The sequence below is a fragment of the Amblyomma americanum genome, chromosome 4 (assembly GCF_052857255.1).
Source record: "Amblyomma americanum isolate KBUSLIRL-KWMA chromosome 4, ASM5285725v1, whole genome shotgun sequence".
Lineage (NCBI taxonomy): Eukaryota > Metazoa > Arthropoda > Arachnida > Ixodida > Ixodidae > Amblyomma > Amblyomma americanum.
The window spans coordinates 105,148,953-105,430,080 of record NC_135500.1 but is presented as its reverse complement, the minus strand read 5'-3'; the positions used below and the strand labels follow the sequence as shown (position 1 = coordinate 105,430,080).

General features: G+C 44.3%; 2 protein-coding genes and 1 long non-coding RNA gene across 3 annotated transcripts in view; all 3 read right to left on the bottom strand.

Annotated features, from left to right (window-relative positions):
• Positions 1 to 38,708: 38,708 nt before the first annotated feature.
• On the bottom strand, positions 38,709 to 247,491 carry LOC144129734 (MAM and LDL-receptor class A domain-containing protein 1-like). Its single transcript, XM_077663820.1, has 65 exons — positions 247,269 to 247,491; positions 237,078 to 237,209; positions 232,623 to 232,873; positions 229,787 to 229,877; positions 217,668 to 217,808; positions 213,741 to 213,908; positions 206,455 to 206,555; positions 205,872 to 205,965; positions 204,137 to 204,298; positions 200,023 to 200,168; positions 188,130 to 188,246; positions 184,021 to 184,144; positions 181,773 to 181,910; positions 180,697 to 180,980; positions 175,154 to 175,262; positions 173,278 to 173,394; positions 170,200 to 170,339; positions 163,444 to 163,554; positions 162,146 to 162,360; positions 160,800 to 160,966; positions 158,681 to 158,899; positions 155,702 to 155,734; positions 154,970 to 155,104; positions 153,688 to 153,823; positions 146,960 to 147,068; positions 145,741 to 145,822; positions 141,620 to 141,745; positions 140,915 to 141,062; positions 138,380 to 138,491; positions 137,448 to 137,544; positions 137,279 to 137,329; positions 134,773 to 134,853; positions 133,331 to 133,536; positions 131,350 to 131,443; positions 125,275 to 125,517; positions 123,428 to 123,559; positions 118,645 to 118,790; positions 114,361 to 114,445; positions 113,639 to 113,758; positions 104,968 to 105,120; positions 103,299 to 103,384; positions 102,354 to 102,521; positions 100,020 to 100,119; positions 97,846 to 97,995; positions 95,424 to 95,597; positions 90,537 to 90,635; positions 89,210 to 89,364; positions 86,834 to 86,918; positions 86,287 to 86,445; positions 85,004 to 85,109; positions 83,568 to 83,718; positions 81,313 to 81,406; positions 79,667 to 79,777; positions 74,700 to 74,950; positions 72,463 to 72,694; positions 69,489 to 69,611; positions 66,756 to 66,889; positions 61,673 to 61,769; positions 58,135 to 58,218; positions 52,215 to 52,406; positions 49,323 to 49,454; positions 47,107 to 47,253; positions 44,825 to 44,933; positions 42,912 to 42,967; positions 38,709 to 39,765 (listed from the first exon to the last, which is right to left on the bottom strand). The coding sequence occupies exons 1-65, from the start codon at positions 247,378 to 247,380 to the stop codon at positions 39,752 to 39,754; spliced, it is 8,637 nt and encodes a 2,878-aa protein (XP_077519946.1). The 5' UTR covers positions 247,381 to 247,491; the 3' UTR covers positions 38,709 to 39,751.
• A 26,638-nt stretch (positions 247,492 to 274,129) lies between these two features.
• LOC144129733 (uncharacterized) lies at positions 274,130 to 277,930 on the bottom strand. The gene is made up of 3 exons (XR_013313926.1): positions 277,827 to 277,930; positions 275,601 to 275,711; positions 274,130 to 274,206 (listed from the first exon to the last, which is right to left on the bottom strand). It is a non-coding gene; the product is annotated as an uncharacterized LOC144129733 (long non-coding RNA).
• A 210-nt stretch (positions 277,931 to 278,140) lies between these two features.
• Positions 278,141 to 281,128, bottom strand: part of LOC144129732 (antigen 5 like allergen Cul n 1-like) — a 5,426-nt gene continuing 2,438 nt past the window's right edge. The window contains exons 3-4 of the mRNA XM_077663819.1: positions 279,061 to 279,233; positions 278,141 to 278,149 (exon numbers count right to left, since the gene is read on the bottom strand). Coding sequence (XP_077519945.1) covers positions 278,141 to 278,149; positions 279,061 to 279,233 — 182 coding nt within the window. The remainder of the gene's footprint in view (positions 278,150 to 279,060; positions 279,234 to 281,128) is intronic.

The window sequence follows — 281,128 nt, the reverse complement described above, 5'->3', positions numbered from 1 at the left end:
CCGCATTCGCCCTCTGTTATTTCGACTTGAATTTTTAACTCTAAGGCTTACCAGGCATCCACCAATCTCATTTCCCCCGTTCACAAAACATTTTCGGTTGCCAGCCGACCTCCTTTTTTAGGTCTCGGTTTCATACCCCACAGTTAGTGTTTGTGCAAAGATTACTTGAGCTTTTAGATGTGAAAATTTATGAGATCCTTCCTGCGCTATGCAGAGGGCCCGCGCTGTCCACATTGTTTTCAACAATATTTTCTCCCAAAATGCAAAACGTTTGCCACGCTGTATTCTAAATGGTCCATTAGAAGGTCATCTAAGGACCCTACCTACAAATATTGCAATAGCAACCGACGCATCGCAGTGCAATGAAAAGGTGAGTGTGGGAATATTCTGTTCGCATTTAGACTGGTCCTTTTCACTGCGCCTTCCAGATTTCACCCCTATTTTTCAATCAGAGTTTCTGGCAGTATTGCTTGCCCTGCGCAAGCTACACCCCTCTATTACCGCAGTGGCAGTAATTACCCATTATTTATCTCTGTGTTGTCCCTCGCCGCGCATGTTGACGGTCCCATTTTCAACGCATTCTTGTCCCTGATTCCCCCGCATTTGAGTCTTGTTCAATTAGTATGAGTTCCCAGTCACAGCAGTGTGACAGTTAATGAGATTGCTGATACTCTCGCAAAGGTTTCCCTAAGCGGCCCCGTGTTGTTTATCATTCCGGCTACATCCTATATTACAACATCTAGATTTCGGCGACGTGCATTTTTAAGCACGCAAGACACAACACTTGTAACATCGGCGCATTATCAACTACTCAGATATTCTTGGAATAGGAAAGTTTGTCGATCCCGGCCGCTTGAATTATCTCTGACGAGGCTGCGGTGCCGTATCCCTCCTCTAAATTTCTATTTACCAGGTCGGGTTTGGCACTCTCTCCCCTTTGTGCATTTTGCCGTGATCCTGAATCTATTCAGCGTTTTTTTCTCTATTGCTGTCGATACACCTCTTTGAGAAGAAGGTTGCTGGAGGTGCCCTTGCGGCCCCTTGGCCTTAGTTTAAGCAGGCCGCTCTTTCTGTCATTTGGTGCCACCACATTTGGGTTGAGCCACATATCTGTTTGTATCGTTGTTCTAAATTTCCTGCTACAATCTCACCGACTGCCATGCTAAATATTACAAAATTTTCATTTCAGTTAATTATTACATTTGGCTTAATAATTCTGTTTCAGTCCCTAATTCTGCTATTATTATTATTATTATTATTATTATTATTATTATTATTATTATTATTATTATTATTATTATTATTATTATTATTATTATTATTATTATTATTATTATTATTATTACTCCTAATTTTGAAATTAAAACTTTTATCTCTTTTCTCTTCATGATGATGAATCCTCCGGTGTTTCTTTCCCGCGTGCTTTTCATTTTAATTACCTGAGTACAGGTGAATAGCCACCCGATTCTTGGCCGATCCCCCAATGTGGGTATGTGCCATCTTTTGATAGGCTAACGACAACAAAAACGACCTACACTTTACCATGGGCTTGAACGCGCTGTTTAGGCGGTGTGGAAACCTTGTTTTAAGGGGCCTGAAAAGCATTATTCTTTCCACGTGTTTTCGGTCATGTTTTGCTGCACGCATATTGGAGCAAGAAATAAAGATAGCAGCTACCTTCTTAAGACATTTTATCCGTGACGTGAGCGTTTCCAGAGCGCAAGAACAGTGTAACACTCTTGAAACAACAATATTTTTTATGACTTTCTTGCTCTCAAGGACTAGACTTAAGGTTTATGGTTGATGTTGGTTAACGTTCCAAAGTGACTCAGGCTATGAGGAAGTTCATAGTTAAGAGCTCCGGCTGTGCTCCGATAGGGACACGAAAGAACAGCACACGTCAAAATAGCATTCGTGAAAACTAGCGCACAAAAAACAGCACAGCACAAATAGCACAGGGACAAAACGGCACAGGGGAAAACAGCATGGCGACAAAACAGCACAGGGAAAAAACAGCACACGTCAGAATAGCACATCAGACAAAATGGCACAGCGACAAAACAGCAAACCGAAAAAACATCATGACGACCGAAGAGCGCGAGGAAAAACAGCACGAGGACAAAACAGCGCATCGGAGTGCGGTGAAGCTGCGGGAGGGGTGAACTATCATAGCCGTAACCGCAAACGGTAAATGACAAAACATGCGGCAGCAACCTTTGTAGTTAGCGAGTGCTCGTTTCGCTGGTTCATTAAGAATTAGGGCAGGCTCATTCAGTTAGTAACAGTGATGCTTATTTATTTATTTGTGATGCTAAAGCTGCCACACGGGACAACTTTTGGCACTGGTGGGTAACAGCGTTGCTTGAACGGTGCATTTCGCAGAAGCAGTGGTTAAGTAGTCCTTGCTTGCTTGGCTTAAATGATAGATAGTTTTTTCTGTATTATATGTAAGACGAATCTGGGGAAACTGAGAGATAAAATGTCCCGGGCATCCGCTCTGCGGTCAAGTGCCCGGGGTAGTTTATCTTAGTGCACTTGCTGTTGCCGTGGGGTTTCATGACGCTGGCTGATATTGCTTGGTGATGTGTTTAGAGAAGTTTGCGCACATTATGGGAAAGAATATTGAATCTTTCAAATACATAACGGCATTATAGCAAGAAGTCGCTGCGTTTATATGGTAGTTTATGCGATGATGTCAGTAACGCCTCAGGTCAGTGTTTTGGTTCGGGAGGCATTTTTATTTGTAGTTTTTAAATTCCTTGAAAGGAAGCCCTGTGGTTGGCGGCCCGTTTTATGAGTATCTACCAGAAATATGCTGAGCCTGTAATTCTTGGCTGAATAACTTTGGTATACTACTACTACTACCAGAGCTGGAGCCGTCCCATCGGTAAAATTATGACCAGCTTTCCTTGCTGTTTATAATGGAGCAAACAATAAAATATTACCAATTTGTTATTCTTATTATATTTTCTGCTGGACGCTCCCAATCTTCAATCCCGATTTGGCAATAAACATCACGTGAAACGAATTTCTCTGCGTTCATTCTACAACACCGCTCCAGTAGACTCCCACCTGTATTTTTTAGGTTAGGTGTGTGTTAGGTGTTTCTTGTGGTTCCTGTGCAAAATAGCCAAATTTGGGGAAAATTGATGCCTTATTAAGATTGGCTTCCAAGCGAAAATGTAGCTTTGGTCAAATGTGGCGAAAATTACTATTCAAGATACTTCTCTTCGACGTTAAAAAAAGGACCTCAATATGAAATTGCACTCAAAAAATGTGCGCTGATGCATGGATTTTCTGTTCAGCAGTGTAGCCCATTTCGCAAAGTAAAGTAACCGCCGGTCAGCCTCATAAAACCAGTGGGCAGCGTACTGGTTAAGCACCAAACAACCTGAAAATGTCGGTTCGGGCAACCCTGCTTTCTTTAAAAATAAGCATCGTGTACTCAATATTTTGAGTGTACGAAGGCCCTGTAGCTTGCTCCAAAGTAAATTGCAGGATTCAGTTGAAGACAGCGCAAGTTTTGAAGAATGAGAACTTCTGGTACACCGGAGCCCTGCATCGCAGAAGCATCGCAGAAGCCATGCTTCCAGAACAACTTCTTCAGCGTTATTCATTCCATTACACGCCATAAAAAGGCAATATTTGAGATCTCGATTATTACCCTATCGTGTTCCTTATTGATTCTGTGCAACGAGCACTCGCTAGCTCCGGAGGCCGCTGCCGCATGTATTGTAATTTACCGTTTGCGGTTACGGCTATGATAGTTCACCTCTCCAGCAGCGCTGCACTGTACTCCGACGTGCTGTTTTGATGTCGTGCTGTTTTTTTCCCGTGCAATTCTGTCATCATGCTGTTTTTTTTCGCTGCGATGTTTGTCGCTGTGCCGTTTTGTACGGTGTACTATATTTACGCGTGCTGTTTTTTCGCTGTGCTGTTCTATCGCCATGCTGTTCTTTCCCTGTGCCGTTCTGTCGCTGTGCTGTTTTTGTGCGCTGTTTTTACGCATGCTATTTTATCGCGTGCTGTTCTTTCATGGCGCCCTAACCCACGTCTTTCGGGTCAGCAGCCGGGCACCAAATGACTAAACCACCGCGACGTCTCGGACTACGTTTAGGTCCACTTTTGTTGCGGTTTCTCTCTAAAAACTCAAAACTGTTTTGAACGCTCCTGTATTCGGATATGATTATGTGAACCATACCAACCAATGGGAACTTTTGCTTTTAGTTTCGAAATGAAAGGTAGCATGTAATAAAAATTCTGCATTTGAGATAAATGATTTTATAATAAAAGGTAACCTTACTGAGGACTTATTCTTTGTGCTAACATTTTGTGATCAATGTATTTCAAAGGTACAACCACGATAATAATCATTCAATCGTTTTTTGCGTTTTTTCTACAAATTATTAGCTTCTTAGGCTCGATATGTGACTTGCTGCGCTGCTGGCTGAGCACAGCAAACTTGGGAGTGGCGAACTTCTTCCGGTGGAGATTTTTATTGCTTCAGGTTAGCCCGAACGCCTCGACAATGTTGGCTCTAGCTGCGTTGCCGCTGTTGAATGTTGTGTCTGCAACTTATGATGACATTCTTAGTCCTTCCGGTACTCAGGAGGCAGTTTTGGAGCTTGCTTTAAGACGACGTGTAAGAAATACTAGGAGACTATGAAAACGGCTAAAAGCTTTAAGAGTATTTCCAGCTACGTTTTTACTCTAGCCGCACTAAGAAACAATAACTTTCGGTTATGCAATTGAATTCTATATTTCACGTAAGAGATAACGTCCACAGTAAACAATGTTCATTTAGAAATGGCAACAAAAATATTTTTGAACACCTCGACAATGTTGGCTCTAGCTACGTTGCCGCTGTTGAATGTTGTGTCTGCAACTTATGATGACATTCTTAGTCCTTCCGGTACTCAGGAGGCAGTTTTGGAGCTTGCTTTAAGACGACGTGTAAGAAATACTAGGAGACTATGAAAACGACTAAAAGCTTTAAGAGTATTTCCAGGTACGTTTTTACTCTAGCCGCACTAAGAAACAATAACTTTCGGTTATGCAATTGAATTCTAAATTTCACGTAAGAGATAACGTCCACAGTAAACAATGTTCATTTAGAAATGGCAACAAAAATATTTTTGTCTTATATTTTGCTTACTGTGTGTTTATAATTAGTCAGCAGTACTGCCCTCAGTTGGGAGAAATCTTCCGAGCATTGTGTGACGTCACATCATCCTCGAGGGTGCCTCCGCCCACCACCCTCCCTCTTCACCCGCCACCCATCTCATCCGACAAGAAGGCCTCAAACAGAACTACCCAACACACCTTATCGTCCGGACAATCACCTGTAACCCATCACCACATTGCCCGAAACCCACCTTCATCGTCCAGGAGACCATATCCGCGACCAAGCTACTCCCCTCCTCTCAAAAGAAAGCCGTGCCAACCAGCCACCACGCATTCACTAATCCACTCTCCAGACGACTCCAGCCTTAAAGGTCGACGCATAAGCGAAGGCGAAACTAAATTCGAAGAAACAAGGATAAAACGACCATTGTAGTAAAAAAATGAACTACGAACACTGCTAATCCTAGTGTTACACGTCGCATTATATCATTGCCCATGATCTTTTTCAGTGAATTTGCTAGCGATTTCTTAATTTTTTACAGCGCCCTTTCTGTTGGCATCAGTTACCATAGAGTAGATTAAAACTTACTCGCTCGCTCGCTAAATAAAAATAGTGTGATAAAATTAGCTATGTGATGTAGAAAGAAGAGAGGGCGCCGCCACAAAGGAGCCGCTTGCGCTGATGCAATGTAGGTCGCTCTGGAAGTGTACTACTGCTATCACTCCTAGCTCCATAAAGTGGGCGCATGTCTACTAAGGTTTTCTTAAAAACATGTCTTCTTATTGCTGCAAAACGCGAGAAACCAGTTTCTAAACTTCAAATAGCGCGCAGTTCACCCAGATGCTTCTGTTTCCAGCTCACGCTTTCTTTTATAGCGGGAAGACATTAAGTCATCAAGTCCTGTAACGCAGGCGAAATAAGGCTTCAGTATTCTCGACGTAGTGGGTCGCACGAGGAAATAGCTATAGAAATCAGTAGCTGCACCACACCAGCATTAGGCACGCATAACACCACTTTTATTTGTATGCCAGAAACAATATGTACCGAGCCTATAAAAAAAAGCTAATCTTTATCGTCACCGCGCGCATGCTCTTCAGAATATTCTCAGAGGAGCTGGAAGTATGTAACCATTCATTCGGCACCATCTTGTTGAACTAAAATCCTTCAGGAGGTATATTCACGAAGTAAATAGAATATAAAGAAATGAAAAAAGGAGCTGACAGAGAGTTAGTGTGAAAAAAAAAGCAATACTGGAGAGTGCCAAGGACGAAGGAGAAGGGGTCCTGGTGAATACTGTTGTGCTGGAGGTTGTGAGAAAGAAGCAACAACGGCAAATCAGGATGGCGAGAATTAATTCAGCAGGCGAATGAAACTGTAGAAATAACTTTAATAGGCACATGCATGTAGTAAGGCAAACTATACTGACATCAATCAAAAAGAATGTACGCAAACCTTTCAGTGTTCTAGTCTTTATTGGTGACGCTTAAAATTGGAGGCAATTATATTTAATGATGCAGGAGGGGCAGAAGAAACCACTTTATCAGGGCCAGGGAGATATTAGTTTCAGATACCACGACAACGTAACAAAGAGAACAAACGCTGGTTCAAAGCACAACTAAAAAATTCATTGAGGCAGGATGGGAATATTGCAGAGATTAGATAACAGGGGACTGGTTAAAGTAATAAGGCGAATATAAAAGAATAGGAAACAATGTTTCAGCGTAAGATAAAGTACAGTGACGAGATCAGTGTCTGCTGGGAAACGTCCGCTACAGCCGTCAGAAGATAAAGATATCTGGAACTAAATGGAAGAGGCCTGTGGGCTGCAGCGGTCCTGCTCTGGCTGACGATTATCTTGATAAGGGTTAGGATAGTGTTGCGAAAGGCCTTAGCGTGAAGTAATTATCCTACAAAGGTGTAATATCCGCTTTCATGAAAGAAGTGTCGATGAGCTGCAAAATGGCCTATGAGAAATACCAACCATCGCTGTTGCCACACGGTTTCGAAAACGGCCTTTTTTACGCATCTGTGACTCAACACAATTATACTTCTTGGCAGTTTTTCTTAGCAGTGGAGCAAAGCCTACAGCGCCAGAATGCACCCCCTTTTCCTGAGGAGTGAAATATATATATATATATATATATATATATATATATATATATATATATATATATATATATATATATATATATATATATATATATATATATGTGTGTGTGTGTGTGTGTGTGTGTGTGTGTGTGTGTGTGTGTGTGTGTGTGTGTGTGTGTGTGTGTGTGTGTGTGTGTGTGTGTGTGTGTGTGTGTGTGTGTGTGTGTGTGTGTGTGTGTGTGTGTGTGTGTAGTCCACTCCTGCAATTACGTTTTTTTTTTGTAGAAAGTAATAGCGCAAAACAATGTAATGCTTCTTCGGTTTAAGCTCAGATGCGCTGCGACAGGGTTTTTACTGTTTTCTGACTCGAGTTAAAGCCAGATTTATCTGGTGACTTCATTACTACGCCCAACTACTTCTGCGTTGTTGGAAATTAAGGGTGCTTTCTCGCTTTATTGCCATGTTCTTTGCCGGTTTTTGATGTTGGCCGCGAGTGGCAGTCGTTTTGTTTTCGACAACGTCCGATCACAATTGTCAGTATGATCGCCACCGAGTTGTTAATTTGTGTTTTCGCGCAACTGAGCCGAGTAAAAAGTTGTTTCAAAGTGGCACCAGTCTGCCCGTCTGTTATTTACAGCGTTGTCACCCCTTTGGCGTAGCCCACTGGTAATGTTCGTTATTTGAAGCGTATGTGGCTTCTGAAGCATTAGTGACATTACTTCTGAATTCAAACTTGAGTGAGTTACGGCAAAAACAATATATTTGATTGCAAGAAATTTTTTATGAACGCCACGTGTGCAAAAAGATGCTGATCTCCCCTCCCCAATACATTTTACCAAGGTTAGATCGCAGTAAAAAAGTCGGAATTCCACTATGCAAAACCAATGCCATGTTTCAGTCATTCCTCCCGCGCAGAGATGTTGAGTGAAATCACCTTCCCGCATCAACCGCTACCATTGCTGACAACCAATACTTCAGGACCACATTACAGAACATTGTATAAATCGGCCAACTGATTCTCTGTTGTAGTACCAATTATTTTGTTTTTTCCTCACTGTATTGCTGTATTATATTCTATTAATCAGCACATCACGAACTCATTAGATAATATTATATGACTAGGAGCCATCATTTCGGTATTAATAATTTCTTTGCTGCTTTGTACGTTGTTGTTTCTTTTTTATTATTTACGTAACTACTCCAGTCTGCAATGCCTCTGGCTCTGAGGGTAAACGAAAAATAAATGAATGAATAAATAAATTAATTAATGGCTCCAGCAACATCAGTAAAAAACGGAGAAATCGCGCATTGACCAACGCAAGAGATGACCAGACACATTGCTTGACAGCGTCCTGCGGCCGAACTTATTCTTTTCATTCCGAAGTATTCTTCTCGCAAAATAGAGCTGGATTAGTATTTACTGCTTAGTACAAAGAACGGCTTTAACTTTACACTTTTGTGGCTAGAACGAAACAATTGTATGCAAGGTCTTTATGCCGGTGCCATCGGCGGCGTGGGCCTAATTTGCGGCCACGTTGTCTGCGACCGAAACTATTCATATAAACCTAAAAAAAAAACGAAATCGAAGCCGCCACTGGACTGCCTGAATGGTACTATACGCGTTGGTTGACTCCTGCCTTCAGCGTTGAGTTGAAAAAAAGGCGACAGCCGAGACGTTAAATTCGATTTAAATCAGGAAAATCAGCCGCACAGCAATATAATTCGAAGTTTTTAAGAATGTTCGGAAAGTGCAGATAGAGATCCCAAGGTAAAAAGTTCAGATTCCTCTATAGTGCACGTTTAAAACAAGCAGCTTACATTTTCAAGTCAAATTGTTTATTCGCATCATCTATGGGGGTGAGTCAGGGGTGAAAAATTGGCAGTGGCTTAGCTCGGCTGTGCCAGGATATAGGTAGCGAGAGGTACGTTTACCTGGCTGAGCTTGTTGTGGTCACTATGTTCAGCAATGAGAGACATTGGGCATAAACAACTTTTATGCATTTTGCTTGATAGGGACGAAGGCTGACTGATGATCTGTGAAGTAGCATGTAGCGGCCTCAATTTTGCCGACACACTATTTCGATTTGGTAGAGCCTCTTTAGTAAACAAGCTCTATAGTAGTTCTCTATTGTGTAGTCTGGACGTGAGGGCCCGAAGCTAAATTAAAGTCAAACTTTTCTTTCATACACATACTAAGAGAGTCCTGTTTCCTGTTGAAATCACCCAAAGTTACACACAACTCTGAAACCGTGCCGTAGGCTGGTATACACGTGGCAACCACATCAATCGTCTGCTTGACAGATGTTTCCGGTGCCACGTAGACTCCGTGGATCATAATGCCGCCTTCTAGAAGCTGAACACAGCAGGCTTCACTATTATTCACCGCGATGGAAGGGAGTTGTCTGACAGCGGTGATACCTTGTTTCACGTACACACACACTCCAGCGTTATTTGGCTCAAGTCAACTGCCAGGCGACAACCTCAGGATCGGAAGAGTTAATCTTCTCGTGTCTACACCGCCGTTTAGCAGCGGCTGGACTCTCCTCTGCATGCATGTCAAACGTTGTGATACAGACGCCCGCTACATCTCCGCCTTTTATACGCAATCCTACGCATGCCACGCAGGGTTCGGGTAATAGAGGGGCGTGCGGCGAGACAGCGACGAAGAACGCGGCGCAGCTGTGGAGTCTGTCACCATGGTATCCGCGCATGCGCACAGCTGCTCATCCGCGTGACGTCACGCTCGGCTTTGACGGTGGACGGCGAAGCGCACGCCGCACTTTGCTCCTCTTCTGTTGCCATGGTAACGGCGCATGCGCACAACTTTCTTCTCCCATGTACCGCGAAATGCTAGACTGGTAGCCCATTGTAGCTCCCGCTACAAAAGTAATCAACTGAGGGAACGCTGGACTGTCTTTTACAAGGCATACTGGAGGAAATAAATGTATACATAGTATTGGTACAATCGCAGGCATCTAAAGATAAGACATTTCTTATATAGGAACTTTTATACACGTAGAGCGTATGCATACAATATCTATTATACGTACATGCGCAGAAAATACACTTAGACAATATTACAAAGATGTTCCCGTTCCTGCAAAGGCGGCACAAATTACTGGAAAATTGTTCTTTTGAAAAGCTGTAGTTTAAGACAGCAAGTAATTTAGCAAATGTGGCATTCTAAGTTGTAGCATCTGATTTAAGCAGTGTGTGCGGAAAAAAGGAATAAACCGTTTTTATGCACTTCGGAGTGTTTTGGCTGGAATAGTCTGTGTGGCGCATTTTGCAAACTTTTCGCATCGTGTTTCTAAATGATAATCTTAGAAGCAGTGGGCTGAAATAATCTCATAATGTGAAAATTGGTGATCGGTGGGGGAATGCTAATTAACACTGACTATATAACGGACTGTTTTTTTTTGTGACATGTAGATTTTAGGCATTTTGTTTCTGCTTTCATACCCCACAACAAAAACGCAGTTGTTTAAATGCGCCAAAATAGGACATCACATATCTTCAGCTTGACACAAGTAGAACGAGAGTGTCGAAATTTCGCGAGAATATAAGCGCTCTTTGACAGATGGGTGATTACTTTAAAATCTCAGGTCACGACCTTGTGGAATGCTATGCCAAGCGTTTTGACCAAGTGCTTGAATTCTAGATTTTGACTTGCTGAAAACGGTGTTCGAGGTACTACCATTGAGCCTTAAGGGCGGTTTGCGTTTACCGTATAATTACGGATTCTGCAATAAAATATCATGACTGGCGGGATGAAAGGGCTTTCGAATAAGTCCTCATGAACTCCGATAAGAATATCTCGATTTCCAGTTCCCTGTTATATAATTTCTTTTTGCTTTGAAACGCTGGTTCGATTGATCGGCCGTTAATCAAATGGTGTGAAAAAGAAAGCAGCCTGCACTTGGAGCAGGAATTCATTATCCTTTTAAAGGTATTTTTTTCTAATACTTTTCAGAAGGATGGCAAAATTTCAATTCGTCGAAAAATTGGACGTGTGATTCTTTCCTCACCCTTCTTGAACAAAGCCATCTTTCCATATTTGTGTCAGCTGCAAAACAGACTAGTTGTCAATAGGGTGAAGTTTGTCGGGCAAGCGAAGATTGTAGCGCAAGGTTGTCAATATGGGTGATGATAGAGCTTTGTAATCTTTAACGTACTTTATCGGCATAAGAAAGTCTACGCCTCATCTCTGATATTATTTAGGGAGGCGAAAATAGTGATAACTTAATTTTCATCGGTAGTACCTAAGAAGACAGTGTGTTCATTTGCTTTTATATTATGTTCAGTACCACTTCATGTTCTATTTGGCGAAGCAGCATCTTTAATCGCTTACTACTTCTCTACAAGCTCTGTTCTATGTATATTGCTGCCTTCAAGAGTAAGATTAGTAACATCGCCAGTAAGTGATGTACAATTAACTAGTTTCTTGATTTCTAACCGGACTCAAGCAGTCCTATTGAAGTGTTCGCTAATAATGTGAATATTTAACTTTTCACTTCACAAGTGTGTAGCCAATTTATTGTGATATTGCCTAAAATCCTGCAGGTCATCCAGTGATTGTTAAAAATTTCTAGAATAATTTGGTTTTCCTCTTAATTGATTTTAGGAATTCATCACTGACAAATGGTTTACAGTTCTTGCTCGAGTTATTGATCAACTTTTAATTAAAATGCTCTTGAAAATTGAAGATTGAAGATTGGTTTTAGGGGACAGGAAATGGCGCATTATCTTTATCAAATATCGGCGAACAACTGAACCGCGCAGTAAGGGAAAGGATAAAGAAGGGACTAAGAGAAGAAAGGAAGAGGTGCTGTAGTGGAGGGCTCCGGAATAATTTCGACCACCTGGGGATCTTTAACGTGCACTGACATCGCACAGCACACGGGCGCCTTAGCGTTTCGCCTCCATCTAACAGCGGCCGCCGCGGTCAGGTTCGAACCCGGGTACTCCGGATCAGTAGCCGAGCGCACTAACCACTGCGCCACCGCGGGGGGTAAGAATGCTCTTTATATATTGATTTTGACCGGGAAATGAGCAAGGCATAGGCGTCATTTGTTCAATCTGAAGAACTTGCATCACTCCAACTTTCGTTCGTAACACTTGAGCGAATTGTCTCAATATTAACAAGTGTGATGTTGTTCGTTTTCACTCAGGGTAAGTAACTTGTTTGTGCTATGATGTCACTTACAAATGATATAAATAGTGCAGTGGTCGCTGATATCAGAGTAAAAAACTGTGGGCAAAGTTGGATAACTATTATTAGTACTAGAAAGGATTTGACTAGGCGTAAGAGCAGATGTAGTGTTAAGAATTGGTATGAAGTACGAAGCCGACGCTCCGAACAGTTTGTAATGGGAAGATACATTTCGTACACGAGGTTGGCCAAGTGGGGCACACCACTCGAACGTGGAGAAAGACATCACAAAGAGAAACAGAATAGCTTCGAGAGTATCTAAGTCAGGAAGATCTTTAGACAGATACAATACTTCTGCACGGACTGATCTTGCTAAGTTGACGACAATGATCGTCTAGAACGGCTTCGAAAAGGCAATTTTGAACCTGTGTCACAAGGCGCTCCTTCATTTTACAGGAAAAATGCAGCGCGAACAGAGACGACGGACGAAGAAGAGGTGCACAACCCAAGCGCTGTCTGGCAACTAAAATTTTATTCAGGAGGAAAACACTTATAAAAGCTACCGAAAAACGGCTAAGTCAGCAATCACATGAGGCAATCAACACAAGGAACAAACTCAAAAACTGAAAAGATAGCGCGGGGCGCACTTTTTTCCATGACCCATGGCAAATCAGGTATTGTCCAAGAACCATATCTCTGCATCAAATAATGTGATAGAGGTTTGGTTGATGCATGCGCTAGTTTTCTTCTTTATGAAAAACGCTTCCATAATCTCTCTGGTACGCTGGTCCCGGTGCCGGTACAGTACCTTGATTTTCTCAAATATCGCCTTACAGTTCTTTTTATCGTCGCACTGAGCGCAATGTTTATATACATCTGTCGATGCTTGTTCGTGTTCTTTTAGGCGGATATTTAAGCAGCGTCCGGTTTGTCCGATTTGCACCTTTTGGCAAGTGAAAGGAATCTGGTACACCCCCGAACGCTCACAATCCACAAATCTTGATCTGTGCCGCACCGAACACGTAAAGGGGTGCTGTTTTTTCTTCCATTCATGGACACCTGTCCCAGTCATCGGACACAGGCGTCGAAGCTTTAGGGGTGCTGAACAGACCACGTCAACACTAAAACGACGAGCGACATTCCTCAGATTTGCCATGGGTCATAGAATAAAGGGCGCCTAGCGCTATCTTTTCCGTTTCTGAGTTTGTTCCTTGCTTTGGTTGCCTCATGTGATTGCGGACTTCGCCGTTTTTTCGGTCGCTTTTTTATGTGTTTTCCTGCTGAATAAAATTTTAGTTGCGAGACAGCGCTTGTGTTCTGCACCTCTTCTTCGTCCGTCGTCTCTGTTCGCGCTTTATTTTTCCTGAAAAATGAACGTAACCCATCTAGCCCAACTTTCCATCCTACAAGGCGCTCCTTGTCATGATTTGCAGACAATAGCCATTAAATGAGTTGCAGCACTACCTGAGGTGATAGTGCTGATTCTTTTGTCTGATTGTTGTTTACATATATGAGCTGATCGGTGCACACATCCAGAACGAAAAAAGAAACGTTACCGTGAACACTTTGATCTGAAGGCTTGGGCGACATGAAGCGCACAGGTAGTTTTTGATACAGACAGCCTTACACACATTGCCGTGCGGCGACGAATTCTTGTGAGATATCCGCAAACAGTTATGAAATGGCCCTGATAATCAGGTGCTTAGGAACTCAGATTATTTGCTCGGTTGTTTTTTCACAAGACAAGAATGCCTATAGTCCACGTAAGGGGGGGGGGGGGGGGGGGTATTTGGGTCTTCATTCGAAAAGGACCGTTTGTCCTAACCATTCATCTCCAAATAATCACGCAAGTGCAACAGCACACAGCAAATGAAGTCCTATCAGAAGCTGGATACTGTTGTCTTTATTAGCAGTTCCGTGGAAATAACATAAGCAAGTTAAGTTTGAATGAAACTGCGTTATGCATATCGCTCTACGATGAGATACTTTTCGTTAGCGCAATTGCCAAGTGCTAAGCAATAAAGTGGCCATCAACCCTTCAGAGACAACCGGCACTGTTTAACTTCTTGACAGAGTCTAACAAGACATCCTCTCAACAGCCAGAGGCGCGATTGACCATTTCTCAATGCTCCCTTAAGCTCTTTTCCTTTACGATAACATCGCTGCCAGCGAACAGTAATTTGCAGCTGTTTTGTGACGCAACGTAAAACTGTTTATATAAAAGTACTGTTGAATATTCTGAATGTTTCACGCGTGATTTTCCACGATTCTTAAAAAAAAGGCGTGTTAAGGTTTCAGTGCAGCTCTGTCAGCGGTGTAGCGCCTATGAATGCAGCTAGGACGTGCTGCTAGTAGACTAGTTAATTAATATTGATTTGCTGGTCTGTTAATGTTCTTATATACTGAGACGTGTGTAGCCCACCGCAAGTAATATGCGTACCAGTTTTAAATTTTCAACAACGCAGTTAGCTTCGGTGCTGTTGCCCAACAAATTTTAGATAACTCAGACAAACACCCGCATTCGAGAAGCTTGCAGGCAAAGAAACCCGTCCACTGCACGCAACTCGCCGAAAAAGCCAAATTTTCTCCGGCTATGGTGTCGAGGGTAACTGCGTTTAAGAGGTTTAAAAAAGACCTACATGGTATTACTTAGAATGAGTCACCTGTCAACAAATCTAAACTGCTGACTATGCAACATTTGGCTGCAAACCTACTAGTCAGCAAGCCTTCGCTTTATTCTGTTTCGCTACACGAGAGACAATGCAGCGCCAAAGAAAAGCTCTTCTATTTAAAAAATGATCATTTTTAAAAATTGCAGAGCATGTTTGGTGAAATATCCACTACCATTCTAAGTCCCTTTTTTACTCGAATATGTTATGCCTTGTTTATGTCATGTAAAAGTAATTGGTGGCGAAAAGAGCGGCACACTCCGAATGCCTGAGTACCAATTCCGAAAGCGTAACACTTCACTTCTCGCAGGAGCATGGCGGTTTATTCGTTGATAAGAACGCAGTGCCGATGGCGCATTGCGCGTCTTAAGAAAGTTTATTTTGATCTGTTCTTTCATATTTGTTCTTGCACATAAAGCATTGTAGCTCGTTTCCGTGAAAATAAAAAAGTATAGAGGACACTTAAGCTCCGCCTTAAGTGTGTGACGCAATAGCATTAATGGGTTAATGCCTCTATATGCGTAATTGGTAGTACACTGTTTTACCTATCTAGACGGCCAGGGGTGCTTCAAGCAGCGAGCTTGTGTTTATGGAGAGTCATCTTTAGAGATGGTTTAAGAGCGCTGAACTTGGCTTTCCTTACGTTGTCCGATTTCGTGGTGTGCAAATTTTCGCTGAATTTTCAATGGCTATAATTATCTTTTCAGTTCATTTAGCTTTAGAGTTTCAGATTTTTGCCACATTTCACTTGGCTTTTAGCCCATTTTGGGGTCCACCTGCTTGTTCACAGAGGAAAGGAGGAACAAATGGGAACATTAAATGCTTTCATTGGACCTTTGGGGTAACATCAGGCAGTAACACTCTTACTCAGTGAGGCCGCCGCGGTGACTGAATGGTTATGGCGCTCGGCTGCTAGCCCGAAAGACGCGGGTTCGATCCCGGCCGCGGCGGTCGAATTTCGATGGAGGGGAAATTCTAGAGGCCCGTGTACTGTGCGATGTCAGAGCACTTTAAGGAACCCCAGGTGGTCGAAATTCCCGGAGCTACGGCAGTGAAGCTACGGCGGCGTTCCTTAATAGCCCGAGTTGCTTTGGGACGTTAAACCCACATAAACCAAACCAAACCATCTCTACCCGGTGAGGCAAGTTAATCGATGAATATCGTGAAGTTTATTTTTGATCACAGCAAGTCGCAGAGCCAGATCGAGAAGCTAAATACTGGTCAAGGAACGCAAGCTGAGTTGCATGGTGACTGTCTTTAGTTGTCTAAGTAAAGGGGTCTGAACTGTTTGCTGCATCAGAAACATGACAGTGATGAGACTTTGTTTCAACTTAAGTTATCTCGAAACTAGCTTAGTCTGTTACAAAAGGCAACATTACTCTCTAAACAAGATAACAGAGACGGCATTTTTTTCTGCTTTTTATACGTCTGGTTTAAATAAACAGAACCGCAGTTAGGCATGTGCTATTAACTGTTACAATTGTTGAAGGAAAAAAAAAACACAAATGGGGATTTAAGGGATAGTTCTGAAGTAAAAATTTGGAATTTGGTGTTGGAACTTCGGTAAATTATTTCCTTTCAGTGAGCCGCGCACAAGCAACTGAAGAATAATACTACATAAATATATATGTACTATTTCTATCTTCTGCTGAGTAAATTTCAGTGGATAATTCATAAAATACATGTCTAGAAAGGGGTTAACCTTGCCATCCTATATGTTTTACAACGAAACTTTCGTCAGCTGGCCGCCTGCTCAAGCAAGACGCTGTGCTAACCAGTGCAACTCAACCTGTCTCGCCGCTTTACGACCCTGAGCCACAAGCTCAGACGCGCCACAGTGGGCGTATCGCGCCGCGGAGCTTTCGTGTTGCAATCAGGCCGCACCTCTCCGTCATTTTCTCGGAACGCAGCCCGCTGCATCTGTGGGGAAGGCTGATGCAGTTCGACAGCATCGCTAAGGTGGATTCACACTACACCATATTTCCGGCGAGCGAAGCGGATTCGCTTCGCCGGAAACAAGGGGCCTGTTCTCAGTTACACCGCCCGCGACGCCGGAACCGACGCGAAAGTGGCGGCTGCTTCTCGCTTTTCTACGAAAGCAGCGAGAGCTGACAGCAGTTTCTTATCGGTATCAGGAATTCGCGAAAGAAGCGATAGCGCGCGGGAGCCCCGCAGATAATTCGCGCGCTTTTCTGTCGTCGGTTGCGCGGCTGCACCCTGACTTGCGCCGTTTTATCTACTGTATAGTTTTGTCGAAGTCCTCGTTTCATTTCCCGGACGTGAGCTTGTAGCGGAGATGTTATGGCGACCATTTCAGAGGAGGAGCAGATGGTTTCGATGCTCCTCTGCAACTCCGTAATTGCTATGCTGGAAGAGTTGGGAAAGGGAGATGAAAATCAGTACGCGCCGGATGCGGTGGTGGGTGCGCCCATCTTTGCAGGAACGCGCCCGTTCGGCCAAGGCTACAACCTCCTGCAGCTGCTTCGGGAGTATTAGAGAGAATAAGTTCATTGGAACTTGATCGCGACTTTAATACGCGAAGCGCTATCACCTCACTGGCTTGTTATTTTCTCGGCAGCTGCCTGCGTATGTCACCGAGAAGCTTCGACACCCTTGTAGAGGCCCTTCGACCTCGTATTCAGAAAAAGAGACGCTATTCGGTAAGGTGATACCTGTACATCACCGCTTAGCGCCGGTTATCAAGTGAGGTGAAGATTTTGTATTACTCTATGGACGAGATTATGTATTGTTGGTTTCATTTTTAATTTTGATGGTCATGTCTGAGAGGACAGTTCGTAACGTGTACAAAATTGTGGAGTGCTAATATTATAAGCCGATTTTTCCCAGTTTAACTTTTCTTTTCCGTCCATTCATTGCACCGTCCGCCCGCGAGCTCCTTCATTTCGGAAGCTCAATTTACTACAGTTGTGCACTCCAGCTCTGCGGTAGCATAATTGGTTCATAGGGCTAAAATGTCTTCTACTTCGGTCCCTCAGCAAAAAAATTTGCCTTCAGGCGTTGTTATTGACGCTAGAATTAGGGTTGCTAGAATCTGTAATAGTTTAGAAATTAACCATCCTTCCCGTTTCAGGATGAATACGCGAAACGTACTGTACTCGCACTCGAAAACAAAGCAAACAGCGGCGCCAGTAAAATGATCAGTACATTGGCTTCGCAGTACGTAATACATGTGTCATACACGCATGCATGAGATAAAAGCTAGCAGTGGCGCGCGAACGACGCGAAATGTAATGTACTGGCATCCGAAAAAACGCTCCTCGCGGGCATGGGCGTGATTCAAGAGATAAAAGCAACTGTATGTACCGGCCACTCCTAGTTTGTTGCCGATTTTTTCCCACAGCTCCTCCCTGTGCGTCACGTCCTCAAAATTTACATGGCGCTTGTCGTATAGGATTGAGTGCTCTTGCGACTTTGAGGTGGTCCCGTAACGCTCGCCACTCGTTTTGTGACAGCGTCGCCAGCTCTCTAGTCGGTAGCGAAGACTCCGAGTCAGGCATCGGTGAGAATAACAAAAAGGGATTTTATACATTATGTACAGAGCATTATACAGGACGAGATAGGCAAGGGGCCGAGAGCTAACAGCAAACGCGAATGTTCTCTCACAGCGTCGTCCGGCGAGACTCCAACGCGTCACACACCTCACTCCACTCGTGAGCGGCACACGGCTCAAGGTGTGTCGCTCTCTGTAGAACGGGCTCGGTAGAACGGAGAGCTCCCAAGGCGGCGCATTGGGGCTTATATAGCCCCGAGAAACGGTTGTCACTCAAACGGACCAATAAAAAGCCTGCACTTGACAGCCGTCCGAGAGGTCCAATCAGGGACCGCGCTCGCCACCCGCTCCAAGTTCGCCGCGCGTGGTGACTTCCAGGGGGAAAGGGGAACCGGCGCATGGCTGTCTAGCAGTTTGCTGCACGTTTGGACATGTCACTCGCCAATCCTTCTCCATAGGGCCCCGCTGCCTGGCGGCGCAGCATCTTAGCTCGTTAGGGCGCTGTTGCCTTGCGGCGCAGCACTGCGCTTGTCCAAGGGCGTTCGCAGGAGAAATTTTGCATCTTGTAGATGTGGATTCCGGGCTGGTTGTCCGGGCACAACAGTGCTCCCCTATGGCATCAGGTAGCATCTCCACAGAGAAAGCGCCGGCCATTTCCGCTGCTACGCTTGGCGCCATACTAGGTTTTAACCTGACGTGACGTCAACGGTCCTTCGTTGCTTCCCCGCCAAAGACGGAAAAATGCGTGCCGGACCGATCGCCCTCGCCTCGCCGGTTTCCGCCTTCGTCAGCGCCAAACCCCGCCGAATGTGGGCGAATCCGCTTAGCTCGCCGGAAATTTGGTGTCGTGTGAATGCGCCCTGTAATGAGCTATCCCGGCCGGTACCCTGCATAGCGCACTGAACTCTGTTTCATACAGGATGTGCAACCACGAGTAAGATAGACAGAAACGCCGATTCTGGGGCGCCGTAAGGCAGTCAGCAAGCGATATTGCGCTACAGACCATTCCCAAGGGCAAGGAGGAAAACAGCCACGGCGCAAGGGAGGGGACATTTGCTCCTCTCGCTGGATATTGCAGCGGAGGAGCCGGTTGAGCCCTGGAGAAGACTGCCGTCCACCTACGCGCATTTTAAGGAAAGAAAGAAATGACAGGTGCTGTCGCCAACTCTCGTCTCTCTACTGGTTTTCATGAGTGGTCGCTTTATTCAAGCATTGCGAAGTTGTCACGTATTATAGAAAAACTGAACGGGGTGCATCTGAATGTTTCTTATCCCAAAAAGAGTACGATGTACGCTATAACTACCAATGTGCAAAGAAAATTTTCCGTTACCTTTGTAGAGTCAATGTCCTTTTCGATTAAGCACAAAGTGACTCTTCATGCGGATGTAAAAAATTCGAGCTGTACATTTACGGAAACAATAATCGGCAGCACGCTTCGGTACCAAAATTGCTCTCAGGCCTAATATAGGGAAAATAAGATCATTAATGCCTCTTCTAGCAACTGTCGCCGGTGCACTCGCTTATAGACCCCACGAAACTTTCTTATTTTTCCTTCGGAACGCGCCAGAAAGGTTTAAAATGGCGACGTGCCTTCCGTACTATTTTGGTCGCACCTGTAAAGTCTTCAGCAGAAGAGTCCAGGAGATTTACGTTCAAATTTCTATCTGGCTTTTATACTGTATAGATAATTGCATGGTGGGTTCGGAATTCAGGGCCGTCACTATATGACAGTCTCGAAACAGCATGACAATTTCTGTACTATGAACATTCGAAAAACCATATTTTGCTTTCCAGCGTCATCGTTTCTTTACCGAGCGCAAATGCGGCTTGTCGGACGCACATTTGGCGCGTGGACAGGCACTCCAGGACAGCAGCAGGAGTGGAAGATAACGGCTGGCACTGGTGGGAAATCCACGTCAGACCTTTTTTGTCGTTCAAAAATGCCACCAGTAATTAAATAACCACTGGAAAGAACTTGACTCACCTGCTCAACCTGCTCAGCCAAACGCAGCTCTTTATTTCTCGGTCGTTGCTTTTCTCATACTTAGTGGCGAATTTCATACTCCTGCTCCGCAACGCATCAACGCTCTTACTCTATACTTATTTAAATACCTTTGTTGCCCACCTGTTATTGCCCATTTTCTTGAGGTGTTGATCACATAGTATATTTTTTTGCTGCCTTTATTTTATCATTTTTATCTGACTACAGTCATTGACTACAGGGGCAGGAGCAGGTGATGATTACTTGATGTCTCTCAGCATGTCCGCCAGGTTCCCGTGCTTCGAACGATGTCCAGTCCATGCCCCCCTGCAGTGCCTCTTTTGTAGTTTTGCCGCGGGCACCAAGTCCTAATCTTCAAACACTTCCCTGATTTATTTATGTTCTCGATTGAACTCGGGCACAAAACCGCATTCATTCCCAAAAGAAAGTCCTGGCATTAATATACCTATCTAAATAGCTCTCAGTACTTCCCACTTGTATACCCTTATAATGCTACATGCTTCATTACAGCGGCATCACCACGCCCATTTGTCCTAGAAGTCTGTTCGTGTTTTTTCTTGTATATCTCATCCCCTTACATTGTAAGCATCTCATCAGTGGAATCATTGAAAATCATCACACCTGACTTAGCTGCGCTAACAGTGAGGCCCAGAGCGTCTTCTTCGTGTGCACAAGAATTTTCCAGTGTACGTAAATTTTTCTAGCTATAAGCAAAAGGTAAATTATTGTCCGCATACATTAAAGCGGAGAGCTGCTAATCTACAGCCTTTCGGCATACTTCGTACGACAGATTAAAACTTAGCTTTTCCTGGCCTTCTCTTTATACTTAGGATATAAATTCTGAACAGCTGTGGCGATTGCGCACAACCGTACCTTAATTTTTCGGCACCTGGACGGCTGTCGTATCTCCTACCCCTTCCCGTCCAATTTCAACATTATCCGGGTATATTTCCTTTAGGAATGAAATTACCTCAATTCCGATGCTTCTATCTTTCAATATAATCCCCTTTAATTCCCTATTAACATTGTCGCACGAACCGCGTATTTGCGGGAAGGCAAAATACAGAGGCCTTTTCAGTAGTAATGCAACTTTATTCTTCGAAAAGGGTGATGTGGAGAATCCCGGGACGTTCGAATTGAAGTTCATGGCTGGCGCTCTTCCAGACTCGACGTTAGGTCGAGTCTGGACGTTAGGACAGCAGAGCCTTGCAACGACCGGTTCGGCCCTGCCCGTCGCACGAATTTGTGCTTCCGGCTCCGAGCTGGACAAAGCAGTCTCCCGTTGCTCTGAGTTAAAAAATCGAAAATGCTCTGGCGGATTGTCCGCGGGGCATTCAAACAGAATGTGAATGAGAGTGGCTCTGTGTTCCCCACACTTAACGCAGTCCGTTCTTAATTCGTCCAATGGGAATTTTGAATATATGTCCGGATTACTACAGGATCCTGTTTGTAACTGCCTCGAGAATACTCCTTTCGTTTTGTTGAGCTAGGGGTGAGAGAGAGGGATTTTGTGTGTACCGCTCCTGCAGTGGGAAGTAATCTCATAATACGAGACAATTCTCTCTCTAGCCGATCGGAGATTCGAATCACCTACTGTCCGGCCGATGAAATCACGGGCAAAATGGCTGGCTTTTCGGTCCCTTCACTGCAGAAGTGAGCTGGAACCCGTAGCAGTTTAATTAATTTTAATTTTGTTGTGGTAATTTGGATAGAATTTTGGATCCTGTATTGCCTACGGTGCCTTTTGCAAAGCTCCGTATTGCCGTTCTTGAGTCGCTTATTGTAATTTTGGAATTAGTTGCAGCAATAGCCATAGTTATAAGACAGCTTCTTCTGCTTGTGATGGGTGGATCGCATTTCTAGTTGAGGCGCCATTGACCAGTTTTCCTGTGTGATCGATTAGCGCTATAAAAGAAGTATTTTGGTTGGAGTATTTTGTAGCATCAACGCTTACTGCCTTGGGTTCAGAGGAGGAGTGTTTCCCGATCAATTTAGCTTCAGCCGTCCACCTGTCCTCATCGTGCTCCGGATGCATAATCTTAGGTGCAGGTTTGACTTGTAGTTGTTTGTGTACGCGATCTGGTATGTTTCGATAGAGCTGATGTGCATCTTGATAGCCTGTTGGCTTTTTATAACACAAATCTACCTGCCACTCTTGAAGAAAGTCTTTCGTGCTGGGAGGTTAAATGAGCTTCTTTTACCTCTTAGGATCGCGTGGTGGGTTCCTAGCTGCAAAAGGTTTTCTCGGTTAGTGCAGCGGCGAAGGTTTAATACCAGTCTACAGGCTTTACGGAGTATAGTTTCGTGTCCACAGCTTCCTTGGTTTCGAGAAAAAGTAAGGTGTCGAGTTATGATTCTGCTCAACATCAATGGCCAGTTATCCACCCTAGGTGTTTCTAAGCATTGGGTAAATACGAGAAGGCTAACGTCTGAGCGCCTACCGGTTCTAATCCCGTGCTTAAGTTCAACTACCTTATTACTCATCATTCATGTTTGCATTTTTTATTTCACCGCCAGCATCACCAATCTGTATGTAACAGACGTTATCATAATTTATGTGCATTAGTTTATGCTCGTCCTATCTCGTTCCGCTTTATGAATCAAATTGATTTTAGTCTGTGGCTTGCTGTCCGGATTTTGCTTATTTGTCATGACTGTTTTTGCAACGCATTCAGCATCGCTTGTTTGCTGCTTGGATCAGGTGCATTTATTAGTATGATTGTAATTTCGTCTATTAGTGTGTTTGTGCAGTTTCGAATGTTTGCCTTCGGCGTTTGCCAGTTCAGAATGGTCAGCTCTATGCTCCTTTAGTTTATGCTCTTCGCAGCTGCTTCTCTATTCTCAGGACTCAGAGATAACTGATATGCTGTACTTTATAGCGTCGTCTCCCTCTAAACATTTTCCCGCCCAATCTTGAATACGCCTCGGCTTGTTTTGATCCTTTTAACCTAGACAGCTTACATCGTTCCGGAATTTTCTTGGCCTGCCCTTAGTTGCATCGCGAACTTCGGCTATCCAGCGATCAGTGGATTGCTTTATTTTAATCTGGACCAAAATCTGTACTTCCAGTTTCATTTATCGATAAGATTCCAGTCTTGGCCTATATACGCCAGAAAAAGCTTTCCCATCTCTCTGTGTTGTACTGAAGCCATCAGTCGTAATTCACTGGCCTCCTTATTTCGTTAATACATTAGCCTCGTGGTCTCGTCTTTCCTTTACAGCAGTTTGCACTTTTACCTGGTTTATTTTCATAGCGATGAGTCGTTTTAACTGCCCGTAATCCCATTTTTTCGATTGTGCTTCTGTATTCCTTCTTCAACCCCTGCTGCTAGGGAATGCAAACACAGGAATTTTGCGTTCACTTTCTGTGTTTTCTGCATTTATATTTTGATAACGCTGCTATCTGCCGACATACGTTTCTCGAATCTCATACTGACATCTCACATTCGTGGATGAATGGATGGAATGGCTGGAATAAAGAGCGTCCCCTTTGTAACGGGTTGATGGCAGTTGCCACCAAGCTCGTTTTTTTTCTTTACATTTCTTTAAGGAAATCGCCCAACTTAACAATATTAGTTATAAGCTCTGTATTTTCATTAAATATAATATATAATCATGAAATTAAAACCTTATGCCAACACCGTCCTTTTGAGCCACCAATCTTACAATCGCTTTTCGCTAACTTCTACCGATGATTCATTAACATGACCTTAGTTATAGCTAAACCCTGGGGTCAAAGCGAGAGTTACTGCACCTGGATCGACATTTGGAAGGACACAACCACGTTCTAGTGTGAGGCGTTCAATCGTTTCTATAGATTTTCCACACACTGCACATGTGTCATCTTCTTGGCAACAATTCGTTTTGCAGCTTCGTGTTTTAAGACACCCTGATCTAGCCTCAAAGAGGAGTGTGCTCAGGCCCGTTGAATTATTTCCTTCTTTATATGACTTCCTGATATCACTTTTCCAATTTCAATGTGTTCACACCGTCTGCTTCTTTCCTATCGAATTGATACACTTCTTACCTCTTTGGTCTTTGCCAGTCGTATAGAGCTTTTTATTTCTCCGTGCTTGCTTCCTGCATACTTACTCATTAGCTTCCTGGTCATTTTCCGCCACTCTGAGTCAACGGTCTTTCTGAGCAAATATTTGAATACCTTGGCTGCCCATCAGCTATTGTCCAATTTCTTAAGGCGTTCTTGATAAAATATATTACTCTGAGGTTACGCTGATTCCAGCGATGCCCAGCCTATGCCCTCCTGTAGTACCTAACTTAAGGTTTTTCCGCGGGCAGCTAGTATTGATCTTTCAAAAGCCATGTGATTTATTTCTTGCCCCAATTTAACTTCTGAGCTTATACACAACAGTGCAATCCCAAATGTAAGCGCTGGCACCATTATAACTTTTCAAGTACCTCTCAGTTCTCCATGACTATTGTACCCCCTGATGACCTATGCTTCTTCATCATTGCATCTATTTGCCTTTCATCCCAAATAGTCTTTTTTATTTTTCCCTGTATATCTGCCCTTCGTTCACGCATACCCCGCGATATTTGTACTCTGCCAGCGTGCGCATCTCATGGTCTTGTATTGTAAGCGCGTGATCAGTGGAATCTATGAAAATCGTCAGACCTGACTTAATTGCGCTAAAAGTGATTCCTAGAGCATCTCCTTTATCTTGAGAAGAACAGTAGAATATAGTCCACGTACATACAATTGTGAAGCCGCAGCTCTGCGACCGTTCCACCTAGCCTGTGTCAGAGATTACAACCTAGAATATTTTCTTCTAGCCTTCAATTCCATATTCAATATGTAAATCATGAACAGTAGCAGCCACGGAGACAAACTTGCCTTAATCCTTTTCATACCTCGGCATTTTATGATAGCTATCTCTTCCCATGCAATTTCAACTTATTATCTTCGTTTATTTCCTCGAGGGAATCAGTTATATCGTAACCAATAACTCATCTTTAAGTATATTCTACAGGTATTCCTTATATATGTTGTCGTACGCACCACTTATGTCGAGGAAGGTAAATACTGAGGACCTTTTTTCCGCACTAGCTATCTTATGTATTCGGTAAGCGCGAAGAGGCTATCATATAAGCACCTTGCAGACAGCTCTGAGAGCTACACAAACGCGTGGTTAAATATCGCAAAGTGGACTGAGATCTCGATGAACCCCAGGTCCGTGGACTTTGGACAAGTAGGAGCTCACCCTTAAGGGCCTTCTTTTATTTTTTGTTCCAAAATAAAGTTGTTACGCTCACCAACGCTTCAAAACCTGTTCTGAAATTTCCGCCTATCTTATTATTTTGGGTCAATGTCTGCATGTTTAATTTAACCGGCTGCATTGCAGGCCTGTATGTGACATGTTATCGTTATCGGTCTGGAGGATTTTATTCATCGCAATGGATTAGGCGTTCGCCGGGATGAGGCGCTCTCATTCTAGACCACCATAAATACACAAGACGACGCAATCAACGAGATGCGTTGGTTTCGCGTGGCGATCCTACCACTTTCTGAGTCCCGCGCGCTTGCGCTTGGCTCGAATAATGCTTACAGAAATGTACTTAGCAATGTTTTTCCAGACAGCCATCGGCCATTGCCTGTGTGATGTAGAGGGCAGAGTGGGTCAAGGAACAAATTCGGGTTAACGACATGCTAGTCGAAATTAAGCAGACGAAATGGGATTGCGCAGGGATTGTATTCGAAGGCAAGATAACCGATTGTTGTTAAGGGGAACGGACTGGATTCCAAGCGAAGGAAAGCACAGCAGAGGCCTGCAGAAGGGGAGGTGGGCGGATGAGGTCAAGAAAGTTGTCGGGATAGGGTGGCCACAGCTGTCACCGGATAGGGTTAATTGGAGACATATGGGAGAGGCGGTTGTCCAGCAGTGGGCGCAATCAAGCTTATCATGATGGCTCTGATATTTAAGTTTTAATTCATTAGTGAGTACTGCTCGACCGCTATACAAAAGGGCAGACTGTAAATGGTTCTTCGTACGCGCTCCTTGCCCTCACAAGCTCAGTTCATCATTTCACAATTTTGTGGCTAATGTATGCTGCGTCTCTACGAGGTCAATGTTTAGCAGCGCAGGTCATGGCACAGCGTTTGTAATGCGCGCGGCCAATCACCGCGCGGTCATTGGCGCGCAATAAAACGCCCTATCCTGACCTCGTTGCTCACCTGTAAGGGCCACTGGCATTTTAGATGAAATATACGAGAAGTGTAACTCAGTATTTCCAGCGCATAATTATAGGTGGCCATGGATAATTATAGGTGGCTATGGTTCGACCAGCGCCGACACCATATCCGAGCGCTGCTGATGTGCTAAAATTTACCCCCTCTTATCAGTGGTCGCTTCTTCTCTCAATCTGACTCCGCGGGTGCAATGCTAAGAACGATCAAGAAGTACTCAGCATGAAATAAAACGTGGAGGCGTACTACGAAATGGTTGTTTTCTGGCCCAGTTTCCCTTTCTGGTTAAACTGTATTCTGCAATTGGTCTTAAAAAATATCTCATGGCCCGGTGGTCTAAGGTACGTCTTTAGAGAAACCGACTGCGAGCTTGGGAGGAAGGTATGAATCCGCCTCGCGATCCACTCTAGAGACTGGCGATTTTGGTGAATTATGCCCGCGCACTTATAGCCACTAACTGGGCTCGGCGGCACAATCGCAGGCTCAATGATCAAGCATGTGTTCGTCGTCATACAGGTGCTCCTGCAAAGTTCAAGGACGCGTCGGCGACGTCCCTCCAATGCTTACCGGTCATTTTCTTCGATGAAGTCGTAAACACTATGCCTGCACGTACTCAATGCTGTCGTTATTCCGCACAAAGTCATTCTGTCTAATCCATCGCATGTTGCATCATGAGAGGTACAGCGTCGTTTTGGTGCACCGGTGACGGCAGCGAAAAGTGCGGGCCACAAAAAAAGTTGACCCAACAGGGCGCCCAGTTCAGTGGCCTTGGCGGCACCATTCGTGGCGCAGTGATCAGCAATGTATTCGTCTTGATATCGTTTGGTGCCAAATGGTCATCTTCCAAATCATCTTCCAAGAGCAAGCTGTGTTAGGTCAGCGGTGCTGCCGAGCTCGGGTTGTTTTTACCGCAATTGCTGTCAGTAATTTCATGTTATGAATTTGCTATTAAAACTTAGTGGAGATGTCCAGAGTATCCAGGGCCTAAGATCGACGAAGTTCTCACAGTAGTTATTGGAATTCAGGCCTCTCAAGCTGCCATTCTGACTACATAACAAGATGTGCAAGCCAGGCTGACACGTATTGATAACTAAAACTCTACCATCAATAAAAGACTACCAGGAGAATATAGAAAAGTGTGAAGCAGCAATTACCGTCCTAAAGAAGAAATGTCACACATAGCAAAAAAAACTGGATTACCTAGAAACTCGGAGCCGCCGCAATAAAACACTGGTCTTTGGTGTAAAGGTAGATGATTATGAAAATTACATGCGCCGCCGCCGTGGCTCAGTTGAATTGGCGCTCAGCTGCTGACCCAACAGACCAGGTTTGATCCCGGCCGCGGCGGTCCAATTTCGATGTCGGCGAAATTCTAGAGGCCCGTGTGCTGTGCAACCTCACCGCACGTTAAAGAACCCCAGGTGGTCGAAATGTCCGGAGCCTTCCTCTACGGCGCCCCTCATACCCTGAGTCGCACTGGGACGGTAAAGCCCCATAAAACTGAAATCCGAAAATTACATCCTTGGCGGAACATATCACGACGAAAATATTTAAGGACGCGCTGGGGTATAGGTGTGGTCGCTGGAGCACATTGATCCCATTGGAAGAAAGATTAAGAAAAGAGAACGGGCCATGATACTTTGCTTGTATGATTTCGCTGAAGAAGCTGCCATCCTTCCTAACTGTTTAAAATTGAAACCCATTACGATATCTATTTCTGAGTATGTTTCGCGAGCTGTATGGAATGTCATGGAGGGTAAATCGTGCAAACGTGAAAAAGTGAGCCTTCCACTTGATAAACTGTAAATAGGTGATAGCTTGTACGCCTGCGATTGTGTGGAAATTATGAGTTCGCTTCTTAAACGTACACCCTCGCAATTTTCTATCAATTATCATACGAGCGTCGTCCGTTCGGTTGATCAGCGCCCTATGACTCAGCGACAGCTCGAACCCAGTCTGAGTTGCCTCATGCGCACTACGCACAGGTCGTGGCGGCGTCGTCTGCTAGGCTGTTCCAAGTGCAGAGCGCCGCTACCCATTTTTCCTTCGCCTATTACAGTGCGTAGCAACCAGCTTCTAACGGGCGGGAGGGGGGAAAATGACTGATACCAGAAGCCTAAGCATTCCAGGACCAAATCTCGCAGTGTGTGTGTGTGTGTGTGTGTGTGTGTGTGTGTGTGTGTGTGTGTGTGTGTGTGTGTGTGTGTGTGTGTGTGTGTGTGTGTGTGTGTGTGTGTGTGTGTGTGTGTGTGTGTGTGTGCGTGTGCGTGTGCGTGTGCGTGCGCGCGCGTGTGTGTGTGTGTGTGTGTGTGTGTGTGTGTGTGTGTGTGTGTGTGTGTGTGTGTGTGTGTGTGTGTGTGTGTGTGTGTGTGTGTGTGTGTGTGTGTGTGTGTGTGTGTGTGTGTGTGTGTGTGTGTGTGTGTGTGTGTGAAAAAGAATGGGGCTGCGCTCAGCTCCTGGAAAACCCTAGCAGAAGACGGCCCGAGCGGTCTGTGCAGAACTGTTAAAGAAAGGGTGGTGCGCTCAGCTCCTGGAAAACCCTAGCAGAAGAAAGCCGGCGCGGTCTGTGCAGAACTGGAATAGAATGGGCGCTGTGCTCAGCTCCTGGAAAACCCTAGCAGAGCACGGCCCGCGCGGTCTGTGCAGAACTGTAACACAATGGGTGCTGCGCTCAGCTCCTGGAAAACCCTAGCAGAAGATGGCCCGAGCGGTCTGTGCAGAACTGTAAAAGAACGGGTGCTTCGCTCAGCTCCTGGAAAACCCTAGCAGAAGAAAGCCCGCCCGGTCTGTGCAGAACTGTAAAAGAATGGGCGCTGCGCTCAGCTCCTAGAAAACGCTAGCAGAAGACGGCCAGCAGAGTCTGTGCAGAAGAGTAAACGAATGGGTGCTGCGCTCAGCTCATAGAAAACCCTAGCAGAGGATGGCCCGCGCGGTCTGGGCACAACTGTACAGGAACGGTTGCTGCGCTCAGCTCCTGGAAAACCCGAGCCGAAGACGGCCCGCGCGGGCTGTGCAGAAGTGCAAAAGAATGGGCGCTGCGCTCAGCTTCCGTAAAACTCAAGGAGAAGACGGCCCGCACGGGCTGCGCAGAAGTGCAAAAGAATGGGTGCTCTGCTCAGCTCCTGGAAAACCCTAGCAGAATACGGCCCGCGCGGTCTGTGCAGAACTGCAAAAGAATGGGTGCTGCGCTCAGCTCCTGGAAACCCCTAGCAGAAGACGACCCGCGCGGTCTGCGCAGAACTGTGAAAGAATGAGTGCTGCGTTCAGCTCCTTGAAAACCGCAGCAGAAGACGGCCCGCGCGATCGGTGCTTACAGCGGAGGCGGACACTACATCCGAGTTTGCCCTGTCGCATGGCGCTGGCAAACTGAGGAGGCGATGCTCCTTTGATGATAAAAAATTGGGAGGGTATATTTACGAATATAACAATACTGTTTCCAACAGCACTGGCAAATGACCGCAAATCACCGGCTCTGTAACCTTGCTATGCTTTATTACACGTTGCATAAAACAAGAATGGTCAAGCCGGAACTGGAACAGCTATCCTTTGGGTTATGAGGCGGGCGCGCTGGCCCTGGGCCACTGAAGAACTTTTTTTAATGCATGGAAATAAAACAGCACTAACAGGCTGCTAGCCTGAATTATCCAGGTTGCATTCTGCGAACTCTGCCCGCACATCAAAATTTTGGGAGACACACGCAAGCATTGAGTAAAGGTACCTAGACAGGAGGTGCTAGCCAAAAAAGTGGATGGTCTAGAAAATCGGAGCCGCCACAGTGACATTGTCATCTTGGTGGAAAGTTGAAAATAACATATCTTTGGCGCAACATGTCACGACGAACATATTTAAGGACACCCGTACAGAGACTTCGATGAACGTGGCGGCTCTCCATGGCGATCCAACACTCCCATGAGCACGAAAAGATTACTTGGAGCCTTAGAACCTTCTACTTTATGAAAAATTCTCATACTATGGGGCGTGATCTCAATGTACTTTTGAGGGTCCGTTAAGAATGTGCCACCAAAACACGGCATCATGAAAAAATAAAAAGCAATTATCGATTTTCTCTATCTGCTGGCGCAGGCCGCAGTTCATTTACCATGGCACCAACTTCCTCTTAGGACGAAGCATCGTTTTAACAGGTAAGTTCGACGTTTGAAATCGAACAAAGTTAGGCACTGTTTAACTAGGTTTATACACAAAGGTCGAGCGATAGCATTTTGGCAATGGCCCGGGCCAAATTTAAAGGTCGCCATTGAGTCGGAAATGCTGAACTGTGGTTAAATATCGATTATGGTCTAAATCGACCTAACTCACGTTGCGGAGGTGGGCCGGGGCAAATTTTGTAATTTTCTAAACTACAGAAGACGTTTACTACATTCTAATGTGTTCGGAAGCCTGGGTTTGTTCTACACAGAAATAGACAATGAGCATGCAGTGCTGTCCGACGGAGCAGATAAAAGATGATGGAAGATGACTCTCTGCAGTTGATAGCGCGAAATTGTGGTGCAGTTTAACACGAGGTGTGTTCGGCTATGGCGATAGCCACACGTTGAGAGTAGCGACCTCAAATATTCCATCGCCTCCATTTCTGCAGGTCGCCTCACTGAGCTCCATCCGCCGGGCAGGAAGGAGAATCACCTCAGAGTTGACGATGTTCAGGGCAATAGTCGCCCTTTTTTTCCATACCACTGTTCCCATTGCTGCAACATGAGATGCCACCTTTCGATTTCCACGGTCACACGGTTTGTACCCGCGGTACATTAGTGGAGCGGCGAGTCCTTCCTTCTTTCGGACTCACCTAGTTTGTCACATGGTTCGGTGCGAGCTCGGCAATATTATTTTTCTTTCTTTTTCTCTGTTCACACTAATACTCGTATATGTAACACGGTTCCTCAAGTGCGGAACGCTTCAGCGGTGTTGTGTTGTCCATTGATGCATCCAGTGGAGTCAAGTCCTCCACCCATGAGGTCGGGAGAGCCACGTCACCCACAGCTCCTACTTCAGGCAACAGCTCAACGCACATGTCGGAGGCTGCCTGTGACAACGGCACAGCATTGCACTTCGACGACGCACCATCCACTGCCCCATCTGCAGAACGTTCTATGGGCCAGTACCAACTTTGGACGGTTGAAACCTGGAACTCATTGCTGACGTCACAAAAGGTATCCACAACTTCTAAAATATCCATGATCTGATCAGTGGTGCATCTTTCTATTTTGACCAATGTCCCTGCCACAACTTATCGGCATACGTACTGACACAGTTGCCGACAGAGGGGTCAAAGCGATGTTTCTTCGTAGATGACCAACCCTGCTGAACTGAAGGCACAGAGGAGGCTTGCCGGGAATTGCAAGCAACGACTGGATGCCAAATGCAGAGAGCGTATGGGTGATACTAGAAGTTGAAACGCCATCCTTCAGCTTCAGCGATACCTCACGATTCGCTGTTTCCATACGGTTCATTCCCCGATACCGCCACTTTCCTCTTTCCACTGACAGGACGGAGCCGTATGGCTCCAGAGTTTTCACCATCTAGCGGTTCTTCATGTGGCGTAAAAGCCATACAAGCTTTACCTTGATGTTCCACGTTTCGGGATCGGACGCAATACATTTAAGGCCCTTCATGCGAAGCCCAGCCGTGACAACTAGCTGCTGCTTTGAAATAATAGATTCACATGTCACCAACCAAACGTAGCTCATATAATATTTTCCTATGCGCACAACATTCTGAAGGTTCATAACGGTAGCAAGGGCATCCCGGAAGTCAGGAGCTCGGTACGGACGGTTCTTGAAGTCTGCATGCCAAAGCACGGTGTTGAAGGCAACATTGTCGGTTTGGAAACGACGCAGCTTAATCTTATAGTCGCCGTGCCAGATCCAGAAGGGGCAAGGCCTCGGCCAGCGGCCGATGCGCTGTTTTCATTCAGGGGTATGCGAAATCGAAGGCGCCAATATCAACTTAAGCACCTCTTGCAGACGAGCAGTGCGAGTCTAGCTGTCATCCATGAAACGAAATTATCTTCTGACGAGGAGACGGAATTTTCTCTCGACCCGTTTTTTCTCGACTATAATATTATTGTCGTGTACTCGAATGGCCTGTCTGGAGGATGTCTGCTTTTCCTCAACAACAGATTGGCCATTTCTGACCTCTTGTTTCCCATAGATGGTGAGGGCGCCTTATATGCTCCAACCTTGCTATTTCGGGCGAACAGTGAAGAGTGATTTGTGTGTATGCGCATGTTAATCAATGTAAAAGGAAGGTTTTCTTTGTGTCGTTCGATAACGTTCTGCGGATGGTTAACAAAAACTTATTGCTTGGTGATTTCAGTTGTCTTTTCAATGATCAGGACCCATCAGCGCTACTTGTACGTAATCGCCCTAGTTCTGCTGTTTTAACTAATTTGCTCTGTGAACGCAATTTTTTTTACACTGGGCGACAAAAATGCGATAGTGTTCATTTCACTCATTTCCAATCCTCCTCAAAGGCTTGACTAGACAGGATCGACGTTTCTAGTGGACTGTTATCTAATGTGCATAGTTACTGCGTACGGCCGATTTCCTTCAGTGATCACTGCATTGTTTCTGCTCGGATGAGAAGACACCGCCGCCATATTCTCCAGCCGCGGTGGGAGTTCTGGAAGCTGAATAAATGTCTCCTGGGAGATAAAATTTATCAGCGTACTGTCACTTCTTGTTTAAAAATACATCGTCCCGTGACGATCTTCCGGTCTTTCAGAAGTGGGGTCTATTCGAAGAGCAAGTTAAACATCGGGCAATCGAAGCGTCAGCACGATTCACATTTCTGAAGCGTCATCACCTTCGTGAGCTTGGACGTACCTTAAATGACCTACATGAGCTGGAAAGGAAAAATCCGCGACTTAGTTGATGACATAACCAAAAATAAAGCACAGTTGCTACAGTTTACCACACGGAAATGTCTGGTGGATTAATGAGATGCCGGATGCATAGGTTCCTTGAAGAACAACTATCTCAATGGGAATAAGTGAAGAAAAGTAGGCTGCTCTTGCAAAGGAGTTATTAGAGCTTAAGTATTATTGAAATACTTGCAGCTGCATCCTAGGAATTTTCCCGGTTTTTTGACTAGTATGCATGTCTCTTTGGAGGTGGTTGTAGCCAGACTCGCGGGTCAGACTTAAATCGCTTCTATGATGCGTTCCTTCGACGAAAAGCAGCGAGTTATAACCAAGGGTCTTCTCTGCGTGGACGAAGTCAAATAGGCGTTTTATTCTCTGCAGGGGCAAAAATCTCCTGGCCCGGATGGCTTGAGTAGCGAATTATACAGAACATTCTCGCCTTGTTTGGCGCATTTCTCGCTGGAAGTTTTCAGAGTTGATTACGATTTTGGCTTTTTACCTCCCAAATTTTATGCTGGACATGCCATACTCATTCCGAAAAGCAGAGAATAGAGCTGGTTGAGGCGTGTCGATGGGTACCATCGAATTTCATTATGTGATGCGGACTATAAAATATTTGCAAAAAAATATTTTCTTTCCGTTTGCAGCTCCTGGCGCTGGATTTATTTTGCTCACATAGAGCATGTGGCATTCTAGGGCGCAGTAACCAAACTCATATACGTAGTGCACGTTCGGTTTTGGAGTCAGTAAAAGATGAGGCCGGTCAGGTTGCTCTAATTCAGATTGATCTTGCGAAGCCTATTTACAAGGTGCGTCATGATTTTTTGTTTGCAGTCTTAAAACGTACAAACGTTAAGGATGCATTGCTTAAGTTAATTACACAATGCTACAAAATTCTCGTCTGATCGTAAATGATGAACTTACCAAAACCAGTTTCACAAATCTCGTCTGTTCGGCAGGGGTTCCCATTATTACCTGTGTTATGTTCTTTGTATTTCGAACCCTTATGCCTTAATATTATCAGTCTCTGATACGTCTAAAATTAGGATTCTAGCGAATTCTGATGACGTCCCTTTTTTATGTTCTGATAAAACGAGTATGTTTGAAGATTTGCATTTAGCCCTGTAGCTATGAGATGTCTCTGGCGAGGCTCTAAATTTGGAAAAAATCTAAAGAATTCTAGTCGTGTTACGAAACGCGATCGTTTTGGTGACAGAAGATGGGGCTCTGATTACCTACAGTATTTTCGGGTTCCCCTTCATGTGGTCCGGAATACTCGGTCTTATTGGGAGTCACACATACTGTCTGTGAGGCGCCAAACGCAGGTGTAGATGGGTCGGGAGCTCTAAATTTTTGCTCGGGCACAAGTTTGGAAAATCTTCTTAGTTGCAAAGTTTGTCTATGCATTCAAACTGATGCACTGTGTCAGGAAGAAAATACAAGCGGTGCACAAGCTATTGACGACCTGTGTTTTGCGCTCTCAATGGCAGCCTATGTGCAGAGACAATGTGTTTCTGTCTGTCGAGTCGGCAGGAGTTGGCCTTGTTCACTTGTTTGTCCACCCGCTGGTTTCACGCCTTTTCTTCTTCAGAGCTGCAAGCCGTCCCTTTATTCTAGCGCTGCGTAGAGGGCGACTTAATTGTCGTCTGCCTTATCTGTTTGCTTTGGCTGATCATAGCCGTGAGCGGTCTTTGTCGGGTTTTCAGAAGGAGGTTGCCGATACCTTTGATTTCCTAACTGTTCGCTGCTGGTTGCAATATTCCACCTGCCAAGAAGGCAGAGAAAAAAAGTGCAGTTAGAATATTTATTTCCTGCGCCCGTGTATCGGCAGCTTTACCTTTTTTTATTAATTCTTGTACATTGCAGAGCTGCAATAAGCTGCAAAGACATGTTTTTTAAGCTCCAGACATCGACTCTACCCGTAAAGGCCTGGCTTAGCGCCAAGATAACTTTTGTGCCATGGTCGGTGAACTGTCGTCTGGAGTCCAATAAGAGACGATCAACCATTGCTTTGTGTTGAGCTGTGATGCAGCGTTTTTCTGGGACATACTTCAATAGAGAGTCAAAAAGGACATTGAGATATCGCCGTGTACTATAAAGATTTTTTCCTGTTATGAAAAGATCCAGGATTCCATGCGATCTGTTAATGCTGATTGGACATTTTAGCCTGTGCAAGAGCCGCATGATGGATCGACACGCAGAACCACCTCCTTCATCTAAATCTCTGTTCAGTGAACTGTGCGCTTTGGTGCGGGGGGCTTATGCCGCGCAGGACCGGTCGCCTGAATGGTTGCCGATTATTGGCGCATGTGTATGTCTCCCGCAATTTTAATGTGCAGGTGGAGTGCAGTGTACGAAGGCTATAGAATGTGTGTCTGCATTGCGGAACGGTACATGTGTATGTAAAGAATTTGGTATCTGATCGGGATTGATTTCCGTGGAATAAAAAAAAATACTGTGGCGACAGCCTAGTGGTTTCGCGCAGCGTCCTGTGAAGCTGATCTGTTCGCGCCGCCGCGGGTTGCATACTTTGACCTTGGCTAAGCTGAAGGTCAGTTTCAGACAGCGGACTGGTAACGAGGTGTTGAGCGGGGTAGGTGCATCGAGTGGAGCTATCGCTCGAAAAGTCTATTAAAAAAACACATATTCGTTGCACCTGCTTAAAAACACTGTTGTTTGGAAAGGCGAGGTAAGGCTGTCTATACATCTATACAAGGAATGTCTCAATCAGAAGCTCAGCCATCAGTTTTCTGGAGAGTCTGTACAGGTACTCCATTGAAAAACGTACAGTGATGAAGTGGAATATGTCGCCAACGGCCTTAAGAAAACTCCAGAAGGCTCCTTGGTATCTACGGCCAGTGGGCGCAAACAGACTATGCAAACGAGCTCTTCATGGTCTGTTCAGCACAGCTACGAGCAAGATATTGTCCGTTTTAAAAAGAAAAAACTCTTGAAAGAAGCTGATGAAAAAACAAGTGCTGAAGGCCAGCTGCACCAGACTTCAGAGGGAGAAACAAATTGTTCCGGCGCATAGGCTCCCACTGAGAGGACCGCACGAAAATAAAGAAAATTCTATGCATCGCCTTTACTTTTTGCTTGCACAATGAAAAACTTGCATTACGTAGATGAACTTCCAAATCAAGAAGACATTGTATACTTGTGCACCAGAGAACACAGACAGGTCCCTACTCATAGGCACCTTGGTTTGTCGCCTGAAGTGCGAGAGTTGCGAATACCAGTGAGGCCCACTATTGCGATACTGATGTAAGAGAACCCCCAAATACAGCAGGTCTTCGGAGTCCTACCAGGTGCCTCCGATTCCGAACTTCTCTCAAAAGTGCTCTGTTACATGAAAAATCCCGAGCACACTCTTTTTTACAAGAGAAAAAAAGAGCAACGTGGTTAGCATAACCCAAAATTTTAATTTCACATCTTCTTTGAAGTGGCTGCTGAACCACTAATCTACTTACGACTACTGAGGCAATTCCACAAAAACACCGCCGTTCATATGTGCATCACTAGGTATGTTTCAGATCTGAGCTCATTCATTCATTCATTCATTCATTCATTGAAGCGCCCTAAGAAGAGGGTATTAAGACGGGGTAACGGGGGATGGGACGGGTTAAAATGCAAAAACACAAGGATGCCAATAAATTGGAGAAGTAGAAAAAGCACAAATCCAGCTAACATATGAAGTAGCCGATTAGTGAAGCCAGGTATCGAAAGGAGTAAAGAAGATATTAGTAGCAAAAATATGGAGCAAATTCAACCGTGAAATAAAACAAAATGTAGAGTGACCTACCACCAACACCAAGAGAACAAAAAATAGTTTGGATGGATAAACCACGCAAACCAATTCATGATGGCTTCGAGCAGGTGCAAGCAAGTTAATATTTTTACGGTGGCTATAATGTTATGCAAATTGCCGTTTTATTATGATACGGTTTGCACAGGTACACAATATACGCGCTAAGCGAAAAGCAGGTAGCTCGAGCCTGAGGAAGTCTCGCCTTTACTGAGCAAGGAGACAGAATGAAGCGTTGTACTTAAGAATAGGAGCGCGGCTAAAAAATTGATTCAATTTGACAAGAAATAAGTGCTGTATCAGACAAGACAAAAATACTTACGCAATATTAAAGAGAAAACATACTAGAGCGCAAAAAATTGCGGGTGAAAAAAGCAAACAGAAGAAAATGTACCTTTTCGGCGACAGAAATGCATGTGCTAAAAAGATGGAAGTGGAAAACACTAGAGCTGGAGCGCTCCTTGCGCGAGTGGCAAACGCGCCTGCGGTGATCGTAGGCAGGTCCTACTCCGCTATTACGAGCAGTTTCCAGCTCCGCAAGACGAAGGAGGCGCCTCCCATCATTTTGTTACTATCTGTGGTCACTGCTATTCCTTGGAATTTGTCTGTGACCGCTGCAGATTTGCTCCGAATATCCCAGCGCATATATTTGCCATGGCTAGGAGGAGAAAAAAACTAAAGAAATTATTTTGTCCGGTGCCAGAAAGTGACGCCCTTATGTGCCCTATTCATCTGTCTTCGGAAGTATGCCTCCGAAGATTGAAAACCTTCTTAAAGCAGCAATGTTGCCCGTTAATGCCGCTGGTGCAGAATTTACGGCGTCGCTATCGACTGTGCAGCCTGCCGTAGCAAAATTCTCGATTTTTTTTTGGTTCAAAAGCGCAACTTCTAGGTGAGCCCGAACGGGAACAAGTACGCAAACCTGGAATCCGCGTCGCGATTTCAATGATCGATGCCCTATGCCCATGTCATATCGGCAGACTTCACTGCTAGAGAAAAGGGCTGAGGTTCGATTTCACTACCTCTGTTGGTGTTTTGTGTGAGCAGAGAACGAAATGCCTGGATTGTCTTTTAAATCATCATAGTTCTAACCTATGGATTCAAGCAGGCTATGGCTATAAGGCATTGATACTACAATTTCCGTCATTCGGAGAGTGACAGATATTTTCTATTACTCGCCCTACAGACACTCTTATTGAGCAGTTTTGGAGCTTTATTTTGTGCCATGGCTTATTGTATGAACGGTAAATTAAGATGAATATTCCTGAAAAGAAAACAGTCATGTGTCACTGCCTGCAGAATAAGCGAGGGCACGTGATCAACTCGGCGTCGTTAGCATATCTTGTGCCCTTTACAAATTATCGCTGTTCTTTTGTTTAAATTTGATACATGACAGTGGAGTACAGAAAAACACAATCTGTTAGAAGAGACGCGTGTCCAAAACCATCGCCAGTAGCCAGACTACGTTGTTGCGAATGACTAAGCTTTCAGACCACGTCCTCGTGCTAGTGGCTTCCGACAGTTATGGCCACGTCACTGCTGACTGTGCACCATGTAGCGTCACATAGACGCCCACGCTGCTTGAGTTTAATTAAAGCAAATGAACGAGGTGCAGGCATTAATGGCAGCTGGAGCTGCACAAAATAACACCGGTGGAAGGGACGCCACCACACTAAAGTGCACAGGATGACGCTGGACTTTCCCCTTTACTATTCTGTGTGCAAATGCACAAGCTGGCCTGGCTGTCCAGATTATTGAATTATGTATCGCGTTCATTCTGCCGCATTGGACGTTGACGGCACCATAGGAGGCGGAGACAAACTATTCTAGCGCCAGAAAATTGATTTATTACCAGCTATCTTACCCTTCGCACTCCCAGGAGCGATTTCCTTCACGCTTGGAAATTATTTTACTTTGTAGAGATTAGTAGGCTGCAGCTAACGGCGCTAGGCACAGAGTGCTGTTCAGAACTTCCACTAGCAAAGCTGACATCACTTCAAAAGTTAAGCAGTACTATTTTTATATCAAAGATATCAGTTCGGCAGTGGTTCGAGTTTTGGAGGATGGAGCACTTCTGTACAGTGAATTTATTCAGATAGTAAAAATTTAGCTCACCCTCTTTTGAAATACATGCCCACCAGGGCGTTAGAATGAGACATCTATTTCTTTCAGAATTCCATACTTACAAACAATAATGGAGTATGTTATAGGTATCACAAATGAATTAAATTTCTTGAAAATCCCAGTGTGAACTTCGATTGCTTCAAAAATTATGCAAAATGCGTGTAATAAATTTATGTTCTAAAGGCCTTGATCATCAGCTGGAGAGTCCTAGAGAGAAGAGAGAAAAGCGATGAAACAAGATTAGTTCGTGAAACAGGAGAAAACATGATTGGAAGTGTCATTTGAATGCAAATATAAAATGAGACAAATTTTTATTCTTTGTAGCGCAAGCAGCGCTATCGACAATTTAGGAACAAAAGTTGCGATTAATTTCTGGCAATACAGAACTACAAACAACCGGGAGTTACGAGAAATGCTGGGCAGCGATCTAGTTCACCCGTTTTGCTACTACGTGTTTCATGATTTTGGAGACGCGCAGATTTTTTGTATCCGCGGATGATGACGTTCAATACAAGAATATAAAAATGCATAAGGGCACTTTGTAACCCAAACATCTTGGAACGCAGTATGGTGGATTGATATATTCAACACCGATTAAGACTAGATATGATTAGCTGAGAACGGAATGCTTATGCAAAGTTCTGTTCATAAGATGTGGGAGCTCGCTTGAGTATCACTGCTTTGTTCGAAGTAGAATGCGCGCAATCCAAACTACTTCGTTGCACTTCCAAAGATATTCATAGCCATTTTTGCATTGTTACAGTTTGTCTGGACCTTCGATCAGCGCACGAAGATAGATGACTATTTATTTCCTACTAAAAGTGGTGCACAAGTTACACCTGCTTCTGTTTGCTCCAGTTCTAGCTGCCCAATTATCTGAATAGCGGTTTTTAGATGGACAGTGTTATTTCCTATTATTAAGCAGCTATTAGACGTGCAACCACGAACATAAAATGTTTTCCAACAAATGTTTAATGCAGCCACGAATTCCGGGGCCACATTCAGGAGACAGCATCAAATAGGGTTAAATGTATTCGTCTCGCTCTTACAGAGACTGTTTGAACGGGTTGCCTGATCGTTTGTCACTCTTCATCCAAGATTTCGAAGCTACCGATACAAGCTCAAGCACGAAGGTTAAAATGTAACAAAAACAAAGCAATTTCACATTTTTATTCATGGTGCCAAGCAAAATTTTTCCTGTTCCACTCCTTTATGGCGGAAGGAAAGACAGCGCAGCCGTACATATCGGTTCTGGTGTAATGGCGCTTGGGTGTGTCGCATAGTGCACCGGCTTCTTATGTAGGTAAGTAAATTGATACATTATTAGAACGTTTCGCTGCATATTTTCTCGCCAGTTTTCTCGAAAGTACCATTGCCTTTTCCAGTTTGGAGCATGAATTCCTTAAGAGCTTACTAGCATGCAACAGTAGTCGATGATGTGGGCAAGAACTGTTGACTCATCTGGTCAGGTTGATCTCATCATCCGCTAATTTCAGGAGCCTTTGACTGCGTCGCTCAATGTAAACTTCTGATTAAAATTCTGATGTTTCCCAATTCATATTAAATAGATGAACGCATACCTTTCATATAAAACCTAGTTTGTCGACATAAATGGGTATTCATACAATACGTTCCAAGTTTCATCGGGACATACGCAGAGAAGTGTTTAATGGACGATCCTACCTAATTTACGCTAATGTAACGACTGAAATTTCTCTGATTTAATATTCGACTCTCTGCTGATAACTGCTATTTCTACAAGCAGATAAAATGGAAAACTTCTCATAAGCTAACTGACCACTTTAATCGAAATTAACGAATGGTTTGCGATGGTGTGCGTTACCGCCTTTTGCCTCTGTTCGATGGCTGTATTATCAAACGAACAACAAATTCAACTCAATGTCGGGTACGACGGCGACCTGCAAGCAACACTGCTCCTTCTTGCCGCAAATAGAAAAATCAATCTTTGTTTTTGTACTTGATTATTGGTAGGTCCATAAAGGTAATAAATGAGATAGAAATACATGCGAGTTTAATTACTAACACCCTTTCATGGTCTACATCTAATAAAATACGTGCATATTGCTACAATGCTTTCTAGGCAGTGGTCAAGCTGTGTTCATGAGACTATAGCATCACCGAATTATTTTTTCAAACATTGAGTGTGATGTGCATCACCTTATGCCCTTTCAAAGTTTTTGAGAATAGCTTTCATTTAAGTATTTCTAACAGATCCCACGAAAGCTGTGTCTTGAACGCGTATAGCTTAGGCATTTCGTGCATGCGCTACTTGCAAGTATGAGCTACAAGTGGTGTTCAGAGAGCGGTAAAAGTATTTTTACGCTTTTTCCTTGCCTCAGAGGTCCGTAGTGTATGGTTCTGGGCAAATATATATTTATATATACATATTCCTCACGATACATTGATTAGTCCATCATTCCTTTGGTTTCTACCTTGGAGCATCTGAAAGAAGCAAGATGTCAGCTCCTGAGGTTTCACTGAATAGCACGAACATCGCTTTATGAATTTCCGCAAAACCGTGTGATTTGAAATGAACCTTGTCTCAAAAGTACTACTAGCCAGGTGGTAACCGAGACAAGTAAAGATTTCATTTCACTGAAAAATAGCTTGCATCGTTCGACCACGCGGCCACGGCGTGGCGAGTATTTTAAAATGGACGCAGTGTCTTACACCTTACAAACGAGGTCTGGTAAATGTATTCGGAGAATGTCAACTTAAGACTTTCTCCTCTTTATTTTCACATGCGAAGGCGTTGCCCAAAGAAAACTCACGCCTTGTTGCACTGCAAAGCCCTGCATAATAAGCGATGGCAGGTGATTAGTATTCTCTAATCACCGCGTGTGTCTTTAAAATTTTTGAATGCTGTTTGGAAGATGCGTTGGGAGGCACATCGAGACAACACTCTTTTCGGCATGTACGGGAGACAACTTAAATCCTGCATCCTGTGAAAAAAACTGAGCACGTAATGTGCACGATTTATTATTCTATGGCGCGTGCATTTTCCTATTTTACTGCCGTGAACCACATGGCTGGCTAGTAGGTGGCTGCCTGAATTTTGACAATTATTTTAAAGGCTCATAAAGATATAGTGTTTATTGATTGCTTTGAATACATGCCTTCAAATGCTCAATATCTTCGTGACCATTTCTTCTTTACTGAAATTGGGCAGTGTACCAAGCATAATCTTTTTGTGTCTCCTGCTGACCTTATTGCGCTGCTACAGCTACTCAATTTTTACAATGTGTTCGAGGACAAAGGAAAACACTTTGAATAATGAACGCGCTCATGAAAAGCTTGAGATCATTGAAACCGCCATGAAAGTCTGCACTCACTTGTCTCATCGGTCGAGGCGTCGTATGCGGGGTTATCGAGAGACACTGGTGAGTTCCTGGAGTAAAGTAAAAACTGTAATTTTTGTTGGCATCAGGTTCACTATTTGTGTTTCTATAAAAATTCTTCGGCGAAATTGGTTTCGACAGCGTGAAAAAATAAATCTTGCAGGCATAAGTGAATGCAGTATGCACTCAGTTTTGTTTTTCTTTAAGAGAAGCCCGCTGCTAAGATTGACATGAACAGAAGAGACATTTAGCATAGTGCATGGCGCTACCGCATACCGCGCCCTGCAAGTACGGACGCGCTTTCCGACGCTTCAAAATTTCGGGCCGCTTTCTAGGTACGAAGCGGTAGGGCTATGCGCTATGGTATATATATATATATATATATATATATATATATATATATATATATATATATATATATATATATATATATATATATATATATATATATATATATATATATATATATATATATATATATATATATATATATATATATATATATATATATATATATATATATATATATATATATATAGTTTACGAACAGGAAACAGGAACGGTGAAGCGGACATTGGGAATTGCGTTTCTGTTCCTAATACTCTTCGTTAGCTCTGTCCACTTCAGTCTATGAAGCTGCCAATGGGCCTTATTGTTTCTTCATGCCTGAATTTCCTTAGCGTGCTACTCTGGATACGAATCAGCCCTTAGTGTGAGCTGTCCGTGCATTTTTAGTTGCTAGTTCTTTCGTTCCCAGCGTAGCGCATTAGAGAGCCAAGCCTGTCAGCCTAAGCAGAGCAGCTCACATAAAATTGAAGTTGCAATTAGCCCAATACAAGCACTTCACAACTTTTTAGTTCTGTTCACTGAATCTAACCTAACACACAGTGCTGTCTTCTGAAAACTGAATTGTTATTCCTGTCGAAATTTTCTCCCTTTAAGCTAACTTAGACAAAAGGGTTTCAAAGTTGTCAAAGATGAGGACAAAAGGAGCATCTCTACTGCTGTCGCACCTTACAACCGAGATGCTTTCGTTTGTATGGTAGGAATCAGTCGTGGATTAAGACCAGCGAGTTCACCTGAACTCAGAACGACGCTTTAAATTCTTTTATTGAACATGAAATTCAGCACTACACGGCTCGTACTATCCGCTTGTTCTACTACAGCGCCGTATTTATATTTTCACATCTGAACTTCAGGAATTAAGGCGTATGCAAGTTTTCCCATAAAAAACCAACTTTATTTTTTTCTTAATGAAAAACTTACTCTACCATAAAAAAAGCGTTGCTATCTATGTCTTCATTAATACTGTTAATAAAAGGGCAATATTTGTAATATCAGATGTTTTCGTCTATAAGTAAAACAAGCTGCCGTATTTATGATCCAACGGCGCTTATTTGACGCGAGGTAATATTGCGCGGGTTAGCGAACCCTTGAGTTGAACGAGTTAGTAAAGGCTCATAATGGTAAAACAGCGTATAAACGATGCACCAGAAAAAAGGAAGACACAAGTCAAACGGTTCCATGAAGCACGTTGTGAAAGTGTGGTTGAGGACGGCAGTTCACCTTCGAGGCGCAAACAACTGCAGTATTTGCATTTTCGACTACGATTTGTCCGCCATTATGTATGCTCGAAGTACACAACCCCACAAAGACAAAGGCACTTCTTGGCTTGAACCGTGCCTCTAAAAACTGGTGAAAAACCGCATTCTTTGTTACTTCCTTCGAAGTGCATTCACGAAATCTTGCTTTCTTGGCCTTGGCTAACAACGCTGGTAATGGGTCTTCTTTGACTCTGGTCCACCGTTTTCTTTTGCTGTTTTACCAGGATGCAATATATCTTACAGCAACATAAGTAAATAGTTTTTTTTACAACACACAAACTTTGATTAAAAGCGTCCACTCACTTAGCCACTTTTCGCCATCTGACGACGACAACAGTCAGCAGAACAGCGAGAACGATGACAACCAAAACGATAATGGTGCCAGTGACAATGGGAGCCTTTGAAGGACGTTCTACAAAAGAAGGAAAATGTTTACCCGAAAATGCCGGCTATAATAGTCGTTCGGTCGGCAATTATAAATTTTCGCTGTGAAGCTTGGTTTTGGAGGTCACATCATTCATGCAGCTTCTACGGGAACACAAAAAGAAATTATTTTAATCATGAAAGGGCCAGAACTCGGACTTCTAGAGTCACTTACTGAAATTTACTCTATGAAAATGGGCAAAAAATCCCGATCTACTGCATGAAAGCGCCCGATTCGACATTCAGAACCAGGGCCTAAAAATATGGCTGGTGCTATAATGTACTAGGGGTACAGCCAACGTACAAACTAAGCGCCCAAGGAGTTTGCTTCTAAGCTCTTTAGCAGGGGCTCCCTAGCATATCTATCAGTCCAAAGCTTGGGATAATTGAGGGCGCGATGCCAATCCTCTTTGGAGAGGTTACGCTCGCTGAGGATGCATAACTAGGCATAGAGCACGCCTCACAACCAAACCCCTTGGCCAGTGTACTTTTGGCGGGTGGTGTACCTTCACATGTTAGAAAGAAACATGAAAAACGGAGCACGCAGCTCATTGTGCCATGGGATACCAAAACAGGCAGGACCCGCAAGTTCCCGAAAAAAAATATATCAGTATACGTAGCCCGTCTCCTTAACATTCTTCTATAAGACTGCACATGACACGTCTATTTAGCACCCTGTAGTCGTTGCTCGGGAGATTTCCTTTTTGTCCTTGTTTGTTAACCTTACAACTGTGATATTGATTTCTGCTTTCATGAAGACGGCAGAGAGGACGCAAACCCTGTTGTCCTGTAGATATTTTCCTCTTTCGTCGTCATTTAAGCGTCCATGTGCATTCATTGAAATATGTGCCGTAAGGTAGCCTCCCCATTAGTCGACAATCGTGCATGCCTCCCACTGAGTGTCGCTGTTATTACTAGGCTTTGCGAAAATGATCTTATCAAATAGGCGACATTTGTTCCAATGTACTTTGATAACAGCACCCTGGTGCTGGTTGTACAAATGTTGCTTGTCATGACAAGCCAAACGGTTTTTACAGTCGGATACAACTTACGTCTGCAGCGAAGCTTGGCCACATTCAGGACCGCTGCCCAAATTTCCTCCACGACAGAAAAATACTCCGTTAGAACATTTATTTTTACTTGAAGAAGTTGGCCGCCAGCCTAAATCCTGAGTTCAAGAATTTTTATGCCTGTATATTGTTTGACACCATAAAGCATTGAAAGGCTCATTGTGTTTATTTTTGTGACTGGTAAGCGGAGTAAGACTTAACGCCATAGGTCATGGCCCATTCTTACCAACTGCTGTTTTTTTAAGTTGTGTCCTAATATAGCATGTTTCAGTTTGCAAGGAACTGTATTATAAAGCAGACGATGAATGCATGCATGCAAACAAAAACCATGTTTTTTAATTATGCAGAACCACGAACCTATTACGTTGATCTGTTTACAATATTTCCTCAAGAAGTATATTCCAATATTGGCACATTTATTCACAGGAGCGAAGCGTAAATGCTGCCATGGTGGGGCTGTTTTATTCTTGATTCTAAATTAAAACACCCATCCATGCCTACACTCAAACACCCTGCTGGTCTAAGTTAAGGACTAAGATTTGCGGGCCATAGTTCATTACTTTTTCCGCAAGAATTCTTTTCCGTGATAACATTGAAGAACAGTTGAGCGGCAGGGAAAGTGGTTGGCGATAAGATATTCATCACACCAAACAAAAATAAAAATTAAAGTAGAAGAAGTGTTCAAATATTCTACAGCTTAAAAAAACTTAGATATTGCAAACAGCGTCTTTGTGAGAATGTTTATATATTATAGAGATAGAGTTCATTGCTGAAGCCAAGAGCACTTCTAAATTACTTGAAGCTTGAACGAAGATTCGACACTGTTGCTGTAACTCTAGATCGACTGTGTTAAGACGGATACCTGGGCAAGTTGGTACATGTTAAAGAAGGAGAAACAGCGCAGAAACACAGGAAGAAGAAGCAAGAAGGCGGCAGTGCGTTTTGGCCGTCGGGTTGCTTCTTTGTCTTGTGTCTCTGAGCTGTTTGTTCTTTTTTAGATCGACATTTCTGCCCGATTAAGAAGCTCTCCATAGCTCGACTACTCACGCCTAAAGCTTTGTATCTGATAATTAAGGATAAGAAGTGCGTTACCTGTCACATCCTCCTTCACTGACACGGCTTCCGCGGACAGCTCACAACGACGACCCTGGAAGCCCAAACTGCAGTCACAGGTGGGGTAAGGCACTAATGGTGTCCATCCACAGATGGCATTATTCCGGCATAAGTACCGTGGACATTCTGAAAAAGTGAACGGAATAAAAATTATTTCCAGAATGAGTTTAAAATCCTTCGCTTTTACCGACTCTGTTTAGCACACTGCTTATCTCTATAAACTGAACACAGAATAAAAAAGACGCCTTTTTATGCTGCCTTGCATTCCTATGTTTGTAATGTTTAAAACAAAGAATAATAAATAGTCCATTGTTGTAGAAAACCTAATGCGGTCTCGAATGCGATAGCACCGATGATTTTGTGAAAACCTTTTCTACGGTAAGCACGGCATATATTGTGGCTATATGATCGGTTACACGCTAAAAATCCACCAGAATTTTCATTGAATGATGAGCTCCCAAACACCTGTTTCCCAAAGCAGAACAACAATTAGTGTTTATAGACTTTGAGGCCGACAGTACAACAGGGCGAATAACTTTCCGATAACACTCTCTGAGAAGTACCCACGAGGAGGTCCCCGCGACACTCGTGCACTATGGGCCCTCCTTCTGTACTAAATTTATTGTATTCACTATTACTGTGTGCGTTACTCAATAAACTTGAAACTTACTCACTGTCAAACAAAATATCCTGAATTCCATTTCAACAGGATCTCTTCCTGAAGGCTCAGAGTTCACTCCCTAATCAACAGCGGACCAAAACTTCCCTGCTGCCACTGCTGAATTAGTGTGTTCGCGTTGGGATTGGCGAGGAATACCATTTCCTTTCCCCTAGCAGGCCAGAGCCGACCTTTATTTGCTTTAGTTTGGTTTGATCCATGGGAATGCTATAGTGAAGGTCTCGGATAAATTAGGCCATCTGGGATTGTTTAACCTACACTGGCATATGGCACAGCGCACGGTCCTCTAGAATATCGCCTCAATTGAAGTGCGACCGCCGTGGCCGGGATTGAGCATTCGTCTTTCAGGTCAGCCGCCGAGCATATTAACGACGGAGCCACCGCGACGCGAGCCGACAAGCTTAGAATAATAAATTTGTGTTCTTCCTTTCCTTCGTAGCCAGATGCATAAAAAATAATCGTGATTACACCCATGGAAATGGGGATGATCAACGCTAACTGGTTCACTTCGTGCTCCTGCAGTTGTTGCATTTTCTTTAAACGCTGCTGGAATGCATGAACGTGTGAAGACTGTGGTACAGTTTTGGAATGGTAACCGACTAGTGCTTTGAGGTGTGGGAAATGCGTTGGCATTGACAAGATCATCTTGTCGTGCAGCGCTTCGGAGGCCAGCGTACTGAGAGCGTTCATCCTTTGTTCTAGCTACCGCAGGCTTGTATGTCTCACTTCCCACATACCTGCAGTTTTCAGAGCATCAGATCGATGCATTCATGCCCCCTCCTTCAGCACGACTGAAATGTGATACTGCCGTGTGCGGCTTTATTGTAAATGCGCACAGCTAGGCCTATCAAAGTTAAGCGTCGTCTAGTAATTTCATAATGTTTTCCTTTCTGGCGCTTCGACATTGGGGGGCGTGTTGTTGCGATCTTTTGCCCCATGTACCTGAGGCCGAAGAAGTTAGCGCTGCACTCAATGGAGTGGGTGCGTTTGCTTCAATGGGGGGCGATCTGAATTACAGTCGGGCTCAGCAATCGCTTACGGAGATATTTTTCATTCCCGACGCATTCAAATACCGTACGTAAACAGTAGGAATAGTTTTCGATTCGGTTGGTGTACGGATTTAGCTCAGCGGGAGCAGGTGCCGGCGTTCGCATATACGTATAGTAGCTGCATTTTTATTGTTTATAGCTCTGCTTTCCTTGCTGTAAGGATACACGTCCAGGCTACGAATTGTACCTTATAATGGGCAGCTTTGCTGTGTGAAGTTCTGAGATGGCCCGGTAATCGATATTTCGGAACATTTGGCACAGTGGATATGTGCGCATTTCAATTTTCAAATACAATGTACAAAACGGTTGTTGCCCTGTCATGTGGAATCATTTTGGACAAATGGGAACCCTGCGTCCGTAGCACGTTTTGAAAAAAAGGTGATGCACATGCACTTGATGTGTACGCACTGGCTCTGATGAGGCAAGGTACTGCAAAAACCTGGCAAAGTAGGTAGGTGCTTGCTTACCACGGCACATGGACTCATCTGCGCCCCCTGAGCAGTCTTCGCGTCCGTCGCAAAGCAACGAGCGAGGAAGACATGAACTGGGAGAGCGACTCGGACAGAAGAACTCGTCGTCCTTGCAGTCAGGCGTGGTCCCTGAAATCGAAGTAGAAGGTATTTCCTTTAGGTGCCATCTCTATAAACCAGCAGTTCAAAGCCCCAGCAGTTATGAAGAGCTAGTAAAAACAAAAAAAAATTGTAACGACGGAAGCTGGTGAACGCGGTTTAGAATACGTCATTTTAATTTTCATCACATCACGCCAATTTCTTTGCTCTGGGATTGATTATATCAGCAGTAAAAGATGCCTAGTTTTGAAGCATTTTTTAATGCTTGAAGAGAACAAAAAAACCCTGATTCTAGATTCATATCAACATTAGAGTTCACTTTTTGCACACTGAGCTTTAAATGGCTGCAGCGCAAAGACATACATCTGGGCAAAACTTACGCGGTCGTTCAACTCGTTTTCACTGTATTGCTGCGCTCAAAAGTAGTATTTCTTAAACGTATATAACTAATTCTGAGGCTTTTAGTCCACCAAAACGTGCTCCTCTTCACTATCACTATTATGTTAACAGCAAAAAACACTTATGTGGTGCCTTTCAGTTTATTCCTACGTTCATGTACCTGCTTCCCGGCCTGTTTTATTTCTAACTTAAGAATTTCACTTCTTTTTACACATATAAAGCCCAAGAGAGCATTAAGAGCCGTGGGGTAGGAAGAAAAAAAAGGTATAAAAGCTGTGAAATAAGAACCCCCATGTTTGACTGACACCGGGAGCGCCAGTAGTGAACAGCGTACATAATAAATGCATTTCTATGCTTATAATTTAGTTATTGTCTCAGGTTTTTAAAACTCCTGGGCGTAAATATCTCTAGGTAGGTAGTGTATACCAAGAACTATTCGTGTGCATGCGAATTAAACACTCCCAACATGTTCCTGGCCGCATAGCAAAGCTATTCCAAGGAAAGCTATGCAGATTCCACAGGAACTTGGCAAAGGAAAGCTTTGTGGTCGTATGCTGCGCTTCGGTAGGTGCTAGTAAGCCATTACTCTCTTATTACAAATCAACTCCAACTTGGAGGAGTCCCCTTTATATTCGACCAACACCTTTTCCACTTACAGGCATTGATCAATTTGCCCTCGCCTTACCATATGCTAACAGTTCCGGTTAGCTCAGTTGTTTGAGCGACAGCCCCGGTGAAGCGGTGGTCCTGGCTTTTAACGCCAGACCAGGACGAATTTTCTTGCACAACAAAGCTTCTGTGGAAGCTGTATAGCTTTCCTTCGTAGCTGTATGGCTACGTTTTGGTGACTGCGAAAGAGCAATAAATGACTCTCTTATTGCTCTGGAGCGTAACAATCAGTGCACGAGCTGCACTGCCCTGCACGAGGATATGTACGTTAGCGCAAGAAGTCCCCATGAAATTTCCCATTGAAACACGTGCCTGGTGCGAAAGTAAATTAAGGCGTTAGTTACGTCGCCAGAACCACCGTTAGCCAGATGTAAGCGGTCACTATGGAGACAAGTTGATGGCTTTTAGAAGGATTGCAAAGGTAATAACATACCGGCGTTTTTTACTGTGAAACCAGTACTTCATGAGGTGAAACTGGCGCACCGGTTTGTGTGAGGCTAAACTTTGAGAGTGACCTTTGGCAAAGCATAAATAAATAAATAAATAAATAAATAAATAAATAAATAAATAAATAAATAAATAAATAAATAAATAAATAAATAAATAAATAAATAAATAAATAAAAAGCATCCGAGACTAAGATTCGAACCCACGACGTTGCGAAACAGATCAGTTTCGCTGGCTACTCCACGAGATCACTATGCTATCACTGCAGCCGATGACGCCTCGTGTTAAACTGCAAAAAACTGTCGCGCTATGTATTCCATATAATCTTCTTCATCAACTTATACTACTATCGAACTAATATTCGTGCTTTGAGCTATCTGGCAAAAGTGGCAGAGAGATGTGCGCAGCATCCGTTGGCTGCGACAATAATGTGGCAGAAACACAGCAATAGAGCAATATGCGTTGGCGCTGAGAACATTGCTGCAGAAATGCGGCACTGGAGGGAATGCCTCCGGCGTACATTGCGTAAATTGTCCCTAACGATGAAAAAGGTGGAGGACGCGCCAAACTGGCTCCCTGAGTCAGTGGACACCTTTATCGTGTTTTCAGGTGTGGCAGTGGTGTCCACCTGCAAAAAAAAAAAATTGTGCTTCCGCACAATATTTCCTGCTTAGCATTGCTAAGCAGGAGCTACTCAAAGAGCTAGTCAAAGCTCAAAGCTACTCAAATGATGCGCAAGGAGCTGTATATTTTTTTTTTGTTGACTTCGAAAACTTTTCATATCATTTGTTTAAAAATCTCTTCCAGAGGCGATGACAAAAAACAATACGAAGACGAGCTTGTACAAAATGTACGTAAGAAAATATAATAAATATTTGTAGAAAACTAGAACACCTTTAGTTCACTCCTTTGCTTGTAAGTGGCCTTCCTTAGGAGGAACGTTTTGCTGTTGTTAAGTTTGCAGGTCCAGACAGAAGGGCCGTAATTAAAGATCACCAAATGTTAAAGACGCACATGTAATTTTTGTTTTGCAATGAATCGTTCGTATTTAACTGATTATTCAGAAAAGATAATTTTCTGCTATGATGTTACCAATAACTAATCCTCGACTTCAGTACAGGGTTTGCTGTTCATGTGCGACCAATAAATATAAAATCTGTACAATAACTGGCAGAGCGCCATTTCTGATAGAACTCTGATCATGCTAAGGTTAGAAGTTAGACTTTCAAAGGTAAGAAAGATCGCGCGCAGAGCAAGCATACAGTGTTCCCATACCGCAATTTTCGTCAAGTCCATTGGGACAGTCTGGAACTCCATCGCAGACCAGCATTGCTGGAATACAGATTCTGCCATCCCGGCAGTTGAATCGGCCTCGTGGGCATTCCACTGAAGGTTCTGGTCGTCGGGATGCTGGAGTTGCCTCTTTGGTCGTCTCGGATGGAACTTCGTGGGTGGGCCAAGTTTCTTCTGGATTAAGTTACCAACAAGAAGGGGGTTACACAAAAGAAATAAACTCGTAAGTGCTAATTTTGACTGAATGATGCGCTCTGTTGCTGTGCTTAATTTGGTAAGCGTATTCCGAAACCTTTTTTTTTGCTGGTTCTATCTGCTTGACAAATCTTCGTTTCGGGCCAATGATGAACTGTAACGTAAATTTTTATTACACGATAAAACATTATAATTTCTACTGTTCGGCTGTTTCCTTGTTGCATTGCACCCTGTGCAGCTTGGAAGTCTGCATTTTGATCGTGATAAATTGATTTTTGAACTTTTAGCCTGTCATTTGAAGATAAGCGCTGCTGTTTGAGATTCAATGGCAGCAGGACGCTGAAATTCAGAAGGCAGCACCGTAGCCAATGAAGGTAATTGAGGCTTAGACGTTTTAAAAGTGACCAAAGAGACAAAGGACTTTATTTAAGGAGGAAAAGGGCAAGGTTGCACAACTTTCTTTAACAACACATAAATACTAAAATTTTCTGTGTCAATCAGTGTTAGCTACAAACTGAGGGCAACTTCCTAAACTTCTAAGAAAGAGAATATATATATATATATATATATATATATATATATATATATATATAGTACGCAATCAAGGAAATCCCTTTCTCTACCGCAAGGTGTAGTGTGACTGTTTTATGGTCGTGATATTTTATTGGAAGCATCAATGCCAAAAGGTGCTTTCGGCTATTTGGATATTTAATTTTCCGAGGGGCCATACTGAAAGTTCCCTCAGTAATTGGCAAGAAAGTAAAACGAACGCAATAAAATAATATGCGGCTTGTATCTGATTCTTAATACGCTACGTTCAAAACAAAAACTGCTTTATTAACTGATATGAAAATTAGAATCTAGAAATCGCCTTTACAGCTGTCCCATTTCGTTTACGGCAGCGGTAAAACTTGGCAACGAAAGTACCGCAGGGGTAAAGCTTTGCAACTCAAAACAAGGTTAAAACAGTTAGGTTTCGTCTTTCTTGCTGGCACGGACATCGCTACGCAGATGCGTGGTCGTTGTGTTCACTTCTAGTTCGCTCTAGTTGTGTGGCGACAGGATCGGCCAACCAGCCCGCCTACCACCGATGTCGCGTCGGTGTCGCGTCTGACTAGTGTGACCGAGCCTTTACCGTGCTCAGCTGATGTCCCGTGGCCGTAGAACGTAACACAAAACTGCGCAATGCGATGCAAAGAATACAGCGCACAGCAGCACGACTAGGAAAAAACACGAAGCGGCGGCGCAGTGATGAATAAGAGATAGCAGAGCCAGGCCTACCGGCCGAGTCAGAGAGCCGGACGGAGAGACGCGAGCGTGGTGCTCCGTTTTCCTAGAATGCTTTGCGCGGCCACTCGGTGGTGCGGGGAAATTAGTAGAAATGTGCATTGTCTAACGTCCTTTGTACCGAATCTTTACCGCCAGCTTCAGGGCCTTTACGTGTAAAAAAATACCGCTGCAAAGAGTTTTGTGTTGCGAGGAGAAGCTTTTAGTTCCAAAATAAGATATGAGCTACAACAGTGGACGTTGAATAGTTCAGTTGTAGACTATGCTTTTCGCAAACAATATCTTTCATTCTAAATGGTCTTCCGTATCGGTTGTGCTCCGCAGAGCCTGCATTATCGTGGCAAATGTCTACGACTATTTCATGCTGCGTATTCCTCCATTCGCTAAGAGCTCAAAGAGTGCGTTTGGCGCATTCCTCAGTAAACTAGCCTCATGGGATGATGTAAGCCCTCAGAGACACTTAACAGGCTTGGTTCTATGAGATACAATGCCGGAATTCTGAATTCCCTATAATGAACACATTATATTCGTGTGTCAACGATCATCGCCCAAGTAATTCCTGAGTTTTTCCTATGTCCTATGTGGTGCTAGCCGGCATTTCGGAACTGCTGAAAATAAAATATGAACGCGCATTTGTATACCTGTTAAGACTGTAACCTCTGTACTTCTAATTAGGTGCTGCAGTAAGGTGACGCTACTGCAGTGTATTAAGACTCCTTAATTGTGTTTGGGTCATTCTTTTTTCAATTTTTCGCTGAAGGAATTTGGGGAAGAATATTGCTTCTCAACTTTTGAATTCACGGTTCATGGTTTCAGTGGGATCTCCTTATATTTATAGAGTGTAGCACTTATGCCATTGTAAAATCCGCTGTTAGAATTCGCGAAAACAGTTTTAAGCGGAAGAGTACTGTTAAGCCATCACGTGAAGTGATTCGAATGAAATTCCTGTATGGCTAAACGAATAGTTTCTATCATACAAAGAACACCCTTTTTTTGTCAAGAAGTTCATGCGCCCTAAGATAAATGCTTGTTAATCTCAGGCGATCTGAGAAATCTAGGAATGAGTGCACATTTTAGAGCTTGAAAAACTGCGTATTGGAAAAATACATTACGCGCTATATTGATGTTTGTTTCCGAATCTTCATCCGGCAGCAATAATTCCTTAAAATTGGCGTTTTTTGGTGAGGTATTCTTATGATATTTTCTTTTCACTTATCTCGCAGAGTGCCATGGCTTATCTGAGGTGGAGTTTGCAGTCTTGTCTTGCATGTGAATAGATCTGAAGGTCCACTATGCTATGACCGTAATTATTAGCTAGGTTCTTGCGCTGCACTCCAATTACCGCGTCGATTGATGCTAAATCAGCCCCAAGAAAAATGTTATACTACCGAATTCCTGATGTAATTCTCCTCCTAACCTACCCCCCCCCCCCCCCCCCCGACAGTCGGCACCATAGACTACCCTCATTTTCCCTATAGGTATCAGTTGTTACCCCATCAGGCCTTTATTTGTGTGCTCTGCGGTATAGTTATTCCAGCAATGTCCATTTCGTTCTCATATTAATACTGGTAGAACAGTGTTAGGTCAGTTTTCTCTATAATCGAATCTCATCCTCTTGGTTTCGTTAACCTTCAGCGTATTTTCATTGTGGGATGTCTCATTGCGCCGCAGCTTTTTGGTAAGCTCTAAGTTTATCTTTCATTTTTGACCGCAAGTAAGTTTTTCCTGACGCACGCGAAACGAAAATGGGGCTTACTGCAAGGCTTCGGTTCCTGGGGCGATCTTGAGTGTTTCTTGTCATCCGAGGAGAAAAGTTCTTTAGTTACATTTATCGAATTACGTAAGAAGCAGGAAAATTCGTATTTCTGCTCGTGGGAAGAGGTACTTGTGAATAAATACCCTTTTCTGAACCACCATTCTAGGAAACCAACAGAGCCCTCTGACTCATTGATTATATTGTCGACGATGCTAGATATTAAAAATGAGAGCATTAACGCTGACGGTAGTTTGTAGAAAGCGATCTTATTTCTCCTTCACTTTAGGAACCGCTTTGTAAATGGCGGGAAAGTTTATATTTATGGTCCGCTGATCTGAGCACGCATGTATCTGTTTAATGTTGCTTAACAGCAATCTTTTTTGTCGGCTGTAATGCTGTACGACTGACGTTGCATTGGAATAATGAATAAGTTTCAACTTACATATATCGATCGTTCAATCGATATAGAAGTTCAGGGTTAACGACTGCGTACTGACAGCGTCGTTATATACGCTAGCAAAATGCTCGGCAGTCATTCGTAATTATGCCTTTCCTTCTTTCCATGAAATATTCAAACAAATCGCATGATCTAAGACAGGGATTGAATAAACGTAATAACCACAAGTACCGCAGTACGATGCGTTCGCCTGGAACTAAATGATCGCATTTGAGAATTCTTCCGAATATTTTACAGTGCACTTGTATATGTTAACCAGAATAGTAACACCCGCGATGAAAGGAGTGTTCGTTACCATGAAGTGGTTCGCAACGCTCACGGCAGCTGCTAAGTCGACAAAAAACCGTAATTTTTCACCATCAAGAAAGACGTTTGCGCCGAATAAGCTTGTTTTCTCAAACTATGGAGCGTCAGTTGTTTTTAAACAGCAATATTTATAGTCCCCAAGCATTCATCTTTTGTTTACCATCTTGATGCGTTGGGAGGGCTCATTCTTGTGAGGCAGTAAGGCGAAATCTGTGGTTAACTGGGGCGGCGACCTCATAGAGATGCAGCTGCATGTTGTAGAAGAAAAATGGCCACCTGTCCATGCAGAATATCTTTCATCATTTTCTGAAGACTCCATAACGGCTCCCTTAGGCAACAGCCATTTTCCTATCTATTTTTCATGCCGTGCACGAAGTGGGCGGACGATCTTCGCTCACTTCAGGTGGACTTCGACTTGGACAGGCTACTATTTCCAGACTTATTTTTATCCTTAAACCGTGTTGCATACTGTTGAATTGTTTCTTGTAGAGGGCAGTGCCATTTTGAGGATCGACAAGGTTATCTTTATCAAATGCCGCAAGGACAGCGCGCCATGCCTAAGGGACCAATCCCTTGGTCTCTGACGTGAAGCTAGCACTGCCTACCCCTGCCTTTAATGTGCTGTGGAAAGAGGAAAGACCTGCTTTGCAGAAGCCTAAGTTGTTACTTGTTGAGGGTCATCAATCGTCACAAATATTTTCCTTTTATGAACTTTCGTTCACTGCGCGCACATGCCATTCATTAATAAAACACGCTCAGGCATGCGTTGCACTAATTTATTTTAACCTCCCTCCGTTCTCGTTGCCGCAGTGAAGGTCATCTATAAAGCGTAGGGTTACACTTCATTTCATCTTTATTTTCCTTTTCATTCGAAAAGAGAAAGTGCCACCATAGCAGGTGCGAGTTCAATTAATGATTGGTCCCGAGAGGTTTCTCGGGAAGAGCAACGCTCCTGTATAACGAATGAGGGCCATGCTACAGTCAAAGGCTGCATTAAGCACTACAGCGAACAACGAGGCACTGTAAACTCACTCCCAAAATTGAAACACGTTTGCTTCTCTTCGGCGTGGAGACCAAAGAACGTTTTCTAGATCCCCAGCCTCAAAAAAAAAAAAGGGCAACACTAGAAAAGTAATAAGGATGACGACATTGAAACTGCGGCTAACCCATGGTAAGCGCTCGCCGACGGGTTATAAGATGAATCAGCGCATGCCTGTGTGACGACTGAGCAAAGAGCCTAAAGTGTGCCCAGAGGAGTGGAGGGCGCGAGACAAACGCAGAGTTCAAAGCCAAACCACTGCACACGCTTAGCGGTCAACCACTGACAGCGAAAGCCAACAAAACCGGTTGCGGCCATGTTCCCGTGGAAGGTAATCATCTGCTATCGCTAAATACTAGGTCTGTAATAAAACTTGACGTTGGTATGAGTTCATAAGAGCCGGCCGCATCCATACATAGGCGTTTTTTTTTTGCCCCGGGCAAACTGGTGTTCATGTGAGATTAACCTCGCGCATGAAATGAGGGCTACCGACTCTTAGAGATGGCAAGCAACCTGGGATATTGCACCACTTAGTGCAGTCGTGGAGCATCTATCATCGTAGCACAGGTTGCAATTTTTCCGGGTGTTTCACCAGTTTAAAAAGTGTAAGCTGCTTCACTGCAGTGATATTTCTTACTGACACCCTGTCAGCTACCCTGAAATGAATTTCGGCTATTGAAAGACAAATAAAACTCAAGCTTTGAACGGTCAGTGACATTCTACTATCCTTTAAAAATATATACGCGTTCCCGGGAAATGTTTTTCAGTTTTTATTTCTTTCCCTTCTCACCCTTCTCTTTCGCAAACTGGTTTTGTGCTCCAGAATAAAAAAATTCTAGCAATTGGTTGAAGGACGTCTTGCCTGTTTTTGGAGTCGCGGCTGCTTCCGGAGTTGAAGGTCGGACTGAAAATTCTGTTGTTGTTGAAGCCGGGCGTGTTGTGCCTGCTGTAAAATAAGATTATGCGTGTTTACTCAATCAAGGTTGTCGACAGAGCCCTGCGTCGTTCTGCCGCAAGAAGAAACTTCATGATCCTAATTTGGTCAACGTGGTTACGGCTCTTAGGCAAAATACATGCAGCATGTCGTGGATGGATCACCAGCAACAAACAAAACTTATGCAGCATATGTTTATGAAACAAAATACCCAAGAACCATTTTGGCCTGTCTTGTATGAGGAAAAAAGCTTCCTGGCACCGAGTGCACATTCATGCACACAGCTTAGTGTATAATATAATTTCTAAATTTATATTCAAAATTGGCATACTCAATAGTGGCGTTCGTATCTGCGACTGCTTGTAGCTAAACAACCTTACAGTAATGTTTGACTGCCGATGTTTCCGCAAAATTTTTTACCGTTTATTTGTTCATAATCTTAGCTGCCAGGTTTAAATTGAGCACGCTACAAAGCGGCGGGCATTCTGTTTTCAACGACCGCCGAGCACGTTTGTTGTTATCGCCGCCACTAACGATTTCAGTGCTTTGTGGACATAGGTCACCCAATAAGGAGTTCATTCCGTGGCCACAACAATCACCTCGTCTATCGTCTACGACTTTGTCACCATCGCGTGATATCTCGTAGAAATGCCAGACTGGAGGCCTGCTATGCTTCCGAAGACGGACCCTAATCCACAGCCAGAGCGGTTTAGTGTTTGGCGTTAGTGTTTTCATATTACATGGCCAACCCGATGAAGACGTAGGAGGCTGGGTAGATGTATTTTACCGGGTTGCTGCTCCGAACGATTGAGACAACGAAGCCAACCTCCGAAACATCTTTTTCGCATTGGATGCCCCATCTAGAACATGGCCTGAAAACCACGAAAATTGCATGACGACATGGCAGAAGCTCAAGACGTAACTGCTGAGAGCGTTCAGAAGAGTCATGCGCAAAGAAAAAACACAGGTCCTGCGTCACTTCCGTATTGAACATCCGAACGAGTCTCTCAGGACGTACGTCGAAGATACGCTGCGTCTTTTCAGTCGAGCTGGCCCTGCCATGAACAAAGAGAAGAAAGAGAACTTGCTCAGGAGGGCCGTGACAGAGGACTTTTTTTTCAGGCTGCTGCGAAATTCTGCTGACACAGTTTCTGAGGTTACCTCCGAAGCGTCCACGATAGAGAGGACATTGTACACAGTGACAAGCGAGTAATACCGGGAGCCAGTTAGTTTCTCAAGAAACCCTGTAGATAACACAGCTGCCAAGAGCATAGACGTGCAGGAGATAATTTTCGAAATCGTTTATAAAGGCCTCCTCCAATTTTTTTCATCACCAGCCCAACCTTATGTTGCAATAACGGCTGTCGTCAGTCATGACGTGCAACAGTGTTATCTGTCCCTCAACAGACTATGTGAAGTGCGAACCGGCCTCCATGGCTTACGCCGCCTCTGTACGCAGCCAACGAGGCTCCGTCAGTATGCCCTAGCATCATTATCCAGCCCCTCAACGACCGCAACCACATATCCGATCAACCTATAGCTAACGAGCCCCACCAAGGCAAGCCGATGTCTGGAGAACCTCGATCAGTGTCGTTAGCTCTGATTCCATAGTTATGAACTTGCCACATTCTACGGTACTCTCCCTATGGAAGACTGGGCCTCAGGGGCTTCCGCAAACAACAATCCACGACTACGGCCTAGCCAACGAAGACAGGAGATCGGCGAGTACCTCCATCGAAAGGTATAAATGCTCAGCAGTCACACCTAGTCACTATCACCACCAACCACATACTTCCCATTAGTAGGTCATTGCTACGCAGAAACCATGTACAGACGATACCCGAGTCCTAGTAGGGGAAGCTAAAACAGCGACCATAGGAGCTGAGGTTGCTTGCCAACGAAGCGACGAATATCCTCCAGCGTCGACGACGCAAGGCAAAGCCGCATCCGTGACGACGACGACGCAAAAAATTCATCTGAGAGTGGCGTGATGCAACATCGATATGACAACGCCGTAGCGCAAACCCAGAAAGACGCGCCCCAGCAGCAGTATCAGCCCTGACCCAAGCCGTAATTGCACATCGAGAACAAAACGCAACTCGAAAACAAGATCCTCCGTCGTGAAAGTGGCTATGGACGAACGCAAAGTCACGGCTAGAGTTGACACAGGTGCAGAATATTCGGTGGTGAATGGAACATTAGCCGCGCAGCTGTGACAGCCTCTTGGGACGGTCCACAAATCCGCACCCTGGAGATGGTCCATGCGGACTGTGCACGGCGTGGGTGACCGTCAAAGGACATACCGATTCTGAGACCTTATTAGTGCAAAAATGATGTTCCCGCCACGTAATATTGGGCACGAAGTTCGTTAGCAAGCATTAGGTGAGTAGTGATCTTTGATCCAAGCTTATCACGCTGTCGAGGGACGAAGCCTTCGAGGACAGCCCTAAAATATGACGTCGCTCTGAGTTCCTCGGTGAACAACTGAGCATCCCACCTCACACAAACGCCATGGTCATCGTAGGTGCTAGAGAAACTAAGAACATCGAAACCATCATCGGGGGGAACATGGAGTTTATTCCAGACCAAGGAATTGACATCGCACGAATGAACTTATTCAATGATGCCTTGCTTGCTTTTTGAGCGATCCCTAAGGTTTCATATCTGTTCTTCGCACAAAGCTGAGCGCTGCCACTCAAATATTCTTCGAGTAGAATGGCCAAAGCAGTACAAAACTCGTTGCATAGTGATAGTTTATACAACATTTGGTTTAGTTCTGTTCACGGGGGTTTGACGTCCTAAAGCGACCCAGGCTATGAGGGACGCTGTAATCAAGGGCTCCAAACGATTTCACCACCTGGGATTCTTTAAGGTGTAATGACATCGCAGAGTATACGGGCCTCTAGAATTTTGCCTCCATCGAAATTCGACTTCCGCCGTCGGGGTCAAACCTGCGTCTATCTGGTCAGCAACCGAGCGCCATAACCACCACCTGAGCCTCAGCCAGCGCCTGAGCCACAGCGGCGGCTTACTGTAAGTGATAAAATCAACTCGTATGCGCGTTTTGTTATTCAGGTCAGCAGTCGTTTTTCAGGTCAGGAGCCGAGCGCCATAATCACGCAGCGATCGCGGCGGCATTTTATACATGATATTAAAGAATAAACCACAGCCGGTGTCACCATGATGTGCTTTCACGGTGTTGAACGTCGCCAGGGATTTTCCGAGAACCCATAAAGGAACAATCATTGCCAAAGAAGGCCATCCCTGATATTAATTTCGTCTTCCGCATTACCGTCCTTCCAATTACTCGATATACATGGAAATCTTATATTCCAATCTATGAAGAAGACAGAATCTTATGTTCATAGAAACGTACTATGTTCGCACACATCTAATATTTATTAAAGGTACAGAAGAGGTTATGTAGTGCATCCGTTCACTGGGGCCATATCAGCCGATCACGTACCTGGTTGCGGTCCCGGTTCACATTTGCCAGGACGGATGTCAATGTCATCGATCGCAACATCGCTCGTTCCTCGACCAGTCTGGCCTGTGATCAAGACCTGTTGATGGTGAAGGAATATGTGTGAGGGCACCAAAAGAAACTGGCGCCACTCGGGCTTTATTGTCACCAAAGTTCAGGTGCATAGACAAGCTTTCCAGAAAGTCTTTTTCCGAATTTTTCAATGCTCCAGAATATGCGTAATGAGCATTAACTTTAGCAAAACCGTTCTCATCTCGTATCCCAGGCGCACATCTACTTTCTTCTCGGCATATTCAATTCAAAAGTCACCTAAACAGAGATATCAAATACGATTATTTCGGCTTCAGTCTGAAACTAAATATGGTCTAAGGAAATAATTTGTGTTGCAACAAAACATTCCAAAAGCATTCCAGCATTTTGCTTGCTGCTAAGCTGGATACCAAAGCCTGGAACCGCCCAATCCTAGAATACCAAGAACACGGCTGTGTGCTCTGAATGCCCAGAAGCTTATGGATGTACATAAATTGCAACAGGTTCAAGAAAAGGATGTTAGTTCTATATTTCACCGGCGTGATAGGTGTTTTTCACCTTCTTATATCTCTGACCTAGGACCAAGTTCACTTTACTCACGTCGTTGTATTCAGCATCTAAGTACTTGCACTCGTTATTTACCTGTCCGCGATGATAATCAATGGCCGACTAGTTAAGGAGTTTTAAATCGTCCTAATTAGAGAGTTATCATAAATTAAAGATAAGAAAGCTTTTAATCATCTCTCTCACTTCATAAAATACGTCTTTTTTTTGCAGACTATAGAGATTTGGAACTAGCTTCTTCCTCCAAACCTGTTAAAAGTTTCTCATTGTTAAGGTAGTGTTTCTGCGCAGTTTATCTCTGCCTTTGATAGACTCACGCAAGGCTGCAGTATGTGAAGATATGAAAGAAATAAAAGAACCGAATCAGTATAGGAAAGTGAGTACAAAGACATTACCCTCACAGTAGCCGGTTACAACTGGAAAAAAGAGGAGAAAATGCCCTTTATTAGAGTCTCTCCATTCAATGGCATCGGCAGGTTGTAAGGAAGTCATGGTTCTCCCCTTTCGGCTGCTAATCTGCGAATGCAAGTTGTCGGCAGGTGCAAGGAATAAACCAGTTTGGCATGACAATTGATTCACGCTTAAGGCTAGAGGACCTTTCTTGAGGGGAATTTGCCGCTCCATTCTTGTGCTGTATAATACTGAAGGTGACGCGAAATGTGAGTAATGCGTTTAGCAGCGAAGCCACACTTTTGAGAGAGCGTACTGCATGTGAAGCTATTAGCCCAACGAAAAAAAAAACTGAATCTGTCTTTCAGAACTGTAGGGAATATTATCGGTAGCTGTAGTCTTGTCAGGAGAGATCTCGCGATATTCCAAAAATTGAAACAAGCAAGCGTTTAAAGTAACAATGGGTTTGAGAGAAAATCACCACGCCGGAGGGCATTTGCATACATATTCAGTTAACGAATTTCTTTATTATTTTAACGGCAGCATCAATCAAGTGGTCTTTCCGGATCACACGCATAATGGGAGTGGCCGCAAAAAGACTGAGATTAGGCGCATGCGAAGAGAGCGCTTGTCATTTGCAGCGTCGTCCGTTTGGCTATACTCCTGACGTGACAAAACCTACGGTGTCCATTCGCTCCTGGCACACATGCGCGTACAATCTACGCATGCACACAAAATGAGTAAGCTGTACAAGTGCCAAAAATACATGTTCGTTACGTGGAGAAGAGCAAGTCAGCTGATATTGTGCTTCTTTCGTTGCGCACTGCGCAGGAGTGGCGTACATTTTATGCCAATTCACTCTCTATGAGTATCCCCGAAGGTGGAGAACATTTATAAAAGGCAGCAATTACTCCTTAGCCTGCTCCCAGCCTCTACCATACAGCCACAAGGAATTCCCGGGCTGGGAAGAATTTTTCTGCGACTACGAAGTTTCTGTATAAGATGTAAAGTTTCCCTCTGTTACCATATGGCTCTGCATGATAGGATGCTAATTACTAGTGGTTCCGTTATTACAAATCTATTTCATCTTGTCGGATTCTGTAATAATGCCGTTCCCACGTCGAGTTGAGAAGTTCGTTCTCACCATACCATCGACTAGATGTCCCAGTTGACTAAGTTGGCAGACGAAGTGCCCGGATAGACGGTGGTCTAAGGTTTAATCCAGGACAAGGGCGATGTTTTCTCTAACTGCTATTTTTTTGCAAAAGCCGTCGTGCTTTTGTGCTATAGCCGTATGGCTGCGAATGAGTGGATGCTAATTATTTATATCTCCCATATTGCAAGTCTATTTCACCTCAGCGAGTTTCCCATACATTTTACCGACCCAGTTGAAAATTGAAAATCGGTTGTTGGGGAAACGAAATGGCGCAGTATCTCTCTCACATCTCGGCGGAAACCTGAACCGCGCCATAAGGGAAAGGATAAAGAAGGGGCTCAGAGAAGGAAAGAGAGAAAAATGTGCAGCAGTGAAGGGCTCCGGAAAAATATCGACTAGCTGGGGATCTTTGACGTGCACTGATATCATCACACGATCACCCTTGCGTTTCGCCTCCATCGAAACGCGACTGCCGCGGTCGGGTTCGAACCCGGGTACTCCGGATCAGTAGCCGAGCGCCCTACCCACTGGGCGAATGCGGCGGGTCCTGACCCAGCTTTTCTTCGATGTGGAAAGCTTTTCTTCGATGTGCATCATATGTGCAAACAAATATGATAAAAAAGCCGAGGTGAACTGTCGACTTGGTACGCAGAGTATGTTCTTTAAATACGCAAAAATTGTGTTTGAGGAACGGTTGTTCAATGTTAGAGCGGGCAATCAAATTTCAAAATGCACCTGTTGAACACACTTTAGCATTGTTTCATCAAACTGCTGTGTGAAGCATTTCCTTGCGCATTTCCCAATTTTCTTGTCTTCTTGTTTTCGACAGAGCCCCTTAAGTCTGCTCACATTATGTGGAAGTTTTTCATTCATTGCAGCGCCACATTGAAAAATACATCTTGTGTTACAGATTGATCTTCTAAAATCTTGCACTTGTTTTAAACATTCGTAGAAAAGCAAGCATCGCTATCTTTGCTATGTATTCTGGGAACTGAAAGCCGTTGCCACCTTAAGTACACTCTTGAATAAAGGGTGCACGAGAAGTGAAACAACTGATGTTGATTCAGCAATAACAAGCAGTGGCAGTGCACCCGTAAATGAACAGGCACTTCGTTCTATCAGAAGCTGCTTCCTCATTTCCTCTTCCAGAATCATAATATGCCAAAATCAAACCTGCTTTATTCGCTTCATAACCATTACACAACCTTGATTTCATTAACGTTCGATACACGTTGCAGCGGAAGAGCCCAGTGAATTATCTTTTATTCTAGCTACGTTAACGTTTAGACGCAAATTTTTGCACTTGTGCTTACATCATGAGTAATGTTTAAATTTTCTGTGTCAGCGCGGCTCAATTATAACTCCCCCATTCGTACATTGCCCCATATGTTTCATTCGAAAAGCATTCAGCGGCTTCACAGTAACAATACCGCCTTAATAAGTGCTTTTTCCCGACTGAGACTGAGGAATAGTACTTGATGCCCAACGACTTTCTAAAAACATGATGTATATACAGAGTGTTTCAGGAAAGACTTTAAGTAATTTAAAAAATAGGCCTTGCGTGGTAAAAATATGGCTTTTGCGACAGAGTGCTACAAGCGTTGGCGGACAGTGGCAAGCCGATGAATCGTCAAAAGTAGTAAGATGGTTAACTAACTTCTGATAATTAATTTTTTAACTAACACAGCTAGGCAACTCGTTTAATTTACAGATTTGTAGCCGATAGTTAGTAGTAACCATAGCAGTTTTTAGAATTTTGAAAGAGCTCTTATTCTCGGCGCTATGTTTCGACAAAATTTCGCTATATCGTGCCTAAATACACGCCCTTTCGAAATGCATGGAGGCGAAGCAACCTTTCGAATGCGCGTAAGTAGTCAAAAAAGCCAAGTTTTGTCCAGGCATAGCTCCAAGGGAAATCGCGTTTTATGAATTATAAAAACTGATATTGCTCTAACGACTGGCTCATAATATTTAATTGCAATTAGGCGCCTTCCTCTACAAGATAAAAGTTGAATATTAAACAGCTTACTACCTAGAACGATTCACCTGTTTTCTTGTGTCCGCCCACTCTGGTAGTACAATGCAGAAAAAACATTAATTTTTCTTTAAAAAACTCATTTTTCAGAATTACTTAAATTCTTCCCTGAAACTTCTGATAGGTTTATGGCAATATTGATAAGCCATATTCTCGACTGACCAGTTTTTTGCAATCTTTTATAGGCATTCTTTTTATTCGTTGTGCACGCATCACCGCAGGATAGGAACTTGTTAGATACTCTCTCCTCAGAGTATTGATCTTAGAATTGAGTGCACATTGTATTCGCCATTCCGTTATGTAGTACCACTTGAGCAAGCCTTGATGGTTTTTAATGTTGAATATTAATGTGAAGACGTGAAATCTTAACAGTATTTATTACGTCGTCTGTGTGCATAAAAACTATTTTAGCTGCTCTTTTTATTTAGTTTATACTCAGAAATAAGCTGCACGCACTGATTCTCGCTCAAGTAGGGCCCATTTTTATATGAATTAGTGTAGTTGACGCCGTTTTAAATTATCTCCCAAAGCTCCCACAAGCACGCCATTTTAAGAACATGTTTTTGAGTTTCCCTGATATTGATAAGCAAAATCTGATATCATAACTTCTCCAGTCATCTTTGCATAAGGTTTAAGCTCCAAAACTTTGAAAAGAAAGTCGTAAACGCTGTACAAAAGCGAGATGCGGTCAGTTTTCGATCTTAAATCTTAAAACACTGTAATCGCACCATTCTGCTGCATGTGTTTGTTTTTATGTGCACGTTTCTGATTCTGGGGTTATTGATGAGGATTTAGTTTGTCCTCAAGACTAAAATGTGCTCATTTTAAAGCGTGTAATTGTTTCAGGCAGTGCAAATAGCGAAGATAGGCATTAATTTAAAATTGCTCACTGAGAATCGTGACGTGATGTATCGCTCCAGGGAAAGCAGCGTCCATTCACTCGGTGCTTCGGGCTGCACAGCCGTGGAGCGGCCGGATGGCATGCCAGTCTCGTCAAGGAAAGTGACTGTCAATACCGCTCTCGCTGAAAAGGAAGACAGCTTGCATTTCAAGGTGCGAGCACTTTGTGCGTTTCACTGCAAGTTCTCCATTTAGCGGAATGTCAGTGCAATCAGTACAATCTTCAGTGCAATCTTAATTGCAATGAAAATTACGTTAGAATGAGTAAAATTCTTCAAGTATATCAGGAACTGGTAGAACAGACACATTAATACCAATAACAAACATGGCAGGGTGGATACAATTTTGGTCGAATAGTGTAAATGATGGTATTTTATGTGAACCTATTAATTAGCAACAACAGTCGCTCAAACTAATTATAGAGAAAGCGTTTTTCTGGTTTTATGCGGTTAACGTCTGAAAGCAATGCACGCTGTGAGGGCCGACATAGTGGAGGGCTCCAAATAATTTCGACCTGCTGCGGTTCTGTAACATGCACTGACCTCAAACAGAACGTCGGCTTCTAGCGTTTTGCTTGCATCGAATTGTGACCCCATGCGCAGAACCTAGCCCTTGTCTTTCGAATAAATACAAAGAAAAGGGGAATAAGGAATAGGTAGATTTTGTTGTAAATAAAAAGGAAAAGAGGTAGTTAGAGCATAAAGGGAAAAAAAGGAGTACGATAGGATTATATAACTGTCAATATAATTGTGGACAACCCAACTAGTGCTCTTGGAAAGCTCGCAACACTATGTATGGAAAGCCTTATACTGCATATCGCATGGTTTAAGCCTCCTGGAACCATTAAAGCCCCTAACATAAGAAAAATCAATTATAAAGGTGACATCACGACTGTAACAAAATATTCGCCGGCATACTATTACATCACTCACAAGATATTACCGAAATTCTCAGTTTATTCTTTCCGCAAATAAACAAAGGCCGGGCACTATCAAAGAAGGTTGCTTCATAATATGTTATTCAGGTCACGAATTGCGCTATATAGACGTATCCACAATTTCAAAAGAACCTAATCATCGCAGATATACACTACTGATAAGCGTTCGATTAACCTGGAACGTCAGCAATCAAGAACGTATTGCATAACATGAGCACGCATAAAGCGCTAATGAATAAATTACAGAATATATGCACGAACTGCACTGGCATCTTAACTATCTGCTGAGAGACGCATAGCGACTGAGGGACATGGTTTAGAGGCTAACCACAACATGGTCCTGGTGTTACAGCCTTCCGCAAGAGAAGTGGTATATACCTCAAACGTTTTCAAGCAAGGAGGCTCAATCTCTCCTACCACGACGTCACCGGAAGAAGCGACCAGTGGGCGAGGACCAAACAAAATTGGTACAAAATCATGCGTCACAATGTAAGTCACCAGAAAGATGACATTAAATTCACGTGTTTCAACAATTCGACCAAGAAAATGAACGGAAACTCCTGCTCATGACCGTCATCTTAACGCGACAGACCTTGCGATGAACAACATTGTCGGACAAAATTTTTATATCAAAATATCATGAGCTACTGCTATGGAAATACTGAAATTAATGGTGAATTCTTCTGATGTGTTGCAAAATGTTTCTTTCGATGTTTTTTCATCGTTCGCATCGAGCAGTTGACTGCCAGAAAAAAAAAAAGAAAGAGGAACGCGTTTGGCGATAGTTAGAACGTTAACAACAAAAAAAATGCAAGCCTGCTGACGAGAGAAATGTGGATATATTTATTTCTATACTTGTTTTATAGCAGATAGGCAACTAAGGCTATCGTGCGTTGATTTTTACAGTAAGAACCTACAATATAAGAAAAAAATGCGTTCGTAAAATTTTTATCTTCAAAAATTGTTTTTTTTTTCAGGATTGCTGGGTATGGGAGCAGCAAAGGAACTAGATGTTAGCAGGTGAAATGCTTCGAGCACGGTTGCTCTTCAACACCTACTCCTCATAGCGGGAAGTGAGCACACTGTAATCACTAATCAACAAGCTTTCAACTGCGCATATTACCTGGAAGCTTGATGTTAATCCACAAGGAACGTTTATCTTCAGAGACGATTATCGCTATATAAAACAATTTGCGCAGAAGTGTAAAGCTAGGTAGCTTTTGCGCAGACCACCGCTGAAATGGGGAGGAAAAAAATGTGAGGATGATATTTCTGGCGTCTCCGGCTATATATAAAACTGTGGTGGTGTTTATGGAGGCTGGTAGGAATTCTCGGCAGTTAGAGAATGGTTTGTCAACGGTTTAGTGTGCCAAAAAAGAAGTCCTGTTGGGCATGTTTCTACTTATTGCACGTGGAACTTATAATCGTGTTCAGCGAGGCCAGCCAGCTGTGGAGTCTCAGGTTTGGCAGTCAAGTCATCAAGACACGTGCGGCAGTCCACATAAGAGGCGTTATGGGTTCTTACTGATGTTGGGAGATGTGGCAGCAGCTGGGTCAATTGTCCTGCTTCTTTATCTCAAAAGACAAATGCGGTGTGCGTCTGTCAAGCCAGCACGTTTGATGCATATGGTTAAACCAGTGGTGGTTCGCACTGGTCTAATGCTACACTTACCTCCTGAGTACATTCAGAGTATGCTGTTTCAGAGTACCCGCCATATATCAGCTCGTCATTACGGTAGCTGAGCCTACAAAGGTAAGGATTCGGCAAAAAATAAATCTAACGTACATCCTTGCTTCATGAAGTAGAAGAGTCTGAAGCACACCATCGGTCCGAAGGAGATAATTTCGCTTTGCAAGGTGGCAAGACGGTTTTCGGCTATGTCTTCAGCGTCCAGAAGGAGATAGAAACCTGGAAGAGGAAATTTAATGCATACAAATTAGTTTTGCAAAAAATTTATAAGGCTTATACTTCCGCACGCGGCAATCCAAAGAAAAATATCTGCTTTGTTTTAGCTGATTTGAATACGCTTAAGAACCGAGAGGTGTCAAATAGCTAATAGGTGTTCATATGTATTGGACAATTCAAGTTCTATAGTATCGTCTAGCACCAAATTATTTTCTGAGAAACGAGCAATAGAGATTCACTCTTGTTGTTTACATATATTCATTGAATTTAACACAAAATAACGAATTTGATAACCACAATATTTAAATCAAATATTTTTAAAAACATGAGCTCAAGAACAGCTCTACCTGCCACTTTAGTTTTTTCCGAAGCTAATTTCCAGTTACTCGAATATAGAGGCGAAAGAGAATTAAGGTGTGGAGATTAACCAAGACAATGAACCGGTACAACACCATGCACTAGAGAAAAGGGATCACGGGATATGTTAAGGAAAAAATTGATTTGAAAGCAGAAAAAAAAAACCACATGCCATCGGTGAGATCCGAAACTACAACCTCAGATTCTACATGTGGCGTGTGTTTTTCTTTTTGCTTTCATATCAGTTATATTTAAGCGATAAAATAACTAAACTATTAATGTCCAATTATTCAATACTACAAATTGAAAAAAAAAAAAACAGTCCCTTTACTCCTTGCTCTCCCCGATGCGGTAACTGTTGGCTTCCGTCATGTATGCGAAAACGAACACCTCTGTCTATTCCTGTCTATTTACGGATATGTTAGTACCTCAATGCATCTTTGTTATGCAGCTAGCTTTCCATTTCTGTGTTGCAGCTTGAGCGTGAATAATATCGGTACATATTACTATATTTGTGTGGAGTCGGTATTTTGGGCGCAGTTGGCAAAGGACAGGGTTAAATAAGAGACATGGGAGACATGTGAGAGGTCTTCAGGTTGTTGATGATGATAATGATGATGGTATTTTAGTTGGTGGGTGTCACCGCTCGAAAACAACAACGGTCGAGGAAATAAAATAATAATGCTTGCTTGCGGGATAAGAGCCCACACCGCTAGTTCCGCTTTCAAAAAGAAAGAGCTGCGTAGAACTATCGCAGCCATTGTACTGTCGTGGATGAAGCGTTTCTCGATGCGGAAAAAGCGATCTAGATTCATAGGTGCCGCGCCTGCCAATGAAAATCTGCTTTCACTGCACCACATTGGAGCACGTGAGACCGACTATCACTTCCGCAAATTTGGCTTTAATCTACTGTCTAATATCGGGGCTATCGGCTTTTGTTCCCGTGTATGAGTCCTGGAGAGCTATGTCCCCAATACTACAATCGGCAAGGCGACGATCACAATAGGGGATAGAAAAGCAATACCTGTGCGAACCTACTAATTGCCGCCATTGGCGGTTAAAAAAACAGGGCCCTTACTAGTGACTTTTTCTACATGTGACCTACCCCATATTTTACGATAGATTGTGAAACTCGCGGCGTCATTCTTTGGCCGACATTGGTAGTGCCAAGTGCTAGTAATATTCTTCATCTGTGTTGAAAGCCTAAGAAGGGGCATGTAACCTTTAGAATACGAAATAGAAATTGCAGCAAACAGATGGGCTCTTTGGCCGGCATAATAAGGAGAAAAGTAAGTTTTTTGGGCATGACTGTGTTTTCCTTGATTGCTGAGATAGCGGGGCAACATGGTAGAAACTCATGCCTAAAAACAACATAGTGGGTCAACACGGGAAGAATCCGGTAAAAAAAAAAGATAAGCGCTGAGTTCGACTGAATGTTATCAAACGTAAATACGTTATTTAGATATGTAGATAGTACACTATCCGGGAAACCCTAGAGTCTCCGAAGACACACACAAAAAAAAGACCAGCCGGGCATCAAAACGAAAAATCATGTTTATGCGCATGTTGAAACAAAAGGAAAATGAACGCAAGGAATAAGCAACAATATACAGAGGCGTCCACACTGCACGGAACATGGCGCGCAGTTTCTTGCATGACGTACTTGTTAACGCTTTCCTGTGAGACCTGTTATGTAGAGAAAGCTCTGTTCATCTTGCCTTGCATCGCCACCCGTGATAGTGTATCACAATGTTTGCAAGCCGTGCGATCATTTTTGCATGCAAAGACTGGAAACATTGAAGCATTTTACATTTATATAGATAAGGGTGCCTCCACACGTCGGTCCTCAGTTCAGCCAGGAAATGAGCTAGCATTATTAACCAATGACTGTCAGTTCTCACCGCAATGAAGGGGAGGTTAGAGAGGGAGCACGTACTTTCTGACTTCTCTAGATTTGGATGGCGCTTGATTTGTTTCCTTTATTTCTGCTAGGACACGTAGGTACAATTGATAGTTGGTCGCTAAGATTGCTGGTTATCCTTTCTCTTTAGTGAGCGCGGAGTTAGTTGTCTCCTGTCTCTCACCGTAGTGTACTAATTCATCTCTTCCTCTACAAAGCCCAATTGAAGGTAGCGTCGGCACAATCGTTACCTTTGTTTATCCTTGGTCGTCCCTCTCACTGTTTCTTATCATAAATGTGCCTTTCTGAAGTTTATTGCTCAGGTCGTGAAATGACTTAATACAAACAGCTGGAAGTTTTTCCTTCACCTTGTAACACATACGCCCTAAGCAGGAGTTCCTTTAGCAATTAACTGTGTTTATCAAAAGATTTCCATATTTATTGCAAGGAGGTACAATAGTAGTTACCTACTTAAATATCCCATTATTCACCATGAAATTCTTTGCTAGAATGCCAACGTACAGAAAACCTAAAAGGATGAAAACCTTCAAGTGAAAACACGCTATAGGCTTATCAGTATAGTGCACTATCTCTCACCGTCTTTCGTCCCTAAAGTGTGGTCCTTGCCGATGCCTGTAGAATTAAAGACTGTGCTGCCCTTGTGACGATACCACTGGGCATAGGATAGGCCTTCGCTGTTGTACCAATTGCACATGTCTTCTTCGAACGTGCAGCTCCCCGGGGAAGGACAGGCCGTTTCGCCTACGCTGATGTCATCCACGGCAACTGCTGCGCCCCGGTCTCCGGAGGTCAATCCTTCGAATACGACCTGACGTAAAAGTAGGTCGGAAGAACGTTTGTAAAACACAAAATCAGAATCTCGATGTGTCTTAAATATGTGGGACACAAGATCAGAGTACCTGAAATAAATAGAATATTTTATTGTGTATGAAAATTAGACGTTGAAAAGAGAACTAAACCATTCAGTGGAGGAAAAACACTAAGGCGCCTGTGTGCTGTGCGATGTCAGTGATCGTTAGAGATACCCAGGTGGTCGCAATTATTCCGGAGCCCTCCACTACGGCACCTCTTCCTTTCTTCTTTCACTCGCTCCTTAATCCCTTCCCTTACGGCTCAGTTCAGGTGTCCAACGATATATGAGACAGATACTGCGCATTTACTTTCCCCAAAAAACAATTATTATTATTAACCATTCAATGGAAACTGTCATTTGCTGGGCTCTGCAAGTGTAGAAGCTGTCGTCTTCACAGAGAGCTTACTTCAGGTTGAGGAAGATTTTCTTGAACTTGCCGGTGTAGTGGATGTCCTATTTGCAATCAGAATTTCCGTTTATATAAGCATGGGGATCCATCTGTTTGTTCATTGTTTCTTGGTTAGGAATACTGCAAGAACTGCGGCCAATTCCTCTTTTTTTCCGCACTGAATGCAAAGTAATTGCTCTAGAGCCAACGCCAAGGCGAGCTGGTCGCATCTGACTGCAGGCTGTAGTGACAAGTATACAGCCGGCCATATCTTTAGCTGGCGTGCGTAACGGCCGCGTTTTTTGTGCTCCTGCAGTTTATTACAGAAAAAACTTGCGAAAATATGAAATCTGAGCACAGGCTCACTAAGCCCGCGTTTAATATTGAGCTTTCCGCAAGTTTGCTTCCTCGCAAAGCGCAGGAGCGCAGAAAAAGCGGTCTTCGCGCACGCTAGCTAGATTTGGACGGCTGCACGTAAAAATAATAATAATTGGTTTTTGGGGAAAAGAAATAGCGCAGTATCGGTCTCATATATCGTTGGACACCAGAACCGCGCCGTAAGGTAAGGGATAAAGGAGGGAGTGAAAGAAGAAAAGAAGAAGAGGTGCCGTAGTAGAGGGCTCCGGAATAATTTCGACCACCTTGGGATCTTTAACGTGCACTGACATTGCACAGCACACGGGCGCCTGAGTGTTTTTCCTCCATAAAAACGCAGCCGCCGCGGTCGGGTTCGAGCCCGGGAACTCCGGATCAGTAGTCGAGCGCCCTAACCACAGAGCCACCGCGGCGGGGCATGCACGTACCATTTTATGATTTTCGCTGCGTCCATCTAGTCGGTTTTATGAAGAACGAGTAGGTCGTACAACCTGATTTTTTTTTGCTTCCAAAGAGAAAAAAAATCTTGAGCAACAAAAACTACAAAGTCGGAGGTTATAGAACATCTGACTATATGTTTCTTCTTTTGGCCACACATGCAGTCTCGAACATCTTACTTTTGCCACGAATATGAGAAGTGCAAAGGGCGAAATGCAAACGACGGGCAGTTGTGTGAGAGTACATAACACTTAGCAAATGCTTGTTCATGAGCTTCTTGCTTATTATCAAGAGGCAGTAGACACAGGCGCCATTTACTAGCAAAATGCAGTTCATTACTGATGAAACATAACTTTCCTGGCAGTGTCGCCAAACGACACTCAAGTACGCTTAGCAGTCTTTCTCTACATGTTCATGGCGTAAATATTCTTAAGATAGCTAGTTCGAATCGGCAGTAATTGAGACTCTGAAGCGGCTCTTTGTGTTCCGTTGCGCAGTTGCTTATTGCTCGCCCTACCAGAGCTGCGATTAAACCAAGTATCCGGACATTAAGTTCCTCAAGCTGCGCGCAAGCTATGAAAGGCGCCATTGTGAAAGGCTCTGGACAAATTAATTTCGATTATCAGGGCTTGTTGGACTTGCTGTCATTGTGTATCAACGTAGAATATTTCTCTGGCCTATTGTTTTCTTGAAATGACAGCTTACGTACACGACAAAAAAATTTTGACAGGTGTCGATTATGATATACAGGCCACTCACATTAGCCGTTTTTGTTTTGTTGACCAGTGCGACAGCCGCTGAAAGCCAGTGCTGAACCGGGGCATCAGCCTTCGTTGCGAACCAAAGGGATTCCTCGTCACGCTCGTCAGAGACACGAGTGACGTTCAGAGCTTCGGCCGAGCTTCCAGAGATGAAGAACCAGAAGCGTAGGCACTTGTGACGTGACGCGTCGTACCAGCCCTGCGGGCTTACCATGCGTCCACCAGGCGACAGAGCTAGGGCAAAGCGACCTGCGCGGGTGTTGGGCGTAGCACATGTGATAACAAGAAGCAAAGGCCGTACACTTTGTTCTGGAAGAAAACACTATAACTCCAAAGCACATATCTCAGCAGCACTAAATACATCGGTTACCGAGAGTATACATAATGTTTTTCGTGCGTTGCTGTAGAAGTTATTTCGTGCGTTGCTGTAGAAGTCGAACAGTTAATACTAATATTGACTTCCAGCACAAATTTTCAGCACAAAAAGAATTGTGCTTGAAGCGCAGCCATGAAGAAGCGACCTTAGTAAGAATGTGCTTGCACTAGTGCCTGAATATTTATTACTGCCTCACAAAGAAGATGTAAAACTTTCATAAATACGAGTACTTTTCGCACAGACACGACCACGTCTCGGCAAAAAAGTAATGCATGGAGAGTACTACTAGAATGAACACCCCTGAATCACGCCCGCCGCAACCTACACCGCAAAAACAAAAATGGCAGAGCTCTTGTTGATGAAATTCTAAATAAAAATGTACAAATGGTGCATCAGGCTATAAAACAAAAACTGAGAGTGCTGTGCTCAATTAGTGCACAACGAAGCGAGCTGAGGAAAAACATTATGCCAGGTGTGAAGGTTCAGGCCCAGAGAAAGAACACAATGGGTCAATGGACAAATGTTAGTTAACGATGTCCTAGCTTAAATCAAGAGGTATAAAGAGGCATGGGCATGCAGGGCACGTCATGCAAAGAGAGGACAACAGATGGCGTTATGTGGTGTCTGTGGCTGATCCTTTCCGAAGGATATAGAGAGCGCTAACTCTTTCCTTACCTTGCCTATTCAAATCGCTCAAATTCAACGTTGGCGCAAAGTGCTCTATTCTGCGGTATCCACGCTATTTTAGAATAGATACCCCCATCCAGTATGTTGTAAAACAGGTCTACCTGAGTTTCGGACTTTGATTTTCGTCAACCTCATGAGGAAATACTTGTTCACTTCCCGGAAAACCTGTCAACATGGACAGGTCACGGTGATCAGCCTAACTTCCGAGGTGGCATCCTCGTCTCGCATCGACCCTCCTCGCAACGGCGATGTTCTCGCTATTGCTCTGCATCGACACTTTTAGTTTGTACATTCAAGCGACAGCTTCGTGTGTAAATATCCCGTCCATTCGTCGGATTTCAGGTCGCACAGCGATGAGTGCTCCGCCCAGCCCAGATTTACTACAGGTGCCCGTTTGTAGCTGGAATTTTCACCGTTGCTGAGGGGAATCGCTGCTTTCCGAGCCTCTCCGAAGGTGCTGGGCATGTTCTCAACATTTCGTGCTACCAGCACTCTAGCGGATCTTGTTTTCTTCAAGAAGAACTGAGGCCAACGTTCACACTGCACTGCAGAGTAGCCCGCAAACTCCACAGGAGCAACTTAAGCTCTCTGTTGATCGGAAAGTTTTTCCGCAAAGAGTTTTTTTTAGCTTTATACTCGTTTCTCTTGTGCTAGCACACAAAAATCGTATTGTAGATTTTTATTCTCCCACTTTCTTACTTAATATGATTAACATCTTTGTGAATTCTTGCTCCAGCTGTCTCAAATACTACCAGTCAAAGATGTTTTGCTGCTTAGACAGTATATATGCTGTTTTTTATAACATTGAAGGAAAGCTCTACTTGCTACACTATGTTATGTTGGAATAAAGCAAAATTTTAACATATATGGGTGGGGAAATTCTTTGCACCCAGCAACTGCCCGCTCTCCCGCGGGAAGGAAACAGCTAAGCAGAAACCTCACATCCGAGTGGCCGACCGCGTGCTAGTTTTCTGTCCAGCTGTGAAAAGTACTTTATCCTTAGCAATGCTTTCACGCTGCAGATTAATTTCTTGCTTGTGCCTATTTCATAAAATATACCACAACAATCCTGTCCTAAAGAGCCGGCTACAAACATCCACTACATGTTTCAGGCCGCATTGATCATCGCCATAAAGTAGGTGCTTCTCCATGCCATGGTAAACATTATTTTTATTCATTTGTACCCAGAGTTTATGAAAGATGGAACCACCTACCCAGTTACGTAGCCGACATTATTGGCTTTAATACTTTTAAGACTACTGCATGTTATCTCTCTTGTTACCGCATGTTGTCTCTCTCTGTCAGTTTTTTGTTGCAAAAGAGGTTTTGTTTGCCTTGTTAATCGCCACTGTTTTTTCTTTCATTCTTTTTTTTGCCGACTTACACCGTTATTGTTCTTCTTGATGCACCGTGTGTTACCAAATGTATGTACCCCACTACCCTCTGTAATGCCGTCGGGCACTGAGGGTGCACAAACACACAGAAATGGTTTAGCGGGACGCGGGCGTCAAACTGCAAGACAAACAAAACGCGTGTACATTTCATTGTGTTCTTCGTAGAAATGAAAGTATTCGTAAAAGAAAACATACATAAGTCGAGCATTTACGAAAGCTTTCAAAGCGTCGGACAACGCCTATATAGCCAGCCGATTTCTTGAGTCCCCAGCCGTCCGCTCACAACGCCAGACGGCTCACTTCTTCTAACGCTCCGCACGCGTTTTCCTTCAATAAAAGCCGTGTAGACGACGGTGGCTGATACAGACGAAGCGTGTCAAATCGATAGGCTCGCAGGTTTATTTTCTTGGGACCGGGCTCCTCTTTTTACAGCAGTCATGCTGTGCTCATATGGGAGCCCCGTTGTGCCAAACGGCGGGGATGATGGTGATGTCCTCATGCTCGATGGTACATACCCAAGGTGGGACATTGGCAACTGTGCATTGCCGATACCAACGCACTCATGTGGGCAGGGCAATTTTCTTCTTTCTTTTTTCCGCTCTTTCTACTTTGTCTTCATATGTGAGGGGTAATAAAACGTTATGAAAATTTTCGCGCTTAGATGTGTGAATTCTAGGAAACACAATTTTTATACACTTGCTGCTTCCTGCTCGCGTTGGCTTCAACCCGTGGTGTTGGGCGCCAGCCAGAGGCCCTTGGGAGGTACTCGGACGGCGCCGTGATCGCCTCCACCCGGGGCCACCGCTCTAAATGCGCAGCTTGGTAGCTAACGAAATGCTAAGTCGAAAGGGGCATTTAGAGAAGTCAGTGTGCGAACATGTTGTGCGTCAGCCAAGCAAGATGGTTGGCCCACTGAAACCTCCAACCGGGCAACGATTCTTCCAGCCCTGAAACTTTGCGATTCCTAAGGGAACGAAGAGATACGCGCGCGGCCCAAGCTCACTGCACTTTCGATAGTGCATTAGTACCACGGGGAGCTGCCTGCAGCCCAACGGTCAAATATTTACCCGTTAATTTGTTACTCGCTGCTAGTCCTCCGTTTTCCTTCGGTGCGACCAAGTATTATTTGCTGCGGTATGCTTCATATACTTCGGATCCTATTGCTTCGTTGTTCGCGTAAAGATTTACCGACCATTTGACCTGTACATGAAATGCACAACTTTTTACTTGCTTTTCGAGTAATTTTTAAAGTTCTACTTGTCTATGCTTGCAGTTTGCGACGCGTTGCTTCGTGTTAAGATATACGACCCTTGTAGCTATTTCTCTGGTACCTTGTTCTCGGTATACGTCGCTTATTTGAAACTGCACAGTCCACCATCTTCGTGCCGAATCCGATACAGCCGCGCATCCCTCCTTTGCCGTGTAACTTCCCGCTTGCTATCGGAAACAGGGTTTAACAGGTTCGCTCCTGTCGCTGGATTGAAGGACGCGAACTCCCGGCACCGTCGGCAATCCATTGCTATTGCTCTGTGCGCGTTTTATAAACACAACGTTATACGAGAAAAAATACTTGATAAAACACTCCGGCCAATCACAGTGGAAGCAATACACCTGGTCAGCTTTTCGAGCGATGAGCCGTCCATGAAACTTGCCAGTAGACTGTGCGGCAGTGAAGACAACACAGCTGCGGTACTTTCACAGTTCTAGCAATTTTATCGGGATAGGGTAATATCGGCCTTCATCGTGGAGGGTTCAGATGTTTTCGAAAGTAGAAATCCGAGCGGCAGGCGCATTGGGTCACGTGGGTACTTTGCACCAGTCTCAGCGCGCCGCCAGCAGAGCTGGTGATGTGTGATGGCGAGCTCACGTGTTTGCAGGCGCGGAAGCGGCTGAGTGAGATTATTTTAGTGTTTTTGTACTTACGCTACGCACTGGCTTCGATACAAGGAAGCTCATCAGTTTGCGCCTGAGTCTCTGAATGCTTCTTCGCAATGAGAAGTAGCCGCTATTATTGTGGTAACGTCGATCAAAGCAAAAATGGTGCCTGCTAGTGTGGAAAAGAGTTAGGACTTGGCGCTTTGAGTGGTCTATTTGCTCCTTCATTTTGTGGCGCAGATATTCATTACCGTGTGGCATCTTCGTGTGCAGGGCTAAACTACCATGTGTTTGTAGTTAATAACAGTAGTGTCCGTTAGCGAACTGATTATAAAGTTGAATGGCGCAAGGGAACGAACAAAGGAAGACACAGAGACAGAAAGAGCGCCTCTTTCTGTCTCTGTGTGTTCCTGTGTTCGTTCCCTTGCGCCATTCAACTTTATGATGAACTAACTAGCCCAACAGCAAGTACTTCTGTTAGCGAACTGGTTCGCTCTTAGAATATTTCCAGTGAGCTGGTAATTCTGGATAGCCGGCTTGCAGTAATTGCAACCGTGTTTGTCGTCCTTAAAAGCGCGCTGCAGCTTATGTATGATTAGATGAAATTTTAAGTATTTCGGATGTTATTCTTACCTGAGGGTGACTGAGTGCTGTAATCCGATTGCGGCAATAGCACGCTGCTCCCGCTGGTCCGCTCCCAGTTGTGCAGTTGCCAGCCACACGAGTCGGACTCGAAAGTGCACACTGGTTTTCAAAGAACAACATAAGCCAAGACTTGTTCTTGAAACGGAACGTACTGTTTTAGACGCGAGAAATATGGACAGACAGATTTTAATTACAAATTATATTTCTTTTTTGTAAGCAATCATGAAGTTTAATTCGTAGCAGTTTCATGGAGCAGACCACCTGTAAAGAAGAAAATCTAACAGGATGCGCTGACGAAGGTTGTATTGAACCATTATTGTCCTTTGGAATGAAAGGAAATCTTAAGCCTCTGATACATATAGGGGCTGCACGTCTCGGTTTTTATTTTTCGAAAATTCAGAGCGCCTATTTCGAAAAGTCTTTTCTAGCCACGAATTAGTCATGTTTGTTGGCAGTATAATGTTCTATTTCTGAGCTGTAAGAAGTCACTTCAAGTCTATATTGGCTTTGTCGCCTTTAGCATTCGATGCATCAGAGAAGAAAGCATTAATGGTCGTTAACAACCGGCAATGCACTTAAAGCTTTGCTTGCAGAAGAAAATGGTTTTGGCAACAAAAACATTTAAGGAGAGTGAAATCGCAGATCCGTGAAAAAAAATGCTGTTTGAAATCCATTTCTAAAAGATGGCTTTCGCGTTGTTGAGGGAGAGGGTCTGCATCCGTTTTCTGCGTGTTAACGACATAATTGAACTTCCGCTTTACCGTTCTAGCAGCCAGAACTGGACGCCTTTTCGTGACAGTTATGTTTGGTTCCTAGTGTCTATACATCCAATAGAGAAACCTCAGCAACCAAGCATCTGCCCAAGGCGAGTGATAGGAGTGAACAACGCTACGCTGGGAGAAGAGCTTAGGTGACGATGTGGAGCCTCCAGGCATGCCGAACCGCAAGGTCGCGGAGCGATAACCTGAAAACACACAACTGCGCTACTTGATCAAAGGGTACATCGCGTCACCCCGTCCTTGGCTTTCCCTCATTGATAATTATGTCCTTTGACTGAGTCGAACCATTGCTCGGTAGCCGCCGGTTAGCGACGCGCACGCCAACAAAACTGGCCCCTTTTAACTAAACCCGAATTGAAATAACTGAATTTGGCATACTTTTATCATTTTTTCAGGTTCATTCCCAACGTCGAAGCCTTAGTTATATATCACCGGTCTATGCAAGCATAAAACAGTGATAAAGTCGTCTATGTAGGAGCGAATACAAAAATGCTTTTTGAGCGAGGATATACTGTCCAGTAATGGTACTGGCCTGAAGAAAATTTTCGTGAACATTCTATGCAAAGTCTACCGCAGCGGGATGAGTTCAATTTCTATTTTCATAATGCGCCTAAACGACGACCTCGGTTGCAATAAATGATTACCGGGCTATCTTGGAGGTATCTCACATACGAATTAGCTGACATAAGCATTTGTGATCACTTATCGCAGCCATGCCAAATATTCCTTACCCGCTCAAAGCCTTCGGAAGTTGAAGAATATTTCATATTAAAATGACGAAATACATGTTTTCAAATGCCAGTCAACAGTAATGGAAGTACATTGTTTTTTATAGGGCGAAATAAACACAAATACCTTTTCCGTGGTCACACGCACTGTCCTTGAGAACAAAGTTGTCAATTGCAATCATGCCAGGGTTTCCGGCGCTCAAAATGGCTTCGAAGACAAGCTGAAATAAACGTGTATTGTACTGTAAAAACAAGACCTTTAGGCAAATTATTACGTATCGCCAAAAAAAAATTAATTCAGGGTAGCTTGGTTCAAGACAAAACACAGAAAAAACGGTTGTTTAAACAGCATGTGCCTTTGTAATTGAGCACAAAACATACCTGCTGTATATGTACAGCAGACCTGCGGCTTTCTCTCTCTATAATTTGAACTGTGTGCAGAAGCCGCTCCGAGAATCTAGCACATAAATTGATGCTCAGCTACGAAAGCATAAATCTGTATTCAAGAAACACCTTGGACCGTTCCAATTCAGCGGTGAAGCCAGCTTTTCTTATTTTCGTTTCGTATGTCCTCCTTCCTGGGCGCGGCTAGGCTACATAAGCATATGCGTATTGTTCTTAAGGATGAAGTGATCGCGGAGTCAATCACAGCCGCTTTGACAGGAAGTCTTCGTTTTCTATTTATGACTGAGCAGGTTGATGGCGCTGCCAATGCGTTGCACAATGGCTCTTCTCTACTGGTGTTTTGAGAACTGCCGTTGCGAATTAAAAAAGAAAACATTGAGAGAAACAGTAGCGCCATTATTATCATTACCATTACCAACGAATAGTGCAATCGTTTACCGCAACGCTTTCACTTAGATCCAACTTTAACAATAACACGACGTAATAAGGCTTAAGACACGGAAGTCCTAAGGGTCGGTGCATGCGGAAAGGGTGAACGATATTTCGAGGTAGACGTGTCGTAGTGTAGACACCATTAGCCTTTAGCTGTGACACTTTTTTAAACTCTTATAAAACGCACTTCTTTTACACGAAACTAGCACCTTCTTGAAATTCGAATATATAAGATGGTGCAACAAGGCATGAGAGAGCTACTCCAGGCCGATTAAGGGTAGCGTTATAAACCGCTTTAAGGTAAGCTTTCGTTTCATGGTATTGTGACGAAGACGACGAAGCCAGCAGTGGCGTGGTACGGAGCGCTCGTGCTAGGCCAGTGGCCGTTGTGCTTTTCCTTTTTGTTAACTGCGTTCAGGTGAATATCCACCCGATTCTTGGCGGATCCCCCAGTGTGGGTATGTGCCATCTTTTGATAGGCTAACAACAACAACAACAACAAATCATATCTCTGCCATCTTTCATCGCGCCTCATTCTTCGGCTGGCCGCCACGTAACATTTAGTGGAGGTGCGGGGTCTCATCCTCATCCTTGTCGTGGAGTTTCGGCGTCCGGCGTCGCCGTGGTCTTCAGCCGTGAGTTCTTGGTCTGCGTCACCCGGCCGATCCCCAGCCTTTAAACTTGTACCGACCCGCCTCTCCCCCCCCCCCCCCCGGTCGACCACCTAACACGAGGAACTTAACGGGCGCAATGACCAGGCCATCCGACCCCACCGATCCGAGACGCCGCCCACCTGCGACAGCCCCCCTGCCCATGCCATTCGGCGCTTCCAAGGGCTTCGCCAGTCGGCTCCTGGTGACCTGCGGCCCCGAAGCTTCACAGACCAGACATCATACGCCCATCTCTCTTATCGTGGCGGCCAGCACCTCATCACTTTCTGCGCACTGTTGAACCATGCCCTGAAGTCCATCACGATTTCGTGCGTCTCTTCTCCACCGATCGGGACGATCGCTCGGTTGCCCCGGGCAGTGTGACGAAGACGACGAAGCTCGCAGTGGCGTGGTACGGAGAGCTCACCCTAGGCCAGCGGCCGTTAAATCATATCCCTGCCATCGGTCATCGTGCATCATTCTTCGGCTGGTTGACACGTAAGAATATTTTCAATAAAAAGAAGGCAGTGTTGGGATGCGCAGTGTAAACGCAAAATGCGCGTCTCCAGATTAAAAGAAGTCGCTTAAATTTTGTGCGTCGCAACGTGCATGCAATCATTTCATATAATATTTTGGGTTCAAAAGAATTTTAGGTTAACTTTTGTCTCATTGTTTTTAGTCTTTGTGTAGAAGTAATGGGCGTTTAATATTTTTAACAAACTTCATCCCTTCCTCTGAAGTCATCGCGACTCAACCACGCGTGTATAAAGCAAGGAACAGGATTGCTTTCCCTGCTTTGGCGTCTGACAGAGACTGAGTCTTTATGCAACGTTAATCCCTATAAACCATAAACTTCTTCCAGATTTTCCTAATTAACTTGTCTAATTGTTCGTACCTGATAAGGATAGTCAGAGTGGAGCTGGACTTGCCCTTGCTTCCAAGCTTTCCCTTGTGGTCCTGCGCGACTCCACAGTAGGCTTGTGGACACGTTTTCCACGTGCCACAGGAGATTGAGGTGGCCCACATTTGGGTGCCACATGTTGTACCTGTCAGTAGAGACACGACCTAGTTATTAACGCAGGCCCTATCGAATGCCCAAGCATCACCCTCTTAGTTAACCGCGGCAGCCAAATCATTTTTCCACTTGTGGATTTCTAAAAACGCCAGGAAAAGAAATCAAGACTTTGTCAAACCAAAAACAACAGTTCTACAAAATAGATCTCTTCCCCCTCGTCAAAGCAAAGCACGAGAGTAAGACTTCATTTTTAAATTTGATACGGCGGAAATTCGGCCCTAACTAGCCCCCCTAAAGCCTTTCGCCACTGACAGGCCATAGACGAGCTATAGATTATTTCCACTCATTAACTATATTCTAGCATACTAAAATCATTTTTTGCTGGTGCTCTATATGACGTGCCGACAAAAAATGTATTGAGAGGTGTTGTCATCGTTAAAGTTTATTTTTCATGTTGTTTGTTGTTTGAAGATTAAATTATGCGAATACACTGCCAATTCTTATATATTTATTGCAGGCTGCCAAGTGCATAAACCATATTTTCTGGTGTAGACTCCAGGGCCTATATGCGTTTAAAAGGTGAAATTTTTCGAATGAAGCACAGTCCGTAGGCTCTGAGGAAGCAGTATTTTCTTTTTCTTTTTTTTTCGTTGTCAATATATTACGAAACGTCCAATGTCGCTTTAACACGATGCATTGTGATATTTGTACTCTGATTTCACGTTGGACCTTTGTTTACTAGCACTATACCGTATCTGGTTTTCGATGAACTGAACCTGAATAAAAGTCTACAAGTGTATTGGGGAATAGTGGAAAGAGCAGTCTCCCATCCAGTCATTGTTCGTGGGTTCGTTAAAGGCGGTTTGCGGGCGCCTATGCGAGGCAAAGGGGGTAACAGCGAAGATAACCCAAGACAATGACGACTGTAGTCACGACCTGGAAACGGCAGACTATTTTTGCTCTCACAGTCCCTATCATACTAATCAGCGCGTGAACGTCGTTCTTTAAGCGCGGATTTCACACCTCGCCCTTGCGGGCTAGGGACCGTATGCAGGCTGTATAGCGGATATAACAGTATTACATCTGTCCCTTAATAATGTTTTGTCCTTCCTGCTCCCTGCAGACGGGCCCATTACTGCGACCTAGTCTTTCACCAAAATACACAGCATATATTATACAACTTTTTTCCATTTATTATTAAACTCACGCTGATCCGGTTTGATCTGTATGCTTCGAGCTGTATCATTTCTTTTCAGGTTCACGCAGTTCTTACATCTTTTGGCCGTCAACAGAAAAGGGACCTTATGCGCACTTACCAGAATGTGAAGCAGCGGCCAGTGCTGGGTGTGGGACTCATCTTGGTAGAGACTAGGCGAGCTGTCCTCACGTTAAAGAATTCATTTCGGGCATACATATAGGCGCCTGGAGAAAGGAAGAGCACAGAAGCGTTATAATTTACAGTGGGAGCTGTTATTGCACCATTTATTTATGTTTACTTTCTTAAAGCTCTCATGTCGAGACTTTACATGAGGGAGCGGCCATTTTAAGGCAAGGAAATGTAATAAAAACCGCCGTTGCCCAATATCATGACGTCGCATTGCGTAAGCGCTGCACGCAGCGCCCGTTGACTTGAATGAACTCGGTCCGGCTACCAAGAGTATGTACTTAACTCTTTCAAAAACCAGAGCGAGGTAAAGGGAAACGCAGTCGCAATCAAGGCTGTTGTCAAATGTAGCATCCAAGATATGAGTGAAGTTCAGAAGAGCAAGGTTCCGGGCTAGATGGTAATGCATTTAAGGGAAGAAACAGCGCAATGAAACACGGACACACGAAGAACGACACACACGAGCGCTGACTCACAACTGAAATTTATTTTGAAGAAAAGATGCTTAAATAGGAGACATGCGAGGGTGCTTAACAGGGCTGCTGCAGCGATAACCGCCAATCAGTGTGGTCGCGTCACAAAATTTCAAAAACAGCAACGAATGAAGTAAGTGATAAAAACTGTGTAAAGGCTCCCCCCCCCCCCCCCCCATTGGTCTTGTTATTGTTACTGTCACCTGACCACCTTTTTGCGGCCCTTTACACAGTTTTTATCACTTACTTCATTCGTTGCTGTTTTTGAAATTTTGTGACGCGACCACACTGATTGGCGGTTATCGCTGCAGCAGCCCTGTTAAGCACCCTCGCATGTCTCCTATTTAAGCATCTTTTCTTCAAAATAAATTTCAGTTGTGAGTCAGCGCTCGTGTGTGTCCGTTCTTCGTGTGTCCGTGTTTCATTGCGCTGTTTCTTCCCTTAAATATGAGTGAAGTGAGGAGCTATGCTTCACATGAGAATTGCTAACAAACACCATGTCGAAAAGCACGTTGCAAGTGTAGCCTTCGCGGGCTTTTTCTCTTACCAAAGAAAATCGACAGCATTTTTCAACGTTGGGTACCACTGCTCAAGAGAGTCCAGGTAACAGGAAGCATTGTATTCAACCACGCCTATCGTAGAATACAAAGCACACCTTGGATAAAAGAAAAATGCTCCCAACTCGTTTGTTCTGCAGCTGCTTTGTTTCGCAACAATACATTTTCAGGGTATAACCACTCACCTTCTTGAGATGCACTCTCGGTTGGCTGCCACCGAAGCACAGGGGCTCCGGAGCCACCCGAATGCAGCGTCCAATACGCGTCAGCATTCACACGCTCGGGAAACCAGCCGCAGTCCATGGGAGTTGAAAAGTCGCAGCTCACGTTTCTTGTTGCCTCCCCTTATGAAGACAGAGATATGTTTTCAACAATCTAATTGCCATCCTCGGTTATATCTGCAGCTGTCTGCGTTTAAGACTCTTTTTGCAGAGTAAGGTTTTACTTCTCAAGCTAACATCTATTTGTGGCGAGATAAATGACTTCAGTAACACACAAGTGAAGTTTAAACTCTCCTCGGATTGAAGCATCAAGACGATCGGCTGCTTCATTTCGGCCGATGTTAAGTCTAAGAGAGGAGCGGCGGATCAGAAAGGAATAAAACTTTAAGTAATGCTTCCTTGTTACTTCTAGTGTTGCTTCTACCTAAAACTGAGCACTGAAAAAACAAGCAATTCCTCTGCCAAACTCCGCAGAATTTACAATTACGCTCTCAAAGATTTCGTCACTTACATGCTTTGCTCTGCGTGTCTGGATGGCAGTGCAGATACTCCGGACGATCTATGCTCGCGCCCAGGGTGTTTGTCCGGTAGAAGAACTGCAACGAAGGACATCTTCTTACAAGCCAAAAATAATATATTTCTCAAAATTCCTTCCGTTCAAGAAATCGCATAAAGCTTTCCACTCCTCTGAACTCAGAGAAGCCCAGACTGCGCCGTTTGTTTAGGTTGTTGTTCTCGCATTCTAAGAAAGAAGCAAAGAAAGAGATTTTGGCGTCAGATAAAATACCACTGGGATAGAAAATTATGGCTTCAACCAGTACTGACAGAATAACCTCACATATGAGAAAAATCTCCTTTCAATAAGGTTTTTTATTGTAATACGGCCGTTGAATTACGGCCAATATGATATATAGTTCTTCAAGAAATGACCGACATTTAGTAGATAGCGGCCATCCTGTACGGCACAAACCGAGCCTTATAGGTTAGTCGACACTCTGCAAATTTACTTTGTTTTTGCTCTTGTTGTTCTGTTCTAACAGTTTGAAGAATGCGTTTTACTTTGCAAAGGAGAGATGACACAGCGTGCGCTCCGAAACGTGCCCTTTACAACGTGGACTGTTCTACGGAGCCCTCTGAAAGCCGTTGTGTGGATGAGGCCCGTACAAGTCCACCAGTCGAAGCAGGCAGGACCGAAAAATGATTTAACCGAGAGGGGGTGGAGGTGATGGAAGAAACAAGGGAAGAAGTAAGGTGATAAAATTTAGAGATGCTGTCGCGGAAAGCGAGATAGAAGAGCGAGCGACCCTACCCTGCCACTTGACGCTCCCACTTGGAGTCGCGAAGGCCATTGGCCACGTGAGCCGGCCTAGTCGGCTCTGTGTTTCTCCCCTTCTTCGAGTGGCTGCAGCTCTTAAGCGAAAGTTCTTGGGGAGAGTGAGCTCAATCGAGGTTCCCTTTGCGGACGGCTAGGGAAACAAAAAAAACAAATAAAAAAAAGCAGCACACGGGGTGGCGCAGTAGCTCCCGTGCCGCAGTGCTAGGGTTCATCTGGAGGACGCTAGTCGCGCTCACAAGGCTCGATGTCAGCGTAGACAAGACGCAGTGGTGTTTGCCGCCGACCGAGAGGCACTTCGGCGGCAAAGCAAGACCGAAGAACGGCGGGCGACGGAGCCCTCGCAGCAGCGAGTGCATGGAAGGCGACAACGGGTAAGGGGAGGAGGTTCAACTCAACGGAACGGTCGTCTCGGACGAGGTTCCTACTATGAAGGCTGCTCTATAGCGAGAGCGTAGGAAGCGTCTAGGCGAAGCAGCCGCGGCCACCACCGCCCAGCCGCCAGATTATGCGTATTGTTTAACTAGGCCGTTACCTAGCTTAGCGAATTTTTTTTCACTCATGTGAGGTACCACTGTTGTTATAAAAAAGAAAATTCTGCTGCCGTTAGATCATTAGTGCTGCTTCATTTTATGTAATCCCTATGTTTAAACAGGCTAAAGTGACATGTTCACGCGATCCATATGACTAATCGTGCTCATTCATCTCTGTTATAGAAATGTGAATTTATGTTTCGAGTGCAGCACTGTGCGTACCCTTCAATATCCAAAGGCGCGTACGCCAGGCCCAAGCGAAAGCATGGCAAAAAGCAGCGGGTGACCGGCAGCCAGAGAAAGCTCACCACTCTGGAACTAGCGTGTGAAGCCAAAATTTTTCATTTTTTTGCACTAAGAAGACCTTAGATTCGATATCCTGTTTATTTTTTTTCATATTTGTAGTCGAGCCGTATTTGGATAATACAACTATCGCACTTTCGTATTGCAAATTATTTTCGCCTAGCTCTCCATAGTATTACATGCTACTTACAGCTATGTCGGCGTTCTTCAAGTGATTACAAGCTAGACACATGCACAACTGACTCTTGGCCAAACACGGCACTTTAGTGGTTTTCGAGTCCAGGCACATTGATTGCGGACGCCACACTACCGTTCTCGTGGAATCTTTGCAACAGGCCGCGCATTGTGAACAGTTGAACATAAACGCATACCTCCATGACCAGCGGGAAACTTATGCACCGTAAGTTGGCCACATTAGCAGGGGCTTAATAGAAGATGACGTAATGCTTTAGAGTCAGTGCGTACGTGGCTCGTAGCTTGACTTCACAACTTCGTTTGCAGGAAAGCTCTTAGCCTGTTCTGCGTTATATTTAAGCGTCTGTTCGTTCCAGTCAGTGTTACCGTGAGAGCTGCCAAGTAATATCCAAGTTTGGAGACTCTTAAGGTTCTTCTCTATTCACAAGCGCATGTTTAGATACAGAAGGAATAATGAAAATCAGTGAAGGTAACGTCGCCTTATTTTGCATATATAGCACAGTCGTACACCAATAAAAGTTACCCTGGCTCCGGCGTTCCAATTTCCGACCCTCACGATGACCTTCTTCCACCTGCCTTTAAGTGTGCTTCCGGATATGGATACCAAGGGCGCCATGGTGACGCGTGTGGTCGTATTTGTGGCTCCTTGCAGCACGCCGAACAAGAGGCGTGCGAGCCCTGCAAGTGCAAGAAAAACCAAAAAAACGCACTCTCACTATGTGCTCCTTAAGTTACTTATGGTTTGCATATTTCGTTCGCTAAACCTCAATTTTACACTTTGAGTGAAAGGAAGAACGAAGTACACGTACTCATTTGCGCCGGTAAACAACTAAAGCTCAGAGCACAGTATGTTCTTGACGTGTCTTTGGACTAAAAGCCGCCAGTGAGCAGATTCTTGACTGCCAGAGAGTAAGATTCAGTCTAGCTGCAAGGACTGTTCGCAGTGAAGACGTGTGCTTGTTCGATGATACGAGTATTTCCAATGAGACACAATATTTCTTTATAACGCAATAGCTCTTAAGGCCCTGTTGCCCAGAAAATCTGATGTGGGCGTAATAAGCGAAAAATCACGGGCAACGCTCTGTCAGGTAGTCCCCAGAGAGCAACCTAGAATGCAGGTTGGCCATCTAAGTCACCTGAGCTTGCGGCATCATCCCAACCTGCCTACTGGTTAGCCATCACAACCTGCCCACTGCGGCAGGTGGCAGTTAAAATGATTGGTCGTTTGGGAAGAGCAACATCGGTCACACAAGGCCCAATGGTAGGAGCACCTGCCATCGCAGTGTAGTGGCCCACCGCTTAACCGCTGCACGACTGCGCCAGGAAGGGTATATATGCCGACTCCCAGAGATCTATGAATGCAAAGTAGAGAATGACCGTCTACATATATGGGAATTAATCCAATACGCTATTGCGTCATACCCTTACAAAGGTATTTTTCTTCTAAGAAATTGCTCGCAATGTGACTGCTCTGAATTTTCTCGGAAACTGTGGCAAAACACATGAAATACCACTAATCACAACTGTCGTAATAAAGATAATGGGGAATGTTTCCTTCAGGAGAATAAAATTATGTGATGGTAGCGCAGAGGGGCTCAACTTCTAAGGCCTGTACACCGAAATTTAGTCCTCAGATTAAAAAGCGCTTACGTGAAGGCCACTTGAAGTCTGCGTCCTGACTCGTTCCTAAACACTGAAATCTGTTTTCCTGAAACGGCCAGGTCAGTATATGCTGGCGATATTAAGTTCTCTTCGTGAAGCGAAACCCTCTGGCACAGTTCAATCTACGCCTGATCTCAAAGAAATATACATATATCAGGCCATCCACTCCACAAGAAGAGACTACTTACCTTGGTTTGGAATGTAGGCGTAGAAACTGACAACGCAAGAGTGGGCAGTCTGTCCTAGCTGTGGCGTTAGTAACATGTTGGCGTGGCTCTGGGGCACATCTGAAATTTGACAAGAGTCAGGCATACGGTTGAGGCCCGATGATGGCAACCGCTGACGCGTGCGGCATTGAAAAATTGTAACACAAACGTACCAGTTGTTCACAAATACGTCAGCGCAATAGTTAGCCACAAGGGATAAAAAACTGCAAAACTCCACGAGTTCGCCAATCAGCGTGCTCTTTGAAAAAAAAAACATGTTTCTTATACGCCCTACTCAGCATGTAAATATGTGAGCACCAGAAGTCAGTCCGAGATTTCACCGTTTTATCAAAGAAAGGAGGGCTAAAGTTTTGCAACTGACAATACGATTTGACAGGCTGCAGCAAGCGCACTTGCTCTGCGACCATTTAGGAATACTGTCTGTGAACTTCATTCTTAACATCACCTTTTTTAAATTCTAAACGTCTCTTGGCCGGCGTGGATTGGTTGCTAAATTGTTAGGTTTCAGACTTGTGAAAGTAAATCAGTTCCATTCGTTCGGAAATACCAAATGCTTGTTATATGCAAAATCTTTACTTGCACATGGGATTGCGTGAGGGATCCCACTGTCTTAACGATGAGTTTGCATCGGGCAATAGGAGCCTGGATTCAATGAAAGCCAACGCGAGCACAGAAATTCGTTCCAACAGTTGCATTCATCGCAATTCCTTCAACAGGTGCATCGGTCGTCCGAACTTTGACAGGCTAGATATTTTAGGCATCACTGATAGAACGCAGGACGTGTGAAATCAGAGAGGTATTTTTCATATTTCATGGCGAAGGGAGAGGTGTCCGTGCGGCTTCAGTAGTGCTTGATCGAAATGAGGTGACGTGAAATGTGACAGACAGTATAGAGTATAAAGGAGGGACGAGCCTTTTCATAAGCCCACATTAGAAACAACCGGCGGCAAAATAAGTCAGGGCATGCGACAGGCGGCCAGAATTAGATAAGACTGCATCGCCGCGCCGTCTGATGTAATTCTGGGGTCGAGACATTGCAGTGCGCGTGAGCGTCCTTTCATGCTCACAGCCTTATCTTTTTTCTCGCCTGCAGGGGACTAGCTGATTGCGTACAGCGTTTGGCGGTAGGCGTCGGTTTCTTTATTCACGGCGTGATACTCGCAGTTCGGCGGACGCCCGTCAAACTGCGAGCTTGAAGTAGTGAATAAAAATAGTGACCCCTACCGCCAAACGCTGTACGCAATCAGCTAGTCCCCTGCAGGCAAGAAAAAAGATAAGGCTGCGAGCATGAAAGGACGCGCACGCGCACTGCGATGCCTCGACCCCAGAATTGCAACATGATGCAGACGGCGCGACGATACAGTTTTATCTGATTCTGGCCGCCTGTCGCATGCCCCAACTTATTTTGCCGCCAGTTGTAGATTTTTAAAGTAGCTTGGGCCTTTTCTAATACTAATACGGAAGCTTAAATAGCTAATTTTTAAGCGAAATAGTTATGCGTGCACTTACTTCACAATTTAACGTCCATTGTGCAAATCTTACTGTTCACATATTCCAGAGGGCCCACCGTTTGGCCTTATTTATACAGTCTTCAGCATGTCTGTCTAGAGCGCCCGAAAGGGCCGCTTTTTCTGCACGCGCGACGCCTACCGATAACACTCGGTTCGAGATACCTGCATCTGAGCATGCGCCGTTTTACTGATTACACTGCCTGCTGCTTTATCGTCGTTTCGGTTGACAGCCGCGATCACCAACGATTACCGGTGAAGGCGCTGCAAGCCGCAATAGCGAGGTCGAGATAACAGGTCTAGGAAAATTTTTTCATGCTCTAACTATGAAGCACATCATTTTCTTTGTCAATACATGCGCGCTTTGCGATGCGCAAACGCATTGCTGCGCACTAGCAGTAGCTAGCAATGCATTTAAAAGCCATGTGCGGTTTCGAAAATGCTGCACATGAGTTTCAACGGTGGCTCCGCGCTTGACGCTGCTGGAAAGAAAAGCCATCTGCTTAATGGGACGAACGATGTCTCAAAGAGCCACATGTGCAGCAACAGGGCGTCCGATGGCGACAGTGAACAGAGTCCTGCCGGCCTGTTACAGAGAAGGTCGTCTTGCTGATGCCGTCCGAAATCAACATCCAAGGAGGACCACGGATGAAGAAGACCGATGGATAGTGGCAGCCGCAGTTGCGGACCCCTTTCTCAGTGCCCGCGAAATTCGGGATGAACTTCAGCTGGGGCATGTTTCCTCGGACACCATCCGTTGCAGGCTTCACGAAGCAGGTATACAGAACAGAGTCGCTGCACAGAAGACACGCCTTCAAGGATCGCATAAGCAACAGTGCCTCGAGTTTGATTCGGTTTTGGAAGAATGAACGCCCGAAAACTGGAAGGCTGTAGTTTTTAGTGACGAATCTACTTTCTGTCCCTCGGGGACCAGCAACAGCGGGTGTGCCGTTCTGTGAAATAACGGTAAGACATATATTCGTAAGACATTTTTTTATTGTAGCTAGGCTTAGTCCGTAATGAGCACAGTGATTAAGGATGATAAACGCGCAGAAATGTAAGTCGGTAGGATTTTCATACGCTATAAAAACCCAGTGCACTTTTCCGCTCTAACACTGCTCCGTAAAGTTAAGGGTTCTTTAATTTCCGCTTTAATCGACTACGTTGCAGGTACGGCGAGGAAAATGTGTTGAATGTCCGGTTCAGCGGCCGCACGTCTGTCAACGTCTGGGGAGCAGCAAGCTACAAAGGACTTGGGCCCCTGCATAGAATCGAAGGAAGAATGACAGCTGCTTCCTACGTGGACATCATACAGACGGTCCTTGTCCCCTATGTGCTGGATGGGCCGTTCCCGGATGGATTCTTCCATTTCCAGCAGGATGGAGTTTCCATCCACACTGCAAATGTTGTTAAAGATTGTTTGCATTGCCTCGGCATTTATCCTTTGGATTGGCCGGCAAAGAGTGCAGATTTAAATATTATAGAAAATGTATGGGGGTTAAAGAAAAAAAAAGGCTTTCGCGACAGTACGGCCTCACTACAGCGAACTCTGATCAGCTACGGGAGGCTATTCAACGAGAGTGGGAACGTCTTCAGAGAGATCCTACGGTAGTAGAACCACTTTATGACTCGCTCCCAAAAAGAATTTTAAGTGTGAAGCAGTCTGGAGGAGCCGCAGTCGGCTACTAGGAGCCAAAGACTTTTTCTTCGAGGGTAAGAAGTGCTACCTGTTACTTTCTTCGGAAAGCGTCTTACGGGATGTTGTATTCGTTTTTCTTTTGTTTTTGGAGCATGTTCACGCATGTGTATAGCTTTAATAAAGCGATCTGAATAACTGCAGGTTCTGTGCGATGGTTTCTCGGAGCGTGAAAGTCAATCGGAGTGATCACAGTGTCTAATTCCTATAGCTGTTCGGCTTATTTAATGATCATGCTGAACAGCACAGTCTGCGACATCCACAATATCCACCCACTTGCAACAACGATAAATTGCCAACCTCTGTTTTAAAGTGAACTCGCGAACAACAATGATAAATATGGAACGAAACTGCTCGGCGTCGAAGTTCCAGGATGAAGAAATTTTTCCCTGACGTGTTATCTCGACCTTGCTATTGCGGCCAGCAGCCCCTTCACCGGTGATTGTTGGCGATCGCGGCTGTGAACTGGCATGGCAATAAAGGAGCAGGCAGTGTAATCAGTGTGGCGGCGCATGCTCAGATGCAGGCTATCCCGAACCGGGTGTTATCGGTAGGCGTCGCGCATGCAGAAAAAGCGGCCCTTTCGAGCGCTCTAGAAAGACGTGCTGAAGACTGTACCTTCCTCGATATCACTTGAATGGAAATAAAAGATTAACCGGTAAGGACCCTTTCCAGACAAGAGTCCTAGAAACTAGCTTTGATTATCTTTACTCCACAAACCGCACCTGGTAGTCAATACGGAAAGATCCGAAGGTTACCAGTACTCTCTGGAGATGCTTGAATCTGCCTATCTTGCAATCTTTTAAGCTCTTTAATTAGGTCTGTTATTTTCGCTTCCAACGCGATATTACAGAATCTTAATACAGTATGGTAAAATATTAAATCAATGGCATTTTTTGGTTGCTTTTCCTACATTATATGCTCAATTTATATATTACACATATCTGTGGCTTCTGACAGCCCTTACTGTAAAGTGTTGGCTGTAGCTACAAAGAGTAGATTTTAGGGATGAATACTGAACAGTATGATTTAATTTAATTGCACAAGACGGATCTTACACTCGTTTAAACATAAGTGCGACGTCAAGTGCAGGCAGTTGCTATTTAAAACCGAAGCTGTGCACCTGATAAAAATTTCAAATCTTTGAAGTTATGTTAATGGTTGTATAGGCGGTATATGCGTTCATTCTATTTTCTTTACGGCTCGTGCGATAGCTGATGGTACTTTATCAAGGACCCGAAAGCGCCAATTTTTCTTTTTAAAGATTTTTAAACGTTTTGCACGTAGCTATCTTTGCTTGTTGGCTTTCTGGGGCACCTTACTCTTTTTCTCTTTCTTTTTCTTTCGTGGTAATTTGTATGCTGTCCTTGTAGCACATTAAGGGTATATCTTATTTTCTTGTAGCCACAGTCGGATCAGCGCATAAAAATATTAAGCAAGAATACTGACACTTCCTAATAGATTTGCATGCTAATATTTTGCTATTTTTTAAAAACTCACAATAAAGATACAACATGCGAGCTATTGCCCAACAGATTTTTATCGACGCGAATGGCCTCAGAGTATTGTGCCGACAATATGTTAAACGGTCGGAAAAGCCAGAACCTGTATATAAATATGTGGCATCTTTTAAAATTTTCTTACCCGGATTCATCAATGAGAACACAGCATAGGCCCCATTGTCGTTAAGCTGGCTGTCGGTGGTGGGGAATAACTTGTTCTTCTTGCCATCTTGGACGCTCGTCCAGTTCCAACCGAAGCGCGCGTTTTGGTCCTCGTTTTCGAGCCCGCACAAATCCGTCGAAAAGTCGCAAGCTCCTGCAAAGACACAACGAGATGCAGCATTCGTTCTACGCCGGGTGTCTGAGCTCAAGTTTACGCTTGGAGTCACTTCGTTAACGGCAACTCTGTAAATACATTAGTCATTCCAATAATTCCTACCATTCAGCAGGGGCTGCAGTCAGCCAGAAGAAGAAATATTTAGCAACCCACGCATGGCTTTGGCTCTTAACGAGTCACGCCATCCTGAACAGATGCGCCGTTTGATGGTGAATCTCACAGTATTACTGAGTGTTAACCAGAGAAGAATCTCAGGATCAGTTGCAAATAAATACAAGCTAGTACCAGATGCACGCCACGAGGCAACGGTTCAGGTCGTATGGACACCCTGCGTATCGCTTTTCATTATTTGCTAAGATATGGTGATGATGTTGCAGGGTTCTCCGTCTTGTACTACTCATCCGTAAGGTACAAATAACCCACGAAAGCTTATAATTTGAAGATAACCTTACCCTATGTTTAAAATTATTCTATAAATGCTTTAACTTCGATGAGCGCGTTAACTTAAAAAACGATCGCAGTTTTTATTCTTTAAAAAATCCAAATTATTTTGATTTCCACCTTCAAAATTAAGAAGTGTTCTGCTCAAACTTCCACTGCGCAAAACAAATAATATGGGTGGACTACGCAAGCGGGTAGGAGATGTAACTTAATTTTCATCCTTTCTGTCAACGCGATGCGTTCTTTAAAATAATCATACGCCACTCCAAACTTCTTTGTTTTATTTGGGAGAGAATTGTTGCTTACCATCAGAAGTAAAAACATGCCGACGGAGAAGAGCTTTCGTGCATGCCTACAGTATTAGCATTGTAAATATTGTTACCATAACCCTGGTTTTCAAATTTTGTGCTATTGAACGGAAAACAAGGAGCCACGAAAACGGTTTAAAATTTTATTGCGGCGCAATTTATTGCCCCTTTAAAAATTATGTCCGCGTCAAGCAACGTGTACATTGTTGGAATATGACGACGCAGTAAGACGTTACTGATTCGCCAAGTTGAGAGAAATTAAATTTCAAATCCACTTCCTTTGACCATTAACTTTTCCTGCCGACCGTACATAGCAGGTGTTTGCACTGCCAGAAACGATTTCTCTCTTGAACGCTGCCACTTTCGTTAGCACTCCTTAAATGGGGTGCACCCCTCACGTGGTCTACTAGTATAACACTTTGGCCATGTCGAAACTCTGACCTCTGTAATCGCGGCACACTCAAGGTGCCTCCTGTCTGACCCTTTGCAAGCGAAAATCATTTGCTGTTATATGCTTGCCCCCGCCGATATGTTCTGATAAAAATATATAGCTGATTTCATTACAGCGTAATAGCAGTCTCATCAACAGCTTGCAGCAAGAGATCGGGGAAGGGGTGTGGGGTTATGGGCGGCAGGCGTCCTGTCGAACATGCCAGTAGATGTGAGCCAAATACTCCAACAATAAATTTTGTCACTACATTCGCCCATCTTTAAGCAGCGATTTAGTATAGCTTCCTCTCAAAACCCTTTCCCCCACCCCCTCCCTTTCTTGGAACCGCCAACTCCTTGTATACCTGTATATGATTCTGATGGGCAGTATGACAGTTCACTGTTCAGGAATACTGCACAAGCGCCGTTCATTCCGAGGGAAGTAATCTTTAGAGCAGTCGTGGCATAAATACCTAGATAAATATTTGTAGGTGTTGCGGCCAAGAAACGAATAAAGCTTGCCTTCAGTTTACGAAGGTATACTAAGAGAGAGACAGAAATGGCTGTGTTTTGCGTTTTCTGTGAAGTGCCATATTACAGGGTTAACTACAAATGTCTGTTGGCTGGTTTCGCGACGTCCACACTAAATAACCTTGAAATGACACGTAGGTTGGTATTCGAGCTTCTCCTGCAGTGCTCGTGGTCCCCTTAGCTAGCGTCATGACAGCACTCAATATAACGCCCCCAGTTCACCCGTCGTTCGCCCCTGGCTAGAGTGGCAGCACGTCCGCATACCGTCACACGGTCGGGTGGCCCGAGTCTACCTTCAGTTAGCGGAAAAAATATTTACAGTCATCTGATAATCTTTAGCGCTTTGATTTTCGTGAAAAACTCTGTAACTGTCACTGACTGCAAAACCTAGTCTGATAATTGTTTCAAAGAAACAAATCTCTGGACGCTAATTGGTACATCTTGAAATATAGTCTTACGACCTGCTTTTGTTTATTAAGACCGTGTGGTCCTAAAACAATAAAAATGCTTTCACGTACCGCATCTAGATTCATCAACGCCATTAGAGCAATGTTCCTTGAAGTCGCAAACCTGCGATAACGGGATGCATTGGCTGCTGCCCGAGCACTGGAACTCTTCTTCGCCGCACGAGGATGATGACGGGGCTGGCTCTGGTGCCAGTGGCAGTTCTGGCAAGAAACGCAGTCAAATCAAAGCAGAAAAATAAACCACCTTGGTATTTGAGAGAGGCTCGAAGACACTAGGCTTTGCAACATTCTATACCGTTTAAAGTGAACATTAAAGGGGACGTAGCTTTTGACACATCGAAGCAGACATGCGAAATTTCAACTGCCTTATATCGTATAGTTGAGGGTTCGACGGAAACCCGTCTGGCGAGGGAAATTCAGCATATCCTTTTAAACGAACACTCGCCAAAGTCATAAAGGCTACATAAGCAGCAGCCCGTCTCGTTTTTCATCCCATTGTGAACAAGGCACCCGTAGTGGTGCCGAAACGTCAATTCTCTTACGGTTATTTTTTTTCCTTTATGACTTTGGCGAGTGTTCGTTTAAAAGGATATGCTGCCTTATATCGTAGACCGCCTAGACCACACCTATTACATTCTGAATGTAATTGGCATCCTAGAGCCACTACCCAGTCTTAACGTTTTCTGAATCACAGACCATGTCCTTTGCTTGCTGCTCAAGGTATCGACGAACATAATGGATGGCTAACCTTGAATCGCTGTTCTTCTAAGAAAAACATATATTTTTGGTCACTATTAAGCTGTACGAAAAACAGCAATGCAACATGTTGTGCGCGAGATCCTGATAATGCGTAGGAGTACTTCATATACCCTAGAGCTGCTGTGATTCTGCATGACACAATAAGAAATGGCTAACTCTTTTTGCGCGATCCGTGCAATTCTGCTCTTTGTCAAATAAGAAGGATAAATAAATGTTAGTATAGCTTGAGGTGAACGTTTCAGACACATGCCTCGGGCAATATATCGGCATTTGATTACAGTTTTACAGCTCCAAGTTTATATAAATTTCAGGAGACATATTCAAGGTGCACATAAAATAAATTTTAGAGCTCTGAAAGTAAACAGGCTAACAAGTGCTTCCACATCAATAGAAGTCCTAACATTATAACCTAAGTTATTCTAAATAATTTAAATTTTTATGCACAGATGCTGAGGCCTCACGACTTGCCATGAAATGAAGTATTAAGCTTTTTTTGTGATTCATGCTGCCTAGCAGCTTAGGGTGCATAGCTTGCAAAGTCTATTTTCCGCTTGTGTAATCGTGCGAATTTTGGAAGTGTAACTACATTTGACAGTTCTTATTTTTATTCATCACATAATGTCCAAATTACATCCACAACATTCGGGTTTTTGGAGTAGGAATCAATCAATTGAATTGTCGGGATATTGTGCTGTTTCTTGGTTTAAAACCGACGCAATCATTTTTGAGAAAATTGCATTTAACTTTGAAACACTTTTTTGCGCATCGCGATTTAAATTGATGATGTGAAAACAAAAAGGTCTTCGTGATCACCAATTGGGTTTCGACAGCATTGATGCCTGGGCCCAGAGATCAGCAGTGAAAAATGTAATGACATCGGCACAGCTTAGATGTGTGACTAAAATGTGTCGGCTAGTCTCTATATTTTATTTTAGCCTTTTTAACTTGAAAAAACTTCCAGTTTCAGTCAAAGCAGCCCTTTTCTCATCACAAGATGAGTCTATCGATAGAGGAGATTCTCCACGATGTCTTTTCAATTCACCATACCGATCAATAATTATTAGACACCATGCTCCTGTTCAGAAGTGTTTCTGGAAATCTCCTTCCACATTTCCTTCTGCACAACTGGTTCGTAATATCTATGTTAGTAATCGTTACCTTGGAGAGCTATTTTATTATTCGAAGTTCTCTTTTCACAACAGATAGGAGAGATGTTGGGAGAAGAAAAATTCTAACTACAGATCTCTTCATATATTTCGAAACTTTTGGCAGATAAAGAAGCGTCGAGTTTCATTTTAGTGGGCTATTATTTTAGTGGGCTATCGTGGCCATGGTCGTCTGGCATTGACACAAAACAGAAGTATTGATATGAACGAAATATTCTGCTAATACGGCTGTGCTGTGCTCAATCGGGGTGTTACGACGACACTCTAAAAAGGATTTCATGATCTTTGGCCTGAACTTACGTCCATGATATGGCTTGCAGCTTTCCCAGAATGTCACATCGTCTATTGCAATGTAACCCGGCTTGTTGCCAGACTTCTTATGCTCTCCAATAAATGCCACCTACAAAAAAAAACAAAATATGTTGAGATATTGTGACATTCGCAAAAAATGCATCACAGGAATTGAACACGACCAGTTCTTATGCTTTGTAATAGGGGCCCCTGAAGGCTAAAATAATGTCTAATGGAACAGACCGACTTGACTGCGCGTATTCCTGCTCAGATGAAGAGGAGGTCCATCTTGGCTCCAGAGCTACTCGGAGCGCAGATCCATCGTGGCGGGTATCTACTAACTGGGTCCTCAAATTAATACAGTTCAAAAAAAACTTTAGGCACCGAAGCCCCAAATATGGATCGGTGCTCTAAGTCGCTCTGGATCGAAAATGGGTTTGATATTCATCTGAAGTAGGCCACGTGCACTGACGCCGGCATGTTTCATTAAAAAATAATTCTTTGTGAGTAAGAAGGAATATCTCGAAATGAACGGTGCTAAAAAAAATTATGATCACAAGGAGCTGCCCTGGTGCAGAAACCAGCTGCACTGTTTCACTTCACTGCAAGAAAAAAGAATACTGGGAATATTTTTGTTTGCAAGTTAATCGCTTCGTCAGTTTATACAAACTGGCTCTATTGGAAATCTAACAACTAAATTTTTGTGAGGCTATGCCAAGTGTCTCACAGCTGTTAACAGCGATAAAGTTTTCAGAACAGTGTTCTCACTCAAATATTAGTCCGTTTTTGAATACTATGTTCATTGTGAAACCTAAGAGAGGGCAGCAAATTACTTAAAACCAAGTGTAAAAAGACGCGATCCACATAGGTGTGCTGACAATCTGAGTGGAGCAATGAGAAATGCCCCCACTTTTTCCTCATTTCATCTGCGCGAAGCATATGTCGGCGCTAATGCGAGGAAGGACCAGCGCCGAAAGCGTTGCGGTTTGAACTGATTTTTTTTTTTTGTATTGCGCTGCTCTCGTTGCTGCGGCCTAGCCCAACTTCCTCTTATCCGGTGCGGTGCGCCACGGCCTGCAAGCCGAGCGCGGCGCGAGGGTCGCTACACGTTCGCCACCTTTAGGGATTACCGATGCCGATCATCCAATTTTTCTTGGAAACCGAATACTGCCGAGACTACTCTACCTCCTGTAATACTGCGAACTGCATGCAACAGTGTGCGACACCAGCGGTCTTCCATCACCCCTTGGTGTGTGGAAGAGAGTTCGAGACCGCTCGATGTGGTCACTACTATGTTCTCTTCACTGGTGTACAAGTGATACACGTATAGTTAAGCTGTCATGCTCACTTTGTTTTCGATTATATATCGGCAAATAGTAGAGAATTGGCTTGCTTTTGCAGCGAAAAACAAACTTATTCTTAGTTCTCCGATTTGTGTTTGGCTTAGACGTGATACTTAGGGCATAGCAAGTAAAGTGACATGACTGTGCTGTTTTTATTTATTACACTCCTGTTGTCAGAAACAGCCTGGCCTTCCTAGAACTAGTGGTAGGCGGCATAGAAGAGTATCTTCTCGGCCATATTACCACCTCGCGCGGCAAGACTTCCTTCAATAAAGCAGATCATGGTTGCAAAGATATGCACTGTATGCTGCCATATCTCAATTGATTTTGTGCAATGCTTCTTCGATTTGCGTTCTCCGACTCATTTCCAGTAGTAGATTCCTGCAATGTAGTTGGTTTGCTATTGTTCTATTTGTTTATCAAACTGATCTTTTTGGAAACCTTTTTCTTCTTTTATGCGGTTTCTTACACAGGGTTTTCCCTGAACGTTGCAGACGTGTGTTTCCAGCACGTCGTATATAATAATGTCCACTTACCAACAGGCCCTAGAGGTGCAATCAGGAAACTAAAAATCACGTAACGTTTGCCCTGATCTTGAATTTTTCTGTGAGGACCTCATCTTTCCCGACGCAGAAAACAGAAACTGAAGCTATTTCTAGTCTATGTCGGTACAGTCAATTAAACAAGCAAGTCAATGAGAACGAAGCAGCCGGCGCATCCTTCTGTTTCCAGCACCTTTAAACACCATGAAGTTTGTCATATTGACTGCCTGTTAATTACATTTCTGTGCCTGTTGCTTGATGCTTTCTTCTGAAGTTTCTTATCTGCAGCTACTGTGGTATGTGACGTATGAAAAAATATTTTCCTGCCCATGTTCTCTTCAATTTCTATTCCAACGAGCTGCAAAATGTGCGGCGCGCACTAGTCTGGAAGCATACTCACTGTCGACAATCATATTTACAATGTAGTGCACAATACAACAATTTAATGTTCATCTTACCTGATACGGAGAGTGTTCAGTGAATACCACCATGCCTTGAATAAAATGGAAAAATTGTGTTGGTTTGGACTGTTTCCACACAGTTTTCCAGGGGCCATCTTTCGTCGTACGGATAGCCAGCTTAAGTTCGGAGTCGGCTTGGCCTTGGATTGTGTAGAAGAATGTTATCTGGTAAAAATAAAAACAAAATAACACAGTGCAAATTGTAACGAAAACTGAGCAGCAGTGATGTATTGTACACAACAGCCCAAATGCGCTAGTCGAAGATTGCAAATTAAAAAGTACGCACACTGCAATTTGCATCTGTTGTTTCGGAGAAATCATTTGCAATAATATTTTGGGAACACTGGTGTGTAAGACCCATGAATATGTCCAGTTGACTGGGAGTCCCTTGGCACACTCTCGCAGACATCGAAACGCTTGTTGCCATCGCATACTGCTTTACTACACAACGTGATGCATTTTAACTGGCGATGCACATTTCTGATCCTAATTAACTAAGCGTGAAGAGGTTATGACAGGTCTAAATACATATCAATTGGAGAAGTTTCCGCTCAGCTTCCGGTGTGCCCGAGTATGTTGATGCGGATCGCGCCGCCTGCCGGAGCTCATTTGGGCGTGCTTTTAACTACCCGCGAGCACGCCTTAGCGGCGAAGTCGATTTGGCTTTTCGCGTGCTATAGTAGTGGGAAGTAATGCATATTTACATTATTTTCATCAATCATGGCCAAGAACTTTTGGCATGTGCTACCTTTCGACGCGCATTGTGTACCTCTTTATGGTAGCAAGTGCACAGCTACCACAACAGGCAGTGCAACCGAGGGAGTATTGTATATATTACAGCAAGCAAAGAAGAAAAGCCAGATAAGGAAGTTAATATTAGAGGAACAAGGAACGCTGGATACTTCGAGAAATTCAGTGATAATACTTGTAGGGCATACTTACGGCACAAGTGGAGTTATTATCAAGAGTGTGGCCTATAACTGTAGCTGCCGTCTTTGTGGCGGCAGAACGAAGAAGAAGAAACTTTCCTGCGATAAAAAATTTAAAGAGCATGAAAGAAAAATACAGAATCACCTTGGTGTGCTTAAACATAATCGATGTATTGAACTTACAGAGAGAAATTACAGAAAAAAAAATTATATTTGGTGGCAGCGCAAAAAGCAAAGACGCGATCCGGGCTCGGAAAGATGTGAAGCAGTACTGCAGTTTTAATTCCATTTATCTCTGACTCGTGAACAAAAATTGTTCCTGTAAGCATAATATGCAGATACGTTATCGCAAATATTCTCTAACATGGCCCATTGTAAGAAGCAAATCTGAAAGTATGCCACCTGAGGAGTAGAAAATTGAGTTAGCTCTGTTTTACCCCAAATTCATTTTCTTCCTCGAAGACACTTCTGTGACAAAATACGAGTGTTGGGTTCCGATAAAAGGGAAAATCCGCTGCCCCTGCCGCATCTGTCTGGCATTACGCTCTCAAATGTAACTATCTCGCAGCGTAGGAGAGCTTGGACAGCTGTGGGCAGGAAAGGAATTTGAAAGATTTTGAACGTATGAAGACGTTCAGCAGTTATAACTCAAAACTTAGCAGCTGGGGTTGAGCAGCCGAACACTGTAAATACAAAGCCGTTGCTTTGGGTAGCAGGCAATGCGGTAACGTGCTAATTTTTTCTACTCGCTCCTTTTTCTCCGCTGCTCCAGCAGAACTATTTCATTGCAAATGTTCCGATTGCTTCCTCTTCTGTGGTCTTAACTCAACATTACATAAATTCTATACCAGTACGTCTAGAATAGCACGGAGATGAGACTAGAAGAGCACCTTTAATCGAAATTAAATGAACAGTTTGAGAATGTGCAAATTCTTTTTAGTATATTAGAATTTGCGCTTGGCGAAGACTGAGTGCGCAAGGGCACCTTAGACTCAATCGGTGTCTGCAGCTTAAGGGCACCACAGAAACTAACAGTTTAGCTCACACTCATTTACACTATCCATAAAATCTTACGCATTCCATTTGAAGCGTCTCTCTTCTTTTCTCTGTCCATACTTCCATTTTATGCTCCTAATGGGCACAGCTTATTGCCTGCAGGATACTCCGATGAAAGACTCAACGAATGGCAGCATTGTGGTAAGACAGAGCAATTTCATTTTTTGCATATGTGATACGGCAAGAGGGAACGCCTCTTTAGTTTTTCGCATCGCAACGCTGTTATTTGTGACCTAACAACACTGACTGTGGTAGAAGGTTGCGTGATCAGAAAATGAACGTTTTGGCCACACCTCCGAAATAAAGCAACAAACATATTTAAAGGTGAAAATGTTGTGCACTATCAACAGGAGTACATTCAGCCTGCCGGGGAACTAAACGGGAGTACGCCAGCTGACACGTAGCGTGCAACAGTGGGGGAACAGATCTAAAAAATAATGCATCACATATTGGTAACGTTGGAAGGTACTGTCCTTGACAAACATTTTTCTCTGTATTGGAGACTAAAGGAAGCAACATTTCCGACCCAAAAGCATAGTCGGCGTCGCGCATCAGTCACCTGCTTAACTGTTTTTTGTGTGTTTGCTTCTGTTTTGAATTTTTGGGTGCAACTTTCGGTGGCTTACCTTCTGGGGTTCCCCTTGTGTGATCTCGCGTGGGCGCCATTACCAAGAACGATGATGCTGGGCCCAAGCTCCACTTCTTTGTTCCTTCCGATGGTGCCTGGGGCACCCAGTCACAAAAGGAACTGTCGAAGTTACAGCCAAGCCGGAAGTCGCCTGCAAGTTTAGGAGTTATCGCTTTTACAGTGCCGCGCGTTTACAAGTTGAGTTCAAGCCCTCCTTCCTGCTTGAAATAATTTTTGCCAGAACAGCATTGAGATGCTTACTGGGTTTTGCACTCTGGCCGCCTCAGAAAAAGAAAATGCGTCGCGCTGATTATGTCGCTGCTAAAGCTCTGAAACCTTCAGAATTTGTTGCGAAACCTTGGGAGGTCGGTTCTGGAAAATGCGTGTATGGTTTGGGATCCGCCCACTGCTTAAAATAAAGATAAATAGGTTAGAGAGGTTGCAGAACATTGCCTCTGGTTTTGTATCTGGCACACATTGGGCTCAGTGCAGTGCATTGCGGACTAAAGAAACCCTCAACTGAGAATTGCGGGACACGCACCGAAACAAGATGTGTCTTAAGTTTATTCATGCTATCATTAAGCTGTTCGGGGTGAACGTGAAAAGCATACGCATTAACCTCTTTAGCAATCTGGCCATTTTGAACACGATTTCAAGGTCTGATAATTTGCGGTGAAAACTTGTTTGGTATGGTTTATAAGGTTTAACGTCGCAATGTGACTATGGCTATGAAGGACGCCGCAGTGAAATTTTTCGGATGATTTCGACCACCTGGGGTTTTGTAGCGAAAGCTACATTGGCCACGAACTCGCAGTTTCGCTGTTCTCGCATTCCCATCGTGGTCGCATCGCACCACGTGACCAAGCTTGTGACTCGTCACATGACCAAACGCGTGACGAACCACGTGACAACTAGCCAGACAACTAGAGTAGCCTGGACTTGCAATCAAGATTGACCAAGGCTAACCAAGCTATGCCTTAGCTCTCGCTACGTATATCCTGGCATAGCCGAGCTAAGCCACTGCCAATTTTTTAACGTGCAGTGACATCGCACAGCACGCGGGCGTCAAGCGTTTCGTCTCCATCGAAATTATTCCGGCGCGGCCGCGATCGAACATGCATTTTTCATGTCAGCAACTGAACAATATAACTACTAAGCCACCACGGTGGCCCTATGAGAAGTGAATTGTTTTTCTTTCATTCCAAAAAACAATCGGGAATCCATTGCACTTCCGAGTGAAGTTGTGGGTGATATATAAAGTCATGCTTTCTTTTGTGATGTTTTAAAAGGGAATGTCTATGCTCTTTGCTTTTTTTTCTTTCTTGGGCTTTATACTTTCAAGAAATAAAAACTGCGAAAAAGGACGCAGGACTAAGAGAAGACAGACACAGACTGTCGGCGGACTTACACTGGTTTATTAATTGTTCAACTTGGTAATTAAAGCCGCTTATTTGCGCATGCGCACACACAAGCCACATTTATCAAAGTCCGGACGTCATTACAACCGGGATAAAAAATGCCACTCTGTGTCAGTGACAATAACAGACAGGTCACTCATGCAAACCCGTTCGTTATTTTTGTTTAAAAATGAATCCAACAGTTTTCTTTCGTGCCTGGACCTCCCGCGGCCGATAATGGTAGTGCTGAGCAATGCTGAGCAGTTTTGGCACTCTTTCACATGTATGGTAAGGTTGCTCCCTGTACCAGAATGCAGCGTTCTGTAGTGTTCCCCGAGGTTCTAGTTAAAGTACTCTCCCGTGTTCTCTATGTAAGAATTTCCACAAGACGTAGAAAAAGAATATGCTACCCCCACAACAACTTTGTAAACTTCGTTTGGTGCTTCGTTTTGCAGGCAGGCTCTCGTTGGGAGCTGAAAATGCGAGCGCAAAGACCGAAAATCTTGCTGGGGGTGGAAAACACCAAATTCACACCAAGTTTATGAGAAACTTTTTTCAGCCCATGCGAAGTTCAATGGCAGTTGGGGATCACGTCAAAGTTTCTTGTGCTATCTTTCAGGTGCGCTGTATTGGCAGGAGGATTGTTCATGTTTTTACTTCATAGTTTCAGCGTCCGCCAACATCAAGGAGGAAGGAAAACCAGAGGCCCCAAGTCGGATCCCCAGCTCGGCGAGACTCTGCTGCATAGCATGCGGACAATTTTTTCTTAACGCATTTGAGAAACATAGGTTGACAATGCCACGTTTAAACAGCTTGGAGTGAGCGGGAGCATAAGTCAAAAGCACCTTCTGGTACCGAGGAGCATAGTTCCAGCAAACGTGTCCGTCAGCTGAAAACTTGGGTTATAAATCTAGAAACCTAATGGTGTAGTCAGAGGGTAGGGCTTTGGTGAAAAACGTGCTCTACTAAGAAGTACTTGTATTTGGGCGTGTTGGTTCATATCTTTTCAGGAGGACACAGGGGCGCAACAAAAACACACGGACATAGAAGTAGACAGGGACGAGCGCTTACTATCAACAGGCTTTATTTGACGTAGACCGTTAATATACTTTCGCCTACCCAACATTTAAAATCTGGTCCGTTACAGGGCTAGCTGTTCATTTGATGATCACTTTAAAATCCTTAAAAAGTGATCCAAATCTCTAAAAACATTTACAATATGTGTATCGTGAAGTGCTTCCCGCTGCTGTGCCTACGAGCGGACGTATCATATGTAATGTATTTCTTATTGTATATCTCCGCCCCTCTCCCCTCCTCACGCTAATGCCTTTGGCACTGTGGTTTCCTTAATAAATAAGTAAATAAACTGAAAAGTAAATAAATAACATGATCTGTTCGGCTTGCTTCGAGTTTTCAAGACCATTATTCTGCAGGTATTTTAATGAAAAGCTTATTGATACCTTGAAGATAATGAGTAAATGAAGTCGTATCCTTAAGATCCAACGGAGGTTCCGAGTGACAAAACTACAGCTTTTGGATTTGGCCTTGTATGTACTAGAAGGCCGTTGGTACTTCTGTTATCATTCTTTGACCGCTCAAACACTTATAGAACACCTCGGGGAGTCATTCTAGGCTTACCAAGAAAGGTATAACAGTGTAGTGCCTTAAATCTCATCTCAAAGGGTCATTTTATGAAAGTATAACTCAGAGCATCTGGGTACAGGCTTGTTGGTTAAGCGCGGACAGCTATCCTGCACTAATATTTCTAGGGCTTCTGTAAAACGGCTCAGATCTGTGAAAACACGAACAAGCCTACTGTGGACAAAAAGAGAAGAAGTTTGGGAGTCATTCCAAAAACCACGAAATGTCGCATGAGCTAAAGAAAGCTGAAGGAAGGTGTGACATCGTTGTTGCGTTTTCCGTGCCGATAGGAAACTGAGTTTAATGCGCAAGAAAGTTACGAAGGCGCAAAAAAAAAGTGAGGTTGCTGTTATGTACGACCTGTTTTCCGATCTATGTCATGTGATGTAAACGTGGGATATCAAATTCCGTTTACATGTAGCATCATCTCTTTTGGTGGAAACTGAGATGCGTGTTCACACGTGGGTGATTGAGAATGATAGAATCAGGAAAACTACTCCTCTTACCAGCACTGTCGTTCATTATAGGAAGTATAAATTCAGGTCAATGTATGCCGACAAACTCATTCCTTTCCGACACAAAAACAAGTTAACCCGTGAAGTCAGTGAGGCTTTCGCCATTGATAATAACAGCGTAGCATGCATAAGTCATCCTTCAGTGACCCTATCGAGAAAGAAGTGGGTTACCAGCCTCCTACATGTAACAGTTGCCGTCAATCCGGCTGCGTTTCGAAATGATTGTTTGTTTTTTTTTATTTCCCACCGTATTTATGTGTGTGGCGTTTCTGCAATAAATCCAGTTCATAATCAGCGCTTGTCTGTGTTTGCATATATCTCGGATCTGTGTTAGCGCTGTTGACACGCATTGAGTCACAGCTGGTGCACTTAATCCGTGGTCTTAAAGCTTGTGGTAAAAAAAAATTAATGTTGGTACTCACTTATGAGTGCCGCCTTTCACTTTATCTATACTTTGCAAGCAGCCAGTTTTTTTGTTAAACAGAGATAAGCCTAGGCCTTCACCTAATCGTCATCTGTAATATCCGTAGATGTCCGGAGGTGCGCCCACTCTAGAGAATGCTCTAATCGAGCTCGCAGTTTATTAGTTACCACTAATCTGCATACCACCGCCCTTCACCCGACTGACCGTTTGTGTCGGTGGCAGATTCTACACACACAGACAAAGACCACGGCATCTTGGCAGAACGAGGCGGAGTTTGAACTGCTATCTCGGACGAAGTTCGTGCAAGGAACGCTGTGTAGCAGGAACAGTCAGTGCTGAGCAGCCCCCACATGCACGTCAGATAGGCCACTGGTGACGGTTGTCACACAGTTTTTTAACGAAGCCGTAGCCTATAGTTTTGTCGCAATATTTATCCTCTGTCGACCCCTATTTTTGTTGGAAGGAATGGAAGTACTTAGATGTTGCTACCATCGTGGCGTGAAACCAGAAAAAAAATTGTATAGCGCTATCACCAGCGGTAGCATGGAAGATGAATACTAGCTAGTCCACATTGGATTTTTGACATTGTGCTGCGCCACATAAGCGTGTGACGATTGTGTTTGTTTTGTCAGGGCTACAATGAGTGCTTTTTATTGTGTGAGAAGTGCTTGCCCAGAGAGAGAGAGAGCATATTATCATGCAGTGAGTTACCCGACAGTGACCCGAGAGCGTTTGTCCTCTTTCCGACCCGTGCAGCGCTTAGAGGATGATACTCCACCTTGGCTGCATACAAGTTCCACCGAACTCGTCAGATCGTCCATGTCATCAGTAGCGGCTTCATCATATCTGCTGCAGTTGCTAAAGAGCAGGACGCTGCGCCATTCATTTATTTCAGGATGTTGTCAATAAAGGTGTTTTTAACGTGTTTCGCGCCTTCTTATTGCGTCCCTGTGCCCCACTTGATTGAGACGAAGCTAGAGTGAGGCGCGAGCAATGCACACGAAGTGTTCGCATGATCGCGACCGCTTGATGTTGAGTAACCCTACTGCTACACGGAGGTGTCGACGACGCGAAAACAGCTAACTCTGTGAAAGAAGCCTCTACTCGGTACCCGTCCAAGACTTGTGCTCTTATGGAGCATTTGCTCAAGTACGCCGCATAGTTTCGACCGAACACTATGAATTAGCCCCTCCTAGCCTCCTGCGCACAATTTCTAATTTTAAATATATTTGCTCGATAGAAGTAAGTACAATATTACATATACTAATTAGGTCTTCTTCTGGGGAGTTTGGTTCTAATATTAAAAGTTCAAATTGTAGACAAAAAAAGTTATTTTCTTCAAAACCTGCGAACAAGAAATTTGGAGGAAAATTTCTTGTGCATTATCAGATGCTACAGTAGGAAGTAAAACGCATTTAGCTGCTGGCCAAACTTTTCGGAGCTTGATTTGACATTGCAAGAAGATACTGAACTGGCTCAGTTGGTGCGCCTTCATAGTAGAAATTGGGCGCGAACATACGTGGACGAAAAGAAAGTAAAGGTACACAAGAGCGCTCACTCGCTCGCACCTTTTTTTTTTCAACCCGCATAGACAGTGAGATACTGTCCTGACTATCTGACTGAACTAGAAATCGGCCAATAAAAAAATTGAGCTTAAAGTGTGTACTTCATCATTGGAATTACAGTAACGCCTTCGTTTCTTGGAGTGTGGGGCTTCGTTTTGTTTTCTACTCATATTTTGATTTGGCGGGCCATGTACAAACAGGCGCTGCCAGCTAGTTTAGGTCTGTTCTTGCGCCTCATTCAACTGTTACATTTGTAAGTTTCTTTCGCTCATTGCAGCTCATTCCTAGTCAAGTTCGTCGTTGATTCGGAGTCTAGACTACTGAAATGACAGCACAGTCCGAGTTGTCTACGGTAATTTAACAGATATGATAGAGAATATTGTGTACGGGTTGCGACTAACTGCTTGTCTTGAGTAACCATAGAGGAATTCTGGCTTATTCATTGAGGAAATCAAACTAATGGGCTGTTAAAGGCTGCGCGAAACAATTTTTAAAATGCTAAAAAATATGTGCATTAAGTAGAGTAAAATTTTTATATAAGGTGGAAGCCCTCAAAAAGAACCCTATAGTTTGCAAACAATTTGCAAAAATTCTTGCCGTGGCTCACGGCGACATCTACTGCTGGTTTCTGGCATGAAACCTGCCTTACAACTGCTTAAGGCAGGCAAATAAATACTACCCATTCTAATTATTCAAACACGTGTACTAGGTGCCCCACGCTTCAGCCCTTGTTTTCTGAGGCAGTTCTTATCTAGATGAAAAATTGGTTATTTATGAGCATGTTCATGTGGACATTGTACGCACGACGTCAAAAACTAGTATTGCATTTCCGATTTATAGTGCTGTACTCACGAACCGATTGTGCTGTGTCACTAGCGTCGCTATCGAGTTTAGGACATGCCAGCGTTTGTAGTAAAAGCAGGTAGAGCACACATGCCGGGAAGCTAGCGCACAAACCTCCAGTTAAAAAACCCAACAGGATGACATCCTTTCAGCGGAACAGTAGTAGAGACCAGTAATATTTAATTTTTTTCTGGCTTGCCCTCACGCATGAGGTGGGAACGAAAAGGAAGATGATGACTATTATCCATCATTATAACATGTGTTAGATAAGCTAAATATAAAAGTTAAGAAAACATATGAATCAGCCCTTAGGCTCTTCTTTCTCCCAGTACAAAGTATTTATAGGCCCTTTATAAAAGTAGCGAGATACTCGTGCCATCTTCAAGGTGCAAGATGAAAGGCACACCATGGCATGGCTTCGAGCCAAAAATCGCAAAACCCTAGGATCTTCGAAACACTGCATTATTCATGTGCCAGATCAGAGTTGAGGTCGTTGACACCCAAGACTTGTGGAGAATCGCTATGAGGAATTCGATTTCCGAGAGGCTCTATGTAAGCGCCCTTTCATTTAAAAGGTTAGTGTCGCAGTTATCACAGAAGAAGAAATTACGGCTGGCAGGTGGTAAGCTACTAATACCGACGGTATTGAATTGTGAACACCTTACACGTTCCCTAAATAGCGTGTCCTGCATTTATCCTCGGCCTTTTGTGATTTCACTGCGACAGCTCTTAAGTGCCTGTCCCTGTGTTTCCCGTCGGTGTAATAGTAGCAGTTGTTGTAGTAGGAGTAGTAGTAGTAGAAAATATCCCTAGTAGTAGGAGTAGAAGTAGTTGTGAAGCAGTAATCTGCGCAATCGGTGGGTGCCTTACCACGGGAACCACTGGGAGGGTGGTCACCGTGGAAGGATGCGGGTATGGCGAGAGTGGAGGAATCTCCAATCGGAGGATGGTTACCGCGCTAGGCGGGGGGCATGGCGATAGCATAGGAATCCGCAACTCTAAAGCCGCTTCCGCGGAAACAACGCCGGTGGCAGTTACTCTAGAAAGAAGAAAACATAGCGACAGCGGACGAATGCGCTATCGGAGGTTGGTTGAGCATGGGAACCACCCCGATGGCGTTTGCCGTGGAAAAAGGAGGAGGAGAGTTACCACGGAAGGAGGAAAGCATGGCAAGTGCGAGGAATGAGCAACCAGACGGTGGCTGCCACGGGAAAAGTCCGAATAGCTTTACCAAGAAAGTAGAGAGAGCATGGCGACCGCGGAGGAATGCAGCACTGTCCGTTCGCGGCAGCTGCTGCGAAACGTGCTTCCCGAGGAATGGCTCGCCTGTATTGGCGCACTGGAGAGCAGCGCTACGTGTGTAAAACAAAAAAGAGCACTCGATAGCTCTACATATATGCATTTCGGTCTCAAATTCATTACCTCAAAATATCGTTAAATAAGAATACCCAATGACTGTCGGTTAATCTCGCATAACACAATTTCGAACGTGCTATGAGCTTTTTTACATTTACAAAAAATTATTTTCTCGAGTGTGTCCACTTTTGCACTTTTATTCTTATTAATAGCTAATAAAGCCTTGGCGCTAGCATTTCTATCTTGTTTTTCTACATAATACAGCCTCGTTTTGAAGCAAATAAAGCAAAAATATGGTTGCGATGCGTTTGTCTCTTTTTCCTGACATGCGCTTTTTCTCGTCCTTCTTTCACTCTCTCGCTTGTTTTAAATACTCCGAACACTTTATTCTACCATCTCTGCGTCACTCTGCCATCTGATTTACGTGCAAGCTTGTGAGAGCCATTTGAGGCTTTTTTCCTGCCCCTCCTCTTCAACATCACACCGGCACTTGCAAATTGGATGGCAAAAATAAATTTCACTTCAGACTTTGATACATATTTTGTCAATAAGCAATCCCCTTTCAATGTAGTTCCTCCATGCGCCGTCATGTTATAGTGGTCGAGAAAAGCGGCCCTGTCTCATATTATCATTACCTATCCATCCCTTTCAGTTTCGCCATAAATAACTGCGCTGTATTCTATACCTCACGTCACAGTAAATAGTAACTTCGTAAGTCTTTCTGTTTTCTGGCTGCAGCGTATGACATAATAGAAACTACTGAACATGCCTGCCCTGTAATCTGCAGCGCATGCCTAATCAAGGGCTGAATGCTTATGCGATAGAGGATGTCAAGCTGCCACCCTAGAAAGAGCGTTAAAAAGGTTGCACTTCACTCGCCAATATGAGCACATTGTCAGGAATACTTTTTTCAAACTGCCAAACTTACCACAGTCCTGTTCATCGCTGTTGTCTCCGCAGTCGTCCACGTAGTTGCAGCGAGTGTCGCGTCCAACGCAGGCCCCGTTGGCGCAGCGGAATTGAAAATTCGAACAGTTTGCCTCTTTACCTGCCAAAGGTATAAGCACATTGCTACGCGCTCAGTACGGCATCATTTCTATTCTTTCGCCGCAGCAGAATTTCTGCACCTTCACGCTGCATAGTTACCAACTCTACGCTAACCTAACGCTAGACCTAACGACTGCTTGCTCCAAAGAACAAGTCTAGCAATGAATAGTGAGCGCCCTTCCCAAAACGAAAAAAAAGAAATAACTTAACTGGGCGATCCTTCGAGAAATACTAGCAGCGGTAGAAGTCGAGCTTGTTATCTAGATCGAACAGCAGCGGCTGATGCCGGCGGCTATTAAACCCGGGACAGTAGCAAGGCAGACCAAGCACACTGCACAGCTCTCAGAACAGAAGGTGGCACATAGAGCAGGAAAGGGTCCTGGCTCATTCTATAAAATGTGTTTCCCAGCTATCCGAGCCAGGATCTCGACGATTCCTGATGTCTATAAGCCGTCCGAGAATCGCAATGCCTTTTCTGCAATCCGTTTCATGCTCTCAGGTCTTATCGCCCTGCCGAGAGGCGAGACGACAAAACTTATGAAACCTTCTTACGCCATCGACACTGAAGAGACTCAATATACATACTAATGCTGTGGTTCTTACCTGGCAGAGCGCATCCGTCATATGTTATGAGGTCTACAGCAAACATGGGGTTTCCATGGGAATAATGGCTGCCTGTAAAAACGAACTGGAAGAGAATGCTTTCATGCATATATACCACTTCTTAAAAAAATAGTAGCTTTCACTAAGCGGAAAAAAATGTTTATTTCGATGTGTTTAATCAACTTGGCCTATGACTTTCTAAACTTATTTTACAATGTATTACAAAGTTGAGTCCACGTCAGCCAACTGACGGCCATAAGTGAAACACTTGTTTACTGCTACCGATTATTTCGAAATAATTCTGTTCAAGGATCTTCGCTTGTAACTTCCGAAAGGATTAAAATATGTGCTTTTCTGAAAAAGCATAAGACACAAAAATAATGACTACTGATAACAACGGCTTTTATTGAAGAATGACGAAATTTTTTAAGCGGTGCTTCCACATGAAACTTTTACATGTGCTAGCAGAGATAATGTGTGAATAAGATATATAAAATTATTAAAATTATTCAAAGTACGCAGCATCAGAGGTCATTCTTTTGTGCATAATGACGAATAGCCAATGGCAACCTTATCATGCGCACAATCCCAGTGAATATCCGAAAACCGGAAGCGTCTTTCTGGGTGCATTTTTGGAACTGTCCTGTCAGAGGCTGCAATAAATCGAATATTCTTAACAAATGAACGTGCTTGCTTCTCTGTGAAAGCCGATTGGTACACGACGTGTAGTCTGGGAAGAATGTGACGACCAGTGGGGTGAATGTAGGGCGTTCGTAGTGTGCTGTCAGGTGCGCTTCGACTAACTCACCTGGCGTACGCAGAACTTAGTCACAACGACTTCTTTCACAATTCGACAGTATTTTTTTTCCTCCAATATGCAGAAAAATATCGGCAGCATGCAGAACGGCGGCAACGCCACAGTCTCTAGAAAAGGTGCCTCGAGTGCTACCCTTCCGGCGGCAAAAACTGCGTGCGTAGGGAATCGCAAACCGGCAGTGTCCGCACTCTCCAAATTTCTAGAGCCTTCTTTATAGCCTTCTTTTCCTCGGCACTCGATCCTTTAAATACCTCGCATCAACTACTTCATTTTTAAACTCTTTTGTTAGCGTTAGCGAAAATATTTTCGAAAAGAGGAAAATGGGTGGAACTGAGAGGGCGCGGAAATAGTTCCAAATTCTTCCTTCACCAAGACGAACAAATCAAACTCATTGTAGCCCACAGCTCTCCTACTTGCATCCGTGGCGACGCCCACTGCGGAGCCCAGGGGGGCTGGGTTGGCATAGCCCTCATGACGACAAAAATCATATTCTTATCTGTGATGCGGTTCAGGTGTCCAACGATATATGAGACAGATACTGCGCCATTTACTTTCCCCCAAAAAAACCAATTATTATTAATTATTATCTGTGATGCGTACGGGGTGGGCCAGCATATCCACCTTAACATTATGTGTATCGGCCAGTAAATAAGCCGAATGCCAACAGCTTCCTTTGATGCCGTTTGCTATAGAGGGCCTCGCATGTCTTACTAATTTTGGAAGTTCATGAGTTCATCACTATTCGTCGCCGCGAAGGAAATTACTCTAGCCGGGATAATCATCGTCAAATTCTGGTGGAGGTGCGGGGTTCGATCTCCAGTGCCGCCGGATACCCACCTTTGATACAATGGGTACAAGCTTTCCCCTGGCCAAGAAATCGGCTTCTTTAGGGCGAAATTCTTCGCAATTAGGGTATTTCACCCATTCTTGAGTAGACGAAAACACCCTGTGTCATGATGCCCTTTGCCCACAGATGCCCTTGCGCAATATACAGGGCGCCCAGTTAGGTTTAGCCAGGGTTTAAAAAAATACCGGGGACTCTAAAGCGCGTTTCACATGCAAGCGAAAATGCCAGCGAATCCTGTCGCCGCGACGTAAAAAACTGTTTCGGCCCGTCGCGGCGGCTCGGCGGGCCAAAGCGAAGGGGATCCAAAAAGTTGGAAATTAACGCAGCGACAGCGCGACAGCTCCGCCCTCTGACCAATGACTGAACGGCGGAAAAGCCACGTGACAAGAAGAGGATTCGTGCGAGAACGACAATGGTTGTTTACTACACGTGCTTCCGACACGCACGTACGAAGATAAAAAAAAATGATATCATTGGCATAAAATAAAAAGCAGTTGATATTTGACAAACAAGAGTTCTTTATTTCTTAACAAAATTTGAGCAATCTTGGCAAAATAATGCACGAACATTGTCCATGTTGGTGGTTGCAAACCACCGAAACCCACCGCGAGCTCGTATTCTTTGCCAGCAACACTGGGATTCGCAGTGGCAGTAAACGCTCCGGAGCGACGCATGTGAAACGGAACCTTGCGAAAAGCGTCGCTGCGCCGAGCCGCTGGTTGCTCAGTTCGCTCAATCGCTTGCATGTGAACTGCCCTTAAGACGACGCGACCTAATGCACTCTGCTTACTATTGTATAGAACAACCCACATTATTTTTATATTCTGCTTAATAGCAACGTTAGACGAGATTGGTTAATCAACTTCGCAAGCATTGGAGTTAGGTGAAAAATTCCGATAAGAAAGTCGTAGAACGATATGCGAAACGTCCGACTCAACAGTTTATAACTTTCCACCTATCAGGAATTTTTTTCCGCTCAATGCACATGCCCACGAAATGCAGAAAAAAATACCACGTGCATACCCGCTTGCGCGCTGTGATTGCTCTGATCTCAGAGGTTCTGCCTACAAACGAACAGATAATTCAGCCCGGTGTTCCGGGGCTTCAAAAGTGACAGCGAAGCACTACAGGAGCTGACATGTCGTTTACGCCAGCACAAGCGATAAGGGTTGCGTCTGTTTATCTCTATCGTGAACCGCCGTGAGGGAAGCTTACCTTTATCGTAAAGTGCACAGCCAGATCCTGCGTAGCCCGCCCTGTTGCCTTTTAAGCGGCAGCACACCGAGCTAAGCAACCGGTTCATTTGTACGCGGAACGTTCGAGAGCACTGTAATTGTGGCGCGCAAGTGGGCGTGTCACATGGTGTTTTTCTTTGTATTTCGCGAGCATCGGGCATCTGCAGTGAGCGTAAAAAACTAGCACGTAATATATGGAAAATAGACAATCTTCAATCGGACGTTTTTCGGACCACTCTACAACTTTTTATTCGAACTTTCCGCCTAACTTCGTTGCTTGCGAAGCTGAATAATGAATCTCGACTAATTAGGCTTTTTGGTAAAATACCAAAAATGGTGTGACTTGATCCACACAATGACCAAAGACACGCACTCGGCCGCAGCGTCTTATAGTGCCGCGGCATATTTTTAAACCCTGGTTAAAATTAGCTGGGACGCCCTGTACATTCATCAACACCAAACCTTGCCACTTCGGCACACAGGACAATTCATCTAACAGTGAGCTCTCCGTTCCCCTTTTTCGTCAGCAGCGGCTACCACGTCCAAGAAAATTCTAAAATATCGTCTGCTTCTCAACCAGCCACGGTATTCATTTCTTATACTCTTAACATTCACTCCACTTTCCCAAGTCTGCTGTTGTCGGCTCTTCGTGTTACATCTTTCGAGCAAGCCCATTTCTTGCCTCTGATTTAAAATGGATTAGCAATAATTTGACTTTTTTGCTGGAGTGCGCGGTATTCTCGGTATTTGGTCGTTATCGCTACTCATTCGTGATAGTGATAGCGCTACCGTACCACAATTTCACAAGGCACACCTCTTCGGCCGCAAATCTTAGGGATTAGGCCCACCGACACTGTGGACTTTAACAACCTTAAGTCGTCGTTATCATCATCACCACCACCAGCCTGGGTCTTGTTCTATTTCTGCCTTCTACAGTTTTCCTTGAAGCTTGAGCTACCGCAAAAGCTGCAAAGATGAATAGCTGCTGAGTAAGCCTTGGTCTCAGTATTTATGCATCTTAATCAAACGTCACAAAGAATTATGAAAAATTTTCTCACACCCCTTGCTCTTCCCTTTGAAGAACATTAATAACTAAGCGGGCCGGGCTTCACCGTAAATCGTCTCGTTGTGTCTAGTAGCGTTGACGCCAAAATTCATCGCAAGAACTGATACAGTATTGAGAATGCTCATTCTATGCCCCAGAGTCCCTTTCAGACTCAAGCCTACATCCAAAACATTAGATATTGCTATCAAGTGCACGTGGCTGTTTTTCTTTCGTACAGCTTTGAGCCCGATGACAAAACGCTTTAGCTCGGGTATTATCAGCAGACTGCTATTATTACTTCAAATAAAACTTAAAAAAAAGCTCTCCTTACGAGACTTACATTAAGAGCCCCGGCATACCGCCCGACATCCACAATGGCCTCATTCCAGACACCTTCATCCGGCGTCTCGCTCAAAGCATTTAGAGTCCAAACGGGAAACTCGAAGCCAGCGACGGCCATAGACAAGTCAACGTTGGCAGAAGATCCTGCGAGGAAAAAAGAAACAAAAATATAGGCAATATTTAGTATCGTTAAGGGAAACACTATTCATGGTTCTCTTTGTATAGAGGCTCTGCTTTAGTGCGCGCCTGGCATGCACGCATATATACTACCAAATACAAGGCACATACACAGCCGCAAGCGAAGCGGGTGCAATATTTTCGTAAACCGGTTCGCATTAAGCAGACAAATACTAAACCAGCGCACGAAATAGTTGATTTCCCACGGTTATAAAATTTTCATATTTCGCCTAGTTCGGAAGCAAAAATAACTTTCCCAATTGTTTGTTCTTAACTTTAGGACAGATCATGAAATGCAAATTTTTATTACGGGTTCAATGTAGCAGATTTCAGCAGTTATCAAGAAAACAGCTTTGATGTCGATTCAAAAGTGGTAGCCGAGACAGCTGGCAGAATAGCTTAACTGCTAAACTTCTGCACGCCACATGTAGATGTCGTTGGTTCCGCGCACATTTGCGACAGGTAGTTCTCTGTTCTGCATCCTCTGCAGTATATATATATATATATATATATATATATATATATATATATATATATATATATATATATATATATATATATATATATATATATATATATATATGTGTGTGTGTGTGTGTGTGTGTGTGTGTGTGTGTGTGTGTGTGTGTGTGTAATGTATATAATGTATATATATGGAGCTTCGGATCTGGTAGTCTCGATGCAATAGGCAGCATAAGAGGGCTCCCACACAGCTTCCATCCTCACCGTTCTATCATGTTCCACGCAACACTCGCGGTAAAACAGGACGCATTGCGTCCGCCGCTACGGACGAGGGTGGGTCAGATGAACACTCGTAGTGTTGGGTTACACGCAACATACATAGCACCGAAAGTGGACAGCCGCCGCCGTACTACAGTCGGTAGAGCAACGGACGCGAATTTCGGATAAGCATTCCCCAATGCTACACCTTGCTTCGGTGGCTGTTTGCCTCCTTCACATGTATGTATGTATGTATGTATGTATGTATGTATGTATGTATGTATGTATGTATGTATGTATGTATGTATGTATGTATGTATGTATGTATGTATGTATGTATGTATGTATGTATAAGTATGTATGTATGTATGTATGTGTGTGTGTGTGTGTGTGTGTGTGTGTGTGTGTGTGTGTGTGTGTGTGTGTGTGTGTGTGTGTGTGTGTGTGTGTGTGTGTGTGTGTGTGTGTGTGTGTGTGTGTGTGTGTGTGTGTGTATGCTTGTGTGTATGTCAGAAGCGTGAATTCCTGGCGAGTTGGTACATGTTCAAGAGAAAAAAACAGCGAAAAAATTGATGATGGTCTAGCTCTGTTAGGCCAGGATATACGTAGCGAAAGCGCGGCGACATCTGGTTCGGAAGAGTTAATTTATGAAAGGCGCGCATTCACTACGTGCGCCTTTATTTACGGTTAAACCTTGAGCCGTCGTGGCGGAGTGATAGCGTCTCCGCCTCAAACGCCGAGGGCCTGGCTCGATTCCCCGCCTCGACACAGGGTTCTGTTATTCAGTGAGTGTGCGGGGAGGTTGACCACGTGGTCGGTCACGTGGTGTGGAGCAGCTGCCGGCGGCGCGGCGCCGTGACTGGTCACGTGGTTCGTCACGCGGTTGATCACGTGACCAGTCACGTGGTTGGTCACGTGGTGCTGTTTCCAGAGGATGCGCAGACCGGCGAGGCACGCGCGGCGGCGGCGGCGGTTCCGGCGCGCCAGCTGTGCGCCGTGTGACGTCACTGCTTCTCGCGCATGAGCAGCACGGCTCTCCAGGAGCCACACGAAACTGCTTAACCTCGGGCAGTGTAGCTTACGCAGCAAAAAAGACGCAGGACTGGGAGACGACACACGAAGACTATCGCCGGCGACAGTCTGTGTGTGTATGTATGTGTGCATGTAAATGAGGGCTAATTGACGTATGGACGGAGTGATTAAATAACAACTCCTTTCGCCATCATGTCTCCTCCTTCGCCTTGCCACCCCGTAACATTTGGTCGAGTTGCTGGCGGTCTTCATTCTCCGGGTTTCGGTTCTTCAGCGCCTGTTTTCAGCCTTGGTCTGGGCGAGTGCTCGTAGTTTGCTCTTCCCGGCACAGCCCCTGCCTGCCAGACAAACCTGACCTAACTCCTAGCCTACCTAGCAGTTTTTTTTTAGTGTTCCACATATAATGGCTTTTCGGCTAGCTCTCGTCTCCAGTCCGATGCTCTAGGGGCGCGATACCACCGAAGACCCACTCCTCTAATGGCGCAATTCGCAGCCGCTGCCGCAGATGGCCGTCCTATACTCGTCGGTTGTCGCTATGCTCTCCCTCTTCCTTCGACGGTAAGCACTCTCCGTACAGTTCTCGTGGTAGCCACCCTCCAGTTACACATTCCTATGCGCTTGCCATACACTCTACCATCCATGGTAATCCCCCTCTTTCCAACGCAACTACCCTCCGGCTGGTACCCGTGGCAACCACTCACTACTTCTGCCTTGCGCTCTTGCTATCCCTCGCTCCTTCCGCCGTAACTCTCTTCCATTTAAGCTTAGGTATACTTTCGCCTCATCCTTCGCTTTCCACGGTAAACATTTTCCGGACGGTTTCCGGACGGTTTCCGCGGAAACCACTTTCCGGTTACGCATTCCTGCGTTTTCGCCATGCCCTCCTCCTTCATCGTAAGGACCCTCCGGATGCTTTCAGTGGTAGCCACCCACCGGTCACGCGTTGCACCACCTACGTTATACTCCCCTCCTTCCGCGGTATCCACCCACCGAGTATCGACTCATCTTGTCAAAGCACCCACCCGCTGCGCCACGACTATCACCATGCAGACACTAGTACTACTACTACTGCTGCTGCTGCTGCTACTACTACTACTACTGCTGCTACTGCTGCTACTACTACTACTACTACTATTACTACTGCTACTACTAGTACTACTACTACTACTACTATTACTGCTACTACGACGGCGACGGCGACGACTAAGCGAAACCTATGAGGGGGAGCTTAATAGCTCTCGCTGTAAAGCAACCACATGCCGCCAGTGGGATCCGAACCAACGACTACTGTATTTCGCGTATGGTGCTCTAACAAGTGATCAATCGCGGTGGCTGTCAGATCTTACAATTCGCGAAGTATTTATGTCGCGCGGAACATAACCTTTGAGAGCGTTCACCAGTGCCAGCATCATTCATAGCGGCTGACATAGAATGTCCTGTATTACTGACATTACTGTATTACTGGCCGAACTGTATTACTGACTGTAATACTGTATTACTGGCAACTGAGTTACGGCGGCGCCTGTACAATCTTCTACTATTGGGGGGTACTGGTTTTGCGTGTACTTGACCTTGAGGGTGGTCACGAGTGGCAACCTGGTCTACAGCGGCAGACGTAGTACGCCCTCTATTACCGCGAGAGTCACGTGGAACGTGATCGAAGTGGGAGGCTGGAAGCTTTGCGAGATCCCCCTTATTCTACTTTCTTATGCTATAATGCTACCTTTAGCCCGAATGAAGGCGCGCTGAAGGGGCGCAACGTTGAATTCGATGCTGTAACAGAACTTGATCTTAAAGGAGGGGAAGAGTAAAAGACTTAAAGGAGCCACCGAAGGTAAACTTGCTTCGACGAACGCTCAAATATGCTTTGTTGTGTTTATTCTGACTTTTATTATTAAAGGCTATCACTACATCTCTAATTAGAAAGTGACATACGCAGCGCCTCTTTTTTACGGGTACTGCTACGGAGTTCAGTACCCGACTTAATACAGTAAAGACTTACTGTACTTTCCTACTACAGCCATCTTCTATCATGTAGTTTCATTTGGTTTTCGACCATTTAAGCACCTTGTTCTATGAGAAAAACACAGCTTTGTGTCGTTTTCTAAACACTAGCACACCCATTCTTGTGTAGAGAAATAACAAGCATTTGTGGATATTTAATTATTTACAGACCGTTAACTGGTTATAGATAAATGCGAGGTCAATGAATTCGAGCAGCTAGTCAATCGTTTACCATTTCAAAGCAAGGCGTGGCAGCCAAAGATGTAAACACTACATGTTTGCACGCAGATAGGTCTCGTTGCTATTTACTTAATGCACCTTACAGCAGAGAGTGAAGAATGAGTGAGTCAAAGCTGACACCTGGGATCTAAATATAGTCATTTAAGTTTTATGGGCCGCGCACGCAATTGAGGCAATTTTATATGAAAGCTAGGACTGATTTTCCAACTTGTTTTCAAAGCCTGTGACTACCTCACCACTTATTCATGCGAAATTAGTTCAAAGAGGGAGCGACAGTTAATTTTTGATGTCCGTGTTTCGAAAAAATAAAAAAGGGCCAGTGGCTTTTAGGGGAGCGGTTCTGTGAGGCACCTGCGTCCATTCGAGTACGTGCGTTTATTCTAAGTGGAAATTTTTCATAGCTTTGTTTATTTTATTTGCAATTCTTAGAACCAAACATCATCTTGTATACAGCATTGAAGTGCACCGGAGAAACGAAAAGGTATTCAATAGTAACATCAATGCTTCCTGGAATAAACATTGAATATGTACGGCTGCTGTGTGACTTATTGTTCTTCTCTTTTTGTGTAAATTCAATAGCGGTATCAAAGGCAAGAGGAGGCGCTCACCATTATGGATGTAGTTATACCAGAAGTGCAGTGTGCAAAATTTGCTGGTGTTTCTGATTCTCGGCGAATTTATGGTGGCGCGGCCAGGTCTTCGAGATGCCGTAACGTTGGTATAAAGCAGCAAGTAGTAGCCTGAAAAGTGCAAAACGGAGGGTTTATTGGCTATTTTTTCGTGGGAAAAATTTTCATTCCAGTTCTCATCTAAACAGAGCAAGAAAGCGAATATCACAAGGCAGATAACTGATTTAATTTAACATGTAAAGTCGCGCGACAAACGCTACTGAGGCCTATGAACAGGCAAAGATCATGTGAATACACTCCATTTCGGAAGGTTGCGATATTCTTTCTTGAAACAGCTTGACTGATGTACCATGATGTAAGCGAAAACCTTAAATTTTAAACATGACAAACTCTTTGTAATATCAGCTGTGCCGTCGCTTAATAGCATGCTACTGCGGGTTGCTTCGGAGGAGCTCCCATCCTATGCAGTTCTTTAAATGAGCTTCGAAACACACTATGAAGTGAATATGGAGCGAGTTATTCATTTCGAGTGAGATGTAATCTGTTTACTTCTTTGAAACGAAAGTCTTCTGACTAGACAAAATAGCGCAAACGTGATGCACTTGTGGGGACTTATTCACATCTGTGAACTGTGGTGGCAAGTATCTTTTCCACTCGCGAGAGAGTGGAAAAGAAACTGGCCAGCAATCGCTCGCGACAAGCTTATTTAAACACTCAACGCATGATAAAACGCAATATGTCGGACGTGAGGTTCGGCTAATAAAACATAAAAATTGAAAAAAAAGTGAACACAAACTTGTCTTTGATGAACAGAAATGCCATAATCAATTTTTACGTGAGCGGTGGCTTTCCATCGCTCGAATTGTTAAATACTTAAGCTCTGCGTCATAGATTTAATTGTTGCAAACTGCAAAGCAAATTTATTTTTCAGAGCAAGTGTTCCTAGGCTCAAAGATGAAGTCTTGCTTTGCAGGTGGAGGTGGTAGTAAAAGAAGCCAGTCATTAGATAAAACAAATTGAATTGAGGATTAACATTCTAGTATGTTGTACCGATCGAAATTGCAGTAGATGTAGAATTTTTCACGTCATAAAATTCTATACGAACCAGTGCTGTGCGGAATTCACATTCGAGCTTGATAATCGTCACGAGAGCGCTGTAGTACTTGAGGTTCCGAGGGTATTCATAGGGATCGAAAGAAACGTCAAATGCACAGCATATTAGCAGGCGTAAATTTAATTTCAATAGTTTTTGAATGAAATTTGACTACGAAACGATTTTGTAGCCATTTTTAGGGCTCGAGATTTCACATTCCGAAAGCTTGAAATGCCCCCCAAATTATTCGCTTTTCTCCAAGAAGATTCAGAGGAGCTTCTAATAACTAATAGTTAACCAATCTACACGTCGGCGAGTGGGCGCATCGTTAGGGCATATTTTTTAGTAATGGTCATGAAAATGGCCTGGATAATTATTGTTTTAGGTGAGCAATGGGATGCTAATTTATGCTGGGAGAAATACATGTAATTTTTTGTCAAAACATACATTGCACTTGCTTACACGCTCAAAAAAGTAGAAAGATTTGAAACACAAAGAATTCCGTAGCGTGTAAGCTACAGTTCGTAGGGATTACTTGTAGCTTTTGTCCAGAGTCGGTCCACTAAGCAATGTCGCAAAGCACCCCCAACTCTTGAACAAGCAGTTTATGAAAGGACCCTCAAAACCGAGGTACCTCTGACCTTAATTTACGCGCACTGAGAAACGCTTTTTTTTTTTGGTACGAACAACTACATTTATTTTTGTGCATAGTTTTTTTCCATAGGAGGCTTACCGCTCCGTTGACCTTGGGCCCCCGTGCGAGGTGACGCTGGGACGTCTCCTATACGCTCCCTGCGCCATGCATTAGCGAACTGGTTGAGGGAGCGGTCAAGGTCCCAGCCACAGGAACCCTCGCCAAAGTCGCATTCGCCGCAATCCTGTTCGTCGGCGCCGTCTTCGCAGTCCGGCACAAAGTCGCATATCTGGTGTAGAGGGACGTCCTTCTCGCCGCATGGAATCATTGCCGACGTTCTCGCTGCGCAGACATCATTGAGAGAGAATAAAATTCGGAGGACATTGAAGCTCCGCGTTAAGGCTATGGCGCGATAGCGTTAATGGGTGCCTACAGCGGCCTGTGGTCATCATGGAATATCAGTTGGCAGACACGAATACTCTTCTTTGTCTTTATTTATTTGTTTTACTTTGTTTTTATATTTTCTACTCATGTATTAATTTACTTACCACAAGCCGCACAAAAAATTCCTTTATCACTCTGAACATGCGTTCCTGTGTGGTCAAGGGGTAACACGTCCGTCTCACGACACATATGGCAGCGGTTCCAGTCTGAAATGGACCATTTTTCCTCCCAGCGCAATTAGTTTTTTTTCTTCACAGGCAAGACGTAATGTTTCTGCAATGACGTCACGACCCTGTAGATCAACTTGGAAGTGTGTCTTGACGTCATGACTGTTGCACTGTGCTATCTTTTTGTGGTGTTTGAATTACCCATGCGAGGTCATGTGGTTGCAACGTCAGAACACTCCAGCTCTCCTTATTTCCTCGTCATGCCAACGTACGCAACTCTCGCGGGTCATCCGCTGAAAGGAACGCTTAACTCTTTACCGTTAATAATTGGAATGCGAAAATTGATGCGGTAAGAGGTGGGCAAATGTCGTCATTTTGGATTTTCCTCCCTCACCCTCCCAATTACGACGTCTGAAGTTTGAATATGAGCGCTGTCATGTTCTTGAACTCCTTCTAAGTGGGGACGTGTAATTAAACCCCGGTCCCATTTCTAACAACGAATTGCTTCAAATGGTACTTGAAGGTCAAAATTCGCTGCGGGTAGAGGAACCTGACCTAAAATTAAAAACAGATTGCATGATTACGGACATTAAGCTCAGTTTACCACTATTGAAGCCCACATCTCCGAACTTAAAGCCAAGATCGTAAATTTGAACATCTTGAATACGCCCTCTGAACATACCAAGCTTCTGTGGGCAAACAAGCTCGTAAGCTCACCGATCTAGAAGACAGAAACTGGCGCACTAACCTTATCGTTTATGGCATAACCGAAGATGCCAACGAAACTCAATCCGACCTTAAGCGCAAAGTCATCACAGAAACCTTTCGGGAAAAACTTGGCGTAACATGTGTGTCAATTGCTCGCATTCACAGGCTGGGAAATGGGACGTCAGCAAGACCAGTTACCGTCTTTTTCTAGGATTTCAACGAAAAAGCATCTATCTTCAAAAATTGCACAAAACTTAAAGGCTCTAATATCTCTATCCGGAACTATCACTCGCAGCCTACTTTAAAAAGACAGAAGATGTTGTGGCAGAGTGCAAAATCCGAGAAATTGCAAGGCCGGAAAGTGTTTCTTGTTCATGAAAAGTTGCACATCGACCGCGATGTGTTTATCTTGGACGAGAGAAGACAAGAACGGCAGATAATTTCAAAACCCCGCCAAGCACCTTCCACGTGACCCATTCAGGATAAGCATGTTAGCCTTCTTAACATAAATGCCCGGATTCTTGGAAATAAGACTAGCCAACTTGAAGGAGTTCTTTTATCTTATGACCCACACATCACCGTCGTTACTGAAACTTAGTTGCACAGTGACCTAGATGACGTAGAATGTTTATGCTTATAGGTGAAACTACTTGGGCATGTTCTCTTATTGTATGCAGTATATAGACCACCAGAGTCAACGCCTGACCTTCTAATAAAACTAAGGGATAATATGGCGTATTACAGCAAATATAAGATGATAGTGGTTGGGAACTTTCCATGCATTGACTGGGACCGTTTGCTTTCCAGTGCCGACTCTGCAATTGATTCCAATACTATGTTTGATATCTTGTTTGAGAATAATCTCGTTCAAATTGTCGGTAAGCCTATACGTGTAGGCAATTCGTCTAGTTCTGTTCCTAATTTAGTTGTTCGTCATCGTGCTTTTGATGATTATAAAGTGTCTGTGGATTCCGGCTTATCGATCTTAAAATGGTCTCTGTTTCTCTAGCACTTGCTCCCAAATCAGTAAAAAATCATCCGCTGGTCAAACCAGTGAAATATTTTGACCGTGCTGACGATGATACCATTTTCGATTACACAGATTCTTAGTTTGCTGACCTCTGTGACGATGCTGCTGCTGTTCTTTGGAACAAATGTAAGAATTTATGCCACTTTTATTTGAGTAATTTTGTACCCGATAAAATAAAGAAAACGGCCAAACATACGTCATAGATGAAAATGCATATAATGCATTTAAAACGGAAAGCCAAACGCCTATGTCAAAAAAGATCGGCATCATGCTTTCAGCGAAGCTCGCACACCTCTTTTCGACGCCATTGTACATGCAAAGTCTTTTTATTTTAACACTACTCTCCCGAACTTTTTTTCTGAGGTCCTCAAGGCTTCTGGAACTTTATGAAGGAAAGCAAAAAGCATGTGCAACAAATATGTCATAATGGTGAGCAATCACTAATCACAAGATTATTTCACAGCATCTTAACAAATATTTTCGCAGTGTTTTCTCCATGCCCGCTTAACCTTCATTTTGATAATTCTCGTCAAATTTCCTGACTGTCATTGATTTGATGTCGCATGAAGGAATACTGAACATTCTGCTCACACTTAAAGTTTAATCTTCACCGTGACCTCATGGTATACAAAGCGCATTCCTTCGCCGTTAAGCTGAAACACTGAGCAAGTTCATTGTAGTTATATTTCAAGCTTCCATTAGAACTGCGTCTACACCTGACGATTGGAAGACTGCACGTGTGATGCCTGTCCTGAAAAAGGGTGACCCACTTTCATTATCCAACTACCTCCCCATATCACTATTATGCTGTTCTTGTAAGTTCATGGAGCACAACGTGGCTAAACTAATTTCAAAATTTCTTCAAGAAAATAACATTCTGTCGCAACACCAGCATGGCTTTAGGAAAGGGTTTTCTATGGTTACTCAATTAGTCACCATATTTCACTTTCTTCCTTCCGTAGAGGATAGGGCCGGCCAAGTACACTTAATTTTCTTGGATTTTAGCAAGGCTTTCGTTCTAGTACCCCATAACCAATTAAGTTAGAAACTTCAACTCATAGGACTGCCACATTTTATTATTTCTAGGGTATCAATGTACTTAATACAAGCAAACAGTGGGTAACTATTAACGGAGATGATTCTTTCGCTCTTCCGGTCACATCTGGTGTCCCTCAGGGCACTGTGCTTGGGCCGCTGCTGTTTTTCATATATTGCAACGACATTGGAGATGTGGTTGTTAACCTCTGAAGATTCGCATTTATGCTGATGACTGTATCATTTTCAATGAGAACCGATCAGCTGACAATCAGGCAATACTAAACACGTCCCTTAATAATATCCTCGCATGGTATAATCGATGGGGCATAAAACTTTGATAGGGCATGAGACCACAGGTTATTTTCCACGATTTGGATTCCGTTTACTGTGATGCTGGTAGAGAGAGGGGGTGGGACAAGGTGACAGGTGGCACCTCACGTAACGTGATGACATCATAAATTTCTTGCCCAATCGGCAAATTTAAGGAAAGACTATAATGCCGACATATGTAATAATACGCGAATTCTATGAGAGTGCACCGGTCCTTTTCCATGATTTGGATTCCGTTTGGTGCTATGCAGGTGAGGAGAGGAGGTGGGGGAATGTGGCAGGTTGTAACTCACGTTACGTTAAGACATTAAAACTATCTAAATGAATTGGCGAATTTTATGACTGACCACAACGCCGGATTGTTTACGCATTTTGCGCCAGACAAGAGCGCTGGAAAAAAATTGTTTTCTCTTGTCGATTTGGTTTGTGGGGTTTAACATCACAAAGCGACTGGGGCTATGAAGGACGCCGTATTAGATAGCTTCGGCTGATTTTGACCACATAGGGGTTCTTTAACATTCACTGACATCGCACTGGAGATGGGTCTCTAGCATTTCGCCTCCATAAAAGTAAGAACGCCGCGGCCGGGATAGAACACGCGTCTTTTGGGTCAGCAGCCGAGCCCCATAACCCCTAAGTACCACGGAGGCCTTTTTTTCGTATGAGGCTTCTAATCGTGTCGTATTAATAGTCATAACAACCGATTTGGTGGAGCAAATGTGGGCGCGGTCGGGCCGTGGACCTCTGGGGTGCCGTCACCGCGCTGTATTAAAACCGCGGCTAGCAGCATGTGGCTGCAACATGCGTCGCTGGCCTCATACGCGTTGCCCGCACCGACTTCGTAACGCAGTCTGCCTAGCTTCCATTTTTAAGACGTAAGCCTTTCTTGGCTCATGAGCGGCGTGGAAGGAAGCTGTAGACAGTATTTGTCCGCACGAGCAGCCAATCATAACTTCTATGGTAATTTAAATAAAATGTAATTGATTCAGCAACAGTTGAGCAGCATATATTTAATGACAGCTGCCGATAGTGATAGTGGCAGAGATAGATAGTGATAGTGGTGACAGTGTTATAGATAAGGATAGCTACTGATATTGATAGTGCTAGAGATAGTGTTAGCGATGATGACAGTGATGATCATGGCGATAGTGCCAGTTGGTGATAACGATGATCATGATAGTGATGATAATAACGGTCGGAAAGTAAAAAAAGAAAATAAAAACATAAACACATCATGCAAAGGAAAGTAAAATAAAAATAAAATGACGAAAATAAGAACAAAACAAAAGACCACAAATAAAATGAAAATTATTAATAAGAAAAAAATGTAAAAAGAGAATGAAAGGAGAAAGTGGAAATCGTTTTAGCATTTCCACTCTTAAGCAGACTGAAGTGTAATCCTGTAATTTTTCGTGCCGCCGCGCCCTCGTAAGCAAAGAAAGGTGATATAAAGAACTGGCGCGCAAACGCTAAAGCAAGATCTCGAACGGTTCGCGAAGAGAGGCCTCGCGGGAGCGACAGCACCAGGAGACGCACTGAACTTCAATTGAGCATTTATTTCTTAGAGCAAGGGACAAAACGGAGAGGGAGCAAGTAACTGCCAAACGGGCGAGAACAGACGAGCTACAAATACATCTCTGACGCTTAAACTCTCACTAGAATGTATCAAGCGCTAGCGTTAATGGGACCCTTGAGCGACCTTGGGCCCATTTTGGCGCGGTGATTTGATACTTTACATTCATAGATCACGGGGAGAGTAATGCGAGGGAAAGCCCCCAATGCCCTCTTAATGAGCAGCGACTCAGAAGGGCGCCGCGGGCTTCGACACGAGGCTGCCAAGCTTCCTGTTTTTTGAACCTTTCTCCGCAATGCAGCTGTATGCGTAGCTCCGGTCGGCAGCCCCTGTCCGCGTCCAGGAGTGCGTACAATGGCGGTGTGAGCTGGGGAAGGAGGCAGAAGACCTCTGGTGAACAGCCTGCGGCATAAGTAGTACCGTCCATGCATGGGTACGGTCGAAAAGAAGGGTTGTACAAAGAAGGCGTTCGTACCCTAGCTCGCCCTTCCATAGCTGTAGTTAAGTAATTTTATTACAGTCGTCGTCCACATGTGTTCCGAAATCTGTTGCGCCCTGAACGGGAAACTCAAATAATGGCTGGGCAGGAACAAAATTTGTGACACAGCCTCAACCCATGCATCTTGCCCTCCATCACCCTCACCTAACAACTTTTTCCCTCTCTCACTCTGACCTTCACGTTTTTTTTTTTTTGTGGTAATCGTTCCTCGCCGTCACCTCACAGCCTGAGTCTCCCATGAAGCGAGGATTCCTCATGAGGGCATGCCCTCGAGTGAGGTCGCCGATGCCTTGATGCGATACATTATGTGGAACCTTAGCACCTTTTTGCACGTCCTTGAACGAACAAATGTATTTCACTTTCTTTTCGTATTTCTTGAACTTACTCAATTGGTGGCAGTGCTCCTCGTTCACCAGTACATCGTCGATAGCAACAAAGCCATCTGCATTTTTCCCAGACTTGGCGACGATAGGTTTTTCCTAAAAAGCAAAATCAGCAATTAAAGTCTTTAACGCGTGCCGTACGACAGGAGTGTGAATGCTAGCCTCCTCATTCTCCTTAAAACTTGAGAGCGCAAGCTTTCTATGCTCATGATTTCGACTATCCACACTGCACCGCCGAATGGTTGAGCGTGTGGCTAATGGCTATTTTTGCTGCCCATAGTAAACGCAATTGCAATTGCAAGTCGGCAGTTGGTGAATATATTCAGACCAGATTTGTAGATGTGTGTACACCTAGAAGCCTTTGGCATGAATTCATTACGTGCAGAATGATTTTACGAAATTATTAACGTATAATAATAAAATTGTCTGTTTTATTGTTGGCTATAAGTATAAATATATATCTATTTCATGGAGTTCTTTACTAAAATCCAAATTTTTTGTCTATAACTTATTGGTAACGATAAGTTCTCCAGACTAGGTGGTCGAAAATAAATAATGCTACACTTCGCCCTCTGAACCAAGACTCGAAAGTGCTGATATCTGCTGATGCTGCCTTAAAGCAAAGTGAACCGCGTGAGTATGGTAACTCAGTAGCCTATTTGCGGAGGTGGTGTAAACACTGCAGAACGGCGCTGAGACTCACGTATAGCCGCGATTGATTCTCGCTAGCCAAATGAGGTGTGTCGCTGAAAGGAATTAGCGGGAAATTTTCGTCTCAAGTTCGTTGAGGCCCATAGTTAGGCAAACAAGATGGCTCATTTTTGTTCATCGTCTAAGTCCCAGGGAGCGAGTTTTAAAGCAACTAATTATATGTTTTAGCAAATATTTTGTTGTTAAAAGCATGTAGATAACAAGAAAACGGAGAGGGCACGTGAATAATGCGTCCACGAATTATTGACTTGTTCACAGCAACTTTTTCATAGCTTCTCAAAAATGATGTTAACCTTAACGAGTAATACAGCTATTTAGTAGTTATGAAAGTCAAATTTTGTGGCATCTGTTTCAAGCGCCTATACGATTCAAAGATTTGTGCTTTACATTTCATTTTCAAAGCTCCGATAAGTTATTTAGTACTTGGATATTGTGGCGGTTTTTCAACTGTTTATTTGGAACAGTTGTCAATTGCTGCTTATGGAAACGACATTAGGTATTACTGGCAGTGAACCACCGAACGAGTTTGAAGCAAAGTGAATGTGTAAAATAATTTTTTCACTTGCTTCACTACAGTGGAAAGAGTAAACATATATAGAGCGCAAATTAAAACCGACAAACACATAGACGAGAACAGACACATGAGAGCTCATGTGTCAGCTCACGTCTTTGTGTTTTTATCTTTAGTCGGGATTTATATATTTTTGTTCATGAGTTACCAAATAGCCCGCACCCTTACCCTAGTGGACAGACTACCATGTTACAAAAATATCCCTGTTTTCGCAGTGTTACTATATTTATTGTAGTCATCATTTTTATATCCACAACCTGCAATTAGACTAGTCCTCTCACCTCCTCCCCTCTATTTCGTAGCAAAATATGCTGCAAGGCTGCAGACTTTAAATTTGTGACCACACAAAAAAAAAAGAAACAGCGCCAAAGAGACGCACCAAGCTATGAAAGGACTTGACAGGATGCAAGAGCTGTCCATTCCGCACCCAGACAGCGCGCATTCTCGTTCAGGTCTCGCCTTGTGTTCTGTCTCCTCTTAGAGCAGTTTTTAACGCGTAAAGATAATTAAAAACCAACAAGCTCGCTCTTCCATTGTTCAGAAGGTGAAGCGCCTGCCACCAATTTGGAAGTGTTGGCGCTATCGAAATCAGGAGTGCGCCTTTGAGCGGAATATTTGCAAACTAGATCGTGTAGTTGCGTTTCCTTTTTTTCCCTGTGCATGGCCTACAACTACGTACAATCGTATTGCTGGCTACACACCGACAGCGACGGGAACGGCGTCTCGTGACGCTTCCAGACTCCTTTGCCCACGGAGACGCCTTCGTGCTGCAGTCGGAGTTTCACGCCGTCGGACAGGGTGGGGAGGTAGTACCAAAAAGACAGGCATCCATAGCGAAGAGGCTCGCGCAGTTCCATTGACGTGCGGTTGCCCTCGGTGCCAGGACTTTTGAAGAGAAGATAGTAACCTGTGAAATGATATGAGAGCGTCAAGGGCTACCTCTGTCTGAAAGACAAAGTGTGACATTTATTTTTCCTGCCAACATCCAAGTTAAATACACTTCTTACGATTTTTAGAGACCAATAGAAAATGATTACAGACATAACCATAAGGACTACAGCATAACTATGTGTTGTTCGAGTTTCAAGACCTAAATTTAAAAAGCAGACAAATACGCATTTGAGCGGCTAATTTTATCAGCGCACTGCCAAGAGTGGGCACTGCGAATCAGAATCACTCGCTACGGACACGTAGCCGGAACTTGCAGGCCGCTGTAAACTTCCCAAGGAGGCCCGGAGACGATTGCCGGAATTGCGCGTATATAAGTTGCTTGAAATGCCATCAACGGTTATGCGCATAAAAGACTACACGAAGAGAGAAGACACAACATGACGGTAAGACTAACGGGACGCTTCGGTTCCTGCTGCTTCTAGTTCCATGGGTGTTGAAAGCCACCACCTTCAGCAATCCTTCCCCCCCCCCCCCACATTCCCCCAAGTAGCACACAGCACTGTTTTTACAGTAAAAAAGAAGCAAAAATTGAGCCGTGGTTTCTACATCAGCTTAATGTGAGACGCAACGGCAGCTGTTTGCGGTGCTGAATGCGTCGTTACCTAAGGCACCAAATGGCACCCTCTTTGAGTAGAGGCGCGAACGCAACTCTAAACACAGTTTACTAGGGGAAGATATTTGTGATGACATGAGTACGCGCTGCTACGCACACAGGACGCCAGTCTCATTACCGCTTAGTTTCTTCCTTGTATCACACCGGCTTCAATGGTGCTCACGCCGACACTGCAGAGCCAGGAAACATGCCCTTAACGGCTTTCACTGTAAACTGATGGCCCTTCTTTTCCCTCCATGAAACGCAATTGTCAGCTCGCTTCACCTGTGGTTATTACTTGCGCAAGGTCGCGGCTGAATATTACAGCAATTGCTTAGAGGGCAGAGCGCCTGCGTATTCTACTTAAGGCCCTACCTGTTGTACCATAAATGAACACTCATAATGGCAACAATAGGTCCCGCAATGCGCGTTTTCCTCCTTGGAGGATAGTTGTCTCGAGAGTAGGACGGTTTTTTATGAGGCAACAAAACAATACGTCATAACGTGTCATAGAGCACATTAACAAAACTAGGCACTTGAAGATCATAGCACAGTTAAGACACAGCATTTCCAAGCGTGCCTCTCAACTGCGGAACTTACCATCTGCGGTCTGCGTCGTGTGGTCTTGGCGAAGTTTATCGAAGGATCCTGCTCGCTCCACTTCAAATGCTGCCTCGTCCCCTGACAGCAGAAGGACAGTGAAATTAGTGTGGCTTGTCAGTTTAAATATTCGGCACATTCCGTCTGTATTTTTATTCTTGTTCTTGTTGAAGTTTATGCAATCACAGGACGCATTTTACAAGTCCGATTCCGAAGCGGATAGGCAGATTTGTCTCCAGTATCAACATCTTCGCGCACCACGTTGCCGCAGGCTTTAGTTTTCTGCGAATGACAAGTGAAAATATTCCCACCGAGAAACGCGGTGTTCTCTACTGGCAGCCGTGAGATGCCGGCAGTTGGTTACGTCCAGAAAAGTGTGCATGACGTCCTTTCGGCACAAGGAGTACTGCGCTACTGCGCCGACAAGTTTGGACTATGGGCCCCGGAAATTTGCGCATCCGGCATCCGAATAGAACACATCGAAAAAAAAAAGAAAATTGATGTCATCTCCTGGCGTGCGTTTTTTCTTGCGAACGTGCACACCCATTTTTGGAGCTTATAGCACCTGGCGTACGCTACAATCATTTCAATGGCGATTCTGGGACAATGCCGCGACCGTAGTTCCAATAGTTGCATCACATCTAAGTTGCTTGTTCCGAACACTGCTGCTTCTATGGCAGTGTGGTAACGAAGTCTCAGCTTGTATTATGTGTGTGCTCAGCAATACAAAGAAAAGTGAAATTTTGCTAACTTTCTGGTTTCGATCTTCATTATCGCTCTAATGTCCAGGAATTTTCGGCAAACTCAGGTGGGCCCCATGCTCTTTTGGGTGTTACAATCAGCGCTTCGTACGCAAAAGATTTCATATTTGCGAATCCTTCCTAAACTACAGGAAGCACTCCCGGGAAAGCTCTGTCGAACTCTGTAGGTCCTGTTTTCGCCTCCGTGTTGTCGTTGTGATGCGCACAAGCTCATGGCCGCGCAACATACGAGTACGAATGCGCCTTTCTGCTCAGTAGGCCAGTACTGTACTACATCATTCTGAAGAATATCTACCAAGTTATTTGAGCAGCTAGAGTGTATCAACGAGCAATGAATTAAACGAAGCCTTCCTATCCACAGAAGTGCTTCAGGGAGAGCCGAATAACGAGACTACTAACCGAAAATTTTGTCTGTTACGCTTACCGCAAAATTTAGTGACAGCAAGGGTAAACTTTGTCAACTGGTCAAAATAATTGCCACTTTCTCTCCTTGTTCAGTCACTTACTTAACAGGACGGAGCAGTTGGCCAGCCTATACAAGAGTGGTACCGCGACTTCCCTTCTATTTACTTGTAACGCTTACGCAGACGAGCACTCTCTGAGGCTTCCGCAGAGCCGGAAGGCGTCTAGCTATGCTAAGAATCAAATGTGAAGTGTGGCAACCGTGGACAGTCGACGCTGCCACATCTTCTCTTACCACACTACCGCACCATGACAATTTTCGTCTGTTAGATGCTTTGGCAGAGCCTTGCTGATTTTTTCGGTTGACATGTTTGCGGGAAGCGTAACTCGCGCGTAAGTTTGTGTGAAAACGCCGCTTTTTTCGTAAACTCGCTGCTCCCCATACTACGTGCAGCATTTGAGAGGTGGAAAGCGAGGACTGCTTGCGGGGGGTAGTTATCACGGGTGAGAGCGTGCACCAACCCACGACGACGTATGTAGAGCACGACGCGTGCAGGGGTGGTCACGTGATCACGGAACGAACGGATTTGTATCCCGGGAACGGCAGGCATCCAATGAATAGCTGTCACTCTAAAAAAAGCAATAAAAAATATTTCAGCCAGCTGTGTGTGCTGTATAAAGTAGCAGTACTTCCCGTCACCTAATTAGCTGGGAGTGACGACAGGTTTTCGTTCAGCACAATCACTATTTTTGATGTCTTAGTTCTGCTGTGACAACTGCCGCTTTATTATGCGGTAAAGTTTGAAAAGACGAATGGTAATGATGCTCTTTCGGCCTGTTCAACATTACCAATTTTCTATTTGATGTCTTCGGAAGGCGCTTTAAACGCATACTATTCGTACTTTTTTGGTAGGTGCACCAATAAGAAGAAATTTATGGCCAGTTTTACGGCAAACAAATACATAAAACATTTTTCTCATTGCAAGTGTGTCCGTTGTCCATACTGCAACGGAGTCGACGTGTTACAACCGTGTTGAACAGACTGCACTAATACACTCAACTCTGTAGTTTCACCTATTTATCCCGGCTTTGGGGGGTGTTTCCTATCTCACCTCTGTGCATCATTGCCCTCGCTCTCTAGTCTCGTTTTCTATCACACGAGGGCTCCGTTGTTCCCTTCACTCTCCCCGCTTACTTGTACCCGAGCATAACTCATCGCTTCTCTTTAAGGCTGCTAATGCGGACATCGGATAAAGAACATCGGTAAGGAGTGCGTTCATTGTAGTCTGTATAAATATTTTCCATCCCAATTTCTGAGAACTATACATGGACGCATATCTTACCTTTCGAAGGTATTTCCCAGGGTAGGCATTCATCCTCGAATGTGCAAAAATCTGGCAAGAAAGATATGCGGTACACATAGTTTTGCATTTAGTAGAAACTGTAACAGGTAAGTAAACTAACAGTGCCAAATTGATTTTATTAGTGTGACAAAACGTTTGCGCCACTTACTGTACGGTGGACATTCGCCGTCAGTGAATTCCACGTCGTCCAACATGATTCCCGAATCACTCTTTACTCCGGCGGCAGCCACGCCTTCAAAGACAAGCTGCGGAAAATAATAAGCATCGGTAGAGTTGGTCGCATCACTTCGCGTCTCTCCGTGAATAATATTGGAACTCAAATAAATAATTAACACCCTTAAGCTCTTAAACGCAGCCGACACTGTGTCGTAACAAAGGTTACCTGTGAAGGTGCGCAACTTGCTTCAGGACTATATTCATGCAGGTTGTTTTTCGAATGTCGCGACAGGAAATCAGTAGCCAAGAAGAATATATTCAAAAGTAGGGAAAATGTCTGTCGTCTCTCGTCGACAAAATTTTCTGCCAGTGCTGCAGGCCTGACCGTGAGAAACGACTGTAGCATAGCAGAGAAAGTGACCTGAAGGGCATTCTGCCTTAAGCATACATGATTTTCGGCCATTACGCAGAATTTTTTTTTGAAAATTACGTTTTATGAAGGGAAAAAAAATGTCAGCCCTTTTTAAGTCTCGGCTATAAATTTTGCAAGACAAAATGATGGAAATTGCCTTCAATGTTCTTAATTTATCTTGAACGTGGAATTCCTTAGAATACGAATACAGTAGGCAGGCGATCAGGAAGGAACATATAATAATAATAATTTAAAGACGCTATCATCTGAGTTTAAAGACGATATAATACAGTAAACACATTGCCTATTGAAAGCACATTGCCCATTAAAAGCAGGTCTTGATAAGCTCCTATGATATACCAGCATCGTATCTCTTGCACCACATGGGTTGCGGTAGGAGCTTTGGTGTGCAGATCTCATCGAAAGTATTTCGTCCTCACGCTTTCTCGCCCCCCATCCCCCCCCCCCAAAAAAAAATAAATAAATAAAAGGAGCGAAAGTGGGTCACCAACATTCCAATTGGATCTCGAAGAGACAGTAATGGTGCGAGGAATCCAGTAGCCAGGTCGGTCTGCTGTGGACACAGATACGAGTGGATCTCGGAGTACAGTTTCTTTTGTGAACCTGTGAAAGAACCAAGATCCCAAATTGTAGATGGCGATGAAGTAGGTACAAGGTCGATTATTAATGTAAATGATTTAAATGTAAGGAGCTGTGAGTAAGCACTCCCATGTTAAACATAAAACTGGACTAGCGCTAACATGCGCACTGATCAATTAAATAAAAGGAAATTTAATCTCACCTGAGCTAACAGCGTAATAAAAGGCTTATGTGTGTGGGAATAAAACGGAAACGCGATTGTTCGCGCTTTGCGAAGCCAAAAGTGCTCGTGTAATGTGACGTTTTAGCTTGCGTTTAAGAACCCCAGCTGTTCAATATTAATCCAGAGCCCTCCACAAGAAATGTCCTGGTCTGGGACGTTACGCTCCACATATCGTAAAATATATTTATCACTCAAGCGCTAACATGAGTTGTAATTTCCTAACTTATAATCAAGGGCTACAGGGCAAAAATTTCCTTCTCATAGCATCAATCCGAAATCTGAGTCTTATTTGCGAGATTGGAAACATATATAGTCACAGAAAAAATCCAAATAAACCTTTGTTATTTTTGAATTAGGTGTTTTGAAAAAAAGATATTTGGGCTGCAGGAAATGATGAAATTATAGATGCTGCTCCTTCTCCTATTCGCAAACAGCACGAAAAATAGTTACATGTAAGTCACGCTAAAACTCTACTGATATTTTGAATTAGACGCTTCGTATCATGCTGAAAGATTACTTACGGTATCAATCAGGAAACAAATTTTGTATTGCTTCACTTCAATCAGAGTGATGCTTAGAATTCAAGTTGCTTAAATATTTGCGAATTTAAACTGAGCACTTTCTTTAAGACAGGAGTTCCTAGAGATTGCGGGAAAACAGTGTGGCGGAAAAATTCTTGCAATGTAAAAACAGCTCCACTTTTGGGCAGTCTCAAATGTAGATTTTTTCATGAAATCCATAAAAACACGCAGAACTACATCTGTGTAATATATTGTTTGCATCACCGTTGAACGTCGTTACAAAGAAGTTAAAATAACCTTGCATTTTCTTCTTTGTAGGTGTTGCTTCGTCTTTCCAGTACGTGACCCAGGCAGCAATTTTCACAAGCCAACAGTCTTACCTGCCAAAGTCTATACCGAGAACAACATAGCTGTCCTTTAGTGTGCGCCGATGCGTGTAGCGGGAGTCATCGGAACTCCCATCCCACATCGAAATATACGCACACTAACCGGACTTGTCAGCCTTTCAAACGCGTACCCGTTTCTTCGGCAGCCCGCATAAAATTGAGCGCCTAGAAAATTGGAACTTGGAGGATTAATGCTGCAAAAGACACGAAGAGACTTATTTGGGATATTTAGCGCGCACATTCTAAGCCCTGAAGCTGATGCGGGCAGCTATAACAGCGGGACCGTTTATTTCAGAGGTCAAGCTCTTTAAGAGGGTCCTCCATAAAGGGTTCGTCACAGGGGCCCCCTGTTTGGTTTTGTCGCCCAGCTTATGAACACGCGAGACACAAAGTTCACCATATGAGAGTGTTGTCTTGTGGTGGATGCGTCCTCCAGACCAAATGTTTGGTGAGTGTCGCCTTCTGGTGAATGGAAGATGTTTTTCATCTTTTAAATGCCGTCGTTTCACTCTAGGCAACCAGCAGGACGTGGATACTACCAAGCACAAAACGACGCACTAAAAAGCGGTTTTAGCATTTTGGATCACGTAGCGAAAACGGAAACTAAACCGCACTTGCAGCCACACAAACAGAACACAGTCGCAGTACCCCTAGAGCAGTGAGAAGGGTGGAGAACGGGGGAATTCCGATGGTATTGACAACTCCGTTAAGGCAAAGCATGAAGCAGTGAACCGAGGACCGCGCATCCTAGCATCGTTCAATGCAAAACTAATCTAATTTTGGACTACGAAAACACCAGCGTTCAAACGACGCAGCTTAATTACGCAGATAAGCGCCCTAGGCAGGCCCCTTGAGGCGACTTAAGCTATTCTCGTCATTAGTGCGATGAACGACAAAGTAATGCAGGAGGACATTAGTTTGCCGCAACGTAGTTGTACGAAAGTGTTGGTCGCCGTTAGAAATCAACACATTCAGCACAAAATGGCCACATAAATGCATTGAAGGTTCGCTATAACGCATTTTATGAAAAATGTGTGGCGGATGAATGCGAACTCAAATATAAAGACTTCGATTGAAGCCACCCAAAGGAAACTTATTCCTTTTTTTATGTACATTATTTTGTTATACAGCCTTTCGTTGCAGCAGTGTTTGGCTCCACCTTCATCCATAAAAAAGGTACTCTGACGCTGCCCACCATTTTATTCAAGAAATTTTCGTGTACATGACAGCTTGGTTACTGTAATTATTGTTTCCCCAACCCATTTTCTGCATTTATTTTTTTACCCGAGAAAAAGATCAGCATTGCTATAATCTCACCTGTACACATTGAGCTGGCTCGTAGCGCCACGTCCGCTCCACCAGAAAGTGACGCAGGTGGCCTCAGTGGGAGGCCGTGTCTGCAAGAACACTCTGGCGACTGGGTGGTGCGAGTCTACTCCAGTCGTGTTCAGGTACAAGTAGCGACCTGGTGAAAATTCGAAATACAGAAAAAAGGTATGTTTTGCATGATTCACTGCATATGCCGCCCTGCCCTTAATTGACACCCACATTTACGTGTCGAATAAAGTCACTTGTTTTACTAATGCCGCCAGAATAATAGTATTAATTCAAATCAACCAGTCAGTGTTCCTGCTGATCTGCACTTGGTATTGTCGTATTAGTTTGTCGTTCGTTATTGCCACCCAAGAAAATCAATGAGTTTTCATGCTGCTTCTTAAGACAACTTTCATCAACAGGTACAAATGCCGACTACAACTGATTCGATGGGGAAAGACATAGCTAAAAGCATATAACGGCCCAAGAAAACAACGACGAGAACACGCAATAGTCAGGACAGGGTCTCATCCTTGCTTTGTTGCGCCGTTGTATTCAATTAGCTATGTCTCTTCACCAACTAGCTCAGTTGAAATTCTCGATGAGAGGATTTCAAAGACGTTGAGAATCAACGAGGGGCTCCACTCCATGTCTTCAGATACACAATGCGCACCAGACTGAGCACATATGCGAACAAAAATTAGTCACCTTGCAGATTCTTGAGCGTGTGGTCCGGAAAACCGAACAGTGCGGCACGGCGAGGCTGCCAGAAGCTGAAGCTGCCCGGAGCTGGTATCGCCAAGCACGGAGAGCCCTCCTCCCAAGAGCAGAAGTCTGAGCGAGAAAAGGTTAAAAAAATAATTTGTGGTAATTATGAGATTGTATCCATAATTCGGCATGCGATACCATTAAGGAGTCACTAGAATCATTTGGAAACATTTTGTAAACCGAAGCAAAAGCACTGTTACACAGGGGCAGCTCATATTGTCTAACCTAATGCAATGTTTATCAGCCTCTATACACGACCGAGGGATTAGAAAACGCTGTCTGCCAACTGCAAAATGATCGGGCCGACGCTTATCTTAAGTGTAGTGAACTCGAAGCAATAGCCGAAAGCAAGACCTGCAGTGGCTCGATAGAGACGCCTTAAGGCGCAGCTCCTACGTACACGACATGTAACCATTACTGTGCTACAGCGCTTTTTGAGCCCGGCTGCCTGCAACATGAAAAGCGCGTTCCTCTGATAATTGTTGAGCGCCGAACTGCTCGTGGCGTTTTCGAATTGCCGAGTTTAAAAGCAGTCCGCTGAAAAGATGAAAATTACAACACGTTTTGCCTTACCCTCGTTATTATTCTGGACTGAAGTTTTCGTAAAGACACGCCTTAGAACTCCTGCTATTTTTTTCCCTATAACATTTTTTCACCTATTCGGACTCTTTACAGCATAGTGGCTTTACTTTCACACCGGAGAAAAACGTTTATATGCTCCTGTCGCAGAAAGACAAGTTGTTGCCTTGTGCTTCCAGTCAAATGCAAGCTTTAGTTTGTTGCCCTGGAATATATAACGCTCCTGGCAATTTTAAGACGCGCATAAGAAGGCACATGTTTCTTACCTAAAAGGACGCGCCCAAGAGCTTTCAGGTTCTTTTTCGGGTTATGCGCCGCTTTTCCGAACTGTTACTATTGATTGCATACTTTTATTTTATCAAACTACTATGATGCAATCAAATCAGAAGCTCCCATCAAATGCTAGCAGCTATGCAGTGTGCTTCAGCTAGTTGGTCAGGAAAGCCGCCGCGTTCCAAAAATTTCCGCACCTTGAAACCAATTATCAAGCAGCGCTGAAACAGACAATGGTATACATGAAATAAAGCCAATATGCTTTTATTTATAAATGCAATACATCTGCTCGGCCTTCTTGAGAGTTACTGCCGATGTGACAATCGAGTACACACTTCTACAAACTTGGCGGAATCTGTGGGCTAGTGAATAAAAACAATCGCATAATATTCACCGGTTCAAATGCAGCATGCACGCGAGCTCGTACCTGCATGCATTGAGGGCAAATGTGCGTGCGACGGCTGAACGAATTTCCTTCCGGGATTTCCCATTTTGTAATTTTTCACTGCATACAGCAAAATGAACTTAAATATACTATTAAGGCGAAAGCCTTTAATGGCTCATACTCGAGTCCGTCGGTTACATTTTAGACCCCGTGATTTCTCTGCCACGCTCGCGCCAGCTGCTTTTCTCCTCTGTCGTGGAATAAATTAAAGCGCGGCAAATTCAAATCAGTGCTATGAGTCACAAAGAGCTTTCGCCTTCCTGCAGTTAAGAAATATCTATGTGCCTCCAACGAATTTTTATTTTTCATGCTTTGGAAATTGGTTTGCGAAAGGGAATGCTGTTTCTTCAACAGCTGGAGACAGACAGCACTTTCCAACTCATATCGCACGAAACAAGCACGGAGCAGAATGCAAGGAGTTCTGCTTCATTAGTATCTGGCCAAACCGCTGCGTGTGTATGCTTCGACGTCGAAATGAAGACGCAGCCGAATATCGCAGCTGTGTTCTAGCAAGCAGCAAGCATGCCATTGAAGAATATGCCGCCTGCACGCTCTTAATATCCGCCCCAGATTTTTGCTTGGTTGGTCTCCCATTAGATATATCTAATTTCTCTGTTTCGTATATTTAAATGAACAAAAAAACTTATTGACAGATGTCTCTTAGGGAACAAGAGCTTCTCCTCCGCCCATTGTAACTATTTTGTCAGGAACGCTGTCCTTTTTCCCGTTTTCCAGAGAACACATTGAACCATTCCGAAAAATACTTGTGCTGTGCTGAAACGAAACATGCTTCGTGGTTCCTCCGAAGTGCCTGGTTCCCGTTTTTTTTACAAAACACTTCTCACAAACTTAAGGGACGGCAGAGTAGTTAAGGTCTATTCTTGCTCAAAACCAGACACAACAGCTTGTCATGAAGAAATGAGTGCATCGGAGTCTTCGAAGATATGATATGTGATATCTGTCTAGGAAGAGAGAGATTTGCGTGGCTTCATTGTGGGTCCTTTTAGAGTACATATAGTATTACATATCTGTAAATTAGTAGAGCTGCCTGCTCTAAGCCTTCAAAGAAAAATACGGGCGTATGCTGGAACATTGCATCGTAATAGTTTCTGTGTTTGCGCTGGACGCTTATCATTAGGCTTACCGCGCAGACTCATCTACCTGTAGCAAATGAACAGTTCGAATCAGTGCACGTAGCTTGAACGACATGCAAGTAAAAAAGGTATGTTTTTCTTTTTTTTTTACTTTTCGTCCACTCTGCCCCCTAATGTCCATGGGGCCTTGCATCACGAGGACACAGTGTGAGAAAGGGCTGGCGCACACGTTGGTTTCCTCTGCTACCCGCGTAGTGCTGTTACTGAGGCATGAAATAAGACGGGCACGTGGCAAGCAGTATCGGCTAAAATTCAGAAAATTCCTGGTGGCAGTGATGTACGAAGTCCACTTTCTTGTTCTCGTGTGTACATCTGCCAAACAGGTCGGTGTGTGAACGACTGCCTCCGAGTGAATGCGTATGTAGCAACTTCTGCCGGCCGCACTAATCTGGCTGTGCATTGCCGCACGTACATGTACTTGGTAGCTTGACACGTGCATAAATCTACAGGTACAGTAATAACTGTTTGTAGCACATGGATCGTAGAAGAAACCGACTTATGCTGTACTATCACTGACCGAAAACAGTACAATAATGGCGGGATTGACGCGTTTTTATTATGTTTTTGTTTTCCAGGTTTGCCCATTATTTTTTATTTATGTACCAAGATAATTAAAGACCTAACCGGGAGTCAGACCTCGTGTCATCAGTTTCTTTTAGCCACGCCTGCAGCACGATTATTACAGCGTCCAAAAGCTCTGCTTAAAATATGCTGCAGCTTACTTTCAAACTTATTCAAAACTATCCGAAACGAATGGAATTTGCGCTCAAATTCTCCTATAGCTTTCGAAGAATTTACACGAGTTTCGACTGAAGCATGCCATGTCTTTCTTCGACGAGTACTTCAGAAACAGGGTACAAGCTGACGTCGCACAACAAGCTCCCGTGGTCGGACTACGCGGGCCTCCGCGATGTGAACCATTCGTGTTGCGACGTCTATAATTTTCATACAAGGCATCCCAAATTAAGCGACGCGACAGTGCTCAGGAAGGCTTAGCAAATGATGATATTATTTCCGCTCTAGGAGGTTACTGGGTGGTAGGTCACTCTCCCCCCTCTCATCTAATAAGTTGCGGCGCTAATTATTCAATGTCATCAGGAGTAAATGGCAGTTTTCCAGTAGTTTCCACTGCGCACGACATGATGGTCATAGAGTTTACGGGCTTGCATATACTAATTGTGTTTCGCGCCCTCTAGAAGAGATTCCCTTTGCGCCTTTTGAGAGCCACAGCAATAAATTTATTTTCCGTTACCACTTTGCTGTTTGATACGATTATTCCTTTTGTACGAATAACGGCTATATTTCTGAATATTCTAAACATGTCGATTCATGTTCGATTTGAGTTTTAACAACACTATTCGTATCTCCGTGGCCAGCCAAGCTACAGTTTTTTTATTGGATACTGTTTTTGAAAATGTAATCTTCGAAAACTTACACTAATATAGCTTATTCACTAGCTTTATATCTTAAAGCGCATCGTGTGACTGTTTTTACACTGGCACGAAACATCACCAGGATATGAAGGAAATCTTAGTTTTAATAGTCTCATATAGACTTTCAGCATAAGAACCGCACGACTCGCGATAAATTAAGAACTACGGTTTTCTCACCTCTCATCGGGCAAGATCCAGCATCCAGTTGGATGTCATCTAGCGCCACCAGGCCACGTCCGAAGTTGGCTTCAATCAAGATCTACAATATGCATGTGTAAGAACCCGTAAGAACACTGAGCGGCGCTCATTAGAACCGACTGCACATATTTTGGGGGCGTTTTGAAGGACGCCGCTTTTCCATATACTGCCATAGGTTTTGATAGATGCAGGCTGGTGACATCGGTACGAGCATAAAGAAAGAAACAACACTCGACATAAATACTTGTGAGTTATTCCTTCGCTTCTTCGGAACCTGCATTTTTTTTTCGTGGCTCACAGAATTGCTGTGCACTGCAGTGTATTGCACACATGCATGGATACGTGTATTGTGGGCTCAGAAATTCAGTCACAGAATATCCAAAAAGGACAAGAGAGCACTGATTGCAGAAGTTCTAACTTCTAAAGAAGCAGAGAAACAATAGGGCAGCAGATATGGTGACATCAGGAATTTTGTGGCTGATTTTACTTCACTAGAAACTGACCATACAGGAGGTACAGCCTGATTTGCAGATTCCGCAATATTACGTGCGACGCTCACGTATTGCCGATGCACAACAAAGGATGGGTGGCATGAGTGCTAAGGAATTCGACAGCAATTTTTTAATTGCAGGGCAATATACAACACCCTGCTTATGTTCGGCCCCAGAACAACTCTGCCTGCCGTATGAAGTATCAACCGGTGTTGCCCCTAACATCATCTTTGTCGCCCAGCACGTAAGATTATGGTCAGTGGAGCTACGATCCGACAAGGCAGGCGAAGGGTATTGGTTCATGACTATGAATCAACGTAATCCAAGAAAACAGCCAGTTATGATATGTTGGTAAGCGACTACCTAAACAAATGATTGTAAAAACAATAATTCGCGACGCTTGGCTTATGCTGCGTCAGTCGCAAAACACAGCGATTCTTATCTCGCCAAGTATCTCCCAGCGCTTAACCACTTCCTTCACGGCGCGATCCAGGTGACCACCGAACGTAAGACTGGCCATGCGTTTACAAATAACATTCACAAGGCGAGAGACACAGACTGCGCGAGCGGGGTGGCCACCAGATCGCGGGAAGAGCTACGCGTGTTTAGCGCAGGCAAGCGTTCCATAATCAAATTTGGCGTTAATGTGTCTACTGGGGCCGCATTTTCTTCTCAAGAACTGATCACAAGTTTCTGGAGAAACCCACCTTTAATTTTCCTGCGCGCTTCTTGATGTCGACCAGCACATGCTCCCAGCGGTGGCTGGCGCGAGCGTTGGTGTGGAACACGTTCTCTCTTCCGACGAAGACGGCGAAGCTGTGACCGAGTTTTTGTGAATTAGGCATAAACCAATGTGCTTAAAATCACTATCCCGCTCACAGTACTTGTTTTTTCGTCAGTCATGGGACACCTCCTGCGATGACTTCTCCGAAGAAATGGGTTTGCTACTGATACAAAATCAAAATATAAGCTTCAGTTTAAAGGGGTATTATTCGAATCCGTTTAACCTTCGCAATTTTTTCACAATATCTGAACTTTGCAAGGCTGGCGTGAAATGTGACAAGGCAGGATTTTTATCACATCTTTAAGACGAGGGAAGATCTTAGGGTACACTTTGTATATTTTTCTTTCGGGAGAAGCTTTAAAATGAATTTAACATTATATGATTTACGAGTCAAAATCCTCTAATGAGCCTCTTTTAATGATGACTTTCACATAAAAAGAAAATATCCGGTCCCAATTCCTGGGCATATCGCTTGGTTTCGTCTAACCCCGAGAACCGTAAAAACACTCATCTGTAAATAACCCTACATAAAACAGCTGAAGCCTGTAGGCATATTAGTTTTTATTGGATTTTCCTTCTAGCCTATACTGCTTCCTTAAATCCCTTCCCTGATTGCAGGTTAGGAAAGCAGAATTTCTGCATAGAAAATTCCCCTCCCTTTTCTTTCTCTTATCCAAAATATACTGAACTTCCGATGCTAAAACAGAGAATTCAAAACGATGTATTGACTTATTATTGTGGTGCTTATTAAACTGTCTTAATGCTATCGTTCAACGATATAAGACGCCACATATTCATATGGCAAATGAAAACATAGAAGCCAATGGAAAGCCAAGCGTAAAATTTAAAACTTACAAAATGCTTGGAATTACTTTGTTGCGTAGTGAAATAAACAATTCTTGATAAAATAAAGGCAGTAAGTGCAGCACGGTTGTAAAGAAATCAACCAAGGTGTAGGAACTTCGTTTTTCGCGTTAACACAATGTGGATCAGAACACGCTGCTAAAAATTGTGTCGGTGTCTGAGCGCATGGCCGTGAGGTTGTCATGAATCTATCGGAAAAGTTTTGGCTATGCTTTAACGTGTAAATTTCTTAAAAAGGAACAGCATAATTCATTGGTAGCCCATAATGATATCTGATGAGATGATGAAAAGAGAGGCGCAAGCCCATGAACGATGCATGTCTTACAGAAAAACGCACGACATAATCTCTTCAAAAATGGTTGAACTAATCGTGTTGCGAATTATGGGTTTGGTGTATCAACACATGCGAAAACACGTGCTCAGTTATTACAGCTCTGAATCCTTTAGTAGCACTGCCGTCTGCACTCTCATACCACACGCTCAATATAAAACAAACCTGTCTGTCTGCTATAGACACTGGTCAGTTGGTTGCTAGAAAGTCGGTTTGCCTGTAAGGATTCTATATTCTTGGGGCTTCGAGGCAGATAATCTAGTGAATTTGTTACGCATAAGCTTGAAACCGTAACTTGCCGTTAGCATCTGATCTGCTGATTTGTTCATGTGATTTCCAGGACTTACTTCACTTCACTTTATTACCTTAAAGACCCCACTTTGGGGGTGTTACATAAGGGGTGGGAGTACAAATATGGGTTGAATATGATTGCTTACATGATATTTATGAAATGCATATTTAAATTGTTCACAAAACTTGATTGGCAGGTGATGGCATCAACGTCGTGGGGAAGGCCATTCCAGTCTTTAGCAGTGCGAAGAAAAAAGGATGCGGAAAAAGTGACGGTGCGGGAGCGTTGGCATGACACTTGCAGTGGATGGCCGGTGCGATGAGATATGCGAGCGGGCGGTGTGATGTAGGGTGGTTGTCCGAGGGAACTGTAAAAAAACTTATGAAACAGACTAAGAGAAGCAATGCGACGACGATGGGCAAGAGTTGATAAACCTGATTGTCGTTTAAGTGACGATACACTGATGTCGTATGAATAGGCAGAATGAATGAACCTCGTGGCGCGATTTTGGACAGATTCTAGTGAACTGATGAGATATGCTTGTTGCGGGCTCCAGATAGCAGATGCGTATTCTAGTTTTGGTCGAATGAGTGATTGGTAGGCGAGAAGTTTAATACTTTGAGGGGCGTGCCGTAGGTGACGTTTCAAAAAACCCAATGACCGGTTAGCTGATGCGACGATGTTCGTTACATGAGAGCGCCAGGAGAGATCCTGGCACAAGGTGACACCTAGGTACTTGTATGAGTATACAGATTCTAGTGGAACGTTAGCAACGGAGTAAGAGAAAATATGGGGGTTACGCCGGCGGTGAAAAGATACGAGTTTACATTTATTAGGATTAAGCGACATTAGCCAGTCATCGCACCAGGCATGCACTGTGTCAATGTCGTTTTGCAGCTGTGATTGGTCAAAGGTGTTGGAAATCGTGTGGTAAATAACGCAGTCGTCTGCAAACAGACGAACATTGCAAACCAGGTTTGAGGGTAAGTCGTTTATGTAGATTAAGAATAGGAGGGGAGCAAGTACAGAACCTTGGGGTACGCCTGATGTTACTGGAAGAGGGTTGGAACTCTGGCTATTAACGAGAACAAACTGGGAGCGCTTAGAAAGGAATTCTTCGATCCACAATAAGACGTTAGGATGCAGTTTTAGCATGGTTAGTTTTAGCAGTAAACGCCTGTGGGGAACTTTATCAAATGCTTTAGCAAAGTCTAGAAAAATAGCGTCAGTTTGTAAATTTAGGTCGAGGTTAGAGTGAACGTCATGAAGAAAGACGGCCAGTTGAGTTTCACATGACAAACCCTTGCGAAACCCGTGTTGTGAGGGATGAAAGAAGTTGATAGCGTCAAGAAAGTCCATGATTTGAGAATAGATGACGTGTTCCATGATTTTGCAAGGTATGCTGGTTAATGATATCGGACGGTAATTTAAAGCAGAATCTTTGTTACCGGACTTAAAGACGGGAATGACCTTTCCCACTTTCCAGTCATCCGGAATGGAACCTGAAGAAAGCGACTGTGAAAACAATAACAATAAGTACATTGCAGAAATATTATTAGTGTTGCGCAGTATTTTGGAGTTAATTTCGTCGAAGCCGGCCGATGATGAAGTTTTAAGGTGTTCAATGAGCGAGATAATGCCGGCTTCAGAAAACGCGATAGCAGGCATGCTGGACTCTATATTGACGGCGAAAGTTGCAGTTGGTGGGTGAATTTCATTAGTGAACACAGATGAAAAGGCGTTATTAAAAATGTCAGCGCACTCAATGTCATCAGCTTCCTCTCCAGACTTTTTAGTTAGAGTGATGGTATGTGCCGGGTGCTCACTTATGACCTGCCAAAACTTTCTGGGATTGGAAGTCAACAATTTGGGGAGGTCGTTGTGAAGGAAAGAGTATTTTGCGTAGCGAATTTCTGATAGGTAGGTGCGTTCGGCTGTCTAGTATTTTTCCCATGCGCACTCGTCGTATTGCTTTAATTTTGCCGCACGGAAAAGGCGCTTCTTTTTATTGTCGAGTCTTTTTATCGTTTTGGTATACCATGGTTTCTGGCGGTCCGAGTGGAAGCTTATTTTGGGGATGTATCTATCGGTTAGTTCGCTAACCTTTTTCTTAAAACGGGACCAATTGTCATTTACTGAATTATCGTGAAAAGATGCTTCAAATGTTGTGAGATATTGGTTTAATTCAAGACTAAAGGCTTCATAGTTTCCTTTGTCGTAGAGGCGAATAGTTTTGTTTTGATTCTGGCGTCGTGATGGGTGGAACTCAAATGTGGCGTGGATTACTTTATGGTCGCTGATTTCGCGTAGATAAGTGATAGATGAGAGGGCTTCCGGGTGGGTAGTCAGGATTATATCTAGGATGTTTGCACCGCGGGTCGGTTCAGATACCACTTGAGTTAAGTTGAAATTTAGGCAGACCTCGATAAAATCATTCGCTTCCCTGTTGCCGACAGCTGTCTGTGTCTGCCAGTTTATTTCTGGAAAATTGAAGTCTCCAAAAAGAATGATATGCGCTTTTGGGTATTTCCTCGTTAATTGGCTGATCACGTCGTTAAGAATTCGAGAGAAATCGGAGTTGGTATTTGGCGCTCTATAACAAACGCCCAGCAGTACGGTTTGGGGCGCAGCGCGACAAAGTAGCCATACTATCTCAAGGTCTGATGGAATATTAATAACTGTACACGAGAACTGATTGCTAACTGCGATGAAAACGCCTCCACCTCGAGCGGATGTGCGATCTTTGCGAAGAAGGTTAAAATTCGGTAAGTCAGCAAGAACTTCAGTATCGGTGATGCCATTAGTGAGCCATGTTTCGGTAAGTATCAGCAAGTTACTAGAAGATGAACACACAAGATTGGAGATGATTTCACGTTTCGGAAGAAAACTACGTATGTTTGTGAAAATTGCCGAAAAGGAAAGATTAGGCTGGGGGGTGGTAGGTACATGAGCGGCTGGGGGCTGGCGGCGCAGCAACCGCTATGGTATCTCTTTTACAGATTGCGATGGTTCGTCGAAGATATATCGTCGGGAACCGATGAACAGGGTTTTGTATCGCAAAGAAAAACGGTTAGTCTTGCTTTTGGCAAATGTAACTAGATGTTTGCGCACATTGCGAACGCGGCGTGAAAAATCTTCACCGACGGAGTAGTCGGTGTTCTTGAATTTGCGGCCATTAGCTAGAATTTCGTCCTTCGTTTTGAAAAGTGCGAATTTGGCAATTAACGGACGGCAGCGATCAGGTTCGTGGCGCCCAAGACGGTGAGTGCGGTCTATTGTTTTGGGGTCGAGGGTGATGTCCAAAAATTCGGAGCAATGGCGAATTAGTAGCTTTTCAGAGTCGGCCCACGTTTCAGATGGGTCAGGGTCCGGAATGTTGTAGAATATGAGGTTGTTTCTTCGTGATTGGTTTTCTGCTTCGTCTATGCGATCCTCGAGATCACAGAGCTGGCGAGTTGCCTGGGTGGTGTGAGTGCTTAGGCCTTCTATCTCTGTGCGTAGTGACTGTATGGTTTGGTAATGACCTTCAAGAGCGCTGATGCGCCTGCTTAGATCAGAAATAAGGTTGTCTGTTGTTAGTAACTGGTTTTTGAGGTCTGTAACTTCCGCGATTAATGTCGACTGACCGGCGGACAATTTTTTAAGTTCCGTAACTACAGTTTCGAGTGAGGCAGGGCCGGGGTTAGTCTATATGTCGCCGGACAACAAGAGCACGGAAATAATGACATCAGAACACTCAGTGACAATGGCAAGGCAGCATTTCGACTTGGCCGCAATAATTTAGGTTCTAATTGGAAGCAACAGAAACAAGGATAACACAGGTTTTGGCCGAAAGTGGTGCTTTTCCGGAGCATTTCTGGCCAAGAAAGATTGAATAACGACAGACGCATCCTTGAGCGGCACCGGCAGAATATTTGCTTTGCCAGCGTACGATGGTCATGTTGCTTTGTCTTAAAGTAACGAAAAACGAATTTTATAAACAAAACTGTTTTAAATTAAGTTCATAACTTAATTAGTTTACATGTTTTGAAATGGTTTCGTTTCAAATGCTGGGGATTTTTACCAAGAGGTTCTCAGTCAGAGGATGCACTCTCTCGTCTCTACCACGATGTTAAAAACCATGAATACCGTGCCCGATGGCAATGTCATACCAGATTAATGGTTGAACAATAAACAAACAAAACGGAACCGCCTGAAATGATTAGGCTGTTTGAGAAGAGCGTAGCCTCTTAATTAGTATGTTTTCACACGCAAAGTACCTACACCCCACTGCCGTGCGCCTCCTCAGCGACGGCTATGGTGGACAGTGGCTACAGCCCGACGAACAAATGCGAAACACTGTGACGGCATCTAATAAATGCTCAAACCAGTGCCTAGGTGGCACTAGTTGTGCACTACTCCTTTGTACACGCTCTTTATATTTGCATAAAATTACACACTTCGAATATGAAGCGCATCAATAAAATACCACGAGCAGATCTGAAAGAAAAATCCACCACACCATACCCGCACCTGTATACAGACTTATATTATACAGAGATGAGGTCACGCGGTTCAGTACACTTATAATACCAGTTTCGCTGCAGAACGTCTATCATCTTTTTCGATGAGAAATTCAGTTCCAATAAAAGTGATAAAGCCTCATCGGTGTGAACATTTTGCATCTGTCGATATGAGGCAAGATCTTTTCGTTTCCATCACAATCTCGTGACATAATATTGTCAGCGCTCAGTTCCTTGAGACAATAACCAGGCCTTCTCCAAACATCGAAAAATCAAGAGTCGGCTCTAGCAATGGATTGTTTACCCCGTATAGTACCTATAAATGCAGAGATAAGGTTTATTGATACTGTGAACACACGAATCCTTGCGGTGTGAAACTATTTCTGCCTTCTGTTTTACAGGGATAGCTGTTAAGGGCCCGTTTCTTGATCCATAGGCGCTCGTGTCGGTGTAACACTGCGGACAAAGGAAAATCAAAGTGGAGTGGTGCCTTTAATACGCAACGCCGCCAGCTAGCGCTAGCGATGCTAGATGCGCGGAGTGGTCTGTGTGAAGTTAATGCTGCAAACAGCCTTCACAGAATCAGGCGTTAAATACGCGTAGCAAACGGGACTCGTTTATAATTCTGCACTGAACTGAGCCAACTCTAGTTTGTTACTTACTCGTTATGGCTTGCGTGGACCGTGAACAGCCAGAGGCTCAGGCAGGCGCCATTGGTTGCATTCACCTCTAGTTCGGGACTTTCGAGGCTTGCTGTGTCCAAATGGTTGTTCTTGTTGGAAGCGAAAAGAAAACGACCTAAACGAGCGAGGAATGCGCGCATATTCGCATCAGTGAGTGTATGCGGCGGACACGAAGGAATAGGACGCACAACATGAATACAAGTGATTTCCTTCTATAATGACATCAGTTTGTCTCACATTGACAGCATTACTTGCAAAGACTCACAGGCATTTCTTAAACTCAGCCGTTCTTACCCTTGCTAACAGATATATGAAGAAAGAGCAAAATCGCAAACACAGGCTCTATGTTTCAGTCCAACATTACTTCGTTCGTTTCTGCCCCTTTGAGCGATTTTCACGCTCATTCTCTCTCCTACAGCGGTTTGAGCGCTGTATGTACGAATCAACGCTATGAATTTCTCTTTATCTTTACTGGAACATGAGTGGGCGAATCCGAGTCTTAGCAGCATATGTGCAATTAAAGCCAATGTAACTAACCAACCGTTTATGACGTCAGCAGAGTCGGTAGCACATTCAAAAGCAGGAATCATTTCTTTCCTGGAGCTCAGTTTTTGGCTTCGAGCTTGGCCTTTCATTTTGCAAAGGTGCTTCGACAAATTTGAATCTGCAGAGAACACTCCCTTCAGTGAAATACTTGATGTTGATTGAAAACATCCCATTGCAGATGGAAGTCCAGAAGATCTCCGATGCTGCCGATTGAAATAAACTCGGCGCCATATATCTCTGCTAATTAAGGAAAGGAAGGCATGAGTGATGACTCCTGCGTGCGAGGCCGGGTAACTTTTAGCAGAGGCTCACGTATTGTGTATGCAAAATCCCAGTTATTAGAAACTTTGGGCAGGATGTCTCTGGGCACACCACTACAAAAAGACACATGCAAAGGTAATCCTTCGCAATCTTTTTGAGTGCTTCACTTCAAATAAAAGGAGGAGAGCGATAATTTGGCAGGGCATAAGGTTTTGATGATAGCACACATTTTTTTCTCCTTTGATGCTGAAGTTGCCGGATAAGGTAGGCGCAGCAGTTTTATTTATTCATAGACGCTTATTTTCTTATGGGCTGCTGGCTGCCGAAGCTATGCACATGCACGCAGGCATGTGACACCACCAACATCTCATGAATTCAGTCCCTCAGCGCGAATGACACATGACAAATGCACTAAAACTACATTTCGTTTCACGCTTAGCTGTTATTAGCTTACCTCTGTACGCCTTCACTGTGTGGTCAAAACGCGGAAAGTCTGGGAGTTTCTTGGAAGGGTCGTTGAGAGCCCAGTTTAGTGACTTGCTTGTCGCGCGCCATCCACACATAGTTCCTTCTTCGAATGTGCACCTAGCTGAAATTCAAGGAAACGAGAGCGAAATTTCCAATGTAGGAAACAACGATGTTTAACTGTGCAAAGAGACGAAGACAGAGAACAAGAAGGCACGACACGGGCGCAGACTATCAACTGATTTTTTTATTCAAGAAAAAGAGGCCTTTAAAGGTATCTTCATCATGCGGAAAGACAGGCGAAAAAACCGAAAACGCAAACACTATCACACACTTTCTTGGCACATGGAACGTGATGCCACTGTGATCACTGTGTCTTCGTTTCCTTGCGCAGTTAAACATGGTTCCGTACCACCTCGCCTAGTTTTTTGTTCTTATTAGTAGCAAACAATACTGTTTAGTGGCTTGGTACAATCTCCAGTAAGCGTACGATAATCGCAGCCGTCGGATGCGAGGAAATCACTGTTTTTTTTTATTAAAAAATTCTGCAGTGCAAATGGGTATTTTTAAATCAAAAGTTTATATCTCTACGAATAAAGGATGCAAGCGTGCATGTTTTCTCTGAAAGAGTTTTCCATTTCTGACATTCCTTCGGAGACTGCTGTTATCTTCGAAGACAAACATGCTAACATCAGACACCAAGAAAAAGCCGAGTACTCACTAGGGGAATCTGAAGATGGTGTGGGTCGCAGATCTGGAAGAGCAAAAAATTATTTACTTGAGATCCCATCGCAAAGAACTCTGTTGTTCCTCGCACGGCCCGATGTTCACTGCCTTACAGGTGACAACACTCAATGCTAGGTAATAAGCTATTACCTTAACCGCCTCAACATCTTAGACTTACTAGTTTCTCGCTGTGAATACAGTATTTTTTTTTTGACACAGTGAAGTCAGATGCTGTAGCTGCCTAAACGTGTTGGATTTTCCGGCAAGAACTAAGTCTGTTAGCTCAAGGTACGGTATCGGCACATTTAGAGTGCCAGAACTATTAGCCAACCTTCGGATCCTATAGTCCGACTGTAAAACCACAAATTTTATAGCACTGCATTATACAGAGGGAGCTAAAAGATGGGAGTGTATGGTGTAGGAATAATAACGATTACAAATGCTCTGTTAACCCTAAGTCTAGAATGCATCAAAGCAGACGACTGTAGAATATATTCGTGGCTCCCTCTGAGGGAAGAATGGCCGCACCAAAGGCGGAGCACTGCATGGATGAGAACATGGGTTTCAGCTGGCGGCCTTTTGAGTGGATTTCTTTGTTTTAGCATAGTTAGAGCCGATTAATAAATGTGTAACGGCAGTGTAAGTTGTGCGTATGACCGACCAGATGCCCGAGAGTCACGCACCGCAGGCTGCGCCTTATCTAAACAACGCGAAGGACTCTATGCGCGCTGGCAAGCTTCGTGAAAGAACCTGGAAGACATCGTTCCCAAATAAAATAGTGTAAACACTGGCTAAGCTCGCATCAAAACGGCGCAATGAGAACCAACCGAAGTAGCTGAAAACTAGTTACGCTTCTAACACATTACAGGAACTCCCGTAGAAGTACGACAGTCGTATCACGGCGGACAATGGAGCAATCATGTATAGAAAGAGGAAAGGACTTTATCGGTCCACTACCGCACTAATCACTCGCCGTCCACACTACGTCATATATCAGGTAGAAAACTGAAGAAAGCCCACCAGTTTTATTCCGCTTACTTAGACAGATCCCGTGCTCTTATCTCATCGTAGTCCTCATGTGACATGTAGTGCACTGTAAACACGAATACGCCTATATGGCAGCATAAATGGGGTAGGGTTTCGTCTATAGCGCCACCCTCTCATAAAAAGTTGTGCGTTAGAGGGCTACTCACTATCTTTTTTCCTTTCAATTCAGAGTGTAGTCTTGAAATGCAGAGAGTGCGTTGATTTTATCAGTGACAGCATTTTTCATTACCAAGGCCCATGTCATTGTTGGTAATGGTCCGCAAGTTTACATAGCCCTAAAGGGTGTCGGAATATTCTAAACGCGAACTGGGTCATATGGGAGTAAAAAGAATGTAAGCTGTCCTCTACAGAGCACTCCCTTTTAATGGTAGGGTCTGCTGCCCAACTCCAAGGGATAGATTTCAATAACTAAAGATATTTATTACTTACTCTTCACAATGAAGGCTTATTTCCAATTGAAAGTAAATTCATGTAGTTAGCACAGCAAGCAGGTTTTTAAATTCTGCGCTGGAGGTCTTGAGGGCATCAAGCAGACGAGGTTGACATGTCCAACATTGTTGGACAAAAAATTTTGAATATATAAATTTTGTAAGGTATTGCTATGAAAATTTGGATGGAATGATCCAGTCTTCCGATGTGTAGTAGAAGGTTTCTTTTAGAGTGTTTCTTTCACATGCATGCAGAAGTTGACTGCCATAAAATACCAACTGGGAACGCTTTTCACAAGAGTACAAACGTTAATAGCAAAAAAATTCAAGGCTGCCAACGAGAGCACTGCTGATATATTGGTTGTTGCGGTGAAATATTACAATATATGAAAAAAAATAGCATTCCTAAACTGGTTCCCTTTCAAAAATATCTTTGTCGAGAATTGCTGGGTATGAGCCTCAGTTAGTCTTAGCAGCGGTTTCAGGGTTGCGTGGTTTCAAGAGCGAGTCTGTTTCCAGTAGCAACCTTAAGTGATGGGTGCCTTTAGGGGTAGAAATATACCACATGTCTTGGGTTTAAAAGAGAGTGCGCTAGACGACAGCGACCTGTGTTTTACCTTCCATATAGGCTAAGTCGTGTTTAAGGTGTAAGGAACATACAATTAAACTAATTTAGAACAGGAAAGAGCAACCAAGTCGTGCAATACGCCATAGGGATGACGCAAGTTATTCATGTTTTGTGCGCGCAAAGTCAGACTTGTTAATATTAAGAAGATTGAATGAATTTGTCCAATATATTAGCTAATTGAATGTGTAGTTTTGACTTCAGTGCCATGAAAGATGAAGGGAAAGGAAAAGTTACACTGTACAGCAAGGTTTAAAGAAGTGCCGAGAGTGTCGACGCCACACTCGCCGCCTTTCCATCGGCGCTTTTCATACACGCCTCGTCAAAGCCAGTAGGTACCTACAAATACTGCAACCTCGTGAAATCTGTTACTCTAGCTATCTCCTGATGCCTAGACCTTTGCGCGAGGTTGTTCCCGCGCAGACATCAGTCACATTGCGCCGTCACCCGCTCTCCAGCTTCATAAGTTCGATCTGCCGGGCAAGTTGGATGCGATCTACATAGACCAGTAGCGCGAACACAGTCAGGAAAAAGCTGCAGGTAGGACAGAGCGCTGAAATTCCAGCTTTATTTGAAGAAACTGAAATTCGCTCATATATAGAGAGAATAATCAAGGTTGCGCGACAGTCAGTGCGCGCAACCTTTTGATGTCCTGGACAACGTGCAATTCCCAGTTAGTTCGCGCGCCCTGACTCTCATGTAACCTTGATTATTCTCTCTGGTGGGAGTTTACATGGTGTGTATATAGGAGCGGGTTTCAGTTTCTTCAAATAAAGTCGGAAGTTCAGCGCTCTGTCCTACCTACATCTTTTTCCTGATTGCGTTCACGCTCCTGATACACAAAGCTTTATAGTTCCACTGCGGAGCGCAGTACCTTCTTTCGATGTCGTCACTTGAACTGCTGAGATGGCCATTGACCCTTTTTCTCCGTCACCTCGAGTCACCCACACCGCCAGCTGGCAGTTGGTGCCACGCTTGAGTGTCACATTCACTGTCGTCCACCCGGCAACTTCTCCAAGTTCGCGGTCAAGCTGAACATCGGCTTTGTCACTATCCCCGAAACAGGACACGGACAGGTTTGCTGTCGTTATATCTGTGAAGGAACAACAAAAATATTAATTTGCGCGCAGGATGGGTGCCCCCGCTATAACGGCAGGCAGTTCAGTTCGTAGTACAACCACACGTTGCTTTGCTGAAATAAAACTTCAAATTTTGCTCTGTATTTTCAGCAGACATGTTTCCTAAAACTTTTCTCGTGATCACTACAAGCACGAAAGCACGCATGCTTCTTTTGTTGTTGAGGACAATTAGGTTCGAAGTTACAAAGTTATCGCATGTGAGTGGCGTTCAATGAGATATTCTTTTTAAGCTGCAGTAATCTAACTCTCTTCGAGAAAACAAACAAAGTGTACTTTATTGAACGGCCTAAGCGGGACCGAAGCGTGAGCAGAATTTTAATTTGGTAGACGCTTTATACGCAGCACCATAACGTTAAAGTACATGGTGCGCCGGTAGCTAGGGTTTAACATAAGAAAGCTGCGTGTCGGCTATGAAGGGTGCCGTAGTGCATGGTTCCGGTTTTACTGCGACCATACAGGGGATTGCACAGCTCACAGGAGCCTTCCCATTTCACTGCCTTTAAAATGCCGCTGACATGGTCAGCTTTCATTTCGTGGCCTAGGGCTCAGCGAGCGAAGGCCAAAACCACAGGCCTACTGCTGAGATTAAGAGTATCTGCAAAGTTTACGGTACGGTTTTTGGTAAGAGGCGGCGATAGGACGCCTGTGGGAAGTTAGAGTATTTTCCGTATATAATGGCCAGATACCACCAAATACCCCAAACGTTTATTTCTGATGTGTTACTAATACTGGCTTTCAATTCTGGACATGAAAAAAATCACCTCCAACGCTATAAGAAATACCTTCGGCCAGTTATTTTCCGCGAGAAAAATGACAGAAATAAACACAACATACCTTTTGTGCGAGTAGGGTGTAATCCCTTGTAATAATGTTTTTCAAGGTTTCACGCGAAGAGAAGTGCCTGAAGGTGTTTTTGTGGTTAAAGGAGCGACTTAATTAAAAAATGTGATAAAAATTGCAAAATATTTTAGCTAATACCAGACCAAGGTAAGGAATCTGATGGTCAGTTATATCAAATCAGACTGTCTTGCGCGCTTTGTGTATCTCAAAACGCAAGAGCGCGCCTTATAATTATAAGTTCTTTCTCGTTCAATACACCATTTTGTTGCACGGAAGCCGTATGGCAGCTACGCATGCCAAGGCTGACGTTATTGAAACTTTATAAACATTTCGTTTCCACAAGGCGAGTGCATCTCTCTGCAGTTCACCTGCTAACCAAAAGAATACAGATTATTTTGCCCCCCTCCCCCTCCCGGCGGTCCCGTTTTCATTGCTGCACGATGCTCAATAAGTAGTGTATTCAGCTTTTAGGACAGAGTAGCAAAACTAAAGTGGCCAGCATTAATACGAAGCCATCCTCTACGGCGTGGCACCTAACTGATAGTTTTGCATTTGGTTCTAAAGGTGGCTAGTCTACTAATTCTTTTTTTAAATTCTTTTTTTAGACACGGGTTTGCTAACAGAGCGTGGAAGGTCACCAAACAGGTACGTTTCACATAAATTTATCGTAACACTGCTCTTAACACTCCTCCCAAATTGGCTGAAAGTTTGTTCAAAGTTTCGAATCGTTGCTGTATGCGGCATACCTACGTTGATAGCCACTGCGAAGAAAAATATAGCCGCCTTTCAGGAAGATTCTTGTCGAGTTAGATAGGGACATTATTAAATAACTCAGGTTCAAAGCGATGGTTTGCAATCTCCACTATATAAATCGGTTTGACGCACCAGCTTCCAGACAGTATCATAAGCTATGACAGCATTCCACTGCTGCATGTGCGCGGTGTAGGGGAAGGAAGAGCGCCGATTAAGCCATTGTATGGTTAGACTATTAGATTACGAACTCATTTCGCTTACCCTGTCCTTTTCGGAAGTACTGGAGCGACAGTGAGGTGTAGTCGTCAGTGACGTGGAACAGAGGACTCAGCAGCCCCACCGACTTGACACGCTGGGAGGCCTCGCTGACATCGTTGTCCTCTTTGCCAGTGGTTAAATCGAGGTAGGCGAACGAAGAAGAGCGACCTGCAGTTAGCAGTGCCATATTTTCAGAGTGGCACAATGCAACCACTACATGGTGAAAAAAAATCATAAGAAGCACTGGGAACAAGATTAGGCAGCGAAGCGAGCAAAGCAGTCACTGCTACGTTTATTTTAACTTTCCACTACGTATTTCCGAAGAGAGAAAAGGTAATCAGTCTGCGTTCAGTCGCAACGGCAATCTTAGTTAAGTGTGTGCTCACCTGCTGAACGTCCTTCGGAAAGTGCTCAATGATTTCTTGAACCTTCTGGATACTTTCACTATACTAAGGTTAAAAAGTGGAGAAGACACTTCAGATCAGCCCGAAGGGTATGACTCGATAGCATTGATGGCTTAATAACAACATATGCGAAATTGGGTCATTATCTACTTTACATTCATAGATACCTGAGAGCACTCATACCACTCCTGGCTCAGTGGTTTAGTTATGCGCCACTGCCCTGCGACGGCAGATAATGCCACAGGTGCGTCTTATGCGGCCAAGGTTGCTTTCCCCGATCAACTTCTCGCGCCCAATAATGAATTTAACTGCCGCCTAGCACGGTGAGTAGTTTGCTCACAATACGAAGGGCAAGCTCTCATTACGTAACAAGGTCCCGTGACCTGGCGTACCTGAAGCTATGTTGCTTCTCTGGGAATTTTTCGCGGATTCTCATGAGGCTCCCGGCCAACGACGCCGACGCAAGCTTTTCTGCTATACAGAACCCTTAACCCTACGGCGTTCAATGGAAATGTCTTGTCCCCCATCACTTGAATGACGGGCACAGCAGCGGCTAGGCGGGGTCTAGGGTGTTGGAGATTTCGAATAACATTAAAAGCTATTGCCTAAGAATGAAAATTGCAGGCCTAATACAAAGACGGGATGTAAAGGAGGGACGTGAGAGCGACTTGGATTCACGGTACCGTAGAGGCGCCATGTGCAGGGGGGATATTGCCCGTGCTGGGCGGTACCGCAGGAGGCACAAGAGCTTCGGCGCAGCTAGGTGGGATAGGATGTGGCGCCGCGGCACGCGAAAGAAGGCACAGCATTCCGATTATCACTAAAGTCCACTGACGATGATCAATGTGTGCTCGTAATACGCGTAACAACGTAAACGTTCCCATGTCTTTCTGTCCATTCGCTTCATTAACTTCGCATTTAGAAGGTACGTGAAGAATCATAGCTTGAACACGTGGCCAATCTGGATGTACCCAACGGCTTTCAAGTCGGCCGGGTCCGACGAGCCAGCGGAAGTCTTCTTGGAATTTGTTCACGTAGCCGCACAGGCCGTCGGAGAAATCACATTCCGCAGGATGTACGCACGGCTCTGGCCGCAACACTACGTCGTCCAGGCTCACTGACTGACTCGGGTCGTTCAAGAATTTCGAACGAAAGAGCACCTGGTACAAGGAACAAGGACTGAGAACGGGGGCCACCAAAGGAGAGTACAAAAAGCAGCGTTTGAACAAGGAACCTGAGGCAAAGACAACCCTCTCTCTTCTTCGCTAGCTGCGGTATACTTTCCAAAAGACGTACCCCTAAAGCGGTGCGTTACTGGAGCACTGCAGGCTTTAGTGTCATCCTATGAGTACAATGTCGTCATCTTATCTTTTTTGTTATGTACGACGCGCTCATGAACATTGCCACGAGCTTGAGAAGCGATGAGCTAATCCACTGTTCCTTTGATTCCTTTCCCTGCCTGTCCCTGCTGTAGCGCTCGTAGTCTAAGGTTATACATAATTAAACCGTGGCTCCCCTTCAATTAACTCCTCTCTCTGTTGGTCCGTGCAATTGCAGCATACATATTTTCCTTGGAATGGGCTTCGAAATGTGCACACTGTCGCCAAACTTTTTTTTTTACTTCAGGCCTTTTTTTTCTAGCTGTAATTGCACTAGCACCATACCCTTAATTTTTCTTAGGTGGAGCCTGGAGAGCATGACGTTTTCCTTGCAGTTGCAAAGCAGGATATTTTTCCGCCTATATACTGCGGTGAAGCGAAAATCCATAATAGATGCAGCTTGAACTCACAGCGCCTCAATGCCGCAGTAAATCCAACTCCCGTTCAGCTGTACACGTGGTGCTGTAATTCATGTATACAGCGAAACGTTGTTTATTTTTCTTCCATAATGATATCGTCCCAAAGCTAGCATATTTTAGATTTCTTGTGGGCTAAGCAGGTTTCGTGGTAGGAAGCTCGCTTTATACAAAATATTAATGAGCGAGTATAATAGATGCCAGAGATCACGCATATAGCACGATTTTTGAACAAAAAAACAATTGATATCACATAATGGATGGCACTGCGGAAAATAAATTGTAGCGCATATATGAGTGCTCCCATTGTGAAGCATCCTCACGGCTGCCACTTAAGTCTGTTCAGAAAACACGAGGTGTTAAAGTTCATTTCTTCTAATTGGCTAAGGCCCTCCAATGAGCATTAAATATATGTTTAAATAAAATAAAAAAGAGTAAAACAATTCACCTTGAAGTTTTTTTCTTGCAGTATCTGCGTTCGCGCCAACATCCATTCAGGTTCCTGGTAGGAAGGCTTTTTCCAGATAAGTTCACTCTTCCCATTCACCACAACTTCCACCTTTGGAAAAAAAAAAAAACACTCCTCAGAAGAGCCGTTCATGATTTCAAAAAAAGATTGCGATTGTCTGGCGGTTGAATGGTGTCGTCGTAATGCGTGGAGCATGTGTACGAGCTGCATAAACTTTCACTTCATCACTTGATTGTATCGACAGCCTGGAACTTCCGCAACCACCTACTGTTGGATGAACGAGGGAGGCAGCCACAAGATGCTATTTTTTTTCCCGTTGTTCATCTAACGCTCGTGGAGCGTTGCGAACAGCTAGAAAATTGCTCAATTTATCACCACGACATAGTCTTCATTATTGCTACCCCATGTTCGGAATATTCCCTGAAGAAGGAACCTGCGCATGCTTAGTAGCCACGTTTTCTCCGCTGAGCACTAAAAAATTATAAGCTCAACATTCACGGACGTGTGATGGCTCCTTAACTTACCTTAAGAAGTTTTTCCTTGTAATGGAAAGAAATCAATAAGCAATCACAATCACAATCACAAAATGTTATTTTCTAAATAGGTTTTACTAATTTACTAATTAACTTCTTAGTTAGCAAAATTTGGCGATTTTTGTCAAAGGCAAATTTGCAGCCGTGGAGACGACGATGCCGTATTGGTTTTTAAACGAAAGAAAAAGTTGTGTTATAACTTGCAGCGCGAGAAAGTCGCTACATAAGCTTGGATGGTCAGCTCAGGCAGCGGCCGTCGTTATCTTTTTCTTCGTCGCAGGGCGCAAAGAAGAGGCTAGTCATCCCTACCTACGCAGCCTGCGTCAATTTTATGAACGCTGGTAGGCACGGTCCTGGTACTATTAATTCCGGAAGCAGCCTTTTAATCTTTTCCCCTGTTTTATCACACTAGCTTCGTTGAATGAGTAACGCGGTGCATCTTACGATAGTGTAGCAAATTGAAAACCTCGAACACTCTTTGAACGGTATTCTTTCTTTCTTTATTGTTTCCTTAGACACAGTCTAAGAGGGGGTCGAAGCTAAAGGCGTCCACGCACCTGACAAAGGCCTCGGCCCCCTTACACAATGTGAACAAAAATGATAATAATGTTCGGACAGGCAGTCGATGTTGCAATTGTAAGGGACTAGTCTTTGCGAGAATAGCATGTCATCACAAACACTTTTGTTAGCAATACAATAATAAGTATAAAACAAGGCAATAATTCAATGGTAAACAGCAACATGTCTGCAACAGGAACATAAAGCACAACAAATTGGTTTCAAACGAACAGCCACCACACAATCACGCGCAACCATGATATTGATTGGGCAGCCGAGACACTATGGCAGTCTTTTAGACAGTACAGAAAATTGCGGGTAATGACAGGGACATGGCAAGAGAGAATACGAGAACGCACGTACAGACTTTTGCAATAATTTACGTTAATGAAAATTTAATATCACTGTTCACAAGAAGAATGTAGAAATCAGCCTTGCACAATGGAAGGAGAGGTTAACCAATACAGGAGATCTGCATCAGGGACAGCTGATAGGCGAAGCCTGGAGAGCCGCCTTCGACGCTGGTTTTCCAGATTTGGGAGAACCGCCCCACTAAATTTCAAGGACTAAATAAATGTTTCTCTCTCTTTGTGACAGTGCTATGCTTTCTTTAGTGGTGCCGGAACCATGACATGCAACCTTCAAGATATTTTTTTAGGTGCCATCGGCTTGAGAGCTAAATTAAACGAGGACTCCGTAACTGAAAACTTTTTGGCATTGTAGCGCGACGTTGCTTCCTACAGGCTGCCGTCAAATTTGTTGTAAGAAGTGGTAGACTACGACTAAGAAAACTAGACTTCATATGTTTAGCAGTCTTGAGTCATGCAACAAATATCAATGAATACATATTGTATATCTCAATGTTTCACTTGGCTGCAGTTTTATTCGGGCACTCTATGAAAGCAGTAGCATTTCGCGTGACAAGACTCAATTGCCACATAATGTGCTCAAATCTTTTTTCGTCCATTGCGGTGCACAGACGAAGGCGCTCTTTCGTGGCGTTCATAGCAGATAAAAGCATCTGTCTGGGAAAGTTTTCGAGAGATATTCCTACACGTTGCTTCATATCCTCGAAGTTGAATGGCTCCTTCTTGAGAACCGCAATTTTGACATTTCGCCAGAGGAAGAAGTCCAAGGGTGACAAATCGGGCGACCAAGGAGGCCAGACTATCCACAACGCCCAATTCATTCCTTGGGAAAGAATTCACCGATGAATTGCCAAGGCAGTGAAGAAAACTGCGGCAGAGCTCCGTCATACTGGAGCCACATTTTTTTTTTTTTCATCACAGACAGCGGCAACGTTTAGGAAAACTCGGAGACAACGCCCTTTAAAACTTCGTCTGTGTATTTCTTTCTATTAAGGTTGCCATCGATGAAGTAAAGACCAACAATACAGCCGTTATAAATTCCAGACCAAACGTTGGCTGACCACCCTACCTGGTGCTTATACTAATAAAGCCAGTGGGGGTTCTGATCGCAACAATAATGTGCGTTGTGCAAACTGACATTCGAATCCCTGCAAAATGGGACACCGTCTGTCCAAAGCACTTTCTTGAGAAATTCAGGATCTTCGTCGCATTGAACGAGACACCTGTTGTAAAAACCGTGCTGGTTTTGAAAGTCGTTTGGTCTGAGTTCTTGGTGCAGGCACGCATAATATGGGTGGCAGCTATGTCTCGATAGTGACATCCAAACTGATGCCGGGCTGGCTCCATATGCACTAGCAATTTCCCTGACGCTTGGTTTCAGCCTGACAGTTACTATGCCAGCACATCGTTGTCAAAATCATCGTTGCCGTAGCTAGTCGCTTCCTTTTCTGAGCATGAACTGTTACTGTAATGTTAAATCGATTAAATATCCATATGAATGCGGGTCGAGTCGCCACACGATGGCCAGGATGTCGGGCAGCATGCAGTCTCGATGCCAGCTCCGCGTCCATTTGAGGGCTCATATATGCGAGCACAATGTCCACTTTCTCCGCAACAGAGTACTGAGTTTCGCTGGCGCGGCCCTTTCCGCGGTGTTCACGCTGCGGCGTTGAAATATCACATGGACGAGCTGACACTCCTAGTGTTGCAATAGCTATGTCCGACGCGCACCTCCAAAACAAGCATCTTAAAGACAAATGTCAACGTGTTTGTAAAATCGGCAATGCAAGTCGCAAGAACGGCTGTCTAACAGAATGCAGCCACTGTCAAGAAAGCCTTGAGTGTTCCGCAGTCGAACTTTTGTCTGACCCGGTTCCTAACAAGCATCGATTATAAACGAACAGCAGATGAACCTAACGAATAAACGAACGGACAGTGAGGATTCATATCCGGCCCATATGGTAGCCACGTCAAATGTGATGGAGATAAAAAAAAAAGAAGAAAAAAATAGCCGGCAGCGCGTATAAAAGATGTCAAGATGGGCGTCCGCATGTTTGACGATGACTAGCCTCTTCCTTGCGTAAGCGATGAAGAAAAAGACAACGCCGGCTGCTAAGCCAACGTTTTTAAATAAGGACCGTTGGAAAACTTGCCCCTGGAAATCGGCCCCGCTTACGTTGCCGCTTTCATCTCAAAGAGACGCGAGCGCCATCTCTAGGGTTTTGACAGTACCATGTTAGTTCTCTTGGTTTTATCTTCGCCGCCAGTAAAATTGGCTGCGCTTGGTCACGTGGAGAGTTTGCTCCTTAACTGGTCTACGCTGGCTCGCGCCTCGAATCCTGTGCGCCGGGTGCGGCTGCTTCAAGCCGTGCTCGTCCACGTAGTGCAAAGTTCGCGTGCGTTCTACGCCTGCGGTACGAGAGGCCAGGATGCTCGGAGTTGAGCTTTTTGCTGTAGATCTCGGCTGAAACTTAAAGCCCTTCGTTCCGCAGTTCCACGCGGGAAAATCAGAGAAACACGACGTACCGCTTACCACCTCGCAGTTTGGAATTCTCCCGTGTTTAATATGAGGTCGAGCAAAGTAGACTGTAAACTTCAATCCATTGATTAGATTACTAAAGGTTGAGTGTCTGTATATAAAACATGGCAAAAGCTTAAAGAGACACTTAATGCCTTATTTTTCCTTTTTCTTGCGGCATACGCTCTTTTCATCTTTTCTTCAGCCACGTTCCCTGTTTCAATGAGTCGTGATGAAAATATGATCATCCTGGTGGTTGAGACATTTTCTATAAGTAAAGTGATCTATACTGGGAGCATCGTAGCTTTACTTCTTGAATGTGTATCTAATACGCATGTGATTAGCTGTTTGCCAACGTATCTTCAACGTGCCCGGCTAAGGTTATGCTTTTAAATGCTACTAAGCCGCCTTGTTTCATTCATACAAAAGAGACGAAGGCGCAATTTGCGTTTGTATTCATTATCAATACGTTTCTGTTCGCACACGAGTCACCGTCTGCTGACGCTCCTCAACCTGGAAGTAGCAGACGACGCGCCCATCCCAAAGCGACCGCAGCGCCACCGCATAGGCAGCACTCGTTTTGGGTCCCCTCTGCGCCCGGCTGCCCTTATCTAAAAACGTTGAACAATGCTTTTAGATAACGTTGGATAAAACAAAGAAAAATAACGTCGCACTGTCAAAACCCTACAGATGGCGCTCGCGTCTCTTTCGGATGAAAGCGGCAACGGAAGTGGGGCCGATTCCCGGGGGCAAGTTATAGGCAAGTTTTCCAACTGTCCTTATCTGAAAACGTTGGTCTAAGCTGAGCTTTAAGGCGCTACCCAAGCTGAGCTTTACAGCCTTCTGCCACAAATTCCATGAGCTTTGCCGAACGAAGAGCGACGACCATGCTGTTTTGGGTGACTGGCAGCACCTAGTCGCTGTGCGTGTGCGGGCGGAGAGCAATGGGGAGCCTGCGCTGCCAAGGTGCACTGCAATTGTTCCATTCGGTGACTCAAAATTCTTTTTGTCAGCCGCTTGGACCACTGCAAACGCGAGAACACATTCTGCGCGATTAGATACCCGCGTTTGGCTGACGGCATTCATTGCCTAGCTTCTCTCGGCGTAGCCCAGATAGCTGACGCACGGCGCGTACGCCTTCGACAGAGCGCGGAGGCTAACGCCAATAATTGGGTAGAACTTGGAGCCAAGTTAGCCAAATATTACCAAAAACTGCTTGCTCTTCTCGCTAGGCAGTGTGTTATGGCGCTGCAATCGGCACCGCAAACTTCAGCACAAGTTCCCCATCGAAAGCTACGCTAGTTTCCTTCTATGAAGCTCCCAATATTTGGAATTATCAGACGATGGGGCTAGCGGTCGCGGAACTGCGGAATCGAAGGCAGGGTCAGTTAAATACCATTGACGAGCTTGTGCAGCAGCGCCGTAATGCTCGTAGCCTTAAGGCCACCTTTTTGCATTTAACGCGAGCACTCCGGATCTTTGCTTCATCACACACCATACTGCCACCGCCACCCTCAGTTCTTCCTGCATGGGACTTTGTTTAGCTGAGCGACAACAAAACTACCGATCTACGTCGCCCAACCTCACCATATGCGGCATCGTCCCTTCGCGAGCGAATCGCGGAACAAGATAGTCACCTACCCCGCGGCTCAATTATTATATATGTGGATGCCAGTATCCAGGGCTGTGCAACGACGACTGCACTTTGCTGTCCCTGCCAGCCCGCACTTAACAAGACGGCCAGGTTTCGATTCGCGGAACCCCTTACTTTCTTCTGTGCTGAGCTGCTTGCTATACAAGAAGCGCTTCGCTCTGTAGTCGCAGTTACCTTGCTCCCTACAGCCCACATTATCATCCGTAGTTACGCCCTTCAAGCAACTCGTCTACTCCGACGCGTCAGCCGCAGCCCAGAAATGTGCCAGAATATACATCGCCTGGCGGCTCGCATCCCGCAAGCCATTCGAATATAGTGGGTTGGGTCCGACGTGACATACTCAATTCACAAAGATCTGCAGATTCTGCAACCCGCTTGCCAACCCTACACCCGTCAATGACTCAATTCCTCAGTACGATGCCCAGCCTGCAATGTCCAATCGAACTGAGTGTCCAGTCGAATTGAGTATCCAGTTATGATGTCCAGTCGCATTGAGTGGGTCCCACGTGACCTACTCAATTCACAAAGATCTGCAGATTCTGCAACCCGCTCGCCAACCCTACCCTCGTCATTGCCTCAATTCCTCAGTATGTTGTCCAGTCTGCCGCCTAGGATGTCCAGTCTGCAACTCACAAGACACTGAGGCTGACATTCACCACTGGTTGTGGGTTTCCCCGGCACTGAAGCCAACTAAAATTCGCTACCTGGCAGCAGCGGGTCTCCAGCCAGACAACCCATCCTCATATATTGATTGGACGCAGGGGCCACATCACCGCTCCCTCTTCACCTTAATTAGATCGGCACATCTTTCCTGCTTTATTTAACACCCACCTGCTCTTTTCCTTTCTTTCCTTTCTCTTTTCTTCCCAACTCCCTTCTTGCCCAGAGGCAATAAACAACGCTATAAAAAAGGCAGGGTCATTGCTCCAAAGCTTTTCTTAATGACGCGCTTTCGACGTCATGACCCTGTCGACAAATGCGGATTTGCTTGACAAGCCAACGCAAACCATGACGCAGAGTTCTCCGCTGAAAGGGACATTTAAGGTTATCGCGTTAATATAACTAAACTGCAGTGGGCGCTTTTTGGTCGATAAACATGCTCACCTGGAGTTCGGAGTCAGTCTTTCCTTCTGATCTGTACCAGAATTCTAGGCACCTGGGCTCTGTCTGTCCCTGCCACTCTGGGCTCGAGAACTCAGCGCCAGCAGGCGAAGAAGCCGGTTGCGTCGCAGTCATGGAGTAAACTGGAAGCGCAACAAGCAGGCATATTTCAAGGAGGCTTCGAGCCTTACTCACATCACACTCTGAATGCAATACTTTTAGCTGCCATACACGGAAGTTACCGTCAATCATTCCGTATGTTCTTGTAACTACTTTTTAAGTCACAAATAAACTTTCAACTTCAACTTTAGCTTTAAAATGACTGCCATTTGGACGGCCAGGTCAATAAATCGCAGAAAATCTGAGCAAACGGTTCTGGTATGCGTGGGTGCCACCACGTGCCACGTGCCGCTGAGCACCCAAAATCACCGCGGGAATTGCAGACATTGCTGCATCCCATTGACTTTTTTAGGCAGTCGGAATTAGTCAGTGTCTGTGCAGGAAGCAATTTAGACACCAGGACTTTCAGCGAGGAGGAAACGCAAGTGATTACAGTTTCCGCGGTAGCGTAGAATCTCTCTAGACTGTCCAGTGTGCTGAAAACCACTAGTTTAAAATATCCGCAAATAGTAACGCGGTGCTCGCCACCAGGAGCCAACAGATTGCTCTAATTGCTGGTGCTCTAAAAAAGCTGAGAATTCCCGACACCGCGACCCGAATTTCCGAACGGAACGTAGCCATATGTTTGGCAAAAATATGTCTTAGACGGAGCTGAAATGAAGACCAAGGTTGCTGGGTGGAAGCAGCAACCGTTGTTTTGTTCCTCGGACCGCTCGTCTATCACTCCATGATTTTGTTTTCTTGTAAACAGTATTGCTTGCAAGAGACTGAATCCAGCATGTTTAGCTATGTGCCGAATGCTGGTGCTCACATGCGTTGCTGCCATGCGTCCGTCGGCCGATACTATATTGACGCACTAATAAAACATACGAGCTGTATTGCTGCGCCCTGAGGTTGAAGCGCGGATAATTCGACGGCAAGGATGCCATATTAAGTCAAAGCGTAGAAACGTTAAACTCTATTCAAAACTGCAGCTTTATGAAAGAGTGTGCAAAGTTGAGAACGCGAGCAAGGTGCTGAGTGCTTGGGTAAGGACAAAAAGAAACGGTTGGCACCTAAGGTCCTCACGTGCTGGGAATGCGAAATCATCCTGTGACCTAAAGACCTTCACACTTCGCCCCTAGGGTAAAGGCCTTTACTGTAAAGGCATTTGACCTAAAGGTCTTTGTGATAAGGGTCTTTGACAAAAAGGTTTTTATCATAGAGGAATTTGATTTAAAGGCCTTGATCTTTAGCATTATAATTTATAATTGTCATTACTGACCCTGATTATTACTATATAGTTACTTCGTTTATCATTATAAAACTACCAGCAGCATCATCATTACCAAACATCACTACCACTAACTACTACTGTCTCGCCTAATGTGTCTGGTGCATTGCCTATGATCACCGATTACTATCCTATGGTCTACAGCTGGCATCATGAGGGACAATGGTGATGCCATATGGGCTTTCGGACCACTGCTGTTGGGTAACAACCGCGGGTTTCTTTGCCGGAGAGCAAGATATTGCTTTCGCATTAAAAAATAAACGCATAAGGACGTTGCTCAAAACACGCATCTCAACTGGCCGGGACCTGTTTGACGAAAGCGGCGAGCGTCATCAGAGGCAATAACTATATAAAGTACTAAGCCAACCAAGGAAAGACTTTATTAGGACTTCCACTATCGGCGGCGAAATGGGAAGTATTTTTTTTCTGCTATTATGTGCATATGTTCTCCCCACCAATACGAAACTAGCGGGAAGTACGCAAGTAGAGTGCGAGTTTCTTCGGAAGAAAGGCGCATCTTGTATAGCGCACACTGCTGTTGCCACGTGGCAGAAGAAAAAAATACCTACCTAAGTGCTCGGAATATTATGGCCTGTGTGCTAAGAGTTCTTGGTCGAAGCTAATGTTTTCCTTGAATACCTGTAGGCGCACTGCAAGAAGCAGCCATTCGTCGGAATATACGAGGCACGAACACATGTTATTGGACTAGCGGGTGCATTGTATTAGGAGAATAAACCAGTCAAAAACACGCACAGAAAAAAAACTGAGAAGAAGATAGGAAATACGTTGGAGTGCCAGCTGTTTATTCGAAAGTTCGGGGCTCAAATTTATACAAGGCACTAAGTCACATAAGCCCCTCACAATCGCTATCACATAAACCTTTCTTCGAAATAGGCAACTTTAACTGTTAGATCGACTGCAAGCTAGAAGGGGTTGCGGTCATTGTAAATTTTGTTTCGGCGATAGAACGTTGATATGATAGCGTTGGTGAGAAGGTAATGCGACTGAGTGCCCTGTATATAGTTGAGCCCTGAACTACCTTATAAAAAGAAGTCCAGTCTCTTTCCTCTCTTCTTCTTAGTATTCCTCTGTGCATATTTTTGCCTCGTTTATTTTTCTAATACGAGGCCCGAGCCAACCCCATCACCTGCTTTCTGCAAGAGCATTTATTGGCGTACTAAAGTTAGTACGCTGACTGGGAGATGAAGTCATAAGCAGGTCCGGTCTGACAGTTATGTTGGACGAGCTCTATCTTGCAGACTAAAATTCAAGATCAAACTGGCGCCGCAGCTGCAGGGGCTTAGTTTCTATTTTAAGGGGTGCTTTGTATCTGATGCAGAAATAAACGTAGCTGGCTGTCTTCTTTTGCAAGTGGCAATCGAAGCTAATATGCTTGCAGAATGGAAAGAAAGAACATTTAGCATGAAAGAAATATAACCACGACACCTTCATTCCCGATAAGATGACGACGGACTCAAGAATAAATATGGCAGCTTGAAGTCGCTCGGGTATACAGGTAAGTTGTTAGTTCACAGTGCATCTGAAAATGCGCCTGAAGGAAATGGCATTTTTTTTTAATAAGATTTACAGGCTCATCGTATGCAACACGCGCCTATGCGCGCACTCTTGAGGTGCGCAAGGACTCATGTTCTTTCCAGGATCAAGGATGCTGAAAGCCTTCGACGTACCAGAGTTGACAGGTCCAGATGATCCTAACCCAAGGATAGAGGAACTTTGTTCTTCTTGTCGCCGCCATCCATTGGCTGCGCTCCATGCGCACGTGTCGAACTCAAAGTCGCAGTACCCTGCGGAAGTAAGAATATTATATGCCTGAGGCAAGCTAAAGTGGTAAATTTTTACAATTCATGTGGCGGCGCCAATTTTTGTCCAGCCAATCTTAGAAATTGCGGAACTTGCTATTGGTGAGGTAAAAAAGACTAGCTACAAGATCATTGTATTGAAACATCAGCCTATTAGTAGTATGTTGTAAGATGCCAATTTCATAGCACTATTTCAGTTCTCAACATAGAAGCCCCTCTAAGAATCTCCAAAACAAAGCGAAAAAAATTCTTGCAGCCACCAATATGGTGTTGCTATTATAAGAAACTGCTTGTGAAACGAAAGTATGCTGGCGCTTCGGATTGAAGGAACAATATGAAAGCAACCACGTGCCTCTCTAATAACACTATTTTTACCGGGTCGCTCTCGTTGATGTCTGGAGTTGTTAATACTCAATACGCGCAATACTCTTGGTGAGGCCGGATTTCCCATTTGCGTTTATGACTTGTTAAAAAAATTACTGCACAGTATTAGATATGTTCCTAATGAATGCGGTTGCATGGGTAGTTTGAACATATTCTCATTTCCTGCATTAAGACAACGCTACAGAAAAATAGTATGAAAAAACTGCATGGCAGCAATTGTTCAGCTTAGCTCTCAGGTTCCTCAGAAATTTGCTGCGGGACAGGAGAAAGCGAATCCTGAAAGGCAGAAAGGAAACGCTAATTTTAATTCTCGTCTGAATCTTATCTCTGAATGAAGAAATTTCTTTTCTGGTAGCGAGGAATAAACTCCGAATCAAAGACTGTTCATTACCAGCAACAAGTTCTAGAGCAGAGCAAGGGGCAGCGCCTTTTATACCTATGTTAGGCATTAAAGTATTCGTTTCAGCATGCAAGTTTTTTCTCGGCTGTAAGCAAACTTTATGCTGGTTCGAAAAACACCTAAAAAAGTAACTCATTGTGGCGTCTTTGCATTCTACGTCCGCGTATTTTTGCGCTAGTTTTCACGAAGATTAATTAGCATTTGGTGCAATTGTCAGTATTACAATATTTGTGGTGAGGTGAGAAGTTCTCTTGAACTCTGTAAGCAGCCTCACAGTAAGCTACCCTCAAAGGTATGTATAATTACACTGTTCTGTCGCAGGTATATGATTCTACGAACTACCACAATAAAGGAATTAGAATCTAACTTTAGGAGCCAAAGCTTTCAGACACATCTAGGCGGGAAATCTTCCTTAATCAATCATCGCAATATACGTCGACCGAACATCGTAAACGAATGATGAGGAACAGAATGGCTGATCTTCCGCACTCCTGTATTAGTACTAGCATATCCAAAAATTTTTCATTGGAGTTAGTAAAAATTCTGGCTCGTCAGTACACACTGTTAATACGGTTGGAATATTTTACGCCGCTTAGGATTAAGGTACTGATACTCGATTATAAGTCATATATTAAGCTGTAGCCCTCTGAATGGCGGTCGAGATGAATCTCCCCAGGCGTACCTCTATTTTCGGACACTCTGCGTCCATTTTATCCAGTACGGTAGCATCGAGAAGAAATGTAGTACGAAAAGGGTAAAAGCCGTCATAAAGCCAGCCTTATGCCCTCACGACATTCTAAATAGTAACACTCCTAACGCTCTTTGTAGAAACATCGGCGTTCTGCATGGACCTTCATCCGACAGAAGCATGAAGAGCAGCTGCCTTCAAGTTTAGGATTTAGTTTGATAGCTTGACTCTCCGTAACATAGAAAAACACTTGGATTCTCTGCCGCTCTCACCTTCGCCGTCTGTTAATATGTCGCATGGCCCAGGAGTGAGCACCAGAGAGCTGAGAGCCACGACAGCACCCTTTCGCATGAATGGAGCATTAGTCACAACGAAGGTGAGCTGCAGGAACAATGAAAACCGTGGAAAAACTGTCGTCACAGTTTGTTTTTCTTTACTATAGACAGTCAACACAGCTGCTTTAGTGTGAACAAAATGGTACGAAACAGAAAAAAAAAAAATCGGCAGGGACTCTTAAGACCGTTTACTTGTGGGAATCCGAAAGAATTGTTGTCCCTGGGTGCATTGTTCATGCGTAACGTTTGTACGTGCAATAAAGTTTTCTAAGAGTTTGTGAAAGTCCCAGTGTCGTAAAGCGTTCCGAGTGGTGTCCAGGCGCGCATGACATCACCCGGAATGCAGTGCTGCGAACGGTTGCTTCACAATTTTGATACAAAAGACGGCGGAGGCATACAGTTGAAGGTGCATATGTAGTCGGTCAGAATCCATGTCAGAAGGTAGACGCCAACCTGTCTATCGCATAGAGGATATATGCAACAAGAAATCGTGTGACGACAAAGAAATGCCTGCCAATTTCGGTACGATGGTCAGGAAAATTGGCGCCACATGGAGGTCGGCCAGTGGCGACTATACATTGATTAACGTACTGACACTCGATTATAGCTCATATAATCAACTCGAGACCTTTAAATGGCTGTTGAGTTGAATCTACACAGGCATATCTATATTATCGTACACTCTGCCATTCATTGATACTCGTTCAGGTAGCATCATGAAGAAATGTAGAGCGAAAATGATACAAGCCGACACAAAGCCAGCCTTCTGCCTTGATGACGTCTCCTTTTTTTTACATCGCTGCGATATTCTGTACCACCTGCAAGTACACACACACACAAACACACACACACACACACACACACACGCACACGCACACACGCACGCACGCACGCACACACAAACACACACACGCACGCACGCACGCACGCGCACACGCGCGCGCGCGCGCGCACACACACACACACACACACACACACACACACACACACACACACACACACACACACACACACACACACACACACACACACACACACACACACACACACACACACACACACACACACACACACACACACACACACACACACACACACACACACACACACACACACACACACACACACACACACACACACACACACACACACACACACACACACACACACACACACACACACACACACACACACACACACACACACACACACACACACACACACACACACACACACACACACACACACACACACACACACACACACACACACACACACACACACACACACACACACACACACACACACACACACACACACACACACACACACACACACACACACACACACACACACACACACACACACACACACACACACACACACACACACACACACACACACACACACACACACACACACACACACACACACACACACACACACACACACACACACACACACACACACACACACACACACACACACACACACACACACACACACACACACACACACACACACACACACACACACACACACACACACACACACACACACACACACACACACACACACACACACACACACACACACACACACACACACACACACACACACACACACACACACACACACACACACACACACACACACACACACACACACACACACACACACACACACACGCGCGCGCGCGCGCGCGCGCGCGCCGCCAGCTGTTCTTGCATTGAGACTAGTAATTCTTTCGCATTAAAATCCAATGATATTTGGAGCTGGTTGGTGCAGCAATATCGGCATGCTACAAAAATGAAGGATCGAGCATTTTTCACTCTATGGGGGCTTTGCCTCGCAAATATTGGAAGATCTTTTCAAGATGTTTGGGAGGATTCTGCAATGTGTGAAAACCTTGCGTTTTGCTGTCAGAAAGAAAATCAGAGATGAAACTCAGTTTGTCTATAACCAACGAATATCCTGGCCAGACTTGCGCGTTTCTCCCACCACGCGATACAGGAGCTAGGCATAAAATTTACTCCGGAGTGGATTTATTTTATCGCCTAAGATGGCACCAATTACTGAAGGCTAATACACGAATATTTTGGAGGTGTGAGTCAGCCAGTTAAAAATTTCAAAATTTGTTTACTGTATGCGTAGGCCCTTTGCTTCTCAGGCCCTTTAACAAGAATTTAACTAAAAAAGCATAACGATATCGCATGCTTGCGCAATACTCAATTATGGAAACGCATCTCCGTATGAGGTCACCAGCACCCAGTGGTTGCCACAGTCGTAAACTCTGCACATGATCTGGTATACATCTCCCTCGGCGCACCCAAATTTAAGCGACGCAAATGTCTCCTTTATAAACTGGAACATAACTGATGCTGTCGGCAGAAATTCTGCGGGTATGATAAGTCTTCAAGCAGATTTGTTTTTTCAGTTACTGCTACTGCGCTCCTGTACATGCACTCTTTATTTGATCCCGTGTGTCCGGCGCAGCAATCTAGATTTCACCGCTTCTATATACTTCTTGTCTCCAAATAGCCAGCGAGGTATTCTGTAATGACAAGCAGCCTCTACTGGTGACTGCCCAGAGAAGCTATGGGCTTTAGGTGAGCGCAGGAAGGAAAATGGGCGCCTTTCACTGCTTATATATTGGGAATTACTGCTAAATGTTGTCATTCCTACAGCAAAACTTACGTTGAATGCCAGCAAGTTCCTGTTTTCCACTTTTCATTCTTCTACAACTTCTTCATTTTCTTCTCATTCTGCGTATTTCAAATTTTCTACTTCCGCTAACTCACCCCAGCGTGATCTCCCGTAGCGGAAAAAACAACTGGACCGCAGGTTCACTGCTTTACAGAAAACGATATCACAATCATATCTACATTCCTTTCCTGGCTTCACTTTCGCGACTCGTTAGGTATCCAGCCATGCGTACTTTATATGTAACGAATGTTGCATTCAATTTATTGGTATTGTAAAGGCCAAGCAGCTTTATTTGAATGGTTGTCTCTAGTAAAGGTCAAAAACACACAAAATTATCAGTACGCACAAGCGGGTACTTAAGGATAAGAAATGTCAGATCATGCAGGTCCCGTGGCACCATCGACTTGTATTCAGAGCCATCCTCCTCATCATTTTTATTCACCAATAATAGGTAGAAAATGCGAGATGTGGAGCGAACGTCATTAAAAACCGCTTTCACTTTTGACCTATAGAAGCTGCCATGCATGTAAAGGATAATGATAATAGTGAGTTTTTATGGCGTAAGAGCATCCGCAGCAAAAGAGCGCCATGGCACAAGGTATTTTCGATTGCTCAAGGTGGGGTCAAAGACCTATTTCCCAAGCATTTCACCCTGATTAATGCGAGCACAAGGACAGAGGAAGCTCGCACACATTGTATCACCGACGGTTAACCGGCGGGACTGTGGATCGATCCCCACACCTCCCGCATCCGAGGCTGATGCTCAACCGCTAGGCTACCGCTGCGGTCAGCATACAAAGCTTAAAAATGTATTCCTAGGTTCTTCTAATAGGAGAAGACCAGGGGAGAAACGGTTATTCAAAATCCTCCAAAATTTTCTCAGCTTTCAAATCTAATTTTCAAACTATTTTTCTAGATAACAATTTCGAGTTTTCACATTTAGACGTACGTACATGATTCACGTATACAAAAGACAGCTCAATTACGATCCATAGAGTTTTGAATCTGACACTTGGACACAAATAAAATCTGATGGCCGTAATGACGTATTCAACTTTTTTGAGTTCGTCAATCGTTATCAAGATCCATATTCCTTATTTTTAGGTTTTAAAATCCACTGCCGTCTTCCACTCTCCTCTCAGATTAGAGAAAGGCTCAGGATAGCGTTATATATCCGCACTTATAAGTAAATACTTGTATATGTAAGGGCCTATTTCAGCAACGTTTCAATCTCCAACTTTTTTAGCAATTACACTATGAAGAAACACCTAATAAAAAGCTTGCATCCGATAGCCTATTATCAAATGTTCAACAAGGTTTAAAAAATGTACGGTTCATTACTACAACACAAATGCCATAGTCCACGCATGACATCGCACAAAACACATATTTTGTTTATCTGAATGATGCTATCTTCATATATTTAATAAAGTAATTCATGCTCTACTTCACTCTAAACTGCTAATACGTTAATTCTACAATACATTTTAGAGATCACTGCTCTAGTCAAATGCATTTCCAAGTTCCTTACTCTACAGTCTAAGTTCATGTCAAATAACGACGCCAAACCCCACCATATTGTTGAAACCTTAAGTTTCTCTCATATTTGAATTATTTCTGACTCATGTTTTTGACAAATATCAGTGATGGATCTTGCAACTTAATATCTGATTTTCTCATGTACGTCACTGAGTGCGTCCTGTAATATCCATTGATATCTATCAGTATGAAAATTGATTCATTGAGTATTTTCATGTTTCTGTGTTTGGTGCGTTAAGCGGGGGATGAGCATAAGCTTTTTTTAAAATTCCCGCCTCGCATTCATTGAACATTCTGTCTCCTTCGGTCTGAATTCAGTTCAAATTTCATACCAATACGAAACACAATTTACGAAACAAAACAATCTTGGAATCGCCTTTACGGCTACTATGTCATGAATTGAAAATATTTATTCAGCATGCAGTAAGGTATTAAGAAATAGAACTATTTGTGTAGCACGTTATCTCAAGCCCTAAAACAAACTTCTTTTCCGGCACTGTGTAGTCTGTTGCATTCTTCATTAAGCGCCTGGATGGAGTGTGGAGCCTGTACTCGGTAACAGAAGTTTGAAAACTTGAGGCAGTGCATAATCAGGCAGTTCGCTTGATTTTTCGGTGTCATGATGGCAACTTTTCTCCCTCTCCTCCACTTTTACTGGCGAATTTAGGTCCTCTTTGAAGGCGCCGCTAAACTTATTTTGCGAGCTTTGTATATATCATTATCGCCTTTGAAGAAACAATTTCAACGTTACTTAAACTAAGCTTATCAAGAAGTGACCATCTTCGAAGCATTTCTTTCTTCTAAACATGCACCAGCCTATTTCCATACAACTTTTTCACTCAAAATAAACGTACTCAAACCTCGCTTTCTGGCATTAGCTGTGCACTTTCATTAAAAAGGCTTTTATGCAGTCTGGAAACTACTTAACACATTATGATTGCAGTGTGCGCTCGCGCGTCTTTGTGTGAGTTTTTTTCGCCGTTACTGCGTTAGAGCGAGGCTCCTTGTATTGTTATACGCCACTACCATAAGGCGTACAAGCAGCCATATGCACATAAAAAGAAATAAAATGAGTATAATAAATAAATAAACAGATATATGAACAACTTGTCGATGTCGTGGCGTATATGCGGAGAAGGAAGAGTAGGTTTTCATATTTTTCGATACTAGGCGCCTTGAGGCTCACAGACCTGTCGATGATACTTTTTAAAGAGAGAAAAAGCAAACAAAAATACCTTGTTGTGCGCGCCGTCAAAGAGCACCGTCCTCCGCACGTTGTGCCATCGATCGGCCGTGGTGCGGTCTCTCTGTATAAACAGCAGCGAGGAGCTCCACATGTGAGTGTTCACTGAGTCCGGCTTCGCAATGCTTAGAGAGAGACTGGAGCCGCGGCCGCCGAACATGTGGTACCAGACAGAGAAGCACGAGCGTTCGGTCTGCGTTCCGACCACGGGAGACTGCAGTTGCACGGTGCCTTCGGCGGGTACCAACCTGGCCCCAGTTATGGACACCATGCCACCTGAGCCAAGGTTACGTGAAAGTTCATTGGAGAGGTGCCACTAGTTTAACGCTCGATCGTCGGCAGTCTCGTTCCTAAGACATGCCGACACATGCTACTCATGTTTGCAGATTTTGAAGTGAGTTTAAGGAAACTTCTCCGTAGCGGATTACACAGCATGACACTTGAGCAGTAAATTTACATCAAAAGGGCCTTCGCAAAACGACTGGCCACAGTCTCGCACTTAAATAAGGGCACATCACAAGTTCTTCCTTCGGGTACGCTAGGCCTTTTATTGTTTCAATAGCACCCCTGTGTACGCCTGTCTTCTTTTTCGACATTTTCATAACAAGCTCTATTGGAGAGATTGATCGTCGCTGTCACGCTATCAGAGGCAAAAAGAGCGTCTTGCGGAAATAAAGTACGCCAATGCTTAGCAAGCATCGCGCGCGAAATGTCCAGCTGCAAACGCACGTATTCTGTGTTAAGACATATATTAGTGTGGGGTGAGAAAAAGAAAGAAAAATATGTTGCAAACGCATCTATTATGTGCTAAGACAGTGAGAACTGCCATTATCAAGCACTTTTGTCTGCTAAAATCTGTCCCACTCCGTCACATCAGAGCTTAAATAGCCACACGTTTTTGCGATGAGCTACGACACTCGAGGCCCGTTTCTCACTCTACTTCTAAGGTCAAAGGGGTGCGAAAATGTTAAATTGAGACTGTAGGAGACCAGAAAGCACTGTCTTTAAGTCCAGAATTGTGTATGATATGTTGAAGAATTACTGTGAGTCTTTTGCAAAAAACCTCACTTTTTGCATTCTTGGGCGCTGACGAAGGTCCGAGTTCGGTGCTGTAAAACGGTCCAAATGCCCACACATTTGACGGCAGGCCCAGAGACATCCAGTGGCAGAAGTCCAGTCTATAAAAATTGCAGCTTAGGAGATTCGCTGTGCAAGAGAGGAGAATAAATTCCATGAAACGGTGGACCTTAAAGAACACTGCGTGAAATTGCATCCGAGGTGACAAAGAGAAAGACAAAAAGACAGCAGAGAGATAAAAAACGCTCATTTACAGGATGGTTGGGTAGGCACTTATTCCAGGAGCCCGTTGGCTTTTGCCACTGCTCTTGCCAAGTTCATCAGCAAAAGCTGGTCTTCCACCGTGAGCAAGGCAGAGGCGCCTCCTGGTCCTCAGTTGTTGGGTTATTGATTCTTGATACAGCTAGGTTTTTCTGGCATGCACATGATATATGGTATAAGCCAGCCACTTCACCGCGGAAGGCGCTATGCGGATCGTACGAATTTATAAACATATAGCTGATTTTGACGGCATTTATATAAATATTTGTTTTCAAATTCCTTCCAATGACTCCTTGCTCCCTCTTTCGATTGTTGTGCGGTTCGGCGCATACTTTCCCCCTTAATCTCAAATGTTGGAGTAAATCCTTGTAGCTCAATAGCGGTTCAGAATAATTATGTTCCTTTGAATGTTGGGGGAACCGAGGAAATTGTGGGCGGAGAGCGGCGTGAGCACCGTCGTTTCCAACATCCGCAGAGTGTCATGGCTGTGGATTTAAAGTCTGTATCTTTTTTAGCTCTGAGAATCATGTTTGTGTGTTTAAGAATACTTCCTGTGGTATAGTTGCGACATGCAGTCTGGGAGTCTGTAATTACACACGAGACCTTCGTGGCAGCCATAGTAAAAGCAAATGCCGTTTTCTCAGCCTGGGCGATTCATTGTCATCGAGTTAATGCCCCTTAAATAATTTCTCTCGCGAATACGTGCATGCTACCGTTCACATCCTGTTTACAGATCCTGCCGAGTCCCCGTAATTTGCCTCTTCTAGCCCACACCACGTTGTTCTGATAGCTCTCACACTAGCCTTTCTTTTTTCTTATGAAATTCGGGATGCACATTTCCCTGAACAGGCTGCACCTCGATTTTGCTTCTAAGCTGGTCTCCCATGACCTCTCTGTCCTCTGTAGACCAAATGTATCGGAGCTCTAGTCTATCGAGTACCCCCTTTCATGGCCCGCATCCTCATAGCCGTATCCTTTACGATATCGAATGGCCGTCAATAACTTCATCTATAGAACAGTGGATACCCATTCGTAGTAATCTTTCTGTTCCTGCATTGACCGGAATACTAAGTGCTCTTTTATATGCTCTGCGTAAAATGCCATCCACCTTCTAACTTTTCGTCCATTTAACATATGGTGTTGTGTAAGCGATCCTGCTCATAATAAAGCCTTTATAAACTTTATGGTTTGTTTTTCTTTAGATCTGTGCTTGTGGCATGATATCTTACTAATCATCCTCGCCAATCGCTCAGTTTCTGCCTGAAATCGCCTGATCCCTGTCGTGCTCTTGCCCTTGGCATCTATTAGCAGACCTAAAAGTTTCGCAAGTGTCACCTCTTCAATTTGCGCTCCCCCCACAAATACTATATCCGGGTGAGAGTCTCAATTCTACCTAAATATTAGTAAGTCCGATTCTTTTTGGCGCACATTGGAGTGGAGTCCACAACTATTAGCGTGTTGTTGCAGGGCACCCGCCGCATATTGTATGCTCCCTAATTCACCCTTGTTCGGTGGCTAGTTGGTGCATGTTTCCAGATAAGGGTTGTAGCGCCGAAAAAGACAACACGTCCCGTCTCGCTTCCTGTGCGTTTTCAGCCGCCGCGGTGGCAGAGTGGTTATTGCGCTCGGCTGCTGGCCCGAAAGACGCGGGTTCGATCCCGGCCGCGGGGTGGTCGAATTTCGATGGAGTCGAAATTCTAGAGGCCCGTGTGCTGTACGTTAAAGAACCCCAGGTGATCGAAATTTCTGGACCCCTTCACTATGGCGTCTCTCATAGCCTGAGTCCTTTGGGGACGTTAAACCGCCGTAAACCAAACTGTATGTGTTCTCTTTTTTGGCGCTACAACCCTTTTCCAAAATAAAGTTGTAAGGGTTCTGGTCTGAAAATAAATTTTTGCTCCGTGGCGAACTGAAGGAAGGTGGCTGTCATGCCGTTTTGAGTTTTTGAATATCTAGACATCTTCAGACTCACACCCACCTGCGGATAAAGATTCAGCGGCTAGTGGGAAAGTTTCACAGTGATCGTGATGGCCGATGGCAATGTCGTCGAGCGCTATATAGGCTGGTGTCGATGCGGGGCCGACGGTTCCTCGGAAGACAACCTGGGAAACAGGGTTTGCACCCGCGTTAGCTGCAATCCTTTGTGTAGAGGAGCGCTGAAGTCCCAACCAATTGTATACTCCAGAACGGGAAATTACAAGTTTATACTTTTCAATTATCCTGTTGCATTGAATCTACGTGGGCACACCGTACAACGGTTGTTAACGTGAATAATCCAAGTGTAGGATCGCAGGCTCTCATATCATTGGATTCTTGCCTTGCAACTCCCTCTATAAATTACTCTTCACTTTTTCCCAGTAATATCGAGATGTATACAGGGCCACGGTTATCGATTACATCTGCAGCAACGCATTTCGTGAAAAAGAGAACGTTGTCGATTTACGATCAACGCGTAAATATAAACCACGACTCTATCATGATGACGCAAAATTCCACGACATCGCCCTTGCATTGCTTGTTAATGCGGTGGTTTAGCGACGACCATGAACGAATGGACCCTCATGAGAACACGCTTGAACTGCGAGGAATTGCCCTCAAGTTTCAAGAAACGGCTTACAATATGGAAGTGTGCGAAACTTTGAAAGCCCCGCGCATTTTACAAGTGCTAACATCATAAAAAAAAAGTGTTGCGCGGCAGTTTATTTTCTTGCTGTACAAATGTAAAAAAAAATTGCTGTGCCTTGACTGTGGCTAACACGGGATATATCCGAGCGAAAACTTTGGGCCCTTGGAATTCCGCACTCTCTCCAAGGAAGCATGTTACCGGGCGATATCCGCGGGGTGGCCAGACGCCACTTTACGACCACAGCTCAAAGCCTCCCGCTCACTGCCCGACCTCGCTCTCATGCACGGCCGAGCCCGCACTGACTAGGCCAGCGCGGCGCTCATCTTGCCAGGCGCGTGGCGAGTGACGTAGTCAAGCGGCGACCGAGCTGCGGAGAGCGCATGCGCCAAGCCGGCAGCGGCGTCGCCCAGGCTATGGTAGGTCTAACTGCAGCCCACGGCGAAATCGGCGCGCCCCTGAAGCTTTCGCTTTAAAACTCGGCCGTCATTTAGCACCTCATGTGCGAGGAATTAACAGCAGCTGTATGAAATGGGCACTCCATGAGGCATACTTTTGCTGCTACTGTATAAGCTTACTCAAAGCAGCTTTGCCAAAAATTAGGATTGTTGCCACGCGTAATGTTAGAATGCGGCAGCTTTGAACGATCTTAACACCCACATCATCAACACCACCATCAGCATCCTGACTACACCCACAGCAGGTTAAAGGCGTCTCCCATGCCTCTCCAAAAAATCATCTCCTTTGCTAGCGGCGCCCACCCTAGGCTTACAAACTTCTTAATCTCATCCGCCCACGTAACTTTCCGCTGCCCCTTTCTACGCTGGCCTTCTTTTAGAATCCACTCCGTTATCTTTAAGGACCAGCGGTTTTCTTTCCTTAGCATTAAATGCCTCGTCCGAGCCGATTTCTTCCTCTTTATTTTGACTAGGATTCTATTAACCCGCGCTTGTTCTCCCACCTACTCTGCCCGCCTCCGGTCTCGTAACGTTACATTAAACATTTTCTTTCCATGGCTCGCTGCATTGTCCTTAACTTAGGCGGAACCCTTTTCGTTAGCCTCCTCGTTTCTGCGCAGTAGATGAGTACCGGTAAGATACAGCTTTTGTACACTTTCCTCTTGAGGGATATTTGGTAAACATCCATTCATCATCTGAGAGAACCTGCCATATGCGCTCCACCCCATTCTTATACTTCTAGTTATTTCCCTCTCGTGATCAGGATCAGCTGTCACTACCTGCCCTATGTAGACCTTTACTACTTCCAGCCCATCGCTGCCTTTTGAGAACAGATGCTTTTATGCTAAACTGTTGAAGATTACTTTGAATTTCTGCATGTTAAATTTTAGACCCACCGATCTGCTCTGCCTATCAGCTCATTGATCATATTTGCAGCTCACCTCCTGAGTAACTTAGCAAGGCAATGTCATCAACGAATCGCAGATTATTTAGGTAATCTGCATTAATTCTTATCCCCAACTGTTCTCAATTCAGGCCTCGTAATACCGCATGTAAACAGGCGGTGAAAAGCATTGGCGAAAACTTGTCTTCTGGCCTGACGCCCTACCTTATTATAGTTTTATTGCTGACTTTATGGAGGACTATGGTAGCTGTGCAGTTGGTACAGATATCTTCCAGCATTTTCATATAAGGCTCTTCTACACCTTGATTGCGCAATGCCTGTATGACAGCTGAGGTTTCCTCTGAGTCGAATGCTTTCTCGTAATCAATGAAGGCTATATATAGGGGTTGGTTGTATTCTGCGCATTTCTCTATCACCTGATTGATAGTGTGAATATGATCCATTGTGGAATATCCTTTATGCAAGCCTGCCTGATCATTTGGTTGATTAAAGTCTAAGGTTGCTCTGACTATTAGCGATTACCTTAGTAAATACCTTGCAGGTAACTGACAGTAAGCTGATCGGTCTGTTATTTTTCAGGGCCGGCTAGTTATTGAGGCTCAATCTTTCCTTCGTCCTTCAACAGATCTGCTGTTACCTGATTATCACCACTCTTTCTTTACTTCCTCTTTCGCTACTGGCGGGCTGACGCATTGCTGTGCGCTACTGTCTGTCTCATTAACGTTCTGATTACATGTAGGTAGCTTCAAACACCCAAACATATACATATAGCCATAAATGCCCACGACAGCCTTCAGTAGAGGACAGGGATGCCATGGAATGTCACTTTGCCTCACACGCGAAACGCGTAACATATTTCTTGTCCATGACCGTACTGCATCTACATATTACCTAGAGGGTAAGCTGGCGCCACTGTCCATGCGAGTCTCTTGAAGAGCACTTATCCAGCGCGGGAACGCCGGGAAGGCGAGGTTTCGTGTTTCACTTGGCTAGTGTTTGGCCGACAGCGTGGATTGTACCTCGAAATCGGCAGCTGAGGCGCGGTGCTCTTCTTGGTGGGAATATTAAGGAGTTTTGACACTGCGTTTTTCACTCAGTCGTTCGATAGATTTAACACGATTGAAAGTTCTGTGTTCGGCTGGAATGTAAACTTTAACAGCATCTCTGCTAGGTTTGCCCGGAGAGGAGTAGTATGTTTACGGCTAAATGCGCATTTTACTCCCAACAATAGCCAAGCCAAAAACAAAAGCCTCGTCTTCCCGACATTCCTGCGACTCTCCATGTTGGATGAAGTCTAATGCTACCAGATTTCTGTCTAGTTTTATTAAGAAACTATATGACCATGAGGAGTTAGCACAGATTCCGTAAAAGGTATTCTCAGCAGGGCTGTTCGAAACATTGCTAAATGCCACCTTCACGGAAAGAAAGGCGGAAAAGGTTGATTGTTTCCCATTCGTTTTTGTAACGCTAGCCGTTATGATCAGCGACAGGTTACGACCAGCGGCGGCCGATCCTGTGGGCACGGGTAAGGTCGGAGACATTTCCACGGCGACATAAGACGCGGTGACGTTCGTTTCTCGGGAGAGTTGGCCTATCTGCAACCGCTGCAGAAAATCTCATCCGCAGCTGTCGCTTGACTGCTTGCGAGGCTTTGCACATAGAGAGAGAGAGAAAAGCATTTAATGGATAGGTTGTTTTGGTGGGCCTTCATTCCAGGAGCACATTGGCTTTTGCCGCCCCTCTTGCCCGGTTGACCAGCGAAAGCAGAGAACATTCATTTGTAGCAGAATGAAATCTGCATCACCAAAACGCGCTCAACACTAATCCAGACGCACGCACAACTTTGTCCTCGAGGTATAGCGGCTCTGAAACTTGACAAACTTTGCGAATAAAGTGTTTTTTTTTGTTAAACACTGGTATCAGGACACTGACGTTTTGTCTTTACTACCACGGCCCGCTGTGTTAGCTGAATAATAATGCACAAACACTACAAATCATGCTGCGAAATCCTCACGCAGCTGTTCTTACACAGAATGATACAGAAGCCGGCTGCACATAGAAAAACGCCTTTTAGGATTGCACAGTTTCAGTGGCTTCCTCACCTGTTTATTATTAGGAACGGCGACGCGTCCCAGCGTCCATGTCTGAGAGCTGCCGCCTTTCTGCCCCCAGAGAGGAGTATTCTTTCCTAAATGTTGATCAGGCTCAATTGACAGCACCTGGGGATAAGGATAAAGGCATCAGTTCTAGACACCCACAGCGTTGAGGACAGTAAGCAGCTGAAGCCTCGAATGCACTCTTCAGGCAGAAACGAGCAAAACTGCATGGCGCTGGATACGTTGTCGTGAGTCAGAATTAAGCAGAAAGATTAGCTTTATCGAAGCACGTGAGCTAGTCTTGGTCCACGCCCGTCTTCTGTCTATCAAAGGGCTCGAAATGATTAGAGATTGAATGCAACAAAACATTAAATTGTCCTCTCACACTTTCCACGCTCAGGGATCTAGAAAGGTTGAACTTTGCAAGAATTTGAAAAAAATGACGGTTTAGCATGGTTTAGCATGTTTTGATGGTTTAGCAAGGCCCCGGGGCGCTGTTCATCACGGAGCAAAGTGAATCGCCCCGGGTTTGTAACGCTCGTTTTTGAATCTCAACACCGTTACTCGTCTGCTCTAAATAACTGCGTATTTAACTCTTTCTTCGTCATTCCCAATTTACCAAACTCCGGAGGACAACTGCTCAACAGCCGCGTTTCTGCGACAATGTTGTCAACGCCAAATCGTTTTACTCCTGTGCCGCGTTTATGCCGACGCATGCAGCGCATCATCATCATCATCATCATCATCATCATCAGTAAATTTTAGTTCCACACTGTGGGGCTAGCACCCATGCTTTAGACGGCAGCCATGATCTCGTAGGCGCTGGCAGCGTCTTCGACCAGTTGGATGATCTTTGCTTGAATCTCCGGGTCGGAGCTAAGTAGATAAGTCGCCCACTGGTTCTTAGACTTTATTGGTAGTGTCCTAGGGGGAGTCCGAGGGCATTCCCATATTACATCGTCGAGTGTGGCCCTAGCTTTACATGTTCTACATTTTTCTGAGAATTGTTCCGGGTATATGACGGTCCACATAGCCGGACAGGATAATGTGTTTGTAGGCGACGCCAGTGGACGGCCTCACTTTTTCTGAGCGATTTGGCGGCGGGCCGGTACCTTGATCGCCCTAGTCTGTAGTGTGGGAGGATATCTCTGCGCACATCTCTCTCTCACTACTGCCAAGCCTGCTGTGTTCTATGCGGTGCGCGCTGGGCAATGTTGTTGTTTTTTTTACTAGCCCATTATAATTTCTGCCACTACTTCTACGTATTGCTCAAAGCGCGAATGACGTGTCCACTGACCCTGGGAGGCAGTTATGTGCATTTCCTATAATTTCATGACTGTCGATGTGGCACCACGTCTACCTGCCGATATTGTGGGATATTATTCTAATAGTGCTTTTGTGCATGGATGAAAGGAGTTGAAAACGACGATGTGCAATGCTCAGCGCTTAAGTGTGGCAGTTAAACACGACACGTGTTCGGCTGCGGCGATACCTGTCAGCTCTCAGATGAAATCTTGAAACGTGCTGTGTCTACTTGCTTAAAGGGTACAAGCTCACGCGGTGATCTCTCAGTTTTGCAAAAATGGGACTTATTTTGAACAAGAAACAAAAAAAAATTGGAGGTGGTTTAGCTCTGGTTAAATCTGGAGTGACGCGATAGCTACAGCTGGCTGAGTGGAACTTGGTCACGGTCACATAACCAACCACGTGGCGAACCGCGTGATGAGCCACGGCGCCGCGCCGCCGGCAGCTGCTCCGCGCCACGTGACCACCACGTGACTGCGTGGCGGCGTCGCCACGCTGAAGGCTCGAAATGCTACCATAATGTAGCTATCGCAACAAAACTTGGCTATATAACCTCAGCAACAATCGCGTTTTTAAGAGACATCACCTTCGAGACCTCGGTCGTACATTGGTTGATCTATCTACATGAGTTAGAGAGGATTAGCCCAGATGCCGATGTAGAAGATATCACTGCCGTAGAAGCAGAGCTTCAGCAGTTTGAAACCGAAAGATACAAGGGGGCCTTCATAAGGTCTAGGTCCAGTATGATTTTGGATGTGCAACCATCTCGTCGGGCCCTGAGTAATGAAAGGCAGACTGATCTTGCCAACGAAATATTAGAAATTCAGTATGGTGGTTGCACTTACAGCGATGGTCCTGGTATTATGGATGCTTTCTTTGACTACTAACGGAAGCTGTTTGGGGGCTGTGCGGGAATAAATTTGAGATCAGATTACAGTCGGTTATTTGAAGCCTTTAATCGAGTTTACGATGAGCAGCGTGCTGTAGTGGAGGAGCCTATCACTTTGGACGAAATTAAATTTGCTATTTCTGACCTGACGTCTCAGAAATCTCCTGTGCCAGATAGTATTACTAGCCAGTTCTATAAAACGCTTTTCAATTGCCTAGCGCCTGTGTTGATGGAGGTTTTCCATGCTTCTTAAGATGTTGGTTCTTCGCCCCCCAGTTTCTATTCTGGGGATACTATATTAATTCCAAAAAGCACAGATACAAATCGGTTGAAAACAGTTGACGGATATTGTCCCATTTCCCTTTGCAATGTAGATTACAAACTTTTTGCAAAGGTTCTTTGCAGTCGTCTGCAGCTAGCTGTTGCTGACTTAATATGCATGCATCTGGTCTGCGGTGCCAGAGGCAGCAGCATCCAACCCCATATTCCTATTGCACGTTCAGTATTGGAAACAGTATCAGATAAGGCCGGACAAGTAGCTCTAGTTCAGAATGACCTCGCCAAGGCATTTGATAAAGTTCGCCACTATTTTTGGTTTCCGGTCTGAGAGCATGCAAATATTGAATTTTGCCCCTGGCTTAAGATTGTGCTATAAGGAGCCCTATACGATCATAATTGTTAAACAAGAGCTAACGGAACGCATACCGGTGAAATTATCTGTTCAACGACGCTGTCGATTACCGCCTTTTTAGTTGACCCTTTATATTGAACTCTTTTGCCTCAGTAATATTAACAGTGCAACTATGTTGTTTCTCCCTAGCGCAATGTGAAATTAAGATTTTAGTTTTTGCAGACGATGCCGCCTTCTTTTGTTCTGACAAAACGAGTGTGCTTGAGCATTACATTTGACCGAACAGTTTCGCGAGTGTTGCAAAAGGGTTGCAAGCCCCAAGGGTGGCGTTGGCCTGGCGGCCTGGGGCAAAGCTGGAAACATCCGAAGGTCCCGGCAAAGGATGAGTCGACTGGCAACAGAACAACTTGTTTATTCTGGCATCGAAAAAGAGCAGCCGGTCAGGGCGACCACGTTACTCGAAGGAAGAAATCGAAGTCTCTCTCTGGCGTCCGGGGCAGCGGCTTATATACCCTCGGAGTCGAGGGCAAGAAGGAACGGCTTGGGATGAGTCGCCCGATACGGCGACGCTCGAACATGTACAGACGTGACGGGCGCGTCCGCCGGGCCGGCGCCGGTCAGACCTCCTCGCCTCCCAGTTGGGGAGCTCCTCTCCCCGGCTGCCGCGCTTTGACAAGCGTGGGCACCAACATGCACACACACACACACACACACACACACACACACACACACACACACACACACACACACACACACACACGACGACACGTGGCATTGAAACCTGCGTGGACGCGCTTGGCGGGAGGCGTTGCGGCAGCGATGAACGGGCCCAAAATGACCGCCACTTTGAACGAAGCCCCGGCGTCCGTTGCATCCGCGCCGGCTATACCGCGCGTTGTAGGCGAAACGTAACAGACCGCCCCGCCGGGAGAAGGAGATCCCGATGGTCAGGGGACTGCATCCGCTGTCCAGAGGGATGTCGCTCGATGATGCTCATAATCGAAACCGGTCGTCCCTCGACGTTGCTTGAGCGCAGCGCACAGAGAAGGCCTCGTTCTCAGGTTCAGGTTCACACAGGGCACTGCAAAGTGACTTCGGGAGAGTTGCCATTTTTGTGCTCGTTCCCAGCAAGCGTTAGAACTACGCCGAAACGCAACCGCTCAGTCAGCAAGCACGAGACAACCCTCACTAAGCTCTGCCAGGCTCTTTCCCCTTTTATACTACTGCCTAGTTCCTTACAGTAGTCAAGCAGCACTCAGAACGCGTCCACAAATTGGAAAATTGCACTAGAAAGCACATAATCACTTTGAAACACTAAACAAAAGCAATATGTTAAAAATCCTGCCTCAGGAAGAAACCATCAGTAACAAACAACTTTGAGGCGGATTCCCACGTTAGGGGCTTCGACTTAAGCCATCGGCGTTACCGTTGAGACTCCCCTTTTTGTAACGCACCTCAAAGGAATATTGTTGCAAAGCGTGGCTCCAGCGCAGGAGGCGGCCATTTTTGGGAGAGATGGTCTGCAGCCATTGGAGAGGGCAGTGATCCGTCTCAATGATAAACCTCGAGCCGGCTAGGTAGCATGACAATTTCTGAACGGCCCACACGAGACACGCACACTCTTTCTCGGTGGCGCTGTACGCCTGCTCACGACAGGTCAGCTTACGACTAGCATACAGGACGGGGTGTTCCACTTCTCCATTGTCCCTTTGGCACAGTACAACGCCCATGCCTCGCTCACTAGCATCGCACTGAACAACGAACCCTTTTGTGTAGTCTGGCGATCGTAGCACAGGCTGGCTTGTTAGGACGCTCTTTAGGGCGCTAAAAGCTCTTTCCTTTGTCTCGCCCCAGACGACTGTTTGGGGCTCTGTTTTTCTTAGAGCATCCGTCAGGGGAGCCGCGATATCGGAGTACCTGGGGATGTACCTCTGATAGTAGCCGGCGACACCTAAGAACGACCGAATATCGGTCTTCGTGCGCGGTTGCGGGAAGTCTCGCACAGCGGCCACCTTTATTTCAGAGGGGCGGCGACGACCCTGTCCAATCACGTGACCGAGGTAGACAACCTCGGCCTGTGCTAATTGGCACTTGGGAGCCTTGACTGTCAAGCCCGCTTCGCGCAGGCGGGTTAGCACTGCCCGCAAGTGTGCCATATGCTCAGACCAGGATGCGGAGAATATCGCTACGTCGTCTAAATACGGTAAAGCGAATTCTTCCTGTCCCCGCAACACTTTGTCCATGAGGCTTGAAAAGCAGTATGGCGCGTTCTTCAAACCAAAACTCAAAACTTTAGGACGGAATGTTCCCATTGGTGAAATGAACGCCGCATACCTACTAGCCTCTTCTGTAAGTGGAACCTGCCAATAACCCCTGACAAGATCTAGGGTGGAAATAAACTGAGCGCTACTAACTTTCTCAAGGCGCTCCTCGATGTTAGGGATCGGATAAATTTGATCCTTAGTGATGGAATTAAGCCTGCGGTAGTCGACGCAAGGACGAGGTTCCTTGCCCGGTACCTCAACTAAAATCAAAGGGGAGGTATAATCACTCTCAACCGCCTCAATAACACCGAGCTGTAGCATTTTCTTTACCTCAGCCTCCATAATATCGCGCTGGCGGGGTGACACCCGGTACGCCTTGGATCGTACTGGCTCTGGGGAGGTAAGTTCTATATCATGAGTAAGGACAGAAGTCCTACCAGGCCTCTCAGAGAACTGACCTTGAAACTCTTGTAAGAGTTGGTGTAGTTCGGTTTTCTGCTCAGGCGACAGCGGTGCTTTACTGAGTAAGTCACTAATGACCTGATCAGTGTCTTCCCTGTTTGTCACTGAGCCTAGTCCCGGAAGCTCGACCGGAAGCTCTTCTAACTTTCCCGTGTCGGGCATTTCCTCTCCAGTACCTGGTGCCTTCAACGCTACAGGCTCAATTTGATCCAGTTCTGACGTGCTCGGAATATCAGCTTGCTGCGCCTCCGACCCTTTTTCATTGTTCGACAACGTCGGACCCGCAACTACCGCCTTTGCAGCGAGCTCCCGAACTCTCGATCTGGTTAGGGCCTGAACGCTAGCCTCACCAAACAAAAGCCCCTTCTCGCGCAGGAGGTGATCGGACCTGTTCGAAAATAGGTACGGGTACTGGGGGGGCAGCATAGATGACACTACGGCCTCCGTCTCAAGTGCTCCGAAAGGTCCTTCAATAAGCACTGTTGCTACGGGCAGACACACGCTGTGAGCTTCCACGGCTTGCTTGATCCATGCGCACTCGCCCGTGAACACATCGGGTTCTACGTAAGAGGGGTGAACTACATCTATTGTAGCTGCGGAATCACGAAGCACTCGGCACTCTTTCCCGTTCACGAGGAAGTCTCGCATGTAAGGCTCGAGAAGCTTCATGTTCTCGTCAGTGCTACATAATGACAAACGCACGACTTTTTTTGTTTCTGGACACTGCGCCGAAAAGTGACCCGGCTTCTGGCACGTATAACACACGCGCGCTTGCCTCCTCTCGAACCGCTTTCTGCGTTCGGCTTCGGCTGCCGCCGTCTCCTTACGTTCGGTCGGACTGCTTTCACTCGCATCCGCACTACGTGTGTCCCCCCTTGCTCTCATGGGTGTGAACTTCGGCCTCTCAGACTTGGAGCCAAATTCACCCTTTTGACCGTCCTTAGCTCCGCGAGCCCGACGCGTCACAAACTCCTCGGCTAGCTCGGCGGCTTTAGCCACTGTACTAACGTCTGGCCTATCCAAGACCCAGTACCGCACGTTCTCAGGTAACCGACTATAAAACTGTTCCAGCCCGAAACACTGCAGAACTTTCTCGTGGTCACCAAACGCTTTCTCTTCTTTGAGCCACTCCTGCATGTTTGACATAAGCCTGTAAGCAAACTCTGTATATGACTCGCTTCTGCCTTTTTCATTTTCCCGAAACTTCCGACGGAACGCCTCCGCTGACAGCCTGTACTTTTTTAGCAGACTCGATTTCACTTGGTCGAAATCCTCTGCCTCCTCTCTCTTCAAGCGAGCGACTACGTCGGCCGCCTCGCCGGGTAACAAAGTGAGCAAGCGCTGTGGCCACGTTTCCCGAGAGAACCCCTGCTTCTCGCACGTTCGCTCAAAGTTAACCAGGAACAAACCAATGTCCTCTCCAAGCTTAAACGGCCGCATCAGGTCAGTCATTTTGAACGATACCCGTTCTCCTGCACCGTGTGCCTGACTTCCATTACGAGCGCGTTCCATCTCTACCTCGAGACGCTTCATTTCCAAAGCGCGCTCTTCTTTCTCTTTATCTTTTTGTTCTTTACGTTCGCGCTCGTCTTTCTCTTTTCGCTCTTTATGTTCGCGCTCCTCTTTTTGCTCCCTCTCCTCAATGGTCTCAAGGCATTCCGACAGCTCGTCATCCTCAGCCTCCAACTTAAGAATAGCCTTTAGCAGTTCTGGTTTTCTGAGTTTGTCTGAGACATCCAGACCCAACTCTCTTGCAAGCTCCAGCAATTTCGGTTTGCGCAACGACTTCAAATCTATGGCTGCTCCGAATGCTGCTTTCTCTACTGCCTACTATTGTCTTGCCGCAAACTAACCCGGCAGCAACGACAACCACAATTACCAGCTCTGTTTCTGACACTAACAAAAGCCTGGCAAAACTCAGAAGAAGAAAGTCCCGCACTCACCAAACCTCGCAGCCAAGAATTCAGCGCAGTCGTTCCGCTGCAGGCAACCAGTCATCACACAGGGCTCGTTGCACTGCTCCCGGATGGTCGTTGTGCTGCTCAGCATACAGTTGACCACATATCTTCGCTGCTGGCCTCCGTTGTCGGGATCTCACCGCTGGCAACCAGTTGTTGCAAATGGGTTGCAAGCCCCAAGGGTAGCGTTGGCCTGGCGGCCTGGGGCAAAGCTGGAAACATCCGAAGGTCCCGGCAAAGGATGAGTCGACTGGCAACAGAACAACTTGTTTATTCTGGCATTGCAAAAGAGCAGCCGGTCAGGGCGACCACGTTACTCGAAGGAAGAAATCGAAGTCTCTCTCTGGCGTCCGGGGCAGCGGCTTATATACCCTCGGTGTCGAGGGCAAGAAGGAACGGCTTGGGATGAGTCGCCCGATACGGCGACGCTCGAACATGTACAGACGTGACGGGCGCGTCCGCCGGGCCGGCGCCGGTCAGACCTCCTCGCCTCCCAGTTGGGGAGCTCCTCTCCCCGGCTGCCGCGCTTTGACAAGCGTGGGCACCAACATGCACACACACACACACACACACACACACACACACACACACACACACACACACACACACACACACACACACACACACACACACACACACACACACACACACACACACACACACACACACACACACACACACACACACACACACACACACACACACACAACGACACGTGGCATTGAAACCTGCCTGGACGCGCTTGGCGGGAGGCGTTGCGGCAGCGATGAACGGGCCCAAAATGACCGCCACTTTGAACGAAGCCCCGGCGTCCGTTGCATCCGCGCCGGCTATACCGCGCGTTGTAGGCGAAACGTAACACGAGGTACCAGGTGCGGCTCTTAATCTATATAAATCCAAAGGGTTTCGGTTGGGTCATTGGGCTACAAAGCCAAGTCATTTTGGTAGCATAAGCTTGGACTGCGGGACGCTTCAGTACCTTTGGGTTCCTATTTGCCAAATTCGCAAAAGTCGAGCCTACTGGGATTCACAGATAATCTCCATGAGACAACAAACGCAGGCTTGACTGAGTAGGAACGTGACAGTGCTTGCTCGGGCTCAAGTGTGCAACATTCTTTTATTCGCAAAACTTTGCTATGTGCTGCAGAAAGTGCAGCTGTTGCACAGAATATTTGCTACCTTCTTATGGCGTTTCCAATGGGAACCATGCGTCGCATTAACCGATTTCTTCCTATAGCATCTGATGCAAATAGGCCTTGTTCACTTATTCGTGCATCCGGTTGTTTCGCGTTTTTTTTCTTTTTCAAATCGGCAAACCACCCTTATTTAGTAGCTGTGCTTATCAGGTGTCTTAGAGCTCATTCGACTTTCTTGTTCGCACCGACTGGACACACTCGTGAGGGGCCTTTATGATGATTCCTTGAGGCCGTTGCTGACACCTTAAATTTCCTCACTGTGCGCTTTTCTTTTGACTACCTGTATAGCCTCTCGAGAAGGCAAATGACACGGGCACTTACAGAATATTTGTTTCCTGTACCGCTTTACTAGGCAACCTTTTCTGGAGTTCCTTGAGACCAATGTTTTAAAACGTGTTAGGCGAATGTGCACTTCTGTTGCTGCAAAAACATTCCTTTGCTGCAAAAACATTCACTCTGCCTGTGAAGGCATGGCTTCATACTAAGGAGCTGCTAGCGCAATGGTCGGTGAACTGCCGCCTCTGCAGTACACCAGAGGCAATTCACCATTGCTTTATTCTGTGCATTGATGCTGTGTTATTTTGGAATATATTACAACGAACAATTAAGAAGAAAATTGACATCACACCCTACAGTATCCGTTTTTTGCCTGTGGAGAAAAACTCTGTTGCGCCATAAGATCTATTTATGTCGTTGAGACTACTTAGTCTTTGGAAGAGCCGCATGATGGACCGCCACGCCGAATCACGACGGTCGTTGAAATCTTTGTTTCGTGAGCAATGCGCTTTCATGCTGGGAGGATATATATGCTGCCCTAGAGGAGACGCCTAGCTTGCTCACCTATCTGGATGCATATGTATGCCTCCCAGACTTTTGATTTTTTGGAAGGTGGGGTTGTGCAGGAGTATGGCGGCATGGCGTTTTGTGGCGTAAAGGTGCTTAGATTTTGCTTTCAGGCACTATTTCCATGCAACGCAGAAAATAAACTGCGGCGATAGCATAGGGCTCTCATGCAGTGGCCAGCGTAGGTGAACGGTTCGCTCCGACGCGGGTCCGAAACCCAGTCGCAGCTTTATTTATTTTATTTCTACAGTTATCCGAGAGACTTAAGACAAATATCGTGTTTTTCAGAATTGCTACTGAAGTAGTGCTTTTGCACACACGCAAAAAAGGTCTATCCAAACAAAACGCTCAGCACAACAAAAGAAAAAGCAGACTGTTCTGATCGAACCATCATTATCGTAATAAATTTAACTTCCAATATATTTTTGCGTATTACTGGAAATGGTGAAATACTTTACTGCAGATCTGTCGAACAGGTGGTATGCAGCTTCGGCAACGTTCGTGTTGCTTTAACGCCACGAAGGAATTGTTCCAGAACTGCTTCGACATTCCACGTCTTCAGCCGTCGGCAGCCTCGTCTGCAGCATTGAAAGTTACGCACCAAGAAACAGAGTTTCCTAATCCAGCACCTTTCGTCAGTCACGCTCGCCTATGTTCACAGCCTGTCGCAAGATGGTTTTTCTTCCATCAAAATGCTACATTCACTTCTTATGCTTTAAGAAATCGGGGAGTTCTCCCAGCGATGATTGTCTCAACAGGTCGAATCCAGGACATAAAGCTTCGATGGAGAATACCTTTATGTCACCATTCTGGTTGCTGCCAATAGGTCCCAACAATGGTATATGTCACCTTCTTCCACATTTGATGCCTGTCGAGAACACAGCTTGAATACGATGTATTTTATTTTGTGAGTGTTTTTTTCGTTGCATCCATCTATGATACCCGCTGCAGCATTACCAATATAATGTTATCAGTCGACACCAGGCTTCTAGCGCATAGGCGGAAAATCTCCCCCTATCATTGTTCTATAAATTGTACTATTGTTTTCCCTCACTTGGGCACTCCATTCTGCTTTCTACCATCCCAGCGGATGTTTTACCGTTTTTGACCTATAATTTCATAAGTTGTTCTAATGCCCGCCACTCCCCCTCCCCCCCCAACCCCCTCCTTAAGTAACACCGCCCGCCGGGGTATTTAAGTGCCAATAAATCCTGATGATGATGATGAGCGGTGCTAAACCCTTCAATGAAATTACTGTGTGTGTCCAAAGACGACATTGCAACTTCCTGTTTACATTAAGTGTCGAGACTGTCTAGCTGAATAGCGGTAGTTAAAACAACAGTAGACAAATATTACAAAGTGCGCCGTCTTTGCAGAACTGCCACAGTAGTTCAGTGGTTAAAGCGCTCGACTACTCGGCCGGAGTTCCTGGATTGTAACGCGGTGGATGAGTGGAAACAACTTTTATTAGACGAAAAAAAATCTTTTCGATGGAGGCTGAACGCAAAAGGCGCCCGTGTGCCGTGCGATGTCAGTGCGCGTTAAATATCCCCAGGTGGTCGAAATTATTCCGAAGCCCTCCACAACGGCAACTCTTCCTCTCTTTCTTCTTTCACTCCTACCTTCCTTCCTTGCCATACGGCGCGGCTCGGGTGTCCAGCGAGAAGTGAGACAATTCCGCACCAATTCCTTTCGTCAAGATAGATAAAGAGGAGGAGGGAAAGACAGGGATGTTAACCAGAAAGGGGTTCCGGTTGGCTACCCTGCACTGGGGAAGAGGGATTAGGGGGCTAAAAGGAGGAAGAGAGAAGGGGAAAAAGGCATAGCACACACACACACACACACACACACACACGCACACACACACACACACACACACACACACACACACACACACACACACACACACACACACACACACACACACACACACACACACACACACACACACACACACACACACACACACACACACACACACACACACACACACACACACACACACACACACACACGCGCACGCACGCACGCACACACACACGCACGCACACACACACACACAAACGCAAAACGCTGTCACAATTTGTCACTCAATCCAGTCGCTCTCAAGTAGGCAAAGAGTGCCTTGTATGCCTTGAGGCAGTCGACTGCTGTGGCCACGGACCGAGGATCTTTTCCTCTGGTATTGGGCGAGGATCGAGGCGGTCCAGGGCAAAACACAGTGTATGTCTTGCACTCAAAAACCATTTTAGCCAATATATCTGATCAGACCAATTTTGTTAATTTATGTTTTGCACCATAATAATAAAAAAAAATTGCGTGTATAGTGGTAAACATTCCAGTTGTTTTACCTCAAGTTTCGTCGCCTTGTCACCGGAAATGATGTACCAGAATTCAGCGCACTGCGTTATCCTCGTGTTCTGGGGGAGCAACTCCCCGACAAGTTCCGCCTGATCTCCTGTCCGCCTCAGGTAGTTGTTGAAGAAAAGATAAGAGCCTAGAAGAAAGCATGAAGTAAAGAATAATGAGAAAAGTATAATATTGCTAGGCTAATATGCCTGCGATTGCGACAAATACACAGCTATTTAGCGAAAGTGTTAGTACTTAGCGAGCGTTAAACTCTGCAAGACACCACGAGCCTGTGCGCTCTTGGTGTGAGAAACGATGGCTGCTCTGCCATATGAATGGAAATGAATGCAGAGAAAATAAATATACAGAATTAAGGAAGGAAGAAGGGCAAGGACGAGCGCTGGATTTCCTACAATTTTTCTGCAGTTGGTTAACTAGTTAAACGACGTATTAGGCGCTCTCAGTAAAATCGTTAGAAGTTGGGTGCTCGCCCTCGAAACTGTGAGGTTGCCGTAGCGATTAGGCTATTTTCTGCGGAGTTAATCACAGGCGAAAATGTTTAAGGGTAAACTCTGCGCGCAAAAGCAATTAAAATGTGAAACTACTGTCAATTTGCGCGTCCTGATTCGAATATAAGGTGTGCCTCGTTTAAAATCCAATTGTGCTGAAAAGCATATAGCTTTTCCAGCCCAACCACAGCCTTGTTTTTAAGGAATATATGGTGCGACCTAAAATAAAAAGAGCACTGATCGGAACTCAGAATGGCTGCACGAGTGTAAAAATCCGACGGTCTGAAAAGAGCGAATGCAACACATCGCTGCGATGTGTTGCGATTCCTCTGCCAGTCGGCTTTGCATTGTTTGAATCCACTTTAAGACAAAGACACGCCAATAATTGAAAGGAGTCCTTTTCAAAGGTCTTCCGAGGCCAATTTACCCGGTTGTTGCCTTAACAGCTGGCGGGTCGTGACGCACTTCCAGCTTAGGCACGTGGATTTTCTGCAAGCTTATTTCAAATCACCAAATCATATTTCGCGTATAAAAACGATATAGCGCTTCACTCAAAAACTTGACAAGGTTCTTTTGAAAGTGCAAGCAATTCCCACTTTAGGGGAACCATTCGCGTTCTTAAGCAACACTCCTAGACAAAATTTACTCCCCGGGAGCTAATTGGTCACCGCTGGCAGCATTTTCTTGAATTCTTGAACAAAGTAACTGCGGCAACATGGGTATTGCGTGGGAACTGCATTTAGTCCATGGATGTAAACGCACTAACGTCTCGGAGGAACGGAGCAATTTTCAATGCTTCTGCTGTGAATCTAACAATTTTTACGCGATAGCGTATAGTGTTCGTTCGGTTGAAAAGCTGTCGGCGTAGTAGTAGCCGACACCGCATGTCGTAAATAATCGGGGGCTGCGTATATAAATCGTATCGTGGTAATATATAGCCCTAGTGATTGATGATTGATTGGTATGTTATTGGCGATGACGAGTTAATTAAGTAATTGTAACTAATTGATAATTTAACAAAATTAAAAACAGAAAAAATTAAAAAAGGGAGTTCAAACGTGTCAAAATGCTCAGATTGAAAAGCCAAAGCTTGATGGTGCTAATTAAAAATATAGACTCTGTAATTGATCAAATAATTACTTGAAATGAGTGTTAAAAATGAGAACGGCGTTCAAAGGTGTCAAACTGCTCAGAATAGAAAGCCTAACCCACTACGCTATCGCTTCATACTCTAAAGGGAGCTCTGTTAAAATTGTTGCCTATTTTTAAACAGGTGCAAAATTGTATGCAAGGATTGAAAACTGTGTTAAGGTAGTTTAGGAATAATAAGAGCCTCCTAAGCTCTCTGTGCTGAGTTAAGCCAGGCTGTTTTAACAACAAGTGCTCCTAGAGATGCGGAAAACGCTTCGAAGAACCTTCGTGGTGCTAGTTTAGTTTCTTTGGCATAATTGTGCCATTTATACTCTATCGGCGAAAACAACGTTCCACAAAATCGTGCGGTCGAGAGACAAATGGTGCATGTCTTGCGGTCACGGCCTTCCCAAAAAATAAGAATAATTAAGACACTCCGTGGTTCGCTCTGAAGAGGACTATTCGTCCAATTTTTCCGCTCTGCAGTTAGAATTGCATGTGCTGTTCTAAAGCGTGATAACAAACCTTGATTCGCAGTTGTAAAATACTAGGCGGCAAGAACTCCTACGGTTCGTTCCTCTCTCTCTGCTGTGGAAATACCGCAGTTAGCGCTGCATTTCTTAATATTAGGCGTCCGAGAGTCACCAGCGGTGGTCAATGACAACGATTACATTCTTGTTTGAACTAAAGCATAAATATATTAACAACAACGCGATAGCCACACGCCAGAGTCTTGGCATTAACGCGACACTACCTTTTTTGTCACTGGGAAACGTGGATGTCGGAGGCTTGAAGTAACGCAACCGGTTCCTAATTCTGGAGCTGACGGGTAAATTCTCAGCTTGAAGAATGTTTTTTTTTTTTATCGTAGTCACTGCTTTAGACAAGACAAATGCTTGCGCACGTTGGGAAAATTTTCGAGAGACTGATGGTATTTTCCGCACATTTAGTAACCAGAAGGACAAATGGTTGCGGCAGTGTAGCTCGTTTGTAAAGTACTAGTGGCTCATCACCTTTCAGCCCTCTTTGGTTAAGAATATGAGCCACCAAACTTTTTTATTTGCGTGCTATTATTCGGTAGCTAAAAGGAGCCGCCATTGCACTAGCGGAAGAAAGAAAGTAAATGTGCTAGTAAATTCAATTGTAAGCCCTGATAGACAAGCTTTTCGTGGTTCTCTCAGGTGTAAGTAGCCATGACCTAAGCGTGTGAGAAGCAGACATGACACTAACTAATTTTTCAGTAACATGACGGTTAGTTAAATATTTTCTGCATGATTTGTAAAGAAGTAATTTTTTTGGCCTAGTACTTTGGTAATGCAAGGAATTTCTTCGGTGGAATAAATTGGAACAAAGTTTTATTCATTGTTTTCAAACTTCTTTCAAAAGAAGAACAGATGCTTCTGTACGCAAAACGTTGGTCTTTGTTCCTGCAAGATCGGGACAATTTACTATTCTCACCTTAATTATCAGATGCTCCTGCGCTCTTATAAAAAAGAAGCCTGAAATACTTGCAGAAGGCGTTACCATGTTCAATGTTTTGCGAGTGTTGACGTACAATGCCCTTGGGATGTTATTATGATTTAATTCTCTTTCTTTATGCGAGCAGTAATTGGTAATGTAAATTAAACGCAGTGTGTTATGTTTACTCATTTAATTAGTAATACAGTGTAATTTATTTGGACAGTAATTTTTCTATGACCATGACCAGCAATTCTAGTCCAAAGAATCTTTGAACGGCAAACCATTTTAGCGCAGTTTTTTATATGATGTAAGATTTCACTGTAACAATCAACATAACTGCAATCACCCGACGGCAGTCTTGAATTTTCTTTATTAACGTTTTAGCTATAGTCAAAAGCGTTCCTTATTGGTTTTCTACGGGAATCTTAACTGTTCGATGCGACCGATGGAAACATTTGGAAACCAATGAAAACCTATGAAAAAAAGAAAGATTTTGCTACATATCAGAAGAATGAACCATTGCCATCAGTAATACCGTAAAGGTATGTTACAATTTTGAAAATATTTTTCCGAATTGGTTGGACATGCTTCAATCAAAGTTTTGCCACTAAGGAGCTTCTATGTTCAAACATCGCACCCTTGATTTCCTGTAAAAGAAGGGTGTACAAACTTGGTCAAAAGTTCGAAAGCCACAGCGTTGAGCTACTGCGAAATAAACGTTGCTTCTCTGCAGTAAGCTTCTCTGCCGCAAGGTGAAACCTTCTGCTGGCATTTAAAGGTCCATTCGGTTTTTAGTACTACTGTAATGGCTCTCTTATGCGGCTAAAGCGAAATGTCTTTGGCCTTAAGACTTTTGTCCAAGACTGTACATTACAGCGGACATATTGCGAAACGGTGTGTCAATCACAGTACGTCTCTCCAGTTATTTCTGAATGTCTTGTTGTTTGGAGCATCATACAGGCAGCATGGTCTGGCTTCACTTTCATCGAAGGAATAGGATTAAAGGCGAACATGCCTGCTGGAGTGGCATTCCCGAATGTGTGGTCCTGAGGTGGCCTCAGAAGAGTAGTCTTCACAGTTCCACCACCAAGCTGCCAGGCAGGCCTGTTTCTCCATCCTTCATTGTTTTTCCATGAGCACCAACCGTCTTCAAAGTTGCACAAACCGTCTTGTTGGGCTGTGAATCCGTAATAGCAATGTGAAACGAATTACGCCACTGACATTGCCTCTAATGGCGAATGGGCGCGCGATCTCCAGCCATATCTCGGCGACAAGTGACACCCTTCATTCAAAATTCATGCAGCACGTGCCCCTAGCGGTATTTAGGAGTCACCAGAAATTTCGGTTATTATGCAGGAGTGGCTGTATTGCTGGCCCTTGTTCAGCCACGAAGCATATGCATACCACTTTAATATTCACGTTTTCTTTTTTTTAGATGTGCGACGTTCTAAAAGCAGCTGTCTCTGTCGAAACATTATGGACCTTGGCATAGATTCAGAACTTTGTAATAATTCAAGCAGACATGTTGGAAAATCAGTATCTCTTAATGCATGTAAATCATCTTTATCATGAGCCGAACACCGCTTTGCTTTTGTCGTTGCCAGAGCGCTAAAAGATTATTTCAGCCGCACAAAACTCGTTGCGATGGAAGGCCGTAAGAACATCAACTCGTGGTCGATCGATATCGTTGTTACCTCTTGCCTGGCTGAAACTTTTCACCTGCCTACTGACGTTGTGTTGTCAAGAAGTTGATTAACGAACAAAAAGGCACCGTCAAATCAGCCTGGATGCTGGAGTGCAAACCCATTTGAAGAAAAACACTAAAATAACAACGTTTAGACAAGGACACCCCGAAATGCTTTGAAAACTACAGCCAGAGCGGAAATGAATATGTACTAAATAACAAAAGTGAAAACACAACACGCAATCGCACTGCGTGAAAGTGATATGCTACTTTTAGTGGGCGTACAATTTTCACGGCACTTGAGGCATTTATTATTTTCTTTTATAAAAAATACCATTTCTACTATTGCGCGTGCTTCGAGAAAAGAAGATTCACTTGCCCTCTCAAACTTCAAGGTAGAACTCACAAATGTATAGGGAAATGTATTGCAGTATGCTTTTCAGCTGCCACATAGTTTTTAAGTCTTATATCTTAAAGCACTTCACTTGTATGAGTTGCTCGAGCGCTACATTAGCGCCCTGTACTGCTGTAGTTACAGAAACCCAGTACGAGCCAGTCGCGCGGTTTCATACTATAAGACAATCACGCCTAGAACTCTGAGCGCTTGCACATGTCATTCGATCTGACATTATTAATGTAAAACAGGAGATGACATTTGATTTTGCTCCTAAAGCTTGCGAGCTAACGCTTTTGTCACCGTCTACCGCGCTGTAAAGGTGCAGTATATTAACAAGAAACTTTTCTTCGGGGCTCACGTTCGTTCACTCAGTATTAACTTACTACCTCCTTAACCTATAATATCAATTCAAGAGCATAGACACTATGACACTAGGCCTTTCATTGTTTAGGTAATTGCATGTTGAAAAAGGCAATCGGGACCAAACTAGCCGGACTTTCTTACAGAAGCTTAAGAACGCATACTGTCTGACACAGGGAAGATTTAAGGACTCTTTATAACGACTCCCTACCTCTCTAGCAGTGCCTAGGCTACCTGGACATAATGCGAGATTTCGATTTGAAGATTGACTTCTCTACTGCTCGCATGAATGCGGTGTAGGAAACTCACCTCTGCTGCCCTTGCAGTCACCAAGCCGGATAGCGTCTATTGCACAGTAAGGCCAGTTATACTGCTTGGACACTAAGTTGCACCGGAACTCAATCTGGGGAAAAAAATTTGGTTTTTAGCGCACATAAAGTGCACTGCACCAGTCATTTCCGGTTATCCTGTTCACACAATGATACAGTTCACGAAAGGCACTGATGTTCTTGACCATAACTGTTTTTCTGAACTTCTTAGATATGATGGGCTATAAGGAAGAACGAAGTTTTGTGCTGCAGGAACTTGTGGCCACTTCCATCTTGGTAGTCTCGGAGACATTATTATTGAAAGAACACGTATTAAAATGAGCAAGTATCGCTTCCTACTTTTTTGCCCAAACCGAGCGTATACTTTAACAGATTTTATTGTAAGTAATGTGCGAACGAATAAAGTCGTGATTATGTTTAATCTTATATACTCAATGAAATCCATTATTAATTACCGAGAACGTTTATCTCGAATCAAAATGATCATTTCATGGCTTGTGGCACACCACGCCTGCATGCGCATCGTGTTGTTTTTGGTGGCATTCGTTACGCTATAAACTCACCTGGAAATCCTTTTCCACTTTAAACACAAGTTCCACCGGGGTCCAGTCACCTCTGATGAGCTCCTTTGCATTTCTCGCCCAGGCCAGAAAATACTGCGGGCCTTCAAAAAAAACATTTGCATTTTATTGCATCACTGAAGCTCGCTGGTGGAGAAATGTATACCGTGGAGACGCCTGGTGCGAGCCTCTCGACAAAGGCAGATAGAGAATAACTCAGTACTCCTACGCAGTATTCTGTAAGACGGAAATATCGGCGAGGATATAAATAAAAGCCCCCCCCCCCCCCTCCCCAGCTGCCTGCTCTTTTTTAATCTCTACCCTTATCCCTTCCTTCACTTACCGGTTCAGGTGTCCGCTCAATGAATGCAAGACGTACTGCTGTCACGTCTTTCTCACAAACTACTTACAACCGCTGTGTATTCTCTCACTCAGCGTCCAAAGAACGTTTCGAAGTGTTTTGCGGCGTTTTAAGATCCAGTTTTCCACCTGATGTCTACTAATAAACATTTGTAAGACAGGCACTGAGCGGCGAAGCTGTCGTTGGAGAAAAAAAAACTTACAAGACTTATCTGTTCTTCTGGTATTAGGTAAGTGTGTGTCTGCGGATTTGCTTTGGTTCTAGAAGCAGTTGGGTGTTGTTCAGAATGTAGGGGAGCCATGTTTTATGCCCTTTATAATGCTGCCATCTGTCGCGCTTATTGGACATACTGAACGCCAAGTTCTCGCTCTGCACGACAAATGGCATCGGATCAGTGGCGCAACGAAGCAATGGCGATCCGTGTGTAGCAGCAAGAAAATTGCACGAGCTCAGCCGCCAAGAAGGTGGAAGCCATGGAAGAATACTCGTCTGAATTCAAAGCAGCAGACGTGTGGACCTTTATTGTTCATGTAGCCGACGCGGTGGCTCAGTGGTTATGGCGCTCGGCTGCTGACACAAAAAAGTGGGTTCGAACCCGTCCGCGGAGGTCTAATTTCGACGCAGGCGAAATTCTAGAGCCCTGTGTACTGTGCGAGCTTAATGCTCTTTAAAGCGCACCAGGTGGTCAAAATTTCTGCAGCCCTTAATACGGCGTCCCTCATAGCCTGAGTCGCTTTGGTACGTTAAAACAACCATAAACTCTTATTGGTCATAGTTGATGAATAGGTGAGGAAAGCTTTGAAGGCTCGAGCCCAGCATTTTGGCACGTATGAATGGCGCCCACAGTTTTCATCTGGTTTATGCGCTTAATATATTTATTTATTTCATGCATTTGTGCTAATAAATTCAAACATTCTTATACCTAAAGCATGGAACGAGGCTTTTTTAGTGCGAAAACATTTATAGCTGCACTCCCCGGGTTTGAGCGCTGGACGTGCGTGCGTGCGTGCGTGCGTGTGTGTGTGTGTGTGTGTGTGTGTGTGTGTGTGTGTGTCTGTGTGTGTGTGTGTGTGTGTGTGTGTGTGTGTGTGTGTGTGTGTGTGTGTGTGTGTGTGTGTGTGTGTGTGTGTGTGTGTGTGTGTGTGTGTGTGTGTGTGTGTGTGTGTGTGTGTGTGTGTGTGTGTATGTGCGCGTGCGCGTGCGCGTGCGCGTGTGCGGGCGCGTGCGTGCGTGCGTGCGCGTCATCTCGGAGCAGCAAGTGTAACTGGCTCACTGGGTCAATGGACACTTAAGTCGCGCTTTGAGTAGGCGCTAGCGTAAACCTAAAAATTGAGGCAGTTATGCACATTTCTTTTTCTCAAAGTCAGCAGAAAGTTTACGCTCCTTTTATTTTGGGGAAGTTAAAGGGGCATAACTGGCCCCCTGGGTCAGTGTACACCCTAATGGTGCTCTGAGGTGCGTGGCAGTGGTGCCCACTTGCCAAACAGTGCTTTCGCAAAATTTTTGCCGCATAGCAATGTTTAAAAGCCAGTAATTTTTCTCTCGATATTTCCAGAAGTGTGCATCATTACGAGAGGTGCGTATAAAAATACTATTAGAATTGATGGACCTGTATTTGAACGTGCCTTTAAATAATAAATTCGATAGTGCTGGGCTGCCCTAAATAATAGAAAAATAAAAGCACTAGCCTGCAGCGCCAATAGCATAACTGGCTTTCGCCTATATCGAATGTAAATGAACATATCCAAGCGAGTTCGGCGAAATTCGAAGGTCATGGCATTGGATCCTACCGCCGGCATGTGATTGTTTTTTCTTTTGTTTTTATTTAACTCCCATTGATGAAAAACTTCAAGTTAAAAAAAAGTGATACCCTGTGCTCCTTTGTTTCGGTGACTGTTGGCTTCCTTCATATGTATGTCATAACGAGTACCTCTTTCCATTCCCTTGTCTGTTGAAGAGTTTAAAGACGGCCTCGAATCTGGCAGTCTTGATGCCACAGGTAGCATAAGAGGGTTCTCGTACAGCTTCTGCTCTCACCGTTCCACCAACTTCCTACATGACACTTGCGGTAATGCACAACGTACTACGTCCGCCGCTGTGAACGAGGGTGGCGCTGGTGAACACTCTCAAGAATCGGTTACACTAAGCATATCCCCAAAAGCAGAGGATTGCACAGCCATCGCCGACACTCAGTTGGTAGAGCACCGGATGCGAAATTCGGAGCCCGTGGGTTCGGATCCCACCCGCGGCTTATGTTTTTTCTTCTGTTCCTAATTATATTCCACGGATGAAACACTACAATATAAAAAAGTAATCCCCTCTACGAGGGATATTGAATATGGACATCACTGAGATGAGAGTGCCTTTACAGGCCGCCATAAAGGGCGAGGACTCGCTCTTTACCCGAATATGTGGCTCCCTGCCTCCAAGCGTACTTCCATACCACGGTATGTTTGTCGTGTTTTCCGACCTTCCGGGACAGTGGTGCCCTCTTCCCAAGCCAGGTGCGCCATAACCGACATTTCTCAACTACTAACGTTCCTTCCTTTCACCAGAATAGACGGTTGCTGGGGCCTAGTCTAAAGTACTAGTCGCGGTGGTGAACTATCGTAGTATTGTCATCCGCCTGTGAAAGTGTGCAACTCCCTTTGATCTCATAGAGATTTGAATTCAATTGAAATAAATTTATAGAAACTTGCGCAAATGTTATTGCACAGATGAACAGGGCTAAAGGTGAGCACGAACCCCCTTGACTGCCCTCAGGCCCCATGCATTCACACAGCCACAGTTTGGACACGATACGTGTGCGACAGAAAACGCACAGCGCAAAAATATTACACGAACACAAAGATTTCTCATACAGCCATAAAGATCTCTATGAACCCGATAGTCTAACTACCAATCAAGCTAATTAAAGTGAGATTAACGAAAATAATGTTCACTTCACAAAGCGATATAAAAGATATTCTAAACAAAGTAGTCAGACAGGTTATTTCCTCCTTCCTCTATTTAGTTTTCCTCTCCTCCCGATTCAGCCAGACCACACCAAACATTCCAATTACACAGTGCCTAATTTATTTACATCTATTCACCACTGAGGTAAATACTACTAAAAAAAAGTGGACAACCCTAAGCAATAAAAGCAAATATACTACACTGCTGTGCCTGAATGCAAACACAGGGTGTTTTACGCGTGATTCAAGGAAAGAATCTTCGCCTGTTTTCGGAAAGAATGCAAAGAGAACTGTTTTTGATGACATCGATCAGATCATCATAAAAGTTCAACAGTTTACGAACTAGCCAATTGAGCGACTGCGTTTCATTGTTAGTCCCATATATATTTTCAACGAAACTGAGTTTCCTAGAATAGTAGTGCAGCTTATGTTTTGTATATTTGAAAATAATAGTAGTAGGGGGGTGGGGGGGCTTTAAAGCCTCAAAATGCAGTCTCGGACAATCGCAGCTTATTCAATGACTCAATGTCCAAGATTAGATTCTCCCTAAAATAAAATGATGTTGAGTCACGTCCTGATAGGAATTCTATAACGTGCAAAGACTTTTTCGATAGTAAATGGACTTTTCAAGTTTTACCTAGTTGTGGTGCCCCATACAAGCAAGCAGTAATGTTGCCGCGAAGTAAAGGCACAGAAATGCATTTGATGTCATAATTAACGAGAGAATTAGAACGAAACCTACGAAGGAAAACAATTTATTGAGAAATATTACATTCAATAAACAAGATCAATAGAGGTTATTGTTATTCTGAAACTGAACGCCTTAAATTGTAATTCCTGAAACCCGTTCTAGTGGTCGCAATTGAAAGGTCACTTCATTACTAATATGAACTGGTCTTAAAAGGGTTGAAAACGATGTACTTCGTTTTGTCAACATTTAACGAAAGTTCATTGGCAATTCTCAATCAGACAAAATGTCAGCCATAAATTTACAAGCATAATTATTTATCTTAAATTTCTCAAGATAAAAAGATAAGATGTACTTGTATCCTCAGCATAAAAGATAACACAACGTGTTGGCGAGGTAGATACGATATAATTACTGTACAGACGAAACCGAGTAGGTCCTAGGATCTACCTTTAACGAGCACTGAATTTGGTGCGCTATCAGGCCCGCTCGCAGTTCTTTTTTTATATTCTCCCCACCAGTAGCCCTCCACCTACATAGTTTAGATGGCCCTTTACCACATTACGGCATAGAACAAGGTGATGTAGAGCTTGAGCTATCAGACAATACTTGGTGTTCTCATCCGCCGTTCCCGCATTTCGACAGCTCTTAACCCTCCAAATGTTTAATCGCTGCGGCCTTGTTCATCGATAACACAGCACTCATTATTGAATGGTTAATAAAAGATGCCGGAAGCATACACTTTACACACGAAGTTTGCATATCACCAAAATGAGGCACGCAATCGTATTTTCCTAATACTCCTTTCCGTGTACACAAAAGGAGATTTACGACGGAAATTCTTCATGCGCCGACCAATCGTTCTAAAAAATGACGTTAGGTCCCGCTACAAAAGCCTGGTTCTCAATGAAAGAAAGATTGAAGGTAGGTTATATATGTTTAGAAATATGACGTAAGCATATCAATGTTTGCACAGATGCGCTCCAAGCAAATGCAACCCGGCCGGAAAAAAACGCGAATTGAAGTTTCAGACATCAGCAGAATTCTCGAGTTCTGTCGGTCGAACACCTGTTTCACGTTCCTGGAATTTCTATCCCCGCTGCGAAATTGACAACGATGTGACTGAAGTCCCGCGCTCACTCAAGCTTCTCGACAAGCTCCAAAGTCTTCCTTCGTTAGGAGGACGACTGCTTCTGCATAATCAAGAAGTCGGCTTTGAGAGTATTCATTTTGCACCTCAACAGCATAGAACTTTCCATGCAGTTTGCTATGGAATAGAAAGCAGACGGTCGTCAGGCCTTTTTGAACAATCTGGTGAAACGCGATGACCCTGGAATGTTACTCAGTGTATTCCGGAAGGACACGCAAACTGTCATATAGCTCGACTTCAGTTCCGTACACAGGGCCTATCAGAAGAAGTCCGCCGTCGCCTTACTTGTCCGCTTGCGGAAAACCTTTGCTCTATGCCGGAATAGAAAGCGACGGATCTGGATACCTGTCGCCGTGACCTGATGTCTTCGGGCTACCCCAGTTTCTTTACACGGATCGACGAGAATCGCCTAGTCAACCGCCCCCACAGCAGCCTCAGCGAGAGAAGAAGAAAATAATTTCAATACCCTACGTCCCCGGAGTAACCGAAATGTTATCCCGCATATTACGGTCTTACGAAGTCGACGTCGCACATGCACCCACGCGGAAGCTCTGACACTCGATGGTTACAGTGAAAGACAAGGTAATGAAGAAGAAGTTCCCGGGCATTGTGTGCAGGATTTCTTGCGTTGATTGTGAGCATGTCTGGAATGGTAAAACAGACGATTTCCAGGAAAAGATAGCAGCAGCAGCACCACAGTGATGACAAGAACAAGCGCGTGGGAACGAACGCACTGGCTGATCATGCTTTCTCCGAGGGCCACGACCTCGACAGAGATGGGTGCAAGATAATTGGAAACGAAAAGAACAAGACGACAAGGCTTTACCCGGAACTATTTCATATTCAGACGAAGGAACACACGCTTAATCGCAACGAAGGCCATCCATCCGGGAATACTCCCGCTGGTTACGTAATTTCTTGAAACATATATAACCTACCTTCACTTCCTTTCTTTCAACAGGATAGATAAGCGGGCGAGTTGGTGATACATAATGCATTGTGAACAAGGCCTCCGTAGCGGAGCTGAAACGCCTTTTTTTAGAACGACTGGTCGGAGCATGAAGAATTTCCGCCACGAATATACCCGACCAGACAGGTTTTCGTCAAACCGTAGATTTCATTTCAAAGGAGATTTACCCATCACTTTCTTTCGTACGCTCTGCTGCCTACATGTGAGGTTGTAAGTTGGGACGCTAATGGCTATGAAAAAAAGAATCAGAATAATAATAGCCTTTGAGCAGCAGTTAAGTTAATTGCACATTTTAATTGCCACAGCTACACCACACAACCACAGTACACCACGGTACATGCCTCTAAAGTACCCTTCTAAGGTAACACCGTATTCACTAGACGCGCCTTTGTTGACTCCATACCATCGAGCTGGCGTGGCGGAGTGGTCAGCATGCTCGTCTCGCACCTCCGAGGGCCTCGTTCGATTCCCCAACTCCACAATTTCCTACTAGGTTTTATTTATTAATGATTCTGGGATTTTCCGCTCTTGGCCAACCACGACGACGACGACAACAGGCTTTTCTGCGACACGGGGCTCTTAACGCTACCGCATGAAAACGAAGGTCAACGCCAGGCCAACTGCGCATTAAGCTAGGTGTCGTTCGAACTCGCGGTGTTCTCATTTCTTCGAGGTGAGAGACCAGGAATTTCATATCCTGTGTTTAAGTTTACCGAAAATGCGGCTTTTTATCCTTTTGGGATTCGCAAAGTGTCTTCCTTTGTTATACGTTCTCATCAGATATTCAATACGCGTTTCTGGCCTTCCTCGGTACGTGTGCTTGCCGGCGCTGGCACGTACTTATAGTGTTTGAGTTTCTTATCTTAGCATGTGAAAGTTTCTTGCGTGTTTGGTGGCCTCCGTGTGTGCATTACGTGCGTGGGCTTGTGGCTATGATGGCGTCATCGTTTTTTTTATTACCCCTGACAGGCTTTTCCTACGCAAAAAAAAAACAAGTGCATGAATGATTGTTTAGGCGCCTATTTGGTCGCAATAATCGCAATACTTATACCTGACAAAACACGACATAACAGTACGCATGCATTCGTGCAGTGGATTACTCCAGGGGTAGTACGAAATATACCACAACTTTTATAAAATGCACAGAGGTTAAGTGTGACAGTCACCTTTTACAGCCGCGCTTATCACGGGAACGCCTTCGGGTGCCTGTACCAAGCGCGAAAGATAATACTGAAACTGCAAGCACTGGACGTCTGTTCGGCCGGACAGCATTGGCGATGAGAGAGCAGCACTCGTAGAGCGATTTCCCTTCGCCCGAAAGTACACAAGGCCACCTGCGAGAAAAATTTAAGACGCCACATTTTAGAAACTGAGCGCCTATTAAGCTGTATATTGTAGGCTGTATGTTAGAGTACTTTGTGGGATGTAAGGAAACACCTTCCAAAGTCAGGATACTGCTCATTGCGATGTGAGCCGTTCGAAAGACTGTACCATTAAATGCCGTCGCCTGCGCATTTTGCTTCTAGACATCTTGGTTGCTTTCTTCTTTAGTTTCTTGAAAACATAGAGGAATATCATCGGTAGGCACTAAAAACTTCGTCAGGGAAATTTTATGCGGTCCCTGACCGTCACTTCGAAGAAAGCACGTTAGTAATGACAAGCCGCGGATTATGAAATAAAAATAATTATGGTAAAATATTATGCCCAATAAACAGAGTATGATTTACACAGCATTGGTAACAAATGTGGAGAATAAGGTGCTGAGAACAATCTACACTAAAGTTTTTTGATGCTTGTCAAATGAAAGGCTGTGAGTACAATAGATGAAACTAAAAACGCTAAAGTTTCGAATTCATTCAGCATACGCAGCATATATATGCGCAAATGTAACGTACAAGGCACATAGGATAAAAGTAAACCGTGGCAAGGAATTTCAAGCGTATTGCAATAAACATGACATAAGAAGAGATTCCGTATGCTTTCATTTGTACAACTGCGAACGGAAAAAAGCTTTGGGAACGAACTTTTCCATTAGACGCGGTGATATATCTAAAGGATTTGCAAAATTTTTAGAGTTGTACGTGTTCGTGGAACATGTTAGATCATGTGGTTAGTGCATAAACCAAGATGAAGCAGGCCAGCGTATCTTCGCCTTAAAAACTGTGCACCGCTCACTATGGTATGTCTCCATTCCTGTGAAGTAAGTGGCTTGCTGCGAACAGTGTGTTCATATTCTGGCATAAGTGTGACAGCGCAGGTAAGTGGTGATGAAAAATATTTGTTGGTCTGGGTGTGGGAGACTTCTGTCTGGGAGCGGAGCTCTTAGTGAGGGCCCCAACGGCCTTTGTGGACGCCGCAGCCCGGGCGACTGGCTGGCGCAGATCGACCAGGTCGAGCGACCGCAGGGCACGCTACCAACCGGCTACATTCGAAATGGGCAGCATGGCAGGCCCAGACGGCGTCTTATATAGTTGCGTGTTCACTACATAGTGGGAAATTGGCGCGGTAGCGGGTAGGGTAAAGGCGGTGGCAGCGCGTGAGGTCAGACTAGGTAAGTTTACATTGAGAAATGAGCTCCTCGCGGCGGAGACGAGGATGATCAAGAGTAATGCATTCAAACATGCACATCTCCGCTGAGAAAAAAACCCGGAAACAACCCGGCTTATGGCATTAACCAAGGAAGCACATATTGGTGGGAAAGTCGACTTGACAGTATTGCTAAAAGGTGCCTTAAAAATAGACGGCAGACGGAGCAGACACGAGACACACACGTCGGCCCACTAAAAACTGATAGCATACTCTTGACGCACAAAGTAAATAAATGCGGCCAAGTGATAATCTCTGTGGGATGTTAAACAAGTGAAAAATTTTGTGCAAGAAGTGTATTCCGTTCTTCTCTAGTGTAGTTCTACATACGTTGGATAAAATGGGTAGATGTTTAAACGACAGATTCTGTGAGCATTGGTACAAGAGTGAAAAACACCTTTAGGACCATAGAAGTAAATTTTAATGCTCATGATTGCGCACTAGACATCGATAAGCCCTGTGTTCTGGAAGGGGCTGAAGATCGGTTAACTCGAGAAATACTCGCAGACCTTGATATCAAGAAGCGGGATCAGTGATGTGTCTGCGATCCATAAGTGTGTTTATAGGCGATGGAGCTCGTGTACCTTGCTTGTGGTTGGTAAGAAAGAAGTGGCATTGCATCGTGTTTTTTTGCGCATTGTGCATGGCGATACTGATTTTCAGGATATTTATCACTTTGCCGCTGTTATTTATTCCGTGCCTGAAGAATAAACCGTCAGATGTTAGTGAGCCTGCACGTTTGCGCCGTCTCTTAACCGTCCGCCCTCTATTTCTTCGGAGCCTTTTAGATATAAATTACCAGTGATATGCATTACCAGATAAATCGCACAGCTGCAGTGCAAAGCAAGATCGTTACCGTACTAGGATCTGAAAAGTGTTTCTCGAAGTACTATGACTCAGCAGTGACATCCTATGAGAGGGAGCGCAAGAAAATTTGTAGTTCACAAAATAAACTATAAACCACACAATCTCGTCACAGGATCCACGTTTTCTTCCCTGAAAGTTGTCTTATACCAGATCAGTTTAGAAAGCTAGAATTAGAATCGAGCTCAGAATACCATTAATGAATGTTGAGTTTGGGTATACGCAGGCCCAAACGTCACGGGACCAGCGCTGTCACTTCGGTGAAGCCTGTTGGTGAGCCCCTCGTGCACAGACATCCTTTAAATAGCATAACAAATTTCCGTGTTCTTCCCCAAACTCTTAAGTCTAAACCATTTGTCGTCTACGCTCCGGACTGCTCACTCGCTCATCAAGCTTTCGGCGGATTTGGGTTTTTGTCCTCCAAACTTTTTTCTAGTATTTTGAACTACCGCTGCGTTGGATATCTGCTGTATGGCTGGCATGTGAACCGAAATGTATCAACTATATATGGGCGCTGCCTAAAACGGGGTTCTTTTCTTTGGTGTGGCAAGATTTAGAAGCTTTGTGATAACCTGGAAATCTCTGAATGAATAGTCCGAAGCGGCCACCTTATGCCTTGCGCTGGCCGAACCATAGCCACACTTATATTGCGGTCAAACGAGCACTTCCGATCATGATCTAGTCCGATACCGATTAAAGTTCTGAGAGCGTTCCACATGCAATTCCGTCATACATTACCACTCGATCCCGGTCAGCGAGTAGGCCTGCTAAATGGCAGCTGGTGCTGCACGCGCAGGTGTCTATATAAATGGTTGCAGACAAATGCGTTTCTTATGAAGAAAAATTAACCGAAAACATTTGCGATAAAAATATTGCACCTTCGACGCAGCTACAAAGATTTCCAAAACAAACGCACGCCGAACACCACAAAGGGAACAAGACTTGTCCCCTTTAAGCCATTGTCGCCCTGTCGTTCGCGCTGGTATATTCAGTAGGACAGGTAGATAGTTTTGTGACACCACAAAAAGAACAATAGAGGGGAAGGCTCAGAGTGCTCTCTAAATTCTTTGTTTACAAACATAAAGTAAACAAGAGAGGGGTAGCCCTCACAGCGTGAACAGAATATTGGAGATAAAACTGCGCCAGATAAAGCAAATTAAAAATTTTAATTTATGTTCTTCATAGTATACGTTTCTTCCCGTTTCTTTTTATTGAGCAATTGATTGCTTCTTGATCACGGCGATAGCAGCCGCTGATCGCATTTCATTAATTGGCACTAGTGTCGAGCAGGATCATGCTTGATGCTGGTATAATTGGGCGTGTAGCAGCGCCGTGTCTACACTGAATATAATCCCAGTCGATTAGGTCACGTTCGAATGTGCCCGTGTACATCGTTTTTGGTATCGACAGAAAACGATCTTCCTTTGTGACATATCATTCTATTAAACGTTCTCAAGAAGCGTTCTTGTGTGAACGCAATGCGTGGTGGTCATTCCAGCTGAGTTAGATGGCTATTGAGATCCAAAATGGGTGGAGGGAAATTAAACAAGGGTATAGTAAAAGTGAACTTTAAACTACGGTAAACATCGCGCTTATGAATGACAAATTTTCTTCAGTGTATGTGTGGGGCGCAAGCAACTTACCCTGCTTTGTGTTCGTAGAGTAATCAGATTCGAAAATCTCTTTTCTATCGCTGCCTTCAAGCTGCCATTTTTGTGCCCCGATTCCAAGGTCGTAGCCGCATGCGTCGCCCCAATCGAAGTCGCAGGAACCGTTCTTAGTCTCTGAAACAAATAAAGAAAATATTTTGAGAAATCCTTGCCTACTGAGGATAAACGTACACGGTAGTATCAAAATGCCCAGAGACAACTTTAAAGGCACTGTCTGAAAAGCCTGTACTTCTTTTGGTTTGTACGGCATGCTGCCATGTTGGGTCCGCCCACCAAAAATATAAAAATGCGCTGGCGATTGCATATTCGCGGCGTCGACCGCAATGTCACAATGTGCGGCATTGTGCCTATGCTCCAAGCGAGGTCTTTGAAACCGCGAGTCTTGGCGCTACTGTGAAGCACTTTTATACCATAAATTGTGAAATTATTACTCCACTAATACTTTTTAATCCACTAATACGTGCCCTGGAGGCGCGTGACTAGTTTTCAGCTTCAAACCGCCAGAAAAAGGCCAGTCAAAGCCTTTCCGCAGGAAATGTATTCTAATTTTAAGAGTTTTCTGCTCGCTGAACCCAATGCCCGAGATGTCAGAGATTTTTAAAACGGCGTTGAAAAATCGAGACGACACAAAGCAAGACAGAGCAGGGGCTACTTCCTTTGTGTCGTCCTCATTTTTGTACGCTGTTTTACTAGTAAACACAAGACGTGTAGCTATCCGCTTATTGCAGAAGTGCAGTTGGTGCAAGCGGACCGAAAAATGGAGGCACTGCGTTCATGCTTCGGGTATAATACTCTTGGACAGAGTCTTTTAACTATTTTTCTATTCGTACTGCTCAAAACAACGGGTCTGTGAGGCTGTACACTTATGGATAACGCACCCCTGACTCAAGCTGCATAAATAAGTGCTATTGCACTTCTTTTTTTTGTAGGTAATAAAGCAATAAAAATCCTAGTTCTTTATGCTGCGTCCGGTCAACCATATTATTCTTCCTTCATTGCAGGCAGAGGATTCCAGTCGAAACCATATGTTGAACTTCATTGACCGACCCAGAAGGCGTTGTTACCGGGGGAGTACAAGGCTCTTCTAGGTATTAGGTGTCATGTCAGATAAGCTGGTGTGGCTATCATGCGTAGTTCTCGAAAACAAGAAAGCGTCGACGTAAAATTTAAAATCAGACATTGATGCAGCGCTGCGTCTTACAATGCGTATGAATAGAAAAGTGGAGCTATAGAACAGGATGCATTTTGAAGATAATTGAACTATCCTGCCCAGTTTACACTTCCTTTATAGTAATGACGGGTTCTAGTTAAAACTGGTACGCTCAGGATCTTACACCGCTTTTATTTTTTTTTATTTATTAGTTACCTGCATCGCCCCGGAGAGCATTACAGCAGGTGGGTACAGACTTCATTTATAGGTATAAAGCAATTATTGCAGTGCATGGAAAAATGCTTCGTTAGATGTAATACATACAATGCTCGATGGCAAACTGTTCCAGTCCCGAACAGTTCTAACAAAAAAAGAATAACGCAAGACGTCACCCTTGCAAGAAAATTCTCTGGCCTTCAAGCAGTGGTCCAGTCGCTTTGATATATAATGAGGTGCCTGGATATATTGTTCGCGGTTTATGCCAGTTCTTGAATAATAAATCTCATGGAAAAATTTCAATCTGATGTACCTTCTACGGTCCTTCAACTCTTGCCAGTTAAGTTTTCGTTTGCTTTCCGTCATACTGACTTGCCAATTATAATTACCAAGAACAAATCTAACTGCCCTATTCTGAATTTTCTCTAATTTTCCTACACACTCAGATGTGTGTGGGTCCCAGCAAACACATCCATATTCAAGTATGGAGCGTACATAACTGAAATACAGCAGTGTTTTTAAGTTGCTTGGTAAATGGCTAAAATTCCGTCGTAGAAAACCCAAACGTGACGCTGCCTTATTCGCAATATAATTAATGTGCTTATTCCATCGTAAGTCCGATGTAAAAAAGACGCCTAGATATTTAAATGACTTGCTTATGTTGAGAGTAAGATCATTAATTCTATACCTATACGGATGATTAGCACGCTTTCTTGTGAAGGTGACGTGAACAGTTTTGTTTATATTTAAGGACATGTCCCAACGTACACACCAGTCTGCCACAGTATCTAAATCAGTTTGCAGGATTTGTGAATCAGAAGTGGAATTTACTACTCTGGAAACAACACAATCATCGGCAAACATCCTGAATGAAGACTGTATGCCAACTGAAATATCATTAATATACAGCAAAAACAAAAGTGGTCCCAATACTGAGCCTTGGGGAACTCCCGACGTAACTGGTGCATACTGTGAAGAAATACCGTTCAGAACAACAGCCTGCCTTCGTAACGACAGATATTCTGCAATCCACGCAATTACTTTACAATCCAGGTTATATGCTTTCAATTTGGAGAGAAGAAGACTGTGCGCGACAACATCAAATGCCTTGCGGAAATCCAAGAAAACGCAGTCCACAATTTGTTGCTTATCGATTGCCGATGCCAAATTATGAACGAACTCCACCAGCTGCGTACTGCAGGAAACTCCACGCCTGAAACCATGTTGACTAGTGCATAAGAGATTATGTTTGGTGAGATGGGCCATAACGCAACTCTATATTACATGCTCCATAATTTTACAGGTTATGCTGGTTAAGGAAACGGGTCTGTAGTTCTGAACGGAGTTTCGCATACCACTCTTATGTATGGGCACGACACGCGCTACCTTCCAATCAGCAGGCAAGTCGGTTTCATTAAGAGACTTCTGGAACAGCCGGGTGAAATACAGACATAATGTATCCGCACAATTCCTTAAAATTGCGGCAGGAATGTCATCAGGGCCACAAGCCTTAGCCTGATTCAATTTCTTCAATAATGTACGCACACCGTCAACACAAAAAGTAACTTCCGGCATGCAATCTATTTCAAGAGGTAATGCAAAACAGACAGAACGTGAACTAGGTCGCAAAAACACAGATGAAAAATAACGGCTAAACATTTCAACTTTAGCCTCATCATCATGGATGATTAACTCATCATTTTTCAGAGCAGGTACTGAGCTGTCATCCTTACCATTACGCTTCACATATCTCCAAAATTCTTTGGTATCTCTGACAAGTTTTTCTCCTAAATTCGAAAAATACAAGTCTTTAGCGATGCGAGACTTCTGTCTGAATTCATTTTTTATTGTTTTCAGCAAGGCCAAACACTCTGGCGTTTTAGACAACTTGTATCTTCGATACATTCGTCGCTGTCTGCGAACAAGGGCACGTAACTCGGTGTTAAACCAGGGTTTATCTCGAGCTCTCTTACTTGATATAACGCTTAATGGAATAAAAGCTTCACGTAATTCGAACAATTTCTGTTTGAATGTATTCCATAGCTGTTCGATATTTAAGTTATCCGCGAGTTCATCAAAAGTTGGAAAGAACGAATCGAAAGCAGCGCTAATCGCCTCGTAGTTGGCCCTGCTGTAGACATAAATCTTTTGCCTAGGTGGTTTTGCAACTTTCACGTAGTGAACTAATAAATCTGCTAGAATAATATTGTGGTCGCTCAAACCAGGCAACGCTTGTACATTGCATACAACATCAGGCACGTTACACATCAAGAGGTCGAGTACGTGACCAGTTCCGTCCGTTCGTGATGGCTCATGCACATACTGACAAAAGGTGTTGGAATCAAATATGTCCAAAAAAGTTCAGTATAGATTCCCTCGAGCTATATGTAGCTGCATTGTCCTCCTCACGCAAGCAAGCAAAGCTATGAGGTATATATCCCTGTAATTAGTCCCAAGAAACATGCTTCAAATCGGCTGAAATTGTGAAGCGGGAGCAAATTTCAATTTTCCGCTGTGGGGTGTGACCAAATATTTACGCACGTAAAATCAGGCATGGCTGCTTCCTACTTAACTTTTGAACTGGGAAGCAAAGCACTGTTCATGCTCGGGATAAATCGTGGGTAAGTTAGGTCACAGCCTATCAATCAATGTAGCAGTGAGCTCAAACCCTCAACTCCACTTCAAACGGAGCCTGCTAAGTTGTGCTAGGTGAGAAAGCAAATTTGAGTTTTTTTGCAGATGTCCATCTCTCTCTCTCTCTCTCTCTCTCTCTCTCACACACACACACACACACACACACACACACACACACACACACACACACACACACACACACACACACACACACACACACACACACACACACACACACACACACACACACACACACACACACACACACACACACACACACACACACACACACGCACACACACGCACGCACGCACGCACGCACACACGCACACACACACACACACACGCACGCACACACACACACACACACACACACACACACACACACACACACACACACACACACACACACGCGCGCGCGCGCGCGCGCGCGCTTTAAGCATGTATGAGCATACACCCGTGGTTTTGACGGAATTTCTCATCACCGATCATCCACACCGAACCCGAGAAACTTAAATATTTAGAGAAACAAAAATTGTTGAGTATGGCATGCTCGAAATAAAAAAAATATTCTCAAGAAAAAATTGTAATCGAGGCGGAAGTGAGTTATTCAAAATCCGTGCTCTAAGAAAAATTAACAATGTTTACTTATGAAATACTTACATTGGCAAAGTCTGGTGGTGTCTGGCAATCATGAGTTTTTAGCCGCGATCAAGACGATGCTATATCAGTGTTTTAACTGAAGAAAGCTCATTTTGGAAAGCTCTGCAATGCGAGAAAATTTTGATTTTTCCACCTCGAAACCGACTTAATGATAGAAAATTCAGCACAGCAAAACGCTGGCTGATGAGTTGCGATGTGTACGGCACGTGTTCATCATCTCTCGAAGGCTGTACCGAGACGTGAGCTTTTTGTTTTTCGCTTCTTATCTTGGTGCAAGTAAAACAATAGTCATCGCATTCTGCGTGATCTTTAGTTTTCAGAGTGACGAAGCAGAAAAAAGTGCGTCCGGTTATCCAATCGCTTGGAGGTCCAAATTGGTCGTCGGAAGTAGGCACAGAAGGGTGTCCGATTTAGCCGAAAATTCGTCGGCGCCATGAGTTCAGCTTTCTTTAGTTTTCGACAAAAAAGCCTGAATTCTTTTTGCTGGAGGGCTTTAGGGAGTGAGTATTCATTTGACTTAAAAATCTGCATGGGATCGTCTTGTCTGCGGCTACAAACTCGGCAGTGATACTACGAGGTAGCGTTAAGTAATTGGTTTAATGTTAAACGTAGCAAACTGCCTGCTGTGTTAAAATGGATATACGATCACTAACGTACACCGTGGCTGTCCGTATATTTTTTAAAGGGTGTTTTTTTTCTAATTGAACCAGCCTTTAAAAATAAGTAATATTTTAAATCACTCCCCGCGGCAACCAAAGAATATTCATGCGCGTGTATTTTTCTGTGCTGTAGGGAATACAATGCAGCATTTTTTACAAGAATGTTAATTCAAGAATTTAATCCACGAAGTTACGGCGACTGCAGCTCCAAACCATTTTCTTGACATATTCACTGTTCCCTGTATGGTAACTGTACACTGCCGTGGCGATCATCAGCGGTCAGAGCCTGCTAGGCTCTCCTGCCGGTCTTGTCGGGCCTGCACGACAGGCTGTGGCTTTGTCGAAGCCTTTTTGCCTTCTGATTTTTTTTATCACTCCTTTTTCGTCCCCCACCCTCATTTATATCCCCTCATCCCTTCCCCCCGTGCAGGGTAGCAAATTGGTTTCATCTACTGCTTAACCTCCCCGCCTTCCCTTCTCCTCTTCCTCCTCCTCCTCCTGGGTAATTGTAGATCGCTAGGATATCCCGAGGAATCTATAGGATAGCGGCCTTTGCCGGCCACACTTTGTTCCTTCTCCTTTATTGAAAACCTAGCTTCAGCCATCAGGTGAATGTACGTAACCGCTCTCAGAACACGTGTATTAGCTGAAATTAATCATTATTTTAACTACGTGATAGAACCCGTTGCGTTACATCTCCCGTTTCAAAGTCCGCCTTCTTTACAGCATCGTCTGGCACCTATGTCTGGAGCTAGCAGTTTTATTTCTCTCTTACGAAACATATACATCTCAAACAGAAAGAATGCGTTTGATAGCAGCTGAAATAATCCAGTTCCACCCATTTTCGTTGTTTGTCTAAATCAGAAAGGTAACTGAGGTCCCGTGAAGATTTTTTGTTTAGACTGAAATATTTTTATATGGTGAGCGAACTTCTCGACTCGACTGAATCGATGTTAAGGAGGGAACGTTAAAAATTTCTTGGAAATAAATTGCAAACAATTAGGCGTGCAAAACATGGCTTCTCCAATTTCACAAGAAACATCTTTAAATACGAGCACAACTAAACAATATTATGTAAGAATTTCAATCGTTTTTTCGGTAACTATGTTCACACATTTCTCTTTGAGGCAACTCAAAATTAATTTTGCCTCGAAGAGTTTCGCAGTCAGACTCCAAACGTTGTTAAATGAGGTATATGCTCCAAGAAGGGCACTTTTAAGGAAAATGAAGGGATAAAATATGATAAAAACTTGACGCATGAACTTTTCCTCAGTAAGTGCTCTCTTCTTCTACCGTCAGGGCAAATACGTACCTCTACACGGATAGATTTTGTAGTTGCGAGTATAAACATTCCACAGTGCAAAAACTAAGATGGCCAACATTTTTACCATTTAAAAAAGCACCGCTGAATTTTTAAATTTTCATGAAATACTTTTATTTGTTGGAGCTTCCAGTGCGACACTGAAGAGCTGCAGTACATAAACTTAAATCACAGAACTGAGTATACAACGCATGCCATATTTTGTTCTGTCAGCATTGCTGGATATTGCCTGTTCAAGAAAGTGACATCCATGAGTTCAACTTCGCATTTACTGCATGATGCTGAGTTTAGTTAGCCCAATTAGAACTATTATAAAATAATTCGCAACCGTTTTACACCTAATTACCCTCGTATCTCTTACGTTTAAACGTAGATAAAGTTTCGAAATTCACGCAGCTTCTTCATTTACGGTATTATCAGAAACCAGAAATATCTTGTCGTCCTAAGTTGTATGTATAAAAGCTATTTTAATGTTAACTTATGTGTCTACTCTAAACTATATGTGGTCTATGTTTATTGCTGCTTGTATGGGTGCGTGCGTTCAGATAAAGATAGAAATCGAAGTATCATGACCATGTTTTGTTTCCAATGAAACTTTTGTATTTGGTGAGCAAATGAGTCTACATAAAGGAATGGTACTTCGTTGTGCATGAAATGCTGTAGGTTTCATATATATATATATATATATATATATATATATATATATATATATATATATATATATATATATATATATATATATATATATATATATATATATATATATACATAGGACGCAGCACGCCAACTGCCAACGTCGGCACCGTCGGCGCAACCGTCCACTTACAGGTGGCGTGTTGGCAGGCAGTAGCAGAGCGAAGTGCCACCTGCCGCGGCGAGAGCGCAAGAATGGACAGCCGGAAGGTGGCTGCCACGGGAAGTCCCGGAGGGTCGCTACCAGCGTAATGCGTCACCTGCCAGCTGAGGCGGGTGGCGTGTGAAGAGCTATGCTCAAACTTCGCATTACCAACTATCCGGGTTGCCTGTAAATATTTGTTCCCAATTGTATGCTTTGTCTGCATTTGGAAACCAAATGTTGAATACTGGAGAAAACAAAAACAAAAACAATATTATGTACTTATATCTCTGCCTTCCTTCATGCATAAATCCCGCATGAATAGATCCTCTACTTACTGGGAGTAATTTTATGGTTTCCGTTCAAGGTTACTACATTAAGATTGAAGTCTCGGTGGTTTAAAGGGCAACTGCACCACATTTTAAGAATTCGGCGTTTTTCATGTATTCAAATGTGCACCGTCTGTAGGTAAATCACGCTGAGTTGTTTAGTGCTAGCATTTAAAATTGTGACGCTACACACGATTAAACTTTAGGCTCCTCCTCTTTTCACCAGAGGAGTGCGGAGAAGCTCGAAGTGGCATCATGGAGAGTGCTATTTCAAATTACTGCTGCCGTCAACCGCTCGTGCCGTGCATCGCTGATGATGCCAAACAACGTTCGGCGGTCCTTTACTTCGGCGCCGTTCGATTTTTCGCTTGAGAGCAAGTGTTTACGCGCTGGAAATGTACTACCGGTACCGTAGATGACGTCATCACGCGTCCCTCGCTTGGAGGTGAACGCCGCGGAAAGCTTGAAACCCGGCGTGATTTTAACAGGCGATTAGGTCATCATTTAAAATGCTAGCCCGAAATAATTTCGAATGCCTTACCTACATCTTTTACACACTCAACCCTTTTAAGCTCGTCGAATTTTAAAACGTCCGCAGCTGCCGTTTACCAATCTCATTCGACGGCCTAATTGACGTGTTGTTATCGAGGGTACAACTGAATTGAAGTTTACTGCGGCGAAAGTAACATCATTTTGTCAACGCTTACTCGCACCGAGTATGCAAGCGGCACTAGATCGCCGACATATGCGCGTGTTCTTCATATTTACAGGTTTAAGGAGTTTGCCTTGCACATTTTTAATTACCAGAACCAAAAACACAAGAGCAGCATTTCGCGCACCTTTGGTCTAAGATTATTCCAAGGGCTATGATTGATCGATAGGCTGCGAAAGATTAAGCTAAGCCTTTTTTCGACGTGACCCCTGACCGTATTTTCATGAAAGGTCGTTGGAGTATGGCAGAAATTCAGACTCGCAACAGGCAGATTTATCTCGGCATCGCTAAAAACATAACCTATCTGACTTATAAGAACGCTTACTAGCAAAAACATGCAAGAAAATTATGTTCTGGAATTTTTCCTCTGTTGAACTTATGTAATGCTGCATCGCCCAAGGCATTTTCTTTAAATCCTTGGCAGCGTTCACCAATTTCTTATGTATTTGTATTTTACATGATTTCAATGCTCACATAAACAACTGTTTGCAGACATAAAAGCGCGAATGCTCTTAGAGGTTAGTAGAAATGACAGACTGTTCTCTGAAAAAATTTCATTCTCAAGTTCTTAACACTCTTTCTCCCATAAATTTTCTAAAAAGTGCCCTTGCTGGAATGCATTACTGTTTCAAAAATGAATGCGATTGTTTAGCTACCAAATAGGAATAGGCAAAAATGTTTTCGCGCAGCTTCCAACATGAATGTTTGTGTATAAATACTGAAAAAAATATTGTGGTTCCACAAAATTATATTTGTTTTTCTGCGGAAAAATGCACACTTCAACTTTTGCGGAATCTGAAGAACGACCTCTCGTAAACAAAACTACAGCCATTCTCTATAGCCTAACTACCACTCCTTAGTGTCGACAATGAGCGCACCAAATATAAAAATTTTATTGAAAACACCAATGATCATGTGACCTCAATTGCTGTCCATATATTTATCGCAAGTGTCTCCCCACACTTAATATAATTTATTGGTTTTCGGACACCGAGTTCTAATGCCACCTTCAATACCTCGATGTCAAGAGCAGTTTTAAGACATCAGTCATTGAGAGGATATCATTCTCTGAAGCTCTTGTTCCAAGAAGGTTATTTGAGAGGATATCGTCCATTAAAACTGCCATCGCGAATCTAAAGTGCTGTAGGTTATATATAAACCCATATGGGAAAGTGAGGCTCCAAAACTATTATTCACTCAGCCAATCACTTATATATATTTGCGGACGCATCATCTATCATGTGCCGCCTTTGCCAAAGTAAGCACTCAACGTCGTTTCCTTCACAGCCGTATAGTGGAGACACTTCATATCGCAACCCTAAATACCAGACAACATCGAAAGGCGTGTTATCAACGGCATCGAATCAGTCCTGTCCTAAAACCTACCATGCAGACAGACAGATGGCAAGCCAGGCACGCGTGTGTCAAATAGTCAGGCATATTGTCACAAACAGTAGCGAACCTCCATATCAAGTTGTTGCACGTAGCACGTGTGAAAACCGATTTTTCCTCCAAATTCTGTCCTTTTACTGCATTTGTAAATAACACTGTTTCATTTTTGGCAAAGTTAAAATGCCAAAGTTGATCCGGAGTTCCCGGGTTCGAACCCTACCGCGGCGGCTGCGTTTTTATGGAGAAGAAACGCTAAGGCGTCAGTGTGCTGTGCGATCCCCAGGTGGTCGAAATTATTTCGGAGCCCTCCACTGCGGCACCTCTTCTTCCTTTCTTCTTTCACTCCCTCCTTTATCCCTTCCCTTACGGCACGGTTCAGGTGTCCAACGATATTTGAGACAGATACTGCGCAATTTCCTTTCCCCAAAAAACCAATTATATATCAAATGCCAAAGACATTTTTCTCCTCATAGCTCCACGTCCCTTTATCAATACATTTTCCTAGATAGATCTTGCGTAGTTATAAGAAATAATATTGTAGCCTCCGATCAAAGTAATTATATTAAAATTGAAGATATCATAACTTTTCAACCATTTTTTTTATTCTCAAGGGCCATTTACTCGTCCTGCTCCCTACAGCATTCAAAATTTCCTGTGACGGAAATTACATCCCTTCCTCGGTGCTAGCAGTCACTGAGCACGCAGGCCGGTGTAACTTCATGAGATTTCCTGGAAATGTCTGTGCATGAGGAACTAATAGGCTTTCCTCTCACATTTTGGAGGACTACATGCTCAAACAAAGCTATACAATATCGTCGATTTTTGGCCTTACATTAATCAACTATGGTTTGCTTTATGAAAGGGAGCAAGAGTTTTCAAATAATATTCCACGCAACATCACATCGAACAATTTCTAAGTACGGCGTATTCCTGGGTCTGATTCGCAATACTAAGAAAAGCCGCGCGATTAAGAAAGGCGATTCATGTTTTAATTTAACGACGCTAATTAGCACAGTCTGCTTGTAAAATATTTTCTTTGAATTCTGTCATCGTGTTATGCAACGAAACCGCTCGCAAGGTTAGCTTACAGGAAACACAATAACCGCCGAAAGCTGAAGATTGGACAGCCGTCACCGTAGCTCAGTTGGTAGTGCATCAGGCGCGAATTCAGGAGGACATGGGCTCGGACCCCACCGGCGGTATATGGTTGTTTTTTCTTCTTTTTCCAAATCAAATATCTTTAATAGAATAAATATTTACACCATTAATCTCTCATTGGTATTTACACCATTAATCTCCCATTGGTCAACAGCACAAATTAAAAAAAAAAGAAACAACCCTTATGCTCATTGGTTTCAGTGGCTGTTGGCTTCCTTTATATGCAACCACATGTAGGCAGTGCGCAGCAGAACTTGTAATCTTTACTTTTTTTCTTAAGGAGAAAGTCAAGTACGGTATGATAACGATTTATAGTCTGGGTTATGCACTTATTCAAGAACATAAACTCGGCAGCACTTTTTAATGGCTCTTGAATAACAGGTATTTAAGGTCTTGCAGGAAACTGGAGATTTGATGATTATAGTTATTTTAAACGTTAATCAAGGTTTACTCATTCTTTCCAAATATTGAATTCCGGATGGTTTCAAGACGCCAGTAATAGGACCTTACCCGTCTGAAAGTACACATGGTCCCTCACATGAGTCCCTCAAATGACCGATGACTGCTGCGGATAAGTTTTTCCTGCATGCTTTCCAAATAACGTCTACAAGGACATCCTTTCTTGAACGCCAAATTTTGTGAAAAATGTTTGCCGTTTTTCCGGAAGTCAAGTGGCAAGACGGAAAATAGCCCTCAGCGTCGCTTTGACCAATGGGGTTTACATATAACTGTTGAGAAGATGCTCAGGTTCAGAAGGGCGTTTAGCTTCTTCTACAGAGATTCATTTTTGTAGTTCTCTAAAATCAGAAAAGCAACGTTCTTTACCATTTGTAAGAATTTTTTCCCAGACAACTCGAAGCGTTCATTACAAACTATGTGCCATTTCGCTGTGCCACCACATCTGTTGATCGCATACCAAAACTTCATTGAAAACAAGAGATATGTGCGGCATCTCTGTTAGTGCCTTCATTTGAAAAGACCCGGTCGAACTGGAAGTAAATACGTGAAGTACGGACATCTTACCAGGAGAGCACTCTCCGCTGTCCAGTGTCAGATCATCTAAGGCAAAGACGCCTTCTTCAGGGGAGTCTTTGGTATAGTAGCGAATTGCGATCTGTAAATATGAATAAAAAATAGCCGCGTTAGTCAAACCTAAACCTTCTGCATGTAAACAACGTTAACATTAGTTAGCTTATCGACAGAAAAGGCCGTAGTAGTCGAGTCGCTCACAAACGCTGAGCCGCTGCTAATCGTCCAAGCCATCTTGTAGCAGCTCTTTCAGTCGGTCTTTGTCGGCGAACTATGATTGCCTGAGTTCTTTATATAAGACCACATAGGTTCTTGAAGCCCTAATGTTTTACTATTTCTAGTAGAGTTGAAAATTCCCTCTCCTTGATAGGGTCGAAAACTTTTGCTTAACATGACATTTCAAATTAAGCAGCCGTTGCGGTTGATAAGTGGTTATGCTGCTCGACTGCTGACCCGAAAGACGCGGGTGGACCCCGGCCGCAGCGGTCGATTTTCGATGGAGGCGAAATTCTAGGTCCCGCGTACTGTGCGATGTCGATGCACGTTAAAGAACTCCAGGCGATCGCATTTTTCGGTGTCCTTCACTTCAGCGTCCCTCATAGCCTTGGTCGCTCTGAGAGGTTGAACCCCCACAAACCATAAACCATGAAATCAGGCGTTCTACTATCGCTGCGCTGCTCAGCTGTGTAACCAACCTTCTGGCATGCAGAATGGTAACTCTGCAGCTGTAGAGGTGAGATATTCAAGATATGTTATGATATGCCTGGAGAATAAGGATAAAAATAAATTATGAAATGAAGACACTAGTTGTTGAGAGAACTTAGTGAAGAGCTAAGTTTTTGCGCACAATATTTACTGAGACCATGTGTGCTGAGACCCCAAAAAAACAACATTCAGCTAAAATAGGCATCGGCCGAATTAAACAATCGGTATGAGCCGGCGGCTGGGCACCTCCCGCGGCTGCGGCGGTTCCCTTGCACTCACGCTTCCTACGCTGCCGCTGCAGCGTGGTCCTCCTAGCACGAACCTCGTCAAAGACGGCAGTTCCGAAAGTTTAAGGCTCGGTCGCCCTCTGCGTGGTGTCGCCGGTACCGCTCTCGCTTCCGCGAGGCCTTCGTCGCTCGCGATTCCTCGGTCTGGCTACGCCGCCGATCAGTTTTTCGTTGGAGGCGAGCACAACTGGGTGTCCTCGGCGGCAAGCCTCGCGAGCGCGATAATTGCACTCCGCATTCTCCAGAGCAATGCGGTGCGGCAACTGCTACGCCATTTGCGCATGCTGTCTTTCCGTGTTATTATTTTGTTTCTCTGGCCGCCAGCAGAGGGAATGTTGACTGAGCTCTCTCTCACTGAGCAGCTTGCGAGCTGCAGCCGCTCGAGGGGAGAAACACAGAACCAATTAGGCCAACTAACATGGCCGATGGCCTTTGCGGCTCCGAAAACGAGTGGCGGGCGGCAACGCTACGCTCGTTTTAGATTTAGATCTCTTTCGGCCACAGCGTCTCTTCATTTTATACTTCCGTTTCTCCCCTTCTTTCTCCCATCGCCGCCCCTTGATTCATTATCTCAACGCTCTCTCCTGCTCGCTTTGATCTGTAATCTTGGATGGGCTTCATCCAATCGACGGCTCAGGGTGTGCTCCGCACAACGGCTCATGCCGCAAAGGAAATGGAGCGAAAAAGCAGGGTGGCGAAACGAAGACAAACACGTCTACACACACACTAGCAAACGAATGATCTTCGAGCTGACAACGTAGGCATCTTAAAAGGAACCGCGGCGTGACATGAGGAAAAAGGAAAGAGGTCATTGAAAGGGGCTAAAAACCCGCAAGAATGCAAGAGGGTGCTAATAAAGTGAAAATACCGGTGTTCGTCCAACGGCGGCGAGACAAGAACGGTATGCTGACGCATTTACTGCCTTCTAGAAGAATGCATGATGCTTCAAAAATCTTTCCTGCCTTCTGTTCCCTGTACCCTTTTAAGATCTCGTGTTGCTTGATTGAAGCTGCGCTGGGCTGATGGGACTAGTTGCAGAGCGTGAGCAAGCGGCTGCCGTGCAAATTTTTCTTAACAACCGGCCCAAATAGCCACACTTATGACGTCTATGAAGTTTATTTCTAGTGTTCTTGGTTGATGACGTTGCTTGTACCGAATTATACAGATTAAGGAAACGTGTGTTTGTCTTCTGTCTATTCAGGCAACAAATTCGAGGTCTGATCAACTTATAGAACAGTTTAAAACCGAGAAAAATCTTTCACAAGTCCTCCGCTATGCCGGCTCCGTGAGGCTTGGTATTGAGCAGCTTCTGGTGCTCCAACCAAACTAACCTGAGGCAAGGATTCGAGAAAAAGCGTTAGACTGCTGGTGTGAAAACGAAACGCCATCGTAGGCCGTAAGGTATAATGCTCATGAGCATATTTTGCCTGATAACTCTCTAAGAAACTAGTCAAGCTTCTGACTAGCTCGAGACAAAAGAAGCCACGCCCGCGAGAAAGGCATGTGGTGATGAAAACCTTGCGAACGGTGGTGCCTTGCCTACAAGGGTCAATCCTGCACACTGGTGGGCAATTTCCCAAAAATTCATCCCCGCAATTTTATTTCATTCCTTTGAGCAGCGCTGAGTGGCCTACGTAAATAATTCCGCGTAATAAGCTGGCTTACTGTGTACTTCCTTAATTGCCGTCACGGAAAACTCAGGGTAAATACGTCAAAGCTCACAAGTGATTCACCCCAAGCAAACACCAACGCCGTCCTACCCCACAGAGATAATTGCCGCTAAGAAGTGTTGCTTTGTTCCCGAGAATGTTTCCAGGTGATTTAGGGAGTGCACAAACCTCAACGGGGCCCGAGCGCTTCTCCGAGTAGCGCACACGCTGCCAGCGGCCGGTTAATTCCTTCCTGGTCACGTAGAAGTCTTTTCGCCAGCTGGACCGGTGTTCTGCTCTGAACGATGCGTGGCCGCTTTCCGAGCCTGATAGGTGGTACCATGCAGTGAAACAGAGAGGTCCTGTCGCCTCTCGAGTGAGCTCGGCGACAGGGAAACCGATTGAAGAGCCCTTCGTTGCATAGGCGCTCGAGGCTTGGTCTGTGGGTAACAACATCGAAAGGGAAGAAAACATGTCAACAATCCGAAATAATTCTACAGGCGACTCCAAATCACCCTGCTGTTAAGCCACTAATGTGGTCTACAGACAGCTTTAGAAAATATTCACTCTGTCATGCCGTTTCGTAGTGTTCGTAGCAGACTGCCTAGGTAACGCGTGGACCCACATGATATACGCTGCAACAATTACACATTGTTCGTTAGTGTAGAATGTTTTTAATAAATTTAAGCCAAAAACTTCCTGGGCTTTTTGTGGTTTCTATTTAGTGTACGCACATCTCAGCTATTGCTGAGGCAGACAAAATGCTTAATCAGTTTTCACGTGCCGAGAGTCTGCTAGGATCCAGAAGGCAAAGGTGAGTCTTACCCCCCGCCTACGTATTTAAGTTATGAACTGACGGCTTTCAGGGCGAAGGTACGTTGGCGCAAAAATTTAAGAAAAGCTCTTCCAGAGCAGACCGGCCACCGAAAGCTAGTCATGGGATATCAGATGTTTCAGGGATATGTATTTATCACTATACCCACAGCGCCGTGAGGCACAGCGCCGTGAAGGCATTACATTATTTGTTCGACAAAAGCGCAAAATAAATAAGCAAATATCGATCTTTGCAAAAAGTCATCAACTTTTTGTCCTTTTTCCTATACCGTTTCATGTCCAGCGGCATGCAGTAACACATATTTTATGCAAGCTCTTCAATATGAGTTCAAAGTTATTATAGCAGACGCGGCTTCATTTCGAATAGTGATTAGTATTGCAGCCTAGCTTGCTGGTTTCTTCGTGCTGAAATCATTAACATAAGTGACCCGAAAGTCAACTGCGGACACTTAGGCAGAATATCAAAGTATTGGATTTTCGCGGCTGGCCGGTCAAGCGTGGCTTTTTCGGAAAACTTCATGCCCACTTTGCAGTATTCATTTCTTTCTTGCAGGTGCTTCTTTAACCCTTTGACCACCAAATCCGAGCTGTATTCGTCATGGGGAATTGTAGGATTATCGGCAATGACGAGTCAAGCTCGTCCAGCCCTATATAGCGCTGATCCCACACTCAAAGACGCGTTAAGGCCGGCACTTGATTTGCTTGCAATTTTCAACATTAGAGTTTGGTAGATCGTCCATGAAGAAATGCGGTTCGCGTCTTTAGCGTCTAACATGACAACAGTAATTTCATAATAGCGTCACACATCAAGACTGCCGGCGCAGGCGATGTCCAGAGAAAAAAGGAACTGCTTCTTGGAGTAGTTCTGACAGCAGCGTTGCTCATGATATAGAATTTGTTTCTGGCAGTGACTATAACTTCATTTGCGAGTTGGAGACGGTTTCAGATGAAGGGAGCGATGGCCACGACGGTGAGGCGCTGGTGAGTGCACGTTAAATACTAATGAGGAAACTGATTATATTAAGACATAGCAACGTCTACGCACTTGGTAGTTTGTTAAAGCGTATCGGACGAAATAAATGCCGAGCATTTGATTACATTTTAACCAGTTATTTTGGCATGCACAAAGGAAAAGCTGCCCTCAAGAGCAGCTCTTTCTTTTGTTAAATTTTCGAGTTCACTCTAACCAGAAACTAATCACGTAATATACTTTCGAAATCGAACTCACATGGAAACAATTGTGACTATTACATATTTGTTTATTTTGGTGCGGTTTTGCGGACTTCTTTGGTTAAAAGGTTAATATTTCTGTAAGCACAAATATGGTAATTGCAGATTGTTTGTAAAGGCGGTGCACTGTGCGTGAAATTATACGAAGTGGAAACGCGTATTTACTAAGTGACACATGGATGGTGTGGTAAGAATTATTTTCAGCGTGAAAACACAAGAAGCTTAAAGGTGAGAGTAGTGTGAACTGGCCGCGAGCGGAATTTAAGGATAAATTCGGTCTAGAACACTTTTGTGCAGCTTCTTAATTTTTTTGTTATAGAGCTATCTGCACAAGCGCATTATACGGTCGCCGCTCTTGTGATAACTTGTTGAGAATGCGCGAGTACCATGCGGGTGAAGTTACGTTGCGAAGTTTAAGCCAATTTCGTGCCAGCGAGAGAGGCAAACTGCTCGAAACTGGGAGGGATGCAAAAGATCTTTTCTGCATTTGTTGGGATCAGGTAAAATATAAGCATTCACTTTCCCGGCTTTACCTGTGTGTATTGAGATATGCGGACGCGCCGCTGTAGGCATTAAACAAAAAGGAAATAATTGCTTGTGGAGTTGACAACGTGAGGACCACGATCACAATGTTGGCATTGCTATATAATTCTCTCCTCGTATCTTCAAGCCGAATCACATTATGTGCTTACGTTGATGTCATCCTGCTAATTGTTGATTCTCCCAGAAGCGGAGCGTGGCGCCCATGGGAACCCAAGACGCGCAGAATGCGCTCGCGGACGAACCGGAAGTTTCTCTTCAAGACGCTACTGGTGGCCGCGCGAGGAAGCGTGCACTGCAGCAATATTGCTAAAGAGGAAATAGAGTCTGCTCATGAAGCTCTGGAGAGTGCTTGGATGTAACGAAGTTTTTCATTTAACAACATAATTTTCAATGCTTATTTATCTGGCTAGATATAAACGTTACGCTTTTACCTCCAGCTGAGAAGCATTTTTTTCAGCATTTTCTGCGTACATAACTTTTGGTTGTAGTGATTCCATGACAAGTACAGATTCTATGCAGCAACTTTTGTTTTATGCTTTATGGGGGTTTAACGTCCCAAAGCGACTCAGGCTATGAGGGACACCGTAGTGAAGGGCTCCGGAAATTTCAACCTCCTGGGGTTCTGTAACGTCTACTGACTCCGCACAGTGCACGGGCCTCTAGAATTTCGCCTCCATCGAAATTCGACCGCCGCGGCCGGTGATCGAACTAGTATCTTTCAGGTCAGTAGCCGAGCGCCATAACCACTGAGCCACCGCGGCGGCCCCATGTAGCAACTAACACAGAATTTAAGGCAGTGCTTAATCAAATGAGGGCATGTGATTAAGCACGGCCTTAAAATCTGTGTTGGCTGCTGCATAGAATTCGTTCACTAGGGCACCTATTTCTTCCTTTCTTCTTTCACTCCCTCCTTTAGCCCTTCTTTTACGGCACGGTTAGCGTGTCCAGGAGCTATGTGAAACAGTTACTGCGCCATTTCATTTCCTCAAAGCCAATTTTCATTTTTACTTTTCATTCCATGAAATATAGGAGTACAAGTGGAGAAATTTATGCCATTGATTCCTGGCGAGTGTAGAAGCGATCATTTGCCCTACTATATAATTCTTCATAAATCATCAATCAGCCGAAGATATGAACGTGCTGTAGTCTTTTATCTATATCCTTTATCTATTCTTGATACTTTTTATTGTTTGGGTCACGTTATTTTGCGGCCGCGTTGTTTCAGAGCAGTACGAATTTAAGTTAATGAACTGCTCAAGCCATATCAGTTTTGAGAGACTATAATGGGTTTTCGGCGCTGCTCTTAGTTTCCCATACAGGTGTCTCTCATCAAGATAATTTAATGCTTATTTGTAACACTCGCAACATGTGTAAAAACTCAGAACGTTATAATTTCTATCAAATCTGAGTTGTGCCTAAATGCTTCTGTCTAGTTACGTTTCACGGAACAGCGCGAAAAAAAACACCGAATACTGAGGGGTGCTGCCTACAGTGCTTTCATGTTTGTGTCTTTTTTTTGCATTGGTTTCTCTTAAGCGCCGCTATATTTCTTCCTGTTCAAATGAAGAATGAATTTTAATGACATTTCTATGAATATTTTCTAAAAAGCATAAGCAAACACCTCGTGACTTCGCCAAGCGAATGATTCCACCGATTATTAACTCGAGCGTTCTAAAATTGGTCAACCCTGCACTATTCGCCAATAAAACCATTTTTGCATAATTATGAAGGTTCATTTATTAGACCACAAATGGGATTTACAAGCAAAACTAAATACATAACACTGGTATTTTGCTTCGAAGTGCCTCATAAGGTTGGCGGATTTTACTTTTAAACATACACAGAAAGTTATGTAGCACAAAAATTAGGGAAGGCCGATACAGATGGGAAGCGAAATAAATCAAAGTAACAATAAAACGGCGTGTTCTGAATGGGGTGAGGGAGCCTTATAGAAAGCAGTAAATTTTCCTAAGAACGCCCGAATAGCACTGCAGGTTGATTTCAGAGGCCACGACAGCTGCGAATGCTGAGCCTCACCTGTCCCATGTGTGTGGTCCACTGTGGGCCCGTGCTTCATGTCCGCAACCTTGCGCACTTCAAAGCAGGCCCCCTTGCTGCAGCTGCTGGAGACCCATCCGGAGCAAATACCATCTTCGAATGAGCACGTGTCTGCGAAGAATACAAATCAGACTATCAGATGTATCTTTTATAACGAAAGTAAGGGTGGTCCTATAGAGCATGCAGAATATACACCAACTTTTGATATATAACTTTGTCGTGCACTTTAAAGCCAAAGCTTATGCTGAAGTCGTGAATAAACGCAGAGCTCAATATATTTCAGAAACAAGCATGGTAAAAGTTACACAGATGCTGCTCAGACATCTAATTTACTTAAAGGGCAACCGATATTATTACCTCCTGATAACCACAACCTAATAAAAAACAAGTAACCAAATAAAACTATCAGAGTCCATGAACATAGGATATAATATAGCTTTCTGTCGTTTCTGCGCGAAGGCTGTCATATATATGCAGCAAGTGGCACGCAGTCTGTATAACACGACGGTATGTCAAATGCTCTCATTGACAGGCCGTCCATTGTAGAGAGAGGGAAGGTAGACGCTTTGTTGTTACAAATTCAACTAAGCTTATTGAGAGGGAGTGGCTACACCCACAGCTGCATTCTTCCATTTTTAAAGTACGCATTTTAAGGCATGGAAAACAAATTAAAATTTTAATAAAGCAGTCACCACTTCTCAGTGAAAAAACTGCGCGGTTCTGGGAAAGGTTTGTTGTCCAGAAAGTCGCTGACATGCAAGTGTGCATGTACAGTCCGGAGTATACGAGATTAGCACTGCTGATGTACAACCGGAACGGCAGACAGCAACGCTGGGCGCAGCGGTTACGAGCGCGAAGTGTCAGGTGTTTTCGCAAAGCACGGGGGCACGGCATCCGCGCGGTGCGATTTTAGTCGCTCCGGGGACGTCCGTGTGCTAAATTTTTTACCTGCTTCTGTACATACATGCGCCGCTGCACATGCGCCTGTGTCCTCCGACCAAAAAGTACATCCAATGAACATGTCTCCGGATTGCACCCTTCTGCCCACATATGTATGAACACCATTCCAATCGTTTGTCAATCACGCAAGAGCTTACTGTTCTCTTGGCCAGCGCCCTATGGCAGAGAGAATAAGCAAACTCGGTGAGAGCTGCGGCATTCGCGCGAAGCGCAGGCCAGGGCGACCATAGTATGTTACGCTGAGGTTAAAGCTGTTCGAAGCACCAGACTTCTTTTTTTAGCTTATTTTATTACTTGGCATAGGCGGCACCAATATTCAGGGCAAGCCATGTGGCACAAACTGCTTGTCGCTTGCTTAACGTTTCAAGAACTGATCGCGCAAAAGAGCATCACTTGCTCTTCTTTTGCTACCAAGCGTTTACTGAGCAGTTATGAACCTCAAGGGTAGCAGATGCTCGCTTTCCCACAGTGTCATTCCGGATAAAATGAAAAAATAAGCTCAAAGACACGAGTTTTTGAAAGCCAATCTTTGAAGGAATGGGTCATTTACTGCTCTTAGTTTTTCCTGCGCGCAGTATAACACCGGTAAACTTTTCAAACCACAAAAAGGAAACGCCCACTCTTGAGACACACTTGTAAAATGATGAGCCTGCTCGTATCGACCGGTTTCACTTACCCTCTTCGGGTCGTCAAAAACGTAAGTGAACAACAGTGCGATAAGAGAAAGTAGGAATCCGGGGGCTTCTAACTGCTGTGCGAACAATTATTATTAACATCTCACTGACTGAAAAACATACAAGACGAAATACGGGCGCTCCTCACAGCTAATTTATTGAAGGTAAAATCAAAGCATAGATATGTTCGCTGACCTGTGCAGGCGCCATCATACAAGGCATCCCGGTAATAAGCACAAATGACTTTAACAGATGAGGTGTGAAAGAGAATTTATCTCTCTACGAACATGTATATGCTTTGATCTTTAATTCAATCAAAAATTTATGAGCAGCGCCCGTGTATTGGCTTTTGTTTTCCTTTAATTTTGTCAGGTGTGTATTTAGAGCGAAATAAGATGGTTATAATGGCTGAAAACCAACTAGCCCATCAGTTAGCTCTTGTGTGGGAACAGCCTAGCGGACATCGGTCCCACTGGCCTGTGCTTCGTGCGCACGCGGCAGTTCTTGCTGAGTCTGCTCCTTGTCTTCGTCATAGGCCGCCTCTAAATGGAAGTGCCGATGCTTTCTTGATAATGTAAAATATTTGAAAGGCTGTACCTCTGCAAGTTCTCGAAGGTTTGTTGTAATTGTTAAAATTTTAGGTGTTCTTTCCTTCTTTTTCTTTTTATATCTCTTCGTTTACCTTATGTTTTGTCGCCTCCTCCCCACAGTTTAGTGGTCATAACTCAAGCAAAGCGTAGAACTTTCTTTCCATTGCCTATAAATTCTAGTGTGTAACAATCGCTGATCCCTCTGATGAAGATTGGTCCCCAATCGAAACGAAAGAAAACTAATGTTATGTTTTTCACCGTCTGCCAGTCTACCTTTTAAGCATATGCCTTCTCGTAAGAGTCTCGTCCTCTAAACTACTAAATGGTCAATACTGAATGCTTCCCAGGGCGCAGAAAAGGGACGAGGAGGCAGCAAGGAGAAAAAAGTGGAAACACAAAGCAAAAACCACTAGCACTCTCACATACAAACAGGCGCGAGCAGACAGACAGGTAGATACAGACACGGACATCCAGAGAATGTATAAAAATCCAGAGACATGCCCATGGACTACACTGCCTCTTCAGAACAAACAGGTGCAAGCACACTCAGACCCATAAGTTCGGGTGCATGTGCACACTTGCGCTTCCGCAGCTGTATCGGCCACAGTCCATCTCGTCAACCACGTCTTGGCCGAATGTTCCCCAGAAAACACACGCCAAGAGAGAATGCAGCCAATGGACATTTCTGTAGTTTTTGAGTTTCTGTGCATGTCTGTATTCAACTGTCTGTATCCGTATATCTCAGTGTCTGTATGTGCAAGTGCTGCGCTCTAAACACGAATAGGCCTATATGGGAGTACAGAGGGAGTAAGTTGTCTTCTTGCTCACTTCATTTTACTTTGGTATGTTAAACCCTAATGACCTAACCTCTCTGCTTAGATTATAGAGACTCTTTACTCCTTTTGTTTCGATCTTCTTTTGTTCATCGTTTTGGCTTCTTGTACCTTTTGCTTTGTCCTAACTGAGGAGCACTGTAGAACGTTCTTTCTAGAGCCAGTATATTCTGGCGAGTTCTGATCACTGTGAAGAAAACATGCGACCAGTATAAACATTAAACATCAGTATACCTATGTTATGTTTTTCAGCGTGTGTCAGTCTAGTGACACACACACACACACGCACACGCACGCGCACACACACGCACACACACGCACACACGCACGCACAGAGTATTCCACATTTTCTGTCCACATTTTTCTGAAATTTTTACAATCGTAAATATTTCTCATCCGACTTGGTCTTAATCTTAGGCCTCAGGATTGCTTATGATGATCTGTGTTTTCCGATAAATAATTTACCATCAGAACTTGCCTGGATTGTTTGGAATCGGCAAAAAAAAATGCAGTCACTTGCGCGCAAAATTTTCGACCAGGCGAGCGGACTAGCTTTGTTATGAGGCTGTGCCATCTGGCTATATTGAACTAGAATACCTATCCATCTGGCGAACAGCGAGGCAACCAACCTATGTACCTGCATGGAAACTGGGCAGGTTTCGCAGTACCCCAGATGGCGCAGCCTGTCAAATCTGCTGCTCTCCTCGCCTCGACGAAAAATCTCCGCGCAGACGACTGCAGTTATTCGCCCATTCCACAGAATCCAGGCAAGTTCAAATGTTAAACTTGTTATAAAAAAACAGGATATCGTAAGCTACCTCGTGGTCTGTAGTTGAGCATTATTACTAGTAATTTGCACAGGAGAATATTTTACAACCCGGACAGATAAAAACGAGTCACCCTGTGTGAGTGTCGTCGTCACATGCGAGAGCTGCAAAGCTATTACTTGTAGGAACATCCATTTTTACAGGCGACTTGTGAAACTTCTTCGCATGCGTCTTCTTTGGACAAGCGGGGGAGCGAATGTCATGGTCCGGCGATTTGCACAGGACACAAGGAACTGTTGGTTCATTCATGTCGGCCACAGCTGCTGGATTAGGGCAGGTATTTTACATATGTCCTTCTTTGTGGCAGTGATAACAAAAAATACGACGAGGTCGGAAGGGCTGTGGTTTTACGATCGCACCGTAGTAGGCAAGGTACTTCGGGAGAGTCAACGGGCATTGCAGGATGAGCAGGTATGAGCCCCGGCGACCCATAGGCCGTGCTTGCAGTACAACGTGAGTTGAGCAGCGAATATTAGCGCGCACCTCCTCGGGAGGGCTCGTGCTGTCGACATGATAAACCATGCAGCGGAGTGTGTCAGGACTAGATGCAAAATATATTTGCACCGGGACATGGTTGCTGTCATCCAGGGGGATCCGCGTAACTGCGCAAATTTTCTGGGCGTCCATCAAGGACAAGTTTACCGTAATGGTGTTCGATGGGCGGCGGATGACAAACCCGCAGTAGTTCGAAGAGCCAAGAGCGTGGTCAATTGTGGCTTGAACATTCCGGACAGGGATGGCAGTCATATCAAAGCGCAATGTAGGCTTGATGGTAACGCGGAACGAGTTCGCAGCAGGCGGAAGAGAGTCTTGATTCACGGGAGGCATATGTGGAGGAGGCTCAGACGCTGGTGACGGCCCTTGGTGGGAATACTGAACTGGCGCGACGGGCACAGTTTCTTGAGGGAGTGCCACGGGCACGGAAGCGGTGGAGCAGTCCATGTCACAGGCCAAAGTCGTAGCATCGGAAGACGGCGCAGGCTGGAGGCCCAGAGGCGCTGACGATTGCGTGGACGTGGAGGCTGCGTCAGGTGGCAACACAGCGGGCAGCCGCGTAGCTGTCGTCGACAACGCAGAATCCATGCAGACGCGTAGCGCGGCCTCGCTCGGCAGCGCCGAGCTAAGCCCAGCTTGCCCCTGAGGGTTCCGGTTGGGTTTTCTCACTTGAGAATGCGCCCACCTTGCCGGGAATTTCTCCGCAGGGGCGTCGTCAGCATTCGATCTCACGGAGGGCACTCTCCGACCCACGCCACACGCGAGAAGACAGCGAAAAGCGAAAACACAGACCTAGAAGCGCGCACACACACACACACACACACACACACACACACACACACACACACACACACACACACACACACACACACACACACACACACACACACACACACACACACACACACACACACACACACACACACACACACACACACACACACACACACACACACACACACACACACACACACACACACACACACACACACACACACACACACACACACACACACACACACACACACACACACACACACACACACACACACACACACACACACACACGCACGCACGCACGCACGCACGCACGCGCACGCACACGCACGCAAACGCACTCGAGCACACGCACGCACACACAGACACGAAGGCACGCACGCGCGCGCACACACACACACGAGAGAGATAGAGAAGCGAACGGGACAGAGCCCAACTAGCCCAAGAAAAATTTAACTAAGGCTGCATTTCTACTACAGTAGGCCTTCTGTATTTGTGTCGTCTAAAAAAGGCCTTTAAATTACAGTGATCAATTATCAAGTAGCCCAACAAGTTCTCTTAACCTTAAAGCAGTGCCACCCTCCACCACAGCGGCGGACATAGAACGTTCTGCATTACCCAGTCTGTGCGTGCACGGGTGCGCGTGCTTGTGTGCATGTGTGTGCGTGCTGCGCATGCGTGTGCAAAGTGAAGGCCTCCTGAGTCAGTGTAAGCAGACAAGAACACAACGTCAGGTTGCACCGCCTCGGTTTGCAGGTTATTTCTGTGATAATTTGCAGAACCGAAGTTCCGTCATCCAGGCTTTTCATTACAGCTGCTTCTTTGCTGCTTTCTCTTCGTTTTTTTCTCCCGAGGCAGCTCTCCCGCACAAATTATTGCTCTTTGTAGGGTCGCCATTGTGTCGCCCGTCATTTTCTTGATAAATATATTTTGCATACGTCGAGCGTCCGGGGGCACGTAAAGGCCCGCATATTCTGCTGATAGGCGCCGAATCAGTTGGAGGGTATAATAGATTGCTCTCAATACATGCCTGTCAGGATGATTAGCAGAAGGGCATCAATGTCGCTGTGATTTGATGGGACCGCTTGAGTAGAGTGCAACGGATGCACTGGATTACTGGGGGCAAAAACTGGTGAGAGCACATATAAAAGCGATATTTTGGGAGAACCCAGTCGAGAAACACAACAGAAAAGTTTCTACCGCTACAACAGATTTTCTGTAATGTTTTTGGCCGCAAACTCATAGTAACAATAGAAATAATTGTAGCAACAGCAAAATTTTGTGTAGTTACTGGAGAAGAGTAGTAGATATCTTCTGATGACAGATAAGTGCTACAAAAATATCTACAGTACACTCTAAAAAAGAATCAACCCAAATGGAAGTTTAAATGGTTGGCGCCACCCTTTTTACTCCATATGCTGAGACATGTACTCCATCAATATGGAGTAAAAATGTTCGAAATGATCTATTTTACTCCCTGCGCTAAATAATGGGGTACAAAGGAGGAGTCTCCTCCTTATAACTCCCACTTTTAAATGCAGTTCCTTGGTCTCAATGCGCCTCAAGTCCCCAATGGAGTAAAAAAACTCCATTTCGCGCCATCCGCCCCGCCACCTTGCGTCTCGTCTGCTTCTGTTCAGTCGTCTGATAATGACGGTGAGTGCCGACCCCCCGGTTACCGTCGTCGCCGGATCTATGTTCACTTCTTCGACTTCACGGGCGCCTGCCGCGGTACAAGATATCGGCTCGTCGCCGTTTTCCGCTGCAGTAAGCTACATAATTGAATCGGTCATGTGAAGCTTACAGTGCTCTTACCATATCTGACCTTCCTTTGTTAGTGTCGCCACCTCGTTAAAGCCTCTTCTTAAGCCTAATTCTGACAGTTTTTTTCATTGTGGTTCTCGCGGTGTGTTGCAGCAGATTATAGAGCGCTGCATAACAGTGAACTGTGCTATAGAACACAATTTCAACGCTGATGTCTTGAATGAGCTAATGAGGCTACATTTTTCATCAGTCATATGGAAAAGCCAGGCCTTAAAGAAATGGTTACGAAATTGAACACTGCCATACCAAACTGCCTTTAGAGGTGTTTCTATTTCAACTTATTCTGCTCTGGTGTTCAGTCAAATATAGAGTAGTGCATGACCGAGAAAACTTCTCAGCGACTCCTTCTCAGTATTGAACTATTGATTCTAATGCTGCATCCCTTTATGAACACAGCCAGCCAAACAAGCTTGTACAGGAAAAGCAAACGACGAGCAGGCAACTCCTGCCGCCTCCGCCTACGTCGCCGCTGGGCTTGCAGACGGAGAAAAGAACACGTGACGCAGGGTGACATTTGAGAGTTTTAGTTTCACGTACGTAGAGGCTTCACGTATGTAGAGCTCTGACGGGTGACGAGTGCGCATGCGCAGAACGCAAAGGGTGTGCGCGAGTCTCACGGACGTACGTGAGATTCGGATTCTTACGTTAAGGTCTTTGCGTTGCTTGCGTACGTAGCGTTGACAAACATGGCAGCGACCTGCCCGCCCGCTTCACAGCGATAACAATTTCGTCGCTAATCCCTCGACGCGATATCACGTTCTAAACTGCTGCATTCGCCATCGATTTGCCCATTCTTACCCTCGCACAAAGCTTCAAGGGAAAAATAGCTTTTGTTTTTCAGATATAAGGGTGATTTCCCAGCTGTTAAGCCTGACGAAGCAGCGCTCCGACGCAGTTCGACTGGCTTGGCTTTGACTTGTCTTGTCTTAGAGTGGCAACAGCAGTGTCTTCATCTGTCAGTAGACGAACGCGCGGCATCTGTCGCGTACGTGCAACTAAAAGGGTTTGAAACTACATGCGCGTATGCTACGCAGACTTCTCACGTTTGCGTATGTGAACTCTGTACGTACGTGAAACTAAAACTCTCTATTAAGGCAGCGCAGTTTCCCAAGTTGGATTGCCGGCTGCCCCCGCAGCTAGTGCCCGTTTCTGCCGCTGGCACTGCTGTAAGAATGAGCCTGAATGAGGATAAATAAACACGACGCCATTTTCGGGCTCTATTTCTGGGGCTAGAAAAAAGTACCTTGTACTCCTATACACCTCCCATTTATAAAGGAGTAAATAAAATACTCAATTTATATTGAGTAAATAAAACCTCTTTTTGGGTGTGCGCTAGAGGACAAGCCACTTACTCCCATTTGGGTGGATTTTTGTTAACAGTGTACTGCAGAAAATTATTTCAAAGAACAAAAAAATTTTTCGTTGCGACAAAACTATAAAACGTTTCGTTATATTTTAAACATGATTGTGTTTTTTTTTTAACGACTGGGTCGGAATACGCGAAGGCGTGGCAGTGCGAGTTTATAACGCGCATTTGGCTCTCATAAACCGTAGAAAAACTACCCGCCGTGCTTGCGACTAGGTGTAACCTTTAATTTTGAAGTGTACGAATCTGAACAGTAGTGCCCCTAAATTCGAAAGCAGAAAATGCCCTGAGAGTCCTTTAAAAAATCACGACGGCGCATGCCTTTGATCTGCAACTTGAGCCCCATAGGTGTGCAACTGAACAGATGCGCGTGTGCCTTTCGATTTCTTCAACCGCTATTTAGGGCCATATGTGTTTCCTGCACATAAAATGAAAGAAAAAGAAGTACGAAAGGATCCAGGTCGCGTTTGTCAGGCATCAAGCCGGCTTGTTTGGTAGCTGGAGGTAAAAATCCTGAACGATAAAAATAGTGTACACATGCTGCAACACCTGAGTCCAGCACTGCCCTAACAATAATGGGCACGAGGCCGCACGGCAATATTTTGGTTTTTCCCAGAGACTGGTTTCCAATTAAAACATATGAAAACGGAAAAGCTCTAGTGCTTCAAACTTTCTATTGAAAAATTACTACTCCCGCTTTCTGCTAAAAAGCAGCTGCTATTAAAACAAAAGCTCTGAGGCACCTCCGTGTTCAGAATCTGAAATTATTTATTCAGTGGAAGGGGTTCATATGGTGGTGGCCACGTAGCTTATACCCTGTAATTAAAACTGTGCGGTATTTCTACCGTGGGTGTTAGCAATAAAGCGTTGATTTATACCATTTCCTGTGCTGCTTCGCACGTAGAGAAGAGTATAACTTTTGTGTGATCATTAATTAATTTCCCTCTTGTCAGCGAGGCGGACACAAAAAAAAATTGTTTTAGACCTGCTCTTTTTTTCGTGCTATCCGGCAGAAACACCTGCTCCGGTGCGGACGACTCCTAGGCCCTCCACCAGATGTAGAAGTACGGATTTTTGGGCCCCACCACCGGATGTTACTGGACTTTCGAAGGAGTCCAGTGTGTACCTGTACTTGTAAATACTTTATTACAGCAGGCGCACTGTAGCAAAAATAATTTAATTTCGCACATAGTCTCTGAAATCCTCATTTCGAAAATTATAAAAACGAAAAATGTCACCGAGAGTTTTGCACAGAGCACTTGCATTTCCAGATTATGCAGAGTACACTTTGAAGATACACTGGTTGATTGAAAGGTAATTGTTCCCATCGAGTAATACCATGAAACATAATATTCCAGAAAAGGAAAGAAATACATCTTTACTATATATCACTAAAAGCCTGTGGGACATATTGAGCGTAGTTAGAGGTGGTTAGCGTCGATATACATGTTCTGAGTTACATTTATGAGTACATGTCAGCGAAAGTTTTCAACTCAAACATTATAATGGGGATACCTGATGATAATATAAAAAGTTATTTCTATTGTCACATCTATAACTTGGGACGTTACGTTTACGACAGGTGACAGGTTATCATCACACTTAGGATATGCGCAGCTGTGGAATTTTTCTGATTTCCAACATAATTATTGTTCAGTGTTTAAACTCAAGCAAGAAATGAGCTTCACGTTTCCCGACATGAATTCACGGGCACTTAAAAAAAAAAACAGACTGTACATTAATAAACGTTGCGGCAGTACTTAAAGCGTAATAAATTTAGAGAGTTTCGTTTAAGAGCTACGTGCCAAATTGAACTGCACTTGCCTGCCGCGATGATTGAAACTTCCGCCAAGAGCAGAACGAGTAATCCTGCGAACAAAAGGCGCGCAGGAGAGGTTGCCATCTTGGAGCGATGCCCTCCTCGGTGCGGCTGCATCGCACAGGGAATCGCGCGTCGTTGCAGACGCAGACGCAGTGCGCACAGCGGGACGTCCGATACGGGTAGGAGAAGTGATGTAAAATGTCTGAGGGCCTATCATTTCAGAGGAAATACACATGTGGGCGTACTTCGCTAGGTTTGACCCCTGACTTAGCCTACGCAAGGCGCCATAGCTATCAGAGGGACAAAAGATATCATTGAGTGATAAACACGATCTCGCTGAAACAATGGGCCGCGTTTGACTGTTTTGCCCTCCTGGCTTTTCTTTTCATATCGCCACAGCCTTGGTGATTGCCAAGCAAGAACATATCTTTTTCCTGCTTTTTGGGTTTGCTTAAGGTGTGGCCATTGCCTAGCGAAATGAACGGCGCAGACGTATCATGATCAGTTTGTCCTCTTGCGAGTCAGAAAGGGTAGCCGGGGTTGTACTATTCGACGCTTTATCAATCTTGAAATAAATTATACAGCCTAATACAAACTGAGCGCTTACGAATTCCTTTGAAGGTGCGGGTCTAATGATGCTTCACAATATAGATGTAATCAAAATAAGAGAATCGGACCCCTAAATATAATCTAGACAGTTTTACTGTCAAGGAGCTTCGAAACATGGGAAGGCGTATTACTTTAAAGACTCTGCTTCCATCATCAACAATACGCTGTCGGAAACGTGTACAATGTTAGGCAGACTGGAGTTAAGCTGGCCAGTGGCAGCCCGAAAAACCATGCACGCCACCTACCAATTGTCATCTGCATTATCTGTAACGTAATGGGCGCGATCTGCGGAACTCAGGCCCTAGCATTTTTTAGGAGGGCCTGGTACTGCCGCTTTTTATAGAGAATATGAAGAGGGTATTCATCGCATTTAGCAGTTGTGATTGTTTTCTGTCTGTCTCTTTGTTCGTTTGTTTTTAGCCTGCTTTATGGCAGGCTGCTCATTTGCCCACCGGGCTTTGGGCAACCTCCCATATATATATATATATATATATATATATATATATATATATATATATATATATATATATATATATATATATATATATATATATATATATATATATATATATATATATATATATATATATATATATATATATATATATATATATATATATATATATATATATATATATATATATATATATATATATATATATATATATATATATATATATATATATATATATATATATATATATATATATATATATAGATAGATATATATATTTCAGAGAAGTGGGCACTTTTACAAAGACACTTTTATTTATCAACGTTTCGACCGCGGTGCGGTCGAAACGTTTATAAATAAAAGTGTCTGTAGGAGTGCCCACTTCTCTTAAATCTTTATTCTGCGGAGCCAACGCAACCTCCGTTCGTAACACACACACACACACACACACACACACACACACACACACACACACACACACACACACACACACACACACACACACACACACACACACACACACACACACACACATATATATATATATATATATATATATATATATATATATATATATATGTTTAAATGTGTTGTGCTGATCAGTGTGATAATAATACTTTGCTTAATCTATCGCGCAAAGAAAATTACTTATAAAGCAGCAGAGAAAACAACAATGCCGGCGGTGGGATCCGAACCCACGACCTCCAAATATCGCGTTCGTGGGATCGGATCCCACCGGCGGCATGGCTGTTTTTTTTCCGCTGCTTTATAAGTAATTTTCTTTAAGAGATAGATTAATCGAAGTATTATTCTCCCATTAATCTGCGCTAGAAATTAAAAAAAAGAGACATTCTCCTTTGCACCTATTGGTTTCGGTGTCTGCCTGCCTTGTTTGATATATATATATATATATATATATATATATATATATATATATATATATATATATATATATATGTATATATATGTGTGTGTGTGTGTGTGTGTGTGTAGAGTGACACACGCTTACAACGTAACAAGGCTTTACTGACGTTTCGATAGGGCACCAGTCTTCTTCACAGTGCTACATGATTATTCCAGACCAGTATTTATAGGGTTGGGAGAAACGCTGCTGCAATGCGCCCGATTTAACCTTCTCCCCCCCAAAAAGAAATAAAAAAATGGAGAACGCTTAAGATTCGCCTTTAGGAGTGGAATGCAACAGCGTGTTGCAGCGCTGCCAGGTAGTCCACGGAACGCCATCGCCCGTTCGGCGCGATGCCTTGCCCGTCGGGAACACCTTTGAACGCATTGTTCATTTTTTCAATTAATTTTCAAATAATTAGTTTATCAACGACGCACTTTAAATTTCTCCTAATTACCATCATCAAGCATTAGTTTTTTTTTAATCTGAGCACTTTGGCACCTTTTTGACACCGCCGAACTTCCTTTTTTATTATATTTAATAATCAATTCAAAAATGAATTACAATGTTTTCATTAACTTGTCATCACCTATCACACACCAAGAAATCATCGATGAGTGTAACCACAAATTACCATGGCGCGATTTTTTTTAAGCAGCCCCCGATTATTTCCGACACGTGGTGCCCAATAACACTGCGCCGATGGCTCTTCGACCGAACGAGCTGTTTACGCTGTGGCACAGCCCAGAAGTGTCCAGTGGCCGTACTTCGGGCACCGCACAAAAATCCGGAACACGCACACACACATTCCATACCAGTGGCGTGTGCACTAAATTCGTAGTCCGTCCGGTGTTCTGTGCAGTGTGGTGTGCGTGTGTGTTCCGGTGTTTTGTGCTGTGCCCTAAGTACGGGCAGTGGACACTTTTCTGGACTGTGATTAAACACGCGCCAAGCGCGTAGGTGCCCTTTTTGTAAAGTCTTCTTTACTTTGCTATTTATTGGGGGGGGGGGGGTAACTCGGGCCCCCTACTCGTCTGGAATAATTATGTACCACTCTGAAGAAAAGTGGTCCCGAGCCAAACGTTAGTAAACACGTGTCCTGTTTTTAGGGTATGTCAGTCTGCTTTATAAGTATATATCTTCTTGTTCACAATGCCTTCTGCGCAACAGGTACACACACACACACACACACACACACACACACACACACACACACACACACACACACACACACACACACACACACACACACACACACACACACACACACACACACACACACACACACACACACACACACACACACACACACACACACACACACACACACACACACACACACACACACACACACACACTAGCCGAAACGTCATGAAAAGTACAGTGTTTCTTCATCACGTCTGTTTTCTTTCCGGTATAAATACACACACACTTGAATGAAAACAGATGTGGTGAAGAAACACGGTAATTTTCTTGACGTTTCGGCGGAGGCTGGCCCTTGTTTCAATAAACTGGTCTCCGGGCATTTTTAAATGTATATGATGACGTTATCACTGTCTTGAACAATAATGATGAATATATAAAACATAGCTAAAATATTGTTGAAATCATGCAATTGCAAAAGCGCTAAAGTTATGTACCAGGGGTCATCTAAAATACTAAGAGAAAATGGACATATGTGCTTACAAGGTGAGGAATAATGCGGAGCACGCAGGGGCGAAAAGGGTGCGGTGAAAAAACAAAGAAATGGACATGAGGCGAACCTACATTCTGGATGATAATGATATGTTCACATCCGACATGTACACATAAAATAATGTGAATATAACCATGCGAAATGGCAATAATTCACAGCGACATGCAACAACAATATCCGAAGATTGCACACCTAACCCCTGCGTACAATTTACCGGGCAGGCGCAACCTGGTGTGGACTCATGTCGAGAATAGACAAAAGCTACGCAAATAACGGCTCTGATCCAACTGATCATGCAGTTTCTAAGTGTACTATGAGGTTAAGAAACTCTTTCTGCAGTCATAATTGTGCTCGGCGTCCTAACAGCGATTGCCTACTGTGTACTGGAAATTATTTTGCATGATTTAGATAACATCACTCTTACTAATCGGAGTCATCCTAAAGCAAAACCAGAACCTATGCTTGACTTTGCTACCACCGCAAGTCAAAAAGCTAATAATCATTTTATTGTTATTGCTGACATAAATTATAATACTAGCAGGAGTAGTTTTATCGTTGTCTGAGATCTCCAAAATTTTGTTTTGGGTGTTTTGCTATGCAGCTCTAAAATCTCGGAAATAGTCTTGAGCATTTCTTCACCTTTCTTCTTAAAAAGAAAGGAAGTGTAGTGCTCCGCAGTAACGCGCCAGGTGATCTTTTGAGCACTCCAGAAAATTCCAGATCTATGACGGAAGGCGCTTTCTTGGTTCTGCAATTTTGCAATAGCTTAGAAGATTACGTAGCCTGAGTTGCGGTGTACGTGACAAATTCACTTCTTCGCCAAAGAAAATGCCTGCGATTAGAAAAAAAACACTTGAATTTTTCAAGCTTCATTTCCACTCCGCTCCTGAACATGTCAAACTCCTACCTACCGTTGATCATCATCGCCACATTTCAAGCTTAGAGTTTCATGAGTTCTTTTATTCTGAGCTACGATAGGAACCCTACACTTGCGCACCCCCACCGAACATCTCCTTCGCACTGTCAATCAGCAGCAAGTATCAGGACCCCGCGCCTGCACAACTATATTCTCTTCATAATTCGCCCAGACGGCCAGCGACTGGAACGGCCTTCCTTGAGGACTTGGCACTATCACCTGCTCCTCTCTGTTCCTTGGCCGTATTACACGTGGACTTGCACAATAAAATTCTTTTCTTTGTATAACTTGCGTAACAATTATCTATACTTTTTCTGTTTTTCATTTCTGTCTGCCCCACTTTTTATGTAATACCCTCAAATGAGGGTTTTAAAGCAATAAAGTTATGTTAATTGAAGTATTCGCCGTAACATCGTAGTCATCCCCTTGCTGCTAATAGTTCCGAAGTCGTCGCACCCGTATCTCTGTCGTGTGGAGGCAGAACTGGCTTATCGAAGGAGGGCCCACGGTTCTCAACAAGATATTGATTCCAGTGAAAATACTCGACAGTTCGGAGATAGCCTTCATGGCTTCTACTCCGATATCTACATGACACTGAACTGGGCGTGAAATGGTGACGACGAGAGCGAGAAGGAATCGTAGTTCTCGGTGTTTAGACGACACAGAGCACAGAACGTGGCACGAATAGTGCATAGGCTTATGCGTATTTGCTTTGGATATAAAGCGTCGCTACGCCGAAGCAGCTGCCTGCCATAATTTCAAGCTAGTGGAGGAATAGCGTGAATGTATATTGCTCATCAGCCCACTGTTTATCTACTTGTAGAAAATGCCTTGTTCTCAGTTTTCTACTGACCATATTCGTTCAATTTTTTGGAATGCAAGAAGGACGCGCTGCTTTCGCTGGAAAACCACATGTTTAATCATTTCCGTTCCCCAAGTGTAAAGGAAGCTTTTCACGGGAGCTCGGTGCCCAGTGTCTGAGTCTTGGAAGGCGTTGGCGTGATAAGAAGCTATAGCACTGCAAAGCTCCCGATGCGCAGCCCAATGTGGGGAAGTGAGTATATTGAGAGCAGAACTGCACCACATCTCACCTGCACCCAGTGACCCACATTAAAACAAAATCGCTTACCGTGCAACACTGGCAGGAGCTGCCCATGGCTTTCCGGATCACCTACAGTGTTTGACTGTATACGAGTGTTCACCCAGCCTGCCAGGTTTCATGCTTTTTCTTATGTCTTGTTTGCTTCGCTAACTTTCCCACCCATGGCTCTTTTAATTACTCGCCCCCTTAATCTCTGCTCCCTCTACACTCGAAGAAATCCAATACCTTTCTCCAACTTGTCGTAACTTTAACCTTTTTAAGTAGAAAATACAACTCATGCGCTTCAAAGCGTTCAGGCAAAGGAAGGATAATCTTTTTCGAACGGAGATACATCCAGTGACAAGTGCTCTGTTGTTTGTTAGCCTCTGCGATGCCTGCGCTCCGCAATTTTACGGTGAGAGTTGCATATCGGAGACCCCTGAATCACCGATGAAGGGAATCATTAACAGGGTTTGGCGCTATACCACCCTCGCCACCGCCACCCCCCATGTTCAACCGTACGTGGCACCCCCCTCAAGTCTGCACCCACCAGGAACATACGGAGAACAGTAACGAAAAGCGACGGTGTACTAGCGGAGAGCGCTGTGGCGCCACCACCGTGGTACGGCCAAAGACGAACGCTGGGAAATTAAGAAAGCCATTTACTAATCCTAAGAAAAGCTGTTGCTAGTTTTTAGTTTGTGTAGAAAGTATGAATAAAAACTTCTTATGTCAGCCAATAGATAAAAACTTCAAATTCATTTTATAACTCTTGGATGCAGAATCCTAGCGACTGTTCTACTTTGGGCAGCAGCGTGCACGCGCCTGCGTGGCTGCTGGTGTGAGGTTACGCTCCTTTTGTGAAAACACGTCTTTTTGCTAGAAATGCCCTAACTAAGCACCGTGGCGCAGGGAAAAATGAAACTGAAAAGTTGTTCTTTAGGGAAAGGAATTGGCGCAGTATCTGTCTCACATGTCGGCGGACACCCGATCCGCGCCGTAAGGGAAGAGATAAAGGAGGGAGTGAAAGAAGAAAGGAAGAAAGAGGTGCCGTAGTGGTGGGCTCCGGAATAATTTCGACCATATGGGGACCTTTAACGTGCACTGACATCACACAGCACACGGGCGCCTTAGCGTTTTGCCACCATCGAAACGCAGCCGCCGTGGTCGGGTTCGAACCCGGAAACTCCGGATCAGTAGCCTAACCACTGAGCCAACGCGGCGGGTCCGTGTCACAGGGGATAAGCCAGTTTTCACGGGAATAATTTTACAAAGCGAGCCATTGTTGTGTGCCTGCGTTAACCATCGGTGAAGCCGGTCTGAAACACGTTTGGCGCTTCCCTTTCATATACATACCGGCCCTCTCTAGTAGTTCCACATACAGCCCACCGCACCATCACTGTCCTGAAGACTGCCCCCCCCCCCCCCCCCCAGAAGCCCACGTACTAGTACTAGTAGCGCAGGAACAATAAGTGACCGCGGACTCGCAGAGAGCGCTGTGCCAAAACAGCTTAGGTACGAGCGTCGAAGAGTGCAACGCATGAAAGTGTGAACTTCCGTTTAGGACGAGGTTCGTGAAAGCGGATATCAACCGATTGGGGTTCAGGTTCGCGCAGATTATGGCATCACCCGCACTCTTAAAAAACAGCACAATGGAGGGGAGTGCCACATCTCTCCTTGCGCTCACTCATGTTTCGGGGCAGAATAGAGGGTTCCAACTGATGTGTGAACGACATTCTTTTGTTGGAAAATCTTTGCTTTTCAGCTGCTTTAAAGAATTTGCCAAGTTTTCAATGGCGACCAATCACAACTCTCGCTGAATATTTACTTAAGCCGAAGCATAGTTTACTTAGTTTTTTTTCTTGCAGAATCTCTACATAATCAGAAAAAAAATCTTAATGTTAATCGAACATTTCATTGCTTTTTTATTGCTTTCAGCAACCTTTCATTCCTTTCTGATGTACTTTATATATCTTCGTGCAGAAACAGCGAGAAACGCGGCACAGTATCATCATTCATAGAGGTATGATCTTGCAGTTGTAGGCCGCACAATTGCTAGAAATACGGTATTGGGCATGCGGCTTTTTCCCTTCAGTACACTCCTCGCATTGAACAATGAAACCTCCTCATGGGTTTGTCGACCTTTTTTCATGAAGGTTATGCAGGAAAAACGCAACCCATCACAGCTGCGACGTTCACGGTTTTTTGAGATAAAGCGTCATGAGATGTGAGACGCGCAGTGACTGTTATCGGTACATAGAATTTAGAGGTAGACGTAAAACGCAAAGAAATGATGTAAGTGCAGGATTTTAAGAATTAAATTGCATGAATCCACATTTGTCCTAGTCGGACAGTGCACACAAGAAGCGTGTCTTAGCTGAGCAGGGTTTTGAAGAAAAAGATAAAGTGGGACGAGGCAAAAGGAAGGCTGCGACGGTAAGGTGCACGAGGGGCAAGAGCCCTGGAGGCGCCGCACACAATATTCACGTGCAAGAGGAATAAGGACCCCTTCATTTCAGAATTGTTATCTAATGAAAGAAAAAAAATTAAATTTTCAGTTCTTTAAAGTGTGCCTCCTTCGACAAAGCAAAATGTAGCATCCCTGGTGAATATATGACCACCTTTGGCCTGGCCCTCACATGTCCACACTTTGAGACTGCATACTGGATTTCCATTGCACCCCTGTATTTTATTTCTTGTTAAAAGAAGTACTTTGCGAAAGAATTCAGCATAATTTGAGCTTTTTAAGCGCTGATGCTCGCGAAACGAGCAGAGAAACACACCCCGGAGCCACACCTGCGCTTATACAAAATGCAAAGCCAATCATCGTAAAATTACCATTCTGCGCTGATTCCCACGCCACGCTTGATACTCTTTCTACAGTCTCATCACACCAAGGTTACGAAATAAGCTGCAGTCGTTTGGGGAATATAGTATCCCAGCAGTAATCGAAACCGAAACAAATTAAGTTATGTAAGAATTTGTTCACATTCACAAACAGACCGAGTAATAACTGAAAATTTAAGGGCGGCACTTCGTTCACCTAAAGTGCGATGAGGCGAAAGCCTTTAGCGCGGTGTTCGTGCTAGTGTCTCTGATGTGTGGTTAATATGTTGATTAAGTACACAAATGCTTGTTAATCTTAAATGCTGAAGACGCTGAAGGGCGTTTGGGAGGTATTCAAGTAGAACTTTTTGCTGGGCTGGTTGGTGCATGTTACTAAGAAAAGAAGCGCCAACAGAGACAAGACGTAAAAAGTGACACGGACAAGCGCTTAGTCTGATTCGATGGAGGCATTAGTCTGATTCGACGCCTTTCCGCAAGCACTCTCCAGCGTCCTTACGCTAGACGAAAATTATTGTGGGACTGTAAAAAGAATGCAAAATAATGTGTCCCTGCCCGTGCCACTACCTTACGCTAGACAAGGAGAACTACATATGCGACCGCAGGTAGTAGCGTAGTCTTTAGCACGTTCGGCTGCGGAACGGAAGGATGGTGGTTCGAATGCCCCGTGCACGAAGGTTTTTTTTTTCTTATCGAGTTAATTTAGTCATCGGTGTAACATGTCTTGAGAGCGGCCACGACCTGAGAACGGAGAAGGTCATGGCCGCAAGTATGAGCCATTAAAGGCTTTCGCCTTAATAGGACACACGCTTACCGTACCTATTACTGGCAACAGGTTGCCACACGCTTTCAGGATCACTATAAAGCCGTTAACAACGGCAGGGTACCGGCTTCGCAAGCTTCTATCTTTCTTATAACTTGTTTTCTCCGCTATCGTACGCGCTTACACCTTTTGTAGCGATAGCTACACTACGCCACCCACTTCGTGAGGTCAGCGTGGCTAAGCGCTAGCCGTGGCACCACCGCTCCGCCAGCTGTGCGCATGCGCGGTGTGACGTCATAGCCAACAGTTGGTGTGCGCGCCGCGCACCTCGGCGCTGCGCCGACAGTGGAGCAGAAGCCACCCGCGTCGTCAGTTGTGCGCATGCGCGGAGTGACGTCAGAGCACGCAGCTGGTGTGCGCGCTGCGCGCCTACATTACGCTTGCATTTCGAGCCTTCAGCGTGGTGGCGCCTTGGCCACCCTGACAGCTGCCTGCGGGGCGGCGCGGCGGCGAAACCGAGTGGGGGAGTAGTGGAGATGGGGGAGATAGTGAATCTACGTCCATAGACGAAGATGGAAAAGGAACGCGGCGAAAGACTAATTGCATTTCGACTGAGGGAGTTCCATTCGGCCAGCTGTGCTATGGCGTAACTCCAGTTTTAACCAGAGATAAACCACAGCCATTTTTCAACACCGTCAGGCGTTAGTGTAGGCTGTCTTTCTAATCGAAGGTGCCTTCTAGATTGCTTAACTTTCTTGTTATTTTACCTTTCTATCTGGACAATATAAAATGTGCAGAGCAAGTAACAAACGGAGCTTTTTTTCATAGCTTCTGTGTTGCCTGCGCTTCTAGTTTTTTCATATTATTATACTTAAGGCGATTAAAAAATGTATTAAATGAATTAACGATTCCCTCCTGCTTTCCTTGCTTTCAGTAAACGGTGAATTTTTTTTCCAACTAACTTTTCAGAGAGCCTGCAGAAGCCTTGAGAAGGTCTGCACGGTAGCATCATTCTTACAGGCATTCTCTTGCAGGCCACACAATTCCCCAAGCGAAACCGCGAATATCTCTTTTTCTCCTAGAGACGCACCCCGACCGAACGATACCGCCTCTCTGCGGGCTTATCGACCATCTTCCAGGGAAGTTATGTAAAAAAAAGCAGCCCACTTAAGCTGAAGATATAACAAGATAAAGCGCCAAGAGGGGGCAATGATCAATATCGGTCGACCTTCGAGTAAGAGGTAAAGCGAAAGGAGATTATGGAAGTGGCAGATCTGTACAAAGAAAGTGCATGGAATAGCATTTATCCTTCTCAAAGAGGACAAAATGGTAGCATAGGCGAGCTGTGCGGAGTATTGAAGAAGGTAATAAAGAGGGAGGGAGCAAAAAAAAAGGCTGATGGAATTGAGATACCCCGAGGGGTAACCGCCATTAATGCGGTGCACATAATAATCTTTTGAAAGGGCGATAGTGATCCTCTTGGTTCAAGAAATATCATCCATAAGAAAAAAAAGTTCTGAATTTCCAGTTTTTCGTCAGCATTACGTCTCCGACCAGTAAAAAAATCCAGCTTTACTAGGGATTCTATATTCAACTACGCTGGGGTCCTCACATGCATGGAGTCCTCTCCGTAACTAAACAATTTTCTAACAAAGTGGTGCAGTGGTGTGCCGATTGGCAAATGGTGATAAACTCGGTCAAAACTGTTTGCATGTCGGTAACAAAGCAAAATTCAAGCCTGCAATTCCCGTACGGTTTCAATGGCACTATTCTTCAAAATGTCTCTGAGTACATATACTGAGGCGTGATTATTTGAAAACTAAACATTTTGACAGATTTGCCTGTCGGGTTGGGTTTGAAGACTTATAATAAACTGCACATATCCAACCAAAAATGTTAACTTTAACCCAACGTTTAGAAGCCGACTCGGCTCCTTCATAAGGGGTGACTGAGGGCAGTAGCTAGCGTGCTTTAAGTATGGAGGGGAAGGGGTGAAAAGAACGATAGCTGTCTCGCGAAAGTCACGAGGGAGGGGGAGGGGGGTTTAGGCTGTTAGTCACGCTGGCGCACTGCAGGGAGGTGCTGAATGGTGACTTTTTTTCGTTGCGTTGAAGAGCGAAGTCCCTGGGCATAAACTGGGGGCAGGTTTCCTTTTGTGCGGTTGATATTGTTCGGGGTGGTTTGGATATGCCAGGATTTCAGAAGGAGCCTCTTGTGGTAATTTGTTTCGGTTCCGAGGATGCGGGTTTCTTCAAAGTTGATTCTATGATCGGAGTCCTCAGAATGTTCGGCTACTGGATTGCGCTGTCTTGCGAATTTGCGGACGTCGTTTTTATTTTGCCGAATTCTTTAGTTGAAATTTTTGGTTTCGCCGATGTAGCTTGCGTGGCAGTCGACGCATGGAATTTGGTAGACAATGCCTTGGGTTCTTTCTCTCGGCGGCCGGTCTTTGGGAACAGGTAGGCAAAGCGCAACAGTGTTTGCGGGATTGTGCGCCACCTGGAGACCCGATTTGATCATTTCATTCGATCTCTCCTGGAATGCGCTCGTAGAACACGTGGCTAAAAAAGCCCGGAACAAACTGTCCTATATCAAACGCATCTTATCGCATTCTACCAGCCAAACAAGACAGCTTGCTTACGTTACCCTGATCAGTTAGGCTCTCGAATATGCCAACCACGTATGGTTTCCACATACCAAACACCACATTCGCACACAAGAAAGGATACAAAGGAAAGCTGTCTGGTTTATCTATAACCGCTACAAGCGCACAGATTCAGCAACAGAACTTTTTTCTCGTGGCGGCCTAGCATCCCTCGAGGTCGGAGCAGAGGTTCAGCGCCCAAAATGTTTATACTTAATTTTACACAATGTGCTAAAGCTCAACCCTGCCGCTTACGTGAAGTACCAAAGCACCAGACTGACACGACACAAGCACGCCTTTACGCTAGAAATTATTTTTTTGACAATGCTTTTTGCTTCTTTCTGTCCTCGAGGTGTGCGGGAATAGAACTCTTCGAACCCTGTTATTACTGCCCAGCCTACAGTAGAGAAATTCCCATGCGCCCTAGAAGAGGCACTTGTAGCCCCTCATTTCTGCCCGCTTTCGTTTTCCTGGTCGTTTTTTTTTTTGTGATTACTCAAGGAGGGAAACTTGGCCGAAAGTTGACATTGTACAATTTGAGTGTATGTTACGGGCCTCCCATAGCCTCCGATACGAGATAATACAGGCGGCGGTTCCAAGCAAGGCCTGGCCGTGTAGGACCGATAACATACCTGGCGACGTTCTCACGCCGGTCGGGTCGCATTCAATGCAGCGCGATTTATTTACGGTGGCCGCTTACTGAAGGACTCGTCCTGTGTGCGATATCACAGGGCAGAATATTGTATGAAAGTTGGGGCGTTGACCGAAAGTGCTGGGCTAACATGTTCGGATCTGGTCGTGCGCATATAGACATACATGTGGGTACTTTGAATGCTGTGAAAACAGCGCTCGTGTATTTTCAGGTCATTCTAGCAAGGGCTGTCTTTAAAGACAGAGGGGAAGACCGCGTTGTTGGAAATTTTTGCTTTTTACCTCGAAAGAAGCCGAAATATCTGTAATTTTCTTTGCCATTTGTACCGATACTGTGAACTGCCACAAAGCCTAGTTTGCTGAGGCACTTTGTCTGTAGGAGGCATAGAAAGGCCATAAAGCACCATTGTCAAAGCGTCGCGCGGAATATTGATCTAATTGGCCGGACCTGAAGCTTACCACGCTGAATCGTGTAAAAGCAGTCGAGGTAACCCTTGGACATTAACGTCAGTTTATTTTAATATTGTCCAGTTCTACTGTTAACCCGACAGGTTTGTTTAAGGGCCAGCTAGTGGTTAACTTTAGTAAATTTTTCAGAAAGCAGGAAGCTCGCTATGTAGAGTCGGTGTTATCTTTAAGCCGATTGGTCTGAACATTATATAATAAAAGTAATGGACATATTTGAAAAAAAATATTACACTTTGTTCATTTATTCAGATAACTAAGATGAAGCATAGGAAGTATAAAGTACGGTGAGAATACTGTAGCTGCTGAGCATGACAGAATGTCTGTAGCTGGTCACTATTGCTGGACGGATCTGCGATCTTTGAAGACACTTCACAAGCGGGGTTTTATAGCGAGGAGCATGACTTGGCCATATTACTCTGCGTTTTCTTTTCACAAAGAGGAAGTGCACGACAGTGAAATCCCATGCGTAGGCCTCCTGCGGCCATAATTTTCGGATGATCGCGAAGGACTCATTGATGTTTTGATAATCATTTTTCCTATCCTTTCAAAATACTTTAATTTTTTAATTCTATTGATGTAGTGGCTTTCACTTATTTGGTGTTGTATACAGTTAATGAGCGTACCTGAAGAAGCTTTGGTTTTCTTATTACTTTTTGAGGAACTGCTGGTAATAACTGCAATCAATAGCATGTGTTCACGCTATCAGCTCGAAGAACTTCGCCAGAGCAATCCCACATAGGGTATCGCATAAAACCTGTATGCCGGTTTCTATATACTAAAATGCTCCATTCTGTGAACTTCTGTGTGTATAGTGATACTCCCCTGTACGTCTTCAAGCTGTTCTTGGTCTTTAGCCTCGGTACTCATAGAAGTGTGGGGTTGCAAGCAGTCTACCTGTGGCTCCCTCTCTCCTCGTATGCGCATATTCTCGCGCTAACGTCTTCGTTGTCGTCCGTGGGCAGGAGCAGCGAAGTGTTCACGTAATTGTGAATCGACCTTCTTCGCCTCAAGACTCCTCTCACGCTCCATATCCGTTTTTCTGTGTTGAGCTCCGCTGGATCGCTGCCTTTTCATTGTTATCCCACGAGACAGAGCTTAAGCCTGAATTTATGCCTCATCTGTGACAGTCGTGTGGCAAATCTAAAAAAAGTCGCTTAAGAAGACAGGCGGATAAATTACTCTGAAGGCCTTTCTTTACGCCCACAACAGCTGGTATTTAGCCAGCTTCACAGTAGTCCCAAAGAGGCTTCATTTCTGCAGAGGAAACTCGTTCCAAGCTGCAGCGACTGCTTCCACCCTAAGTGAATGTAACGAAATATTTTCATGCACTATCGTAACTAGAAAAATGGAATTGCTTTGTAAATTATGGATTAGTAACAAACGCTACCAAGGCACCAAAATGAAGCTGTGTGTAAGCGAAGCCACAATCGGTTCTGATTATTGCCAGAGCAGCAGACGCGCAATATCTAGCTTCGCTCCAGCGGTACCTGTACTAACGGCAACAGGGTTAGGCAAATACCGGGTTTGCACAGTCTTTCCAGAAGAAATAAATGAAATTACCTCCTACAATAAGTTGGGATTTGGCCAGAGTCGCACACGCCATGCGGCTGTACATTTCCGCACTTGCACTCCAGCTTGCGTCTTGCCTGTAGCTAACCCGCGGTTCAAACTCAAATATTCTCAGCATAAAACTTTACGATAAGCTGATAGCCATTATTATCAAGACGTACTAGAAATAACTATAAACGTGAAAGTCCTGCTACGTAATAAAATAATACAACTGATCGAGAGAACACCTTACGCTACACCAATAACAAAATAGATTAGCCAAGTTTGTAGAGAAATCCATGAAGCTGGCAAAGCTTTTGACTATAAAAGTCTCCGTAATGGACTAGTCAGTTCACAGAATGCTAGCGTATATTGATTCTGAACGAGAGGAAGACGGTCATCACGAAGCTTGTAGTCTTCTCATGATAAGAGTCCACAGAAGTTCTTGGCTGATTCACGCTCTGCCTTGGCGGTGTGCAACTCAGGAACCGTGTGATTCTTGACTCGATGACGAGTCGAAAACTTTAGCGTGAGCTCTTTAGAACGCGTGACCGGCTATTCACTTTTCGTCAGAATGCTAGCCGAAAGCTTACGTTTTGCCTGCGGTCTGGGAAGGTGGCGGAAATCACGACAAGCAACAAATTGTGGTAGCGCGAATGGCAAACGCAAAAAAAAATTGGGGGTTGTTTAGCTTTGGTTAAACCTGGAGTGACGCGATAGCTACAGCTGGCCGAGTGGAACTTGGTCACTTGACCAACCACGTGACGAAGCACGTGATCAGCCACGAAGCCGCGCCGCCGGCAGCTGCTCCGTACCACGTGACCAACCAAGGCGTGGCGGCGCAGCCACAGAGTAGCAGCGCAGCCACAGGGTGGCGGCGCCGCCACGCTGAAGGCTCGAAATGCTACCGTAATGTAGCTATCGATACAAAAAAATAAACCAAGAAAACTTACAGCAGGGTTACCGCTGCGTAACACGAGGTCCGGGTACAGCTGTTGAGGTATTTTCATGTAACGATATATTGAGGTAAAGATTTTGAGGGCGGCAGGCATGTATGTGTAATTGATGAGCACTTGGTTTAGTTTTCACAAGTACTCGTTCTACGGCTGGTGCTCATCGTAAGTACGCCGCTCTAGGCGCGTCACGCCACCGCCGCGGAGCCTTTCCCAGGGTGGTGCGGCTTACCGAAGCTGCGATAAACGGACCGTAACGCATTCCTTCGCTTTCGTCGTATTCCCCTTTCATTCCAGGTAAGAACTCTTCGGATGGCAACCATGGCAACCACCCTTAGACTACGCATTCGTCCTTCTCGCCACACCCTCCTCCTTGCATGGTAACCCTACTACGGGTGGCCGCCGCAGCAACCTTCTCTCCATACTCTCCTGATGCTACCCTACACCCTATCTCGGTTTTTGCCATGGCAACCCCTATCAGATTGCGCATTGTTGCTTCCTCTCTGTACTCTCCGCTTGCCAAGCTATACCCCTTCTGGGTGGTTCCCATGGCAACCACCCTCCTGTGGCGTGTCCCTCTGCTTTCGCGTTACCCTCGTCCTTCCGGTTCATTCACCCTCCATGCGGGCGAGCAGAATGCCTATATAGCACGCTAACATGCTTCCAGTGTACTCGTGTTCGTGTGCATGTGTGCTTATATGCGTGTGTAACCTTTACTGAGTAGAAATTTAGGCCCCTGAAAGATCCTACGCCTGATGGCGATTATCCTCATCAGTGGGGTTGCCCGCAAAGCAGAGGGCGTAAGCCCCTGGTATGTGAGGGTAGCGCAAAACGGAACAAGGGACAAAGAAAGACTCACACAACACAGGCGCTAACTTCCTCTGATTCCGACTGAAATCTGGTTACGATGTGTGATAATTTGGTATAACGAAGTTTTGCTCCTCTATGGATTCTGGTTTCCGAAGTGCGAATGCATGTTAGGCTTTTGCAACTTGCGGTCGGAGCTACGAAAAGGAGCTTCGTTTTTAGACACAGCTGCAGCACAAGAACGACATTCACATTAGGAAGAAACATACGCAACAGGGAAGAACGCAGTACTCACACCTGGTTTACTGCAACAAGGTATGCAGAATATAAGTGCCGCGTGGCGCATGCGTGCAGGGAATGCACTAAGAAAGACACTTTCAAAAGGCAAACTTAGAGCCGACCTGCGCATTAAGAAACATCTTACCTTGAGAAGAGGAGCATTCCGATCTGCGGGAGAAAATGACGCATACTGCTTACGCAGTTATTCTTTTCTTTGTAAGATAACCTTCCAGGAATTTATGTGTGCTCGGGTCTTTATCATATGTGCTTAGGTGTTTACTTTTACCTAGAATTTTTTCACCACCGAAATATGGTAAGCGCTTCTTGGAAAAATAACGAAACTGTGCACTTGGCTATGCTTTGCAGGTCTAGCAAGAAGCGTGCGCCGCATTTTTAGGTAAGCGTTAAAAATTAAACCCCACGTGAACTGTAGGAAGCTTATCAAGAAAGCGTGCAATCACTGCGTAAGCGATGAGTCATTGTTCTGGCAGAGATCACAATATAGCATTTTCTGCACCGCAAGATAAGACGTTTTTGACTGTGCATGTCGGCTTCAGGCTTGCCCTTGGCACTTGCCTTTCTTACTGTTTTCTTTGAGAGCATGCTCGACATATCCTCCATACTCAACATTTCTTGTTGCAATTTTAGAGTGCAGCGTTCGCCTGTATGTGTGCGTGTTTCTTCCTAATGTGAACGTGGTTCTTGCTCTGCAGAGATGTCTCAAGAATGCAATCAACTCGGTCGTTCACCAGAGATATTCATATCTTCTGTTTAGAATAATTAATAAGTATAATTTACCCTCTTCAATTAAAATCACTTACGATATACCGAGAGTGTGGATTCTATTCCAGCCGGTGTCCACATCTTTCAGGTCAGCAGCCGAGCACAATAACCACCGAGCCACCATGGCGGACCACTTGTCGGATTTTTGCTATGTGCGTTAGAGAGACAGTGTTTGGTATTCTATTCCAGCCGGTGTACTGATCCGGAGTTCCCGGGTTCGAACCCGACCGCGGCGGCTGCGTTTTTATGGAGGAAAAACGCTAAGGCGCCCGTGTGCTGTGCGATGTCAGTGCACGTTAAAGATCCCCAGGTGGTCGAAATTATTCCGGAGCCCTCCACTACGGCACCTCTTCCTTCCTTTCTTCTTTCACTCCCTCCTTTATTCCTTCCCTTACGGCGTGGTTCAGGTGTCTAACGATATATGAGACAGATACTGCGCCATTTCCTTTCCCCAAAAAACCAATTATTATTATTCCAGCCGGTGTGGTCCCATTTCGGTGGAGCTGAAATGCTCGACGCGCGTATACTGTGTGATTTCAGTGCTTGTTAAAGAAGCTCAGTAATAATAATAATTGGTTTTGGGGGGAAAGGAAATGGCGCAGTTTCTGTCTCATATATCGTTGGACACCTGAGCCGCGCCGTAAGGAAAGGGATAAAGGAGGGAGTGAAAGAAGAAAGGAAGAAGAGGTGCCGTAGTGGAGGGCTCCGGAATAATTTCGACCACCTGGGGATCTTTAACGTGCACTGACATCACACAGCACACGGGCGCCTTAGCGTTTTTCTTCCATAAAAACGCTGCCGCCGCGGTCGGGTTCGAACCCGGGAAAAAAAGAAGCTCAGGTGGTCGGAATTGTACGGAGCCCTACACTTCGGCGTCCTTCATAGCCAGAGTTCCTTTTGGCTTTCTCGCGTAATCTAGTGAAAGACATTCTCTCTGGTATAGTAGAAAACATCAGTAGAAAGAGGAGACATGTTCTGTGGAATTATCAGTGCTTTCAACTTATTAAAGTTAACGGCACATTTTGCATTCGATTTTAAATTAGTCCGACGCTCTCCACTGGGCCGCCCTTTAATGTCCGTGCGTCAGTGTGGGACATAACCCGACAAACTGGTATTTTCAAGAGCAATACGATGAAAGAGAATTGAATCTGGGGCTTCTAACTTGGTGGTAGTAGAGCCGTGAAACTTTGATTTGAGACAGTTTGATCCACTCTGCCGTAAATATTGACCGCATAAAAAAGGTGTAGGTCGATATTGAAATAAAGCCTGGGGAGCATCCTTACTTTGCCGATTAACCTTTAAGACCAGTGCTTTGATGCTGGTAAAACTACACAAAACGATTCCAAATGCTGACTGAGTGGTAAACAAAATCCACTCCCTGATGAAAAAAGTATCTGGCCATTGTGCTAGCCTGTACCGCTAACAAATCCCATACGAACTGATAACCTACTGGTGAACCCTAATTATGTACCTGATCTTCACCAACTGGCCTCGGCGCGTGTCAGACATGCGGTGCAGCGGAAGTGCTAAGAATCTTCTCATGGCGACAGGCCGACTTTGAAGAATGAGGCCGCCTACCTCTCATGTACAATCCTGCACAGTGAGCCGAGCCCAGCTTTTCGTTTCAGGAGCTATCAGAAGTCGAAAATTGTTTTTTGAGGAAAATAGATGGCGCAGTGACTGTCTCAAATATCTCGGTGGACAATTGAACTTCACCGAAATGAAAGGAATAAAAAAGGGAGTGAAAGAAAAAAGTGGCGCCGTAGTGGAGGGCTCTGGAATAATTTCTACCACCTGGATATCTAACGCGCTCTGACATCGCATAGCACACGGGCGCCTTTTGCCTCAATCGAAACGCGCCTGCCGCGGTCGGGTTCGAATCCAGGTACTTCGGCTCAGTAGACGAGCGCTTTAACAAGTTTGGTTTAGGTTTGGTTTATGGGGTTTAACGTCCCAAAGCGACTCAGGCTATGAGAGACGCCGTAGTGAAGGGCTCCGGAAATTTCGATCACCTGGGGTTCTTTAACGTGCACTGACATCGCACAGTACACGAGCCTCTAGAATTTTGCCTCCATAGAAATTCGACCGCCGCGGCCGGGATCGAACCAGCGTCTTTCAGGCCAGCAGCCGAGCGTCATATCCACTCAGCCACCGCGGCGGCTGCTTTAACAAGTAAGCCACCGTGGCGGGTAAGAGCTATCAGCCGCGATTTGCTGAGTCGGGTGCTTTGTAAGTCCAAGAGGTCTGGGGATGCCTCATCGTCTCAAGAAGGTTACGCACCATAGCACCAGAAAGTCCGCTCCCGTCCAGGTGACGCTTTCCTGCACCATCAGCGCCACTTTATCTCACCAAATTTTTTAACCGCATAGCTTTACTTGCATTTCTCACCCACCCAAAGATGATTGCGCACAACTCAGGAACGGTCACGTATTGCGCTACCGTGGCCTAAAAGACAAGTTAGAAGGCTCTTTGTTCAAAGTTTCAAAGTTGGAAACCCGAAGAATTCACCAGCTTTCACTAGACTGTGAAATTATTATAAATAAAACTGATAATCGCGGTAAATACAATGTAGAATTGGCATATACAGGAACATAAAATTGTGAATACGTGCTTCACGGGTTTCATGATAATGTGCAGTTGTTAATGAAAAAAAACAGGTAAAATGGAGCAAAGCCAAAGCAGTGTACTGTCTGGTGAAATCGTTATGTATGCCACGCGTCGCTGCTTCGATCGCTGCTCTCGATCTAAGAAAGAAACTTCAATGCCTTTGGATGAAAACAGTCCCTCCTCACCGGTCCTGGCAGCAGACGCTGCACGGGGATGGCAGGGCTATGATATAGAGCTGAATCACGAGTAGTGTACACAAATGTCTATATTTTTGAGAGTCTTTACATCAGCATTGTAACGCACGGCTCTTTCATGTCCAGCATTCTTAGACAAAAATTGTGAATATTAGAAAATTGTAAGCTACTGTTTTGAATACTTTCAAGGGAATAGTCTTTTCAAAATCAATACCTTATAGTGTTTTCGTCGCTCACATCGAGCAGTTAAGACTGCCATAGAGAACCAATGGGAAACGCTTTTGAAAACAAAAACGTTCATAGCAAAAAAAATGAATGCCTGCCGACGGGAGATCTCTGGATATATTGATTGTTATAGCGAAATGTTACAACAGATCAGAAAACTGCGTATTTATTTATTTATTTATTTATTTATTTATTTATTTATTTATTTATTTATTTATTTATTTATTGCTATATCCACAGCGCCGTGAGGTATTACAGTCGCGGGGCAAGACAACTCAAACAGAGTCGAAAAAGCAGGGAATGCAGATAAAAAGCAAATAGGCAAACAACTGAATTTACAATCGAAGAAGCATACAGGCAACCTCTTTACAATCATTGAAGAAACAAGGGCTTAATTACAATGCATATTTTGCAAAGAGGAAAAAAATACATCAGTGGAGGTAATGGTTACAATATCTTGTAAGAGTTTCATCCATTCTCGAACTATTTGGGGGCAGAAGGACATCGTGAAGTTCGTTTTACTTCTGATCTCTTTAATCTCTTTAAACTGTTTCCGTTCAAAAAGGCTTTTTTCCAGAATGGTTGGGTATGACCAGTTATTCCTCAGACCATATTGCAGTACTGTTTGAGAAATACCACTACAGCATAACCTCCACGTTAGTAGGGAGAATGCATCGCATTCGTTCAGTGACATCAATTCACATGACAGCTTGCACTGCAGGCAGTCAACATGCTCCTTCCAGGTAAGTTTCTCTGAGAAATGTACACAAAGGATGTTACAGAATCCACAATCTCTAACTTGTCAGTGACCAGAAATACATTAATCTTTTAAGTCAACATTTTTCCTCCAGGTATGTATAAAATTGCTTTGTTTTATTAGGTTAAATTTTTAAAGAATTCCATGCAGCCCATTATCCTATATAACACATAGTATTATTAGCCTTAGTTTCTATATCTGATTACAAGGTTGCTGTATTAAAAAAAGGACGTGTCTTTGCGTATGAAAAAATTGTAGCCTTGGTAGCGCCGTGTATAGTGTAATTTATGTCGAACAAAATTAAGAGTGGTCCTAATTAAACGCTTCCTTGCGGCGCATCAGCGATAACAGGTTTGTTTGCAGATGTCGTTTTCTGATATCTACGAATTGCGGTCTGTTGAAAAAAGCACATGAACAGATCCGCGCGAACCGTACTTTTCTAATTTCTTAAGAAGGGTAGACCTATTGATTAAATCAAAATGCTTCGAGAAATTTATGCATATTCCCGATGCCATGTGTTTACGACAGAATGCGCCTATAATAATTGTTTTGATTGCCGAGTACTTTTTCTGTAGAACGGTGATTTCTAAAACATGTGTAAAGTCTTGAAGCAAACAGTGGCGATTAAAGAACGATAGTGGTCTAATATGCGTTATTTTCTCGATACCTTTGCAAAATGCTAGAAGTATGCATATAAGCCGACAATTATTTAGTGCAGTCTTATTCCCTCGGTTAAAGCCGGTAACGGCGCGGGCAATCTCCATTTCCTTGGGAAACTTTCCTGTAGAAAATACTATTTTGTAAATATGGGGAAAGACAGGGCTTATAATACAAAGCACACACTTTACTGGGAGCTAGGTGCAGTAAGGAAAAGCGACGCTCGCATTCCTCTTTACAGGTATGAACTGAGCGTAGCCGAAGCTGTGATAGTCGTGCTCTTGGCGATCTGGGGCGAAGACTGCATTAACGCGTATGGTATTGCACGAGCGGAAAGTGGCTGTCCATTACGATGCAAAATGTCTGGAATAGCTGGATTAGAGGTAGGCTGTAACAATGTATTGAATTTCCACGAAATCACGTCACTTCGTTCGTTATCAGGATCCGTAAAATCTTCCTACAAAATGAGCACCGTTTGCCACCCTGAGCTTATGTTTTGGAGTGTTTCTACTACTCTTGAACTTGTAATTCAGGTCTTCGTACCTAGATTTTAAAAATCGGACGAACATTGGGCACACAAAGCGTTTTTCCGTTTAATGATATCAAAAAACACAAAAGTCAGCCAAGGTTTCCGCGCTTTAGATGGCCCCGTAACTATTTCGTGCGGGAAGTGAGCCTTGTAAAGAATGCTGAAAATATTGATAAAAACCTGAACATGCATTCACTTTGGAGAGCCCGGTAAATGCCATTCGAAGTTTGCTTAACAATAGCGCTGCGAAAGGCCTCAAGATTTCATGAAGATTTCATGAACTGAATATAAACTTGTCTTCCAGTTTTCTGAGTCCTAAAACGGATTTTACTCATTTGATAATAATACCTATATGGTGAATGATATGATTCTATACAACGTCACTCTCTAATAGTCAATATTAATGTTTGAAATCTAAGGAGGTTTAGGAGGTGCCATCAACAATTACACAATCGCTTTAGTTGTTTTATTTGAAAAACATCGAGATGTAGTTAAAAATTAGAGGTCCTTTTTGTAACTGAGTTTATTAAACCATCTTTGTACGGACGTCACGCTCTGAAACAAGATTCATTTTTTCTTCTGTAGCGTAACTCAAAACCTTTCAAGGAAGGCAAGAAAGCGGCTTGCATCACCTGATGATGGTCTTTACGCAATAGAGAAAAGATTGGCACGTTCTCATTGCCACTGGTTGCTGTATCAATTTTGAATACAATGAACGTACATATAGACGTGCGCAAGTAGTTGTGGAATTTTAGAAAGCTATTTTTCAAATTAATTTCAAAGGCTTCGCCCAAGCCGTCCTATGAAAATGTGCAGTTGACAGAGGAGCAGCGAAGATAGCGAACACAATGACCAGTCTTTGGGCGCACGAAATACACAGGTTTTTGCTGATTACCTTAGTAATATACTTGCGACATACTTATCTATTAGAAGATTGCACACCTAGCTTCTGCGGACTATGCACCGCGTGCGAATAATCATGACAAAAATGTGCGCAGTGCGACAGACCGCGTGCGTACAGTATATCAAAAATAACTGTAGGAAATAAAAGTGGAAATAAAAGAAGAGCGGTCGAAGGAGATCAATACACCGCCGATCTGATTCTAGAAGGTGCAGTTATCATAACACGACTGTTTGCAACGCTGCATTAGAAAGGCCTCTGGAGTTCGGGTGTACGAGAAGCATTGGGGAATGCCAATGTAATACAGAAGCAGGAGTACAGTGACTAGACATAACCGAATATGTCTCAATTTTTTGACAGTCACTGGCTGCACGAGATTTACACAGCAATTAATGGTGAATCCAGAAACCAATATTCCAGAATTCCCGTAAATCTTAATGAAACAAAAAAAGTCTGGTGTTTGGGAAACGTACATTGCAATAAAAAAACGTATTCTCATCCAACGTAATGTTCATAAATATGCAGAACATGATTGGTCGTTATCCGCAGCTTTCATAGATAACGAAAAACGTTTCACTTACTTCAAATATAAAAAGTCAAATTGGCGATACGGAGTAAGTCTGTATACAGCATACGTATTTGTGGTTAAAAAAAAAGAAACCTGACAGGGCCGTTATTCTTCAAAACAGCGGAAATTATCGTCCGCAAGGGGTTGCCAGAGCTTACCAATCAGAATGAATTTAAGGTGCATAAACACAATTATTCTCTCAGTTGTCACTGGCTAAATGCATTTGAAAGGAATTCAGATGGCCGCACTAAGGACTCCATAGACCTGTTAACAGAGAAAACCGCCATTACGTGTGATTTCGCGATTTCACTGTTATGGTACTTTCTGGTAAGTGAACCGTGCGATAGGTAGTGAAATACTCATGAATAGGAAGATAGAGTGTGCCTGTTCAAATCATGTTGCGGCACGATATCGCAACTATAAGGCACATATTACCAGACAAATAAGAATGTGTAAACCACTTGCACTCTTCTAGAACTGGCAGCTGGGATCCAAACAGGGTGGGTAACGAAAAGCGTGAAAATTAAATTATTGGACAGCTCCACGAAAGAAGATTGGTTAAATTATAAGGCAAAAATATAGCAGCATGGAAGCAGGAAAATAGATGTCGGCAGCCACTGTAACCAAGAGTACTTGTTAGGTTATCAATATCGATAAGCAGCTACTCACACATAATAGCGTCGGGCTGCAGCATTTGGAGAGAGACAATTTTTTTAAAAGACAAGCACGAGTTCAGGAAAGGCTTTAAATGTGTCAAAATGCACTAACGAATTACTTTCCAACATAAATAACATTTTCAAATTGATGCGATATTGTTATTCATTGCAAGTTCAAAAATACATTGCGCATCTTCCTTAATAACTAAATCAACTTCACTTCGTCTGTAAAGCAGAAGTCACAGACGATGACGATTCTTTTCGAAATTTTGAATTGTGGACTAAAGCACCCACCGCTTTTAAATTTCCCCTTTTATCCCGTTACTACAGACTGCTGCATCTGGGCTTATCAATAACCTCTCTGGTCAGGCATCTCATATTCGCGTGAACAGCTCAAACTCATTAGTGGTCAGTCATTTGTTCTTAATGATGCAATGTATGGCGTACCGTAATTTTGGATCTTATAACCATTCCTGTTAATCAGCTGTAATGACCTGCCATTTAACATTACATCAAAGATGTTATCACACATTAATGATGCGCTAAAGACTGAATGTTGTTTTCATGATTTTATTCTGTTTGATTTATTCATGTTGCCTTACATGCCCCAAGCTTTGGAATATTGTGTCAGGGGGGATTACATATATGGGGGTAATGACAGGAGCATGAATAACATGATTATGCAATACTTACAATATTTTTTGACTGTTAGTACTGGTCACTGAAGAGTAAGAACATCATTATACAGTAGTTATCGATGCATCAGCAAACAGAAAAAATGGCCGTTAGTTCGGTCCTAAATGTAGCTGGATCAAAGACGTTCACGATGTGTTGCGGAAGACAATTCCGGTGAATAATAGCCTGCGGCAAAGCGGATATATTGAATACAACGGTTCTACCTTAAAGGCGTTGAAAGCTTAGGTGGTTGTTTAAACGGCGTGAGGTGCGGTAAGGTGGCGCAAGAGGCAGAGTTGAATGATTGATGCCATAGACTATCTTGCGAAAGAGGAGGATTGGGGCGAATAATCTCCGTAATTGCAATGTAAAAACAGAGAGCAATAATTTTATGTTTATTATTCTCGACTGGCAGTTGCAATTCTTTACTGTCCTAGTTACATTAAGTTCACAGGTGACTTTGTTACGGTAAATTTCTCTCTCCTGATACAGAGAGTGCAACGTATCAACCTGCATTTTGGCTATGAGAGATGCCGTAGTGAGGACTCCGGATGAATTTAGACCATCTGAACTACTTTCATGCGCGCTGATATCGCAGAGTACATAGGTGTTTTTGCATTTCGCCTTCATTGAAATGCGGCTGCCGCAGCAGGAATACACTCATCTCCAGGCCGAGTGGATGCGACATGGAGTTGAAGAAAACTAAGAAATCACGGCAGTGTGAATGTTGTGTGGCCAAATGTGGCCGTGTGGCCATTATTTACAACTTCAAAGAATAGAAACGCTGTTGCCGCTAGAATTTAGCTCCCGTAGTTACTGAAACTCGTGGTCTTATTTTCAATAAGCATTGGAGAAGTTGCTCCTTGTCCATCTATCACAGAATAAGAACCTTGGCATTTTTTACCATTTCCTTCAAGATTGAAATACCGCAAGACGAGCGTGCTAGCTAGTAGAGAAAATCCGAAAGAACCACTGAGAGAAGTAGTTACACGATTTAACGTCTGTGTGTAGGAAATGTACTCGCGATATTATGATACCAGCACAATCGTTGATTGTGACTAGCTTCTGTTGTCGTGCTTATAGTTCATATGCCGCCCGAATTCCTGCCCGCTTCATCAGATAGTGGCACAAAAATATCTATGCACACTTTCACAGCGCCATATTTCTGTCAGGTCTGCACGACATTCCTTGCTGCCTCTGGTTGTGCATATCCCCTATATGCGCAAACAATATCACTGGTAGAGCGCAAGTTTCTCGACCACCCAAGAATTGATACAATGCTCATATGGAGCGTTTTTTTTTTCATTTTCTCTTGATACCTTTTAGTGTCGCAAAGATTTCTCTATTCACGAAGGCGAAACGCAACGCTTCCTTGACTGCGTTACAATAAAGGTCCGCAACAAAGGCTAAGGAAACAAACGGTAATGGCATTTACACCCTGCATAAATACGTCACTCCAGTGCTAAAAGAATGTATCACGTGTTTATCTCTGGGTGTGTAACTAAGCACAAAGCTTTATATCGCAAAAAAGTGCACACGCAGGGTCTTTTCAAGACCTCGCTTTTCGTGCGCTAAACTACTGCTGACGTAGACAAGACTGTTGAGCGAAGGTCCCGAAAAAGGACGGCGATGAATGACGGAACAGCAACGTGGCGCAGTCAGAATCATGTCAGCTCAAATACAGAGCCAGATAGCTAGCATAATGGCCAGGGCCATTGGTCTCCAGTTCCATTCATCATCAGTGAGCTCGCCTTGGTTGTCTTCTGAAACTCTGAAAGGCGTGAAGAAAGCATTGGGGGCCCAACTGAGCACGAAGTGCCCGTAAGTTTCTCACAAAAATGTCCGTTATTATTTCAGGGCCAAAACAACTACACGATTTCCACTGTTCTTATTTAGACAATCTATCACAATTATCAGCTTAAGCGGGGGAGTATGAGAAGTCTTTATAAAATGTGCACGGGCTGCAGGCGGCTATGCGACGCTATTATTTAAAAGAAAAGTTAGCTGCTTACACGCCTTAAGAGGTTAACCAATGTACACTGCGCAACAGAGCACGCGCAGGCTTTACAAGCTCAACAATACAGAACGAGAGGAACACTGAGGCACTTTGTCTTATGCTATAACGAGCCCCATGAGAGTAAAGAAGCTAATGCGATGTCAGCGGGAACACAACCGCTCATTTGGTCCTCAATACGCGCTCAGTGCTAAAACCAACCGTAAATGACATTCAAAAAAGCAAATGCAGCGCATTTTTATCCTAGGCAATGTAAGTTTGGTCTCATTCAAGGCGGGACCGAAAAATATTGTTTAGGAGCGTAATATTGCATTCAAAAGCACCCCAAGGTCCCCATTTGTACAGATTATAAGGTAATTTAGTACGCTTTTTTTTGAAGGACGCTCAACTCCAGCCTTGATATAGGACTCGGTAATTAACATCCCTTCTGATATATCAACTTTCATATCACAGGCAGTTGATGCGAATGAATTTTTCTCCTACATGATGGATGCGGTAAATAATTATAAATGTACCCTTGCGTTGATCGTATAATATTTTTTTGCGCAAGGCAGGCGTGGTTTTGTGAATTTACTACTGATGCTTACAATAGCTGGAGTACTACAGAGATGCAGCGAGGCCAATGAACACCGAAGCAGATAACGTTGTTTATTTTTAAAAAAGACGCTGTCTCTGAGCTGGTTCGGAAATTTGCCCGGTGTTCTGCCTATGCTCCTTACGAAGCCGTATCAGTGACGCCAAAACCGTAGTCACATAATGAAAAATGAACACAGCAATAATTAAGTGGCTTCATGTTATGGCTCCACGGATCTGAAATAAATCGCCTAAAACGATGGTGTGAACAGAATGAATAAAAATACAGTGCTCGTTCATATTACAAAGAAATTAGCCCCATTTTTTTAATATCGCCTTTTTAATTTTTGTCAGCGGATTCATCACAGGAAACATTGAACTCAAGATTAGAGTTCTGTGGCGGCCCTGACGCCATCAGTAACTTACTAGGGCATGAGAGCTAGGACTAAATCTTTCATGTAGTGTCAATATACACTGCAATCGTGTTACCGGGACTGTAGAGTAAACTGTTCGCACGGCTGAACTATACGAAATACAAATTTTACCGCTTTAGCGGCAGTACTCTCCGTGGTTCTTACTTTCCATAATCGAGGCGGCACAGGCCGGACAGCTTCTCGCAGGTGGAACCAGGGGGGCAGCGGCTACAAGTGGCGCCTTCTTCATAAACGGGCTCACCCACAATATTTCCTCTGAAATGGATAGCAACCATGTAAAGAAGCGCTGAATGTGCTGAGGCGAATATAATGACACCGGCCAGGGGAATACAGGGACATAACAGAACTACTCGTAATTGGTATGAAAACATCAAAGCGAACCTTGTGGTTTCTTCTCAGCAAAATGGACCGAAGTAAGCTGCTCGTTCATATGACAAAAAAAATTAGCAATCTTTTGTTACTATCCCATCTTTCAATTTTTGAAAAGAGTCATCACATCAACCACTGAACGCAAAAGGCGTGTTCTACCTACTAACATCGTCATTATCCGGATATTACTTTCAACTTATAGCTTACTTCAGCGAGTAAACCCACCGTAAACACCTTCTGAGAATTTAATTCCAACATGTAAAGAAAGGAAAAGTTCACTATCTCTTAGAAACAGGTGCTTCACTAATGCACTGCTATTGATAATTTCGCAAACATGCACTCATTGCGAAAGAATAGCTCAGTTTTGCTTCGCAACATAAATAGCTATCTGGATGCATGTTATATTTTGTGTAGTCCTAAAACGATTCTCTTAATTTCTTATAAGCATGCATCGCGGCCCGCGAGACATAGCAGAGCATTAATTGCAGCGCACAATAAATCAAGTCCTAAACGCTCTATCTTCAGTCCACAAAGCTAGAACTTGAAGTGAAACGCCACCCGCTTCATTACTCATTTGTAAGGCTAAGCGTCATTCTTTGCTTTCTGCATATTTCCAACCTTGAATGAAAATAGGCAGCATGCATTACGCAATATAATTTCAAGATTTATTAACGCTTGTCTATACTGAAGCACCCGTTTCCGACACCACAGTGCACCACCTACTGTAGACATGCCCAGGAACTTTGCTGGTGCGCGCTCGTATTCTTAAAAAGGCAGGCCTGTCTTGCACTAATGACTCAGATTTCACTTGTGGTTACCGAGAAACATGTATGCTCAAAGTTTGTGCGAGTTTTTACGCATAACCGCACTGCGTGCATTTTTGTAACGCTTCATAACGTTCAACCACAGCGGTGGCCTAGTAGGTCTGAGCATCCGCCTCGCATGCGGGAGATGCGGAGTTCGATGCTCGGTGCCGCCAGGTACCCACCGGTGATACAATGGGTACAAACTTCCCCTGGCCTGGTGCTCGGCTTAATCAGGGAGAAAGGCTTGGGAAATGGGCCTTTGAACCCACCTTGAGCAATCGAAAATACCCTGTGCTGTGGCTCTGTTTGGCCGCAGATGCCCATGCGCAATAAAGTTCACTATCATTATCATCATCAGCTTCATAACGTTGCTTAAAGAAAGCTCACTTAATGCCGCTTGGCAAATTTAGCGCTAGAAAAAAAAAATGTGCCGATGTATAAGGGAAAAGAGTAAACTTAAATTTAGGACAACGCAGTGAGCTATGTAAAGGAAAATGACAGGTCTAATGTCAAGGAAGAGAAAGAGGGTAGAGTTCGCCATAGAACAAACGCCGGTTAATGATGTCCTAGTCGAAATCAAGAAGACGAAATGGGCCAGGGCAATGCATCTAAGGCGAAGGCAAGATATAGATGGCCGTAAGGAGTAACAGACTGAATACGAAGATAAGGTGCAAGTGTAGCTGGGGGCGACAGAAAGTTGGGTGGGCGGATGGAATTAAAAACTTTGCGAGGATAAGGTGGCTGTAGCTGGCACAGGGCAAGATTAAATGGAGAGATATAGGAGAGGCCTTTGTCCTGAAGTGGGCGTAGTCAGGCTGATTATTGCGATGGTGGTATATACTGCTTGATCCACCCTTGCGGACAGTGTGCCCAAACGGTGTCCGCCCGGCGACAAAAGCTGAAAGTCTTCAGGAGCCCACGAGCTTTGGGCGAGGTGCTAGTGCTCCTCCGGTAGGTAGATTTATGTGGTTATAATTCCAAGCAATCATTGCCTTCAGGCATTAGAAGTAGTCGCGAGGTGTCGCTTTGTTAGCCCGGCAGTACTCCAGTGGAGTGCTCCACACAAGGTTGACCATGCGTCTACGTTCACTAGCCTTTTTCTAACCTCTTACACGAACGCAGCAAAAGTAGCATTCAACAGCTACAAAGCATCGAATTAACCGGAAGTTTTCTTTTCTCCCTTTTCATAACTCACCCGGGTCCATAATAGCAAGTGAGCGACCTTTGGTACGGGTACCGTCCAACGTTGTATCTTCGGGTGTATGTTGCCACGCCGCAGCCTACATTCTGCGTGTTCGCCCAAATCGTCTGTGTGAGGAGCAGAAAGTCAGTGCGGGCACAGATGAGACACTGACACTTATGAAGGCTAGATTTGGTTATGACGTAAGGTTCAGCACAGCTTGTTGCCCAAGACAGGCTTAGAGTATCTGAATTCGCATGCCTTTCTCAAAGAGGGCTGTCACAGATTTACTTGAATTGAAATATGTACTGTATTCTTTCAATTTTCCTCTATTCCAACTGCGGAAGTGCATTGCGAAAAAGGCCTTTCACTTATGCCGTCTCAAATGGTTTTCGTGTACATAAAACTCAAAGTATGCTGGATTTCACCGCATTTCATCCTTGTAATGTCATCGCTGGTGTCATATCACAGGACGCCATGAAGTGCTTAGAATCAGCCTAAAATATCAATTTGCATTGATGGACCAGTACTTCTTTTCACAACGATTGCACTGAGCTAAAATATGCCCAAGAATTCCCAGCATAGAATCGCAAAACTATTCGCGCATAGGAGAGCACATGAGTGGCCTCCATGTTTGTTCTTTTAATACGACGATTCTAAATACCGCGGGGATGGGTACGCCATAAAATGTGCTTACACAAATGTAGCTTGGCTGGTTTCGCCGCTGATAGTTTAGTGCCAACTCTCCCTTCTATTTATTGCGATCGAACTGGGTGTCGTGCTACTGAATCTACACCATTTATTGTTTGTGTGCGCAGATGACTGAAGCCACAATGCGATACTCTTGGTAGCCCGGCACCTCTGTAATTAAGAAGGGCTTCAACACGTGCATGTGCGACAGGCTTTGTTGTGCTAAGTAAACCAATTTGTGAAATGTTTATGCTGTCTGCCAACGCGCTAGAAAGATTGCTTTCACATTCTTAGGGTTAATAGACATCTCGCCAAGGACAAGTCACCTGCACTCAAGGAAACAAACTTCACAACCTCATACGAGAGTGGCACATGTGGTGCCTTCGCTGTTGCCAGAATCACAGGTGAAACGCAGCTCGGACAAGATACTTTGAACTTTGTCCCGTATTCTAAAGCTTGATACCTTTAAAGCTTAGCCTTTAACTGCGTTAGCCGAACAACAGCAACATTGCGGTCGGTGCCGGTGTGATCGTTCCAGAAATCCAGAAACGACGCATACCTGCGTGAACTGCTCGATGCCGCTTTCGCTGTTGCGGTAAATGCTTATTACGTCGTCCTCGACGTCCTTGTGTTCGCTTCTCCACACCTTGATGTGCGGTAGGCTGAGATGGTCCGTGTACGGATCCGAGCTGGCTTCCCAGCCTATGTTCCGGCCAACTGTCGTGAACTTGACTGCACATACAATAAATCAACATTTACGCTAACGCTCACCGCCGCATGCGGAAGGCGATACAATGCAGATTGCTGCTGAATGCATGTTCCCTAGCTTTGAAAAATGTTAGTCTGCATATTCTCAAACAGTAGAAAGGGTGAGGAAGTGCTGACGATGGTACAATTTGTAACGCAGAAGTAGTTACGGGAGCAGTGCTACAGGCATCTTCTTTTTCTTCAATGTTTCCGTTGTCGATGTAAACGTGACAAAAGAAATGTAAAAGCCAACTCCAGGTTTTTTTCGAGATTCGCGATTCAAAATCGTCTACTATAGCTTCCTTCGCCGTAACGCATTCCGACAGGTTTGGGAGCCGTGCTGCAATGGATGCCTGCGCAAATCGGGTTTAAAGTTTGCCGTTTCCGTGTCGTCAGTTTAGCCGGTTTATATGCGTAACACTGCGTTAGCGGTGTCACGGGCATTAATCGCACGTTATTGGCCACTCCGTCCGTGAACAACTGATTTGAGGCACGTATTAGGAAGTCTTAGGCATTTTGAAAACCAAATCTTAATTTATAGTCGCTATTAGAGCCATTCAACGCGACTACAAGTGTTATTAATAATAATGTCTCTGACGTTAATGCGGTATAAACCAGAGCATCGTCCGTGGTAACGAACGAAGTTTTGGTTTCTGTTTTTGTTATTGCTGTTTAAAAGCAGTTTTTAGGTACTTTGAAAACCGTTCTGTTGTCATTCAGTCATTCAGTCAAGATGTGGGAAAAACCACCGGAGTTGCATTTTACTCTGAGCGTTTCTTGCTTATAAGCTAAGGAAAAACGTTGTAAACTGGAGATCAACAATGCAGCCAAGATTTACCGGCAAAATTTTTGTTTCACCTTGCATTTTAATGAACTATACTACTTTGCGTAATGTTTTGCTGGCGCAAACTTTAAGAAGAAAAAGAAGGAAGTTTCAGCCCACAAACCAAAGTGAAAAGTATCTAAGTCAGCCGGCTTTCTCTTCTGTTGTTATATCACTTCGCTCGTATTGTAAACAGCCTGTTAGCGTAATATAGATCATTTATTTTAAGGACACCAAATGTGGATTTCTTCAATCCTATTCGATTTTATGTCGTGAGACTCCACCCTTTCAACATTTCGTGCCGCTATGGCGGCCATTTTGATAAAAGGTTGGATGTCGCTTTAGAGTTCGAAAAATTATTTCTGATCCTTGCCTTTTTTCAGTTCCGTGAGCAGCGATCCATGTCCTTGAAGCAATTTAAAGCTATGTAAGCGATTAGGGAATGAGCGACATTTATCCTTTCTCCCCCATCCTTTCCTACTGTCCCTTCAGCTCTTTTATTTCATTTCTCCATTCTGCCTGCTATCCTTTACTTCTGCTGCCCCACCTAAGGGGCCTCCGTACTATTGGCAGATGCCGGGGCCAGCAAAAATCTTTTTCTTCCTTTTGATTTTTATGTTTATTTTTATTTTTACATAAACACTGCCACTACTGTTTACCCAGCAAGAAATTGTTTACATTAAAAATAATTCTTGCGCAAAAATGTATGCAGAAATGAATAGATGAGTTCATATTTTGTAGTGCAGCCAGCATACTTCCTATGAAGAATATATTATTTATTTATTATAGCATTCCGCTCTTCTGTATTCTTCAGCGTGAGCTCTTTGCGTGCTCGAGGGGATGCTTGTGGCGCGACAAAAAACACAAGAGACAGAGACGAACGGGACAAGCGCCACTCTCAACTGAGAGTGGCGCTTGTCCCGTTCGTCTCTGTCTCTTGTGTTTTTTGTCGCGCCACAAGCATCCCCTCGAGCAATATGAACCAACTCGCCCAGCAAAATGTTTTATTGAACTTCTTTGCGTGAAGTTAGAGTTTTATTACCCAGCAGAGTTTTTA

Bases quoted from the DNA above. Each gene is read 5' to 3' on its own strand.
- LOC144129734 (XM_077663820.1), bottom strand. From the start codon at position 247,380: ATGCAGCCGCACCGAGGAGGGCATCGCTCCAAGATGGCAACCTCTCCT. The intron at 217,809-229,786 runs GTAAGATGTCCG...TATTTGTTTCAG, and splicing joins CAGCGGAGAGTGCTCTCCTG to AGACTAAGAACGGTTCCTGC. The intron at 66,890-69,488 runs GTACGTTAGATT...CTTCCTTTTCAG, and splicing joins CTACTTCATGAAGCAAGGAT to CGAGAGCGGTATTGACAGTC.